This window comes from Camelina sativa, chromosome 18 (assembly GCF_030686135.1).
Source record: "Camelina sativa cultivar CO46 ecotype springtype chromosome 18, ASM3068613v1".
Lineage (NCBI taxonomy): Eukaryota > Viridiplantae > Streptophyta > Magnoliopsida > Brassicales > Brassicaceae > Camelina > Camelina sativa.
In genome coordinates, this window is record NC_141897.1 from 20023862 (window position 1) to 20270529 (window position 246668).

Here is a 246668-nt window from a genome sequence, read left to right on the forward strand (position 1 = left end):
AGCTCCAGCCAAGTTATCAGATTATTCACAGTTTGCATTTGCATTAATAACTGCAGAAGAGGTAGTTTGTGAAGATCCTAAATGTTATCATGAGGCTATCACAGACAAGCACAGTAAAGAGTGGGATGCAGGAATGTCAGATGAGATGAGTTCCTTAAAGAAAAATGGAACTTGGGAAGTCGTGAATAGACCTGAGAACGAAAAGGTTATTGATTGTAGATGGCTTTACAAGAAGAAGCCTGGCATTCCTGGTGTAGAACCTGAAAGATATAAAGCTAGATTAGTAGCAAGGGGCTTTACACAAAGAGAAGGAATCGACTATCAGGAAGTGTTTGCACCAGTGGTGAAACACATATCCATCAGAACCCTAATGTCATTGGTTGTCAAAGACAATCTTGAGCTTGAACAGATGGATGTTAAAACCGCTTTCCTTCATGGAGAGCTTGATCAACCGTTGTATATGGAACAACCTGAGGGTTATGAAGAGAATCCAGGTAAAGATCAAGTTTGTTTGCTGAAGAAATCATTATACGGACTTAAGCAGGCACCTAGACAATGGAACAAGAGGTTTAATGCCTTCATGATCAAACAAGAGTTCAACAGGAATGACTATGATCAGTGTGTATATGTTAAAGAGGTATGTTCTGGAGAACTTGTCTACTTACTGTTATATGTAGACGACATGTTGCTTGCGGCTAAGAGTATAACTAAGATAAATAAGCTCAAGGAAGGATTAAGTAGGGAATTTGAGATGAAGGATATGGGTGCAGCAAGTAGAATCCTAGGGATTGATATAACTAGAAACAGAAAAGGAGGAACTCTGACCTTATCTCAATCTGGTTATTTGGAGAAGGTGTTAAAACGGTTTAATATGAGTAAAGCTCATGCTGTGGATACTCCAATTGGGGCACATTTTAAACTGAAAGCTGTTAAGAATGAAAGTGAGTGTGTAAATCTTGATAAAACTCCTTATGCAAGTGCAGTCGGAAATGTGATGTATGCCATGGTGGGTACTCGACCTGATATTGCTCATGTTGTTGGTTTGGTGAGTAGGTTTATGAGTAAACCTGGCCATGTTCACTGGGAAGCTGTTAAATGGTTGCTGAGATATTTGAGAGGAGCTAGTGATTTGAATCTGACATTTACTAAGGGTAATGATCTGAAGATAGAAGGTTTCGGTGATTCAGATTATGCAGGTGATCTCGTTCGAAGAAGGTCAACTGGTGGTTATGTGTTTACAGTTGGAGGAAACACTGTAAGTTGGAAATCGAGTTTGCAGGCTGTTGTTGCATTATCAACAACTGAAGCTGAGTATATGGCACTTACCGAGGCTGTGAAAGAAGCTCTGTGGCTGAAAGGGTTGCTTGAAGATATGGGTTATAGTCAAGAGAAAATCACAGTTTGGAGTGATTCACAGTCTACAATATGCTTATCGAAAAACAACACTTTCCACGAGAGGACAAAGCATATTGGTGTGAAGTACAATTTCATCAGAGACATTATAGAATCTGGGGAGGTTGATGTTCAGAAGATTCACACTTCAGTGAATCCTGCAGACATGCTTACAAAAGGCATTCCTGTGCAAAAGCTTAAGGCAGCTTTAGAGTTTCTAAAGTTGCTCAAGCACAAATAAGATGTGATATCATCTTTGCTGAAGGTTAAATCCAAGTTAGTGCAAGTTCATTGAGCAAGAGAGGAATCGAATCAAGGTGGAGTGTTGAAGGTTTCTGATTCAATTCCTGATTTGATCTTGGTTAGACGTAACCGGAGTCAAGAAGAGTTGGATTGGGTGGTTATCTCCGGTTTAGAGGAATGTGACTAAACCAGAAAGAAGAAGCCAAATGCGAAACTTCTAACTGCAGTGGAGGGTTCGTTGGTATATATAAAGATGCTGAGTTTTCTTATTTTTTAAGCTTCTTCTTCTTTTGTATCGGTTCTGAGTTTGTTCAAGTGTGAGGAAAACTTAGAGAGAGAGTTCACCATTGTTGTAAGCTCAAGCTTGAGCTGAGATTCACCTTGCTTGATAGTGAATTTGCCGGATTGATTCGGCTCCGGATGTAGACTTGATCACACCGATCTCGCTGAACCGGGTTAACAATTGTGTGTCTTGTGTTCTTGTTTTCTTTATCTTCATTCTTTGATTTCACATTGATTTCGATTGAGAGAGTGATTCGTGAGATTTGTGAGACCAATTCATATTGTTCTTGATTCGAATCGTAACAGTACTTAAGGGAACTGGGACATTGGTAAGGTGAGCATGGATCGCTGAAGTAGCGTCTGATCTTGGAGAAGGTAGTATCCAACCCTCATGATTGAAGGCCTCTTTAACCTTTGCAGTCAATGGGAGACTTAGCTGACTCGGTCCAGCAGGACCTAACGATTTTATAAGTGGTCCCAAGGGCGTCCAAGAACCAAACCAAAAGCTTGCTAAATAACCGTTACCCACAATGACTTTGACAAACAATTCAGCCACTGATTTTAATCGAAGAATAGTTTTCCAAATCCAAGAGTCTGAAGGTGATGCATTTCCTCTCTCTCTCTTTCTCTCATTTTTATAAAATCTAAAACGTTTAAACCTTTATATTAATTATATTTTTGAAAATATTTTTTTGTCAAAAATAAGAACCCAAATTAGAATTCTACATAATATATTGTTTAAAAAATATAAGAGTCTCAAAATTATATACCCCTATTGGACTTGCTATTAGTATCTGAAATATATATATTTTAGTAAGTTTTGTATAATTTTTTTTATTTAAAATTTAAACTATAAATAAACACAGAATACATTATGCTCAGACATGTGTCAAACAAATTTTTCACAAAGTTCTCAAAGTGTTTCATTTGAGAGAATCACTTTTTCAGTATTTTATATTTTTTGTGGCTCTCACGGTTAAATGAACGTTTGGCCTATTATTATTATAAAAAAAAAATGTTTGGTTTTTCATTATAAAAATGCGTCATTTTGAAAAAATTGGGCCTTTTCATATTTCTTTTTTGCTAAAAACTAGGCATTTTCGAAGTATTATTTTTAAGACTATCGATAATTTTAAAACATTTTGGACTTTGTTTAGATAAAAAATTGTCAAAAAAATAATAGCCAGAGCTTATATGAGTCGGGCATTGCACCTCTGCCCACCTTATATGAGTCGGGCATGCATGTCTTAAGCCAGAGCTTGGGGGAAATGAATGACAGTACGTACTGAAGTGATCCATCTTCCAGAACATCATAGGATTTCAGGATAGCGAGGGAATAACAAAGGAGCTCGTAAATGGGTTTGCGGGAAGAAAGCCTAAAAAGAGACCGAGTCAATACAAAGTCGAGACGTTACGAAGTAAATGCAACATCGAAACAGACAAATTGTGTTGTTATATAGTTTGTTCTACAATACTCATCATCATGGAGGAGAGCAAAACGATGGCTAAACCTAAATGTACATGGTGAGTGGATTGGTGATTGTTTTTATTTATTTTTCTTTATGGTTCCTATATTCCTATTAGATTTCCAACTAATGATGTCTTGATTGCATACGGTATCTTTTTGTGGTTCGGCAGGTCCAAGAAGCAAATACTTTACGTCATCATCATCATGCACATAATCATCGTGTTGGCCGTTCTTGCAGCGGTCGTGTACATAAGGCTAAACAAGATCCCCTTAAACGACGACCAGATTTTTTGGGGAAGTTTTATGTTTCTCTTCTTCATCATTGGCGCTAGTGCCGAGCCCGAGGCACCCTCAGATGCCAGTTTCTTCGTTACTGAATGCCTGAGTGATGTCGTTGGGATTGCTCTCGTCGTCTTTCTCCTCTATTGTATCTCTCCCATACTCGCTCTCTATGTCGGATTACCCTCTTCCATTGGGTTCATCGTTGCCCTTTGCTGTGGCTGTCTATGTGCCGTAGACTTGCAAGAAAACCAAAGTTGCCTACCAGTCTAAGCAGGCTGCAGGCTCTTACTATGGTTTCCCGTTTTAGTTTTTTTTTTTTTTTTTTTTTTTTTTTTTGTACAGATCTGATTAAAGTTTTATTTTACAACATTTTTTTTGTTGGGGTTGAACTTCTACTGAATAATAAAACTAACAATATAGCATCAGATATACATATACTACTTCTTCTTCGTTTTAAAAAAAACATTAGAAATTGGGCAATTATCATAAACATTATTAATATATAATATTATTAGTGATTATGTGGGTTGTTAATTGCTTGCATTCGTAGCAAACAAGAATCTATTGTTGAAGGTTTGGATTGTAAAATGAATAAGAAAACAGTTAAGGGTTTATCGACTGGATTAGGCAATAATCATTGGGCTATTTTGCAATATTCTTTTTTCCCCGTATAAAAATCATCAATGATTGATACTTTTCGTTAATGGACTTATGACATCACAGACACGTCAACATTCCAAGTATACAGGACAAATACAATCCACTGAAAACACACCACGTGTCCCGATAACGTTTCCGTCTGTATCGCTCTCTTCCGTCTTCTACTCTTCTTTCTTCTTCTCTCACTCACAATCTCTGAAGCTAAAACACTGAAGAATCAGACATAAGCTTTGAGAAAAAGAACAAATAAAAAAGTAAGAACAAGGAGCTATGACTGTCAGAACAATCGTATCATCAGTAGTTCTGGTGATTCTCATCGCCGCATCGACGGCGGCGGATATCGGATTCGATGAGTCAAACCCGATCCGGATGGTCTCCGACGGTCTTCGGGAGGTAGAAGAATCTGTTTCCCAGATCTTAGGTCAATCTCGTCACGTTCTCTCCTTCGCTCGCTTCACTCACCGGTAAGTGAAAGTCTTTCTTATCCCTTACACACACCAACCGGCGCCTTCGCCGTTGACTTTGAGTACCCTTGTTTTGATAATCGTGTGTTCTGGTGATGTATGAAGGTATGGGAAAAAGTATCAGAACGTGGAGGAGATGAAGCTTCGATTCTCGATTTTTAAGGAGAATCTTGATTTGGTTAGATCCACTAACAAGAAACGCTTATCTTACAAACTCGCTGTTAATCGTAAGTCTTTATCTTTCTTCTCTTGAGTTTGTAGTTACGTTCTAGTAGTGAGCCTTTGATTACTAGAAAGCAACATTTCTGGAATCTTGAACGAACTGACATATGTATTAAAGCTTTGTAAGGAAACGTGGAACTAACTTTTTCTGTCTTGGAATCTTCTAAGTTAATTATTTTAGCTTTTTTTTTTCTTTTTTTTTTTAGTTCACGTGATTCAAGATTGTTATTGGTCTTAGTATTTGCAGAGTTTATGAGAGACAAGTAGTTTGCGTGAATATTTAGCATCGTAGTTATTGTTCTGTTTCCTTATGATTTTAGCTATCCTCATTCAAGATTGTTCCTTGTTGTCGGGTCCTTGTTTGTGTTTAGATAGACATTGCTAGTGGTTTGATGATTAAAAAAAAAGATCCATCTAAAATATTTATATTCGTCTCTTGAATCTTGAATCTACACAGAATTTGCTGATTTGACCTGGCAAGAATTTGAAAGGAACAAGCTTGGTGCTGCTCAGAACTGCTCTGCCACTTTAAAAGGCAGTCACAAACTCACTGAAGCAGCTCTTCCGGAAACGGTAAGTGCAAGACATCAATCTTGTGCTGTACTGAATCATCTCTTTCCTGTTTTTTAGCTTTAAGAATACTGTATGTGTTTAGCTGCAGAACCTTTGTTATTATTGGTTCTGATTCCTCAAATTGTGTTAATTGCAGAAAGACTGGAGAGAAGATGGTATTGTTAGCCCTGTCAAAAACCAGGGAGGTTGTGGATCTTGCTGGACATTCAGGTCAAAACCAATGATTACATAAACTTATATCTCCTCTTTAAAATTTTGGTTTCATTTCATGATGTCAAGATTGTTTGTGATATGATTGCTTTTTCTACTGCAGTACAACTGGAGCTCTTGAGGCAGCGTACCATCAGGCATTTGGAAAAGGGATATCTCTCTCTGAGCAACAGCTTGTGGATTGTGCTGGAGCTTTCAATAACTATGGCTGCAATGGTGGCCTTCCTTCTCAAGCCTTTGAATACATCAAATCCAACGGTGGCCTCGACACAGAGGAAGCTTATCCTTACACCGGGAAAGATGGAACCTGCGAATTTTCAGCAGAAAACATCGGTGTGCAAGTCCTCGATTCAGTCAACATTACTCTGGTAAGCATCTTTTATGGATTTTTAAGTTCACTTGCCTGAAAAGACACATTCTGTAATCTGTAATGATGATTGAAAACAACATCAACAACAGGGTGCTGAGGATGAACTGAAGCATGCGGTTGGATTGGTACGGCCAGTAAGCATAGCATTCGAGGTTGTGAACTCATTCCGACTTTACAAGAGTGGAGTTTACACTAGTGATCACTGTGGAAGTAATCCAATGGTAAGACTTTTTTCTTTAAACTGCTAGAAAGACTTCCATTTTTTCAAATAAAATCATCTTAGGCACTTAGCTTAGTGTTCAATTCGTTTTTTCGAATGTTGCAATAGGATGTGAACCACGCGGTTTTGGCGGTTGGTTATGGAGTTGAAGACGGTGTACCATATTGGCTTATAAAGAACTCATGGGGAGCTGATTGGGGTGACAAAGGTTACTTCAAGATGGAGATGGGAAAGAACATGTGTGGTAAGTTCTTTAACCATCATGAAACTATACTATAACACCATTACTATATGTGATACTCAAATCTTCACATTTGGATCTTTTGTTAATGCCTTCTTGAACTGCAGGTATTGCTACATGTGCATCGTACCCCGTTGTGGCTTGAGATGTTCAGCGAATGTGGTTGGTATATTTGTTGGATTAAACTACAAAATGTTCGTATATTTGTTGGATTAAGAAGACATTACTTTAAAGTTGGGACTTGGGACTTGTTGTAACATAAAGGTCTGTTCATATGTACAAAATAACGCAAAAACCATAGACGATAAATTTATAATACCTGCATGCTGGATTTTAGAACATAAATTGGTTTAGAGCAAAGTAGCTTCATTTTTTTCCTCTAAACAAAACGACACAGTTTGATTCATCGACAAAATTTTCTTTTTTCTTTCTCGGTTCTTTCTCTTCTTCTCTCTAGCCGCCAGAGACGATTCGCTGGTTCTCAATCTCGCTGGTTTCACAATCTCTTCAACCTCTAATTGGCTTTAAGTAAGGTTCAATCTATTTTTCCCTTTATCAATTTAGATTTTAGACTGTTTGCTGAAACTGAGAAAGGTATCATATTGTCATGGTTTCATTATTCTTGGTAGCTCCATAGTTTATAAAACTCAGTTGCTTCCTTATGTATCAATTAGTGGCTTTATAATTGAGATTTGAGATGATATTGCAATTTGGAGTTATATTCTCTGAAAGGTTTCGGTCATATCAAATTTGCAATATGTATTTGATTATTCTTTAGCTCATAATGAATTAGTGATTGTGATGTTTCTGTCGACTTCTTTTTTTTTTTTCTCTGTTTGGTGTTCGTTCGATGTATATGAATCATATTTATAACATCAGTGTCTTGCTTATAATTGCATTAGCTAGTTTAAGTAGATTTGAGTTTTGAATTTCTAGAACTCAGAAGAATCTGAAGCATATCGATAATAAACAGATTACGATTTCTTTTGATTTGAAGTAGATTTGAGTTTTGAATTTCTAGAACTGTTTTACATAACATGAGTTTTGGATATCGATGAGTTTTTGTATTTTTAGAACTGTTGGTTTTGGTCATATTGTCGTGTATTATTTGATGATCTTAAGAGTTTTGGATTTGCTATTGATGGCTTAATGGCTAAGCGCAGAAATGGCGAATAAGATTGCGATGTTTCTATCGGAAGCAATAAACAACAATGCTGTCATAAACACTTGTCTTGGGGTATCGTTTGTGGTTTTGGGATTGAGATCTGATCAACAGCAGAAGTATGTTGAGGCTTTAGCAGAGCAGAAGGATTCGCTTTCCAAGTCTAACAAGGCGATGAAAGTCACTATGTGGGAGTGGAAACAGCAGCTCTTTGCTGAAGCTGCTTCCGCTGGTGCTTCCGCGGTTGTTCCTCTTTCCACGCTCAAGGCCATCTATGGTGAAGTCACAGCAACCACTCTGTCAGGTTGATTACTAGTCTCCAACCCTCTCTTATTTATTACCTGTTGAATAGAAACAGACTATGAACTACTACTGGTGTTGTTGATAATGTGGAATCAGGGATCACAATTTCGATAAATCTCTACTTTTTTGACTGGATATGCAAATATAAAGTAGGCTACCTTTGTGGGGTTTGATAAAGAGTCATGTATGCTCGCATCAATTACAAATATAAAGACAAAGCAGGGTTAGAATCGATATGATCATGATTAGAAGTCGCCTTTGGAGATTAGCTGTGTGTTCACTAACTGGTTTGAATTATGTTCCTTCTTCCAGGTGACACAGCCAAGGAAGAGTCTAAAGTGTCTACCCCCAAGATCATGATATGAGAGGGTTGCTAAAGTAAAGATTAGTATTTAACCTCATCAACTTTCACAAATTGCATTTGTATAACTAGAGTTTGGCATGAGAGTGTTTTTTGTTGTGATCCTTGTTTAATCTCGTACGTAAACAGTGCCAGTCAAATATGGTAAGATCCATCCTCTTTTGGGTTTATTTCATTCATTATGGATCCCTTGGAGCCTATTAAGTTGATTAGGCCTTTGTTTAGTTGGATTAAATCGAAACAAAATGTCCAATCTTCACCATTACTATATGTGATACTCAAATCTTCACATTTGGATCTTTTGTTAATGCCTTCTTGAACTGCAGGTATTGCTACATGTGCATCCTACCCCGTTGTGGCTTGAGATGATCAGCGAATGTGATTGGTCAGTTATTAAACTACAAAATGTTCAGCATATTTGTTGGATTAAGAAGACGTTACTTTTAAAGTTGGCACTTGGGAGTGCATATTGTTATTATGCTTGTTGTAACATTAAGGTCTGTTCATATGTACAAAATAATGCAAAAATCCATAGACGTTAAATTTATAATACATGCATGCTGGATTCAGAACATATGTTGGTTTAGAGCATAGTTCTTGATCCTCGAGTCAATTTTCTCGTATATAACCTATATTTTTACTTATATAGCATGCAAGAGTTTTAATGTTCTCCGAGAAACACCAACATCAAGACTTTTAATGTTCTCCGTTAATAGTTGAGTCAGATTAAATCCATCATTTAGAAATAACAAACCAACTTAATTTATAGATTTGTTAGAATTTAGAATGGATATTTAATTAGTATTGATTCAAAGAAATTTTGCTCGTAATTGATACTCCATTATTAACAACTCCATTTTGCTAGTAATTAGTATAGATTTGTTTATGTAAAGCTAATAATAACTAGCGGAATTTGATCAACAACTCCATAATGTGAATGCATTTAATCAAATGTTTTATGTCCGATGATTTAATTTGATCAAAGCAAACCCATGACGACAAGGGGTTACATTTGATCTAAAAACCCTTTTGATTTAAACTTTGCACAAAAGTAATTACATTTGTAAACCAAGTCACATAAAAATAAGTTTTATACAAGTTCAAATTGAACAAAAAAAAAGTCGAAATTCTGAGAAAACGTACAACTTATAAGTAGAAAAGAGAATTTTAAATTTTACTTGTTTATCGAAAGGTTAAAACAAAAACAATAGAAAGGCCCAAAACGCACAAGGGTAAATTCGTAAAAGCAAGAACCACAAAGAGAAAGCGAAAGCGAAAACCCTAGAGAGCTTATAGCTTATAAATACCTTGAGTTCGTCCAGTTTTAGAGAGCGTTCTCATAATTCTCACTTTCGTAGCCGCAAGACTGATCTTACAGATACTTTCTTGAAGGTGATAATCATCTCTCTCTTTTAGGTTTTCGATCTTCGTCTTCTTTATGCTGTTTAGGTTTAGATTCTTCTCATAGGCTGTGTTTAGGTTCATCTCTTTAGCTGTAATTTCACTGTGATTATCGTTTGTTCTTTGCTGTTATACTGCTTTCGATTCTCGATTTTAGATTTATTTGTTCATTGATCTGTATTGCTTTCTTTGATTCTGAAAATCCTCTCGTTTACTGATAGCGTTTACTTTTCATATCGTCTTCGCGTGTTGTTGTTTAGCTTATAGTCATAGCGATCTGGAATTTCACTGTTCGTTTAATCGTTTTGACTCTGATTTGGCTAATGTTATCGCTAATTTCTGATGTGTTTGTTTAATGATCTTCCTTAGATTTGGTATATTTGATGTCTCGTGGTTTTGGTATTTGTTACTTTTGTTGATTCTGATCTTTCGTTTTTTTGTTGCGTTTGATCAGCTATGGGTAAAGAAAAGTTTCACATCAACATTGTGGTCATTGGCCATGTCGACTCTGGGAAATCGACCACAACTGGTCACTTGATCTACAAGCTTGGTGGTATTGACAAGCGTGTGATCGAGAGGTTCGAGAAGGAGGCCGCTGAGATGAACAAGAGGTCTTTCAAGTACGCATGGGTGTTGGACAAACTTAAGGCCGAGCGTGAGCGTGGTATCACCATCGATATTGCTCTTTGGAAGTTCGAGACCACCAAGTACTACTGCACAGTCATTGACGCCCCTGGACATCGTGATTTCATCAAGAACATGATTACTGGTACCTCCCAGGCTGATTGTGCTGTTCTCATCATTGACTCCACCACTGGTGGTTTTGAAGCTGGTATCTCCAAGGATGGTCAGACCCGTGAGCACGCTCTTCTTGCTTTTACCCTTGGTGTCAAGCAGATGATTTGCTGCTGTAACAAGGTATAATAGTTGGCTTCTTGTTGATTGTTTTTAGTTATTGATCTTGCCTCTTTTGAATTTATGCTAACAGTGTGCCTTATTGTTGTTTCCTTCCTACAGATGGATGCTACTACCCCCAAATACTCCAAGGCTAGGTACGATGAAATCATCAAGGAGGTGTCTTCATACCTGAAGAAGGTCGGATACAACCCTGACAAAATCCCGTTCGTGCCCATCTCTGGATTCGAGGGAGACAACATGATTGAGAGGTCCACCAACCTTGACTGGTACAAGGGACCAACCCTTCTTGAGGCTCTTGACCAGATCAACGAGCCCAAGAGGCCATCAGACAAGCCCCTCCGTCTTCCACTTCAGGATGTCTACAAGATTGGTGGTATTGGAACGGTGCCAGTGGGACGTGTTGAGACTGGTTTGATCAAGCCTGGTATGGTTGTGACCTTTGCTCCCACAGGGTTGACCACTGAGGTTAAGTCCGTTGAGATGCATCACGAGTCTCTTCTAGAGGCACTTCCCGGTGACAATGTTGGATTCAATGTGAAGAATGTTGCTGTGAAGGATCTCAAGAGAGGGTACGTGGCCTCAAACTCCAAGGATGACCCAGCTAAGGGTGCTGCTAACTTCACCTCCCAGGTCATCATCATGAACCACCCTGGTCAGATCGGTAACGGATACGCCCCAGTTCTCGATTGCCACACGTCTCACATTGCAGTCAAGTTCTCTGAGATCTTGACCAAGATTGACAGGCGTTCTGGTAAGGAGATTGAGAAGGAGCCCAAGTTTTTGAAGAATGGTGACGCTGGTATGGTTAAGATGACTCCAACCAAGCCCATGGTTGTTGAGACTTTCTCTGAGTACCCACCATTGGGACGTTTCGCTGTTAGGGACATGAGGCAGACCGTTGCTGTTGGTGTTATCAAGAGCGTGGACAAGAAGGACCCAACTGGAGCCAAGGTCACCAAGGCTGCAGTCAAGAAAGGAGCTAAATGATGAGACCTTCGTTTATGATTGACTCTTATGGTTTTGTGGTTTTTAAAACTTTGATGGCTTTTGCGCCTCTCTTTTTTCTCTTTATCTCTGTGACTCACTTGTTTCTCTTATAATACATGCATGTTGAATTCAGAACATAAATTGAGTTGGACCAACGTAGCTTCATTCTTCTTATTCCTCTAGTCAGTTTTTGTATTTGACCTATTGCTTGACATGACTTCACTGTTCTTCGAGAAACACCAATTTTGTTCTTTGGTATTAGGCTTTCATAATAGTTGTAGACACATTGATCTCCTCATAATTATTTGGCATGTAGTAATTTGCAATTCAAAATGTTTTTCAGTAGAAATAGATATAGCTTCAATGTAACTTTCCAGCATATGATTCATATGATATGTAACATAATTTAGAAACAACTTGATGTACTTTTTAGAGATCAAGGGAGTGGGTAGATTGTAACTCAAACCAGACATGAGGCGTTAATTATTATTAGCAAACGTCAATCAGTTGACATGAAGGGTAACTAATAATAATCCATTACCCATGTAACGTTTTGATATCTCTTCACATCAGGCTTCAGTGCCATCAAATTTCACATTTTCAAAATATTAACGTTTCTTTTAAATACATGCCTGTTGAATTCGGAACAGAAAATTGACTTAAACCAAAGTTGCTTCGTTCTTGATCCTTGAGTCAATTTTCTATAATAATCTATTATCTATAGAGCTTTCAAGACTTCTAATGTTCTTCGGGAAACACCAATTCCCAAATCTAATAAAGTGCTTAATAGAGGTCATATTGAATAAATCTCTGGCCAAACACAAAACTGCTAATTAAGTATGACGATAGTAAAGAAAGAATCGTTTCCAATAACTTTGTCTATTTTTGCTGTTTTGGGACATGAATTCACAAAAACCATAAACAAAAAAAAAAACTCCATTCCCAAACCCAATGGTTCTCGACTTCACCACTCCCAAACCCAATGGTTAGTTTTATTTTTTACCTTTTTACTCCCAACTATTATTACTTTTTTACCCTGTTAGTTTGAATATTTTTTACATGGCCACGGGAAGAAGAAGAAGACCACACGTTGCTTCCGCTTAAAAAAAAAAACATGGCCGAGTCAGCCACCGAGTCAACCTCCGACTCATCCACTAAGCCCGCTCAATCCGCTACAGATGCTATTTCAAGCCCTCCTCAATCTCACCATGTCTACCCCGAGATCCCAATCGAGATCATCAGTGAAGAAGAAATGGCTATCCTCGATGCAGCTCTTGCAGCCACCCGATCCATCCTTCCTTGTGCGATCCGTTCGGCTTCTCCGTCACGGTTGATCGCCGGCGGAAGCCCAAAAACAACCATCCGTTCGATTAGTCTCTTTACCAAGAGGAAACTCTCCGCATCCTGTTCGGATATCGAAGACTCTTATCTGCGTCGATTTAGGAGAAATCAAGCTTTAGGTGTCACAGATCTCACCGGCACAGTACGTTTCTCTTATTCTTTTTTTTCTTTCTCTTACGATTCAGTTGAGATCTAGATCATAGGATTAAGCACCGATGTTGGAACTGTATTTGTTTTTAGGAATGGTGTGAGAAACAAATGGAGAATGTTCTCTGTTTTGGCAGGAGAAAAGTTAGTAAAGCCATGAAAGCTGGCCAGGCTCGTCATTTGCAGCTTGAAGAAGAGGTACAGTTACTCTCTATTTGATTGATTGGATCTTAGTGTTGGTCTCATTGTTTCTAACTCAATCTTCTACTAGCTTACAACATCTTCTTGTTGTTCTGTTATGAAAATGGGGTAGGTAGTTAGAAAGGTGAGAGTAAGAGTTGAATCAAATGAAGATAAGTGGGCGTTGAAGCTGTTAAATTCCATCGCTGGTGTTAATCAATTCTTGTTTGAAGGACGAACTCGTGAATTGCTACTGTGAGTTCCTTCTACACCTCTTGTTGTGACATTCTCAAAGCTTTTACCTTTTTCAAGCTAGATTGTGTTTTCTGGTAATCATCATCAAATGAAACTTTCATATGGAGTTCGGTTGCCATTAGTTGTCTTGTTCTTTTGATCCAAGTTTGCAACTTTGCGTGATCTAGTTTGCTCAGGGCATTTGTTTTAGTTTCATGATCGTTCTATAGTTACTTACGCCTACTTTCTTGTGTAACCCAGTTGTTCTTGGTAATGTATCTATGCCAATTGATTCATTCATGATTTTTATCATTATCAGCCTAGGATTTGTTGGAGGTCAATGGATTGTGGGAATTATTGACGAGCTTAGAAACGCGTACGCACAAGAGTCTTCTGATACGGGACCAATATTGATAGATACAAAGACTCGACTCCGTGATACACTCCCAGCTGAGCCACAGAGGAGGAATGGAAGGTAAGTGCTTCTAGAGTTAAAGTACACGTTTTTCGGTTTTGGTTGAATACTAGGGAGTTCTATGCTTAACTGTCCTTAAATAATTATATCTGATAGGCTTCAGCTAATGCTTTATAAGCTTCTATGGGACACTGTTGTGAAAGAAGGGTTCCCGACAGGACTCTTTTTCGACTACTTCTCTTTGAATCGCCATTATGTCTTATCCCAAGATGTGAGAGATCACATTGCTAACGCAGGTATCCAAGCTCAGGTATACTAATCTTTGACTTTACACAATATATCTTTCACTAAGCTAAAGTTGATGTGTTTCTTATTGATATTCTTACTGTTTTCTTACTTGGGTGTAGACACTTGAAGAGGTAGTTAGGTACTATGAAAACACTTTTAAGATGCTTCCGGTAGCAAACGATCAATTACTACTAAAGTAAGTAGAATATGACTTGTTCTCAATCTTATTGAAGATTATTATTATATCTCTGATCATCTGAGTGGGAAACTTTATACCAGGTACGAGTTTCAGAAGGACCAATCTATAATAGCTGAGATTAGATTCCAGCATGATCATGAGTGGGTGCTGAGAAAATATAAAGAGATCATTGAGTTCTGGAGAAATGAACGAGACTCTGAGTACACTCCTGAAGAAGAACGTTGGAAATGTCGTTATTGCCAATTTGCTAAGTCTTGCCCTGGAAACCCGAATTTCGAATCTTCTCCCCCGAGCTCGCCACCTAGAGAAGCTTCTCCTCCTTTAGCAAGCTAAAGAGAAGACGAAAGGTTGATTCTTTCACCCGAAAGCTGCCAGCTAGGTTGCTAACGATTGTTTGTTAATTGTAATCATTTGCATAGTTGTTGCTTCGTCCCTTTTCTTTTTTAGTTCTTGCATAGCGGTTAAGTGATTAAACCGTGATTCGGTTAGGCGTACCATGATTGATTTGTACTGGTATGCCGCAATTTGATTATGGCGTATTGCATACATTCTGTATATATCGAATTAATTTAATACGTCTAGTGGAATGTTTTGTGTTTTCTAAATATATATTTCGATACCATTGATACTAGGAAAATTGTTCATCACCCACTCATGATCATGTTCAAAATTGTCGTTGGAAGCTCTTCATAGATTTTGAAAATTGATAAGTCTACAAAACATGTCGTTGTAAATTTGTAATGGTAGCAGATTTTTTTTTACAAATTTATTTAAATGAGAGAATATCATATATTCTGTTACGATTGAGTCTTAATGGTCTCCGTAATTTTTCAATTTTCATTAATATAATAAAATTCAGTCAAATATTGTAATATTTCCTTTATGAGAATAGATTTATTTCCTTAAAAAAAAAGAACAAATTATCAAGTGCAGTGCTAATTGTACCTTGGTGATACATGCTGTGTATAAATAAATACAGAGTTCACATCATTTGTAAGGAAATAAAACTAATCCAAATGTCTACAAGAATTAGGATGGCTCTTGTTATTACGAGTCTCTTATATCTTTTGTTCTCAGTAGCTCTGGTTCGTTCGGATCAAGCTGCACTGTCTCTCACATCTTTCAAGGTTAGCTTCCAAACTAATAAAAAAATTGAGTCCCAAGTTTAATTGATTCAACATCATCTTTTACTATCTTGGTTCTAATTCAACATTGTCTCGTTTATTTTTGTTTACAAAACTAATTTCATGTCTTTTTTTTTTCTTCTTCTTGTCATTGGTAGATAAGTGGAAATGTAACATACGATTGCATAGATATTTATAAGCAACCAGGACTTGATCACCCACTTCTCAAAAACCATACAATCCAGGTGCATAGTTTCAGAAATTCGTCTCCTGCGTACATTTCACCTCTTTTTATAAATATGAGTTTAAATTTGACTAAACGACCTTTTATATTTTTGTAGATGGAACCATCAATTTCAATACAATATGGAATAAATAATCAAACTGACAACACCAAAGCATATAAGGAGAAAATAAAATGTCCATATGGAACTGTTCCAGTAATGAGAAATACAAAAGAATTTATCAGCAACTCTGAACTCTTATCCGAGAAATATTTCCATCCGCTATCAGGTGATAGCCCTGGAACACATGTAAGCCATTCATTTTTTTCTCACTTTTCATGTCTTTGATCTAATAACTATCTATATGTATATTAATCACAAGCAGTAATATTATTGTATATATTGGTAGATTGCTGGAGTTAAGCAACACGGTGGTCCATATCATGGTATAACAGCTTGGCATGATGGTTATAGCCTAGATATCGAACAAGATCAAGCCTCATATAGTCAAATGTATCTAGGCAGTGGATACTATGGTGAAGTCAATTTCATCTCAGTGGGGATGATGGTAGGTTTTACATTTTATTGGTTTGTATTCTCTTAATTTGTTTCACACTCTGGATAGTCTTTCCATATTGCAAATCTTCTGTTACAGATAAATCCAAGCATTTTTAGTGACAGACGTCTTTGGTCATATGGATATTGGAAGGTATGCATGTGAACATTATATATATGGTGACATCTTTTAATCAAAGAACATGTATATATGAACTATGATTTTGTTAGGGTAAAAATGGAAACGGATGTTACAATATGGCATGTCCAGGATTTGTTCAAGTATCAAGTGTGGTTCCCATGGTCCAACCCTTTAACTTTAAACCTGGGGCTAAGGAAGTGTTGCAGTGGTCTATCGCTAAGGTGGTTTTCCTAATATTATACATTACTATTTGTTTTTATAATATGTTTAAAATTTTATTGCGAATTTATTTTAACAAATGAATTTTGTTTTGTCTCTTAATGTACATTGTACACCAAAAAGATCAACAAACAGGAAACTGGTGGATTATACAAAATAAACCTAATGCATTTATCGGATATTGGCCAAAAGAGTTGTTTCACCTTATGGATGATGGTGCAAATATGGTCGGAGTTGGAGGTGTAGCTCAGGCTTCACCTTCTGGTTTAAGTCCTCCAATGGGTAATGGAAAATTCCCGGCACACGGTCCTCTGAGAGCAGCATTGTTTTCAAATGTTGATGTTTTGAATTCTAAGTATGAGAAACGTAGAATCAATACTCTTCCTGTAGAGGAGTTGCTAGATAGTAAATGTTATGGGCTAAGAGTTGGTAAGAGAGTCAAATTTTGGACTACTCCACTCGGATTCTTTTTCAATTATGGTGGTCCGGGAGGAATATCTTGTGGAGTTTGATATTTGCCGGTATAATTATTTTACTTGGCATTTGATAAATCTTATCTTAAATAATAATAATATGCAAATGTACTAACCTGCAATTTTAAAAGATTTTCCAATGAAAATAGATATAGTTTAAATGTGATTTTCCAGCACATGATTCATATGATGTGAAACATAATTGACAAACAACTTGAAGTACTTTTTAGAGATCATATAAGGTAGTGTATATGACCATCAGGATATGTATATGAGGCGTTAATTATTAGCAAACATGATATAACGTTCTTATATCTCTTCACATAACCTCCAGGGCCATCGAATTTGGAAGATTCCTGCGGAAACTTGAAAACAGAGGAAACAGACTCAAACTCAAACTAAGAGAGCACAAACCGAGGCCATGATCTCTGCAGATTGATTTTTTGGGATACTTTTTCATGAATCATGATCATGTTTCATCATTAATTTTGTAGGTTAGTCTGTGTGTGAACTAAAGTCTCTTAAAACTTAATCAAGAGTTAAAGTTATTACCGAGTCTCAAGTAAGCACTAAGCATTTACATTAACGTTCACCTCCTCGGACAATACACACATATATATTAGACATATGAAGCTAGCTTATGAAAAATGTTTGATCCATATTTTCATATATTCCATGTTTGAAGCAATGTTGTTACAAAACAACGAAAGCTTTGTCCAATGATTTAGTATGGCTTCCACTCAATGTGGATATCATCAACTAAAGAGTTTGCTTCTCAAAAATCACGCTGAGTCTAAACAGTTAGGAGATGCATGCACTTGTGGTTGCTTCCAAGATTAGCTACGGCATTACATTGTAAAATTAAACTATATGCATTCGGAAAAGGTTATATATTACTTAGTAGAGTAGAATCAAAAAGTAAGTTTTTAAACTTGTTCAGGTCTAAGAAACACAATTGCATAAGAATTTATAAAGAAGGAAAAGAAAAAGAAAAAAAAAAAGTTGATGAAGGGGTCATTCAAAGGCCCATGAATTCTCCCTGCGAATTTGTTCTTTTTCCTCTGGTTTCAAATCATCATTCATCTTGAAGAATGCACGTACCTCATCTTCAGTTTGGTATGGGATCTTGTCAGCGACTGTTTTGCAAGTGAGACGAATCAAGCCTTCGATCTTTAAATCATACGAAGCCATCATGAGATCGTGGAGTTTGTTTTGATCGTTGAACTTCATGAACTCAGTGTCCCACTCCTTGACTGCTTCTTCGTCGGGATCACCTTCCACGTGTTTGTTGCAATACTCTATTACCATCGCGAGGATCCTGACCTTCACGTTTGGAAGCGGGACGACTACGTTGTTGTTGTTGTTGTTGGTGCAATCGTCTTTAACAAGATCTGCTATCTTCTGTGACTTATGTGCGACCGCTTCTCTGACCACAAAAGATACGCCATCGCTGCTTATTAACGTGATCCTCTTCGTCGACATTGTTTGGAAGATTTTTTCTGATTAGATTAGGATTAAGATGTAAATTAGGTTAATTAAGTGATGATAAATCAATCAAGCTATATATAGCACAGATTGAAATTCATTTTATTTATATTATAATTTTTATATAAAATATAATTTAAGTTATTATTTTAAAAAGTTTTTTTGGATAAGACATTATGCAATAAAATCATATGTTAAATATGATGGCTTGAAAAAAGACACCTATTTTATAAGTTTTATATTGTTAATGATTTTAAATAAGTATCCATGCTATAACACTGATTAAATTTTATTTTATACACAAAATTTTGTATATTTTATATTTTAAAATAAAAATTTAATATGTTGTATTAGTTTGTGTATGTGAAGTTATTTCAACAATGTATATTCTACCATGACTTAAATGTTATTATAATACATAATTTTGTAAATTTGGTTTTTAAAAAGCGAGTTATTATATTATGAGTAATTTTCAGAGTCGGTTGATTTGTTTGGTTAAAAATTCAATGGAGTAAACCAAGCGAAACCGGTTCTTAAATGGTTTAGAATTTTCATATGTGGTTGAGTTGACTAATGAAAACATGTGTATTAAATAAAATTCGTTATGAGATTCAGATCTAGTTAATGCTGGTTAGTAAATTGTGGAATCAATATGTTACTTTGTTGACTAAAAATTTATTCACGACTTGTTAAAAGCTGTGTGCATGTCGTGGCCTTACCTACCAGAGAAGGTTTTGATTAAGCAAACTAAACTTTAATGCAAAATTTGGAACATAATTAGTAGATTGTTTTATATGTCCAACACCATAGCTACATAATGACGACATACACGTACGGTTTGTATCAACGTTTAGGAGGAAATTTATATATAGCTATATTCTCTTTTAATAGTAGGGATAGAATTAAACTTCTCCTTTAATCCCTATATATTAGTAAAAGAGAAGTACAACTTCGATCCTGACAAAAATGCCCCTGCGTGTTACACCAAAAAAATTATGGATTAAGGCTAAATGAGACATTTTACAAGGTTGAGTCGGGTTTAATTTTGGAAATAACCCGGAATTGTGCAATCGGATATATAATCGGTTTCCACATCAGCTAGGCCTTTAATAGGTTCCGAGAAAACAGGTTAATGGGTTTGTAAATTATAAAAAGGGATTTTATGGGCTGCAATGGACTGCCCGTAACTTAACTAATTATTTTAGGAGAGTTCCACACTGTAATCGTTTTCATCTCATAGTATCCATTTTTGTCAATATAGATTGACCTGCCATTTAAAAAGTGAAAACAATTTAGATATTACAGTGTTTATTCATATGATTGTTTTAAAAACATAATAAAAAAAAACTTCTTTATATTTCGTCTTTTTGGAGTATTCTTCTGTAAAATTCAAACAATTTCATCAAGTAATCGATTTTTAAAAGAAAACAGTATTCTTCAACTTCACTAACTTTGAAGTTGAATGTTTTATGAGTTTTGTATTACATGTATTGTAAATATTCCTTCGCGCTGTAGCGCGGATCCGGTCCTAGTAATAGTAACAAAAACAAAATTATTATAAATTTGATTGAATTTAAAAGGGATATCAACGATTTTTGTTTATGTAAATCTAACAAGAGGAATTTAATCAACAACTCCATTATGTGAATGCATTTTAAATAAATGTTTTAGGTCCGATGATTTAGCTATGATTTATTATTTATTATTAATTTCATAATTTTATCAACGCCACCCTTTTGGATTATCTACATTTTAAAGTTGAACAAAAAAAATAAAATCTCCAATATTGCATTTTCTTAACCAATCACATAATTCAAATTGGAAAAATTGGAAGTCGAAAAAATGTAGAAAAGAGAATTAGTATAATTTTACTTGCTAATCACAAGGAAAAAAACCAAAAAAAGGCCCAAAACGCATAAGGGCAAATTAGTAAAAACAAGAACCACAAAGAGAAAGCGAAAACCCTAGAGACCTCGTAGCTATAAGTACCCCTGAGTCGTCGTGTTTTAGGGTGCGCTCTCATATCCGTCTCACTTAGCCGCAAGACTCCTCTCTCAGATACTTACTTGCAGGTGATTATCATCTGTCTCTTTTAGGCTTTCGATCTTCATCTTCTGTATGTTGTTTAGGTTTAGGATTCTTCTCATAAGCTGTGTTTAGACTCATCTCTGTAGCTGTAGTCTCGTTTTTGTTATACTGCTTTTGATTGTTGAGTTTAGGATCCGTTTATTCATAGATCTGCATTACCTCCTTTGAGTCTGATAGAGAATCCTCTGGTTTGCTGATGGCTTTTACTTTGTATATCGTCTTCGAATGTTGTTGTAGCGTATCATCTAGGCTGTTCTAGTAATTCCGATGCCTTTAGAGATTTGATGAACTGTAGATGATGAGTTTGCTTCTAAAATCGATAGATCTGTTTGTTTTTTGGTTTACACTGAGTTGATGATTATGTTGTGACTTATTTGTGGTTGACTTGTATATTTGGTTGTGATGTTTCAATCGTTGTTGGGTTTTTTTTTTACAGCTATGGGTAAAGAGAAGTTTCACATCAACATTGTGGTCATTGGCCATGTCGACTCTGGGAAATCGACCACAACTGGTCACTTGATCTACAAGCTTGGTGGTATTGACAAGCGTGTGATCGAGAGGTTCGAGAAGGAGGCCGCTGAGATGAACAAGAGGTCTTTCAAGTACGCATGGGTGTTGGACAAACTTAAGGCCGAGCGTGAGCGTGGTATCACCATCGATATTGCTCTTTGGAAGTTCGAGACCACCAAGTACTACTGCACAGTCATTGACGCCCCTGGACATCGTGATTTCATCAAGAACATGATTACTGGTACCTCCCAGGCTGATTGTGCTGTTCTCATCATTGACTCCACCACTGGTGGTTTTGAAGCTGGTATCTCCAAGGATGGTCAGACCCGTGAGCACGCTCTTCTTGCTTTTACCCTTGGTGTCAAGCAGATGATTTGCTGCTGTAACAAGGTATAATAGTTGGCTTCTTGTTGATTGTTTTTAGTTATTGATCTTGCCTCTTTTGAATTTATGCTAACAGTGTGCCTTATTGTTGTTTCCTTCCTACAGATGGATGCTACTACCCCCAAATACTCCAAGGCTAGGTACGATGAAATCATCAAGGAGGTGTCTTCATACCTGAAGAAGGTCGGATACAACCCTGACAAAATCCCGTTCGTGCCCATCTCTGGATTCGAGGGAGACAACATGATTGAGAGGTCCACCAACCTTGACTGGTACAAGGGACCAACCCTTCTTGAGGCTCTTGACCAGATCAACGAGCCCAAGAGGCCATCAGACAAGCCCCTCCGTCTTCCACTTCAGGATGTCTACAAGATTGGTGGTATTGGAACGGTGCCAGTGGGACGTGTTGAGACTGGTTTGATCAAGCCTGGTATGGTTGTGACCTTTGCTCCCACAGGGTTGACCACTGAGGTTAAGTCCGTTGAGATGCATCACGAGTCTCTTCTAGAGGCACTTCCCGGTGACAATGTTGGATTCAATGTGAAGAATGTTGCTGTGAAGGATCTCAAGAGAGGGTACGTGGCCTCAAACTCCAAGGATGACCCAGCTAAGGGTGCTGCTAACTTCACCTCCCAGGTCATCATCATGAACCACCCTGGTCAGATCGGTAACGGATACGCCCCAGTTCTCGATTGCCACACGTCTCACATTGCAGTCAAGTTCTCTGAGATCTTGACCAAGATTGACAGGCGTTCTGGTAAGGAGATTGAGAAGGAGCCCAAGTTTTTGAAGAATGGTGACGCTGGTATGGTTAAGATGACTCCAACCAAGCCCATGGTTGTTGAGACTTTCTCTGAGTACCCACCATTGGGACGTTTCGCTGTTAGGGACATGAGGCAGACCGTTGCTGTTGGTGTTATCAAGAGCGTGGACAAGAAGGACCCAACTGGAGCCAAGGTCACCAAGGCTGCAGTCAAGAAGGGAGCCAAATGATGAGACCTTCGTTCTGATCGACTCTCTTTATGGTTTTAAAACTCTGGCGTTGGAGCCTTTTTTTTTTCTCTCTTATTTCTGTGACTCTTCTTTCTTCCTCTTTTTTGGATCTGTGAGACATTTTTATTATGGTTTTCAATTATGCAAGTTTCCGGATAATTTTGCCTAAAAGTTATTTAGAAATTGTGTTACAAACTGTCTTTGTCTTCTTGATTGCCATGTTAAATTGCTTTTCAAGATTTTACAAACTGTCTTGGAGTGTTTCACTTGTACTTTTTGATTTAGTTGTTGATATCATGCAGAACTAGCTAAGGTTTTGTATATATGCTTTGCTACGAATTGATTTAAGATCAGATGGTGATCCAAGGTGTTATGAAGACTTGATGAAAATAGAAATTATTATCAAACGAAAAGAAGCTCTGAACTAAAAACCAAAGTTTATGGATAAGGCCAAACGTAGCATCCAAAAACATCACACCAACGACAAATAAACGTGTCAACAACAAGTAACTACACTTAGGTTTTCCAGCTAAAGATTCTGATCTGCAGTTTTACAAGAAAGATAACTCAGAGAGAGATGTAAATAAAAAGCGTTTTTAGGATTTCTTAATCACTGAACAGCCTTAGCTGTGTGGACAAGAAAAGTTCCACGAGCCTAGATTTTTTTAATAATTAAGCAAACACTACTAAGCAGCTTTGGCTGTGTGAGAAGAAAAGCTCCACAAGCCTAGATCTTGTAACAAAGCAACTAGATCTCTAACATCTTTATCCTCTCTCATCCCTTGAAGCCGCTCCGCATCTTCCTCACCACCATGGCTACCTTCTGATCTCCTTCTCCTCCTCTGTATCACCTTCCTTCTCTTGTCATGATCTGCCATTCTTCAACATAGAGAGTAGTAGAGACAGAAACAGAAAGAGACAAGTCAAATAAACAGACAAATATCTCAACAGAGAGTTAAAGAAAATGTAACAGAGACATATTATACTCTCTGGGGAGACTTAGTTGCTGTGTGATCCCAGAGATGCAGAGAGGAAACCCATAGTTCCCACTAAGAGTTGTTGACAGCATTTCTTTCTTTCTTAGAGAGTAAATTTCAGAAAATTTGGATCTTGTTTTCAAGAAATCTAAGAAAGAAGAAAAAAATAGACAAGATCTTGAGTTGGTAATGGGTTAAAGTGGGTACAGATATATACTAGTACTATGTCAATGTAATTAATGTACCCTTTCTATTAAGTATAATACTATATGAGAGTAGATTTTTTGTCCTGTGGTGTGTGTTGTGCTTTTATACTTGGAGATTTAGTATTAGTAATAGGTATATGGTCTCATCCTCTTCTCCCATCTAAATGCATTAATCAACTTTAAAAAAGGAAGAGAGAAAATGATTGTCAAAAAAAAAGGAAGAGAGAAAATAAAAAAGTGAATTGAAAGAATATACAGTAAAACCTCTATAAATTAATACTCTATAAATTAATAAACACTATAAATTAATAAATTTTGCTGGTCCCAAATTGGGCCAGTGTAAAAATTAACAATATTCGATAAGATAATAAGATAATAATTTTTTCGAAATCTCTTTATAAAATATGGTTCCAATAATATCATAAATTAATAATTATGTAAATTTATATATATATATATATATATATATATATATACTGATATAATAGTGTATGTTTCTCCTAAAGCTCAATTCTATAGAACAATTGTAATGTTGTATTTTCAACCTATAATGATATCTCTAAAATATTTTATAACATGTCATACAAATAATTAAATTTAAAGTTTTAATTTTTAGATATGCATCATTTACAATTTGATAATTTGACAGATTATTAAAATAGGAAAATTGATATTATTATTCATAGATTTGAATTTATGTGTCTCATGTGTATAAGTCAATTTGTCTATAATATTTGTAATTTATTGTAAATAGTGCTTTCTAAATATTACAAGTTCAATTCCTAAACCATAAAATTTATAACATCCGAAAGTTTAATCTTATTTTGCTATAGTTGTTCCAATTCATAATTTTTAAAAAAATAAACAATTAAAAATATATCTATAAATTAATAATTATTAATTTACACTATAAAATAATTATTATTAATTTATAGATAAATTAATATCACTATAAATTAATAAAATGTCTTAGTCCCAATATTATTAATTTATAGAGGTTTTACTGTATTATAAGTTTATAATGAAGAAAATATTTATTATCTTTTGTAAAAATAATTTAAAACAAAATATAGGTTTCATTTACCTATTTTACTCCGCATGACAATAAAGACAACTCTTAGTTTGGATTCTTCTTCTCTTTCTCATTTGGATTTGTAAAAGTATTGACGAGGACAATAAGGCTTTTTCTTTTTCAGCGAGAGAATAAATGCAGCCTCACCTGTAAAATCATACATATCTAAGTGTTTCTCAACTTTGTAAACCAACTTGTTCAATAAAGCAATTCCACCTAAAAGCTTCTGTATTAACCAGAGTCTTAGAACAGTATTTGCTAGCTTTAACATCATTTTTCACCATTTATTACACAGAAATAGACACATCAAGCATGGTCCAAAAAAAAAAATAAGACATATCATCAAGCAGAAACCAGACAAGGGCATTTAACAAGAACCACTCCGTGCAATGGTTTTCATAACGCTAACTTATTACCCTTTAATCTAACTAATATATCAGCAATCAATATGTCATATGTGTGTTTTGTTGAGATTTATGCGTATATAATTATAATTTTTAGATCCTAGCTAGTTGGTATGGATAACTATAAGTGTCACAAGACTCCACTTGCTTAAGTGGAGCTATAAAGTGACAATCTAGGATCTGTTCATAGTACATATATAGTACCACTACCAACACTATACAAGAACTAGTTATGGATATGTATTTGCTTTTTAGATTTACCATGGGACCTTGGTGTCGTGTCTTACCCTCCAGATGCATGAAACTGAACAAATTTCCCGCCATTGTCAATGAACATGTACATATGTAACGTCTGAGAATAGATGCAAAATCAAGAGCTCAAACCAACTACAGAACCTACGCAAACAGAACAATTCAAATATAAAATCTTGGAGATGAAGGTAATTAATGCCAAATCGTTGGAGATCATGACGTTAACACGATGACCTCACTTGGGATAATAATCTTTGAAAATCATTTGATTGCAGCCACATAGAAAGTGGCAAACTAAATGACAATAAAGAGCAACGAGTATAAATGTAGTCCACTCTTCTTAGACCCTTGGTAAATATATTCAAGGATGAGATAAATCTAATAAAAAGATTACACATATAGAACCATATCATATGAGTGGTCTTGCTTCTTCTATGGTTTTGACACTGCGAACAAAGATTTGCTTCGCAGGAGAGATAGCGCCATCATCACTTCTTCGAAATTTCAACCCAGTGGTGACTGGTGACGGTATCTCTCCTACGTAACAATCCTTATATATGCATCTTGAGGCAGAGAGATGCAGGTCGAAGTTTAAAGGTATTTCGGTTATTCTATTATATACCATTTCAAGTCATAGTTTTGTTTCTTTCATCTATCTTTGCACTTACATTGCAAGACAATTATTAAAGCATGAAACATTAGACGACCTTAGTTTGAGCCTCTAGATCGTCTTCTCTTAACCTACAATGATAATCTGTTCCAAGACAGGTTTCTTGCTCTTTGCTCAGAGATGTTTGTGTCTTTCGAAAGTTTGCTCAGCGAGGAGCTCAAATGATTAACACATCCTCAGCCATAGGTGGCTAATCAATTTCTCAGTTTGTTTTGCAGAATTTGGTTTGATTCTCACTCACATGACCAATATCTATATATTATTCCTTACAATTTGCTTTGTTTGTTTGTTTGAATTTGACAAGACACAAGGGGGCCATCAAAAACGTTTAGACGAAAAGGTTGACTAATCTGTGAAACTATCAACATCATGAACTGAAGATCTCACTGTTAATTAGTTTCCATTAGAAGCAAGAAAGATCAAGCCAGTGAGACCAGCACAAAACTCCACCACTAGTACTTGGTAAATGATGGTTTGTATTTGGTTCGAGTGTAGAGAAACATATTATTTTTGAAGATAAGAACTTTCATGCCCTTTGTTGTCTAAACTCTCATATTATATATGGCTTTCACTTCTTTGCAACAAATGGACTTCGATGACGTTTTTCTACGTATTGACAAAAACATAGTAATATAAATTTGTGCAATAATTTTGAAAGTCATAAATATCTAATTTGGTCCAAGAATCAATATGCTTGCGAGACCACCACACACATATATGGAGGATAAGACATGATTTTCCCACATGTTATTCTGCATGTTTTACGGACCATCCCACAATTGAATTGAGTACTGTATATATACATATTTTGTCTGGTCTACCACCAACCCATTTCGATACATTCACACGTCTAGTTGAATTCATAGTTAAATTACCTGTGATCCAATTACATGATATAAGTGAATTCAATGGAAAACAAAATAAAAATAAAGAAGAAGAGACACAAATATGTTTCTAAATTCTTCTCACCTAAAAAAAGTTGGAATCAAATAATACAATACACAATGCCATGAGAAAAATATGGAAAAGTTGTATATTTTACCATTTAATTATGTTTGACTCCAATTTCTTTCCTTCTAATCCTGTCATTGGATATATAATATAAAGTTATTTATTTATTATTTTTTTTTCAACTATAAAGTTACAAACTATAAGAATCTACATTCAAATCACAACAAATTACGAATATATATATTCTATACTATTTATGTGGTTGGCTAATTTTCTTTTTTGGGGTGGTAATTCAGTTTTATTACCTGATAGATTAGATCGAGACAAAGAAGTAACCCATCCGATGCACAAACCCTACCCGAATTCCAAATTCAAAATTGATTTGATGTTGAATCTAGAATTCACACAATGAATTTGTTTGAGTGGGGACAAATTCACTTAAGATCTCCTTCTAAAACAATGGATTAAAACTAGAAAATAAAGAGGGGTTCTGATCTCTTGAGAAAGAAGTTAGGGTTTTGCCCAAGAACAATGAAGAACTAGGGTTTTTGTATTAATTGCTGGATCCTTTACAATGAGAGGATCTCTCCCTATTTATATGAATACATTGATTATAAAATAAGTCTATTTTCCTTAAATCTCTGATCTTCAAATATGGTAAATTTCCTCTTCTGATGATCAAGTCGGGCTTAGGGGGCGGTCTCGGAGGTCGGTCAAGTGACTTCGCCGAGCTTCTGCTTATAGGCCAGTTTAGCTAGCCCAAAAGAGGGTCCCTCGGTTTAGTTAATGTGCAAAGTCTATTTGGTTTACCTTTGGTTTAGATCGGTATGTCGTGGGTGCTAAATCCCGCACCAACAATTAGTCCCCCCCCCAGTTCGGTAGATTCGATTATCCATTCGAGTTTCCGAACTATAGGAAAAAATATTCGATCAAAACTTTAGGAAAACTGAATTCCGAGCACGCGAACTGATTTTGTGCGTCAGGACTCGTCGCCTCGTTAAAACCTTCTCCGGTAAACCACATGGGAGAAAACCCGAAGTAAGGAAAAAGAGTACGAGTCATGATCCTAACGTCTTTAGCGCCCTCATACAGACGGTCTCGTCGATGGTTGTCTTGGCTGCGTCGATCTCTCAGTCTTCTTGGACGAATGCTTGGACGAAGTGGTTGATCTTGTTTCTTGAAGTCCTGGATGAACTCTTGGTATGAGTTTTTCCCGCGAGTGATACGAGTGTCCGAAAGGTGTCCCGGTCTGGCTCGAGCGTCGCTGGACGCGTGTCCGATCTCGTGCTCACATCACGCACCATAGCAGTTGCTAATCCAAGTTGAGACGTGTCGCATATCATAACGATTTTTTGTAAGTTGGTCGCTCTCTTCATTGCTGACCAGCTAGCTCGCAATTCCGGAAGAGAAAGCTCAATCTTTGCAGACTATTTAGGTTTGTGGTCTCCGAAATGAATGATGAACTCGAAGTGAGGTGTCTGAGGAAGACCTGGCACTGAAACGTCAGAGGACGACTGAGAAGTTGTCTGAAGGAAGAACTGAGAAGTTTTCCGAAGACGAACTGAAATGTTGTTTGAAGACGAACTGAGAAGTTTTCCGAAGTTGAACTGGAAAGTTGTCTGAAGGAAGAACTGAGAACTTTTCCGAAGACGAACTGAGAAGTTGTCTGAAAGAAGAACTGGAAAGTTGTCTGAAGGAAGAACTGAGAAGTTTTCCGAAGACGAACTGGAAACTTGTCTGAAGACATACTGAGAAGTTGTATTATTTGGACGAATTGTTTTTGCAAGAAATAAAGTTTTCACTCTATTCGGAATTTTACACGAATAATCCTTATTGGGTAATTTAACCCAAGCGTACATGCGCTTTGGCGGAGGGCAAAGTACGGAATTTCGGCTTACCTCCTTTGTTCCAGTTTGGAAGTCGGACGACGAAATTTAAAACTCTGGGTTCGGCTTACATATCCGTCCAAACCGGAACTTGCGAAACAATTCAAAAAAGAATTCTTTGGGTTCGGCTTATCTCTCGTCAGAGAGTTTGAGGTGCGAAATAAAAACTCTGGGTTCGGCTTATTCCTCGATTAAAAGTTTGAAGGGAGCGAGATACTGGGCTCGGCTTATTACCCTTTTAAAAGTTTGAGGGGAGCGAGATACTGGGCTCGGCTTATTCCCCTTTTAAAAGTTTGAGGGGAGCGAGATTTGGGCTCGGCTTATTCCCCTTTTAAAAGTTTGAGGGGAGCGAGATACTGGGCTCGGCTTATTCCCCTTTTAAAAGTTTGAGGGGAGCGAGATACTGGGCTTGGCTTATTCCCCTATTAAAAGTTTGAGGGGAGCGAGATACTGGGCTCGGCTTATTCCCCTTTTACGGTTTGACGCGAGTCGAGCATCTGGCCAGGATGTCGAAAGATTCTGTATGACTCACAAAGATTCAAACAGAACTGAAGCTATTTGATGATGAACTGAAATCGAAGTTGTATGCAGACGAGCTGAAACTGAACTTATCTGAAGACAAACTGAAACTGAAACTGTCTAAAAACGGATTGAAAATGGAGATGTCCGAAGAAAAACTAAAACTGGAGCTATCTGAAGTTGAACTGAAGTCGAAGCTGTCTGCAGACGAAATGAAACTGGAGCTGTCTGAACAAAAACTGAATATGAGGTTGTCTGAGGATGAACTGAAACTGAAGCTGTCTGAACACAAACTGAATCTGAAGTTGTCTGAGGATGAACTGAAACTGAAGTTGTCAGAAGATGACCTGAAAAGTTGTCCGAAGGACGAAGGATGAACTGAAAAGTTTTCTGAAGGACGAACTGAGAAGTTGTCCGAAGGACGAACTGAGACTCAAGTTGCCCGAAGGACGAACTAAGAAGTTGTCCGAAGGACGAACTGAAAAGTTGTCCAAAGGACGAACTGAAAATGTCCGTTTAAAAGGATGTTCATTCTTGATTGGCAAGCGTGGAGCCCGGCTTTTAGCACTAATGAGTTCGAAGTCCCGAACTGAGGTTATACGAGGCATGGCTCAACTTTTTTTTTTTTTTTTTTTTTTTTTGCGAGGCATGGCTCGACTTTTTTTTTTTATTAAGAACTAACGAGTTCGTAACTGGTCCCTTTTTTTTATAAGCAAGGCATGGCTCCGCTTTTTGGGACGAGTTACAAAAATCCCATTGATAAGTTGTAGTGAGCTGTTGAGAGCTGAAGATAATTTCCAAAGAAGAGTAGAAAAGTATCGATTAATTTACCGTTGGTTGTGACTGTTTTCTCCATTGTTCGTCCAAGCGTCTTGAGATAATGAAGTTTATGATTTTGCTAGTAATATGAAAATGTAGCAATAGCTTTCTCATAAATTACGAGGCTGAAACAAGGTCGATCTTGTTGCGAAGGTAAGCCTCGTTGCTTTGGATTGATATGTAGATGGACTACAGGTTTCATCTAGGTTGCTCGAAATTAGCCATGAAGTAGGGCGAACTGATAAGGTGGATCTGCTTCCTCTTTTTTTTTTTGGGTTTCGGGCTGAATGTTCCTGTTCCAGAAATACGGTGATATCTTTCGCGTGGAATAGCCAATCAACTCGAAGTTTGTCTTGTTAGAAATATAAGCTTCAGGGCTTCAATTTGATATGTAGATCGGCGTCTGGTTCGTTCTATAACGATAGAAAAATGCTTCCGAAGTCGATTCTCTTGAAAGGTCGGATCTGCGATTTTAGGGTTTCGATAGATCACACTAGTTGAGGGAATTCTGTGATATATTTCTTGAAACAGCTCGAATTGAGGCGAGGTCGATCTCTTTAAAGACATAAGACATGGGGCTTAAGATGTATATGCATTACGACACTTGGTTCTTTCTAGATCGATGGGAAACGTTGCTAAAAGTCGGTTTGCTTTCGCAAGTCGATAGAGTTCTGACAGATTACACCTGTTGAGGGAAATTTGTGATAAATTTCTTGAAACAGCTCGGCTGCAGGCAAGGTCGGTCTCATAAGAGAGATGAGACTCGGAGCTTCAAACTGATATGCAGATCGACTACATATTCTATATTGATTGCTGGGAATATCGTCATGATGTAAGACGATCTGACAATTGCGGACAGGCCGCATCTGCTCAAGCAAATTTGTCGCAAGTTGAGATACAGAGCACCGATTGAGGCGTAGTCGATCTTGTTAGAAAGCTAAGTCTTGGAGCTTCAAGTTTATATGTATCTCGATTCTTGTTTCATTCTAGATTGGCAGCGAACTACTTTTCAAGTCATGACGGAGAACTGATAGCTAGACTTTCGACCAAGATGCATCAGTTCAGAAGTAGGGTGATTAATTTCGGTAGACACTTCGGACTGAGTTGAGATTGGCTTTTTTGGGAAGATAAACCTCTTAGCTTCAGAATGATATGAATGCCGGCTCTAGGTTCCATCTAGATCGGTGGCAAACTGCTCTCCAAGTCGGGATGACGAACTGACAGTTATAGTTTGAACAGGATGCGTCAGTTCGGAAATAGGGCGATAACTTTCGATAGACACTTTGGATTGGGTTGAGGTCGCCTTCTCCAGAAAGTTGACTCTAAGGCCTATCCATGGATGGATTGTGCGTAATCTGGGTCATAGTAATTCGTCAGAAAATCGATCCCGAAGGTTTTCCTTGTGCGATGAAGACGGATCTGTGTTTTAACAGATTGTGTATGCTGCAGACAAACGGTGATATTTTTCGGCAGACATGTCCAATCAATATGAAACTGGTTTCTATGGAAAGATGATTCTCGGGGCGATATATGAGTAGGCTATTCATAACCCAGTTCGGTGGAGTCGGCTGGTAAATCGTCTCGGAGATCGACTGGTCGGAACCCGTCAGATCTATACTAATTTCGACATATAGAATATGCGGCAGTGAGAGGGCGATATCTCTCTGAAGAAAACTCCGATTAAAACGAAATTGAGTTCTATGGAAAGCTTATTTTCAGGGCAATCCATAGATAGGTTATTCACGACCTGATTTGTTGTACGCATCCGGAAAATCGATCCCGAGGCTGGCTGGTTGAAAACAAACGAATCTATATTTGAAGGATAAAGTATGCTGCAGAGAAACTGCAATATCATTCAGACGAGAGCTCGGATTGGAACGAAATCTAGTTCCACGAAAAGCTACTGTTCGGGGCAATCCGTAGATAGGTTACTCGTCTTCTAGTTCGTCGGGAACTGCCGGGAACTCGCTTTGCAAGGAGGCAGTTCGGATGGTTGAACTTGATCTTCTGGTTTGCCTTAGGTTTGGTAGTAGAGAGAGGAAACGTAGAACTTGTGTAAGGGTCCCCACAGGCGGCGCCAATTGTTGAATCTAGAATTCACACAATGAATTTGTTTGAGTGGGGGACAAATTCACTTAAGATCTCCTTCTAAAACAATGGATTAAAACTAGAAAATAAAGAGGGGTTTTGATCTCTTGAGAAAGAAGTTAGGGTTTTACCCAAGAACAATGAAGAACTAGGGTTTTTGTATTAATTGCTGGATCCTTTACAATGAGAGGATCTCTCCCTATTTATATGAATACATTGATTATAAAATAAGTCTATTTTCCTTAAATCTCTGATCTTCATAAATTTCCTCTTCTGATGATCAAGTCGGGCTTAAGGGGCGGTCTCGGAGGTCGGTCAAGTGACTTCGCCGAACTTCTGCTTATAGGCCAGTTTAGCTAGCCCAAAAGGGGGTCCCTCGGTTTAGTTAATGTGCAAAGTCTATTTGGTTTATATTCGGTTTAAATCGGTATGTCGTGGGTGCTAAATCCTGCACCAACATTTGATAAATAAAAAACCGGTCCCGTCAGATCCGGTTAGTGAAACAGCTGACGTGGGAATATTCGCTTAATAAAACAAGACTGGGCGTTACGGTAGTAAAAACGGATAAGTGGGGTGGTGAGGGTGAGAACCGAAAAGTCAAAAACACGTCTTTAAAAAAAAACAAAAAATTAAAATATTGGTGTGGGGGGGAGGAGACGGTGCACGTGACCACACAGGAACTAAACCCGGACGTATTGCCCGTCATTAAACCGGATTTGATAATCGGCGACTGGTCCGGCTACCCTTCTTTTTGTTTTCGTCTCGGCGGATCAATTTTTTTTTTGCCTACTCTCCGTCTTGCGTTTTTTGTTTTTGAGGGTCTTTTTAATCTTTATCGAAGCTGTGAAAACCCTAATTTCAAAATCCTCTCTTTTTCATCCTATCAATTTCGCTTATGTTGTGATGATGCAGTTTCCGATTCCTTGGTTTGTGTTTTTTTTTTTTTTTTTTTTTTTCCGTTTCTGTATAGAAATTGTAATTTTATTTTTGGGGGAATTTTAAAGGTTTTCGTTTTGAGTTAATTCTCTCTTTTTGTTTTGTTAGATCGGCTGCTGTATGGAGACTGCTTGCTGTGAATTGGTACTAATTACTGGAGTTTACGTTCCTGTGTTCTGAAACTGGGCTTCTTTTTTTTGCTTCTTCTTTGTTTGTCTCGAGGTTGAAAGACATGGATTTGGAAGCTAGTTGTAAGGTATTTTTTTACTCAAAGATCTGTTTTTTTTTTTTTTTTTTTTTTTTCTCTTTCGTATGCTTGTGTTCTGTGTTGATTTCAACTTGTTTCTGAATGAGTGGATTTTTTTTTTATTAAAAAAAATATATATATTTTTCATGATCTTGATTGTAATTTCATAAGGGTTTTTGGATTTAGTAGTTTGGCTCAAAGTTGAGTTTCTTGTGTGTTTGCAGGATAAACTTTCATATTTTCGGATAAAAGAGCTCAAGGATGTGCTTACTAAGCTGGGACTTTCAAAACAGGGAAAGAAACAGGTTTATATCTTTCTGATGTTCTTCCATTTGTTTGTAATTATGGTTTGGTGATGTTCAGATAGTCATAATTGCAGGAATTGGTATCTGTTTCATATGAATTAGACGATTCCTTTTACCATCTTGTGTTTGGTAGATATGCGTTGTTTAGTCTTCTGTGGGAATTTGTAATCTTTAATAGTCAAATAAGCTTCATGATGCTCGCAGGGTACACTGAATTAATACTCGGGTTACCAACTTAGGTTATTGCCATTGTCAAAGATTTGATTGTTTTACCATATTTTGTTTTTTTCTTGTACAGGAACTTGTTGACCGGATTTTGACCCTTCTTTCTGATGAACAAGGTTAATTGAGCCACTTGTTTTTGTTTATTCACGTCTTGGCGTATTTAAAGCCACCCACCCTTGCTCTACCATTCTTTCTGATAAGCTTCCGTCTTCATTCCCTACTAACAGCTGCAAGGTTGTGGTCTAAAAAGAATACAGTGGCAAGGGAAGAAGTTGCAAAACTAGTTGACGATACGTATAGGTGAGTACTCGTTTCATGATAGATTTCTTAACCAATGCCATTCTTTTTCTGTGCGATTTTTTGTTACCATAATGTTTTCTTTTTGTGCTCCATAGGAAAATGCAAGTATCTGGGGCAAGCGATTTAGCATCAAAAGGGCAAGTGAGTTCAGATACCAATATTATGAAAGTTAAGGGGGAGCCTGAAGATCCTTTTCAACCAGAAATGAAAGTTCGATGTGTTTGTGGAAATTCACTCGAGACAGACTCAATGATACAGGTAACCTGGGAGAAATTTGTTGTGTCTATTCCTGTTGTAACTGGCTGTAGAGCAATTCTTTGTATATTATGGCCGATGATGATGTGATGTATTTATTATTGATTCATTTGTGAAGGTGGGTGGTAGTTTCTGGTTGTAATTACGGTTTTTTATTCTTTCCGATTTCAGTGTGAGGATCCGAGATGCCATGTTTGGCAGCACGTTGGCTGTGTTCTTGTCCCAGATAAGCCTATGGATGGAAATCCACCACTTCCTGAATCATTTTATTGTGAAATCTGCCGACTTACTCGAGCTGACCCGTAAGTTTTTTTTTACTTTTCTTGCCTGAGTTAAAGTTTGAGTTGTAATTAATTATCCATCTGAACTCCTCCCCTACTGCAGGATAATTCTTTCTTGCCAGAACCAAAAAGAAAGACATATTTATACATTTGACATGCTTTCCCTTCTATTTTCTTTATCTCCTTGTATTTGATTGCTGTTTATCTTCTAGTTCTGTCTTCATAGTAGTTATAATTTTTTTTTGTAAATATTAGTTGCTGTTTTTTACATTAGCACCTTTGGTTATCCATGAAAATTGTTATTTATGGGTGTCCTACATGGTCATCATTGTGCAGGTTTTGGGTTACAGTGGCACATCCACTCTCTCCAGTGAGGCTAACTCCAACGAACATCCCATCTGATGGGTAAGACTCCATATCTTTTTTTTTTTTTTTTTTTCTATGGTTTTGAACTTTTCTAGTTTTAATGCCATTCCTTAAAGTTACAATTTGTTAGCATTTCTTACATTAGAAAGCTGAATCACTCAGTGGGCTATTTTGTATGATACATCACCATCTGTTTCATCTTGCAATAAATACGTTAATTTTGATTTTTCCTGCAATGGTCTGCATTTATTTACTCACTAATGAATCATCTGCACTGTGTGTATAAATCATCTGCATTCTATCACGGTCTTGCTAGTCACTTGACTTTTCTACTTGGAACTGGGATAAGACATTCATTTCAGTGTCTGGAGAACAAAAATCACAATTTTTTCCTAGCTAAATGCACAGTACTTGCTGAAGAAATACCTTTTTCATGGCTTTTGTTTGTTCTAATGCACCGATCCAAAACTTTCCAGTACAAACACAATGCAGAGTGTGGAGAGAACATTTCAAATCACAAGGGCAGACAAGGACTTGTTAGCAAAACAAGAGTACGATGTTCAGGTTGGGTTTTGTAAAGTACGTTTAAATGTAAACTGTATCGACCTATGCGTTTCTAATTGAAATTCGATTTTTTTTTTAGGCTTGGTGTATGCTCTTGAATGACAAAGTTATCTTTAGGATGCAGTGGCCTCAGTATGCTGATATGCAGGTCAATGGTATGACAGTGACATCTCCAGATTTTTAGTCTGATATGAGCCTTTCCTTGCATATAGTCAAATTTCTGTGGGCACATCATATTCACATTCATATTGTCTTAAATTTTATGTTATTCTGATTATACTCAATAAGAATGCTTTATATCTTCTGATATGGTATTGATATATATCCTATCATTTCATAGGCCTGCCTGTACGTGCAATTAACCGACCTGGGTCACAGCTTCTGGGAGTCAACGGCCGCGACGATGGACCTATTGTGTGTTTTTTTATCCCTTTTCAGTAGTAACCCTTTTCACTTAAAATAGGATTTGATCTCTCATACATTGAAAATCTTGCAATCAGTGGTGAAATTTGACCATCTCATTTTACTATGTTGGCAGATCACACAGTGTATTAGGGATGGTGTTAACAGAATTTCCTTGAGTGGAACTGATGTTCGGATTTTTTGTTTTGGAGTTCGACTTGTGAAGCGCAGGACTCTGCAACAGGTATGGATACCAGAGTGCACAAGAAACATTCAAAGATTTGGTCGGTCTATGGGGAGAATAGTTATAAATGTTCAAATAAGAAATAAAATTATAATTGGGATCCTTTAGAATGTGTAATTTGTGGAAGGAAATTACTTGTGGTTACACAGTTACATTAACTATTCCCCTGTTTGTCAGATTTCAAATGTTAAGAGTTCTATTCATTCGTCCTCTATTTCACTCAGATGAGTCAATGAGCGTGGTCTTGTGTTATATATATTTTGCTAGTGTTCTTGTATGTTCCGAAATCCAGCTATTGTGCGTTAATGATCCCCAATGTTCCTATATATTTACTCGTTTTTGTATCTAGGTTTTAAATTTGATTCCAGAAGAGGGTAAAGGGGAGACTTTTGAAAATGCTCTTGCACGTATCCGCCGATGCATTGGAGGTGGAGGTGGAGATGATAATGCTGATAGTGATAGTGACATTGAAGTTGTTGCTGATTTCTTCGGTGTCAATCTTCGGTGTCCTGTAAGTTACTAATATCTTATAGCTCAGTTTTTATACTTATATTTCTAGGGTTATCTGGCAGACTAAACTTTTATTGTCTCTTCTGCTTGTGTCATTAGATGAGCGGTTCTAGGATAAAAGTTGCTGGGAGATTTTTACCATGTGTTCACATGGGCTGTTTTGACCTCGAGGTGTTTGTGGAGTTGAATCAACGTTCCAGAAAGGTAGGTCTCCTATCCTTGTCTGGATGTTAAGTTATTTCTCTTGTTTTCTGACTTTAGTTGTTCTGTGGTTGGACATGCAGTGGCAGTGCCCTATTTGTCTGAAGAATTACTCAGTGGAGCATGTAATCGTGGATCCTTATTTTAACCGTATCACGTCTAAGGTATACCTATGGGAACACCAGAATTCTTGAACTTTTGTATTTATGCTTTTATTCAATTGTTTTCTTCCTGCACGACAGATGAAGCATTGTGATGAAGAGGTGACTGAAATTGAAGTGAAACCTGATGGTTCTTGGCGGGTAAACTCCAAAAGAGAGAGTGAGCGTAGGGAACTGGGGGAACTTTCACAGTGGCACGCACCCGATGGTAGTCTATGTCCCTCTGCTGATGAGATTAAACGGAAGATGGAAATGTTACCGGTTAAACAAGAAGGTTTCTCAGATGGCCCGGCCCCTCTAAAACTTGGAATAAGGAAGAATCGCAATGGCATTTGGGAAGTTAGCAAACCTAATGCAAATGGATTATCTTCCAGTAATAGGCAAGAAAAGGTTGGATATCAGGAGAAGAATATTATACCAATGAGTAGTAGTGCTACTGGAAGTGGTAGGGATGGTGATGATGCAAGCGTAAATCAGGATGCTATTGGAACCTTTGATTTTGTAGCCAACGGCATGGAACTTGATTCCATTTCCATGAATGTTGATTCAGGTTATAACTATCCTGACAGAAACCAATCTGGAGAGGGTTTAAATAATGAAGTCATCATTCTAAGTGATTCGGATGAAGAAAATGATGTAGTAATCACTCCGGGACCTGCATACAGTGGTTGTCGAACAGATGGTGGGCTGACTTTTCCGCTGAACCCTTCTGGAATAATTAACTCCTATAATGACGACCCACACAGCATAGCTGGGGCAAGCTCACGGTTAGGTCTTTTCAATGATGATGACGAATTTGATACGCCCCTATGGTCATTTCCTTCTGAAACTCCAGAAGCTCCTGGGTTTCAACTATTTAGATCTGATGCTGACGTTTCAGAAGGTTTAGTTGGGTTGCATCATCATGGTGCACTTGGTTGTGCTCCTGAAATAAATGGGGATTACACCATGGCTCCTGAGACATCAATGGCGTCTGTTCCTGTGGTTCCTGGCTCTGCTGGACGATCTGAAGCAAACGATGGCCTAGTTGACAATCCTCTTGCATTTGGTAGAGACGATCCCTCACTTCAAATATTTTTGCCAACCAAACCAGATGCTTCAGCTCAATCGGGTTTTAAAAACCAAGCTGAAATGTCAAATGGTATCCGCAGTGAAGACTGGATCTCGCTTAGGCTAGGAGATAGCGTTTCTGGGAATCATGGAGAGCCTGCAACTGTAAACGGGATCAACTCAAGCCAGCAGATGTCTACAAGGGAAGGTTCTTTGGATACTACAACAGAGACCGGTTTGTTCCCTGTCTGAGACTAAGTATTTACTTTCTTAAAAACATCAAAGGGACCTATGAATGTGGATCCGGTTCATGATGTCGCATTTACCTTTTTCTCCAATTTACTAAGCTGCTAGGTCTTGTAAAAAACTGAAGAAGAAAGATCTGTTCAGTTCTTAAATATAGCTTATTTTTGTCTTTTGACTATGCTCCTCTATATCCAAAGTTCGTGTGGTACAATTACTGACTATTACTGCGTATTTGCAGCTTCGTTGCTTCTGGGTATGACTGACAGTAGACAAGACAAGGCAAAGAAGCAAAGATCAGATAATCCATTTTCATTTCCTCGGCAGAAGCGTTCTGTAAGACCTCGGATGTACCTCTCCATTGACTCGGATTCTGAGTGATAAAAATCATCCTGTTTTGTTCTGTTCTGTCTGTCTGGGGATGATTCGGTGTACCTTTTGATTTTTAACGCTATGCACAGAACAATGAACAGGATCATCAGACAGCACACCGGAGTTTGCCAAGATTTGCATGATTCTCTGTGCAGGCAAGAATTGAACCGGTATTGATAATTTCTCTTGTATGATTTTGTTGACTCTCTTCAATATCGGTTCAGGATCTTGGCCTTGTCTGCTACGCTGCAAGATGTATTTTGCAAAGCAAAGCACTGGCTGATTTAGTTACACTAATAGGCAAGAAAAGTTGGCACAGGTGGTTCCGGTTTAATTGGTAATTTGTATACTCGAATAGGTTTTTTATTGTTTCTTTGTGTGGATGATGATAATATTACTCGGGAGCCAGGAGCCATAGAGAGATATAGCATTGTAAATTATGTGCTCCAATTTTTATTTATTTATTATAAAAATGCAGCTCTTCTCTTCATTGTAGTTTGTATGCATTGTTCTGATCAAAGTCTGAAGCATCATAGGATACGACATAGTTAAGCTTATATCTGTACCACATTCTCGTCGTTCATTTTGGAGACATGTGCAAAATGACGTGGTTCGTCATGTGTTTTGGTTTACAAAATGATCTTTAAGGTTTAAAGAAAAATGCTACTGATGAAAGTATAAATAAGTAATATATCTTAATAAATTCCTAAAAGTATGCATATAGTGCGATAGCAAGAATAATTAATAATTATCGCAAAAAGTTGAATATGTCTAAATTTTATGGATCACATTTGTACAGATTTCCTATTTCGGTACTATTTTGAAAGGTATATTACCTATTCAAATGTTTCATTTCATAAATAAGGATTTTAAGATATATAATCCAATTGCTGTTAAGAAAAAAAAAGATATATAGATCAATCACATATTTCTTAAAAAAAAAAAAATCGATATGAATATATATATACCATAATATTTATACATCTAAAATCATTTTAAAAAATAACACTTTTAAAATGGGTTAATAAAGACCATTTTACCTTAGATAAAATAAAACTTTAAAGCCATTTGTATAATTTTATATGATTATTTAACTTGGCCGGTATTCTATCTAGTTTTTTTTATTATGATAAGGTTTTTCGAAAATACTATTTTTATGCATAGTTTATAACCATGTGACCTATAAAAATATCATAAATACTTTAAATTGGATATTAAATCTTATACAACTACAATTTTACTTTTTCGGATGACATTTACTATCTACATAAATAAGTTGGATAAGTTTCTATTGCTTACTATATAATTAATTTTCTATAATATAAAAAATCTGGCTGCAAACAAAAACGAAAATTATTTAGTTATGTTTTATTCATTCAATTATTTTTCAAGAATCCATCAACTAAGATAAGAGAGTTAAAAATAACATGTATCCACTTTCATAATTAAAATATCTTATTATCATGAGCGGATTTATCGCCAATAGCGATAAAGTACATGTTCTATTTTTTTTGTGTAAAAAACAACTAATGTAACGGCATATTTATGTTGTCAATTTGTTAGAAATAATAACGGATTTGGGATGGTCTTCATGTCCTATATAATGCTCCACATAACATAATTTATATTAAACCCCTATTTTGACAATTTTAGTATTTGTATTTTAACTCATATAACTAAATTTTCTATTTTCACAAAGGAACGTTATTTAGTGAAAAAATTATAAACTCATTGTATCCTATATATATATATATATATATATTTTTTTTGGGGGGGGGGGAGGAAACTCATAAAGTAATTTATCGGAGTTTTTACATGAATCTAATTTTCTTAAAATCTACTCCCATGAAAAGAAAAAAAAACTATTTAGGATGATAATTATATATATATATATATATATATTTGTGCTATATATCTTAATAAAGAGAAATTGATTTATACGAAACATGATGAAATTTCATAGTCATGTATGGCTCAATCATATATATTCATCTCAAATCTATTGCGAAGGGTGGTCTAGTTATAAAAACTGCTAATAGAATGACATAACCATTTCATCATAAATATTTGTAAGTATCAATAACAAATCAATCACAAATAACGTAAAAAACGTCTATTATAAATGATAGCAATGAATATGATTGCATTAATAATGTAACGGAATATATTTGTTATAACAACTGTCAAGAATATTATATAATCATCTCATCATATATATTTTTATAAATCGAAAACAAATGAACCGCTAGTTGAGAGAGAAAACATGTTATCTTTTAGAAAATAACGATAAATATAATCATATAAAAATGTGACGGAATATACTTTGTTAGTATATTAATTTTCTAGTTTAATGTTTTTAATAAGTGTCAAAAGTTTGTGTATCATTGAATACCAATATTTGTTTTCATTTTCTGTCACCAATATGTTCAAAATATTTTTTTAAGTAATTTTTTCTCATGCTGCCATTTGTGTTGCTATATCTCTATGTTTTTCTAATAGTATCTTTATTAGATATGTAAAGATCACTACCAATTAAAGGTGCATCTTTCTGGCAGATTTTGATACATTGTACAAATGGAATGACAATGTAATAGTCAAATATATATGAATTGCATACCTTATATTGATTGAATAAGAAGATTATGTTACAAAAATGGTATAATTGAATTTCAAATATAAAATAAAATAATTTTCATTTTAATATTAATTTTTGGTATGTAATATTCCATTATAAATACCTGACCATTTTCATTCTGAAAACACCAATCTATATTTTATCTTCTCAAATATCATTAAAAATGGTGAAAAAAAGCAAAGGTCGTCAAAAGATAGAGATGATCAAAATGAAAAACGAAAGTAACCTTCAAGTAACTTTTTCAAAAAGAAGATCTGGACTTTTCAAAAAGGCTAGTGAGCTTTGTACACTTTGTGGTGCAGAAATCGCCATAATTGTGTTTTCACCCGGTCGAAAAGTCTTTTCTTTTGGTCATCCGAGTGTTGAAACTGTGATTGATCGATTCTTAAACAATAACCCACCACCTCCTCACCAATATAACAACATGCAACTCAGTGAAGTCCACAGAAATTCTGTTGTTCAGGATCTCAATATCCATTTGACTCAGGTATTTTTTGTCTTTTAAAGTCTGATTGATTTGTTTTTTCTGTTTTATATAAATCATAAAATTTTAGTTTACATGATAATTTTTTTGTTGTCAACCACACATTAATTAAAATATTACTCTATGATTGGTAGCCTAAGCAGGAGAAAGAGAACACAATAGTTTTTTTTTTAGTTTAAATATTATAAATATAAATAAAAAAATTTGCATGTAAATAATTAAATATTGAACACTAAAAATTTGAATTTTTTCACAATTATAATAGATTTATATGCTCATAACATGTCACTAAAATGCTAATGAGATATTATAGAATCATATGGTTGTAAAAAAAAAAAGAATCATATGGCATGAAAACTAATGACATAATTAGAGTTCTTATTATATATATATATATATATGCACTTTTTAATATTATTTTCTATATAGTAATTTTCTGCTAAATTAATTTTTGTGATGTTACTAACTAGGTTTTTACAGGTAAAATAAAGTTTTAAAATTATTATCTTTTAAAAATAATTATAATTAGATTTATTGTTTTTATCAACTACGAAATTCAAGAATGCACATTCTTTGTTTAAGAACGTAGCATATTGAATTATCTCAGGCACTTGTTCGTGTCGGTACTCAAGTTTAAAAATTTTAAAGCACAACTTTTTGGGTGGCTAACACTAGTTAATATTTGCAGCTGTTGAGTCAACTAGAAGCTGAGAAGAAAAAGACTGAAGAGCTAAGGAAAATGAGAGAGAAAACAAAAGCCCTTGGAGACTGGTGGGAAGATCCCGTTGAAGGACTTGCGTTAAATCAACTCAGTGGATTCAAAGGTAATCTTGAGAATTTGAAGAAGATAGTTACACAAGAAGCTTCCAAATTTTTTCAAGCAACAGTTCCAAACTTTTATGTGGGAAGCTCTAGTAATGCTGCTTTTGGGCTTGATGATGGGAGTCATATCCACCATGATATGGACATGTTTAGTCAAAGAAGAATGATGGACATAAATGCCTTCAACTACAACCAGAACCCGATTCACCCTAATCCTGCTTTACAGTATGGATACAGTAATCATGGTAACATCAATGAAGGGTTTGTTCAGGAGTACAATATGAACTACGGACAAGAGTATAATCCAAACCACAACCAAAACCTAAACCAGAGTTTTAAGAGAGAAAGCATCTCTGAATATGAATATCATCATGGTCAAGGTCAAGGTCATCCTCCACACTCTAGGTCTGGTTACTGATAATCCTTTGTTATGTGATCCAATTAAAAGCGTGTTTTAGGTTATCTTTATTTCTTGTTGTTATGTTGTGGTTGTTGTTGTTGTTTCTTTGTTGAAGTATTATGTTGTGTTGTTGTGTTGTTTCTTTTCAGAATTATGTTGTTTTTTTGAATTCTTAATAAAAGAGTAATGGAATAAACATTAGAATATCTGATTTTGTTTCTGAAACGAATCCATTACGCCTCTGATCGAAATACCACATTCGGCCATGGATATTTTTCTCACTTGTGCATTTTGTGTAATTGCTGAATTCTTATAACAAGAATGATTGTAACTATATTAATCAATCATGTAATATCTGTTTAGAAATAAACTTGCAATTTCGTCTTTTAAAAAAATTGCAAATAAAAGCATCACAAAAATTTCTATGTGCACTATTTTATCAACTAAAAGGTACATACATCCCACGTATTTTGGTACATTGTATCAAATAAAAAGACAACATTACAATATTTTTATCTTTTATTTTATTCCTTAGATTGATAAATATAGAGATTATGAAATATTCCTCAAATGATAAAATTTAATTTTAATATAGAAAACAATATTTAAAAAATGAATTAAAATTTTTATTGAAAATATAATACATTGAGAGTTTAAATAGATTTTTTTTAAAAAATAGAAAAAATCAAATAAGATAAAGTCCCATAATTTTATTTAATCAAATATCATTTGCTATAATATTTCTGTTTCTACTAAATATATACTAAGTTATCATCAAATATCTAGTATGCATTATATATATCAGTCAATTCAAATAAATCACGACAAGAATAATACATGAAAAATTAGCAAAACAAAAGAATAATTCATGAATTTCACCCAAAAAACAAAAAGAATAATTCATGAATTTCACCAAGAAAAAAAAAAGAATAATTCATGAATTTCTCCCGAAAAAAAAAAAGAATAATTTATGAAAATCCACATAAATTGTTAAGAAATTTTCAAAATTCAGCAAAGTACCACCTTAATCGAAAATTCAAGACCACAATCCAAACTCATACAACGGCATGCTCTACAAATACCATAAACTCACAAATCTCTTGAGTAAACGGTCCAAGTCCATGGAGACCAGAGAACACAAAACAAACACACAGACAGATTCAAAGTTCTTTTATGTCTATTGTCAGCAAAACACACTTAAGAAAGCAAAAGGAAATAAGCTTGTTTCAGGGTTGTTTACAATCAAAATCTAGTGATTGTAGGGGAAGAATCAGGCTGGCTCACAGAAGATGACTTTGATGCTTCCATCATGAGAGCAGCTTGTTCTAAACAACTCTTGTTATCGTCATTCGCATTCTCCACCTCGTCTTTCGTGTATAAGTGTATCTTCCACACCACATTGCAGAAATCACTGTCCATATAGCCAAAAGCCAATTTCAAGTTAAGCAGCAACCAAGTTGTGATTGAGCTTTAGAAGGTAGGTCTAAAGAACTTACTGCCATGGATCATCGCCAACGACCATCATATCGTTCTCACTATCCGTATATAAGATCCTCCATCCTTTTTCAGGATCCCTGAGAAGCCCTTCCATGTTGAACAGCCGTTCAAGCTCGGTAAGGAGATCATCATACCCGTTTAGTCGGGATAAATCAATAGCTCTCCCCACTTGGCTTCCTTGCTTGTGAACCTTTTGATAAATATTCAACACAAGAATTCATTAGAAGAGACATCTAGAAATGCAACTCCAACAAGCAAAAGTTGTACCTTTGTGCAGATCCTTTTGCTTGAGCCTTGTGGGTTAGATGCAGGTGTCTCCACAGGTAAGGAGAATCCGAAAAGTTTACATCCTGATGAAACATTCATACTAAAGTCTCCACCTTTTTGTTTCCCCATCATATCAATCTTGAATGGCAAACCAGCTGTAACATTACTCGGTAGACCACTTTCATTTACTGCATCAGACTTTCTAGTCTCTTCACCAAAGTTTATTGCACGAGAAGGGAGACCCGAGGATTGGTTCCCCGCAGTGTATGGATTCTGATATGGAACATGAGTGCTCCTAATCCCATGTAAAGCTAGCGGATAGAAACTTGACTTGTTGGCTTGATAAGCAAAGGGATCAGTGTATCCAAGATTCGGTTTTCCCGACGTAGCAGCTGGACTGAAACCAGCAAATTGCGGGAATGATTTAAGCGAGCAAATTTCTTGACCTTGCAAGACCCTTGGAAACCTATCCAGGTCCATAACGCCTGAACAGGCAGGGTCTAGAGACGTAGCATCTACAAACTCACCAAATCGATCCTTCACTCTACTAGACAAAAGAACTGGATTTGCATGAGACTGCATCGCAAAATCCAGGATCCGGCGGTTCATAACATCAAACCCTTGTGAGGGTGATGCAGAACCTATATTTTCTTGACCTTGCAAGACCTTAGAGGGTCTAACCGACTCCTCAAAGTCCAAAAAACCACCCCTTTCTGCTGCAACCAAGAACACAATCAATCATCTACTGAAGAAAGTATCTGCAAAAGCATATCCTCCAAAGAGAATGTATTTAATTTACCGGTTAAGGGGTTTGCGGGTGGAGTAGTATCCAGTAGACCTGCCCAAGGCCTCTTAGGCCTTGGAGATGACTGAATGCTCAAGTGTGGTAGAGAAACCGAGGGGTCAATCTCCCAAGGTGAAACTCTTTCTTGATGATCGCTCACAAAAGACTCATCCCACCTCACCTACCAAACATATGTGAAATATTTCATTATCTATCTTCGAAAACGAAAAGATTCTACACGTTAAAAGACAGACAGATACTCCAAATAGATGAGAGAGGACGCACCAAAAAGCACCTCCATTTTGAGTTTGGCCACCTATACGGGTCCAAGTCACAGACTCCAGTCACTACACCAGCGCATCTGCAAGAAAATATCAAATTCAAATTCTCTTCCAAGAAAGAGAAGCAAGAAAGCAGCAATACCTTCTCTCAGGAGAATCGTCCATTTCAAATCGCATTCTGAATCTTGTGCCTATGCAAATGGGATTCCTGATGCTAGTGATATACTTCTCATAAGGAATCACAAACTCTGCATGTGTCGCACTGTATATGAATGAACACATGAATCAGCGTTATAGTTCTTCTTGTATCCTACTGAACCTAGTTAAGAATCATTTTATTTTTACCGTGGACTATAAAACACATGGAACATGCTTTTTGTAGATACAGCATTAGCCACAAGAGACAGAATGTTTGAACATGAATTCTTCTCACTGATTGAATCAGGAAGTCCATTTCTTGGCCGTGCTGCTCTTCTGATTCCTAATCTCAGCTCTCCATCTTCGTCTCTATAAACACATACATTAGTAATGAATATATGTGTTTTTACACAATTCTGCATCGCATCTGGTAAACTGATACCTTATGCTTACCTCAGAAATAGAACCGCATCACCAGAGACAAGATTCTTTTGACTGACGAATATACTCCAACCAGTGGTGAGTAGATGCCTCCTTGGCTGACCTATAAAGAAACAGAACTGAACATTTAGATATCATTGAACAAACAAAAAAGAAAGAAATGAATAATAGCAAACTCAACCCGAGCTACCTCTATAGATATGGCGAAACTTCCACTCTACTCCATGGAGATCCTTTGCAATGAGTTCTTGAGATGGCCTTTGCTGTTTGTAGTCCTAACCACCGTGAAAAAAATCGCAAATAAGGCTTATAACAAGAAGGTCAAATATGTAAGGAAATGAGATATAGAGAACCATACAAGAGGAGAAAAACAATCTTCAGCAGCTCTTCTAGGTACAGAGAAGCCTCCATGGGTGCTTGTGTCAGAAGCTGTTAAGGTTTTACAGAACATATGAGGCGTTCTTTTGACGGATGAGCTTCCGTTTCGCTCTTCTTCCCCTCCTAACTCCCTGACCTCTTTCCCCTCCGCGTTTAGCATGGAAAACTATTAAAACCAAGAACTTTCTTCAACACATTAACATCACTAAGATTCTAAATGCAAAGTTAAGAAGACTATGCTTCAATTCTCTATGATCATCTTAAACAAATAATGAGCACAAACACAATCTCTTAAACCGGTAGCATCTCACATTTCACCCAATAATACAAATCTACACTAGTGCTACGAATAACATAAAATGTTTTGTACACAATCTATGAATCTGCTCCTTCAAAACAAGAATTGAACTGTAAAAGAACCAACAGTTGAGTAAAAAGAGTACCTCTTGCAGTGGAAGCAGAGTGACTTGAGTGTAGACCTCATCGGATTCCTTATTAGCCTTTTCCCCCCAAAATAGGAACCAAATTTGCAAACAATTACCACAATTAGCAAAAAAACACAGAACTTGTTCAAGAATAGCAAAAGAGAACACAAAAAGGAATGTTTTTGTTTTTGTTTTAGTATGGTTAATGATACAGACAGACTTACAAGCAACTGGACATTAACAACCCTGCAGAAGATTTGGGGATTGAGGTCAAATTTGGGGATTTCAAGAGGAGAAGAATAAGAAACCAGAGCATCTTGCTCCAAATGACCTTGTGGGAAATACACAACTACATTGCCTTTCTTGGGAAGACAAGTGAGAGGACCAGCACAAGCATGCCACAGCTCAGAGTATATAGAAGATGCAGAGCCTGTAGAAGATGATGATGATCCGGAAGAGCATGAAGAAGAAGATGATGGTGAGATTCCAAGCGTACCCTTGTCAATAATCCTTGCTCCTACTACATCATCATTCTCCTCTTCCTCCACCTCCGCAATCTCAGTATTCAAGTCAAATTCCATTGAAAAGAAGAGCAAAGGAAACAAAGAAAAAAAAAAAAAAGTTTCTATTTTTGAATCAGATTACAACAAAACAAGTAAAACCCATCAAAGGTAAAGTTTGTAAAAACTCTTGCTTGAAGTGACACAATTCCTCTCCTTTTCAAGTCCAATTTCACACACACACACACACACACAAAAAGAAAAGAAGCAAAATTGATGTTTGCTAGTGACGGGAGAGATGAGGAGTAATAAGTGTGGAATCAGAGAGAAAGAGAGAGAAGAGAGAGAAGAGGGAGAGAGGGAGAGGAAGGAGGAATCAAATGAGAACAAGGGTTTCAAAGTATGATTCTTCTTCCTCCATTTGCAGGTACTGAGAAGAGGGAGCAGAAGGAACAGACATTAGATAAATTTTGTGCAGATTGGAAAAAAAAATATATACTTGTTAAAGAATATAAATTTTATCAAAAAAAAAAGCAAACAAAACAATTTAGTGGAGAGAGAGAGAGATAAGCGGGGGAGACAAAGCCAAGACAGAACAGAACCCACACCTCCACTCCTCTCTTTCGCCTTCTTCTTCTTCTTCTTCTTTCTTTTTTTCTTTTTTGTTTTTTTGTTTCCAAATAAAGACTTGTAATATTATTCACATAAAATTAATAAATAAAAAACTAGAGTATTACTTGTGTCAATATACACGAATTTTTTTTTGCTTATTATTTTCTATTTTCATTTTTTCTATCTTTTGTTTTGTTTAAAGAAGAAATGTAAAAGTTGAATGTTAAATCATTTGTCTAAGTTTTCTTTTCATACTTTGATATTTTTAGGTTAGTTTTTTTAGTGCATGTGTTATGAAGGGATGGTTATCATTTTTCCCAACAAATTCAGTTACAATGAACCATCGAACTTCAAAGAATATGCATCGATGGACATGGACATGGACTGGACTATGATATTTACGAGATAACGTTTTAACTTTTCTTTCGTTCACAAACCGTGATGATTGATCTTTAACTTGTGAGGAATAAAAACCGCAAATTGATTACAACTTTTTTCTTTTGCATACTCTTTACAAAGGAAACAGTATCTCTTTGGAATCAAATTGATTACAAGTCTTATTTTTTTCACTCCTTTTATTCGAAAAAAAAATAGAAAAATAATCAGCTTTTTTCATTGCGTTGTTAAGAGCCAACCAACCGGCTAAAGACAGAAGAGTAGGCTCCTTTCGATTTTGTAACGAAGCACTTTTCTCTCTCTCTCTCTCTCTCTCTTTTCTGAGACAGATTATATGAAAATCAGCATTTTTTTTGTTACTCATACGCCCTATGGTACCTACTTAAATAAACAAAACACAAAAAACTTTCAGCATGCTAGAATTTGATATAAAATTTCTATTCAGCATGCTAGACAGAACAGAACCCATATCTTTAAATGGGTTAGGTTGTGGCAAATGATTGCGTCATAATATGAAAGCTTAATATGTTTATTTTGCTCGTATAGTGTTGCTATTAATTCATATAACATGATCAAGTTATCATACTTTCTTCGTAGGAGTTATCGTGTTCGATTTCATGTTTCGTTACTTAATAATATTATAGCATGATTTTACTATATGGCAGAACTATTTTAGTCACAACATAAGAAAATTTTGACTATTCTTTTCACAATGTTGCAACTTACTTCTTTCCATAATAAATTCAACAACACGCCTAAAAGAAAAGAAAAACATTTTTTTAACATTTATTATGAATCATAAATATACCATTGATCAGTGTTTCATTGGAGATGAAAAAAAAAGTAGAAGAAAAGGGGGAAAAAAAACAAAAAGGATGATGGGATGGGAGAGGAAGAAAGAATGAGTCTCTTCTGAGTTAGTGACTGAGTCCCAACAACTAACAAAGACCCCCCTTGATATTTGCTGCCTCTTTTGGACCCCCCACACTTTTTCTTTTCTTATTCCTTTTTTTTCTTCAGTTTTTTTCATGCAACTCCTTCTAAAACTAGCTTCGATATTCTCTTTTGTTAATTTAGTACTTAATTGTTATTCAATTCTGATTAGAAATATATCTTGTTTATTCTGATATTGCACTACAACTCGAAACGTGTAATCTCCTAATCTTTATGATAAGGTTACCATATTCTTTTGTCTGCTGATCATAACTTTTAGTCAAAGATTATCTTTTAATTAGTACAAAAATAAAGAATGGATCCTATCTTTTCCATGTTTCCTTTCTAACTTAAATAATACTCTCTCCGTCACATAAAAATTGATGTTTTGGGATATTTTTGGTCCCACAAAAATTGATGTTTAGTAAACTTCAAGAAGTAATCATTGAAAATATTTAAAATTTTAAATTATTATTAGTCTAAAATTAAATAATATCTCTTTAGTCAAAGAAAAAAATATATTTAAACTCAGTAATCATTGTTTTTTTAAAATGTGTAAAAGTTTCTAAACATCAATCTTTACGACAGAGGGAGTATTTACTAAGAAAATTGATTTTTTTTTTCTTTTTGCAGCTTTTAGCACCATAATTTGAATATTTTTTTGTGAGGATTTTTCAATAACTGAATTTATCATGTGCGTTTATCTATACACACAAATTTATCACAATACAACAAACATAATTTTGTTTGTGACTTCGATCCTCTGCTCAATGTAAGCATCCATTTGAAGAAATGAGCCACTTGGATGCTATGACTCTCCACTCAAAGTAAGCTTGGGGTTATCGAAAACCTAACCATATTCACCCTTACATCGCTCCATTTTACGTTATAAGCCATCACGCTCACTGCTCAGTTCTGATTTCATTCTTTTTCTCAATAGCATCAAAGCAATTATTATTATAATTATGACAATTCTATAAACTTTCAAAATAAATATGTCTATCGAGATTTTAGTTTCATGAGGCATATATGTAAATTGTATATTTCGAAACCAATCTATCAATTTTTCATTTTTGAATATTATATATAATGAAAGTATCAAAAAGTTTAAACAGATAAAATTAGTTGCATGTTGATTATAGTTCTTTTGACCAAGTTGATTGTATTTAAGATTTAGAAGGAAGAAAAATATATTTTTCCATCTAAAATTTCAGAATGCTTAGTACTACAAGTTTGTTGCCAGCCATATATATATATATATATATATATATATATATGTACTTATCTGTTTTATACAAATATTTTTAAATTTATTTCTTTTAGTTTACGTCATTGCGCCATGTATCACAAAAATTTGGAGTATTCGTGTACATACGAATCAACTACAATATAATATAATAAAATATCATAACAAATAATGCGTATTTTTAAAGAAAGATTATTAATTAGAGATTATTTTGGTGCCACAAATAGATATTGTTTTATTGAAATTAGTAGGAAAAAAACTTTATGTTTAGGCAGAGAAAAAAATATAAAAAAAGGAAAAAGACAGAGGTGGAAAATTAGGAGACGTCGCGTCAAAAAAATTGTCGCGAGAATACGACAAAGCAACGCCAATGACTTTATTAAAGTCACAAGTGTCTGTATCATTCGATTAAAGACACTCCTCTCTCTCTCAGTATATAACTATATATATAAATTTTTGTAATAAATCCTAAATAGTAAATACTAGTATTTTACTTTACCTTTTTACATGTTTCTACTTCGAGTTAATTGCAATAAATCACACAGTCACACAGATGTATCTTTTAAGTTTACCGTTATGTAAAATGTAGATTTTACTAGAGTTGATTGATTTTAAAATTGAGATATTATTTAGTTTACAAAGAGTTTTGTGAATTCAAAATTTTGATTTATAACAACAACAATATTCTTTTTAAAATTTGTTTTATAAATTAAGATGTAAGAAATTCATATCTAAGCAACACTAGATTTGTTTTCTTCTTTAAACTGCATAATCAATCTGTAAACAATTATAACAAACCTAAATTAAAATCGATCTACCAATAATTTTTCTACTACATTAAAATCGGTTGGTCTAGAGAATTAACCAATTGGTTACTTTAGGTGGAAAACATCAAAACCGTAAATTCTATTTAACAGAAAATATTCTTTCTATCCTTTTTAAAATTGGTTTGTTTGCTTCTTATCTTTGTGTATCAATATTGAATATATAGAAACAGAACACATTAGTTCGTATTTAAGTTTTGGACAAATAGTTCGCATATAGTAGTGGACATATAATCCGTGTTGGAATTGGATATTTTGACTGATCTCTGACCCATAATGCATAAGATTAGAGTTAAATCGATAAAACTAAAACAGCTTGCGTATAATTCTCATATATCAACTTGTGACTGATAACTGATAAGAAAAGCGGACCCATCAAAAAAGAGAATTGTAGAGACAAATGGTATCCCATAAGGAGAAAGCTATTTGTCAAATTGGAGCCTACATTAAAGTTGGGTCCTATTTTAAGTTTTCTCTACATATTTTTCTTCTTTTCGTTAAAGATGATAAACGACGACATACCAAAAAGCTTTCAAATCTTTAAGTCATACATGGCAAACCAAACTATATCCTTAATTTCCTCATTGCAACCCTTTTCATAAGAACAAGTAATTATACTGCATCATGGTCGTTAGATATCTTTCCTCGTATCGATGAACTTGTTTTGCCAAGTTAGGCTGTATATATATATATATCAGAAACCATATTCCTATTTTGAATTGGAGTTGAAGAGAGTCGATGTCATCGTCGTAGTAATATTACAAGTGTAAATGACTATTGTTTCCTATGGTACAAATTATCTTGTTGATATCGAATTATGGTATTGGGGTTTTTGATCCTCTTGTCTCTTTAATTCCAACATGTCATTGCCTTTTAACACTTTTGATATACGCTTGTTTTTAGATTGCCCTCTTCTAGTTTGACCCCATCATCTACATGTAGTATTGGCAAGAAGATATATATACACAAAGATATGTAATTCTTCTTTCAATTAATCGTTAACAAAAGTGTGCTTAATCAAACATAATTACATACATGGAGTTGTGTGAATTAACTATCATAATGTTGGGGCTTAGGAGTGATTCCGATATCGCCTGCTGTGTTTCCTTTCTTTGGTTTTTTTTCACATTTACATTTAAACAATTACCGCCTATCTTAACCATATGTGATGGCTTGGACCAATTCAGTTCGATCTCATAAATGCTTCTTTGGTCCATTCAACACGGTTCATATATAGAGAATAGTATACCCAGACGATAGTTTGGTCCATTCAACAACAAGTTAATAATCCTATATATAAAAGATGATATTTGTATTGTTGGGATGTTGTGGTTGGTTAGGAACAATTGATATTTGTATTGTTATTTTTCCATGTAAGTTTTTTGACCACTCTAAAGCTCATTTTAGAGGAGACTGTCGTGTCACCAACTTAATGCAATGAAGTTTGCAGAACAAAAAAAAAAAAAAAAAAGACGAAGGTGTTATCTCCATACATGACATGTTATCATTTCCTTATCAATTATTTATTTATTTTTTAAACATCGAAAACATTTTTTAGTTACTCACTCTTTCAATGAAAATTATTTAGAATATAAATAATTTTTTGAATTCTTCAAATTGATTCAATGGTTTAATTTTCCTACTAAATGGACTTTTTTTTATAAGGAGACTCACCAATAAAAAAAAGCATGTAGTGATTTATAAAATTTTCAAAAAGGATTTTGTAAAAATCTAAGATAAAAAAAATCGGCGAAATGGATGGTAAATAGGATTTTGTTTTTGTACGAAAGCGTTATCAGTCACGCCCATCGTAGAATATGAAAGTGTGTATAAATAAACTGGACATTCTGTGAAAGTGTGTAGCCATGATGTAGAAATAAATAGATAATACTAGGGGAAAATTCCCCAAAAAAACATGAATTAATTAATATTTGCCAGAAATAAATAGATAATACTAGATAGTTGTAGTTTAACAATGAAGGCTAGTAGGCTAATTGCTTTTTATTTCAACAAAAAAAAAAAGAAAAGAAAGAACTACTCGCTTTCTATGTATTAATTATGTTAGAATGTTTGTGGAATGATTATTTTCAATAGAAGCTTCCCGCATCTTGAAATAATCATAGTGACATTAAAAAAATGTCAACGAGGTGAGCACGTAATGTCTATAAAATCACTAGGAATTGAATACACAATTGTACATATAATTTTTTTTGTTCCCGAGTTATCAGAAACGTGAAGTGACATGAGGACCTAAAGAAAGTTTCAGCTTGAGCAACATTTATCCCTTAAAATATTTTTCTCTCATTATGCTATCCATGTTGAGATCAATGACCCTCAATCAATGTAAATGTGGATGAAAAGGAAACATAGTTGTGTGTGACAGTGTGAGCAAATTTAACAAGAGATAATTACTGACTTATCTATATCATCAAAAAGTATTTGGTTAAATAACTTTTGTCAAACGTAATTAATTAAGAAAAGGTGGCTCTGCAATCTTCAGGAAATTGGATGCTGCAACAATCAATGAACAGAGGCTGTCAACTTATTACTTATAAATACTTTCGTTTCGTATGACTCTTTAACCTTCCGGGAGACTCGGTCACTCGTCTTACCCTTGGCAATTGTGGCCTTGTTCGTTAGTTTTTTGCTAGCTGACGGCACTACTAATTATTGGAAAATCGTTTTCTAAATATATTGTAAAAAGATTAATAAACATTTTTGTCAAAATTGTGCTAAGAAAAAAGTCAAAACTGCAACCTCTTGTTTTTCTAGTCGCAAAGTTGTATCATTTTGTTTAATCTAAAAAAAAGGTTGCACCGTTTTATTTACAGAATAATATTCTCTTCCTGTCTATAAAATTTATTAGAGTTATTAAAAACTTAGAATTTAGAAGAAGGCTCTCTCAGAGACTTCATTCTTCTTTCGGTACCTCATTCATTACAGTAAGCTCCCCTTCTTCCCTTCTCTCTCATTTGATACTTGTTTATCTGTAGAAGTACATATGAAGAGAACAAAGATGATAGTTATAACTAATTTGCGTATAGACTTTCAAAGTTTTATGTTTTATATAATCGATCAGGGGATTCTTTATTTTTCTAAATATCCAAAACGTTTGATGCAGAAAATACAAAGGTCTCCATCGAAGATGGGATCTCAAGAATATTGCATTTACAGAGTACCAAGCCCACTGCGTGAAGTGAAACCTGAAGCTTATACACCCCGGATGGTTATCATCGGCCCACTTCATCACTCTGTCAAACCCAGGGCTTACAATCACGACATTGAAGCAAATATGCTTATGGAAGACCTTAAAAATAGCAATTCAAGGTGCATAATTAAACCATACAGAAAGATTTATCTTATCATTGCACTTTGTTTGTGTTTACAATTTGAATAATATATAAAAATTATATGTTCTGTTCTTTAATCTATAATTTTAAACCATACTGAAAGGACTAATATGATTAATGAGTTATACATATAAATATAATACAGAAATTAATGTGTACGTCGATGGTTTATTAGCTATCTAGAGTATCTGATGATGGAGGGCCAAAAGAAAAGGTACAAAGAAGCTTTCATCAAAAGAATTGGGCAAATTAGTGTTGACGAGATGAAGAGAACCATACAAGCTAATATAGAGAAGATACGGGGAAGCTATGCAGTACCGACGTCGTGGATCTCATCTCCTGACTTCGTGGACCTTATCCTTGGCGATTCAATTTTCATCTTGGAGCTCAGTCTCAGACATTGGGATAAAAAACACAAAACTTCCCAACCTTCTACGTCAATAGGTACTGCATGTCGTGATTTGACTGTGGACAAAACATTTTTCACTTCGACGGTGATCGAAGATCTCATCTTGCTGGAGAATCAACTTCCTTATTTCATTTTAGAGGAGTTGTTCGATCCTATAAAAAGAGACTTGTGTGGAAATGATGATCTGACGCTCTACCAACTTATCTTAAATTTATTTTCCAAGGTTGGTAAAATCAAAGAAAATACAAAGTTCATGCATTTTACAGACATGCACCGGTGTGTTTACGAGGAATCGCTTGACCAGAATCCGGATATGAAGGGGACGAAAGGGAAAACTCATACGCAGAACGCTGAGAACCTATCTCACGTAGGAGTTGAATTCAAGGTGTGGAAGGATGAATATTCATTGGACGTGGCATTTAAGGAAGGTTGCTTAACGATGCCGAGTTTCCCTGCGGATGAAAACTCTGATATCATTTTAAGAAATGTGATTGCATATGAGCAGTGTCATATGCTTGGAAATGCCTTGACTTCTGAATATATATATCTCATGAATTTCCTTGTTACCTCCGATAAAGACGTCGAGGTACTAGATGCCAGAGGTACAATACAAACATAACAAATACGATATATATATTTTTGTTTTAATTTGATGAATGCTCACGAACATATATTTGTGTTGCTTGAACAAAAGGGCTGATAGCAAATGGTATTGGGAGGTCAAGCTTGGTCGTGAAGATGATAAACGAGTTAGGTGTAGGAGTGAGGCTGCCAGAATCCACAGTTTATCACGGCATAGCCATGAAACTCAGAGCTCACTGTAAATCTCGTAGAAAAAGGTTTTTGGCCAAACTCGGGAACGTCTACTACAGTGACTGTTTGACGGGGACAGCTACCACAGCCGCCGTAATTCTCTTGTTTCTGACTATGGTTGCGACGGGAGCTTCTCTCTATCAAGCTATCATGACCCAACCATAGTTACATGATCGACTGTTTAAAAGTCTCCACAAGAAAAATGGTTTTTGGTTTGTTTGTGAGACTGATTTTAATTTCTATTTTTTTTTTTTTTAAATATGTTAATTAAGCTAGTTATAATAACAAATCTAAGAACATGGTATTTTCTTACAGTAATATATGGTAAACTATATATTATTAGTATGCAAGTTTAGTTTGTAGTAGAGACATGTTTTGTGTGTTTTTTTTACAAATTGTGACTTCATCATATGATTTTAAATAGAAATAACCAAAAAAATCTTGATTGTTTTGACTAACCAACTTTAACTAATATCAATCGGTGCATATGTTCCAAAAGTTTTTTTTTTTTTTAAAAACATGTTTTTTATTCAACGTTTAGAGCGATTTACATAGATCTCATCGAAAAACACAGCAGCGCGATCACTGATTCAACATGCAAAGGAGAAGATCAAGATCCGGCCGGGGGATCTAAGAAGAAGCTTGGGATGATCCGGATTTGTGGAGGTAGAGTTTTCCAAAGACGTGAAGAGCTGTGACGAAGCCGATGAAACAGAGACTCATGATCAGAACAACGGTCGGTGAGATCTTCAAACCCGGAGGCTTCGTCTGTGTAGAACCTCAGCATGTTGCTCGGTCCTGATCCACCCGCGGATCCGCCGCCTGACGATGCCGATCCGCCGCCACCTAGCCTGCGACGACGCATGCCTGCAGTAGCGGCGGCGGATCCACGTGGAGCGGCCAGACCGGGTCGAGCGGTTGAGCCTCCGGTGGAGGTTGATTGTTGGGACTGGGAAGATCCTCTCGCCATCGCTTGTATTGTACGGTCAGATTAGGTGAAAGAGACGAAGAGAGAGGGCAAGAGAGAGAGGTTAAAGGAGTGGTGAACAAAGGGTAATATGGTAAATAATGTTAATAGAGAGACACGTGTAGTTTTTTTTAGTCCCTAGTAGAAAACTCCCAACGACTTTTTTGTTGGGGCGTTTTAAGACTCTATATAATTATGAACTTGATTAGTAAAGTTTTAATTTTGATCCTCAGTTTGGCACCATTAATGAATTTAATTATATATCTAATGACAATGCAAATGCAATGACTTATATGGCGAATAGATTGTGATTTAAAGATCTCTTAAACTAAATCCTAAGTTGCTTAGATAGATATAGTACTAAATAAATATCTTGGATCGTGATTGTTTCCAAAGTTGATTAGTGTTTATTCATTCATTCCTCCTACACAACACTACCGTTTTACAATTGAGAAAAGAAAAAGGAAAAAAAGAAAGAATGAAGAAACTCCATTGAAGCTTAGATTGGGCTTCTCCAACTAATTTCTAGTTTGGTTCAAGCTAGTTTCTTTCTACTATGGATTTCACAATCATGGATTTAAAATCTATTTCACTTTGATTTAAATCCATTGACCATTTCACTTTGATAAGATCAAAGTGAACTCTTCCAAAAAGCTTACTCCAAGTAAGCCCCTAAATTTATTATTTCAAAGTTAAAGAAAACACAGTGTCAGTGTGAATACGTTGGTTAATTATAAGTCTATTATGTAACGCAGAATAGGAGGATCTTTCACACGCATGTGTGATGTGTCTAACTCTATGTAAGTGTATGTATGTATATTTGATCATTACAGGTCAAATAATGTACTTATGGCGTAATTATGTAATGATGATTTGCTTGCCCCCATCAAATTTGAGTGTTGGCTGTAAAGACAATCTCCTTTTCTTCCTTCATGTTCTATTTTCGTTTCTAGATCTTTCTTTCTTTTATATCCTTTACATGTTGATGTCATCTCATAATTATCCTGCTTGTTTATTTGTCTTTCTTTCCTCACTTTTCATCTCAAGATTATCATGTTTCATAATACTCTAATATTCTTTGTCATACCAATCAAACCCACGAACTTCACAATTTTGTTACAAACTATACTACTTGACCCATAGATAGATAGGGTAAGAAATCCTCTTCTGTTTAAATTAGGAAATCAACATTCTTAGAATGAAGACTGAGATTAGAAATATGGAGAGATAGAGAGAGAGGTAATGATTGTAAAACACGAAAAATAAGTAACATTGATTTGGAAAAAAAAAGTTATATAACTACTTTAGTTAGACATAAGTGGTGTGCTCTGTTAGTATATGATGATGTGATGTCACTTGTCTCACTCGTAAATGAGTTGCTAAAACTTTGATTTCAATTATCAAATTTAAAGTTACTTATTCATCATGATCAGATAGATATTACTAGAGGGGAATATGATCCGTGACATCCATCTTGCAAAGTCATATATATCTTATAATTCTTGTCGGTATATATTTTCACTTTCAGCTCCTAACGTACGTTTGCTCGTTGTGATTTAATTTAATTTCAATATATATGGAAATAATTATTTGATCTTCATCTTATATGGGTTAAGACTTTGAGATATCCCATATACTAGATAGTTACAAATTCAAATGGTCCTAGGTTTGATCCTACCCAAAGAAACAAGACTTAGTTTGGTTTTTTTTCTTTTTTTCTTTTCTGGTTCTAGTATGAATTATTTGTAGAGACAAACATTCTGGCGAAAAGGAACAAAAGCAACGGTTGAGGTAGACCTTCTTATAAACCAAGTGTTTACACATCATTTAAACCATGTGTAATCCTCTGATGCTCAATGAAATCCAGTTTGCTGAAAATGAAATGGTGTGGTCTTTTTGTTTTAGTCAACTTTCAAACGGTAAGAAAAGTCCAAAAGTTTAAAGTTGTTCACATCTCTCATGCATACACAATCATCATATATATATATATTCAAAATTTTCAATATCGATGCATTACAAAAGAACGGCGTTCTAATTATGCCGTTATGCGACTTCATAAGTTTTCATATATGTAAGGATAATCATATATTATTTTTGAAAGTATTTTATTTCTTACAAAGTATATACAAAGACACGGTAATCCTATTTTAATTTTATTATAACGATATGAAAATAATATACTAAAAATGAATAAAGTTAATTAACATTAAATCTTAAATTTAAAACTAAAAATATCAAATATATTGGCTTATATAAAAATTTGTGTAAAAAATAAACAAATTGTGTTAAACTAGAAATAAGAATGGTCCAGTTTGAGTCCATGTATACTGACCGACCTGTAATAGAACAGTTGTGTGTAAATAAAGAGAGAGATTCCGTCTTAGCAAGCCTTCTTTTTTTGGAGTTATCCTACAAGACTCTTCACAAGTGATCATAACTTGCCCATCACAATCTCTCTTAAAACATAAAAATCCAAAAACAAAAATTAGTATTTTCTTACCCACGACCAAAAACAAAAAATAATCATCCCACTTTTCAACCCATAAGAAAATTTCTTGATTTACTTCATATGAGCCACAAATTAAGCTTTACTCTCATAATTATATAGATATCACTTTCATTTTTACATGTTTTCTTCTCTCCTTTCTCTCTTTGTCTGCCTTCTTTCTCTTAAAGATTCTTGCTTGTTTAAGTAGAGAAGTGTAACACAACTTAAGAGTTTTTTTTTCTTTTCTTTTTGTCTTCTTACATATGAATCATCAAGACATGATGATTCCACATAATCATGTCCGTCTCTCATTCCCTAGCTTTGTCCATGCCCAAGAACACATCACTCCAAATCCTAACCCTAACTCTAAGCCTGCCTCCACTAGCACAGCCAAGAAAAAGAGAAACCTCCCAGGCAATCCAGGCATGTTTATAAAATATTTAAACGTTCTGCGTGGTTTTTTCATTTTCTTTTAAAATCTTTTATTGTGTTTTCATCAAATTCAATATAGTATATGATCTTGTTCCAAGAGTAGATCTTTTGTGTCTTCTTGTGTCCTTCTTGGTTACTATTTTATTTTTATTGTTTTTTATTTTGTTTCTAACAACATGAACAAACAACAAAAAAACAGATCCAGATGCAGAAGTCATCGCTCTATCTCCAAATTCCCTCATGGCAACAAATCGGTTCTTCTGCGAAATCTGCAGCAAGGGGTTTCAGAGAGAACAGAACCTTCAGCTTCACAAAAGAGGCCACAACCTGCCATGGAAGCTGAAGCAGAGAACAAACAAGAATCAGGTGAAGAAGAAAGTATATATTTGTCCCGAGAAGAGCTGCGTCCATCATGATCCAGCTCGAGCCCTAGGAGACCTCACTGGAATCAAGAAGCACTTTAGCAGGAAACATGGAGAGAAGAAGTGGAAATGCGACAAGTGTTCCAAGAAGTATGCTGTGGTATCCGATTGGAAAGCTCATAGCAAAATTTGTGGTAGCAGAGAGTTTAGGTGTGATTGTGGTACCGTCTTCTCCAGGTCATTGCTACTCTTTCTACTTCTTGTTTTTGAAGTATTATCATTTTCCCTTAACGCGTTAAATTATTGTATAATTATTTTCGGAAAGTATATGCATAAAGTTCCAAATTTTCATCAAACACTTTTAAAAATTATAACAACGAAAGAGGCTTCATCTTTTCAGTTATTTGAAGTCTTTGATAAAAAATTACAAGTATAAACGTAAACAGTAAACACAAACGCAAATAAAAAAAATTGAAAAAAAAAATCGGCGGGTCCTATAATTGGACATTTAAATAGATGCATGTATGCATAAAGCATGATATTGCATTTGTTGTCAAAAATTAAATATAAAAAAAAATTCCTTTTGTTTGTACTATCTTTATATACAGAGTCGTCAAAATGTGCTTTTTTTTCCTTTTCACAACTTCATATATACACGTTAAGTAATTCGGAACTGTAAATCTATAAATTTAATACGTTATGTCTAGTACGTGGTTTTTTTGGCTTGTAGCTTGTCGTTTGGATACCACTGCCGTTAATTATTTCATGGCTTGTTTTCTTGTCTTGGTCCAGCTTGTAGTTTTATTCAGACATAAATATCGAGGAGAAAAAGGCTGCATGATTAGAACATGATGTGGTCATGTCTCAATAACCTAAAGTCTTCTGTTTCCACCTTACTACATGCATATACTACACCAATTCCAAGCTTGAATTTTATAAAGATTTTTTTAAGACTTGCATATTATAGTTTATATTATATTAACATAATTCACATGATGTATGATTTGGTTGATTGTATCAGGAAGGACAGTTTCATCTCACATAGAACCTTTTGTGATGTCTTAGCTGAAGAAAGTGCTAAATTCTTCTCAGTTCCATCACCCTTAGCCACCAATACGACCATCTCCACAATTGCTGATACCAACAGTCCAGTTCTTGTTCAGTCACAATTGGATCAATCACTCACAGGTACGGGCACCGATCTTAACGTCAACAACAATAACACTACCTTATTGGGGAAAAACTTCACCAAATCCGACCCAATCCCGCAACAAGCCAATGCTTTCCCGTTGTCCCCACCACCAACACGTGGTACATCTGATTCGGTTCATAACCTATGGAAGTTACGAGAAGAGGAATATTCAAACCAGTGGTTACTCAATGAATGTATGAACAACAACAAAAGCATTATTCGTAAAGGAATATCCACAAATCAAGAAGATGAGATCAAAAAGGGAAATATCTCTAGTGGCTCAAACTCAACCGATGCAAACATAGCATCCTTGTTCTCTTATAATCAAGAAGCAGGTAATCAGGCTTCATTCTCGGCAACAACATTGCTTCAAAAGGTGGCTCAAATGGGATCATCATCGAGTTCCGACACTAGCACCATGTTGGGGCTAATGACTTCATCCATCTTCAACAATAGGATGCCAAACTCCGATGGTTTAAATACGAAAAATAAGGATGAAGAGTGGACCAGAGACTTTCTTGGTGTTAAGAAGCCGTGATGACCAACAATGTCTACATCATCATCATCATCACTTCCTATCAAGCCTGCCATGACGTACGGTGAACCATGATATTCCCAAGTTGGCTGTAAGCCTCCAGCCATGGTAGGTGGGAAAATAACCGTACGCATGGCGTCAGATTCTGAAAATACTCGTTTTTTGTTCATGTACAAGGTAGTTATAATCATGTTTAAGGGTATTTGAATTCTCCAGGCTTTCTTTAGGAACAATACACAAAAAAATCTGAAGCGATCGACAACTCACATGAAAGTCTTTGGAATATTTTTACATAATAATATGAATTGACTAATCAAAAATCCGTTATTTGTATATTTGTTCTGATCATTGGAGACAACAAACATTCGATGATCCAACCTATATGGAGATTCGAGATCACAAGAATAAGAGAAATGCGTACATTTATAAACAAACTTATAATGACTAATCGTGATTGAAAACGCATATGTAATGTTTTATTTTTTTTAAGTCAAAAGTTGCATTAATTTCAGCTAATCCAAATTTTATTAATTGACATATGTTTTTAGTTGATTGTGGTTATATTAACATGCTGACCCGCGGTATACCGCGAGACAAGTTTTTTTTTTTTGTTAATGTACTATTTTAATACTAATTTTGCTAATGTAATATTTTGTTAATTTTAGTGATTTAGTATATAATTCGTGGTATACCGTACACCAATTTTTGTTTAACCCGTAGTGAAGTATCATATTAATGATATTTTATTTTTAGTATTATCAATTCAATCATGTAATGTCATATAACCCGTCATGTAATATAACTTGTTTGTGTTATTTTGAAAATTTAATATGTTTAAATATTCATAATTTTAAACTTTTTATTAAGTTTAGATATATCAGTTATAAATTATAAACTTCTTAAAATTCTATAATTTACTATATACGGTAAATTTATTATATATGTATGTTGAACACACACTTTTTATATTAATTGAGTAATATAAGTTCGCTTTAAAAATTCACATATGCAGGAAAAAATATATATTTTTATTAACTTTATGCATTATATGACGATTCACTATATTTAAATTTAAAAAAAAAGATGATAGGAGAATAATTTTTTTAATATGGAATAAATCTTCTAAATATCTATATTAATTATAGAATATACATATTTAAAATATTTTTATTATGTTTGGTTATAAGGATAATAGATAATTAACTAACATTGTTTGGATATGAATATAAGCATTAAATGATATTAAATGTAAAAACTTTATAAAAATTATTTTTGTTTGGATATGAATATAAGCATTAAATGATATTAAATGTAAAAACTTTATAAAAATTATTTTTGAGCAAAAACTACTGCAAAAGTACTAGTATAAATTAACTGTTGGAATAATGAATTGTGGTTATATGAAAGAAACGAGTAACAATAATGTATGCAATTAAAAATATCACGATGTTTGGAATCCTAGTTGCCTTCAAAAGAAAAGAAAACCAAAAACAAAAAAAAGTATCTCCTTAGAAAAACACACTACTGAGGAACAAAATCAACCATGCATTATTATTCAACAATAACAACAAACAACATAGACACCGGCGCCGGAGACATGGTTGTCTTGTACAATGAATGCCTTAAAAACCACGCGGTCAGTCTCGGCGGTCACGCTCTTGACGGCTGCGGTGAGTTCATACCTAAATCAACCACCATCCTCACAGACACTCCGTCCCTTACGTGCGGTGCATGTGGCTGCCACCGCAACTTCCACCGTCGTAGTCCTTCTGACGTCTTCAGTCACTGCTGGTCACCACCGCTGCAGCCACTCGCCTCCACTCCGCACTTGCTTCTCTCTCTCAGCTCCGGTTTCTCTGGACCCTCGAATCAAGAAGACAAGAACAAATTCACGGTGGCAAAGGAAGATAGGTCGGCGATGATGAAGAAGCGTAAGAGGACGAAATTAACGGCGGAACAAAAGGAGAAGATGAGAGGTTTCGCAGAGAGAGCGGGGTGGAAGATCAACGGCTCGGATGAGAAGTGGGTGAAAGAGTTTTGTAGCGAAGTTGGAATAGAGAAACAAGTTCTTAAGGTTTGGATCCACAACAATAAGTACTTTTCCAACGGGAAGAACAGAGACACTACGTCCTCTAGTTCTTTGAAGTTGTAGAAATATATCTCTTTTACGGTGATGGGTCTTCGTCTTCGTGAGTAAAAATTTCAAAATGTCAATGATTTTAGATATAAAGAGTTATGCAAGTTTATCCTAGAAGACTTTTTCTTTTGAGTTTTAACTTGTATCGATCGTCGCTCATCGACCATGACTCATGACCTAGATATTCGAATGCGTAGCATTTACTTAATTTTTTGGTTTAAAAGTATTTACTTTGCTAATTATAGTGTAAATAATTCATGATTGAGTAACAAAATAGTTATATAATATATATAGGTAAATGGTCAAATAATATGGTCTATCGTTCCCAACATATATCGTTTTGATTTTTCTTCAATTACCAAGAGACATTATTGGTCAAACAAATTCCAAGTTCTTGATTTAAAATATTTTCGGACTATAGGATACATGTACTCATTTAGTCCCTTCCTTAACTAGTGACATGAGCCACACTCCTTTTGTAATAGTAAAATTCAAGATGTGATCCATTATATTCTCACTTTTACTATATAAACGAATCTCCTGATGAGTTTTATTAAGGCCAAGTAGTCTTTAAATAATAAGATATACGTTGTTAGGAATATTATTTGTTCATGTGTCCGACACTTTTCATTTCATCAGCATCTCTTATTTTGCTTTTTTCCGTTTAAGGATAAAGCTTCGGTAACAGCAGCCCTCACATAGTTGTCCTAGTTAAGGATTTATGCAGATGTTTCGATATGTATTTTTTAAAAATCTGTGGCTCTTCACGTACAGCTTGAAGTATTTGATGGTCTTTATTCCTTCTCATCAGAACCTCCTACTTGGGGGTGATATTTAATGAATGATTCTTTGGTGGAGTACTAGTCCGTCGTCACCTATATGACGTTTTAAGTTTTGATTCCAAATTACAAGTTTTGATTTCTGAAAACTTTTGTTGTTGTTCACCAATTTCTGAAATCAGGCTTTCAATTTTTTTTTTTTTTTTTTTTTTCAGTTTTACATTTTACAATGTATCATTTATATATATTTACAAAAGGATCGGAATATATTTCATATTATCATATTTATTTTGGTAAAGAGTTTGATTTAGTTTTTATTGTATACTACTTACTTGAGTTGGATATCATCATTTATAAGCTACTGTGCTTGCATTGAAAGAAATGTAAGACCATAACCACCACAACAACCAACACAGTAAAGGTTGCTTTAAAAAAAAAATTATTATTTTAATCAAATATATATATGTATTATTTTTCATTAATACCACTCACTAAAAAGACTATACTTATCTATTTTATCTGAGCAACGTTTTTTATCGAAGTAATCCGAAAACAATTTTTTACTTTTTCTCTTTTTTCTCATTATTATATTATTTTATCTGAGCAACTCTTTTCATTAGTATCTGCCCAGTAAAGATATTTTAAAAGAATTGGATCAAAGGAAAAAGAAAAGATATAAAGGAGATATTAACAAATACAAGAGATGAAAATGGAAATATAAATTTTATCAAGAGAAGAAAATGGAAATATAAAAAACAGATGTGTTGATTAACACAAAATCGTATGGAAACGAAGAGACAAATATACCCCAAAATGGCAAAATCACCCACATGACACAAAATCATGAGTAATAATAATCGAAACGTATCATACACAACAACTTTTATCAAAAGGGAAAAAAAAAAAACTTAATATCATCACAAATAAAACCATGCGAGCATTACGCTCATGACGCAAAACGACACCGCATCACACACAGAACCAACGTTACGCGAGGCAAACGAAGCATCCGCCGGAGAATCATCACCGGAACTATCACTGTCTTCCTTCTTCTTCTTTGATTTCGTGACCGACGGAGCCGGAGCCGGAGCTGGAGGACGAGGATCGAAAACTTGCTGTGGAAGCAAAACCTTATCAACCTGGTAAACAGCGAGCTGTCCATCGCTGTAGACGTTTCCGGAGACTGTGGTGTTGGTTACACCAGTCGTGATATTTACGGTATTGCCACTGGTGGTAATGTTGAGAGGGAAATGTCCTTCGGCGGAGTCACCGGCCTGTGTTCGGAGAGGGTTGCTTATTGTTTGGAAGTTTGAGGAAGAGACGTAACTTGGTATGACATGAAACTGGATTAGCTCTACTTGTTGCTCGTCGTTTAAGGAGTTTAGTGTTCCGGCTTTGAGACTGGAGAATGAGGAATCACTCGGTGCGAAGATAGTGATTCCGTTATCGGAGTTGTTTAGTTGGCCGAGGAGTTGGTTAGCAACGCCGGTTGATTTGAGTAGTCGGATGAAGACAGTGAATTGTCCTGCTTTTTCTAGGATTTTAGTGACATTTGTTGGTCCTGCTGGGGCAGGTGCGGCGGCTGGAGAAGACTGAGATAGGGTTCCGGGAGCGGTAGTGAGGAGGAGGAGGAGGACGGTGAAGAGGACGATGATGAGAGATTGTTCCATGGCGCGGATCTTTGTTTTCAAAAGAGTGTTGCTTTTTTTTTTGGTTGTGTGAGATAGGAGTTTATATGAAGAGTAAGGGTTATATTGTAATGGGGGAAATTGATTGGTTAAGAGGTCAACATTGTTACAACTAATATATAAGTTGATACTATAGTTAATAATCAATTTTTTTTTTTTTTCCATCAAATCATATCAAATGAATCGTTTTACCAGTAGACAAAATAATTGGATATATAGTCTTTAAGCCGTTGATAAAAAAGTAATAATGGGTTTTCGTATTAAAGAAACTAATCAGATAATTAATCAAGTTCTAATTGATAAACACCTTTCAACAAATAGAGCTAATAATTTAAAGTGTACATATAAAATCGACTATCGGTAACAAACGTGGTCTTGTAGTAGTTGGTATGACGGTGTGTGTGTGCAAATACATAAAAGAAAATCATTACTTTGTTAGTAATTATCAAATCCCTGTGTAAGGAACGGTGGGAGGAATAATGGAAAGTGTGGTGTATGATAATGGAAGGAGCCAACTTGCAACTTTGCTTGAAAATTAAGAAAAAGCAAACAAAAAAAAATTGATTTGTGGTGGGCTCTCTCTCTAATTCTTTTAGCATATTTCACGTATGTGAACTTCAAATTTTTTGACTGATCAACTATAACCGCCAAGACATTTTACGCCCAAATCAGTACGTAAATTGTTCGAATACTAGCTATATTATTAGATTTTTCTGCAGGTGAAAAGACTTGTATATTGGAGTTGATCGAAAAAGAATCTCTCATTACAGGAAAACAGTTTCTCAAGCGGTGAATTGATTTACCTTTTTTTAGTGGAACAATGTTCTTTTAGTACTTTTGCCAATTCTCCAAGGAAACACAGATTGTGTTCCACCTTTTTAAATTCCACTTTCCGCATGATACATATATATGTGAGCTAATTCAAAATTTTATAAAATTACTTTGAACGAAAGAAAACTATAGATATTTGATGACAAAATTTATTAATTATGTTTCATTTGTAAATCGTAATTCAATGTCAGCATAAATGAACTTGAATAAAATAAAAACGTTAGTAATATATAACTTCGTAATTGACAAATTAAACTAATTTGGAGGGAGCGGGGGAGATTTGTGAAGGACCTGAAGGTGGGTGTGAACTGGATTTGTAAGTGTAAGTGTAATATATAATTGTGGGGCATAATGAAAACAACAATGTCATCCTACTTTGATGTTTATGCTTTTATCAGATTTGATTATGATTGGCATCCTTAGATCTGCTTACTATGGTTCTAGACAACTGTAATTGTCACTCTCTTCTTTTTTTTCCCAAAGAAACATAATTTAATTAGTTGCAATTTCTCTTCAGAATTGTGTATATGGCTCACTGGATTAGTAATTAAAAATTTAAAAGAAGAATATAATCGAAACTAAAAGATAAAAAGAGAGTAAGTAGACGTCCTTAATTACAACTTTTCTTGTGTATCATTGCATTCGAACATAGAAGAGTCTTAATTTACGTGTTTGTTTTAAGTTCTCTTTTGGACAAGTTAATCTGCTTTCGAGCCTCTAATCTTCCTCTTTCTTAATAATCTGATCCCAAACCAATACAATCTTTTGCGTACGTAGGTCGACTTTTCTCAGGTAATATGCATATTATTTTCTTTTTAAAATGTCTTAACCGGAGACATTACAAATTTGATTAAACCAAGAATAAACTAATCAGCCAATTTCTCTCTTCCCCTAAAAATCAGCCGTATCATATGCTCATTCCATTTGCATTCCCTCCAAAAAGAACAAACTTTATATCTTTTGTTTATATTTCACTAACAACATAACCAAAAATTTCCCAATTTTCTTGAATTCTCCTCTCCGATAAGGCGATAACCATATATAAAACCCCGGTTTTTGATATGAATACCCAAGAAGAAGTAGGAGAATTTACTCAAATCTTCAACGCTTTGATGAGTCTAATGAGGAAATTCATATTCAAAGTTCTATGTGCGGGTCCAATCCCTAATCACGTCTCATTCATCATGGATGGAAACCGCAGGTTCGCCAAGAAACACAATCTTACAGGCCTAGACGCAGGACACAGAGCCGGTTTCATATCCGTGACATATGTTCTTCAATACTGCAAAGAGATTGGTATACCGTACGTGACACTCTACGCGTTTGGCGTCGATAATTTCAAGAGACAACCTGAAGAAGTTGAGTGTGTGATGGATCTGATGCTGGAGAAAGTCGAGTACACGATCAATCAAGCTGTCTCCGGGAATCTTAAGGGCGTGAGAGTGTTCTTTGTCGGTGATTTGAATTCGTTAAACGAGCGTCTTAGAGTGGCGGCGCAGAGACTGATGGAAGTTACGGAAGAGAATAAGGATCTGATGGTTGTGGTTTGTGTTGCTTACAGCACAAGTCACGAGATTGTTCACGCTGTTCGAGAATCTTGCGTTAGAAAGTGTGATGGTACTGGAGATGATCCGGTAGTTTTGCAGGTTAGTGATGTTGAAGAGTGTATGTATACATCGGTTGTGCCGGATCCAGATCTTGTGATAAGAACCGGTGGAGGAGATCGACTGAGTAACTTTATGACGTGGCAGACTTCGAGATCGCTTCTTCACTCCACTGCGACTCTTTGGCCGGAGTTAGGACTCTGGCATTTGGTTTGGGCCATTCTTAAATTCCAGAGAATGCAAGATTACTTGGAAAAGAAGAAAAAGCTCGACTAAATAGTTTATGAGTTGAACCCTAGAATGAACTTTTAACCCTTTCGTTTGATTTACGTTTTTCTCGCAGACAATAAACTATGAATTGAAACAAGAAAGCAACAAAAATATTCTTTTCATTATATATGTACTGGATCCGAATAACAAACACAAAGACACCACACCACAAATAGAGGTTTAATTTAAACACACTTTTGTAAAGAAAAGAAGCACACAAATCTTGAAAAGTTTTGTTTACTATCCATTTTGTCATCTAAGAACATAAGACAATCAGTCATCTTGCCAAAATACCTTGTAAAAATTTGTATTTTCGAGAGACTCTTCTATATAAGGTTACTAGCTAGATTCAGCTAGAAGTTTACTTCTGTTTTATTGAGGATAACAACTAGTTCTCTAGTAGTGGGTTTTCAGCTTGAAGTTGCAGAGTTGATATTACAGTTTCTAGGTTCTTAGTCCAAACAGCTACATAGGTCTCTGCGAAAGGTCTTCTGCTACGAGCCTTTAATACAATTCCTCTTTTAATAATATGGTCCAAAACCTATACAATCTTGTAAAGAGGTTAATATAAATGTATTTTTCTTGACAAAGCAATCAAGGAGTTATACCATCATTTAAAAAAAAAAAAAAACTCCAATTTAATACTTTTTAAAGACTTACAAGCTATTTGAATAAATTTCCTTTTAAAATATGATATGATTTGAATTAACCGGGAGACATTACATATTTGATTAAATCACTAAATCACCCATTCTCTCCCTCCACCTTAATATCCGCCGTATCATATGCTCATTCCATTTGCATTCCCTCCAACAAAAAAACTTCATATCTTTTTGTTTATATTCATTGACTCACAACAAAACCAAAAACCCTCCATGTTCTTGAATTCTCCCCTCCTATAACCATATACAAAATCCCGGTTTTCGATAATGAATAATACCGAAGAAGAAGTAGGCGAATTCACTCGAATCTTCAACGCTCTGATGAGTCTAATGAGGAAATTTATATTCAGAGTTCTACGCGTCGGTCCAATCCCTACTAACATTTCATTCATCATGGATGGAAACCGCAGGTTCGCCAAGAAACGCAATCTTGAAGGCCTAGACGCAGGACACAGAGCCGGTTTCGTATCAGTGAAATATATTCTTCAATACTGCAAAGAGATTGGTGTACCTTACGTTACACTCTACGCCTTTGGTATGGATAACTTCAAGAGAGGACCTGAAGAAGTCAAGTGCCTGATGGATCTAATGCTAGAGAAAGTCGAGCTCACGATCGAACAAGCTCTAACCGGGAATATGAACGGCGTGAGAATAATCTTCGCCGGTGATTTGGATTCCTTAAACGAGCGTTTTAGAGCTGCAACACAGAGACTTATGCAGCTCACGGAGGAGAATATAGATCTTATTGTTGTGGTTTGCGTTGCTTACAGCACAAGTCAAGAGATTGTTCATTCTGTTCGAGAATCTTGCATTAGAAAGACTAAAACTGGAGATGATCCTGTAGTTTTAAAGGTGAGTGATCTTGAAGAGTCTATGTATACATCAGCTGTGCCGGATCCGGATCTTGTGATAAGAACCGGTGGAGGAGATCGGCTGAGTAACTTCATGACGTGGCAAACTTCGAGGTCACTTCTTCACAGAACAGAGGCTCTTTGGCCGGAGTTAGGGCTCTGGCATTTGGTTTGGGCCATTCTTAAATTCCAGAGAATGCAAGATTACTTGCAGAAGAAGAAGAAGCTCGAGTAAATAGTTTCTAAGTTAAACCCTAGAATGAACTTTAACCCTTATGCTTGATCTACATGTTTCTTTCGGTCAAGAAACGTTGAAACAAGAAAACAGAAGAAAATCCTTTTTTTTATTGTATCGGATACAAATACAACACACAAAGACACACAGAACATCGATAATTTTTTGATTTAACGATGCTAAAACACAACAGTTAGGGGCTTAATTTAAACACAATTTGGTAAACAAAAACAAACATGTCTTTAAAAATTTAGTACTTAGCCACTCCAGGACCAGGTTTTGCTTGGAACCTACAGACATTACAGAGAGGTGAGAACAGAGATGGAGTTTGGTACTTGTCTTCTCCACCCATCATCGGCATAGGGACTCCGGTCTTAACCGGACTAATGTATCCAGGCCGATATGTTTTACCCAAAACGCCCTCGACGAGATCACTCAGGTTGAAAAACTTAAACTGAGTCTCTAGATGAGCAAAAACATCATCTTTAGGAAGCTGATAGTTATGAACTCTATCTTCCTCTTTCCCAACTGGTCTAACCTTAATATCCATCTGAACAATCCCAGATACCGTGACTCTCACGTTATTCCTCTCATCTGTTCTCTCAACAACAACTTCCCTTTCTTCAAGATCGATTCTCCACTCTGCTTCACCTCCTGTAGGAACTTCGACTTCTTCTCCGTTCCATCTCACCACGAGAGAGTCTACAGAATCGTCCCAAGACGAAACCTTCTTGGCCGCAATGACGAGGTTGTGACTATCGAACATCACTGAGAAGGCTTGAACCCATGTGAAGTCTCTGGTTCTACTAGCAGGTCTTGTACCAATGAAGTGTGCATTGATTTGAAGATTCTCGTCAGAGACGATGGCGAAGTTCCCGTCTTTGTTTCCGTGGAAGTAGAACATCACACCGTCTCCTCCCACAAATCTCGGGTCGTAACACAAAGATCCATATCCGTTGCAGTTTGCTATCCTCCCTATTCAAGCACACAAATCAACCAAGATTAATATTATGTGTGTTAGGCATCTCACACATCGACAAACGTTACAAACTTAATCAAAATACATGCAAATGTCCCAAAATGTTGAGATTTGGAGCTTACATTTGCAGGTGACTTCACATTTGCTGCTACAATCGATGAAACAAGCTTTTTCCTTCTTGTTCATCTTTGGTTTCCTCTCGGGGCATTCCTTAGGACAAGTGAGGATCTTTTGGTTACAAGATCCTCTCGCTAAGCATTGAACTCGCTCTTGGCCCGAACCAAGTGGATACAAAACCTTGTAGTTCGTTGAAGCTGCATCATAAGCACCTTTCTTCCCTTTCTCCGCTGCTGAAACCGCGAAAACAGAGACAAGAACGATAATAGTCACAACAAGACCCCGCGACATTTTTCTTTTGTTTTGTGGTGTTAAAAGAGATAGCACTGTTTTGTTGTATGTCTCTTCGGATTTTGATATGAGAGAAGTGGAGGGGAGTGTACTTATAGATCAAAGAGGCTGGAAGTAAGCAGCAGAGAGCGGCTTAAATAACGGTACAGATATGATCAAAATCACATGAAGAATCGAAGACCGTGTAAGAAACAGCTTCGACTTTTGTTTATTATAAATTCTTTGGGCGAACAGCTTCTAGATTCGAATTCAAGTACTACTTAACTAAAAATAAAAATATGTATTTCTTAGTATGAAAAAGGTCAGCCTATAGAAAACTAAAGTACAAACTGTCATATAAATCATGTTCGATTCTTTTTCGTTTCATCTAATTTGCTATGCCATTATGAAAAACAAAGTTTGACCTATCCGCATAAGAATTTCAAAACTAATCTAAAGAAGATGTATTCGAATTAAGCATTTGAAGTAATTTGTGTATACCAATTCTATGTTAGACGAATTAGCTAAATATTTTAATTTTACCGAGGTACCTATAGATTTTAATTAACATTTTCAGCTAGTTGATCTAGGACATTATTTAAAATATTAACATTACCATTGTGCAGTTCAACTTTGTCACATTATTCTCTGCTCACCGTGGAGTAGATATGTTTACCCGCAATATATATTCGTCAATTTAAGGCTGAAAAGCTGATGGGAACCATCGATCACGGATCTTAATTCATAATTTTAAAAGAAAAATCAAATAACGACGAGTGGTTGCACTAAGTAATCATCATCATTGTGGAGTTGACAATTTATCTATTAATTCCATATACTTATAAAAATATGATATCTATGGTATTGAAGCCATGTACTCATGTGATGGCTAACATAATTTAATTTCCTTGGATCACATGAACTATGCCTAGAAAATTGCAAATTTGATTATTTAAATCTGGTTTTTTATTGCTATTGGCTTCTAAGTTTTAGAGAAAAGAGTGTTTTAGAAGCATCTCCAGTTGTTCTTGAGAACCCGCCCCCCCCCCCCCCCCCCCCCCCCCCCCCCCAAAAAAAAATACTCGCTTTCAAAGTGAATAACCTACAAATAAAACGGGAACCAAGAAACTTAAATGTCAGATTCATTTACATGAATATACACACACATAAACACTTTTATTTTAATTGTTAGATAAACGTATACAAAATACAACGGAACAAGGATAAACATAAACACTTTCAAGGGTTTTGCTTCTGGCGCAAGAAACGTCTTACATTTCTTAAACCCTCAAAAACATCACAAACGGGCCAAATGTTATCTTTTTTGGCTCTTATTACATTACATTTTATGAATATCAAATAATATATTTCCAGAAACAAAACAGTTACAAATACGAATTTATTTAAAAATCAGAGAAGTTTCCATCTTTCTCCTTCTCATTAGATATCAGCAGAAAGTGATTCTTCTTGAGGCTTGAACCTGCAGAGTCTGCAAGTTGGCGAGAACAGAGAAGGCGTTTGGTATTTGTCTTCTCCTCCCATCACAGGCATTGGGACTCCAGTCTTGGCGGAGCTGACGTAATCAGGACGGTAGGTTTTCCCCAAAACACCCTCAACTAGCTCACTTAGGTCTAAGAATTTGAACTGAGTCTCGAGATGGGCAAAAGCGTCATCCTGTGGCAACTGGTAGTTGTGAACTCTGTTCTCTTCTTTCCCTATAGGTCTCACTTTGATGTCCATCTGAACAAGTCCAGAGACTAGTACTCTTACGCTGTTCCTCTCGTCGGTTCTTTCAATAACGATCTCTCTTTTTTGTCCTGAAATTTCCCTCCATTCGGATTGTTCGTCTTCAGGGAGTGTGATGAGTTCTCCATCGTATCTGATGGTAAAGGCGTCAGATGTTTCATCCCATTGAGACACTCTGTTGGCTGTGATCACGAGCTTGTGGTTTCCGAACATGACATTTAGGGCTTGAACCCATGTGTAGTCTCTGGTCCTTCCAACGGGTCTTGTACCTATGAAGTGAGCGTTGATCTGGAGTTTGTCGTCTGAAACGATCGCAAAGTTTCCTCCTTTGGATCCGTGGAAATAGAACATCACACCATCTCCTCCAACAAATCTAGGGTCGTAACAGAGAGATCCGTAGCCATTGCAGTTTGTTTTTCTCCCTGTAAGAAATAAATTAAGCCAAGTTACTTGTGTTAGAAGCATACCAATTCCTTGTACCACAAATAATTAATCAATCCACAACTTAAATCTATATACTTGTTAATTAGAATCCCGATAACATGTTACTTTGCGAGAAGCAAACTGAATCTAAAACAAACGAGACCAATTGAATATAGAATGTACTTACATTTGCATGTAGCTTCACATTTGCTAGTGCAGTCAATGAAGCAACCTTTGGTGTTCTTGTTCTTCTTGGGCTTCCTCGTGGGACATTCACCGGGGCAAACAAGAGTCTTATAATAACATGCACCCCGAGCCTCGCACATAGCTTGCTCTTGTCCTGTAGGCATCGGTGTTAGCATCCTGTATCTTGCAGCTGCTTCACTCTGCTCCTTGTCCTTCTTCTCCTTCTCTTTCCTCTCTTTTTCTTTCTTCTCCTTGTCCTTCCTTTCCTTATCTTTCTTTGCCTTTTCCTCCTTATCCTTTTTGTCCTTCTCTTTCTTGTCATTCTTCTCCTTTTCCTTATCTTTCTTCTCCTTGTCCTTTGGACCGTTACCGTTACCTTTGTCTTTGCCATCATTTCCTCCTTTACCCTTGTCTACTTGTCCCTCGTTCCCCTTGCCGTTATTACCGTTGCCTTTGCCACCATCGCTCTCTGCAACTGCAATGACAATATCGGTCAAGAGAAGCAATGCGACGAGCGCGACAAGCACATATGACTGTCTGCGCTCCATCTCTCAAGTTCAAGTCTTCTTTTTTTGGCTTTTGCTTGTTCTTCTTCTTCTTTGGTTTCTCAAAATGTTTCTGTGTTTTTGGTGTGGTGAAATGTTGTAGCAGGAAGAGGGATTATATAGAGTGGAGAAAGAAGTCAGTTGACTTAATAAAACCTCATATGATAATATCCCTTGCTTCATCTTAAGAAAGAAGCCGACTCTTTGAGTTCATCTCAAGTCGTCTCCATTGATTTCTTTACAAAAACATAGCTTGATGAAGCTTCAACATCAAGACTTTTTTAAAATTGTTTAAGCTAAACAAAAACGTACATATATCATCAGTTCACATTCTATTTTACTCATTTCTTAATGCCTATCAAAACATATTTAAAATTACTTCATTTGTTCCCAATAGAAACATATAAATCAAATTTTAAAAATTATCTATAACCAAAATTCTTCACCGTTTCATAGTGATTAGCTAATAATATTTTGTAAATTTTTTACTATGTACAAAAATCTGAATTATTTTCTAGAGGCTTTTTAGTCCAATTGTAAATTGTTTCTTCTTGATCCCTTTTTGTGGAAGGTAGCGAGTAGTGAAAACGTGAGGATACCTTAAAAAGAAGAAGATGCCCTCATGTCTAAAACATCTCTGTAAATGTGTGCATTTTAAGAAACTTTTCTTGACTTCCATTGGCCCAAAGCCGCCCACTGTTGCAAGATTTGCACCTTACCGAGAAAGGAAAGAAAAGTCAAACGTGCCAAAGTCAGCTGACCGGTTTATTATTAACCGGATTAATTATCTTCTCAACCAGGAACAAAACCACACTTACAAAGTGTGTTCTGTTCTGTCTAGTGTCTATAAAGATCTCAGTTTTCTAAATCTCAATTCTTAGCCAAACGTCCTTTTCCACAAATTCACAAGGCACAGACCAAACTGAACCAGGAAATCTGTTTGAGATTCAACGGTATGCAAAGTTGTATGAAGAAAGAAACAAGTACATGAATCCATTAAAGAGTCATGTGAAACTTTCTTGTGTACAAATTGCAAACTAGCTTGCAATTGTTCTCAAAAACATCTTTAAAAGAAGAAGAATCCGACACTTCTCTATAGTTTTTATTTCAAGAGAAGTGTCTTCTCTCTGTTCAGTTACTGAAATATAGGAAGATCAGGCTTAGCTTGCTCGGGACCAGTGCTTGTTTCTCCAACTGATACAATAGTGCTACTACTGGTTGAAGAAGCTTCTTGTTCAATCTCGTTCGTCATCTTAATGAAATAACTGTGCCTGGAAAATGAAACCAGAAAGAGTAAACTCTAAGGCATATAGATCAGAACCGTTGGAGAAATCAAAAGACCAGGAAAAGAACAAACTGATCACCATCGTGTGTCTGCAGTTAACTCGGGATGAAAAGCAGTTGCTAACAAGTTTCCTTGCTTCACAGCAACAATGACTTTTGTTTCAGGAAGAGCATCTTCCTGATAAAAAATGAAACCAACAAGAAGGGATTCATTCATGTGCCCACAAAAAGGTAATCTTATTTCAGGAGCATTGGTGCAAAGTTAAGCAAACCTCTTGGATTTGTACGGTAGAGCTTGAATACAAGACCTTGTTTGATGGGACAGGATAATCCGCCAGGACTTCGACATCAGGACCAACATCGAGAACAGCAGGAGCACGTATGAACACTCCTCGGTATGTTTCTGGTCCACCTTCTTTAGATGTCAGTTGAGGTACTGATATATCAGCTTCAAAACTTTGAATCTACACAAATGAAACAAAGTTAAGAACAATCTAAGATTTTCCAATGGTTAAGATCTTATTGGATGCTAGAAGTGAATTCTTTTAACTCCAATGGAACTCTTATGAAAGGACCAAGTTTTCTATATAACTTACATCAAAGCTCATACCCATTTAAGCAGTCTCTTTTCTCACCTTTAGCAAGTAAAAATTGATTTACATATCTATACAGACATCTCTGAACATGAACTTGGAAACTTGGTAAAAAGACATAGTTATACCTGGCTGCCAAAGAAATTACGATGCACGGTGCAATCAAGGCCACCGACTAATTCCTGACCTCCCTCTTTCTGACCTGAAATTTTTTAAACATTTTCTTGTTTAAGTTTCTAATTGTTCAGCAACACAAATGACAGGAAGATGAAAAAAAAAAAAAAGTACTCACCAACAGCTCTATCTGCCAAGAATATAAGACCCGCGCATGTCCCCCAAACAGGTTTCCCCGTCTTAACAAAGTCACGTAGAGCCGGGAACTTCAAAAGAGCAAATGAAAGAAAATCAGAACAAAGAAGTGACTTCTATACTATTCTTCATCTTCACCACTAAAACTGTATAAACAATCAAAGCTAAGCAAGGGGTTTAATTAAAATGAACGTAAACAGAAGCTCTTCCTATCATGGTTCTACTACACACTCATCTTCGATACAGCTTTGCAAATGTTCACCATATGATCAAAGTAAAGAGTGGTTTGGTCGACAATGCTTAATGTTTTCAGGTACAAAACAATAAACAGGGACAGAGAAACCACAAACAATACTTATGTACTTATAGATGAACTCAGCCTAATCCCAAAGTTGCTACCTTTTCAATCTTAAAAGGCCAAATTCTTTGGACAATACAAACTGAAATATTCAGGAATAAGAGACGATTGGCTAAACTAATCTCTTTAAATATGAAAATTCTGGAGAAACTAATAACTTCACACACAAATTCTGGAGAAAAGCACAGTTAGTGAATAAACAACCTCAGATTCGTTTCAAACACACATAAAAAAGGAACCTTTCCTAGAATTCTACAAGTGGGTCATCGCAAAGGAAAAAAAAAAAAACAATAAAAAAATTATGATTCTACAAAGAGAAAGAGAGAGAGGAGGACCAACTGACCAAGTTATGGTACTCGGCAAGTTTGGCCATGGTGGTGCTCTCGCCGCCAGGAATGATGAGAGAAGAAACGGAGAGAAGCTGGTCAGCCTTCCTAATCTCGACGCTTTGGACACCGAGACGCCGCAGAGCCGCGATGTGCTCATTGAAAGAACCTTGCAAAGCTAAAACTCCGACGGTCATTGCGGCGGCGTGAAGAGAGAGAGAGAGAGAAAGTCTCAGATAAATAAAACACTACTAGAACTAACTGCGTTGGGACGGACACTCACAAGACAAAACCTTTGTAAGGCTGTGAGACATGCGAGTGGCGACAAATTCTTTTACACCTTTTGTTTCGATTCATCATCATCATCATCAGATATTTTCTCTATTATAAGTTTATAACAAAAAAAAAAAAAAGGAAAGAAAAAGATATTACGAAATTTAATAACTGTTGTCAACGCAAGTAGAGTAGAACTGTCCGTAGTAGATCATTTGTCCAATGTCGAATAATTTTTTTTTTTTTTTTTCAAGTAATGAATTTTCTAATTTTTCGGTTAAGGAAATTTGTAATATTTTAATCTCAATGTACGTTGTAAAGGTTAAATTTTTATTGTGCAGTTTTGTAATATTATTGTTAGAGAAACCAATGAAAATTAGCTTTTTAGCTGTTTTGTCACATTTATTAGCTGGTAATAATGATTTAATATATATATATATATAAAAAAAGAGATTAGACCAAAAAAAATATATATAAACCCTCAAAAAAAAAAAAAAAACGAAAGGGAGAAAATCTCGATCGAAGGCTTCGAAGCTCTCTTTTTTTTCTTTTTGGGTGTGTGTGTGTAGTAATCTCACGCACGACGTTGATAGAGAAAGAGAGAGAGAGACCTCTCCTTGCGATCTTATTGCTCTTTCCTCTGCTCCGATCGAATTCAGAATCAGCTTTTTGATGTATGATTCTCTCGCTTTCACCTTCGATTACTGTTTTTTTTTTTTTTTTTTTGCCCGATTGCCAAATATCTTCTGATTAAAGTTTCATTGCATCCAATTTCAAAATTAGGGTTTTTATTATTTTTTTTCAAAATTTAGGGAGATTATTATGGTTTCTTGAGTTTGTGTTACAATTTGGTTGTTTGCATTGTTTGATTTACTCTGTTTTTGTTTGTGTGTGTAGTCTCGTTGATTCAGTTTGACTAATTGGATTGAAAGAAGTGTACACCTTTACGATAGAATCATAATATGAACCCTCGGATGTTTCTTGACTTGTCACACCACAAGTTTTTTTTAATTTTAGTGGTTGCTATCAGCGGATTTGACCCCTTTTTTTTTTTTTTTTTTTTTTCAGAAACCTCTATAGCTCATCTTGACTTTACTGAAGCTATGCTTTCAACGAGTTGTGCTGCTCGTGAAGAAAGAAGGAGTTTTTGATAAAATATACATACTTATTTATAAGGTTTCAGCCTTTAGACATGTCTCGTTTCAATTGCAGTGGTTATGATATCTCAACTTGTTTTGTTCATCTCGCTGAATGGCATCCTTTGGAATAGTCAGGTTCTTCGGGCTTGAAGCCCCTTTTATCCCGGGGTAAGATTAAAGATTTCGATTTCTACAGAGGTTTTTATGTTTGATTATAGCGGATGCTCTGTTCAGGATATTAATTTTGATATCACCATCTTTTGTGCAGGTTCTTCAGTTTACCTTAGACACTTTTTATCTTTCATCATATACACACATTCATACTTTGAGGAGCAATTTTTTTTTTTTTTTTTTTTTTTTTTCTGTTTGGAGAAAGTAGATCATGTTTCGTGATAGTTTTTTGTTTGCCCGTACTATGGGTTGCTTTGGATGTTTTGGCACTTCTGGTGGTAATAGAACCCGACAACAATCGCCTAAGCCTTACGACGATGATACATACTCATGTGATAGTGATGATGTAACTACCACTGCGAGAGGAGAAGAAGAAGAAGATGAAGAAGAAGTTGAGCAGAAGAGCCGCTCTAAAAGATCTGAGGAAATTTTGAAATATAGATTAGATAATGGATTAATCTGCAGGCACATTCCAGTGAGAGAAACTAATGAACTTATCCGTGGAGAGGTTAGTGACTTCTTCTGGTGCCTATCATCTCTCGTGTTATTATTGCTTCTTAGAATATTCCCATGGTGTGTGTCTTTACCAATTTAGTTGCTGTTTGATAATTTAGGATGAAAATGGTGACAAGACAATCAATGAGTATGTTCGTGTATGTAAAATTGGATCTGGTAGCTATGGTAAAGTGGTAAGTGTTGTCTACACAATACTATCCTATCCTTTTAGTGTATCCTCCAAAAGCATACCGGGCTTTGGATTCCATAACATTATTTTTTTTTTTTATTCTCAACAGGTTTTATATAGAAGCACTTTAGACGGCCAGTATTATGCTATCAAAGTAAGCCCTTGTTTCTTTCCCTCATTACCCTCGTGAAACCTTTTCCATTTTGTTTAACTGATGTTTATGATGTTATTCGTTTGAACTATGTCCTTCAATATAATGCAAATTATACAAGTTAGTTTGTTTAATTGATCACTTATATGGCTTATAGCTCTCTGACATATTATGATTTAATACTTGGATTTCCAGGCATTTCATAAATCACATTTATTAAGGCTAAGGGTTGCACCTTCAGAGACTGCTATGAGTGATGTTCTTCGTGAGGTATACTGAGTTTTTTGCATTTCCAAACAGCATTTCTATTGGTTCATTTTAAAGAAGTTATGTTTATCTCATCACTTCAGGTTATGATAATGAAAATTCTGGAGCATCCTAACATCGTTAACCTCATTGAGGTGATAGATGACCCTGAAACTGATCATTTTTACATGGGTACTTAATCTCCTTTCTCGTTTCTACTGTTTAGATTTATACTCGCCATGGAAAGAGCCTTTTATCTTATAAATGTTTATCTTTCTGGTTTCTCCTAGTTCTCGAATACGTTGATGGAAAATGGGTGTATGACGGTTCTGGACCGCCGGGTGCCCTCGGAGAGAAAACTGCTAAAAAGTATTTGCGGGATATAGTTACTGGCCTGATGTATCTTCATGCTCATGTATGGATCTTCATTGTTTAGCGTGCTTCTCCTCGCTTCATGTTTCCATCACCTAATACTGTCTTGATACTGTTTCTATGGGGACTAAACAGGATGTAATTCACGGGGACATTAAACCCGACAATTTGCTGGTTACTAGTAGTGGTACCGTGAAGATAGGAGATTTCAGTGTCAGCCAAGTATTCAAGGTAACAGAAAGATCACTGAATCGTTGATCTTCATTAATTCCTATATCTATCTTCTTCATTATTTCAGTGTTACCAACAATTATTTGTTGTTGCAGGATGATGATGATCAACTGCGTCGATCTCCAGGGACTCCAGTCTTCACTGCTCCAGAATGTTGTTTAGGTCAGCTTGCATTCTAATCTCTTTAAGCTTGGTCCTAACTCATTAGTCTATATAGAGAATCAGCAAAAGTCTCTTTTTTTTTTTTTCTTGGATGGAAATCAGTGTCAGGTATAACATATAGTGGCAGAGCTGCGGATACATGGGCAGTGGGAGTTACTTTGTATTGTATGATATTGGGACAATACCCATTTCTTGCTGATACTCTTCAGGACACCTACGACAAGGTAGGTTCTGCATCTGATCAATGCTTTTCTTGGATAAAATATGTTTGAAGATCTTATAACCTCCCATGGTTTATAATCCTGTTATCTCTTACAGATTGTTAACAATCCTTTGATAATCCCGGATGGATTGAATCCTCTTCTCAGAGATTTGATTGAAGGTCTCCTTTGCAAAGGTGAGTTATTTCCATTCGTTCAGTATGATAAACTGTGCAAACTAAAGAATTAAGGTCTCAATGTCTTTTATCAAATTGCAGATCCAAGCCAGAGAATGACACTAAAGAATGTGTCCGAGCATCCATGGGTAATTGGAGAAGATGGGCATGTCCCTGAGTATTTTTGTTGGTGCAAACGCAATGCTGCCTTAATGGTTAAAGAAGAAGAAGCTAATGGGATCTCTGAAACTTCGGATCCTAACTAAAAAAAAAACTCGGAAGCTTTTGATCGTTTAGGAAATGTACAAGCTTCACGAATAGATGCATGCATGCATCTACTACTTAACCAGACAAGTTTGACCTCGCTTGGGCTTATTGTTTTTCTTTAATACTAGATAACTGTATGCTATTGTGCATTGTTTATAAGTTTTAAACTAAATCGATTTTGGTTTTGATTTTGACTTTTGTTTTTTCTTTTTGTTGACGTGGGAAAATGTCTCTAAGTTCATTATCAAATGAGCTCCCCCCCAACCCAGTTGACTAGTAGTAAATTACTAATACTAAGATATTGTTTTACTAATTAACTTTTAATATATTTTGCCATACTTAATGAAATCATTTAAAATTTATGTATGATGGCTAATCGTATCTATTCATAATTTCATTTCTTATGATCTTCTATACTTTACTAATCGTATTTATGTGATTAAAAATGCACTTCTAAATTACACGTAATCTAGAAATACATATATATATATTATTATTATTATTTAGATATGTATACATGAACATGCATATACGAACATGTATACATTTTTGCACACTACATGTATAGTTTTGTTGTTGTTGTGGTTCAGTTAAAATTTAAGATATTTATATATTGTGTTTAGCTTTTAAAATTACATAGATAATTTATAATTTTTAGATATAAGCAGAGCCGGCCAAGAGGCCAAGCAAGCCGAGCATTGGCTTGCGGCCGATAATAATAAAACAAATATTTCGGCCATTTTTTACAAAAGTTTTCTTTAGGCCAGTGGTTTAGGAATATTGTTTTTAGCACCACTGTTCAGGTTCGACCTCTTCAAGCTGCAATTTTTTTTTTTGTTTTTTTTGCTTGGGCTTGTAGCCCTAAAAAGTTCAGCGCCGGCTCTGGATATAAGCACATATGCATTATACTTGCACTTGTAGATTACATAACTGAGAAGGACGACATGTATATTAATATCATATAGATATGTATACATGAACCTGCATATACTACATGTTTACCTTTACCAACATAAAAACATGGTGATTGCATGTATAATGCATTTGTGCTTATATCATTTAATGATGAAAATAAATTGTAACAAGATTATACATACATTTTTTTGAATATGTTCATAGTATTATTTTTGTAAATAATTATTTTTATTTAATTTGTAATGTTGATTTAATTTCTTGATAAGAAAATTAAGAGCATCTACAACAGGAGAAGTCTTCACCATTTCTCAAAAAAAATATATATATTTTATTGTATAACTAATAAGCAGCTGATAGGTGTAGAAAGAAATTGAGAAACGATTTTACTCCGAAGACTTTTGAGAGCCGTTTTCTCCCCTTCTCTCTTTTTTTTTATATTATTTTATTAATTTTTAATATTAGAATTATGGGTGAGCAACGACCGCAGTAGATGGTCTAATAGATCTTAGATGAATTTAAATTAACTGACGTTAATTAAGAAATTTATTTAACATAATGTTTTCATTTTCTTATAATTAAAATGAAAAGAATAAAAAAAAATTTAAAATGTTTTGTTCCCATATGAAAAATGTATCTTATTATCTAAGTTAAAAAGAAAAAATAAAGAATTGACTGATTGTTTGTTTGGTGACATATATTGTAGGATAGTGTTTTGTTAGATTATGTTTGAGTTTGATTAAAGTATAACTAGGTTCGGACCCGCACGTGCGAGGTTATGTTTATAAACAAAATTAATTTTGTATATATAATCAGACTTACACTAATTGAGATTTTAGTTTGATATTTGGTTTAGTTTATTAATGTTTGAAAATTTAAAATAATATTGACTTCACCAGTATCTTAAAATTTGGAACAACATAACGGTTGGACTGGTAACAAACTAAATCAAATAAATGATTGGTTAGATTCTATTAAATTTGTGAACTATCAAATTGGATATATAACCGTTAACTGCGATGAAAACCCGTTTGAAACATATACAATTATTTAGGGATGGCTGTAACTCTCTTTTCATTTTGTCATGTTCCATTACGTCCTACACATGTTCTCAAATTTTTGCTGCATAACAGAAAGCATTCCCAATATGTGACATTCCGGATATGGGACAAATTTCTAATTGAAAACTGGAGGGGACCAGAAAAATACATAAATTCTCGAACTCCCGTATGAAATAAACATAAATATAATTCATAGTATATCTATATATCATATGTTTTAATAAAAATATTACAAAATTAATTGACTTTTTTATTATTACTATTTTATATATGTTTCACCTATATTAGATAATATTTTTTTAATATTTTTAACTGTTACTGAACATATTTTATGTATTTTTATTTTTATTTTATTTTGAACTAATGCTAGTTCAATTAAAAATCGTAAGAATTGTTTATTTAGTCTGTGTAAACATATTTATATAGTATAACGTCATTAAGCCAAAATTTTGTCATTTTGATTTATGAATATTTGGGTGTTTGAGTGTTAATTAGTACTTTAAGATTTGGATTAGAATTTTTTATACCATGAGTCATCGTTACCTTGAAAATTTCGTTAGAAATTCAAGGTAACCATGACTTAAAAGACTATAAAAAAATTTCAAGGTGCTCATGTTATAAAATTTTACTGCCATGTGTGTTTTTTGTTTTCTTTTCCATATACATCCCAAGTTATAGTGTCATTTTAATAAAGACTGTTAACATCATATATTTGGAAAAATAAGAAAATAAATAATTTAATACATACACTGATATAGTTTATGTATATGTACCCCTTGCTGGTTTCAAAAGTTAATTAATGTTAATGCAAAACTCAACTACATACTCTAATCTAATAAGAATTTTCTACAGAGGTTTCTTAAATAAATTTATAGAAAAACTGAAGAAAACAAACACTAATATAGTATTTTGTGACTTACTAGGTTCGTATAAAAAAATGTGGACTTTTTTTAAGAAATCAAATGTAATTTTTCGTGTTTTGCAGATGCTATGTCAATTAGATGAACACCCGTTCATATCACAATCCTCCCTTGTATACAATCTCTAGATAGAAAAATATATGCTTTCGAAAAAGATCTTGATTTGTATATGCTTATATACACAACAAAAAATTATAAATTTAACAAATCATAAGAATCATAAATCATAAACTTAATACAGAGACATTTTTTTTTTTTTTTTTTTTGCAGAAACAAAGAGATACAAACAAAAATAGTGCAAGAGTGGTGTATATGATATGTGAATGTTAAGTCGATTACTCTATTTATAAGCTCTATATAGTAAACATTTTTACCTTTACATTTAAAAATAAAAAATCTATATAACATCTTTTAAAAACTTATTTAGTTTTCAGTTAATGCATATACAATATGTTTAAATCTATATGGATAATTAGATTTGGATTTTGAATTAATTGTCTAGATTTTCCTATTAAACCGATGAGAGTAAATATATAAGGTTAGTTTTAGAAATAATCCCTAAATTTTAGAAATTTGGTAAATAATTACTGATTTTATTTCAAAATTTCTTAATATAAATCATCTATTTAAATTTAAGTTAAGTTATTTTCATAAATACTATTCGAAATTAATTAGATTCATTTGTTATGGAAATCTTGTTAAATAATAAGTTACATTTTTGGTATGTTATTAATTGCGGAAATCTCATATTATTAGATAAAATTTTAATAACTATATAAATTCAAGGAATTATTAATAGAAATAATTTTTTTATTATAATATTATAAATTTCATTTTTTAATTTTGTTGGCTTTATTTTTTTTATAGTGACGGTATGTTCTAATTAAATTTAAGGAGAAAATCATTAGTTTAATATTTAATTTAGAAAAATATTTGGAAAACTTAATATATTCAAAATTAATTATTTATGATTTATATCCATATGAAAATATATATACGAAATCTATAACTAATTATAAAAAGGTGAATCATTTATTTCTTTAATATTTGTTACCATTGTTTTAGGAAAGTTTAACTTTTTTTTTATTATGTAGGCAACGTGGATATATGTTATGTTTTTTTTTTTTAATAATTTAGTGTGCTTTCCATTTAATAGTATAGATGCATTGAAATTTTAAGACTTAAGACATTTTCAAAAGTATACTTTTCAATTTCAATCTTTGTGTTATACTGTTAAGATCGATTACAATATTTGGAGAGATAAAGCATTGTTTTTGACTATTACGTACAGGGGTGACTTTTGTGTTTAACAAGTTTAGTGTATTTGTGTGAGAATCTCTTCAAATCATCCAAAAGTATTTTTAAAATCTCACCAAATTTCATCAAATCACAAACAAATCCACCAAAATACTTTAAAAACTTACTTAAATCTCATAAAATCTAATATATTATAAATCCCACTAAATTTTCCAATATTATAGTTTGAATACACCCTCTAATACCAGTAACAAATAATGTATATTCTACATAGGAGAAGTCATCTTCATTATTTTCCCCCAAAATCCCAAATAACATTATAATAATCATGTACTTCATTATTATTTATGTAATTTAAATGATAGTATGCATGCACAGAAATCTAACAATTATAATTGATCAATCTATAAAAGCAACCATCTGTTTTTAGTTTATTCATGCTTTGGGTCGAAAGATAATTTTTAAGCAAAAACAAAAAGTCATCGGAAAATGGTGTCGTCGAAGATTAGATTTGTAGCTCTTCTCGTTATAGTTTCTCTCTTTATTAACAATGTGCAATCCGCTCGTGAGATCTCTTTCCTCTCTTGATTTTTAACATATATATATATATATATACATCTGATATATTGCAATATTCAATTTGTTATTAACTAGACCAATATATTATCATTATGAGTAAACAACTTGTATTGTATATGATTGATGAATCAGGAATTATGGATTCGTCAGAAGACTGTGATTTCAAAGGACCATGTCAAACAAAAAAAGATTGCTTCTTGAGCTGTGGAGGCACACCACCCTATAACAATATTTTGTGTGTGCCTTATGGAAATCAGCGTGTATGCTGTTGTATTCCAATGTAATGTAATCTGATTGAGATACCATTATATTTTAAAAAATAATTAAAAAACAGTTAATAATGTATTATTTCTTATATTTGGTTGATTGGATGTTTTGAGAAAAAATCTATTAACTGTCAATTTTAAAAAATTATGATACATTATTAAAATACTACAGAATAGAAAGAATCATAATATATTAAACGAATTTATAGTTTGCATAAAAATTTGAAAATATTTCATAATATTATAATATGAAACAGAAAAAATCTTATAATATGAAATGGAGGAAGTATAAAATAAAAATAAAATATTTTTTACATGTCTTGTGATCTCATATCGATAAATTGACATGTATTATGATCATGTTACCGACTTATTTTGATATCTCTTAATATCTCAAATCAATAACTTAATACATGTCATAGTTATGTTCATGATTAAATATTTAAAACTAAATTTTTAGATAAAAAAAATTATTAATTTTTATTTTTATAATTTTTAACATGTGTCAAAAAATTATATGCATATTTAAATGTTGACATGTGTTAAAATAATAACAATAAAAATTAATAATTTTCTTATCTAAAATTGTAGATTACATTTTTTTTTGGACAAAAAATTGTAGATTACATTGATTGAGAAAAACATGTATATTATTATCATTTAGATATGTATACATGGACATGCATATATTACATGTATATATTAAGTTTATACATATCTAAAATTAAATATGTATAAACTTTTAGAGATATCGTTATATTTTAAAAATTAAGAATAAAAAAGTCAAATAACTAATATATCGTTTCTTATATTGTTTTTGTCTTCTAAGATTTTATAGTATCAAGAGTAAAATCATGATTCATGAACTTAAAATAATCGTAAACTAAGTCTTATGCATGTATGAATATTCTTCTAAGTTTTTTTTATCTTACTTAAGAAATTCCCAAAGGAATCGATCATCTTTTGTTATGAATTTTTCAAACTAAAAGTCCATATGCTAGATCTTATTTTTTTGCTTTTTTTGGAGATATATATATATATATATATATAGTTTAAGTTGCATACGTTGATGAGTGATTGAGTGGATCAATTAATTAAACTAAACATGGTAACCAAAACAAACAAAAAACATGGTAAACAAAAGAAATTTCAAAACGGATAAATTTATGAAGTTAAGGATTAGAATGAAAAAAAATTAAAAGAAAAGCCTTTTTGTTTAAAATTAAAATTTTATTTTCGGAATAGACAGACATTAATAGCTTATTATTGTCTCTCTTGTTTAGTTTCACTTGTTGGTATAACCCTACCCCTCCCCCCCCCCCCCTTCTTCTACTTCTACTTGTTCGCTGTTCTGTCCACTCTCTCTCTATCTCTATCTCTATCTCTTTCTCTCTCTACCTTTTGACTCCATGCTGGTCGCCGGAGAAATATTCAACGGGTGATAACTTTTTTTTTCTGGGGATTGACCCGAGAGACAACCGCGAGAGATCTAAATCCACCATTGGAGGTTTTTTTTTGTGTGTGTGGGGGTAAGCTTATAGATGAATTAGTCTTCTCTCTTTTTTTATTTTTATTTATTTGTATGATTTGTTAATCCTCTTCTGCTCTGTGTGATCTTGGTATTTGGATCTGAGTCCCATTTACAAAGTTCAGATTTTTATTTTTAATTATCGGATTCGGATCTGCTTTTGACTTTGGCTTTGGATTTGAGGAAACGATCTCTTGTTATTCAGAAACTTTTCAATTTGGATCGGATTTTATATTAAAGATACGATTTTTTTATGATATTTTTCTTCGTTTGGTTTGATTAAAGGTCTTCTTGCAGATTCTGACATTGTGTTATATCTAATCTACAGATTGATCCAAATTTGGGTTTTTTTTTTTTGCATCGGAGCTACAAGATTTAAATCCAAATTGGGCAACTCAATGGTTTGGGTTTTGAGGTATACAATGTTTTTAATTGTTTGAAGATTTTGATGGACGAAGTGGTAGTAGTAGTAATAAAGAGATGGAGATTGTTTTGGAGCAGCAATCGAAATCTTTATCTGGATACTGGGACAAGTGTTGCCCAATTAAGAAAGACTCTTTTTTTATGATTGGAGAAGAAGAAGAAGAAGAGTCTTAGAACAGAATCTGTTGTTTGTATTTCAAATAGGTTTCTTTTTTTTTTTTTTTGGGTTTTTGGGTTTGGATTCTTTGTATTGAAAAATAGAGTATTTAACATTTAATAATGGCTGCTGAAGAACATTCGAATAAGAGAAGAGAAGTCTCTGCTTCTGCTTCTGCTTCTGTAGTTGTGAATTCCAGGGTAGGAGATGATCATAGCCTCAGGTTGGGATCAAGTGACTTGCTTCTCCCTGGTCTTATCGATGATGTTGCTCTAAATTGTCTTGCTCGGGTTCCTAGATCAGACTATCCTTCCTTGTCTCGTGTAAGCAAGAAGTACAATAAGTTGGTCAACGGTGGACATTTGTTTGGCCTTAGGAAGGAGCTGGGGATTGTGGAGTATCTTGTTTTCATGGTTTGTGACCCGAGGAGAGGTTGGTTGATGTTTTCTCCTATGAAAAAGAAATGGATGGTGTTACCTAAAATGCCCTGTGACGAGTGCTTCAACCATGCTGATAAAGAGTCTTTGGCTGTAGACGACGAGCTTTTGGTTTTCGGGAAAGAGTTGTTTCAGTTTGCTATTTGGAAATACAGTTTGAGGTCTCGGTGTTGGATCAAATGCGAAGGTATGCATCGTCCTCGCTGCTTGTTTGCATCTGGAAGCCTCGGCGGGATCGCTATAGTTGCTGGTGGAACAGATTTGAATGGGAATATATTAGCATCAGCTGAGCTTTATGATTCTTCTTCAGGGAGATGGGAGATGCTTCCCAATATGCATTTCCCTCGAAGACTTTGCTCTGGATTTTTCATGGATGGTAAGTTCTATGTGCTTGGAGGCATGTCAAGCCCTAATGTATCAGTTACTTGTGGGGAGGAGTTTGATCTGGAGACAAGGAAATGGAGGAAGATAGAAGGAATGTATCCGAATGTAAACCGAGCTGCACAGGCTCCACCTCTTGTTGTGGTGGTTGAGAACGAGCTATTTACGCTGGAGTACTTAACGAGTATGGTGAAGAAGTATGATAAGAAGAAGAACAAGTGGGAAGTCATGGGAAGGTTACCACAGATGGTGGACTCGTCAAACGGTTGGGGGTTGGCGTTTAAACCGTGCGGGGACCAACTGTTGGTGTTTTGTGGGCAACGAGGTCCTCATGGGGAAGGCATTGTGGTGAATTCTTGGTGTCCAAAATCAGGAGCTAAAGATGGAAACTTGGATTGGAAAGTGCTTGGAGTTAAAGAGAATGTTGGTGTGTTTGTGTATAACTGCGCAGTGATGGGTTGTTAAAAAAGGAAACCATCTTTGTTACTTCAACTTGGAAAGTTGAGGTTTTATTTTATTACATCAGATCTATCTCTGGTTCGTTCTTCTTCTTCTTCTTCTCTATTTGACTGGTCTTTTTTAGTTTATTTTGCTCTTGGGGATCATAATGCTTTTGTTGTCTGTTCTGTGTTTAATTTTTGTGGGTAAATTGGCAATAAAAAAGTGAAAATTCGTTACTCTGCAAAATGTTTTTCCCTGTTTGTACTTTGTTCATCATTTACTGAATGAGAAGAGAAAAAAAAAATTCACAATGTGTACTTGCTTTACCGAGAGTAGGATTGTTGTGTTAGTTGCGGTTTTTGTAGTTGTGGGATTGTGAAAACTTACGAGTCTTTTCATATGGAAGAAGTGATAGCAATAGACTTTAATGGGAGGTTCATGATCCTATGACCAGTCTTAGGAGACCCCCACACGACCCTAAGCCGGAGGAAAAGGAGAGACTTCGAATCAGGAGTTATGATTCTTCAATGTTTTTAACAAAATAAAAAAAAAATAGTGATATGATTTGTTTCGAGAATTTAATGCAGTCAATATTTTTTTAAATAGTATTAGAAACAGTTTCGATCTATTTCGAAGAGTACGTACGTTGTACAAATTTGAGTCTGAAATTTCTTCAGTGAGCTGATAAAGTATTCATGTGATGCAGCCATCAGTACACATGTGTAATCTTGGTAGTAAGTTCAGTCAGTGTGGTACAACTTAGTTCAAAAATTGTAGCGGCAAAGGGAAACAGATGTACTTTGTGAACTTATCAGGCAGGAATTGCCATCTCAATCACACTCTACACACAGAAAATAATGCAGCTTCATGATTTCAATATTTTTAGCCCATTATTTATAAACGGGCCTTGTGGCTTGTACTGCCTGTGGACTACTTACTTGCAATCTAAAGTTTTTTCTCGACAGGTCTGCAATACTACAAGACACAAGTATAGGTAGCTTGTGTGAGCTGAGCTACCGAGAAAGAAGAGGATAATGACGATTGTCGGATCTGATGTATTGGATTTTCGCATTTTCCAATTTGGTCATTTATTCCCAAGGGGACCAACCTAGTATTTGCAACTTTTTGCATGCGTGAAAGTTAACCTCAAATATTATGTAGCTAGGTGCCTAGGTTTGTCATGGTCATGGAAGTTACAAATAATCCACCATATTTATGGAAATTTCAAGTTTGCAGTCGATTCCATAGGCTAAGTATAATAATATTATAGCTTGAGATATTGATTGAAAATATCACTTTAATAAAAAACTACCTGTTATGAATCTATTAAGTCATATCCTTTACTTAGAATTCTAAAAATAAAAATCCTACTAGTAAATAAGGATGGTCCAGTAAAGTTAAATAAACTTCAATAAATGTACTATAATTTAAGATTTTTTTTTTAATAATTTAAGATTTTAGAAAAGAAAAGACAAAACTGTACGAAAAAGACAAAACTCTATGGCCGTGTCAAAAACCCCAGTTATATAACTCCAGTTATAGTCGTATACACACACACAAATTATAGTCGTATACACACACACACACAAATTTATATGATTTATTACATGTATGGGGTAGTTCAGAATTCATGCACAAGGGCAGAACTGTAAAGCACCCTACATTATATTAATAAGAGATGCTGGAGATTTAGTCAATGTATATGTATATATCATTATAGTGTGATTTTATACAATAGCATTCAAAACAAAAAATCTAAATATTGAAAGTTTAGTACACCTCATCCAATCCCGCTCAGACAAAAAAAAACTGATATAAAAGATTTTGCATGGTTTAAGGCCCTGTAACTTCCAATCTAGTAGGTTTAATATTTGTTATTTTTGAAGTTTAAGTGACTGCCAAATAAAATTTCTAAAACAAAACGTTATATCAAATAAACTTTATCACACTGTGGAATACAGAAACATGTATTAGTTTTCATTATAGTGAGTCGTCATTAATGGTACGTAGGTTTTAACTTCTGATACATGCTAAAAGAAACTTGTTGTATATGATACATGTAAACATTTTTTTTTTTTGTTAAAGGATTTAACATGTAAGCATAATCCTTGAATATATCATTACAACCAAACAAACAAAAAACCTATAATGATGTACATATTTGTAGATAGAGAGAGCGAGATTGCCTACCAATATGCTTTAGCTTTGCCTTTTTTGTCGGCCAATTCTGGTTGATTTGGATCACTTTGGTATCTACTTTCACGTAATCGGTAGGTTTGGCCATTCATCAGATATAAAAACATCCAAATCAGAATACTCGATTTAGTTCATTTTTCATTTCGTACGTACATAGCTGGAAATATATCAGTGGATAGAAAATTGTTTTAGTGATAAACATAAAACTTCTCTAAACTTTCTCAAGTTTTTCTATATTCACAAGTTATTTCCTCAACCAAAAAGAAAATCAATACTAGTAACTGACTATATATTTTTGTGTTAAATTTCACCGTTATTTTGTGTTGTCCTTCAAACTTACGCAGATTTATTAGAAGATTCCAATCACATAACAAAATCTAGTGAATTCGTGTCATATTGGAAACAGAGATCGAGTTAGCTTTATTGGATATAAAGCAAATTAAAATCTTCAGTCTAACACCTCCGATAAAGATTGGTTGTTTTGAATTCAAGTCAAAATTAGCTTTATTCATGACTGTGATTACTCGTACAATGTTTTGAAAAGCAGAGATTCTTCGTAAGAAGCAAAATATGTAAAAATAAAGTCGCTTTTATTTTGAGTATATCATTCCAAAGCCGAATTCAAATTAAATAATATCGACTTTTCTCCTTCTTTGAAACGAGCAATTACAAAAATGTTTACATGACTGAACTTTTTTTTTAGGTTCTGTGTGTTTGTGTCTACTCATTATCATCAAGCAAATATTAGCTGTCACCAGAAAAGCAATACTGTATTATACTTCATACAATATAAGTGATTTGAAGTGATAACTAAATTATTAATTAGCCGATATCTTAGGTTAGTCTACGAAAATAGTAAATTTGTAGTTCCTTTGGCTTAACTCAGTAACATGCAATCTAGGCTTTAGATATGAATGATAGAGGGTTATTTCAGCTTGGAGGATTATATTGCTACATGAATTTAATGAAAACAAAAACTTAAACAATGTCAAATCACAAGCATATTTGATCATTTCTATAGTTTTCGTATAGAATAATTGTTTAATGAGATAACGTATTATCTGCGCCACCTAACTAAGCACAAACTTCACGCATGATCGTGATGTATGAAAAAATTCCGATCCTAACACCAAACAACCTTTGCTAAACCTAATGCATCACTAGCAACCTTTAATAATCAAGGTTTCTTACATAAAATACTACTAATATGAATCTTGCCAATTAATATTTATCTAATTATATCTAGCTAGCCATATCACGTTTTTTTATTTTCTATATAAATAAAAATAAAATTACAAAATAGAGACAAAAATAATAGTTTTCAGAAAACATGAACTATCATCATCACTAAAAGTTGCTTTAATCAAAGATTAAAGGGATTCAGTTAATCCTCCCAATTGGGTGTCTCGTCCGTTGATGAATCCAAAACTATGTGTTAATTAAACGTAATTTAGTATTAGATACATCAAACACCTGTTTTTGGAAACGAAAATTTCAGTCACAATTAATTTCTTCATGGAAACCGTTACACGGTTCTGGAGGTGACTAAATAAATAGACATGATGAGAACAAGAATACAAATGCAGGTGTTACATCAAACTTGAGTGATATGACCAAAAGCAAAAATTCAATTAAGATATTTTAATTGAAAAGGAAAAGAGAAGAAAAGCCACTAAATCACTATGATATAGACAGTACACATGTCATACATTCTCACATGAGTTAGTACTTACACAAAATGTAACAAAAAAACACAATTTTGCTCTGTCGTATCATATTGTGCCGCGCCCGCATCAAAGTAACACGCAGCACACATTATAAGTGTCGTTCTCCAATTGTATTTTTATAAGTGTCTACCACTTTTTTTTTTCCCGAATAATTTGTGAGAGAATATAGCATCGCATATATTTGAAGCCTAATTGCTTCAACTACTACTATATATAAGTAAAAAGAAAAAAACAGATGTTAGGATCAGATTTGATATTAATGAATAAGCCCAACACTAGTGTGACTTATATCATCCAGAAAATAAATTGAAATTTTACATTGGGGTAAGAAAGAAAAAAACTCGTAATGTTTTTAGCCTTTTCAAGTAGCTAAGGCAAGAAGAGGATGAATATGAGAAGAAGGAAGTGTATGTAGGCAAGGCAAGGCAAGGCCCATCTCTCACTCTATCTTTTCATAAATGAGAATCATGCTTTTCTCTGTCTCTCTCTCTCTCTTTTTTCTCATTCATTCTTCTTCCTCATTTACAGCCCGATTCCACTATCTTCCTCATCATCATAAGTAATGCACTAATCTCGAGAAGATAAAACAAACAAACACCTCTCTCTCTCTCTCTCTCTCTCTCTCTCTCTTTTGTTTCTTCCGTTTCAAAGTTTCTTCCTTTTGGGCGGGTTTTAAGGAAAAATTTGGAATTTTTCTCTTTTTGGGTACGTTTCTTTAGTTTCTGAGCTTCTTCTACTTGTGGGGGGGTTTTTTTTTTTGGGTTGCTTTTTGTTGTATCTAGTTCTCTAGTTACTGTGTCACGCTTTTCTCTAGCAAGACTTTGATGACTATATAACAAGATTTATTCTGAGCTTTTCGGTGTCCTTCCTTCTAATTAAAGTCTTTAAATTTTTTCTTGAGTTCGTTTTCTATTCCTTTTACTTCTGCGTTTGGTACAGAGTACTTGTATTTTTGGGAATATTAAAAGGTTGCCTTAAAACTGAAATCAATCTCTTGCTGTTTGTATTAGTGATGGGTACTGAGGAAAAGCCTCTTAATACTCTTGATTCAGGTCATGGTGATTCTGCCTCTGCTTCAAATCAGGTACATATACACATCAATTTAATGTATGTATGCAAAAAGTATGGATCTTTGTTTTCAAAGATTCGAACTTTTGAATGAATTTAGATGTGTTCTGTTTTAATGGTATTGAAAAGATTTGAGCTTTCTGTGTTAATTACTTGCCAAAAATTGCTTATTGTGTTTACAAAATTCAGATCAAATTGTTTAGTGTTGTTAGTTTCATCCATTTGTTGAGGAATTGCTCATAGAAACTCATTTGTTAGTTTCATCTCTGGTTTTTAATGTGAAGCCTGAAGGATCATCTGCTATAACAGAAGAGACTTCTGCAAACGTTCAACAATGGAGGCGAAAGAACCTCTCTTTGCAGATACCCTCTAGAGCAACTGGTCTTTCATCTGAAGATTCAGTTGTTATCAAAATGCCTCCAACACCTAGTCCAACTCCGAGGAGAGTCAACTTTTCTCTGACTTCGACTTCGACTTCTCCAGGTCCTGTTCCTCCTACTCCTTCTTCTGCTCTTCCGCGTGGCAAATCTTCCCTGAAGAATCTATTGCCAAAAGCTGGGTGTAAACCAAAAATCTCAAACACTGATATCGAGAAGGGACAAGGGAATGCCTCTTCTCCTTCTGCATTGCAGGAGAAGGCTTCCATAGCGAGGTCATTATCACTTTCAAAGTTATTTACGCCTAGGATCAAGAGAACTTCATCTCTACCTGTGACTCCTATTATTCTTTCACACTCTGAGTCAGCTCACGGAGGAAGCAGTGTTGCTCCTCCAACTCCAAGCGTAAGCTTTTCTCTTATGTCATTTTCAGAGAACCTTACTATTTTGTTTAGGTACTTATATACTTGGTATTGCAGAGCAAAGGGAGTGTGCACATAGCTCGCTCGCGCTCTGTGCCTGTTAATGACAAGGAACTAAGTCTAAAGGGAATGGAGTCATTCTTTAGAGTAATTCCTTCGACTCCTCGTGTTAAAGAAGGAGACATTTTCCCAAATGCATCAGAGGCTGGTGATACTGGTAAGTTTGTGTTTTAATCAGTTATATGAATTCTTTTCTTGTTTCTTAGATATTTGTTTACTGGACACAACAAGTCTATCTTAATGTATTGAACAGAAACAGGTGATGCTGATGGAGAAGATATACCTGAGGATGAAGCCGTTTGTAGGATTTGTTTAGTAGAGCTCTGTGAAGGAGGAGAAACCTTAAAAATGGAGTGTAGTTGCAAAGGTGAACTTGCTCTTGCTCACAAAGATTGTGCTCTTAAATGGTTCACCATAAAGGGTAACAAGACCTGTGAGGTTTGTAAACAAGAAGTTAAGAACTTACCTGTAACACTCTTACGGATCCAAAGCCTTCGAAATTCTGGTGCTGTTCAGCTAGATGTCACTGGGTACAGGTAAAAACGAATACCTTGTAGTATTCAAAACATTCAAACTCTCTTATGGTTAAGCAGGAAACTTTGCCTGAATCTATTCATTATTTCTCAACAGGGTGTGGCAAGAGGTACCGGTTCTAGTAATCATCAGCATGCTCGCTTACTTCTGCTTCCTCGAGCAGCTCTTGGTAAACTCATCTCTACTATTTATAATCACCCTTAAGGCCTTAACAACGACAAGCTTCCGGATATAGACATACATATACAGAAAATATTACAGACAGATATCGATAACATTAAGTCTTATTTCCACCAGGTTGAGAAACTGGGTACAGGTGCAATAGCGATATCTCTGCCGTTTTCTTGTATTCTTGGTCTTCTTGCATCCATGACCGCATCAACCATGGGTAGGTCTTCTTTTGGAAAAAAAAACTCCTCTCAATGTGTTCCTCCACTCTAATACGTTTTTAGCTCTGGAATATTCATATGCAGTTATGAGAAGATTTGTCTGGATTTACGCATCTGTCCAGTTTGCTTTGGTGGTTCTCTTCGCCCATATATTTTATTCCGTGGTTAGTACTCTTCAACGCATCTTCCTTGAAGCTAAAGAACTTGCCAGCTTCAGGGTTTAGCTGAGAAAGATAGAGACTTTTGAGATCTCTTGGAGCAAAAAATCGACATAAACACAAATTTTTGTTGTTTCTTAAATCGGATCCCTTTGTGGTTACAGGTGAAGTTGCAGCCAGTTCTGTCAGTTCTTCTATCAACATTTGCTGGATTCGGTGTCTGCATATGCGGGAGCTCAGTGATGGTTGAATTCGTAAGATGGAAACGAAGATGGCGAGCCAGAAGGCTAGAACAACAGCTAAACCAGGCTCAGACGCTGACACAACCACCCCAACAGCTGGATGCAACAACCTCTCGGCATCATCCAAATACCTCGTAGAGCCAGGAAGTGGGAAGATCAATTTATACTGTTAGTTCAGTTAATGTTATGTAATGATTTGTATAAAAAGAAAAGAGAAAAGTGATCCAGGAACGCTTAAAAGATTGTTCTTTTTTGTTTGTTTTCCTTCCTTTGCATATACACAGTTTGTATTGTTGTAAGTTTGTAACTTCGATTTGCTCAATCTCTGCAAATCAAAGGTTTGTAGTAGTATTGGTTTTTTTTAACTTCTTTAATTTTTTTTTATTTATTTAAAAGATTTAATCGAAAATTATCAAATTAAAAAAATTATCACGGGGCAATCACGTGCCAGTTTCTTCAAAACCTTTCTTCTTCTCTGTTCTGTTTCTGACAGGCTTAAGTCTTGCCGTCTTCTCTTCTCGACGACGACGACGATGAATCTCTCGACGAGGCTCGCTGAGAAACTTCCCGGAATCTTACCGGCGCCGTCTTCTCCTCTTCTTCGTAAAGGTTGGTTTTTTCAATCTGTTCTGCTTTTGGTTTTCTGAGAAAATTTGGATTATAAATTTTTAGGTCGTCGTAAGGTCCAATTTCGAATTCGTAAATCCATTATTCTCATGTGTGTGTATGTGTATTAGGAGTCTCCGAGTTAAGATTCTTTTCGATTGCTAACCACAGTAGAAGATTGAGATGGGGATTACAAAAGAAGATGGTTTGGAGTTTGGAGAGAGCTGAAACATGTGTAGTGAACAATTCATGTTTAGTTCATCCTGCAACTGAAGCCTATGCACAAAAAGCTATTGAAGCAATCAAATCTGAGAAAGTTATAGCTGTACCCACTGATACGCTTTATGGCTTCGCTTGTGATGCTTGGTAATATGAATAAAAATCTTCACTTTATTTACCTGCAATAAGCTTTTATTACATTGAGTTGTGATTGTGTATGTAACATAAACAGTTCGTTAGAAGCGGTGAACCGGATTTATGAGATCAAAGGACGTAAGCTAACAAGCCCTTTAGCCATATGTGTTGGCGATGTATTAGATATCAAGAGAGTAGCTACAACGAATCACTTACCTCATGGTTTACTCGATTCGCTCTTGCCTGGTCCAGTCACTCTCGTACTTCAACGAGGTTTGCATATTCTTCTTAATGTGGTTGCATCGATATGATCTCCTTTTATGTGAGAGTGTTCTTGTAGTGTTTTTAAAACAGGTGAATCAAGCATTCTTGAAAAGTCCTTGAATCCTGGGAGTGATACTATTGGAGTAAGGGTTCCAGATTGTGAGTTCATTAGAGAAGTATCGAGAGGTTCGGGGAGTGTGTTGGCTCTTACAAGTGCTAACCTAAGCGGTGATAGAAGCAGCGTTTGTGTTAGAGATTTTGAGAATCTGTGGCAGCATTGTGCTTATGTCTATGACGGTGGTTTGCTTCCATCAGGTCGAGCAGGGTCTACAATTGTCGATCTGACTAATGTGGGAAAGTATAAGATCATTAGACCCGGAAGGTACAATAGTGCAATATGTTGGGGTTAATGGATTAATTAAGGTTTAAATCTTTGTGGGGTTTCTTGTCTTCCTGATATGTTGTTTATGTTGTTAATTCAGTGCGAAGCATGCAACTGTGGCGATTCTTGAAAAGTATTTGCTGGAGGAAGAACAAGAAGAAGACCGTTAAGAGAAGAAAACTAAAATATGAATGTGAAATATGACTTGCAAACAGAAGTCTTTGCTTTGGTTCTTACTAGATTTTTTTGGTATGGGTTCAAGATTTGTATGTGTTTTTTAGTTGTAATACGAGAAGATTGTTGTTGATTTAGATTATCGTGTGCTACCTACCTCCCAAGTTTCGTGGTACAAGCATGTGTGTACCGTTTCATAATCTTTACTTAAGTTTCTTATTCTTTTTGGTCATTAATGGAAAAACTAATCCCTATTATTTTGAATATACAAACTCCAATCCATATTGGTTTTATTATAAACGTGTCAATTGGTTTAAAGCCAAAGGTGTCGTAGTTAAGAAACAAACACACAAAAATTAATATTGGAGAAAATCTGATAAACTTATAAATCTGATAAATGTAAAAGTAAAACCTGAAATTTCCATTTTGCACGGATCCGTGCTCTAATTTGATTCCACTTGTGCTTAAAACAGCATTTTGGACTATACAACAACAAATGTCATTGGTCGTCTTGGCTGTTTCTAACACACTCTTTTATCCTTTAGTTTCTTTCACCACCCTCTCAGCTTCTTCTTATATGTGAAAGAAAAAAAAAAAATCAATCCCTCTCAAACTCTTCTCACCACTAATTTCCATTCTCTTTTCTATTTTTTTTTTTTATTCCTTGGCTTCAAGACTTGTTTCTCTCAATTGCGTGATCTTGGCTCGTCTTCAGGTACCGTTCTCAACCATGCCTTCTTAACAACCGTTAACATAAGGGTGTTCTCAGATTGGTTCTTTGGTCTGGTTTGATTAGTTTCTGTGTAAATTCATCGGGGAACGAACATAACTTAGTTGGGTAATTCTGGGTTTGGGGAAATTTTGTTGATTTTGGCTTCAGAATCATAATTGAAGCTATATAAAAATAAAAAAGTGTTCTGCTTTTGTTGTTTAATTGCGTTTGATCTTCACAGTAACCAAAATGGATTTAAAAGTTATATCAAAGTCAGCTCATTTTGTTCTGTGACTGACTATGCAGTTACTTTTGATTCACTGAGAAAAAAAAAAATGGCGACTGGAGTGTTGCCAGCTCCTGTTTCCGGGGTTAAGATCCCGGATTCGAAACTCGGGTTTAGTAAAAGCATGAATCTTGTTAGAATTTGTGATTTGAGGAGTCTAAGATCTGCTGGTAGAAGAGTTTCAGTCATCCGTAATTCATCAAACCAAGGCTCTGATTTAGCCGAGCTTCAACCTGCTTCAGAAGGAAGCCCTCTCTTAGGTATTTTGCATTACAGATTCATTCAAAGTTAAGATTTTTTGGAGGTTTTGTTAAGTGTGGATGATTGTGTTGTTATATCGGTTTTGTAGTGCCAAGACAGAAGTATTGTGAGTCGTTGCATAAGACAGTGAGAAGGACGACTCGTACTGTTATGGTTGGAAATGTCGCCCTTGGAAGCGAACATCCCATAAGGATTCAAACCATGACTACTTCGGATACAAAAGATGTTGCTGGAACTGTTGATGAGGTTTTACACATCTGTCCCTTAAATTTATGTGCAGTTTGAATATATTGCTTTGATTTATGACCCTTGCATATCTGTATACATCAATATATGAAAATTTGGTGTCAAGATGATTTGATTGTGTTCACAATAAGCTTTATGACTGTTGGTTCTGTGATTATAGGTTATGAGAATAGCGGATAAAGGCGCGGATATTGTGAGGATAACTGTTCAAGGGAAGAAAGAGGCGGATGCGTGCTTTGAAATAAAAGATAAACTTGTTCAGCTTAAGTAAGTCGATGACCATACTGAGTTTCTCTCTATGTTTGTATGTGAAGTTTGAGTAGTATGAAACTGAAGTGGTGTTTTGCATCTTGGTTAACAGTTACAATATACCTCTGGTAGCAGATATTCATTTTGCCCCTGCTGTAGCTTTACGAGTCGCTGAATGCTTTGACAAGATCCGTGTCAACCCCGGAAATTTTGGTACTGTTTTTTTTTTTCTTTACTTTCACTTGTTTCTATAACTCGAGAATGATTGAATTTTTGCTTTTGCAGCGGACAGACGGGCACAGTTTGAGACGATAGAATATACAGAGGATGAATATCAGAAAGAACTCCAGCATATCGAGCAGGTGGAAGGAAGCCTATGCCTCACTTATCTTGTAAACCACTAAAACCCATCAGTCTTTATTAACGGTGTTACTCTCTTTTTTTAGGTCTTCACTCCTTTGGTTGAGAAATGCAAAAAATACGGGAGAGCAATGCGTATAGGGACAAATCATGGAAGTCTTTCTGACCGTATCATGAGCTATTATGGGGATTCTCCAAGAGGAATGGTGAAAATTCTTAATTACTTTACAGTGGTTTCTCTTAATACACATGTACTGTTGTCTGACATGAGTTCTTTCACACAGGTTGAATCGGCGTTTGAGTTTGCGCGGATATGTCGGAAATTAGACTATCACAACTTTGTTTTCTCAATGAAAGCAAGCAACCCGGTGATCATGGTCCAGGCGTACCGTTTGCTTGTGGCTGAGATGTATGTTCAGGGATGGGATTATCCTTTGCATTTGGGAGTTACTGAGGCAGGAGAAGGAGAAGATGGGCGTATGAAATCTGCAATTGGAATTGGGACGCTTCTTCAGGTACCCCATTACATAACAAAAGGTAAAGATCTTAACTTTAACAGTTCATATATGGCAATGATTATTTGATTGCAGGACGGGCTTGGTGACACAATAAGAGTTTCACTGACGGAGCCACCAGAAGAGGAGATAGATCCCTGCAAGCGATTGGCCAACCTTGGGACAAAAGCTGCTGAACTTCAACAAGGCGTTGTATGAATGATTCTTTATCAGATGCTTCTCTAATATAGTTTCCACTTTATGGGACTAATGCAACCCCTTTGTGTATTAGGCTCCGTTTGAAGAAAAGCATAGGCGTTACTTTGATTTCCAGCGTCGGACGGGTGATCTACCTGTACAAAAAGAGGTAAGACTGTACATTTCAAAAGTTTCAGGTACTTCATGTTGTCCTTTTTCAAGTATTGAAGACCATCAAAATGATTTTTCCTGAGAACTATAGGGAGAAGCGGTCGATTACAGAGGTGTCCTTCACCGTGATGGTTCTGTTCTAATGTCGATCTCTTTGGACCAACTAAAGGTATAAGTACTCTTCAGTCTTCTCATCCTCTTTACTTTCCTTAATGCAATCTATAGAACGGGTCACTTGCTTTCCTCTCACTATTTTACTTTGTCTCTAGGCACCTGAACTCCTCTACAGATCGCTCGCTACAAAGCTTGTCGTAGGCATGCCATTTAAGGTGAGATATGGTTCAATATATTTCCATGACAGACGCAGTCTGACTGTAATAAATTTGATATTGGTTCCCAATTCTTACTTTCCCGAGTAATGTTGTGTAGGATCTGGCAACTGTTGATTCAATCTTATTAAGAGAGCTACCACCTGTAGATGATCACGTGGCTGTAAGAATCACCCTTGCTTCTCCATATCATTTTACTTCAAGATTTTGATATGGCTGAGCATAAATATTGAGTTCTGTTTACAGCGTTTGGCTCTAAAACGGTTGATTGATGTCAGTATGGGAGTTATAGCACCTTTATCAGAGCAACTCACAAAGCCATTGCCCAATGCAATGGTTCTTGTCAACCTCAAGGAACTATCTGGTGGCGCTTATAAGCTTCTCCCTGAAGGTGACCTGATTCTTACCTGCAAGAAATCATAACAATTTTGTTTCAGTATTTCTTAGCTTTGATTGTTTCAGGTACACGCTTGGTTGTCTCTCTACGAGGTGATGAGCCATATGAGGAGCTTGAAATACTCAAAAACATCGATGCTACTATGATTCTCCATGATGTACCCTTCACTGAAGACAAAATTAGCAGAGTACATGCAGCTCGGAGGTAATAATTGAAAGCTTCTCAATATCTAATATTTTTTTGCTGAGTTACAAGATTTATTAAGCGCTAAGTAATATTCTTTTCCTGGAACTTGCAGGTTATTCGAGTTCCTATCCGAGAATTCAGTTAACTTTCCTGTTATTCACCACATAAATTTCCCAACCGGAATTCACAGGTAGATGATAACGAACTTTCGAGCTTTGTGCAGTGAATGACAAAATCCGTTTTTGATCTTAATGCGTTTTCTTTCTTCTTGCTGCACAATGCAGGGACGAATTGGTGATTCATGCAGGGACATACGCTGGAGCACTTCTTGTGGATGGACTCGGTGATGGTGTAATGCTCGAAGCACCTGACCAAGATTTTGATTTTCTTCGGAATACTTCCTTCAACTTATTACAAGGCTGCAGAATGCGTAACACTAAGACGGTAAAAAGCACAAAGAATCAATATTTTTTTGTATATTCTTTCTTAAAAAAAAAAAAGAGGAAAAGTAATAACTTTGCAAAATCATTTGCAGGAATATGTATCATGCCCGTCTTGTGGAAGAACGCTTTTCGACTTGCAAGAAATCAGCGCGGAGATTCGAGAAAAGACTTCACATTTACCTGGCGTTTCGGTTAAAACTCTTAAAAGACTTTTTTTTTTAATACATGTTTTCAAGGGAAGTTTGTGTTTTTGAATGTAAAACAAATTGAACAATGGTGGTGCAGATCGCAATCATGGGTTGCATTGTGAATGGACCTGGAGAAATGGCAGATGCTGATTTCGGATATGTAGGTGGTTCCCCCGGCAAAATCGACCTTTATGTCGGAAAGGTAACGTAACACCTTTTAATTCTTGGGTTTCTTAAAGAAAGTGTTGTTATAAGAATCGGATCTTGATATATTTTTTTTGTGGACAGACGGTGGTGAAGCGTGGGATTGCCATGACGGGGGCAACAGATGCTCTGATCGGTCTGATCAAAGAACATGGTCGTTGGGTAGACCCTCCCGTGGCTGATGAGTAGATTTCAAACCGTGTAGAGAGATGGTTGGCCGTTCTCTGGAAACACTGAGATGGAAAATATATTTGTGTGTATATCTCATGTATCTGTTGTGTATTGCATACTGTATTCAACAATGTCCAGATCTCTAATATTTTAACAGTTCTCAAGCTAAATAAAACGAAAGAGAAACGAGTTAGGAGTTTTATCACCATCAACGCAAAAGGTCAACCTTTTCAAAATACACACAAATATATTTTCCAAACACAAAACTTATTAAAGTCGAGTATCTTGCATTACATAATACAAATAGAAACGAAAAAGCACAAGGTTTCAACGCAAAAGGTCAACCTTTTCAAAGAGAAACGAAATAATTACATAATACGTTTTGTTCACAAATAGCCACCTCTTACAAAATATTAGAGGAAAGTGTCAGTCAATATGGCAAACAAGAAAACAAATAATAAGAAACACAAAATAACTTCTTTTTAAAAACCTTCAAATAATTGGGACGTAATACTTTTTATTTATTTTATCTTCACATCATTACTAATTAAGAAAATATACGATCATATGATAGAGATTTGTAGAAAGAAAAAAAGAAAGATGTATATGATGATTTAATCAAATAAGCAGCAACAAACAGGACCGGTGGGTTTGTCGAAGAGGCACCGGCCGTCCATGGGTGTAGGGTCGGTGCTCTTGTGGCAATGGGTGTCGCAGTCCTTATCGTTGTTGCACGTTCCTCTTAAGCGGCATGGTCCGTCTATTATATCCTTTTCTGTGTGCGTTTTTTTTTTTTTTTGTAAATTTAACAGATATGTCTATTATTATTAGGTCAAAAGATCCTTAAATATAATTTCGATTACGGTTTTCTTAAGTTTAGTAAAAATTACTAATCCTAAACTTGTAGAATTATCTTAATTCTTCGTAAACATATCAAATGTGTGGAGTTTTGGAATGTTATGATTGTAAAACAAATTAAAAGAAGCACTTATTAATAATACTGTGAAAGGAAAAACGTATAAGTACCTTCGCATTGAGCAGTATTAACGAGAGAGAAGATGACCAAGAGAACAACAAGTTGAAACCTTGATGAAGCTATATTTTTTCAGTTTAATTTTGTATTTTTGTAATGCAAGATACTCAACTTTAAATTTTGTGTTTGGAAAATTACGATCTATTTACTTGATTTTATATGTAACTTTGAGGGGGGTATTGATTATTTAGTAAAGATTTGGGATATTTTAGTAAATAGGAATAAACAAATCTCACCTCTAAAGGTAAAAAAGATTTGGTGGATTTTAGTAGATAAAATCCTTGTTCAATCCTTTAGAGGTGATTACTTGAAAAATCTTTTTAAATCCTTGTTCAATACCCCAAATCTTTTTTACCTTTAGAGGTGAGATTTTGGATTTTTTTTGTAATGCAAAATAATTCACAATATCTTGTTATTTAATTAAGGATTTATAAAAAAACATATCAAATCTACTGTTATTCAAACTTGACAAGTGTTTTAAAAAACTACTAAAAACTGATTTTGAAAGATTTTGGATACATTTTTACTTGAAAAATCGGAATAAACAAATCTCACCTCTAAAGGTAAAAAAGATTTGGTGTTTTTTTATCTTTTAAAATCCTTGTTCATTACAAAAAAAAAAAAAAAAAAAAAAAAAAAAAAAAAAGTCGATTGATCAAATTGGGCCTATTAGACTAATAATGGGCCTGTTAGAAAGTATCAATCAGACAGAGTCAAGCCTGTTGAGTGGCTAAAGCTCTTCTCTCTCATCGGAGATTCGAAGATTGGGAAAAACACCAAAAAAAAACAAAAAGAAAAAGGAATCACCGGCGACGTAAACCATGAGCAGTACGGCAGGGAGGCTCGTGACTTCAAGATCCGAGCTTGATCTCGATCACCCTAACCTCGAAGATTACCTTCCTTCCGGTTCCTCCATCAACGAACCACGCGGCAAGCTCAGCCTGTATAAATTTCTCTCTTTTGTATTTTGAATTTGATTTGATCGGCTGATTAAGTACTCACCGTGAGGTGATTGCAGGCGTGATTTGCTCGACATCTCTCCCACTCTCACTGAAGCTGCTGGTGCCATTGTTGATGTAAAGCCCAAATCTGTGTCATATACTTCAAATTTATGAGCTAAAGGTTGAATTTTTATCTCTAGTTGTTGTCCACTCTGTTATCATTTTGTTTTCTGTTGGGTATGATTTTGCAGGACTCTTTCACAAGATGTTTCAAATCGAATCCTCCGGAACCTTGGAACTGGAACATTTACTTATTCCCTCTATGGTGCTTTGGTGTTGTTGTTAGATACTGTCTCCTCTTTCCCTTGAGGTTGGTTCCTCTTAATTTATTCCACTAGTTCTTGTTCTTAGCTCAAAGTTAAGATTTTTAACTAAGCAGTTCAGTTTTTAAAATAAAATCTTCAGGGTCGTCACTTTAGCTTTTGGGTGGATTATTTTCCTATCATTGTTTATCCCCGTAAATGCTCTGCTGAAAGGTCAAGATAGGTTGAGGAAAAAGATAGAGGTGTGTTGGATTCTTTGTCTCTCGTTTGTCTTGTATGATTACGTTTTCACTATGTTTTCTTAAATTCAGGAAGATTTTGCTTTCTTTTGCTGTGTTACCAGAGGGTTTTGGTGGAAATGATATGCAGCTTCTTTGTCGCCTCATGGACCGGAGTTGTCAAGTATCACGGCCCACGGCCTAGCATCCGTCCTAAGCAGGTCATATTTCCTTTTAAAAAACTTTACTTTGTATCTCCGTGATACTTGTATACCTATGCTTACTTTATGATCGGGGTTAAAACAGGTTTATGTTGCCAACCATACTTCAATGATTGATTTCATCGTCTTGGAGCAGATGACTGCATTTGCTGTTATTATGCAGAAGCATCCTGGTTGGGTTGGTAAGTCTCTGGCTATTAGAGCTCCCAGAAGTGTGCTAATGACCTTTATGATTGCTTAGTTTTAGTGAAGAATGATTGGTTTACCTTTCACGCATTATTGTGAACAAGCCATGATTGACTTTTGTTGCTTTATATGTGAAGGACTTCTGCAAAGCACAATATTAGAGAGTGTAGGATGTATCTGGTTCAATCGTTCAGAGGCAAAGGATCGTGAAATTGTTGCGAGAAAGTATGCATAATTCTTATACCTTGCAAGTGTCATTACATAATCTACTCATGCTAATTATGGGAATATGAATCAGGTTAAGGGACCATGTCCAAGGAACTGACAATAATCCTCTTCTCATATTTCCTGAGGGAACATGTGTAAATAATAACTATACAGTGATGTTTAAGAAGGTATTTTGGACCTAACTTTGATGTGATTTACCCTCCTCCTACTATGTTATAGTGTCTGATCCTCTGCATGATAATGGTCAGGGTGCTTTTGAATTAGACTGCACTGTTTGCCCAATTGCAATTAAATACAACAAGATTTTTGTTGACGCCTTTTGGAACAGCAGAAAGTAAGGGTATTTTTCATAAGAATTCTCATATCAGTCTGGACAGATGATTTTGAAATTTCTGAAGTAGTGTTGAAAGGGGTGAATAAGCTTTTCTAACTAGTTATACACTATTGTTTTAGTATATTGCTTAGTTGCGATTGAAAGATGATTTCTTCCAGAGAAATATTTAGGGCCATTTTTTTGTCTTGGTAACAAAAGGTCTTGCATGGTCTTTGCAGACAATCGTTTACAATGCACTTGCTGCAACTCATGACATCATGGGCTGTTGTGTGTGAAGTGTGGTACTTGGAACCCCAAACTTTAAGGCCCGGTGAAACAGGGATTGAGTTTGCAGAGAGGTAAAACACTCTTCTCTTGGTCATTCATCAGAGAAGTCATATGCTAAGAAATTTGCATCCACTGTAATAACCTGGCATGACATTCTTTTGCATCCACTTTATTTACTTGTGACAGGGTGAGAGACATGATATCTCTTAGGGCGGGTCTGAAAAAGGTGCCGTGGGATGGATACTTGAAGTATTCGAGACCAAGCTCCAAGCACAGTGAACGCAAGTATGTTAAACGTGTCATTATCTTGTGTAGATTTAGTTATATTTCTTAAGAATTTTCAGTGGCCAGAGCGACACTTTCCATTTAACCAAACTTGGAACCTGCACAAATTTAAAGGCTCTCTCAACTTTTATGATTCTTGAATTAAGTCTTGATGTGACTTTGTACTTGTTTGAATTGACAGGCAACAGAGTTTCGCGGAGTCGATCCTGGCAAGATTGGAAGAGAAGTAAATGTAAAGATGAAGTTATAACTTTCTTGGGGTGTTTTCACTTTTCCATTAGATAAAAAACAGTCTCATGCCTCGTGTTCTCTATGTTTTTTCAATACGATCTACATTGTTGTGAATCTCTCAATAAACAAAGCTCACTTTTGCATGTTGTTCGTATACTACATCATAAATTTGCATTTTCCAAAAGAAACTAGACTTTCGAAACTTTGAAACGACAAAAGTTATCAAAAAAAAGTTTGTAAGCTTCTTTTCTTTGTGTTCCATAATGGTGTTCGAGTCCTTAGTGATGATACATTTATCTGACCAAAGAGAAAGAGTTGACTAACAAGTGAGACCTCCAAAATCAAAACAGTAGAAATTTCAAAAAGATATATGTAAGAAACGAACAAACAAATATTTACCAAGAACATTTTGAAAAGAAACTAGACTTCTGAAGATCGCCTTCAAAGTTATCTTCAGAAGAATTCAGTGGCGACGTATCCATACCGCGATCGACGAATGTTGTCACGCCGTTGCTTGAACAAATATACACCACCGAAGCAGACCATACTCACCGCTGCAATGGCTCCAACAACGACAACTCCAGTCTTGTTTCCTCCGCCTCCGGTTCTGGTATTTTCAGTGTAACTGAGATCACTTGATTCCGTAAACTGAGACGAAGACGGATAATCGTAATCAGTAGACATCATCGTCGGAGATATTGGAGACATTTCGTTTTCTTGCTGAGGCGGTGACGAGGAAGAATGCTCTATCGGAGACAGTCTCGGTGATATTTCCTCTTTAGCTGAAATGTCAACAACGGATACCATTAAGAGAGATACAATGACGAAGCCAACCTTCTTCATCATCTCAATGGTTTCTTCTGTTTTTGAAGACTTGAAGTAAGTTAGGAAGAAGAGATGGAATAATAATATATAGGATGCTTATGACGAATGGGACTTCACCACGTCACAAGTGTATTAAAAACTAGATATGGAGCGAAGCATCATCAGATCACGTAGTCAATTTATTGATTTCCACTTAAAGTTCATATGAGTAACACTGAGAATTGCTTTGGTGGTGCCTAAGAAGAACTCAATGCTTTGGGGATTTCAAAATTTAATTTAATGTTTTCTATTAGTGGAGCAATTGGTGTATCTTAGTAGGAAGAAATGAATCACATTAAAAGGAAGGAATATAAAAGAGTCAATTGTCATAATCGTAAGGCAAAGTGTAACCACTTTACAATGTTGACGCTTGAGAAAGAAAAAGTTTCCTTCTAATGGTGGACTTTAAAACAATCATGTTCCGCATACCTTGGCGTAGTATCAACGAAGTTATGACGAAAGATCTGGACTATTGAGGGAAATAGTAATAAAGGTTCCAGGCTCTTCGGCAAAATAGAGATTTCCGGGTCAATGATATTGACTTATTTCATTGTGTGACACTCGACAGTACAGTTTGGCCTTTCTACATTTAGCAAAGGTGAAACCAAATCAAGAGTGGAAAATGTCTTTCCCAAAACTAAAGTTACTTTATCTCTAGTCCAAACAATTCCGATCATACATATAACTTAAGAGACATATATATATTATATAACTTATACTCTTTCCTTGGCTTTGGATCACAATTCGTCCTTGGAGTCACTTTGGCTACTCTTTGTCGTGCTATCAGATTTTTCTTTGGTCTCTGTAGTTTCTACTTTTGGTGAGGAGTCAACACTTTTAGGAGATTCGGCTGATGCAGGTTTCTCCAGTTTGAATGGGATTGTTGCGTGTTTTCTTAAGAACTTGTAAAATGCAACCACAGTGCGGTCTGTATCTACCGTTATCTGCTCCACACAACAAAATAAGACAAAAAAATTTCAGTTTAGATGAATCCAAGAAGACAAATCCATTGCAGCCAGAAGAAGCAGAACTTACCGGCTCTGAAGTCTTGTTGCCTGCAGGGAAGAAGAGAATTGTAGGGAACCCCTCAGCCTGCAACACCAGAAAAATTAATTCTTCAGGCTTTGAACATAGAAAGGTTCTCAGTGTGCAGAGATAATACGCATTCACTTTATTACCTTTGCCTTGGGATGTTCGTTGCTTGTTCCATCCATCTTGGCTATGACGACAGAATCAATACTATTTAAATGTTTCGCAAGCTTGTTATACATTGGCTCAAGGGCTTGGCAATGGCCACACCATGGTGCATAGACCTGAGTTTTGTTTATACAACTAAACTAAGTATTGATGTAATGAAAAGACGTAAATCCATATCAGTTTATTAGTGGATTTTAATACAATTTGTACCTCGAGAAGAACATCTTTAGAATCGTCCAGAACAATTTCATCAAAGTTATCTCCAACCACTATTTTCACATCCCCATCGTTCTGTAGCAACAAAATTAAGTCCTGGTGTTACATGAGCCAACAAGACTGATGGAAATTAATGATTAAAAAAAAACAGCTTTACCTTTTCAGGAATGGGGTCTGACTTATAGAAAGGCTTTAACTTGTCGTTCAGGAAATCCTCTCCAAACGTCTGCAGTATATTAGAGGTTTAAGAAAATTCAAAGAGATACCTTAATTTTATCACCGTGAAGTAGAAATTTACGAGTGAAAGAAACTTCAAAGAGATACCTTAATATCATCTGCCTTGATCTCGCCATCGAAAAAATGTTTTTTAGGATCATCATTCCCTGTGTAGGCAATAAGCTATACACACACCAACATTTTAGATGTGATCAGCATGGCATATTAAAAATATCTAGGACTCAGATTCTTATAAATGTGCAATTCTTAAACCCATAACAAGATAAAACAATCGACTTACTTTAGGACCATTTTCAGACACACCAAAGTATTCAGCGACTGGTTTCCCATAATCCTCATTATCCAGATCCACAGACACAAAGATGAGCTGTATCAAGAAACAAAAGGCTTCTTAGAAGTAACCTTACCAAGATTAACATAAAGCCATCGTTGCCTCCAAAGATCCTCCTTCGTGGATTCGTTTTGATGCAAAACATATATATAAAATAAATTGGTCTAAACCAGACTAGATATATGTTCTCACCTTTCCTTTGAATGATTTCGCTGCTTCTTGAAATTCCGGAAGAACCTTTTCAGAGTCATTTTTGGTTACAAACAACAGCAACTGCAAAGAGACTTATAGTTCATGTTAGTAGATGGACAATAAACCATCTTCGAATTTGGATCGAAAAATCCTACTAAAAACAGTGACACACCTGTTTCTTGATTGCACTCTCAAAAATTTCCGGTCCAGTCTCTCTGGTGAAAACAGACACCAAAGGAAGCTTATTGGCAGACACAAAACTAACTAGAGCAGACTTAACAAATTCCCCATCTGCAGATTAATAACACAAACATAATTAGGAAAAAATCCTAAGAACAAGATCATTGAACCAATGCATAGCAAAGATTTACAGGAAACCAACCAAAATGGCTAATCTTCTCCTCTTCCCTCTTAACGAGGACAAGAGCAGGCCTTTTAGACTCGGAATCGATGTGAAACATCTTGGCAACATCAGGATTCACAGTTTGATAGAAGTTAACATCGTCTTCAGCTTTAGAAGCAGCAGCAAGTTGGTCATGCTCAACACCCTGTAAAAAAAAAATCACATTTTGAATATCCAATAAGACTATACGACTCAAAAGACTATAAACCAAGTGAATAAAAGAAGAAACCATACCACCAAGGAGGTCAAGTATCCCAAGACGACTTTGTTCCCAGAAGTCAACACTTTCTCAGCATCATCTAATGTAGTTAGATTATACACACCAGGACCTATCTTTTTCTTCACCCATGTCACAATTGTTTCTCTAATTCACAAAACCAATGAAAATTATTCAGCAATCCTAACTCCAAATCAGATCCGACGATGCTTAAGCAAAATTAGAACTAGTATTAAAACTTCAATATCACTTACTTAGTCCTGCCTCCAGTGTAAGGCTTGTGCTCACCATCAACGAAGAAAAGAAGAGTAGGGAAGCCCTGAACGCTATGCTCCTGAGTCAGCTCATTCTCCTCAGTCGCATCGATCTTAGCCAAAACGACACCAGAGTCCTTAAGCTCGGTCGCAGCTGCAGCATACTCAGGAGCAAGAGACTGACAATGACCACACCACGGCGCGTAAAACTCAACCAAAACGTATCGGTTATTCTCAATCACGTCAGTGAAGTTACGCTCCTTGATTACGACCACGTCTTTCTCATCGATCTCCGGCGTCGGTAACGGATCGGAATCTGGATTTCCTAGATCGGAGAAATCTCCTTCTTCGTCGTCATCGTCGTTGTACATCTCTGGATCTTCTTCGTCTTCTCCACCACCTTCGAATTCGTCGGTGAATGAGTCATCGCCAGCGCCGTGACCGGGAGCGTCGTCTTCTTCTTTGAGATCTTCGAGGAAGCTGAGATCCTCATCGTCGACGTCGTCGGAGGAGGAAGAAACGGCGAAAGAAGGAGAAACGGCGGAGAAGATGAGAAGTGCGGTGAGAGAGATAAGGAGAAAAACGCGGAACGCCATTTTAGTGTGTGCGCGACTCTGAGAAGTGGTTTGAGACTTCTGAGATCTATCTAACAACTACAGAGTGAGAGAGTACATATGTTGGGTTGTTACCAAAACAAACGTCGTCGTCTTGGATAAATTGAATTATCGTTGACTAAATAATAATGACCAGATATTCTAAACCCGAACCAAACTTAAATGATTCCGAGTTATTCGTTAACCGATTGGTTTTTCCGATTTTAAAATCCAACACACTAAAACCGGACACTAACCATGATTTAGCAAATTTATATTATAAACGTACATTCAAACCGAAATAAACCAAAACTTTGATTTTGCTTATAAAGGTTTTTTAGTATTTTGCGAACATTATGCGTTGATGAAACTCGATCACAAGCTTACTTGTCAACGACATCTCTTTTTTAACTCTATTACTGCTCTGAAACTATATGTATCTTCGAAATGAGAATCAATCCAAATCCGATCGAACCAAACTAACAAACTCAATTCTAGCTTCTTTGACACATTGTAACGTTATATAGTAGCAATCGGCAAAGAACTTGAAAAGAAATTAAGAACTATAGTTGTCGTTAATTCAAGCATCAGAGTGAGTCACAATAGTACGGATCATACGAGCACGTCGTTTCTTGATCACAAAGTAGATACCCAATGAGAGAAACGCTGCGAAAGAAAGGCCTAACACTACTCCAATGGTTTCTCCTCGTCCTTCTTCATCTTCTCTGCGACGACTCTCACGTGTTGTGTGTTCATCTGATGAAACTTTACTTCCTTGTGAGTCTGCTTCTACGATTGATGTCTTTGAAGGTGAAGGTGTAGGTGAAGTCGATGGCGAAGAAGGTGAGTTTTCGGGTGGATTGTTGTGATCAGGGATTGATGATTTTGGGTGAAAGAAATCGTAAGCTTCTGGAGAGAAAGCAGATGGGTTTGTATAAGCTGGACCATGGACAGGTCTGCTTCCTGCATTAGAGACACATAGAAGCAAAGACAAGCAAGAGAAGAAGAAGAGCAAAGAGTGAGTTAGGTACGTCATGTTGTATATTTTTTTTTTGTTTAGTTTATGTGTGTGTTTTGGGGTTTATATAGTATAATTTTGGTTATAGAGGAGAGATATATGTTGCTTGAAGTTCAAATTTGTATGATTGCATAATAACAAGAAAAGAACAAAAGTGTGTTTTGTTTATGGTCATGCAATTTTTGTTTGTTTTCAGTCTTCTATATATATACTTGTCCTTTATAGAACAAGTGTTCTTTTTTTTCGTTTCTAATGAATGTGAACAAGTGGTCAATGTTGATGAATGAACAATTAATTAATCTTTAACTGTATAAAAAAGTTAAATATTTACACATCGTTTCTAGTTTCATCTATGGAACACATGATTTTCAAATAGGGTCATTAGATTTGGTCCTCTTTTTCATATTTGTAGTGTAATACTGGTGGCAATAAAGAATGCATCAAGAGTTTGTTAGCTTTAAGGAACCGCAAAGGAAAATGAAAACAAGGATATGCAAATTTTATTAATCGGGTCCACTACACACAATTTGGGTTTTGCAATTGTGTCTGTTTTCGATTTTCTCTTTTCTCATCTTTAAATCTTTAGATGACTCATCGGCCGGTCCCATGTAGTTTAACTATACTAGCACTTGTTTGTTTGTTTTAAGGATTTCGTTTTGGTCTATTCAAGTTTGGTTCGTTTTAAATTTGTTTTAGGTTTACTAAATACCCATATCAAACCAAATTCGTCTTAAATAGACAACATTCATTATATTGGAATCATCAGATGGAGCTAATTAATTATAAAGGTGGTGGAAAGGAAATAGTACAAAGTTTGAGTATTCTAAAACATACGTGACATTTGTTCATTCCCGAGAGAAATAGAATCAAAAGCAAAATTAACGTTAACTCTACGAAAAGATAAAAGCGAACTTGAGATTTATCTTAAAGCAACATTGAATAATAGACCACATTTACACGAATGAAAAGATTCGATAAGATTTTTTTTTTTTTTAAAAAGACAGAACATACGAAGAAAAAAAATACAGGTAACTTTCGCATAATACAGTGGTAGTGGAATTCATGGTAATCATAATTTGATTAAAGATTTAACTTGTGGCTTAATTAACATAAATAAAAAGATTTAAGCAGAGCTCCTGAAGGAGCCAAGAGCTTTAATCGCAGCCGCTCTTAGAATAAACTGATGGTATAACGCTGCCGCTGCTGCTCCAATCATCGGTCCAACCCAAAATATCCACTGTTTCAATTATTAAAAACCAAAAAATTAAACATCATATCTTATAAACTATAGAAAAATGTATGTAAACACGTTATATAGAAGTTATTGACGTACTTGATCATCCCAGGCCTTTTCCTGGTTGTAAATAACGGCAGCTCCGAAGCTACGGGCCGGGTTGATTCCGGTTCCGGTGATGGGAATGGTGGCTAAATGAACCATGAAGACGGCAAATCCTATGGGAAGTGGCGCCAAAACTGGCACGTGAGAGTCACGTGCATTTCGCTTGGGGTCGGTGGCCGAGAAGACGGTGTAAACGAGGACAAAAGTTCCGATGATCTCGGCACCTAGTCCGGTACCTTTGTTGTAGCCGTCGGCGAGCTCGTTTGCTCCACCTCCATATCTAAAAGTATTATTACCAATATTTATAATTAGTACAACCATATGATAGGATTCATATTAATTAGACCATGCATATATAAAACCAAACGAGTTTTGAGATGTAATGAAACCTGGTGTAGTAAGAGCTTTGGAATGCTTTGACAAGACCGCAACCGCAGATGGCACCAAGGCACTGAGCCACAATGTATAACACTGTCCGCACCAATGACACTTTTCTAGCAAGGAACAGTCCCATCGTCACAGCCGGATTTATGTGACCACCTTCAAAAACAAAAAATAAATTAATTAGTCAAATGAATTGTATAATTAAGGATGTATTTTAGTTTATATAAACCGAAACAAACTAATTCAAACCGTACCAACCCAGACCGAACAGAATATATATATGAAACCCGAATTGAATCTACTTTTTTTTTGTTAACAAAGACTGAATTGAATCTACCTAAAAATTCATATAGATAGACAAAAAAAAACCTAAAACAAACCAAGAGTTGATATTTTTTAAGTTGAAAATAAGAATATATTACCAAACTAAAACTTACCAAAAGTTAAGCAAACCCGAAGTCAAACTTACCATCTCTAATTAAACTACGTTAATTATTTTGCTCTAAACTATACAATATTTCTAACTTTATTATTACGTGAAAAATCTATATGCCGTGACTCGAACGTTTGTATGCAATTATACTTACCGGAGATACCGGCGGTACAGTAAACGAGAACAAAGATCATTCCACCGAAAGCCCATGCAATTCCTAATATCCCTACGCCGCCACAGTCTACTCCTCCGGCGTTTGCATCGGTTTGAGCTTTGTAGCCGATAACGGTGAGGACTGAGACGTAAAGGAACAAAAGTGTCGCCACAAACTCAGCTATGACCGCTCTATAGAGCGACCACTTCCTAAGCTCCTCCATGTCCAACAATGGTGCTGGAGGTGGATCCGCGTAGTCTCTGGCCGCCGCCGGGGCTCCACCCTCTTGCACATCCAAGTCTTTTGCCATGGCCAAAGATGAGAGAGATGAGTTTTAATGTTTCTTCAGATTTGTAGCTTTTGGGTTTGTCTGTGTGTGGATATATATATAGATTAGAGAGTGTGCAAAGGTTTGGTATAAGTACATTATAGGACAACTAAATATGTGGTTAATAATGATGTGGACAGTTAATTGAAAACATATTTTTAAGGGAAATAATTATGAAGGAATCTTATCTAATGAGCTGGTGGTGGTATTATGAGAAACATCTCTGTTTTGTATGTTTGTCAATATTGTGAAGAAGTGATTTGCTAACTCACCTGATTACAATCTTTTTAAAAAATATGACGATTATTTATCTTACTTATCATAGTAACGTGCGAGTATTATTTTAGCAAAGCAAAATTCCTTGAAGCAAATCCTTTTGTCTACACCAATCTTAAGTCAAGCATTAAGATGCTTCTTCAATTCACCATTACATTTTTTTTTCCGAATAACATAACCACGGAAAGAGCTGTCTTAATTGTATGATTAGAGGAGGATAAACTTGTTTTAAGCCGTCCAACCAACCCCTCGATTTAGACATTCTTGTGTTTGTATTTCTTTAATTGGTCGACCCATGATTTTTATTTTTTGCAATTGTTGTTACAACGTCAAATTTTATCTCATTATTTTTTATTTCAACGTCAATTATTCAATTTTTTTTTTTATTTTTTTATTTTTTTTTTATTTTATGTTTCTTGTTATAAGTTATACTTTATACTAAATGAGGATTATCAAGAAAATATTTGAACTAAGGCGTAGTTAGCAAGGATACTTTATATTTTAGCTGAACCAGTCCATAATTTAAAAAAAAAAAAAATCTAATATGAAATTGCCTATATATGGTTATAAAATAAAGTGGTTTTTATATAAACAACAAATAAAGTTCTATTTATCAGTTATGTAGCCCAACTAAGATGATATAGATATATGGATAACAAACTCAAACATAAATAAGGAAATATTTATCTACTAACACGTTTTCTGAACATGCATATAAAGTATTCCGAAACAAGTCTAATATCAATACCGTCACAATTTCAAGTAATATTATATATATATATATATATATATATGCGACATTAACGGATTTAGAACTAGTTTAGAATATAATTACCACACTATATATATATACTATAACAAAAAGTTCCAGACAGAAGAAGTATGAGGAACTAGGAATCTTATAAAGGTTTCGTAACTAATTAGCATATGAAGAAAGATGCCCTTTTTTGGGAATTACAATTTAGCGTGCAAGAATTTTCTGCAATTAATGAATTAATGGTTTGTTCAGTGAGCAAGCAACGTCTCATCCCACCCACATTATAAAAAAAAAGTTCTATAAAAGTATAGATTTTCAGGTTGACACAAAAAAAAAGGTATAAAGTTTCATGTAAATTATTTATAGAATAGTGTAAAGTTGCTTTTCGATTCGGATTTTAGTTAGAAAGTAAACTAAATGTAAAGAGGTTAGTTTTAAGTTTGTTTTATGTTTGGTTAAATTTTTGGTTTTCAGTTTTAAGGATTGAAAAAAAAGTAAACTTGGGTTAAACTTCATTTCAAGGCTTTATAGAAATGATTATTTTCTTTAGTTTTGCAAATGGAGTTTGCTGTCCGGAAAAGAACAAATAATGAGGATACGATGATAAGAATGAGATCCATGACATGCAAAAATTCGAACAACGTTGAAGCTCTTATTATATGTTATCTTTGCCAGGGGAACTCTTCTGTACACGTAATTTGCTCCTAACCCTTCCAATTATTCAATTAATGTTAGACTTACACATGCTTGATGCATGCATATATAATATATTATCAATCTAATTACATGTATCTGTGAGACCATATATAAATCCATCATGTGACCATGTTTATGCATTTTTGGTTTAGATTTTAATAGCACGATGGATGCAAGTTTCAGAGTTTGTATATAATTAATGTGTGTTTTGTGATTTTGTTTTAGTAGCAAAATGAAATATGTAGATCAGTACGTTATCGTCTGCTTGATATCAACATCAACAAATTATTTAGTGACAATGAAGAATCACCACATATCTTTTATACACTTGATGTTTAAAAAATAGAAAAATGAACTCAACTGAGAACATCGTTGAAATATATCAGAGAGGCATAGCTAATTTAATCTTGTTGCACTTATTTCTATTTTGGTTGGGTGGAAACCATACATTGGATACACTCAACATTGATGATACATGCTTCGATGCTATGATCACAAGATTATTTGGGTACGCAGACCGCAGTTACGCACATTATTTCAGCGTCTCATTTATCTTTTACAGCTTTTCTTGCGCGACCTGAATTATCTACTTCACTCGTTTGCACTCAGGTCAAACACACTCGATTGGTTTTTGTTGATACTAGGTGTTCCTACTCTTCTCATAGCATAACAAGCCTTCATTAACGAGGTCTGACGTGAGAAAAAAACAAATTGCACCAATCGACCACCCTGTCGCTGACACTAATACTGGAGCTTGTTGACAGAATGGTCAAAAACAGAGCATTTGTCCACCGTGATCTTTAATCCCACTGGAGTCTTCTGTACTAAGAGGATTTCAACAATACTTGTCAAGCAAGTAGGCAAGAGCTTACGATTTGGTTCACTTATGATTCCCATCTAATGTCTTTACTGATCTTATCCCCAAAACTCAGTTCAATTGCTAATAGTTTTCAGTTTAACAGTAGGTTAGAAGAAGATAATGAGCACGTATTCCTTCTTTAAATTCATTAGTTTAATACTAGGTGACTTATGTAATCGTTGGGAGACCATTGGGCAGAAGGTTCGAGGTCGATATCAGTGTAAAGTAGTAAAAACGACACAAAACAACAAGCCTTAACCAAAACTACTTTAACAGTGATTTACCAATCATCAACATGTATTTGCGCTCAATCTATAGACTTATCATACCAATTAAACTTCAAGACCAATCAGTCTTAAGACATAACACAAGGAAGTCAGACAAAGAATTGTATATCCCAACAAGAAAGGTAAGCAAAACACAAAGGACACTGCTAAAACAATAAACAGAGCCTAGTTACAACATTCTACAGTGTCATAAACCTTTTGATGTATTCAACAATGTCATAAGTCATTTTAATGAAGTACATCATTGATCGTTATCGAAAGGGAAAATGAAGACATCACTCTCCACCAAGACATCAAAAACCACTTATATCAGAATGGTCCATCTAGTTCAAGAACTCCAAAGAACAATGCTCAAATAAACTCACCATTCCCGTTATGATTTACTTCAATTCACCAACAGATTCATAGCAAAATCAAAAGAGTGCATAGTGAGTTAAAAGCTTCATAGATAGAAAGATCAACGAACAATGTAACAATACCAATTAAATCACCTCACAACCACTCGATCATGTTACTGAGTATTGTGATGCATGCAACAATGACAATTACATACTTATCATCTTTGAAAACTAAAAAACAAAACGGATAGATTAAAGAAATGAAAGCATTCTAATATAATATATCCCAAGAAAGGATTCTCAAATGTGCAAAAGCCACAAATCAGTCTTTAAGAATTCTCAATACTGCAATATGGAGTAGTATTATACTAAAACGCAAAATCCTCAAAAAAAAAAAAACCCTTAAAAAATCACTCGTTAGGAACATCAATGTCACCACTGTTGATCTCTTCCTGAAGATCCTTAGGGTCTTTACCATCAACAGTACAACCAACAGATACACAAGTTCCCAAAATCTCCTTCACAGTTCCACTTAATTCCTTAGCAATAGATCTAGGCCTCATGATTTTAGCAATCTCAATCACATCATCAAACGAAATGTTCCCGTTATGTTTGATGTTCTTCACTTTCTTCCTATCTCTCTCTGGCTCCTTTAACGCCTTGATGACCAAAGCCGCTGCTGAAGGAACCACTGTGACCTTAGCTTGACGGTTCTGCACTGTCAGCTTCACCGTGACTCTTAAGCCTTTCCATTCTTTAGCTGTCTCTTTGGCGATGTCTTCTCCTATCTTCTTTGGCGCGAGACCGAGTGGACCGATCTTTGGAGCGAGTGATGACGCTGCTCCGACCTCACCTCCGGTCACTCGGACGTAGACGTCAACGATCTGAGACGGGTCCAACTTCGGCGGCATTTTCTCCTAATCTTCTTTTCACTCACTCTCAGTTTCTAGGGTTTCGTCTTCTTATATCTATCTAGCTAGGGTTTACTTGAAATTACGAGTTTATCCCCCAATACGGGTTTAATTCCCCTTAAACCGAAATTAAAAATAGAGTTGCAATTGGTTAATTCAAAACATAGTGTTCACGTTTTATGTTTCGGTTCGGTCCGTTCAGTGGTTCGAGTGATGTCTATGACTGTGAGATTTTTAGAAAGGGTGATTTCGGAAAATGAGTTTATTTGTCATTGGGCTAGTTTTATCCAAAAACAAAAGTTAATGGACTCTCATGTTATTAAGTACGGCCTTGTAAGATCTGAAAGCCCAATGTTTCAGCCTTTCTCGAGGCTTTCCATTAACTAATAATAATGCCAGAGGAAGAGTAGTAGACGACTTGCAATGGTTAGGTCGTTGACGCCAAAGATCAAGTTTCATCTATCGTATTTTGTGTTGGCTACACTAAATGGTAACAAATTTGAGAAATAAGAAGTAGCTAATGTTTACTAGTTTCGTCGTGTTCGTTAAGGTTGAAGTTGAATATTTTGATTAATTAGGCGATGATCATTAGCTTTGATGAAACACGTGTGACTAGCCCGTCTCTACCCCATGGCAGAGTAGGCAAATGCCATAGGTCCATCACAAATATCAAAAAAAAATCTTTAAAAAAATGTCTAATTTTTTCAAAAAAAAAATTATTAAGGATTTTTCGATATATTTAAAATTTGACAGATGTACCATTTTAGTTTAAGACGGGCTGCGTGTGAGGTCTACTCAATTATGTTAGAGATGTAAGTGTGGCAGTGTGCTTGTGAACCTTAATGTAAAACTTCATTTAACAAGCGCATACAAACTTGTGCTTCTCTCTAGTTTCTTCTCCACCTACCTAAAAAAGCTAATCCAGTCTTATGTTATTTGGTCAATTATGGCATGTACCGAATTTTGCGTAAATGGTTGGACCGGATATTCTTATCAACTTTGAGATAAGGAATATAACAATACTGTATATGCTTGCGGATCAGTACATTGTGTTTGAAGTTTTCAAAAGAGGAATGGGTATATACATACATTACAATTTACACACATAAATATGTATGGAGAGCTAAGAAAATTGATCGAAGTTCAAGGTATGAGAAAGATAATGTCAAAGACAGATACTGGATAGTATTATATGTACCCATACAAGAGACAAAACCATTTAAGCTTTTCGTATACGTATTTGTATATTCAATTCAAAGATATTGCATAATGGTCACACTAATCTTCAAACCGTTTGTTTAAAAATATACCCCATATATACCCTTACATATTAATATACTAGTGTACAAGAATAATACTAATAAATTGTTTCGTAACCACCAGTCAAAAAATGAGGTATGTAACTATAATAATCAAATTTTGATTATATGTGTGTTGACGACGTAGAGATCTTATGCCGTTGATAGCAGGTGTTAGACAACGAGCAATTCTATGATTTCGGTGTTCCAAAATCTAGAAATTTGTTACAGTCACAAAAACTGTCGCAAATTAGTAAATAATTTTAATTTTATTCATTACCTAATCGAAATAGAATAATAAAAATTACTTCTAAGAAAATAATATGGAGTTTACATTTTAAAATTACAAAAACTCTTAAATCAATGGTAATCAAATTATTGGAATAATGGTTACAAATTTCTTTGCATCATTCTAATTTATGCATGTCATTGCTGATCTTACATGCATGGAACAGCTGAATTATAGTAGTAAAAAATGGCGGAACATTAGCATCTAATCGATTAATCACTTAAAAAAGCTCACCGTAATCAAATGTATATTAAAGTAGCCCAATGATTCACCACTAACTTAAAAAATTGTATAAATCATATTCCCAACTTTTCCCATGAGCCTTGTGACTGGTAGCTGTATCAATTTAAAACAACTTTTAATTTTTTGTTCATTTATTATTTTTGTGTTATGGTTTCACCTCGTAACTTTCTGGAAAGGATAACATGATTGGACAAAGCATTTATTTTATTATAGTGGTTTCTTCGCAATAAAGTCACTTTATTATCACCATCATCACTGTTACAGCGCAGTATTTTAACTTTTCCTTTTTTCTAATTTTTTTTAATACTCGGCTACTTAAATTTAAAATAATATCTATGTGCCCACTATGTCGACATCTCTGAATGAAAAAAAACGATAAATAATGCTTTTATCTACTGTTTCCAACTAAGGTTTAAAAGAGAAATAAAATGACCATGTATATTCCAAAGCACAAACTACTAGTCTACTACTATTATAAAGAGCAAACAAAAAAACAAAAACTGTATACGTAAATACAAAAAGACAAACTATAGTAATTATTTTTATACAATGTGGAAAATGACGCGTAGCGTAATATTGACCGTATAATTCTTTATACTTTCCCATTACATTCCGACTCCATAACAATAATTTATAAATTATTATTTAAAGCATATATAGATGTGGATAGACACAAAAAACCGCAAAAAAGGAAACTATAAAAAAATAAAAAAGTTACTACTAGTATTAATTAGAGCAAAACACATAACAAAGCGAAGTAGGACCAAACAACAAAGAGAGAGTTTCAAAGTTCAACGAATCTCGTGGAACAACAACACATACAAAACTCCCCCACTCGCATTTGTATGTCACGCGACCAGATATTATTATTATCGAGATGGTACGAGTCTGTCGCGCGTGAGAGAACATCTCGAGAGGGAAAAGAAAACGAAAGGACTAGTCCTGAAAATTGCCAGCTGGCAAGATATTAAAACGCGTATAGATCAGATGAAGTGGGTCCTACTATCACGTGGCATTCATCTAAAGATGAATTGATACCACGTGTGTCTTACGACATGTGTCTTGATCGTGTGAGGACTCTCTAAGCTCTTTTGTCTTTCTCTTGGAACTGGGGAAGGGAGAAAGTGATGAAACCAACCCCACCCGACGAGAGTCACGACAAAAAACAAAATAAATAACTTGAACCAAATTTTTCTGTTTTGATATTTTTTTTTTTAAATAGGTACGAGAAGAGAATCTATATTATCCATTAAAAAATTTCAGATCATTACAAAAAATTCAGGAAAAAAACATTTATCTTCGTTTTATTCAGATCATTACAAAAAATTCCTGTGACGAACTTCTTCTTAAGATTTTTATAGTCCTATTATTTTGTCGATTTATTTTTGATATAACAAACAGGTCGGTTTTCTTTTGTTTTTTTTTTGGTGAAAGCTACCTAAGATTCCCCTATTTTCGATATTTTTTGTGTGCCAGAAGAAACAAGAAGCTTGCATCAGCATGATAACCACTAGAGTAGCGTGTTTAACTCATAATTTCTTAATAGTAGTTTTAGTCACGACTTTAAAATTACACAAGATTAGTCATTAGTTTAATAATCTTGTTAGTGTGAACTGTGGAAGAATCTGTGCGGCTATATAATTTGAAGCTGTATAATAAAGTAAGAAAGCCAGAGAGACTGAACTCTGAAAGACTTAACCATAATCAAAAACAAAATAGTCCAACATAAAACAATTAGTAGTTTAATACTAATACGGAATATGTTATAGGGAAGAGAAAATAAGTAAAAAGACCACGAGGGGAAAGCAAAGCACGAGTGGGAAGCTTTGTGCAGAGTTTTTTCATTGGATGTTGTAAGATAAAAAATTATTAATAAAAGTTGTCCAAGTGTGGAACGGCTAAGTTATGATGTAATCCTTTTCGACGGTTCTGGTTCCCCGCGCCGATCACACCGACCAACCTCGTAAGTTTCCAAACGGTCGAGAGCCTTATACTAGTAGTCTAGTATTATAATATTCCATCATATTATTCTCCGTCCATGCAAAAATAATTTTAATCATTCTTGTATAGTACTACTATTTCAAGTCTGCATTATCCTCAAATTTATAGAATATCTAATATTTTTACAATTTTCATTATTTACAATTACCAATATCATTAAAACTTTACTAAAAAATTAAGCTATAAAACATAGTCCATCAATTTAAAATTATATTAAATTTTAATACTTATAGAAAATCATATAGTCATAATTAATAGAAATTGAATATAGATCTAGCAAGCTATAAATTAAATCACAGTCAAAATAACTTGAACAATAAGTCTTTAATTCCGTTGGTAAATTCATTCAACCTTTCGATGCCATCCATATAAATGGTAGTATGATTGTTTCATTGACCCAAACATAGATATAGTTTTCCTTATGTTAGGAATAGATTATATATATTTTGGATTCGGATATACTTATTGAAAATTCCGTTGTGGATTTAGTGATAAATAGTGTAAAAATATGTAAATGAAATACCAAATACTAATAGATATTGTTGAAATTTACTAATTTAAAGTCTTGAATAATTCTCTTTTTTTCTTCGAGAGACAAAAGTTTTGAAGAATATGCCAAACACGCCACATGTAATATTCTTAAACTCCTTTTGCATTTTCTCGACACTTCATTAAAAATCCAAGGGTGATAACGTAATTTCATAAACTGACGGAAACTGGAAGTTAAGGGTCCCTTATCCAATTTATCCAAAAAAAAAAAAAAAAGAGGTTTCTAAATACTCTTTTTTTGTGTGTGTATAAAACCAAAGACTCCCTCATGACTCTTTCTTCTTCTTCACCATAGCAACCAAATACACAAAACTATTTTCTAAATCCTTAAATTTTTTTAAAATCTCTTCTCCTTCTTCTTCTTTTTTTAATGGCGACGGGGAAGAGTTACTACGCTAGACCTAGCTATCGATTTCTCGGCACAGATCAGCCGTCTTCCTACTTCGCCACCACCACAACCACCAACGATTCCGGTCTCGAATTCGACGAATCAGATCTCTACAACCAAATCCACACCGATTCACCGGATTTTCGCCGCAAAATCTCTGCTACACCATCCAGATCCGCTAAAAAACCAACGAATCGTCCCTCCGCCGTGACAGCCGCGTCGTCGCTTCCGGTTAACGTGCCGGATTGGTCTAAGATTCTCCGTGGAGAGTACCGCGATAACCGCCGGAGAAGCATCGAGGATAACGATGACGATTGCGAAGACGGTGGAGGTTGGTTGCCGCCGCATGAGTTTCTGGCGAAGACGAGGATGGCTTCGTTCTCGGTTCATGAAGGAGTTGGGAGGACGTTGAAAGGAAGAGATCTGAGTAGGGTCAGAAATGCTATTTTTGAAAAAATTGGTTTCCAAGATTAATAATATCTCGAAACTTTTGGACTTTTTCCTGTAATTTTTGTTTTTCTTTTTGGCTTACTTCAATCATTTTCTCTTTATGTAACTGTCAGAGAAGAGAGAGAGAGAGAGAGAGAGAGAGAGCATGTAATATTTCTAGAAATGCCCTCCATTTATCGTTAATTTCCAATTATCTTACCCCTTGTAATTTTTGTGAGATTTTAATCACATTTTGCGTATGAGTAATGGATAATGTTTTTATTACATTTTCACAGTTGATTCGAATTTTATATCTGTCAATTCAGATTTGGGTAATTTTTTATATAAGTAAATTCAGGGGTGGGAAATGGATAAAATAGAAAAAGGTGGGGCAAAAAAGTTACAATATTAGTTGGGGATTTTTCTTTGTTTTTATGGGTGTTTGATGAGGTGGGTGAGAAAAGCAGAGGCTACAAACACATGAAAGTGACATTGTTGCTTCATGAATTATTCTATTAATTTCTTTTTCTTAAAAACATTAGAATTATAATTTTAAAAGTTACGGTTTAATTCTACTAATTTGTCTGCTCTCTAATGAGATTTTTTTTCTAAAACTAATTAAAATGGATTTACGTGAAAGGGATTATAAAGAGACATGTATTTCATGTGTGTGATCTCTCGTGGATTATGCTTTTTCCCCCGATATGTATTTTATTTATTTATTCAAACAAGTTTTCCTAAACAAATTAAAAGAAGATTAAAATTTGGAATTTATCTGCCTACATGTTCGTTTTCCCAATTAGTTTCTAGAATTTACGGGGAAAAAAGGTTTGTAGTTATCTTCAAACTTAATTTGTAACAGATATTTTCTTTTTCTTACCAACAAAAAAAAAGAGAAATGGAAATAAGTAGTACCATTGAATATAATTAAAAACATAGATAAGAATAAATTTATAGGACCCGCAAGAAAGGTATATTGTAATGAGTAAATGAGTAATGAGGCTCTCCTTCTTAAGTTGAGTCCTCTCGAAGACTCTCTCTCTCATTCAAATCAGAACATTGAAGAGTAGCCCTGGGACTTCGGTTTTTTCGGTTTTTTCGGTTTGGTTTTTTCTATTTTTCGGTTTTTTTTATTTTGAATTTGTCACCGCAATAACCGAAACTCAAAATCGGTTCGGTTCAGTTCGGTTCGGTTGTAGACAAATTCGGTTTTTTATTTTTTCACCGAAATTATCAAAAAGATCGGTTTAATTCGGTTAATTCGGTTAATTCATATTTAATTTGGATAAGTTTGGTTATTTCGGTTTTGCCTTTCTAATTGCTTTTTATCCATTTCTAAATTGATTTTTATCGATATTATGATAAAAATCAATTTAAGAGATATATAAATGATGATAATCTATAATCTATAATGTGTAGTGTTGTAAAGTATAAGTTGTAATGATATTGCAATGCTCACCTAATTAATTGATCGGACATAACGTAATCATAAGTCATATTTTCAAACATTACAAAAACTGAAAACATATAGTACTGAGCGTAGACATAACATGAGTCTTAAGTCATACATAGATAACACAAACTGAAAACAAACATCAAAGAGAGACATAACATAATAAATCACACATAACACAAACTGAAAACATCCTTTGTACCACTTGTGGTTCTTTGAGACAGATCAACACGCTCCTTTGAAAGGGGTCTTGACTCTTGATCTTGAATATACAACAAGTAAAAGAGAAAAAAACAATATGTAAGTCAGAACAAAAACAAGACACTAATTAGACAAGAACAACACTACTCAGACTAGCTACCAAAACATAACAATATATAAGTCAAAACAAAGATTATAGACGAAGCATAAACAAGTAGAGAAGCTGAAACAAAGCATATGGCAAACCTCATGATGGTACTGGTCTAATGACCTACTCTTCAATGGTTTCAGTCGTGGTACCAAGTGATTCATGGAAATTAAGCTCTTCAAACATTTCAGCCAAGTTAGCAAGTTTTTCTTCTGCAATAGAATTCCTCAACCATTGTTGTGTGCATACCAAAGCTTCTGTCATATAAGGTGTCAAACAACTTCGAAAATGATCCAAAATACGACCGCTGGTACTAAAAGCTGATTCCGAAGAAACAGAAGACACTTGTACAGCTAGAATATCTCTTGCTAACTCTGCCAAGACAGGATACTTCTGATTGTTACTCCTCCACCATGCTAAAACATCATAATCCATACCCAAACTATTATGATCTCTTTTCACAACTTTCTCCAGCAAGTAGATGTCAAGCTCACAACATAGTTCTTCATTTCCAACTTCATTGTCCATCTCCATGTAAACTTCATTAGACCTATCATACTCATCATCATCAGATAGATCAAAGACAACACTTGGCTGGTCAAACTCTGTATGTCCACTTCTTGATCCAGGGGTCTCACTTGGCCTAAGAATCATCACATACTCTTCATACAGGTCCTTCAAAACACGCTTAATTGATGTTCTGAGATGGTTACTTTCCATGGTATTTTTTCCATAGAGTTTGTCAATACAAATAGTAGCAAACTGCATCTTGTTTATTGGATCCATCACACTTGCAATAATCACTAGTGGATTCATATTCAAAATGCCATCCCAATATTTGTCAAACTTAGCCCTCATACTTCCTGTTTGGTTCCTTACTCTTTCATCATTGTGGGTGCTTAGTGCGATCAAATTCTTCTCCACAATGAAAATCTCATTGTAACACATGCTGGAAGTCACGGATTTAGAAGCTGAAAACGCTAATGTGCAGTTGAAAAAGATTTTCAGAAACTTTACCATCTTTCCCACTTCTTCCCAATCTGCATTAGATGGTGGTCCAATCCGTTTTTGTGGCGGTAACTCCCTCACGACTCCATCCTCATCTGTTTCATGCTCAAGGAAGTATTCATTGTATGGCATGTCTTCTTCTAGCATCTTCTGGAAAGCAACCCGTAGCTTAAGTGCAACACTCAACATAAGATAGGTTGAATTCCATCGAGTGACAACATCCAGACACAAGCTGCCTCTAGACACATTTCCAGTCTCGACACGCAATTCAAATGATTTATACCTTGTACTAGATGACCGCACATACTTCACCGCATTTCGAATGGCAACAATACTCTGTCTCACATGCGCTAAACCATCCCTCACAATCAGATTTAAAATGTGAGCACAACAACGCATATGTAAAAATTTTCCATCTCGAATCAAGACATTACCTTCCTTCAGCCTCAAAGCATCCATGAATAACCGTAGAGCTTTGTCATTTCCTTTCGCATTGTCAACCGTTACAGTGAATACTTTCTCAATCCCCCATTCTTCTAAGCATTGGACAAGGTGTGATGCAATTGTTTCCCCTTTATGGTCTATGACGGGCTTGAAATTGATGATCCTCTTTTGCATAACCCAATTTGCATCGATCCAATGTGCTGTTACAACCATGTAACTACATGAGGTCGTAGGAGCTACCCAAATGTCTGTAGTGAGAGATATCCTCTTCTTCTCACTTGTGAACAGCTTCTTCAAAGCAACTTTTTCTTGTAAAAACATTGCAAAGATATCCTTCGTCGCTGTCCTTCGGCAGTGAACATGATAACATGGCAGCAAATTAAAGCAAAATCGTCTAAAGCCCTCTGATTCAACAAAGGAGAATGGCAGCTCATTTAACACTATCATCTCATTGACTGATCTTCGAAACAGTTCTTTGTCATACTTCATGGTAGTTGTCATGACACCACTAGGATCACTACTTAGAACCTTTTGACTTCCTGCCTCTTCATGAGCTTTGAACAACTTACATCTTGTTATGTGACCTCTCATAGTACTTGTTCCATTCGTCTTTGTGTCACACCCTATCTCTGCTCCACAATATCGACAATTGGCCAGCTTGGGATCAACAATCTGTTTAATGAAATGAGCCCACACATCCGATCTTGGAGCCATTTGTTTCCTTACTTTCACCAAAGGAGAATCAGAGGTTGATTTAGCAGTTGTGCCGCTTTTTTGCCTTTTAGAGCCACTAGTTGCAGTAGTTTGTCGAGGTTCTTCTTCTTCTCCTTCAACCTCTTCTTCAAACATGTTGTCGTTGTTGTCTTGAGAAGACATCTACAAAGCACAAAGTCACAACCATTAGCTATATTTCACAAAAAAAACTCCAAGAACAGAGAAAATAATAGCAACAAACACGTATCAGTTGATAAAGACGAAAGACAAAAAATATCAACACACATGTATAGAACAAGAAAAAAAAGTGTATGTAGTTTTTTGTTCAAACTTCATACATAATTATATATCTTTATTTTACGCAAATGGCTCCAATTGCTGTTGTTTAATTCACAACAAAATCCAATTGCTGTTGTTTAATACTCTATGACGTTTGATTAAGAGAATTAGAGAACTAAAGAAGATCAAAGTCAAAACTGTATCTGTAATGAAGTAGAGAAAAAAAAAGATGAAAAATCAAATAAATGAATCTCACCAAACAGAAGTTAAGCTGAGACTGAGATGATGCAGAGACTAAGCTAAGAGCCTGAGAATGCAGAGATGAAATTAAATTGAAGCAGACAGGAAGTACCGAAGTAGAATCACGCCGTTTGTGTCGCGTAAACGAGGCGGACAGAAGCTTGAAGAAGGTGAAGAACAGAGACTCTATTTCTATTAGGTTTAATTAAGTTTGGTTAACCGATCGGTTATGTGGAACCAAACCGAAATAACCGAGAACCGATTTTAGTTTAAGAAGCTTGCCGATCGGTTTAGCCCTAATAACTGAAACCGAACCGAATACCCAAAATTTCGGTTCGGTTCGGTTTTTTGTCCCAGGGCTAGTCAAAAATTAAAAAAAAAGACTCGGGGAAGAGGAATAAGTATGAGAGTAGGTCGATTTGGAGGTGAGCTCATAAGGAGCAGAAACGGTCATGCTCGATTGCTGACCAAATATTGTTTACGACAAAAGTTTGAAATAATTTGTTTTCAGTTGATCATTTACGAGATTTAAATACATTTTTTTTTGATAAGAATGTAAATATTCATTTCACAAGGAAAGTTTTAGTTACACAATTAAGCATAAGCTATTACATGGTCCCATGCCAAAAAAGAATAAAAAACATGGAAGCATACCACATTCTTGCACCAAATCATCAAATTCAAACCATTAGCATAATGATAATGGTAGAAGACTGTTTGATGCAAGATAAAAACGAATCCCTAAAGAGAGCCTAGAAATCAAAACAACAATGAAAAATATGACAAAGATGCAAAGCGTTTGATCGAGTAGCAAGGAAGCAGTCCGTTCAATGGTAGCCCAAGACAAGCAAGTGACTGCGAAACCACCAAGCTTAATGAGGCAGGCAATGCTTACTCACTCTACTAAGTCCAACCTAAGCCCCCTTTGGAATCAGTAGCACAGAGCCTAGCAACTTCACATCCGCAAAAAGCCATACTAGCACCAGCATCTCACATGATCAAACACTGAAAACACTTTGAGATTTTTCGAAGCTTGAACTAGAGGCACACTAATCCGAAGAGGCTGAAACAAAGGCCGAAGACATTTGCGGAGAAGGAAGCAATAAACTTGAGCGCTAAGGCGAAAACAGGTGTGACATGTTAAGGAGATGCATGGAGATACAACTAGCTACCGCGACGCCGGGAAGCCTCAAACCCTTAATCAAGCAGAGCCAACAACTCCCTCCAAAACGAAACTCACAAGTTACCTGCAGAAGCAAAACAAGTCTCGGAAAGCACCAGTCATCATCATCAATCAACACCTTTGGCTTGGGAGGTGAGCTGAGGAATGAAGTCGAATGTGACTTGAAGAAGTTAGAGAAGCCGGCCCTATAAGACAAGCCACAACAAATGACAGACATAGCTAGCACAAAACCCCCAGTGAAGACAGAAGCAGAAGATCGAAACATCCGGAGGTTGATTCCAAAGCACTAACAACCTGGCCTAATGCAGCAAACACTCGACAGAGGCAAAGCTTACCGGAGTAAGCTAAAGAGCCAGGGAAACCAACGACTACTAACACGGGGCGGGAGAAAAGACACAGAGGGTGAAGACAAGTGGTAGCCGCGGAGGGGAAGAGAGCCGAAGCATCCCTGCGCCTGACGGAGAAACAGAGCACCGTCGGACCACCACTGTAGAAGAGCCACCGCACGCCAACAGAAAGTAGAGGTGAGCTAATAGAAAACCCCACCCCCACCAAACCACTCGCCAGAGAAGAAACCAAACCGCCGCTTGAGCAGCTACGCGACAGCCACGAAGCGCAAGACCATCGCCGAAATAGCACCGTGAGGAGCCTCACAACATCAGATTTGCCGTCTTCAAAACAAACCGGAGGATGCGCCGAGGAGGTGAAGTCGCCTAAGTCAAAAGTTAAATTTCAGGCAAGTCGACGCCTTTTCTTCTACAGATGGAGCCTCCGATGAACCAAACCACAAAGCTCCGGTGTCAGACTCGTCAAATCGCCTACCGGAAGGAGCCTAATCGCATAGCGGGGAAACCGGGGACCCTCTCGCGATCACGGCGAGGAGCGCCGATGACCGGAGAGGCGAGATGCACAGCAGATCTAGGGTTCAAGCAGCGGAGGTTTTGGGAGAAAAAATCGCACACGCGTATACCACCGGTTAAGAACTTACAATACTTCCGATTTAAATACATATGAATGGCATTTCATTATGTTTGGATTTGATCTGTTTTGTGTTTGGATACAAGAATCATTAGTACATGACAACATATCATACATATTACATACAACAAATTTTATAAGCAAATTACAAGAGAAACATAATTAATTGTGTCTTGTTTTCTTACAACATGACAACATCTTGCACACAAAATCGCTTGGGTAGAAGTGATGATGATAGATAAATAAAAGTATTAAGGATTATTAATTCTTTAAACTAAAAGTAAACTGTCTTGATGACATCTCCTAAATTACTTTTAAGTTTTAAAATCCACCAAGTTAGATGAACAGTCCACATATGTTATAGTCATCATCAATCATCATGTTGTCTTTTTCGAATTCAACTGTTCAAGATGTAATATGACACACTCCTTGTTAGTGATAATGAAATGTCAAATTTATATATTAGCAGTCTTTAGAGAGTGCAAGTTACAAGTTACAACCATATTAATTTAAGTAGTCTTTTTCTAATTTGTTAGGGTTAATAATATTGTAGTGCATATGTACATGTGATTCCACCATAATGTCAAAGACCCACAAATATGAAGCCCAATTCTACTATAGATGGTTATATAATATAGATTTTATCTTTGTGGGCTTATCCACTAGTACGATACTACATTTTCGTTTTCTTTGTCAAAAACTCTTACAATTGGAAGATAGAAAAACAATTACAATCTCATCAGCAAAAAGAGATGAACATTTCCCTTTTATATAATTTAACATACTTGAGCTTATCGTGATAATCTAGAGTACACTAGCATGGAATCTAGAAAGAAACGGAAACACTATCTTCGACAAATGTTTTGCAAAATGAAGTATACCAATCATTTGTAACTTTTATATATATATATATATATCTAAATTTATCTCATTATGTACATCACAAATGCATTTAGATTCACCTCATGTTCAAGGCTCAACCTCAACACAGCATGAAGAAGCCCTAAATCCCATTTTCTACAGTGGAGTAGTGCTTACGTCAGCAATTTGTCATACATATAAGTTTTGTAAAAGAATACTGATTAGTGCTCTAATTACGCGAAAAGACTAAAGTAGGTGGTAAATCAAATCTACGCACAACCCCCTCCATTAAACGAGTGGAAGGTTTCTTTTATAAATAAAAGTATGGAATGTTTTAGTTCTTTTATAACATCATACTATAGTATACGCATATATGAATGAAAGAGAGAAAGTTTCCACCTTGTTTAATCCTTAAGGCTCAAGTATATATAGTATATACTTTGGGATACTTTTGTATCTGTTTTAATCGGGATATATATGAATATGTTATTCTCGTACTAAACAATTATGAAATATGCCTTTATTTTTTCACTCCTACCAGCCTATGTTTTCCTCTCTCTTTTTCTTTTTGTCCAAAATTCAAAAGCCTAGAAGGCGTTCAAGTCCCTGGATTTGTGTGTGCTAAAAAAATTGGAGAAAAAGAGAAAATAAATGTTGCAAATGCAAGCAAGCACCCGAATTTATCAGTTGACTATATATACTTTTGTACGTATTTGTTCTTTTGGCGTACAACAACAACCGCCTCTATTTCGTGTCGCCACTAATTTTCACATCATTCCCAAATTTCTGAACTCGTCTATCACGTTTAATACTAGTATTTCTAGGAGAGCAATTGACTCACTTTGTCTTTTTTTGACCTACGATCATGTTTTTTTCTTTATTATTATAATGCTCAAGTTGAATGAAAAACAAAATTCAACTTAGAATTAGGGTACATTATTTTTCACTGCGATATATCAACTCTGTTACGAACTTAAGTGCGCCTCAAAGTTTTATGTAACGAAATATCTTGATGTTGTAATTGTAAACATGAGTAGTATATTGGTTTCATGTCCAAAGGGACTACTAACACATGTAAGGCCCGAAATCGCTTGGCAAACAAAAATATATTATAGTTGCATCATTGTGATTAAAAATGTCAAAAATATTCCAAAATTTTCACATGTACAAACCGTGTAGGAACGTTTTATATAAAAAAGGGTAAAATGGTACCACATCAATCTCTGGTCAACTACATTAATTAGGTTAGCCTTAAGCAATACTCTTCGAGTTGTCGTTATCAATACCAATCGAGGACGACCAATCCTCTGTTTCTCCTACATGGGTTTTGATTTTTTTGAACTGTTAAAAAGGCATTTTGTAATTACAGAGGTAAAAGTAAACTATTTCCATTTTATTTAAAACGGTTAAAAAAATTCAACCCTAGGAGCTTTCTCTCTTGTATCCAAAGTATATGTATTACGTTTACACTAATAAGCTAAAACCATCATTTAAAACGATCTAGACTATAGTACCATGAGAAAAAAACAAAAGAAGAAAGAGGACATAGAGACATCATCAAGATTTCAAAAGATGTGATGTGAATAGAAGAATTTTGATAATCATTCAGTTTTGTTAGAAAAGGAATTTAGTCGAATGACAAAAGGAATAATGAAAGGATCCGACGATAATATGGGGTCCTCTGTTAGGTCAGGTCTCCACATTCGACAGCTACCCCTAAAAGTACTCATGCGACCCCATCGCAGAGACATAGTGGACCCATACGATTGGACCTTTTATGGGCCCTAAATATTTTGGGTTATTGGAACATATCCCATTTTCCACACTATTCTCTTTCTTCTATAAGCTATATTTATATGAATGGGCTCAAGAACTCTGTAAAGATAGCAACAATCTCATCATCACACATAATACACACCCTCTACACTTTTTACCCCAAAGAGTAGTTTGTCTCGTAATCTCGTACAACTCTTCAATTTGTATGCTCCAAAGTTTAAGATTTTCCATATATATTACTTTATATAAACATATGGATTTCCTAGGCACCTAATAAGAAACCAAAACAAAACAATGGAGGATTTTTTAGTCGACTGATATGGTCAAAGTAGGAGCGTCGGAGATGTTTGACCGCCGATTTTAGAACCTTAGATTGTTAAAATATTTTATTTTCTATGCTCTTCACCATGAGTTTTAGGGTATGATGAGTATGGCATTTGTATTCTATATTTTTGAATTGTGTGACAGTGTTTGTTGTTGTTTTGTATTTTTTTTGTCAACATGTTTGGTGTGGTTTAAACCGCACAGCTGCAATAAATGTATGTTGGTTCTCTCCCCCATTCAATAATTTTGTATCCACTTCTGACTGCTGCGGTACACAACTGTTGTCACATTGTTCTCCAATACACGTATTTGGTTCAAATATATATTCCAAAACATTTTTACAAACATACGGCTAGCTTAATCGATGATGTTATATAACTATATTAGAAAGTTAATATAATCACTAGCCACTAGGAGTCGTCGAGTCGAGTATTACAAAAGCTTGGTTCGAGTTTGATAGTTCTCATCTTCACTTAGTTATATTTCAACATTTATTTTGCTCGTTTTACCCATTGTGCACTATTTATTTTGACACCACTGTTTGAAGCATTTTTCTACCATGGTTTTACCTTTTATTAAATGTTTTCTTACCTATTTTCAAAACTACAGTCTTTTAATTTTGTATGAAAATATATATTTATTAATTTTTCTTTGATTAGAAGATAAAGAGCCACCTTTTTTTTTGTTTTGCAACAAAAGCCACCTAAATATATAGAGATATTAAGTAATGAAAAAAAATATTAAAGATGTTGGTGAATTTAAGATGAAAAATCTGGAACATATAATTGAGAAAGTAAATAAAATATTATACACCTATTCATATTAAATACAATTTTTAAGTTAACAATATTTTATCATGCTATGGTTAATTGACCATATTTTTGTCGACCGATTTTTGCTTAATAAATGATAAACCATGTAACAAAAAATACCAGAAAAATGAATTTAAGATTATATTTGGTTAAATCATTTTATTTGATTTTTATTTTTATTAATGTAAAAAATCAGTCACTCAAATGAGAATTACTAGCTGAACATTATAAAAACTTGGAAAAGCAACCATAATTACCCAAAAAGAAAGAAAAGTAACCACAATCTTTAATTTTGCGTGAAAACATTATTCGTTATTTAACTAATTACTAATTAGTTTTAGGTGTAGAGACACTTAAGTACATAGTATGTATATTATATATAGAGAGAGACTTTGTGAAACAAATGATTACGAAGTAGGCTTTCTTTTTTTTCCCTTAATATAAGGAGAGACTTTCAACAAACTAGGAAAGAAAACATTAGATTTGAGGGAAATTGAGGTAGATGCCTGATGAGTCATGTTATATGTGATTTGTATGTGATCTTGATCTCTACATAGTACATAACTACATATCATTATCCATTCATGGTAGTATGGTACATGAAAGCTATACGTTATAATGGGATTGGGAGGTAAGTAAAGTGGACAATAAATAGGAGAGGAAAAATGTTAAATTTTTGGTGGGGAAGTTAGGAGGGGGACAAAGTGGAGGAATATTAATATCCCATCAAGACCAACAACATCAACAAAAGTATATATATTTGACAAATAAAAAAAAAGAAAAAAAAAAGCAAAAGATAATATATTGAACCCAAAAAAAAAAGCAAGAACGAATGTGACATTTTGACCTTTTCCAATATTTAAATTTGGATTTATGTTTGGTTCCGAGTGGTTTTATCTCAAAATGAAAAATGTGAATAATTGAGTTTGTACTATAACGTGAAATTAATGGAGACGCTTCTTTTGTTCTATCTCCGTGCATAGTCAAATTAAGACTTGTCGCAACTTGCAACCACTTTGATATGGAGACATCCCTCTTCGTCTATATCTCTCCCTGTTTTTTACCCTCTTTTTGTTTACGCACACTATATATATCCTATCCAAAGTGATAAAACTTTTAGTTCAATCAGGTGTTTTAGTTCAATGATATCTAAAACATTTGGGTGTATTTTACGTTAACAAAAAGAATAGTGTTAAAATGCTTGATAGCTAGTAATGTTTCTCATGGGCCTTTAATTTATGCTATAGTTTAGCTTGGGTATTTGTAAAAATGTTGTTGTATATGTGAATATGATGATGTAATCAAGTCATATGTGTGTTAGGATCTGCTAGCTTGTCCTCTATCTTAAAAGGAACATTTTAACTATGTTTTCATAAAGACAATTTAATATTTATGTGCATGTGGTCGAATGTGGAATGGTGAGATAAGCAGTCGAATAATTTATCTCTGGGAAATTATTTGGATATGTTAACCAAATTGTTCGGATTTAACAGTTGCTTAAGGTTTCAGATTATTCTTTTTGTTTAGTGTTTTGTTTTTGTCGTCTTGTTGTTACACATACATATAGAATATAGCGCATGATCTGTTTTGTAAAACTTGAAAGAATAGAACATACATAGAATAATTGGTTTCATCACTACACACTAAGAAAAATAAAATAAGGTAATCATTGTGAGCAAAAAGACTAAATTCAACCGCAAGTTAAAAAGAAGAAGTTGATAATTATATAACAATCTTTAATTAAACTAATTTTCTAACTGTTTAATTTGTCGCTTGTGAAACAATCAAGCACATGGGTCACTATATATATACTAGTAGTACTATGTGAATTTGCGAATTATCATTATCAGTCATAACTAACGACAAGGTGTCTCAAAGTTTGAATCAATATAGAAAAAAATTATGACAGAAGGAAACCCCATAAAAGCAACAGATTTAGGAATGATAGTAACAATCAGATGGATGTAGTTCGACTAATTAGAAACATCCCACTTCACTACTCCAAACTTCGACTGTGGTTTTCTAATTTCTATACTTACAATCGGTAACTTGTAAATTGGGATACCGTCAAACATAAAATGCATAGCACATAATTTAGTCACTAATCGTTTAGTGATTTTGTTTGTTATCTCCAAATTACTGAACAGCTATGCTTCTATTTTTCTAATAATAGTTATAGAATCATATAAGAGTTGACCAAAGATTATTAGTATTCATTTCTGAAAGATTATGCAGTTGGTAAAGAATTTGGAGATTCGTTAAATTATTAGATTATAATGTTGTTATTTTGCCGATTACTAACAACTAGATCGATCGATAATTATAGTATAACTTATAGTCACAGATTATAAAATAGTATAAAAAATGGTTGAATAATAACACTAAAAAAATAAAAGAGATAAATTGGGTGTAAATGTGTGGTCAGCACGTGAGAGTTGCTTTTGGCGCATGCGAAAAGCTGATGGAAATAACACATCATCAACACTTTTCGTTTTTATAGTATAGAATACTAAAATGGTCTTACATGAAGAAAAAAAAGTAAACAAAAACAACTACAATATTTTTTTTTAATTGTCAAGCTAATTCTTATTATCAGATGAATCAACGTGTTTAACTGAAAAGTGAAAACTGTGTTTGCCAAGGTGTTGGATATGGGCTTTGCCCCATATGCCAACTCGGCTCAACAAAGACTCACCAGAGATAGAAGGAAATGGGCCAACCTCGGAGGACAATCTCGGGATTTCACACAGAAAACCCTAGAGTGTTCTAACTCTACATTCGCTTATAAATAGCTCGAGACATCTATTGGAGAAAGGATCTTGACCCGCAGACAATACCCCCAGAGCAATACTTTGCATCGAAAACTGCTATTATCTTTCGTATAACTCATCTTGTTTTCAGTTCGTCATTTTAAGCTTACTAGTTCGTCTGTGGACTAACAAGCTCTAATACGATTTGTTTAAGTGACGATCTCACGTTTTCCCCGATTAATAAAGAACTTGCTCGCTCTTTCCCACAAACTTTTTATTTGTTTAAGCTGTGTAATCCCCGGTACAAACAATTGGCGCCCACCGTGGGGCCAGAGTAAAGCGCTTCTTTTGACGAATCAAGACCGACGATCCTCACTTCCTCGAAGTTTCAAGACTCATGACGAACCCCAGCGAAAACCTCAACGAAGTAACGGAGCAGCCAACGGAACAGCGATGGGGGCGAACGAGAACACGAACAGTTCCCCCGCTGAGCTCCCTGCCGAACTCCTCGGAGAGCCCAACCGAAGGCTCCCTGCCGAGCCCAACCGAAGGCTCACTGCCGAGCACAATCTTTCCACCAGCGCCCGACGCGCCCTCTGAGTCTCTCGTAGCTGCACACGCTGAAGCCGGACCTGCTGCAGACCAGCTGGTCACCAACACAACCTCTACACCAGCGCCCGATACGCCATCAGAACCTCTTGTTGCCACACGTGCCCAACATCTCCAAACCATGGCTCTAGTTTTCACTGACGGTGCCGCCCTCTCAGCTCCCTTGCTTGATGGACGCAGAAACAACTTCGAATATCTGATGTAGACTATCATCGACAGTCTCGTTAGCCAGGACATGCGAACAGCCGAGCGACTTGACACACTCGCTACAACATAAAAAAGCTTACCTTAATTAAATCAACTGACTCCAACAATAGAAGAACAAGCACCGAGACACCATCGACTTTGGGAGCGCTCAGAGTGCCCATTCTACCTCCAGTAACAGCCATGGGTGATGTAGTAGGCCTCTCGTTAGCCACAGAAAGATCCATGAAACCACCACTTTTCACCAAACTCAAGAATGTCGTCAAAATCACGATCGTCGGTCAAACCCTTGTTGCTGAAACCAAAACTCCACTCTTCCCTAATATCAATATCGATACCGTCGAAAGCATCACCATGAGAAGTGCCGACCTCATGAGAGGTGTCGCCAAGCTCGCGACAACCAAAGCCGACATCACCGCTCAGCTCCACATCCTCTCAATCGATCTCAAAGCTAGCCGGATCCAGATCGGCAGATTCTCGGTCGCTCCGCCCTCCGATTAACAAAGCATCACCACGGGCAGCCTCGCAAGAGATACCGATCTCACGAAATGTACCAATCTCACGAGAGGTGCCAATCTCACCAGCGTTCATGCCTTCACTCTCGAGCTCACCATCCCTTTGCCTATCTCACCTCCTGGTCGCAAAGCCAACCTTTACCTCCCTCCCAACCAAGCGAGAATCACACTCATTATACCGACCTCCCCTCTTGCTCCTATCAGCCATCTCCACCCAACGAACCTCGAGACCAACCTCAAGAGCGGTCGCCGCCCAAGTCGAGATTGGGGACGACCTCACGATGGCCATCCTCGCCAACCTCAACCTCTCGATCTTGTTCCAAGGAAGATCCGCATGCAGCCTGCGCCGACCCCCGTTGTAGAGTTCTCTCCCCCTCGTGGCCCTATGCCGACCTCAGATTTGTTTCTTATGATGCCGACCTCAAAGTCTGTGCGCGCGGGCTGAACCAGGGCGACCGCCAACCACCATCAGGTCATCTCGATCGACGGTCAACGGAATATCCTGCCGACCTACTATCGGCAAAGAAGCGACGAGCAGCGGCTAGGTTTTGTTCTTTGGAGAATATCCTGCTGACCTCTCTCGCTCATATCTCCCAATACGCCTCCAATATACTTGTATAGTCAACCTTGCCACCTCCAATTATGAGCCGACCTCAGAGTTCACCCTAACGGTTAGACAAGTACCGACATGGATTGGAGATATGCCACCCACACAGGGACGACCTCTAGGGCACCGTACAACGCCACACTGACCTCCATTGGCCGACCCCCTCACCCATAGTGTCGATTTCGCCAACTCTGGACGCACAACCGCTCACCCTCAAAGCAAACTGCCGGTTTCAGGAAGCAGGTGGCCGTCCCGGCCGAAGGACCGTGATCGGCCGGACCGGCTGAAAGATTAGCACCAATCGACGCAGCATTAAGACCCAAAACAGCTGAACGAGGACCAGGATCCTCGGCCGGGACGACATCCATAGGACTCCCACCAAAACCAATGTCGCTATCTTCACTGAACTCGAGAATATCAGCAAAATTGTAGTCGTTGGCCAAACTATCGAAGTCTCCACACTCCGCTCCAATACCGACACTAACATCATCAAAAACGTCTTTATAAGCCGCGAACTCTTCGGTAAAAGCACGCTGGATTCCCGCAAGAGTTTTACCACGCGTATACGTTAGAACTCGGGAGCTCGTCGAAGGACGACCTTCCTTTCTGTTCGAAATACCGACCTCGTCCGTACCCCCTCGCCGATCTCTCTCGCTTGGGGCCTTATCGCCTGATGACCGAAAACCGAGACCTCCACACATAAGATCAGCGTCGTCTTCATCAAAATCAGAACCAACCGCAATTCGGAGATCAGTCGCGCCAAGCTCGTCGCCGCCGAGCATCGATGTGCCGAACACACTATTGTGCCAATATCCCGTCTCCCTCTCATCGCTTGGCCGAACCCTGCGAGTGTCGCGAGTAATGTCGATCTCGTCAAGGTCGGCGTCGAGCGCACAAATACTGACCTCGTCGATCTCCCACATCGATCCCAACCGGGTCACAAGTGATCCCATTCGCAACATGGTCGTCGTGCCGCGTTCTTCGACCAACCTCACTGCTTTCCTCTTTGGTTATTTTACATTGGTCAATGGTTACTCACTTAATTTACTCCATTAGTTGGTGGTCTTGACGCGGGCCGATCTTCGATCCCCGATATTTGGCCGACCACAGCTCTCGGCCACTCTCTCTCCCGAAAGTCGAATTCAATGTGATCTCCTCCAATCGACCCAATATCGCGAGTGTTGGACTTGCTCAAATCACGCCGACCTCCCAATATCTCCGTGTTTCCGCGCTCTCCCATCCTAAGATCTGGGTCGCCATCGTCGGAATCAAACTCGTGGGAGATATCAACGAAACAGGAATCAAGTCGACCAACGCCCTCAACTATGCCAGCCTCGGACATGCCTTCCATACCGATCTCACCGACGCCAGGCTGAGCTCCGAAATTCCTCATCCTGATCTCACCGACGCCAGGCCAAGATCCGAGATCTCCCACGCCGAACTCGCCGGATCCAACCATTCTCGGCGGAAAAGCGCCGGTCACCCCGCTCAATCCGGAATCCTCTCGATCCGATCCGCCGATCTCCGCCGATCTACCAGGTACGGACGCTTCGCCTCTCTCAACAGGACTCACGAAATCGACACGGCGCCGATCTCCGACCATCCGGGCGCCGACCTCGTCCTCTCGGCCAACCATCCGGGCGCCGATCTCGTTCTCTCGGCCGACCATCCGGGCGCCGACCTCGTGGCCGACCATCCGGGCGCCGACCTCGTCCTCTCGGCCGACCATCCGGGCGCCGACCTCGTCCTCTCGGCCGACCATCCGGGCGCCGATCTCGACCTCTCGGCCGACCATCCGGGCGCCGACCTCGTCCTCTCGGCCGACCATCCGGGCGCCGATCTCGTCCTCTCGGCCGACCATTCGGGCGCCGATCTCGCTCTCTCGGCCGACCATCCGGGCGCCGACCTCGTCCTCTTGGCCGACCATCCGGGCGCCGATCTCGCTTACTCTGCCGCACTCGATTCCCGCCGATCAACCAGGTTAAAGCTCGCCGCTTTTCTCGGCCGGGCGGGCGAAACTCGTATGGCGCCGACCTCCGAACATCCTCTTGCCGACCTCGTCCTCTCCGCTGACCTCCGAATCTCCCCGTTGGGACCCGTCGATCTCCGTCGATCGGCCGGATTCACGCACATCGCCTTTCTCGGCCGAGCTCGCAAAACTCGTATGTCGCCGTCCACCGACCATCGACGATCTCCGCATGAGAAGCTCGGCGGCGGCGGCTGCTAGGTCTTCAAGGATGTGTGACCAAACAAAGGGGAGAGAAAAGTAGAGAGAGAAAGAAGTAAAAGCATAAAAATAAAAGCATAGAGAGAGAAAGTTACCTTTTTATGAGAGAAGGAAGTGAAGAAAAGGGAGGAGATATAAATAAGTAAAACGGAAATTTTACTGCCATAATCCGTCACCTCGATTCGGGACACGCCCGTTTCTGGAAATTCATCGTATACCGCGTTCAAAGGAAGGACCGTCGGATATTCACGGTGTCTCTCGATTGACGAAACCTGAGAGTGGCGCCGAGCTCAGTTCGGCGAGATCGACCTCACCCAAACCAATTCGCTACCCTCTGATATCTTCAATATCGCGAGAAACGACCTCACTAGCTCTGATCTTCCCAACATTCATACTTGGCGATCTGGCAAACAATTGACCTTTCAAACTTATCTATGTTGTCGACTTACCAAGCTCGTCTCTACTACCTGCAAGCCGATCATCAATCCAACGACAAACCACCCACGTAGGAGTCGGGTTATTGCAAGAGCTCCCCAAACCTTCACAATTTTGGTTTTACGCAATGGTCTGTCCATAAACCCAACCCAAACAATGGCCTCGCAGCTCGACATCGACGACCAACTCGCAGCTCAACACCGAAGATCAACGGTGAGTTAAACATCATAATATCATTAGCAAAAAAAAAAAAAAAAAAAAAAAAAAAAAAAAGAACGCTCACTTGCCGAGCTCAGCAACTCTTCAAAAGAAGTCATTTACAAAAAAAAAAATTACACTCGCAAGAGTACTCTAAGTCAAATAAGCTCTCTCGAACGAGTCCGTCTTAACGAGTGTCCAGCTTCTACATCGTCACCCTGGCCAGGTGTTCGATTAAAAACGCGTTCCACATGGATGCAGCGGTGAAATAATCCGCACAAAAAAAGCCGAGCCCAGTCTCACATTCAGCTAGCAGGCGGTCAAGTTTGAATAAGCCAAGTTCTTACTTGCACACTCTTGTCGACCTCGGGGCACCCACAGGGTAAGCCGGACACCAGGGCCGCACCTAAAAGGTACGACGAGCTCATCTCAACTACCAACCTAAAACTTGGTATTCGAAACACGTAACAGGATAAGCCGAGAGACGTCTCGCCCCGTAAAATACATCTCGAAACCAAGCAAAAAGCCGAGCAAGTCTCGCACTAATTTGAGGGCGCCTGGACTAATAAGCCAAGCTCCGGCTTGCAAGTTCTTGCCAACCCCAAACACCAACAGGATAAGCCGGACACAAAAGCCACACCTAAAGGTATGGCGAGTCCGTCTCGCCTACCACTTTACTCCAGTAAAGCACAAAGCCTTGTTGCATATCAAACATACGCTCAAATGCATGTCGCCCTCATGCTCGACGCCCTCATAGTCGACTCACTCGCGCTTGCCACTCTCACGCACGACTCACTCACGCTTGCCACTATCATGCTCGACGCCCTCACAGGCAAACGCTCTCACGCTAACTCTTTCACGCTTGCCACTATCATGCTCGTAGCCCTCACAGTCGACACTCTCACGCTCGACTCTCTCGCGCTTGTCGCCCTCATGCTCGACGCTCTCACACTCGAGTCTCTTGGTACCTACCTACAGCTTGGTGCCGACCTCCAGCTTGGCGCCAACCTACAGCTTGGTGCCTACCTCAAGCTTGATGCCAACCTCTACCTAGGTGCCTACCTCAATTTCGGTGCCGACCTCCAGCTTGGCGCCTACCTCAAGTTTGGTGCCGACCTCCAGTTTTGTGTCTACCTCCAGCTTGGACGTGGAATGCGAGCGCACATCATGAACACCCATCTTAGGAGTTGACCTTGGAGCTCGCCCAATGGTAGGACAAGCGCCGACCTAGAATGAGGATTTTCCGAACTCCGGGCATCGTGCAGCGTCCCGCCGACCTCAATCCGCCGATCTCGCAAGAACCAACCTCAGCACTCATCAATCCTTGTCCGCCGACCTCTCTTCACCTCTCGACCCCGTTCGACGACGATGATCTCACTCTCGCCAACCTCAGTCTCGGTGGAAACCTCAATCTCACTCTCGGTGGCGACCTCAATCTCACTCTCGGCGCCGATCTCAATCTCACTCTCGGCGTCGAGCTCAGTCTCACTCTCGGTGTCTACCTCAATCTCAAGCTCGCCGACCTCAATCTCCGCATGCTGGTCTGGCTCAATTTCTTTGATCCTTGGTTACGAACTATGTGCGGCAACTCCGTCCTCAACCATTGCAGATCCATTATCAAGCACTACACTCTGTAAAAACATGCTCAAGGCGCATAACATCTAGATGAGATCCACGCTCAACGCTCCACGCGCCAGGCGCCACGCTCCGCAAAGACGTGCTCAAGACACATAACATTCATACAAGCTTCGCGCTCCAGAACAACACACTCAACGCATACAACATCAGAACGAGCTCCGAGCTCAACAAAAACTATCGCTTTAACCATCACCACACAAAGTTAGATCTTCTTGAAGCAGTCTGGAACGCCTAACGCCGAGCAGGCATATGTTAAGACTCAAAGTACGCCCGCCGATCGCAGAAATATCTCGCTCGCCGGACTAAGGGGGGACTATTGTTGGATATGGGCTTTGCCCCATATGCCAACTCGGCCCAACAAAGACTCACCAGAGATAGAAGGAAATGGGCCAACCTCGGAGGACAATCTCGGGATTTCACACAGAAAACCTTAGAGTGTTCTAACTCTACATTCGCTTATAAATAGCTCGAGACATCTATTGGAGAAAGGATCCTGACCCGCGGACAATACCCCCAGAGCAATACTTTGCATCGAAAACTGCTATTATCTTTCGTATAACTCATCTTGTTTTCAGTTCGTCATTTTAAGCTTACTAGTTCGTCTGTGGACTAACAAGCTCTAATACGATTTGTTTAAGTGACGATCTCACGTTTTCCCCGATTAATAAAGAACTTGCTCGCTCTTTCCCACAAACTTTTTATTTGTTTAAGCTGTGTAATCCCCGGTACAAACACAAGGTTGAACAATAAAAATGCGTAAAAAAACGTATTTAACAATTTGATCGTCACTTGCATTTTTCTTTTAGTTTTTTTTTGTTTGTGTGGCGTAAACTAAGTAGGTGAAATGCATTTGTTTGTTCTACTGTTGTTGTTGTTATTAAGAGGTTTAAGTATGTTGTTTAAATTTAAAACGAAGCATATGTATAGAGAAAAGGATTCAAGTATGTGGCTGTGGTAAATAAAAGAAAGAAAAAAACAAAAGAGAAAAATAGTGCGGCGATGTGTGACGGATAATTGAAGACCGAAGGGAAAGGCGCCATAAAAAGATTGTCTGGATTTAAGGAACCATTTTAAAAATTTTAATTAGTGTAATTTCTCATTATTTTATAAATTGCTTTGGTGATCTTCTACATTAGTAAACAAAACCGAACTCATAAGAATCCAAATGGCATGACACTAAAAACAGAATCCTTTGCAGTGTGAGGAGTACAAACAAAACAAAGATGGTAGTGCAGATCAAACTAAGCATAGTGATTAAACAATAATATATCATTTTGAGTAATCGTAACAGTTTGTCGTTTGATTATATTTGTAACTGTATTGTTCTAATAATGATTTTTAAGAAACCAAACACATAATATCATGTGTATCAAAAGTTATGTGCGATCAGTGAAATTACTATCTTCTTCAAAAGGGGAAAAAACAGAAAAATTAATTAAATTTGGAACCAAAAGAAAATAAAAAAGTTTCTTACAGAAAGTAATTACACTTACAGATAAATGAAAAAGGCTATAGTTTAAAAAATTGTCGAAGAGGTTTAGTCGTATCACTGTGTTTGACTGATCACTGTCTTCTGATTCTTTTTTCAGTTTTAAAACTTAAGTTATTCGCTGCTAATTATCAAAAATACAAAAGAAATCGCAGCTTTAATTAGATAGTTTAAAACTACTACTAACTAGCTGCTAATTAAGGCTTCAAAAGTAAGTCTTCTGATTACTACTATTTTCCGCACCAACGCCTCTGTTAACTCTGAACATATCACACAATTCACACCTAACCTAACTACTGTATCCTTGAAGTCAATATCGATTTTCACTCACTTTATAAATCTACCATTCATATGTTGCAAATATACGTAGCTATCTTTTTTTTTTTCACTCAAGGTCCTATTCTCTGAAGATCATAAATGTAATTTGGAAATAACTGTTTTAGTGAATGCCACAGTCAGTGTACACCTAAACAGTTTATTAATATAACCAATTTGGATCTATATACAATACATATATGTATATAGATAATATCTTATTTACGATAATACAAATTTGGTTCGTATAATAAATGAAGATAAGAAAAGACATGCTAACAAATAAAACACACTACCCACAAAGGGGATAGTGAGAGAATGTGTTTTGTAACAAGATATAACTTTGATTGCTTGATGTGTTAAAATGATTATGTCAGAGACAGAGAGAGCGATCATAGGCTCTCTTTATTCCTAATAACGTCGATTTTTTTTTTGTTCTTCTTTTATGGCTTCCAATAATGTCGAATTTAATTTCTGGTACAGTTTTGCAACTCGAAAGTCTCGAACTATCCTTAACTACATTCGACTATTCGAGAGCATAACTTTGAGAGTGGAGACCAGATCTTAAAACTAAGTCTTGTTTTACCTTTTTAATGAGCAAACTTTCATGGGAGAAGATAGATAAATCCTTCCAAAGATTACAAGCCGTGAATAATAATAATAAGCTCATTTGTGTTTTTTTTTTTACTGGGGTCAGGTTTTTCTTCATCAGTTAATATACATTTACAATCCTAAAATCAATCAGCCTAATACAAAACTAATAGACATATGATTAAACATATAGATATTTTTTTATAAAAAAATTCAAGTAAATTACTACTGACTTTGTTTTTTTTTTGTGTGTGTTTCATTTCATTTCATTTTAAGTATGTTAGTTTTATTCACTCAGAATTGTAAGATATATCTTATTGTTCTGATCCAGTTTCTACTTTTTTCTTTAAGTAGTATTAATAGCTTTAACCAAAACTAAATCGAAATATATTGTACACTAATCAGTTTCACATCAGTTATGTTGCAGATAAATCGTGACTAAAGTTTGTATTATACGTCATTCAAACAAACATGTCCGTTAAAGTTTCTCAAAATAGATTTTATATTATTTTGAAAAATGCATAATACGTTACATCATTGATTAACTTTTTTGAAAAGATAATGCAAACGTTAGATTTCTTTTTTTCCGGTTTTTTTGCTAATTTTGTCTTAGCTTTAGTTTTTTTGTAAGTTCTTCGAGATATAATAATTAGTTACGCATATGAAATTTGTATGTTGTGTAATTAAAAGATATATTCTTTGATAGAACTGTGTAATTAAGAGAGATAAATAAAATTTACATGAAAAAAAAAGAAAAGAAAATAAATTTAACTCCATAATAAATGAAGAAAAGCGAAAAAGATGTAAAACTGTAAATGGATTCCTATATTGTCATATCAGAAAAACAGTAGGGACAACTTCGTAAATGATCGCCGTATTTCTATTTATTATTAATAATATATATAAAAAAAAAAACGCACCACTTTTCTTTTTCGCTGATGCACAGCTTGTCGGTTTGCGTGCAAATCCTCTGTTTCTCAATTTCTCTCTCTTTTATTCCTCTCTTCTCTCTCTCTCTCTCTCTCCCTCCCTCTGTTCTAAAGTTCACCAGAGCAAAGACACACATCACTTACTCTCTCTCTCTCTCCTTCACTTTCTCACAAAACCCACTCTCTCTTTCTTTCTTCTATTTTTTTTTTTTAAAACTTCCACTTTAAAAAGTATTTGATCTTCAGAGTCTTGAAAACCTTTTTTTTTCAGCTACAATTGTACTAAATAATGTTCATGTGTTTCTTCTTCATTGTTCCCAAGTCTTTTGTTTCTGTGTCCTGAATTCTGATATAATGCTTCTTTAAGTGAGAGAGTTGAGTTGACATCACTTCCCTTGAGAGTCTTTCTCTGTTCCCTCATAATCCAACTCTGTTTTCTTTTCTTTTTTTTTTGTTTTTGGGTTCTTTGTTCTGTTTCCTCTTTGAAGAATCTTTAAAATTCTCAGATCTTTTGAATCTCTCTCTCTCTCTCTTTTTTTTCTTCTCAAACTTTAAACTTTTTTTTTTTTTTTTTTTTGACAAACTCTCTAGTTTCCACATGTCGTTGGTCTTTCGCTACAAGCCACGACCATAGAATCTTCTTTGTCTGAAAGAGAAAAAAAAAAAAGAATTGCAATTTACGTTTCTCTTAAGCATACTACGACGGACTTTCCTAAGACATCAAAAGATTAATTGAAGAAGACGAAAGAAGAAAGAAGAAGAAGCTTGCAACAGTATAAAGTTTGAGACTTTGGAGTTTTTTTTTTTTTTTTTTTTTGAGGGTCGTGAAAAAAAAACTATGGAGATGGCGGTGGCTAACCACCATGAGAGAAGCAGTGACAGTATGAATAGACATTTAGATAGTAGCGGTAAGTACGTTAGGTACACAGCTGAGCAAGTTGAGGCTCTTGAGCGTGTCTACGCCGAGTGTCCTAAGCCTAGCTCTCTCCGGCGTCAGCAATTGATCCGTGAATGTTCCATTCTTGCTAATATCGAGCCTAAGCAGATAAAAGTCTGGTTTCAGAACCGCAGGTTTTGCTTCTCTCTCTCTCTCTCTCTCTCTCGTTGCTACTATTAATAATTTTTTAATTAGGGATTTGGAATTTGATTGTATTGGATTTTTATAATCTTTGTTATAATATTCAAATGGATATGAAAGACTACTTTTGTTGCTGTTTGATTCAATTCTCCGACACAATTTCCTGTTTTTTTACAAAAGGGTTCCGTTGAATCTGTCTGGTAGATTTGGTTATTGGTTTTTTCTGCTCATTAGCTTGTACTAACTGTTCTTTTGACTATATATATGGTTATTGTGCGATGTCTAATCTTGGCATTTTTTGTTGTTGTGTGGCTTTTTAAGGTGCCGAGATAAGCAGAGGAAAGAGGCGTCCAGGCTTCAGAGCGTAAACCGGAAGCTTTCTGCCATGAATAAACTTTTGATGGAGGAGAATGATAGGCTTCAGAAGCAGGTTTCTCAGCTTGTTTGCGAGAATGGATATATGAAGCAGCAGCTTACAACTGTTGTATGTAACTCTCTTTTAATCATATATGTTCATTGTTAGTCTTACCTATTCAATAGGTAGATTGAGTTATAAAGTTATTGACTTGTTGTTGTTTTGAATTCAGGTGACCGATGCAAGCTGTGATTCAGTGGTCACAACTCCTCAGCATTCCCTTAGAGATGCGAATAGTCCTGCTGGGTAAAGTTTTGTTTTGGTTTTGTATTGCCTTTTTTTGTTTTCTTAACTTTTTTTTCTTGGCCTTATTAACTTGATTTTTTTTGTTTTTAGATTGCTCTCGATCGCAGAGGAGACTTTGGCAGAGTTCCTATCCAAGGCTACAGGAACTGCTGTTGATTGGGTTCAGATGCCTGGGATGAAGGTTATACACGTTTCCTATTGTTACTTATGTGCTTTTTTGTTTTGTTCGTGTAATATTGAAATGTGAAATCTGATGTTGTGTGTGTTTAGCCTGGTCCGGATTCGGTTGGCATCTTTGCTATTTCGCAAAGATGTAGTGGAGTGGCAGCTCGAGCCTGTGGTCTTGTTAGTTTAGAACCTATGAAGGTAAGAAAAGGCTACTCTTTTTTTAATGCTACACAGATTCAAGTCAAAATGTTTCATATTGTTTTCTTGCAGATTGCAGAGATCCTCAAAGATCGGCCATCTTGGTTCCGTGACTGTAGGAGCCTTGAAGTTTTCACTATGTTCCCGGCCGGTAATGGCGGCACAATCGAGCTTGTGTATATGCAGGTGAGTGTTTCTTTTGGATTAGTTTTCTATCTCTCTAGCACTTGAAGATGAATGAAACATGCCTTTTGGTCAGACATATGCACCAACGACTCTGGCTCCTGCCCGCGATTTCTGGACCCTGAGATACACAACAAGCCTCGACAATGGCAGTTTTGTGGTATGCAACTCTCATAGTGTCTGTATACTGTATAAAAAAAACTGCTGGCTATTGATGTTTTTCATGTATCTTTTGAAGGTTTGTGAGAGGTCACTTTCTGGCTCTGGAGCTGGGCCTAACGCTGCTTCAGCTTCTCAGTTTGTGAGAGCAGAAATGCTTTCTAGTGGGTATTTAATAAGACCTTGTGATGGTGGAGGTTCAATTATTCACATTGTCGATCACCTTAATCTCGAGGTAATTAGATCTTTGCAAAAGGACATTTTGTGTTTACTTCCTTAAGTTTCTTAAAAAACTAATTTAGAAATATCTGTTCTTGCATTATAGGCTTGGAGTGTTCCGGATGTGCTTCGACCCCTTTATGAGTCATCTAAAGTTGTCGCTCAAAAAATGACTATTTCCGTGAGTATATATGTAAAAGAATAACCTTGAAATATGACTGATTCATATGCATTATCTAATGGTTGAGGTTTGGTTCATGTTTTAGGCATTGCGATATATCAGGCAATTAGCGCAAGAGTCTAATGGTGAAGTAGTGTATGGATTAGGAAGGCAGCCTGCGGTTCTTAGAACCTTTAGCCAAAGATTAAGCAGGTACTTCGATCATGAGCTATAAAATCTAGTTACTCTTTGCTCTCTTTGCTTTTCTGACATTTTACCTGTTTATGGTTTTCTTGCAGGGGTTTTAATGATGCAGTGAATGGGTTTGGTGACGACGGGTGGTCTACATTGCCTTGTGATGGGGCGGAAGATATCATCGTTGCTATTAACTCCACGAAGCATTTGAATAATATTTCTAATTCTCTTTCGTTCCTTGGAGGCGTGCTCTGTGCCAAGGCTTCGATGCTTCTACAAGTATGTTAATGTTCCTAGTTTGTTACTTTTCCTTTTGTTCATTTTTAATGGCTGAAATTTGTGTTGTTTGTTGTCTCCTGTAGAATGTTCCTCCTGCAGTTTTGATTCGGTTTCTTAGAGAGCATCGATCCGAGTGGGCTGATTTCAATGTTGATGCATATTCCGCTGCTACACTTAAAGCGGGTACCTTTGCTTATCCGGGAATGAGACCGACGAGGTTCACTGGGAGTCAAATCATAATGCCACTAGGGCATACAATTGAACATGAAGAAGTAAGGCTTTCAAAGTGTTTACCTGCTGCGAAAATATAATTTTGTGTTCTCTCTCTAATGTATTTGGTATTGTTATGGTTCAGATGCTTGAAGTTGTTAGACTAGAAGGTCATTCTCTTGCACAAGAAGATGCATTTATGTCCCGGGATGTCCATCTCCTTCAGGTATATCACTTCTAAGTTCTAACCCAATGTATCTTGAAGTTTCTCTCATTCCAAAGTTAAACTGACCTTAATGATGTATGGTATAGATTTGTACTGGGATTGACGAGAATGCTGTTGGAGCTTGTTCTGAACTGATATTTGCTCCGATTAATGAGATGTTCCCGGATGATGCTCCACTTGTTCCTTCTGGCTTCCGAGTCATACCAGTTGATGCTAAAACTGTACTTGTCTTTCCCTCATCACTCTTTTTTTCTCTTACTTAGAGATGGTTTGTCTCAAGCCTCATATATTTTTACTCATACTGTCACAGGGAGATGCGCAAGATCTGTTAACCGCCAACCACCGTACACTAGACTTAACTTCTAGCCTCGAAGTTGGTCCTTCACCAGAGAATGCTTCTGGAAACCCTTCTTCTTCTAGCTCAAGCTCGAGATGCATCCTCACTATCGCTTTCCAGTTCCCTTTCGAAAATAACTTGCAAGATAATGTTGCCGGTATGGCTTGTCAGTACGTGCGGAGCGTTATTTCATCAGTTCAACGTGTTGCAATGGCGATTTCACCATCTGGGATAAGCCCGAGTTTGGGCTCCAAATTGTCCCCGGGATCTCCTGAAGCTGTTACTCTTGCCCAGTGGATCTCTCAAAGTTACACGTAGGTTTCAATGTTTACTTATGACCCGTTCTTATAAACCTCGAGCTTATCGTGGATGTCTTACGTTAATATGTTTGTTTTTTCAGTCACCACTTAGGCTCGGAGTTGCTAACGATTGACTCGCTCGGAAGCAACGACTCGGTACTAAAACTTCTATGGGATCACCAAGATGCCATCTTGTGTTGTTCTTTAAAGGTATGTGTCCTAAAACAAACTAAAATTGGTTAAATCCTTTTCAAAATTTGGTTTCTGTTTTTGGATCAGTTATTTCAGTTTGGTGTCAGAACTGTTATGAATAGAACACCTGTAGTTTTAGATGTATAATGTCGTCTGGTCATGTTGCAGCCACAGCCAGTGTTCATGTTCGCGAACCAAGCCGGTCTAGACATGCTAGAGACAACACTTGTAGCCTTACAAGACATTACACTCGAAAAGATTTTTGATGAGTCTGGTCGGAAGGCTCTCTGCTCCGACTTCGCCAAGCTAATGCAACAGGTAAAGAAAGGAAAAATTCACCCATCTAATGTTTTCGGTTCATTATCTGAGAATGGTCTTGTCTCTACAGGGATTTGCATGCTTGCCTTCAGGAATCTGTGTGTCAACAATGGGAAGACATGTGAGTTATGAACAAGCTGTTGCTTGGAAAGTGTTTGCTCCGTCTGAAGACAACAACAATTTGCATTGTCTTGCCTTCTCCTTTGTAAACTGGTCTTTTGTGTGATTCTCATTTGCTAGAAGGAAAGACTAATTAAAATCTACATTAGAGACCTCAAATTTTTGGTTGTTGTTTAGGTATCTGTTTTGGTTTTTAATTATTATGATCAATTCAAATGTTACTCACTGTTTTTTCATAATGTATTTGGTTTTAATGAGTGAGTAAAAAAAAGAGAGCAGATCAATCTCTCTATATATGTGTAGGGGATGATGCTGTGACATTTTTGTTTTAGTTATAAAGGGGAATTAAAACTAAGGTTACAACATTGCTCTTATGCATTTGACAGTTTCACTTTAACATCCCTTGCTATATATTTAACCCCTTTAGTAATAATATAAACTATTTAGAAAAAAACAAAGAATCAACAAGAATCCACAGATGTAAGAAAGAAAAATCACAGCCTAATAACTTTTTTTTTTTTAAGTCGGCCGTTTAATAGAAAGATGTTCAGAATCTCATGCATCTAGCTGGTAAACCTGTCTGATGATTGACGGCGACAATCTCAGAGACATTGTTGCAACGAAGAACATCTTGACCAAGCTTAGCTCCTGCAGCTTTAAGACCTTTAAGAGAAACGGGCATGTTAAAGAGGTTGAGCGAGGGAAGCTTAGATAGCGGAGGGAGTTTCTGGTTCGGTAAGAAGTCTCTGAAATCATCCATAAGCAAAGGAACTTCGAAATCGGTTTTGTTGTGTTTCACCACATTGTCTTTAGCAGCGATGTGAGCTCCTGGTTCCATGTGGTTGGTTGAGAAGCTTGACTGGTTAGGGAAGTTTGGGTAGAGACTAACGTATCCTCTAAGGTACATCATGTCGATTAAGAACTTCTTCCAAGAAGCTTGCCAACCGTTGGTTCTTGATTTCGGAATCTGGACAGGATTAGCTTTGGCGTTCTCAGTGAATCTCATGTTCATGTAGACGTAGAACTCTCTCCATTGCTTTGGGAAGAAAACGGCTCCCCAACTGCAAGGTAACTGGTGAAGGTAAGGTGTGTGAGGATGGATTTGTTTGAAGAAATCTGTTGGGTTCCATTTAGGTCTCTCTTTGACGACTTCGACGATTTTAGGTGTGTAAAGAGAGATTGAAGAGAGTTCCGGGAAAGAGACTTGAGGGTCGTAGTGGTAAGCCAGTAGAGCGTATTTGATCCAGAGGAAGTAATAAGGAGAGACTTCAATGTCGTCTTCAAGCAAGAGACCAAAGTCATCATCAGAAGCTGGATACCAACTCTCGCTCACAGCTCGGATTAAGCCTCCTTGGATGATTCTTCTTCTTAGTGTTTTTGGTCCGTGAGGCCAATCAAATGTGCTCACCACTTTGATCGTCTCTTCATCCACTTTGCTATCCATGTTGAAGCTGAGAGATATTTCGTCGCCAAGGTAGTATGCATTGCTCAAAGACCTAAGCAATCTTAATAAAGATTGAGCTCGGTTTTGCGTGATGATATTCACTGAGACTCTCATCTTATTCCAGTCTGCAGTCATATAACAATATTTTGTCAGTTCAAGTACGCAAAATGGAGAAAGCCAAATGCAGAGGCAAATGATAGTGATATACTTACTGGGCAATGCTGTTGATCTTAGATCAGCCATCCATAGAACCTTGGAGATAGAAGCTCTCGGAAGCAAAACCAATGCGGTGCCATTAAGATTTGTCTCAGTAGCCATTTTCAAAGCTTTCTTAACATTAGGATCAGCATCAGCAACAGTAATCACCACGCTTGGGTTATGAATCTTAATAAGCCCTTTCATACTCGAATACACAGCTTGAAACACAGGCACCTCTGAGTTAGACACACCCAAGATAGCTCCAACTTCCAAATCAAAAATCTTGAATCTCCTCTCTTTGCAAACAACCTTAGGCCACTTCAAAGCCGAGGCCGCATCCTCACAAGGACAGAACTTCCCACCAGATACCGCGATATACGCCTTTTTACCAACAGTACCTCTGAATTTTTCAAGCAAAGGACCAAGCGCTTTAACTTCATCTATCGAATGCGCGTAAAACAACGCGTCAATCTTCTGAGGATGCATCGCAGCCCATTGAGTAATGTAACCAGTGGAAAGCGCTTTCCACCATTGGTTGTCTCTCACTTCAACAATGTTTTTGAAAATCACAGTAGTCTCTGATACATAAGCTAGCCTGTGTTCACTATCTCCCCATGTCTCCTTATCATTTGGATCCACTGGTAACACAAACGAACCTGCATTTCTGTATTTCTGTAGCTGATAACTGCAAAACACACACACAAAACAAAACAGAAAACAAAAATCAAAACTTTTTCTTACTCCCATCTTTAGAATTATTAATCCTAATTATTTTTTTAATTAATCATATAACAAAACACGTGATTCTAAAGACGTTACTACAATTATTTAATTAATTATGATTAACCAATTTAAACATTGCCTTATCCTACACTCAAGAAAATTCAAATTCCCGAGAAATCGAGGAGCACGAGAGACTAACCTCAGGTGAAGATCTTCACCGGTAGAGAATGTGAATGGCTTCTCGATGAACAAAGCTTTAACGAGCTCAGCCGATAAGAACCACGAGCTTGATAAGAAATCAACCTGAAGGATCCGATCTAAGGTGATGTCGTAAGCCGGATCAGGCAAGTAAAGCCCCGCTTCCTTAGATTTAAACTTCCTATAGCTCGGAAACGTGAAGTCCTTTTGCCGGAATGGCAAAATCCTTCCGATGCTTCCCAGAACGGAGTTCTCGTATTTCTCAGTTCCGGCGACGTGTGAGAGCATCTGAAGCATTTTTTTACCAGGGATCATATCGTCGTCGAGTATGTAAACCAGATCTGCTTCTGTTTGAAGCGCGATTTGGAATCTTCCATAGTATTTGAAGTCGTAGTTTGAGCTGATGAAGCTGATTCGTGAGTCGTTGTAGCTTCCGGCGATTCGCCGGAGAGATGCTTCGTTAGGGCTACCGAAGGCCAAAACCCAGACATGGTGAAACGGCAGCGTTTGGTGGAGGAGCGAATCGAGCTGAGCGCAAAGTGTTTTTCTCTTGAAGTGGTTTAGTATCACTGTTATTTTGGGCTTATTAGGCCCATTTAAAGCCCATTTTGATTTCATCTTCATCAACTCTTGTAAAGTCTCGGACCCAAGGTTCTTCCTCTGGAACCCCAAAACGTCGTCGTATAGCTCTCTTTTCATCTTGATCATTTGCTGATCGTTCGATTTCTTCTGCGAGAAGTCGATTTTCTCGTACTCGCAAACCTCCGCCGGAGAAACCACCGCCGGGAAGTTATCCTCCGATCTGAGAAAAGAGGCGGAGTCGTGGTAGTGGCTGACGACGTGAGGTGTGACGATGTAACTACGCACATTATGGGCCCATTTAGTGGCCCAAGTGAAGTCTGGCTTGGCCCTTAAGTCAATGGAAGGACTCATGTAGTAGAGAAGTCCGGTGGCATAGACGGCAAATGCGAACTGAAGACACGTCAGGGCCGTCACGAACTTGGCTGAGTTGAGTTTCCGGCTAGGTTTTGGTTTGCCGGAAGAGTATTCCCCGAAGATGCTCTCTATATAATCGCCTCCGCTGCTTCTCACAGCCGGTGGTCGTATAAAACCCATTTTCTCAGGATCCAAAACCTTATTGTAGAGTAGAATAGGAGAAGAAAGCAGCGAGAAATAAAAATGTGTTAAGTTGGTGTTTTTTTTGTTTCTCACTGTTTAGAGCAAATGTATATATATAGATGGAGATGATATAAACATATATATATATATATATATATATGTATATAAAGTGAGATTTGTGGGTGAAGAAGCATTACATAAGGAGGATATCACATGGGGTAAACGTTCATTAAGAATAAAGTAAAGTGTTAAAAACAAATTTCATTGGTTGAATATGTTATTAAGCAAGGTTACGCGACACCGTTAGATTTTATATATAACTCAATAAATTGTTTTCTATTATTCAAGAAAATATGATAATATAGTTAAAAAAAAAAGAAGGATAATTAGGACAACACACAACGGAAAAAGCCGGGTTCATTGGCGTATAAAAGGGTTACCCATGCATAAGTTGCATTTAACACTTCCATATGCTATGTTTTTTCCTTTTTCTTTTGCAAATATTGTATTTGCATGGCTAAGAGAGTTAATTTAGATTTCACTCTATTTTTTTTTCTAAAGAAGTTAATTTAGATTTCACTTTCTTGTTATGAATTAGAGAGTAAATGAGTTTTAGCTCAACCAAACTCAAAATTGTTCCAAAGCTTAACCAAAATTAATGTGTTCTCATGCGCTGTGGAGAAAAAAAAAACAGTTTGTTCATATATAGTTATATTCTATAGTATTATAGAAGCATTAAAAGATAGATGTAGACTAATCGAGAAGGAGAACATAAAGTATATTACCTTTGTGTACATGATCGAGCGTATTGTGAGAGAATCAAGCCTTTTCTTCTTCAACAATCGATCCACAAGATATATTATTATACTATATTATATAGTACAGATTCTCTCCTTGAACAATTTTGAAGTATAAAGAGTCAAAGAATCCAAAAGAACGATAGATTTGAGTAGAGAATGAGTTATTGAAAGTTTTTAGAGTACAAAAAATACATTTTATAACAAATGTCTTGGACAAGCGACGGTTTGACTTTGCAAATTGGCATGTAGATACGTAGTTGAACTTTGCAGCAATTTGCCACCTTTTGTTTATATTATAGCTTCTTTGTTATCTTAATATTCTAATTTTTTTAATGGAATTGAGCCGAACATTTTACCAGAAATCTTCCATTTTGGACCGGTACACGTATATTTAACAGTTATGACCAAAAAAATATATATATAGAAAAAGGTAAGTAATAATTTTCTTAAACCCGTGGAGTTTTAATTTTATGTCCGTATATTTTGGATTGAGAGCCTAGTTATTTTTTTATTAGATGAATATTTTGTTCTTCCATGTGCAATTGAATTGAATTTAGATCTGGTAACTAAAACCGAAATAGTTTTCTCCAACATATTGTTTGTTGAACTAACTGTACTTCAAAAAATAAAATAAAAATTAACTAAAAACACAGTCTCTTCTCTTTAATGTATAGCTTTGTATTCTCAGTTCTCTAAACCAGCTAAACTAATCAAAAAAAAAAAAACTTTTAATTTTGGATAATGATCATATGTATAGAGATATTTTAGACATACACTTTCTCTGTATAAAGACTTTTCAGGCACATATTTGGTGTTGGTGCTCTGACCCATTACACCATCCATCAATTGATCGCTCAGTTTTTCTTTGATGCTACATTTCTCATGAGTGCTTGTTTCACTTAAGATTATTCGTTTGTCTCATAGCGCAAGGTGATCAGATTTTGAATATAAAGTAACAAACAACATTTTCATCTTTACGATATGCAGCATAGCATATACTAAACCAAAATTTTGGCTTTGTTGTTTATGTAAAGTGAAAATATTCACATTATGTTTTCTTTGGATTAATTGTGCACAAATATTAGTATCTTTCTTCTTCATCCTGTCTTTTTTTTTTTTTTTTTTTTTGGCAAACTCTTCTTCATCCTGTCTAAGTAAATAATATAGCTATTTTATATGCTCATACTAATAATTCTTTGTTACTTAGATTATGAGTTTTGAGGTCGGTCACACATGCGTGACTTTAATTAAGAATATAATTATCCTTCATAACCCAATCGAATTACGGTGAACATGTTTGCTACCTTTTTCTTTGACGTCGATTGCTTATTTAGACTCATTTCAGGTACATTTATATACACAAATCAATATACGTGTAAATTTACATTTTTACACAAATAAATACGTTTTCAATATTAATGCATGTGATTTAATTATTCATATGTTTTACTGATCGACAAGAGAAATCCATTTTTAACCTAGAAAGAATTAGAAAAAAAAAGAGAACCCAGTAGGCCAGTCCGTACCATATTACAACTAGTAATAAATTACTTAGTTTTATGTTTGGTGTAGAAAGGATGATTTTGAGCAGCGGGTAACTAAGTTTGGAGACAAGGTAGACATAAAAGTAAATCCTAACGAAATTGATTTATGATGCCCGGTCTCTCCAAATATAGAAAATTGTTTTAGGAATATATATTTCCGAAGGAGTTGTAATTTGACTTCTCATAAACAAACTGTATTTTCACGACCAAGCAGCTTCGTTGTTTCATTGTACCTAATATATGTGGACCGACATAGAGTTATGAACACGAATGTATAGTGTAAATTACTTATTAGAACTTCACCAAACTTAGCTTTTACTATTTGTCAACTTCATAGTGTCAAGTACACCACTTTCTAATGTGTGTTATATATACCCCATGTATTTATTTCAAAGTCAATGTACAAGTGGTTATCGAATTTGCTATTATTCAATTATAATTTGTGTTTTTGCTGAAAGGTTTCACGTATTTTGATATCAACTTTATAATCGTTCACCGGTTCTTGAAACAAGAACAACTTTATACATATGCATGTGAAATTATATTGTGAATTCATATTTGTCTGACAAGAGTGTAAACTATATGTGGATGAATATTATAAATTGATGTCAATTATAACAACCTTATATGTTCTTAAGATAATCGTGAACTGTTTTGTCATTATCTATAACTACAAATTATATCTAAAAAAAGAAAATAAAATACGTACTGTTGGCAGACAAAAAAAGCCACCGAAGCAAGTTGATGCATCATCCATGTAAAGAAAAAGAGGGTTCTCAAAAATCATTTCTAAAATCTAGAATCTATAGAGAGTACGGAACAGAGTTCGTTGATGACTAAATTTAAACATGAATGATATAGAGGTAGAAACAGAATGAGAATAATAGGATTATTGTTCCACTCTTTCTTCTTAATAGTAAAACATCTTTTCATTTCACCCTATTTAATTTCTCCATTCGTACAACTATTATAACCTTCTTTTTTGTCCTTATACTATAAGACTTCCGTTTGTGTTAACAAAGAATTTTGATATAGAGATATATAAAAAACACAAGTGTCAGTGTCAGTGAAAAAGAAAATATAAAAACTAAACGTTGAATCTTGAACTTGAATTAAGTGATTGATGGATATTGATCAAAGAACTTAGTTCTACTCGCAGAGAGAACGACAAACGTTTTGGATTTCCTGAAGGAATAGGAAAAAGGTAGACCGTATGCACTAAGCGTCACATGCATGAACGTCCGCATTGGCAGCTTATGAGCTCGCCATATATGCAACGAGCAAGAATGTCCTCTTTCAGAAAACAAGCCAAACACCAATCTTACAAGACAAAGGAATATGTATACGAATTAAAGAAGTGATATAGAGATCAGTATACGTATGTTTTGGCGTAACGACGTATATTTAGAAGATAAGTACTAGACACGATAGCTTGGTACAGCTATAAATTGTAAATTTAAACCGTACGTAGAATAATCTCTTGTGTGCTATACTAAGGATGTCTATCAAGCCTCGGTATACTCCATCTTGAAAGAATGTAATTCACGACTTCATACTGCTTCCTCTCGTCCTGCCTCGGCTTTCATTTTGGAAATCAAAAATATTCTCAGATCCCACCTTGGTCCACTGACGCTCAAACAGAGAATTGTTCTTCCTGCAAGCACTCTCTTGGTTACTTGGTTTGGAGTCTTTCAATAGTTTGTAAAGTTTGTTAAGTGTGTAGGTGTTACTTGAAGGCATCTTGTTCTCTTTCCTAAGTTTTAATGAAAAAGATATTATTAAAAAAAAAAAAAAAATGTCGCCGTCATAATTAAGGGTCAAATCTTATAACGACTTGATATCCTATTGGTCTAAAGGATGACTATAAATATCAAACTCAGTTGATCAATCAATGGCCATACCAAAGCAAAACTTTTTTTTTCTTATGTAAGATTCCATCAAATTAGGCTAGTTTCAATATAGTCGTTGAATTTTTATAGCCTAATAGAAGTCTGCCCTTGGTCGTTGTACTGGACGATTTGGAAAAAAATCAGCGTTTTATAGCTATTTGCCTATTTTTATCTCCAATATAGTTTTGATTTCAGTTTTATTGGAAGACAAGAAAACAAGACGCAGCAGTTAAACTAATATAAGATTCAATATATAACAAACGACGAATTGATTAGTCCTATGCGGCCATTCACTAGTCGAGCGGGATTTGGTGAAGGAAATAGTTTTTTAAAATTCGACTGACATAAAATTCTTATTTATTTATTTTTATTTTTTACAACAAATTCTTATTTTATCATTACATAAAATTCTTCAATTGTTTTGTTTAATATATATAGACAATGCTACTAATAGAGTAATAGATAACTATTTGACTTTAGAAATAAATATAAATACTTTTGACTTTTTTTTTTGAGAGAATTTGGAGGTAGATCTTGAGATCCAAGAATACAGGCTTAGCTTCAGCACGTGAGCAAGTCGCATATCGATTTTATTAATCTTCAGTTGTAAAATACCAAACAAAAATTTATAATACGCACTGAAAGGAATATCGAGAATAATTGATTACTCGTATATAATTTTGTGTTGTGGGGGCTATAGAAAAAAAATACACTTAAGCATTGCACATCTTTTGGAGTGTCTTTAGATTAAAACATAATTAAAAAAAAAAAGTTTATTGTGTAAACAGGAAAGAACTCGTTTCTCAAATATCTATGCCGAGATATTGTCATACCCTTACAGACACCTTAACTGTCACAATTTTGCTTTGTGTTTATAATTATGGTTTTTGATTTTTTGATTGTTTCCTTCTTCCTCTTTGCAAACGTTCATAGAAGACACTCGTAAAAATGATGACTAGTGGAGAAGGAAAACTAATAAAAAGTCAATGAAGATGTTTACATTAAACGAATATTAATTAAAGTTTATGACACATATTACAGTATTACTGATGAAAATGCTCTTATCGGACGCATTTGTGGAAGTCAACAAGAAAATTTCAGGACGTTTGTTAATTGTGATCTTTGGTCCATAGATGTTGTTAACAATAATACTAAACCAGAGTTCTTTTTATTTTGCTATTATGATTCAAACCATACAAATGTAGTTGCGTTACAGATCCACTAATTGGGAGAGTTCAGGCCCACAATTTCATTTATATACTACTCATGTGAGAATATGAAATTTTAGGGAGCATAAATATGTAAACTTTAAAATATTTATGGGAGAACATTTTTTCCACACAATCACAACTCACACATCTATACCCACCTCCAAACACATTTAGACAAAAAAAAAATAATAATAACAAAATTATAAACATAATAAAGGAAAGAAAAAACAAAAGCCACTCTTGCTAAAACTGCCAATATTATATATTACCACCTATATAATATAGCACATTTGTCCCTTTTCCTCTTTTCCTTTTTCTTCAACCCCAACAAAAACTAATAATACTACTTATACCCCCAAAATTTAGAAATTAAACGTAAACTACCCTTTCCCAACTGAAAAAAACAAATCGTACTATTAAGTGAACACCAAAAAGTTAAAAACGAGGGAAAATTTTAAAAAGTCCATAATGTCATCATATCCCCCCGTTTAATCCTTCCTCCACCGAATCACCTAGGCCTTGGCCTCGCCGGGAAACTGAGAGCTTGCCGTAGTTTCCTCTGAGTCGTCGACGGACTCGGATTTGAACTAGCGATAGGCATTCCGAAAGTCATTGTCTGAGAGAGGTTCACCATATCCACCATTGATTGCGTCTGGTAAGAAGTCGTCGTCGTATCTGTCATGTCGCCTCTCGCTGTAGCTCGCTGCCACGAGTGCGAGCTTAGACCAGCCAGAACGTAAGCCCTACCCGAAGACTCGTAAACTTGACGGCTCGCCATTCTATCTTGCGTCTCCTTCAGCTCTGCACACAGTGTTACACATAATGGATCTCCAGCTTGACCTGATACAGACTCCGTCAATACCCCACGGCAAGTCTCAAGAACCGACACAGCTTCGGTCAAATCACCGCGGTCGGCTAAAACTCTAGCTTCAGAGATTGCTTCCGCTGCACGTAATCTGATTCTCTGTCTGTCAACTTCAACTGACACCACAGGTCTTCTGTCTGCCATCACAACCGGCCTGAGAATCTTTACTTCGCCGGAACTATTCAAGTCAACAGTCTCTTTTGTAACCGGGTCTCTGTAAACGCATCGAACCTTGAGTAAAGACATCAGATCTGAAACTCCATCAACAATGGGGATATCAAGATTCACCAAGAAGTTCCTCTCTTCCTCTGCATAGAGATCACCGACTGCGATAGATCCGGTTCTTGAATTCGGACCGTTATCAAACTGGTAGCTTCCAGCTTTAACCGATGCAATTCTCAACAGATGATGAACGCACTCGATCTTAACGCATAGCTCTTGAACCACAACGCTAAGAAGACCTCCAATGCACTGAGCGAATGCATCTTGTATTACCGTTTCAGACTCTATGAAGGAAAATGTACCTCCGGAGTTTTCTGCAATGGAATGCATCGAGGACGCATCATGGTCCGTACCAAACCCGAACGCATGAACTGGGATCCGGTTTCCATTGATCTCTTTAGGAAGAAGGGCTTTGTAGTCCGTTCCTCTGGAACCGGTTGGACTAGTCATGGTATACGTATCTTGACCATCAGATAAGAGCACGATGCTTGATACCGGGTTCTTGAATCTACGGTCGATCAAAACTTTTGCACCTTTCTTCAATCCCTCTGCAATGTTAGTCCCTCCGTTTGAGACCAACGAGTTAACCGCTTGCAATGCTTCTTGTTTACCAGTCTCGGTCATGAGACGAAGAGGGAAGTTACGGCGTGCTGTGGAGGAGAAGGATATGACAGAGAGACGGTCGAACGGGCCAAGATTCTGAATCACAAAACCCATTGCTCGTTTCAGCAAAGCCAGTTTTGTTCCCGCCATGCTTCCACTCACATCAAGAACCGTGACTAGATCAACAGGAGCACGAGAAGAAGAGGAAGAATTTGAAGACGACTTTGAAGGAGCTTTTAGATTGATCAGTACAGCAAAATCTTTAAACGAAACCGATCTAGCTACTTCTGAAATCTCAGGGTATGTTTTAACTTCCAATGTCCCACTAACACCAGGTTTAGACTTCTCCAAACCAGATTCAGCAGAAGGGTCTTGATGTTCCAGAGCCTCATCATCATTAAAAACCGCAGGCTCGGTGTTAAAGATGGAGGAGACCCTTAGACTGTCAGGCCGTGAAGAAGCTTGAATCGGGGACGACCTCCTTGGAGGTATTGACATCCAAGCATAGTCTCTTGTTTGACTTATCGGTTTGACACCAGATTTAGATTTAGCATTAGGGCTCTGGACAGGGATCTCATTCCATTTCGCGCGACAAACAGGACAAATCTGGTTCCCGTGTTTGACATTCGTAGTGATGCAGTGGAAATGAAACGAATGAGAACATTCCGCTGTAAAGATTGCGTGGCCTTGCCCTGCTTTCATCGTCGTCAAACATATCGCACACGTTTTCTGCAATTTCACAAAGCAGATGGATTCAGATTCGGGACAAAGATTAGTTGGAAAGGAGAATTGAAAAACTTTATAAGAGTATGGTATCCACGTAATACAGAGTTCGACAGGTCATTGTCGTAGTTACAAGAATCCAAAGAAACCTGACATAGGTGAGTTTGTGTCACAGTTTCTGACACATTTGTTTCTGTTACTATTACCCTCTATTATTGAATGATGGCATAAAAAGAAGAGCAAAACAATAAAAAAAAAAAAGACGGAATCTTTATATTTCCATAACCTGGAAACAAAAAAAAGTCTCAGAGACTTGATAGAGTTTAAATATTAAGGTTTAGTAGTTTTGATCATTCAAAAACATGGTTTATTCGCTAGAATATAGATCCTGGAATCTTGATCATCAAAGTAGTTTGGAATCTATCAGGTCAAACAATTAAAAGAACAATGGAAACAAAAGATTGGGAAAGACAAAGGACACCGCTTTATAAAGTTAAAAGACTGATTTAACCAGATCAGTAATAAAAAAATTGTTTGGGCAAATTCAACGCCAGAAAGATTAAAATTGATAAAAAAAATATATAACAATGCAAAGCAAAGTTAAAAGAAAGTGTGTAACTTTAAAAGAATTTAACTTAACCTAACAAATATCATGGTTACAAGTCACAATTATCTTGGTAACGATTTAAAAACAGCAATTTTAGTTGAACTAGATGTAAACTAAAATAAAGTAAAATGATTATACCAAGAATAGAATAGTTTACTAGATTAAAGGAGAATATCTAATCAACAGTAGATTCAGAACACTAACAAGGGTATCTATCAACAATAATTAAAAAGTTGAATGCAAAAAAAAGCAACAAGAAAAAGATTAAAAAAAAAAAAAGAGGAGATTGGTCCTTGAAGTGCACTTGACTATTGTCAAAAAAACCTTTATCCCCACAGTGGCTCCATTTGCGGGAGTTGATAATTACATGACAACAAATTTGTTCATCTTTCTTCTCAACAACAATACCAAGAAAAATTTACACTCAAAAACAAAACAAAAAAAGAAAGATAAAAAAGAAACAAAAGGCACTATAAACCAGGGAAAGAGACAGAACACAAATAGAACCCCAAAACCCAATCTTAAGCCAGAGCTGTAATGTCAAAATCTTGATGAATATATAATGAATGATTCGAATAATAATGCGATAAAGTTGGCTTTGGAGGAGAGACGTTTACACAATCCCTAATCTTACTAATCACTCTACATGTCCATCCCTATTTAGACATTATTACTTGACCAAGAAATAAAGTTTTGCTTTTCTTTCACCCCAATAATTTCAAAAAGGTCAAAACTTAGCAAGTCTCAAAAACAACAAAAACCTATTGACAAAACATATGAGGGTCATAGTAGTTGAAAAACATACACACATCTATCTAATTACAAATTAAAAAAATAAACAACTAGTAGTAAGATCATTTGATGTGCGTGAAGATCCAAACACTTTTTAGAAAAAAGAGAACTTAATTGAAAGATTAAACAAGTAGTACTAATAAAGTAAGAATTAGATTGTACAATTAACAGCTAGTTAAAAAAGTAAATTAAAACTAAATGTTTAGAGTTCCAAGAAAGATTAGCCCTTGGATTTGCTGCTTAACCAAATCACACAAATTTGAACCACACAAAGATCCAGCGATCCAACGGTGACCCATAATCCAGAAAAAAAACCAAACTTTACCATTTTTTTAATGTAAAAAAAACACAAATTTTGGCAGAAAAATTCAACCATAGAGATAAAAATGTAAAACTTTATGTAAATTTCAATGATAAGTGAGGAACCCACAAACCTTTGAAGAGGATTTGCTAATGGAGCGAGGCAATCGGAGACCAGAGGAGGAAGGAGTCGGCGTAGTGGGTCTTGGAACCATTACAGGGGAAAGTGAAACGGCGTCGTCTGATCTTCTTAAAGGAGAAGAAGAAGAAGAAGAAGAAGAATCTTCTAACGTTTTGGGAACGTATAGACATAAATTGAGACCTAAAGCCAACTTTGCTTTCCTCCATCTGCTTCCCATTTCTTTTTATTGCACCAAATCACCCCAACAAATAATGAAATTGAAAAGGCTTTGTTTTTGTGAAATCTGAGAATCTTCTTCACTTCTGATCTCTTTGCGTAGATGTTTTTGAGCTAAAGAAAGAAAGAAGAAGAGGATTGGTTAAAATGAATGAATTGAGTTTGCAAATTGCAAAGCTTTTCTCTGCGCAGAAGAGAGAAGAGAGAGAGAGAGAGAGAGAGACGGTGGAGAAGTTTTTTACCTTTTTTTTTTTATTTTTTTCTTAGAATGATGGATGGATGAGTGAAGGGGTACTTTGGTCAATGTTTTTAATCATGAAAACTTGGGATTATACCAAAGTTAAATTTGACCTTTGATTTTTTGAGTTTCTTTTTTTTTTTTTTTTTAATTAGTCAGATACGACTTTTTTACTTTCTTCATTAATGGAGTATTATTTGTTTTCCTAATGTTTAAAGATGTTCTTAATTACAGACACCAAATTGGTTTTTGATTTGATTACGCCGCTTTTACTTTACAGTAATTTATTTATTTATTATTGGTAGATTCAAATAGATATATACGACATCGTTTTTGGTAATAACTGATTTTATGGAATTGACATTAAATATCTTCCGTGTGTGTAAATGAATATGACATCATATATTGACAATTTATTACACTATCTTTATTGTCAAAATCTAGTAATAAAAAACTTGTCTTCCAAGGTATGAATTTCGGGTTAGAGAAAAAAATAATAAACTACAAATTCTACATGGAAGCAAATTATACTGCTAATTTTTTATTTCCCTTATATTAGAAAGTGACCTGATCTATTTATAAATTCGTAGCGTTTGATTAGTTCTCTCATATACCCGAAAACAAGGCTTACCGTGAAACTTGTAAGATTTTAAAGGCATGGCCGTTGAAGTAATTGGAAAATTAATCAATGCATGTCTTGTGTATACAACAAAATCTACTAAATTAATGAAGTTGTTGACTTTACAAAAAATTAGATACCTTGCTTTATTTACTTTTTTTTTTTTTTTAGCAACTTCACTAATTTACCTATTCATTTTCCAATGTGTCAAGTAATTTTGGTTATTGTTGTTTTATTAAATATAATTCGTATATTGCATTCTACAATCTATATGAACTTGACTTGCAAAACTTTTCCAAACTTATTTAAGCTGATATGGGAGAATAGTTAAAAGTATTTTTTGATCATATCATAAACAATATGACAACATGCATGAAATTGGATATTTTATGGTTAAATTTAAATATACATATTGTATTGGATTCTCTTCGTCCATCAAGCAGAAGTGCAGAACTCTTTTCGATGGAAGTTTAATATAGTCATAGATTGATGATGATGGTTCACCAACTTTTACCTAAATATATTGTATAACAACTACTCTAGAGAAAACAAAACTCCAAATCCTAAGTTTAGACTTGGATAAATTATTCAACGAAAGTTTGGAAGTTGTAGTAGATTCTAATCTAGCATAGCTTTTTATTTTCTTTATTATTGAACATTCTTTAAACAAGTTTTTTTCTGCCAATGCACCAAAATATATTTGAGCTCAAGAAGGCTTCTCTCGACTTTAGTGACATTAGTTTGGTACTCTATGAAAGTTAACAAATAATGAGTTTTTACATTCATAGACGTCATTTAAAAAAATTAAAGGTTAAACACTTAAACTATTTCAACGATGGGCGGTTGATTCATAAATTATTTAAGCTATGTGCGTGTGTATGTGTGAAGGTATGGGTATAAATTTATGGAAGTGTAGTAACTCTTTAGACAATATATAGAGGAAATTGATAAAGAAATGCATTAAGTTTGGTTGAAAAAGAGAAGAAAAAGTGAGGAGAAGTGAGGTTGAGGTCTTGAGGATATAGGAAAAATAAAGGAGGGGGACAAAGATAAAGCAAAGGAAAAACCCTTCGTAGCCATTAATTAGAACCCATTCATTAGGTGGAGAATATTGAAATTGGAGTCTATTACAGGGTGTCAACCATCATAGGAAAATAAAACAAAAAATATTCATGGAGAAAACCATTGTCCGAAAAACAAAAAAAATATATCTAATATTGTGATTTTGAGAACTACTATCATTTTCTAAATTAAATAGCCAAATTCTATCTTTTTTTTTTTTTTGTCAAATGATGGTTTGCAAAATATAAGTAAGTTGGTTTAGTTATTGAGTTATTTTTCATAAATAACTTAATTTTTTGGTATTTTTTAAAAATATCATATTATTGTACATGATATAACATATTTTTTATCTAATATCATTTTTTTCATTTATATCATACGTAATGGTAGATTGATGGTATATTGAAAAATTATTTAACACACAAAACCCATATACAAGCTAAAAGCCGTTCATGTTTCGGATTCCCTTCCAACCATTAGAGTGCAAATTTATATCAGATATGTTTTTGATTGTGACCATCAACATTATTATATTATATATATATAAATATATATATAAATATATATATAAATATATATATAATTTGGTGAAATAATGTGAAAACTTAGGAATACGATGTGTTTTTGTTTTCTGATTTTTTTTGGTTTACTCAAATAAAAAAAAAGTACAAGAGTAACCTAATAAAAAAATTCGAACATACAGTATACATTGGAGTATTATATAGGAATATGATGCTTTGTCTTGAAGAAAATATCATGCTTTGCTGTATAGTGTATACAACCAAACGAAGATAGCGAAATGTTAAGAAAAGAAAAAAAAAAAAACACACACACACTTGCACCTACAAAAAGTCAATATCCCCGACCCATTGTAAAAGCCCCCCTAAAAAACGGTCGGGGATAACCTCTTTTTTAACCTCTTTTTTTGCATCCACGGTATCTTGTGACCCTGCTCAAGTTTATTAACCTCTTTTTTTTTTTTCCGTTCTATAAAATTTATGTGCCCACATAGATATACTCATATAGTATACAATAATAATACATATCGGAATATTATTGTATACTACTTAATAAGTTTATATTGCAATAAGACTTATTTACATATGTGTTGATGCATGAATTTCAACAAAGTATTTATAAGTTTTTTGATAAGGGAAAAACACTCTCATAACTTCAAAGCTCCAGAGTAGGTCGTTCTAATGAGGGAGAGAGCTGAGTTGTTTTATAGTTGTGCCTTTGGAAAGGCTGTCTACGTACCCTTAGTAAGGGATCAAGTCATTCGTAGTTTATATTTTAGTCGGTGGACGCTAGGTCACTATCAGAAACTAAGTGATATTGGTGAGATGCTAGGTAGTCAAGCGACAATCTGGACGACCTGTGGAGGTAGGTGACAATCTGGACGACCTGTAAAGGTAGGCGACAATTTGGACGACCTGTGGAGGTAGGCGACAATCTGGACGACCTGTGAAGGTAGGCGACAATCTGGACAACCTGTGGAGGTAGGCGACAAGATGGACGACTTGTGGAAGTAGGCGACAATCTGGACGACCTGTGGAGGTATGCGACAAGATGGACGACCTGTGGAGGTAGGCGACAATCTGGATGACCTGTGGAGGTATGCGACAATCTGGACGACCCGTATTGCGAATACTATGTGACGAACCGAGAGAGTTGGGTCCCTCTTTCCCCCTCTTTTTTCTCCCTTGATGCATGTTGTACCCCGCATTTATAGGGGAATGTCAAGTTACCAAAAGACCACAATACCCTTCCTTTGTACTGGGCCTAGAAGATGATTGTGTACATGCCTTTTAAAGGGTGTAAGCCCACCCCTAACAGTATTCCCCCCTTCTTTAGTCCGGAGACTCGGCGACGGGCTGTGACTAGTTGTCAGGCTCAAAGGTTTGGGCTACAATTTGCTTCTTGGGACATCCTTGTCATTCGTCTTGTTTTGAATTTAACTCGCGCGCATTGGATATCTGGGATCCGAAAAACTGATGTTTACCGAAGACAAGCTGACATTGAAGCTGTCTGAAGACGAGCTAAAACTGATGCTGTTTGAAGACGAACTGAAACGGAAGCTGTCTAAAGACGAGCTGAAAATAAAGCCGTTGAAGACGAGCTGAAAATTAAGTTGTCTGAAGACGAGCTGAAACCAAACTTGTCTGAAGACGAGCTGAAACCGAAGCTGTCTGAAGACGAGCTAAAACTAGGTTATCCGAAGACACTCTGAAGCTGAAGCTGTCTGAGGACGAGCTAAAACTGAAGCTGTCTGAGGATGAGCTAAAACTGAAACTGTCTGAAGACAAGCTGAGACTAAAGCTATATGAAGACGAGCTAAAACTGAAGCTGTCTAAAGATGAGCTGAGACTGAAGCTGGTTAAAGAAGAGCTAAAAACTGAAGCTGTCTGAAGACGAGCTGAAACTGAAGCTGTCTGAAGACGAGCTGAAACTGAAGCTGTCTGAAGACGAGCAGAAACTGAAGCTGTCTGAAGGCGATCTGAAACTAGGTTGTCCGAAGACACTCTGAAACCGAAGCTGTCTGAGTACGAGCTAAAACTGAAGCTGTCTGAAGAATTTAGCTCGTCCTCAGACGAGCTAAAACTAGGTTGTCCGAAGACACTCTTAAACCAAAGATGCACGAGGACGGGCTAAAACTGAAGTTGTCTGAAGACGAGCTGAAACTGAACCTGTCTTTAGACACTCTTAAACCGAAGCTGTCTGAGGATGAACTAAAACTGAAGTTGTCTGAAGACAAGCTGAAACTGACGTTGTTTGAAGACGAGCTGAAAAGAAAGCTGTCTGAAGACAAGCTGAAACCAAAGCTGTCTGAAGTAGAGCTAAAACTAGGTTGTCCGAAGACACTCTGAAACCGAAGCTGTCTGAGGACGAGCTAAAACTGAAGCTGTCTGAGGATGAGCTAAAACTGAAACTGTCTGAAGATGAGCTGAGACTAAAACTATATGAAGACGACCTAAAACTGAAGCTGTCTGAAAATGAGCTGAGACTGAAGCTGTTTAAAGAAGAGCTAAAAACTAAAGCTGTGTGAAGACGAGCTGAAACTGAAGCTGTCTGAAGACGAACTGAAACTAGTTTGTCTGAAGACACTCTAAAACCAAAGTTGTCTGAGGACAGGCTAAAACTGAAGCTGTCTGAAGACGAACTGAATCTGCAGCTGTCTAAAGACGAGCTGAGACTGCAGCTGTCTTCAGACACTCTTAAACCGAAGCTGTCTGAGGACGAGCTAAAACTGAAGCTGTCTGAAGACGAGCTGAATTTGAAGCTGTCTGAAGACGAGCTAAAACTAAGGCTGTCTGAAGACGAGCTGAAACTGAGCCTGTCTGAAGACGAACTGAAAATTAAGCTATCTGAAGATGAGCTAAAACTGAAATTGTTTGAAGTTGAGTTGAAACCGAAGCTGTCCGGAGACGAGCTGCAACCGAAGCTATCCGGAGACGAGCTTAAATAGAAGCTGTTTGAAGACGAGCTAAAACTAGATTGTTTGAAGACGAACTAAACTGAAGCTGTCTTAAGACGAAATCAGCTAAAGCTGTCCAGAAACAAGCTGAACTAAAGCTGTCCGGAGACGAGCTAAAACCGAAGCTGTCTGGAGACGAGCTGAAACTGAAGTTGTCCGGAGACGAGCTAAAACCAAAGTTGTATGAAGACGAGCTCAGCTAAAGCTGTTCGGAGATGAGCTTAGCTAAAGCTGTCCGGAGACGAGCTGAGCTAAAACTATCCGGAGACGAGCTAAAGCTAGGTTGTCTAACATGCTCTCTAGCATGCCGATTTATCTGAAACGGATTCCAGATACAAACATAGGTGCGACGCACGATGATCGGCTTACCCTGTATCGACTTTGGATGTTTTGCATATGCGAGTATGGACTTGGTTTTCTACCCACTCTCCAAGAGCCTTGCGAGCATGGGCTCGACTTTATTGCCTCTAAGTGTATAAAGGAATATCTCTATAATGTTGATAGAGCGAAAGACCGGCGCCTGGCCAGGGCGTCGATGTGATTAGCTCGGATGTTGTACTTACGTCGATTAATCTTTGTTGTGTGCATGTGTATGTACACACACAACTTTTTTTTTTGGCGTAGCCTGTCTAACTGACGAACTGATAAAGAGCAAGCATGACCATGAGAATGAGAAAATGATTAAAGAACATACATTGTTATTGGTTAACAGGATGGAAGTTAACGAGCTGACACCATCAAACGAACGAGCTGGCAGTTGGCTAGATAGTACAAAACTGAATTACTTGTTGAGACGAGCTGAAAATGAACTCTCTGAAATTGATTGTCCAAAGACGTGCTGAAACCGAGCTCTCGAAAAATGGGTCAAAACTGAAGTTGTATGAAGACGAGCTGTATTTGAGCTCGCCAAAAACAGGCTTAAGTTGAAGTTGTATGAAGACGAGCTGAATTTGAAGCTGTCTGAAAACGGGCCTAAGTTGAAGTTGTGAGAAGACGAGCTGAAGTTAAGGCTGTCTGAAAACGGGCTTAAGTTGAACTTGTGAGACGACGAGCTGAAGTTGAGGTTGTCCGTAGACGAGCTGAAACCGCAACTATATAAGGACGAGCTATAACTGAAGCTCTCTAAAGACGAGCCCGAACCAAATCTCCAGACGAGCTTAGAGCTTCCTAATCTGAAGCTTCTTTGCTTGAAAAATGTTTATTCCCCCTTCCTGGCGCGCCTATTGTTGATGCATGAATTTCAACAAAATATTTGTAAGTTCTTTGACAAGGGAAAAACACTCTCATAACTTCAAAGCTCTAGAGTAGGTTATTCTAACGAGGGAGAGAGCTGAGTTGTTTTATAGATATGCCTTTGGAAAGGTTGCCTACGTACCCTTAGAAAGGGATCAAGCCATTCATAGTTCATATTTTAGTCGGTGGACGCTAGGTCATTATCAGAAACTAAGTGATATGGGTGAGATGCTAGGTAGTCAGGCGACAATCTGGACGACCTGTGGAGGTAGGTGACAATCTGGACGACCTGTGAAGGTAGGCGACGATTTGGACGACCTGTGGAGGTAGGCGACAAGATGGACGACCTGTGGAGGTAGGCGACAATCTGGACGACCTGTAGAGGTAGACGACAATCTGGACGATCCGTATTGCGAATGACTATGTGACGAACCGAGAGAGTTGGATCCTTTTTCGCTCTCATTTTTCTCTCTTGATGCATGTTGTATCCCGCATTTATAGGGGAATGTCAAGTTACTAAAAGACCACAATACCCTTCCTTTGTACTGGGTCTAGAAAATGATTGTATACCGGCCTTTTAAGGGGTGTAAGCTCACCCCTAACAATATGTATTAGTGTACTTATAACCATATAATAGTGTGTACTTAACTAGTTTTATATCCAATCAAAATTTGCGTTACATTTTTAGTTTTGAAATTTAAACCAAAGTCAAAACTGAAAAGCGGAATCAGATTCAGTTTGAAGAATCATTTACGAAGGTTCATTCAGTCCCATAACAAATAACTTTTTTTTTTTGTTTAAAATTAAATCGTTTTCAGTTTGGTTTGATCAAAAGTTATGTTATTATGGAGGGTGAGCTATATATATATACTCTAGTAATTTTAAATCATTTTTATATCACCCCAGTTACTTAAATTTTTATTAATAGATGTTGTTCATATAAATAGTTGTTGGTCCAAAGGAAAAAGGTTCAAATCAAATAACAGTTTTATACATTCATTATTTAATAAATTATTGATTTTGAGATAATAGAGACAGCGATGGAGAAAGTGAAATGTCAAATGAAAAACGTTAATTAATTTTGGTTTGAAGTTTTTTTTTTTTTTTTTTAAATGGATTTGGATAACATGTCAAAGCTGAAAGTTTCTTATTGGTTTGCGCTGAATCTTCCATTGATATCTCTGACCTTAAATCGCCGCCGTTTTGTTTGAACTTAACCATACCCTTTTTGTTTTTGCTTCCTAACTACAGATAGAGTTTTCTTTATCAACACAAGATACGTGCTGCCATTAATCACTCGTTGTTCGGTTGATCAAACAAAGATTATTAGTATTTCACATTCCTTGATTAATAAAAATATTTCAGTGTAAATGTTATTAAAAAAGAGTCATTGTGTATAAACATGGTTTTTATTAAATTGGTTATAGAGACATAATTTGAAGTCAAAGTTAAACATTTGGTCAACAAAGCAACCTAATATATTACTTTGGATAACGCCACATGAAGTTCATTGTCAAGACTCAAGGATAGAGTGGTTCATTTTTTTTTAATTTAAAGTATTATTATAAAAAAAATCACGAGAACGAATAACAAGAGAACAAATCTGTTTAATCCAATTGACATCTTAATAGTTCCTAAATCCTAATCTAGATAATTATGAAAAGAACAAAATGTAAAGAAATTGAGAAATAAGAAGATGGTTTTTATTTATGAACTATGTGTTTTGTAAGTAAAAAAGAAAACACACACACTAAACAAGTTTCTATTAATAGAAGGCAAAAAAAAGTGTAGAATGTAAAATTAATGAAGGTATTCGAAAATATTATTCAATGCCTTAGAAGGTTTGATTAAGATATATACCAATCACACTACTCGTGATGATCATTAGATATATGTAAGATGCTTAATTATGATCAAACATTTACATGTCAGTTTAACATTCACATATAAAACAAAATACAAATTTCGATATTTTATTTTGAAAACACAAATAAACGAATGAAAAGTTAGTAGCTATAGTATATATATAGTATACCCCTAAATGGCTAAAAGATACTGAAACTCGAAGTCATAAGGGATCTTCTCAACGACAGGAGAGGACGTAGAAGCTTTAGTATTATTATTTTTAAAACATTCCACCATTGACTTTCTCAATGATCCAGACGTTGGTAATTGGTTGCAAACCCATTTCACCAGAGATCCTAACTGCCCCATCTCTCCACTACTTCCACCGCCATCGACTCTCGGCACCACGAAATCGGTGGCGTGTTTCACAAGAAGCTCCGGCAAGCCTATCCGTTTAGCCGCTGTAACGACCACCGAGGCTTGCAGATACTCCAGCTTCGATTTCTCTAGCTCCGTTGTCACCCCTTCGCCAGTGTATATCCTCACCTTCAAAATGTACTTTTAGATGAGATACTACGTAACCATATAATATTTAGACAAATCATCTATAATAAAAATGATGTAATCTTACTAATCTTAGCATTGTAAATTAATACTAAACCAATCTCTATAAAATGCTTGGAATATTGGATATGAACAATACTACGTAATATATAAGAAAAGAAACTGTTCAATGGATTGTAATAGATTGATTGCCCAATTAAAAGTGAATTAATATGTAACTTACTGCAGGAGAAGATCGAGTTCCGCAAGAGAGTGCAAATGTGATGTTAGGATCCGTTGCTTCTACGCCATATAGTTTACGGATAATCATTTCTTCGTGTCGATCCTACGGTTATATTTGCATGTATATTGACTTTACGAAGTTGATCTCAGGATAACAACATGAAGAGCATTATATATTGAAATGATAGGTATGTATATACCTGAGTCATGGTAGAAGTTGTAGTCTTCCTAAGGATACAATGCTCAATGGTATGAGCACTTATGTTTTTGCCTCCAACATTCATCGTAGCCTATCTCATAAATTTATACTTTAACTATATTAAATTTGAGTTAATTAATTTATTACTGTTTATTATAAAAGGGAGATAAAAACATACCTTATTGTAAACAAGAGATTGCAATTTCTCAGCTGTTTTTGGAACACCATGTTGTAGATACCCCTGGTCATACACGGAAGCCATGAACATGATCGTTGAGTATAAAATTGTTTGTAATCAATGAAAATATATTGAAGAAGTAGAGTATATATATACATGCATAACACAAGCATTGAACATGTTGATCCAAAACGCTAGCTTTTGTTGTTGGCTCAACACTCTTAGATCCACTGTCTCAAGATTGTTCATCAATACCCTGCATTGTGGCCACAACACAAAATATAGCTCACTAATTCAAATGTAATTTATCTGATGGTTAATTTGTTTTTGTCAGATTTTATGTATCGAAAAACTTACCTGAGTTTTTGGATTAAAGAAACGGAGCTAGAGCTTGAAATGCACTTGGAATCCATAGAACTTGAAGTGAAGATAACAAGATTCTTGTAAGGACCAATGTCTCTAGCCAAGGATGTTTCGATATCAAATATTCCATAAGGATCTTGTTGTCTTGATTCCTTGCAAGACACAAGATTCATGGATTTAGACAAGCTTGAGGTTGCATTGTCGATCCTAAAGCTTCTTGAGCTCAATGAGAAATTAGTTGATCTCGAGATAGGTCCCGTTTTCTCTAGCTCCATGACTCTTGTGGTTCTAAGGAGGCGGACGTAGATGAAATTGAGACACTTCATAATGTTCTCTGCGAGCTTGTTTGGGTGCCACTTCTGTATGTTTTGTCCGTCTTCCATCAAGATTGTGCTCGATAGAGATTTTGGTGGCATGTCTAATGATGTATCAAGTGCTACACGATCCTTATTAGGCTGCAACAAATCACAAGTATATATAAATCAAAATTGAATTGAATAAAGCAAACATATGTGTGATTAAACATATATATGAAAATCAGACCTTATTAGGAGAGGAATATCTAGGTTCACGTAGAGGCGAAGGCGATTTCATCATCCTAATCTTCTTCATATTTCTACTCTCTTGCAGTTTACTTTCATGTTGGACTGACCGATGATTCTCCTTCTCAACGATTCCAACTTTCTCGTTAGACTTGTGGAAGCTTTCGGTCGCGTAATCACCTTTTATAGCTTTGTTGATGAAATGCAGTGTCTTTGTACCAAATGTAGCATTCTCTTGATGATGACTTGTAGTAGCTTTGGTGCTGTTGTTGTTTTCATTCTTCATCATGGCTTTGTGCACCATAGGGCTTGGAGGTGGGAGCTTAGGGTATAGTTTTGGTAACATTGGAGCTTGATAAGAGGTTATGTTGTCATCATCATTGTAACTCTCACTAGTTTGCCATGCTCGTCTTGATGAACTTGTTGTGGCTTGTTTCAAAGTTTCGTCTTGTTCTTGCTTGAGATTTATCTGAAGATGGCTTATTTGAACTTCTAGTCTTGAAATTTCACCTTCTACTATCGATAGTTCCGTTATTAATTCTTTCATCTGCATTAAAATAAGGTAACTTATTTAAATATTTTACAACTCAATAAAATGACTTCTTTAATTAATTTCACAACAACTGTATCTTTGTTAAATTGTTTATGATTATTTATGCCTTTTATTGTCCGGTAAGGGGGATCTAACAATTTTGTTTGATTTATACAAATATAATTATATATTAATAATTGTAAAATTTTTGGTTGACCTGAGACTTGGTTTAAAAGCAACGTTACCAGAAATATGTGTATGATGTTATTATCATCTCATATTAAAAAGTCTTTTGCTGCTTTTACACTCTATCCAAACTTGGAAACACAATACACGTAATGTGTTACTAATTATAATACGTACCTTAGGAGGGAGAGAAGCAGGAAGAGTAATGGAAGAGGACGAAGAAGGAAGTTGATGTTTTTGGACTTGTTCCAATATCTCACGTGTCTTTTCTTCTTGATCCAGCATCTCTCGTAACATCCACACCTAACAATTATTATTAGTACCATAGGCATGAGAGCTAATTTATGTAGTGCAATTCTAAAACGAAATCAATTCCAAAGATAAATTTGAACCGCAAACTTGATTGTACACCTATAATACTTTCATTCACGTATATATTTATAACAACATCCCTTGGTGTTTGCCTAGAAACAAACAGAGATAGGTAAGCTAATTTTAGTGGATTCCCATACCTCTTTCTCTATTTCTTCCTTTTTTTGCTGGCTATTATTCAGCTTTTTCGTCCTCTATTCACATCAAAAAGTTTCCAAAAAAAAAAATCAGTAAGCAACAAAACCATAGATTCTTCTTCAAATATGAGAGAATGGACAATTTATACAACAACGCAATTAAGCGGAACTCAGATTAATGTGTAAGAATGCTAGTGTGCTAATTCATTTTCATAAGACAAACACACCTACTGATTTTATATATGAGAAAGGTCGACGGTTTATATCTCTTTTAATCCGAGGTGTCACCTTAATTAACTCGAATACATTGGCCTAACCACTAGGTATACAAGGAGCTATATGTGCTAACAATTAGTTAATTTTTACATTTGTATGATAAGAACAAAGCGAGTGGCACATAGATATACGAAAAAGAGATTTTAAATTAAGGTGCATATTATCCGAAATTAACACAATATCTTTGAGCTAACCACTAGCTTTAAGTTTCATAAATTCAAGCTGTATGCTAACAATTCAATATTGACATATGAATGATGAGAACGAAGCTAGCATATGGAATTCAAAAGAATGTTAATCTCACAACACTATGAGGAACATTGAAGCTGGGAGAGTTAGAGCCAGCTGGGAGAGTTGTGGTGGGCATGGCTAAGCTGGAGCTGAAATAATCGTCGGGATTGGACCAGCGAGATGAAGATGGAGCAGTGAGACAGAACCGGAGAGAGTGGTTGAAATCAGGAGGAAGGTAATGGTAATGTAGGAGGTTAATAGAAGAAGAAGAAGAAGAAGAATGAGACATTTGAGATATATTGGCTTAGGCTTCAAGATGAAGATGAGAGCGATCGTGAGAGAGGGTTTGGTGAAGGAAGACGAGAAGCAGTTTTCAAAGCTGATGCTCTTAACCGTCATTCAGATAGAGAGTAATATCTGGAACTTTTTTTTTTATATAAACAATTTTTTTTTTTGCCATATTAATTATTGTTATGGACCTTTGTTGGAACGTAAAGATAATTAGGTTGTTGGTGGTAGATTATGGTTTTTAACCATTAAAGTACAATTTGGATTATGAGTTTAGTTCACTAATCATCATGAACATAACAAGTTGGATTATGAGGTTATGGTACTTTATTTTACGTTTTTTTTTTTTTTTTTTGAAGGAAAAATACTATTCATATTTATTATTTTGAAGGAAAATTTATTCATATTTAAATAATTTTCTTAAAAAAAATATGAAAACATTATTCACAAACATATTTTCATATTTGAACTGAAAATTTTATAAATTTAATTTACAAAATTGATTACTCAAATTTTGAAATATTTTTATTACTAAAAAAAAAAAAAAAACACAACCTATGAGATGATGAGTCAGTTTTATTTCCTTAAAGGCTAAAACCCTTTCACAAACCCCTCCACCGTCGCCGTCGCCGTCTGAAACATTGTGATTTCAATTTCGTTCCACTCTCCGACAAATTTCTTGGCTTTTGCTCTCTTCTGAATTCGTCAATGACAGCTTCGCTTCTTCTTAGCCGTGTTTCTCGAGCTACTAGCTCAATCACTATCCGTCGGGTCGCAGGTTTCAATTCCCTTAATGCTCAAATTCTCGGTGGAAGTATCTCCGGAACATTCTTTCGAGGTTGCCCTTTTGATCCTTTCCCTCTCTCTTGTTGCTTTCTCGTGAAAAAACTCAAACTTTGTGATATTTTCTATCACCGTCTCTTCCTCCACCCTTTTGTTTATCTAAATTGTTTTGCGCAGAGTTGACTAAAGTTTCAGATCCAATTTTGGTTTGAGTTTCGAACTTTGATTCTTACTTGTTAGATGAGATGAGAGCTTTCTTTTATTGGTGAAAAGATTAGTTGTTGGTGGATAATGAGAATCATGTTGTTGAATCTGTAAATATATTGCTGTTTGGATGACATAGTGAAAGAGTAAGCTATGTTCATGCTCTGTAGCTTGCCGAACTGTAATTTATATCCATGGAAGCAATGGATTCTGTTATTAAGACAGCATCTAAAAATTTCTGTCATTTGATAACTTGGTTTCTCGCTTGTTTGTGTAGAGAGATCATTAGCTACTCTTGCTCAAGGAGCTTCCCATTTTGATGAGATGGTATCTGTGGATCAGAGAAAGTATTATCTTCTAGGCGGTAAAGGAGGTGTTGGGAAAACGAGCTGTGCTGCTTCTCTTGCGGTTAAGTTTGCTAGCCACGGTCATCCTACCATTGTGGTTTCAACTGACCCTGCTCACTCCTTGAGTGATTCTTTTTCCCAGGTATCAGCTTCTCTCATTTGTCTCTCAATATTTACGCTTGAAAGTGTGTTTTCAGCCATCAACCATCAGCTAATCTCGTGTTGGCCTCCAGGACTTGTCAGGAGGAGTTCTAAAACCGGTTCAAGGTGTTGATTCAACACTTCTAGCTCTTGAGGTGATTAAGAAACTACGCGTCTCTTGCACATTCCTGGATACCTGACATAGGTTGCTGAGTTTTATTCTCATGTTTTGATGTGTGACAGATTACACCTGAGACAATGAAGGAAGAGATTAAAAGTCAATCGGGCGGTAAAAGCGTTAAAAATATGATGGATAGCATGGGGCTTGGAATGTTTGCCGGCGAGGTTCATTTCCCTTCTCTCTATACTTGATTTTCTAAGCCTCCATTATGACTGAAAAAACTTCATCAATGTCTCAGATGTGTTGTTCATTTTTGGTAGTTAGGGGACTTAAATCTTGAAGATATGCTCAATGCTGCCTCACCTGGTATTGACGAAATAGCAGCTATTTCCAAGGCACGTTTGTTCAGCCCCAGAGTTCCCCTGAAATGAGACGACAATTTTAATGTTAATTACTAAGAATATTAAGATTTTCATTGCAGGTCCTTCAATTTATGGAGTCACCAGAATACAGTAGGTTCACACGTATAGTTTTTGATACTGCTCCTACGGTTAGTAATTTTTTTCCTAACTTTGTACTGAATCCTAGAGTATGCTGCATTTGTTAACTCTGATTAATTCCAAATAATTTCTTGCAGGGACATACTCTGCGGCTTCTTTCCCTCCCAGACTTCTATGATTCATCCATTAGCAAAATAACAAAGGTTTGAGGATGATGAAATTTAGCGTCAGTTGTGGTTTGCTTACGCAATTGGTATGTTTAGCGTATTTTTATCTAAATGGATTATTTGATTATATAGCTCAAGAAGAAGGTCACTGCAGCAGCTTCAGCTTTTAAGTCTATGTTTGGCAAAAAAGAGATACAACAACAAGAACCCGTAAGTATAAGTTATTTCATGTGAACAGTTAGTCCGTTACTTCCCCTTCACCTTTTCTCAAGTTCTGAACAATCATTGTTTTAACAGTCTAACGAGTTAGACCAATTGAAAGAGAGAATGGAGAAAGTTCGAAATGTTTTCCGTGATGTGAACACTACCGAGTTTGTCATTGTAACCATCCCAACGGTAACACCATTCTTTTACTAGATCTTTAGTTTAAGACTTAGCTTGTAAAATGATCTTAATTTCTTTTTCGACGGCCTAAGTATTATTTTGAGTAGAAGTTGGGTCACCTTTTTGAGTTCTTGAATTATATTTGTTTACATATTCATGACTGTTTTATTATCTTTCCCTTTAGGTTATGGCAATAAACGAGTCTTCAAGGTTACATGCATCTTTAAGAAAAGAAAACGTGCCAGTCCACAGGCTTATTGTTAATCAGCTTCTACCACAATCTGAATCCGACTGCAAATTTTGCTCGATGAGACGAAAGGTAACTCGACCTAAGACCATGCAAGCAAAACCTACTGAAACTTTTGACTTGAATACAATATTAGTTTAGTATTTCTGATAGGCATATTCATTGCTCGTATCTACAATGTGATATGGTTGTTGATATTTCAGGAACAAACGCGTGTGCTTGGACTTATTCAGAATGATACAGAACTTTCTGGGTTAAAATTGATCCAATCCCCATTGCTAGACGCAGAGATAAGAGGGGTTCCGGCACTTAAGTTCATGGGTGATCACGTTTGGAGATAAGAAAAATCAATGTTCACCTTTCATTTTCAGTGAGTAACAATAAGTTAAATTCTTCTGTTACCTTAAGATATGAAGTTCTAGCTGATGAGAGGAAAGCAAATTAACATTATTATCAACCTTAAGCCAGGAAATTAATGGAAGTTCTTGGAGCTTTTCTCATTGTTTCTTCTATATACTTCTACATTTGTACTTGGTGCATAAAATGGAATCGATAGGAGACAGGTGATAATCTATGTTATATCTAAAGCAAATGAAAGATATACAACATGAAGAATTACAGGTAGGAATCTTAAACTCTGATGATGGACCTATGAACAGTGTGGCGGGCTATTATCTTCTGCAAATGATGTGTTCTTCCTTGTAAAACCTTTGTGAGTGTATTTGACGCGTATAGGGAAGAAATTGGTATTTTCGAGTTTCCCGAGATTTGCAGGTACAGAAGGAAGAGGTTTTGGAAGCTTAAAAGCTACTTCTTTTGGAAAGTTACCATACAAAAGAAAGCTGCACAGCGGCTCAAGATACCTGTTAATGTCAGGAAGATGAGGCAACGAGGGAAGTGCTTGATGTTGTATCCATTCTCCATCAGTGACCCACACCGAGTGATAAGCCAGACTCCTTTATATCTGAAATATATATGGAAGAGTGCAGACATTAACAAGATGGTCTAAAGAGTGCAGAGATGCATGGTTGCAATGGAGTTTCCTAATAGGGAGAAATCAGGTTTGTAACCTTTGAGCGTTTGATACCACAAAAGCTTCAAGAGCCCATCTCGTGTAGCACAACTCTGAGATTGAATCTACGATTTTGTTGTCGTTTGTACTGGTGGCAATTAAAGTCAGAACCACTGGAAGTAACACTGACCACTGCACAACGAAAAAAAAGATCTAGTTTAAGTCTTTGGTTTTTGTCATCAGAATTTTGCTCAATGATCGATTAAACGCTTACTAGTTGAGCTGGACCAGGTTCGAAAAGTATGGCCAGGGCATAAGCTATGCCAGTCACACAGTATACAAGACAGATTAGGACAACATAATTGTCTGTAACTGTTGATCTTGGATTGTTGAAGAAGTAGAACATGGATAGATAAACAAGCGGTTTAACTATGGTGTTGAAGTGATCAACTGTGTCTTTCGCTAGGAAGTAAGCGAGGCTGCTCATTCCGGCTCGGCTTTCTCTCCAATAATGTAGTTTATCCAGAGAGAAAGATCTTAATGCAGTAATCTTACACAATAGAGCTGAAAAAGTAGAAAAGGTTATTGAAGAAGAAAGAGGCAAATTTGTCGTCAGAGAAGCTTGAAAGGTTTCTACTTACAAACAGCAATGACTGTATATGTATATCCCATGGCACCAAACGTTTCATCGCTCACTTTAGCAAGTGTTCCTAGGCAGATACCAGCAAGTAAAAGTATTAGGTAATCTACAGCTAGTGTCCTTGCTTCTCGCAGTCTTTGTTTACCTAACCTGCAAAGAAAACACATTGAGTTTAAGAAAGGATTCTCTGTGAAGTGATTGATACCGCTAGTATTTGAGGGGATCTACCTTCCTAAGAAGTATCTGTATTGCTGATACACACCAGGAACTTCTCTTGCAGATAAATCACCTGAACTACTGAAGTTATTCTGCAAGGTATCTTTCTTGATTTCAACATTTGCCTTGACATCTTGCCAGAACTCTCCAGCGAAAGATGTTCCATCATCTCCTACGACACTCCCATGAGCGCTTCCTCCGTGAGCAGAGTTTTCAGCGGAAGCTGATGAAGCCATCCCTTCAATGCTTTTAAGCATGTCCATAGGAACTTGATACCCATTATGAAGCATCCATCTAACCGGAAGCTGTTTATAGGTAACCCCTGAGCTTGTGCTTGGCTTTAATATGCCTTCTAATATATCAATGTAGTAATCAGGTGGATTCACACGCTCAGGGACAACAATCCCGAGGCTCGAGAAGTATTCTTCAACGTTTTTCACTGATCCTTGGTAACATATCAGTCCACCTTTTGCCAGAAGTATTAGATCATCAAACATCCGAAAAAGAGTATAGCTGCAGAGAGACAAGATCAAATGAGAATAAAGATCTAATCATCTGTTTAGTATTAGCTAGTGGGAGAGTATATATGTTGAACCTGGGTTGGTGGACAACCATACAGATGTTTACTCCTTCAAGAGCTTCACGACGTAAAGCTCTGAGAAGTAACTGAGAAGATGAACTGTCAAGGCCTGAAGTTGGTTCGTCTAATATTAAGAGTGATGGTTCCATCACCATTTCAAGACCCACATTGACTCTTTTTCTCTGACCTCCAGAGATTCCTCTCTTTTCCACAGTCCCAACAAGAGAGTCTCGAACATGTTGCAGACCAAGTGACTCAATGACTCTTTCTACAACTAAAACCTTTTCCGGCTTTGGGAGATCTGCAGGCAGCCTGTTTATGTAGTAACCAATGGTTTATGCATACAGTTGAATAAGATTTTGAAAACTTAAATTTCATTAAGCAAAATGTGACATACCTGCATCTTGCACTGAACCAGAGATTCTCCTCCACTGTCAAGTTTCCATGGACAATGTCATCCTGAGGCACAAAACCTATGATTTTCTTGTAGGATTGAATTGATTCAACCTTGCCGTTTACGAGAATCATTCCACTCATGGTGCAACCTGGTGCTTTTCCTGTCAAAGCTGTTAGGAAAGTGGTTTTACCGGCACCAGAAGGACCCATCACAGCAGAAACACGTCCAGGTGATAGTTTACCAGTAACACATCTCATGAGATGTTTGTTTTTCCCTTTTAGAGTAATCGTAAGGTCTTTAAAAGCAACTTCAATCGTAGGTCTCTTTCGTATGTCGATATCATTAGCCATGGAGATGACTCCAGAGAAAGTCAAGTTCTTGTTCTGCTCCTGCATTGCTTTTTCCTTCTCAATCTGGCCGTAAGCGTATCTGAACATCTGGCTCTGAGTATGCAAGGCCTTGCCTTTTGGAGCATGTTTTTTAATGTTTTTATCACCAATCTCAAGATTAAACCCTCCAGGATCTTCAGGGTTTTGTTCAATGTCATGTAACATCTCAGTTAGTTTGTTCTTATCCTTTTTCTTTCCCTTTTTTGTGTCTGAGCTACTTCCTGACATTGGTGGTAAGGCAGCATCTGATCCAGGTTTTGCTTGGCTTAAACCTCTCATCAAATCTGGCTGTTTCATAGATTTTCTCCTGGAAAATGTTCGGGAAAACGATTGCTGCAGCTCGGTCGCATGCTTCTTTGCTATATCTTTGGCAGATTTCCATTTCTCCCGTGACTGTGAATCTCGCACACTTTGTACTGCTTTTTCCCTGGATTTCGCTTGTCTTCTTTCTCTCGTTGCAAGCACTTGATCAGAACAGTTGTATAAGATTATGAGCAAGAAACCTAACCCAGCCTACATAGAAACAAGCCAAAGACTCAAATAATTGGAAACTAAACCAAGAGATACGTGAAGCAAATAGTTTAAGGAGAGAGATCAATGACTCACAAAAAGCATGATTCCATATGCTGTGATATTTTGATTTGTTGATCTTGGATTGCATGTTGCCAGCTTAAAACAATCTGCACATTCATCAGAGAAAAGAGACTGTAAGTTCTCTTTCTTTATCTCTGATAGTTTGATTCTTGATAGTTGTTTGGAAAAAAGAGATCACTCACTTAGTTCTGCAGTAGAACCTGTCCTGCAGTAATGTCTGTAGCAAATAATAGATGAGCTTAGCTGATCATGAGATTAGAGAAAGATGAACCTTTGACGAAAGTTATGAAAATCATTCTTAGTTAGTTACCCTTTGCTACAAGGAAGCTTGTCGATAGTGGAAGGACAAAACGATCCAGCTGAACAGAAAACTTCACTGCTACTACCAATATCAGCCCAAATGTCAGCTCCACCACAAGTATGATTTGGCTGTCCAGAAGGAAGCTGGTAATGATATCTGCAAAAACAACAAGCCTGCAGCTAATCTTACCATATGTTCAAGACGAACTTTGAAAATTGATCAAAAAGCAAGACTTACGGGTCGCATAATCCTGTTGTTTTGTTCAGCTCAGCCTCTGGACAATAAGCTCCCAATGGACAAGCTTCATATCATTGTGAGAAAAAACATTAGAAATGGATCAAAAAGTGAATTCTGATCAATCGTTTTGAATTGTTGATGACTTACGGATCATGCAGGTAATGCCACGAGGGCAAAAGAAACCTGCGCAGCAAGGCGCACATTGCTGAGTTCTTACAGGAACATTCTTATCGTCTTTAAGGTCAACTTTCACATCTTTAGCAGTACGACAAGCCCATCCAGGTTCACATCCAGACATCCATGAAGATAGATTGCAGTTCTTGTTCGGTTTCAAGTAATTCGTAGCTCTCTTTGGACCTCCTAATAATCCATTAAAGTATATCCTCACTTCTGCAGCCGTACATATCCTTTGCATCATGTCACCTATTCTCAAACCAAAAACATCAACAAAATGTACAAACCTTACTTTAATTCTTCTTATATATATCAATGAAACAGGGGATGTATAAATATATATACCTTTTGTGGATTTACCACAGGCATTTAAGAAATCTGGCTTTTTAGAGAAATTAAAGGCTTCGTTATAATCTTCTTTTCTACAACACACACAAAAAAAAAGTTTCATCAGAAACTAACACATTGGTCATGAAAACGAGACATGTTTAGAAACTAACACATTGGTAATGCAGAAACCGAGTTCTCGTTTAATATCATCCTCAAAAACTTCGGTGAGGTTCGATATTTTGTCGAAGACGAATTGGTTATAGAGACGATTAGCCGCGGGATTATCCAAGCTTCTATCGTCTTGACATATTACATTTTGATGAAAGATTAAGGAAAGAAGAACGAAGAAGGAAACATATGTTGTTTCTTGAAAACATGAATCTCTCCTTCCCATCCCTGAAATATTCCGAGAACAATGTTGTAGAGACTTATTCTGGAGACCGTGATGGATCAAGGAGACATTAGACAAATTGCGAGAGAGAGAGAATTAGGGTTTGTTTTTTTTTGTTCTTTCTTTTTGGGGGAGAGAGATTGTAGTGTTTCTTGGGAGTCAAGAAATGGATGAGAGGAAGACATGGCGATATATGAGGAGGAAAGAGACAGGAGACAGAGATTTTAATTTGACCGTTTGACTAATTTCTCTTCTAACTCATGTCATGGTAATAGATTTTTCACCACGGAATCATATATACGAGGCAGTTTAAAGTCCAGGCTATGTCTTTTGATGAAGTTTCTACTATGACCTCTGTAGGTTTTTATTTTTATTTTTATTTTTATTTTTATTTTTATTTTATATATATATAATAAAAATAAATATAACGTAACATATATGATATATAAAATCCTATTTCGAGTTGGAATAGGATGTTGAACGTGATGTACTCTATATATATTACAAGGATTGAGACTAAACGAAGTGTGTGATTATAATACTTATTACAGAGGTTCTATAATATTCATCATAATAAAGAAGACCAAAACGATGGCTAAACCTAAATGTACATGGTGAGTGGATCGGTGATTGTTCTTTATCTTTCGTTGTGGTTCCTAATTCCTATATGGCTATTTGATTTCCAACTAATTATTAGTGGCGTGATTGCATATGTTATCTTCTTTTATTTTTTTATTTTATTTTTTGTGGTATGGCAGGTCCATGACGCGAATACTTCACGTCATCATCATGCACATACTCATCGTGTCGGCGGCTCTTGCAGCGTTCATATACATAAGGCTAAACAAGATCCCCTTGAACGACGACCAAAATATCTATGGCAGTTTTTTGGCATCCTTATACGTCAATTGCGCTATTGCCGGACCCGCGGCACCCCCAGAAGATGGAGAATTAGGTTTCTTCTTTGTTGAATGCGTGAGTCATGGCTTTGGGATTGTTGTCATCGTCTTTCTCCTCTATTGTATCTCTCCCAAACTCGCTCTCTGTGTCGGATTACCCTCTACCATTGGGTTCATGGCCCTTTGCTGTGGCTGTCTATGTTCCCTAGACTATGATGACGACGACTTGCATGCAAACCAAAGTCGCATACCAGTCTGATAGTGTTTTATGATCTCCCCGTTTTAGTCTTCTTTTTTTAGTGTTTTGGTCAACATTGCGTTTTTGTAGACAAAGAAGTTGCATAATTTGGCTCCGAGGTTCCATCCCCAAATACTCAAGCAGGTTTGGTTCCCTGGTTCCATCCCCAAATACTCCTTCATAATGTGGCTTGCTTGCTTTGATAGAATGCCAATTTTGTCTCGCTTGAGGAACTGGGGTCTCTTGGAAGATGACACATGTATTCTTTGTGAAATTTATACTGAAACAAGAGATCACCTATTCGTACGCTGTTCTTATGGCTACGACTTGTGGAGATGGTGCACCTCAAGAATGAAACTACACTTCTTTGGTTTTAGCTCTTGGGACGGTTTCTTACTATGGTTGCAAGCCTCCTCCGAAGGAAACTTGGCAACACTGAAGTTACTGGTAGCTCAGGGAGTGATCTACACACTTTGGCATGAGCAAAACGCGCGAATCTTCCCCGGACAACGCACCCCAGTCGAAGGCCTTTTCCAGCATCTTGATAGACGTATCCGAAACACCTGCTTAGCACGAGAGACAAATCTGAAGCTACGGGGCATGCTAGCGTACTGGTTCTGAGGGCTCTCGGCCTAACTTATCCTCTTCTTTACTCTTTCTCGCTTTGTAAAATCTTCTACTTTTTTTATTGTATCAGGCATGTTTAACTCTGAATCTAGTTGTTGCTGAGACACTTTTTCTCTCTATTGTAATCATCCATAAGTTATAAAAATACCATAAATTTTATTTAAAAAAAGAAGTTGCATAATTGATCTATTCCGGTTTAATCATCGGTTTAATTCGGTTTAGAAGGATTGTTAATTACATTGTCGTTGAAAATTCAACAACTTTTTTGGTCACTCTCTCTCTCTCTCTCTCTCTCTGGTCACGAAACCCCCAAATCCAATTTTCAGATAATTAGGGTTTTTTTTTTTGTTTGTTCAATTTCTCTGATGAAACTGAGAAGAAGAATCTCACATTAGGGTTCCTTAGTGTTGGCATATTCTGTGGGTTTTTCTCATCTCTCATTCCACGGAACACTGAGGAGATTCCCATGTTGACCTCTCCTTGCTCTTCTTCGTCTCTCCTCTTTTGCCATCGCCCAGCGCTATCTATTTCGCGTTCAAAGTTTAGGGTTCCTAGTCGAACTGTCTTCTCTCCTGCTATTACCCAGATTTCCCCTTTAACTGCTGCTTCTTCACCTTCTAATAAGCCCGCGAAGCACGTACGTCTTCTTGTTTCTTTTCTCTGTTTCTCCAAATCAAGTTTGAAACTTTGAATTTGACAACTAGTACAGAAAGGGTTGTTCATGAAATTGTGGAATTGGGTTTTTTTTCATGGATTAGGTGTTTTAAGTTAGATATGTCCAATTGGTAAATGAGAAGAGCTGCTTTATATTTTGTGTTGATGCAGATGAAGAGTTTTATCTTCAATGTATTGAAACTTTTTGGTGCTATTTTTGGTGCAGAAATGGAAGTTTTTTTGCTTTAGAAATGAGGATTCTGCTCCTGAGAATCCGGAGCAATTCGTGCCTGAGGAAATAGTTAAGCCAGATCAAGATTCTCCATGTACAGATAAAACAGATTTGAAGGCAACTCTTCAAAAGGTAAAAGGATCTCTTGAAGTCACTGGATAATTGTATTTTTTGAAGAAGAACCACCTTTTCTTTAGTCTCTGTTTTAGTATGACAAATCAATTATGATATTAGGGTCTAGACTGCAGAAATCTCATCTTTTGGAATTAACTGTTATGTACTGTATTATCCATCATCTACTGGTTTTTTAATGAAAGAGAATTTGACGATTCTTTTGATCTGGAAATGTGCCAATTTGTGGAATACAAATTGATAGTATTATTATGAAACATCTCTTTTTACTAAAATGTGACGGGAAGGCTTATCGATCTTGTGTTCATAACATTATATTGGGTCTATCTGATGCACTTTGTTTCGTTGGGTTTCAGGCTGCAGATGCAGTTTTGAAAGCCATTGGGACTCGTTGGAAGGTACCATGGACTGTCGAGACCATTGTGCAGGTACCTACTTCTTAATGTCACACAGGGACATTAATGAAACCTATCTAGAACGTCTACTGGTTTATCTGTATATCAGTATATGAATAGTGGAGTGTTACGAATATTGAGTCTGCGTAAGATGTAGTTTTGGAAAATAGAGGCATTTAATTGTGGGCAAAGATCCTTGACGTAGATACTATGGACTACATGTCTTACCTCTTTAGCCTTTATTAGTTAGATATAGGTTATTAGGCTGTTGAAACGAGAGAACTTCAAGCTAATAGATGCCTTGGTTCATAAAGAAGAAGCAAAACAAACGATAATGAGAATTGAGTTACATTCCGAAGCCTTCAATTTTAACATGTGATCATTTGTTGTGACCCCAACATAACTTTTGCAGGTAATGCTTCTGTGGGTAGCTGCTTTCTGGTTCATTGGTTCATGGATGATCCCATTCATGGCTCATATATCAGGTTTCCACAAAGAATCCCTAACATTTAGAGGCCAAGCTTTGTTCAGTCTGGTAACTGATGTAACAGAAGGTCTTGCCGGGATTGCTATCCTCCACCGTTGTCTCTCCATGTTCCGTCCTCTTGCAAGCGATTGGTTCCGCTTTAGCCTCAAAGGAAACTGGCAACTAGATGTTATCATAGGCTGTTTCATGTTCCCTTTCGTAAACCGTCTATCCCAATTAAACCTCAACCTTTTGCCACTCCCACCGACCTCAAGTCCGGTCTCACTGTCAAGTGTCGAGCAGTCGATAATGGCTAGAGACCCTGTGGCAATGGCACTGTATGCGGTTGTGGTATCGATTTGTGCACCGGTTTGGGAAGAGATAGTGTTCAGAGGGTTTTTGTTACCGTCTCTGACTAGGTACATGCCAGTTTGGTGTGCGATTCTTGTGAGTTCAGTTGCGTTTGCTCTGGCGCATTTCAATGTGCAGAGGATGTTGCCATTGGTGTTCCTTGGAGTGGTTTTGGGTTTGATATTCGCACGATCAAGGAACTTGTTACCGTCAATGCTGTTGCATAGCTTGTGGAATGGCTTTGTATTCATAGAATTGATGCGATGAGGATGAACAATGTCTCTGTTTTAGGTGTTTCTTATTCTTCTTGTAATTGATTCATGTTATGATTTTAGCAATTCTTTTTTTTTCGTTTCTTAATAAATGGACAGTTCAATTGTACAAAGATAAGGGAAAATAGTCAAAAGGAAACTACTAATTTTACGACTTTGTTCAAAATAATAATTAAGCAGGCTATACTTAGGTTTCCTCTTTTCAAATCTCCCTTTCAAGCTTCTCCTACGGATTGGACTAATTCATCTTGATGGATACGGATCAAATACACACACATGATATAAACAGACGTGCATGTCTGTAAAGTGTTAATATTCTCAATTAAGCTCAGTAAAGTCTTATATGACTCATATTTTTACCTGCAGAGGATCTAGAAGATCAGGGATATGAAGCTTTCTCTTGTCATAAGGCTCAATGAAAATGGAATATCCCCGGGCATATGTCCCAACAAGAGTTGCAAATCACACACTATTTGAATCGGCAAAAATTCATCTACATGTGTAATTTCAAAGGTTAGTATCAGAGCCTAGAGCTTTTAGTCTTTTCTTCTCAGTCCGAGCCTGAAAATCAAGCACGATACAAAGCTAACATGGATTTCTTTCTTTATGTTCTCTGATGACTGCCATTGACATTGACTTGAGTGCAAATGGATTCCTCAGCGGATTAACTATCTTTCTAGCATTTTGCTGCTTCTTACGGTCAGTCGACTTATCTCCTTGAGAAAACTGCTGTGGTGTTTGGGTAGGGAACGTTTCTCCTTGGATTCTGTCTGCTCAGACCTACGCATCCCTGAGAGTACGGTTGATTGAACAAGAAGAAAAAGAATTAGAATACCCTTATATATATCACTTAACTACAATACCAACTCATAACGAATGATATAGAGCCTGGCATCTGAGGTTTTGTTGTTTGAGCTCTGCATCCGATACTGATTAACTTGTTATTTTCCCGAGGCTTGATTAAAAGCAGTTGACCTCAAACGAAATTTGCACATGGTCTCTACCTTGTAAGATCTCATTGATCAGGTTCTAGGAACCGAAGCTGCACATATAAAAGATGAAATTACTTGAATTGAGAGATTGTTACAGTCCAACACAATTCCTAATTTTGGAAAACAGATGATTTTGAGATCACTTACAGAGCAACAAGAGGATTTGCCTTGTGAATTAAAACAAGAAGCCTAAGTGAAAGTAAAATCTCAGTCATCTTCCGATCTAAAATTGAAAAAAAAAAAAAGGAGAAGCAAGGTTTGGATCTGGCCAAGGAGTACACTTAATTAACACATTTAAACAACATGAAAACTTATAAACAACCAAAGAGACAAAGGATGAATGTTTAGTATCACCTGCTAATGTTTGGAGAATTAGCACCATCTTCAGGCTTTCAAAGAGGTCAACAATATGAGAAGGCAGGCTTAACTACTCAGTCTCCTTCTCTATTTTCACAACAGCAATGTAACAAGAATACTTAAAGACTTATAGTCCCAAAAGTAGCAACGTCCTGCACCCATAAACAATTGTAAGACCACAGTTAAACAACAAAGGTGAGGAAACAATTAATAAAATATATATACATGGAAGGAGTGGAGAATTGTAGAAAACATTGACATGGGGTAGCAATATGTTCATCAGCTGTAAGTCCCTTGAGAAGGTTCCGTTTCATCAGCTACTTTTTATCCAAACCAGTGGCTTAAAGAAACACTGTTCTGTCTCTCCTCTGCTGTCTTGTCAAATTCGCTGGACCATGGATCCAAATCGTAGCTGCCATGAGAAAAGAAAAGATCATCAATAGCAAAATATGAACATTACACATAGACAGATAGATAGATCATACATAAGAAAGCCGAAAAAAGAACTTACATTATCGAAGGCTCTACTAATATGTCTTAAACAAATCAACAAGACTGTGACCATATAATGCTTTGTGTCCCGATACTATAAAATCCTTTTCCAGCATCCTTCAATACGTAACGACCTTACCATTGCAAAGCTTTGCCTGAGAAAATAATATGGCCGAGAAACATATTAGAAAGAATCCAGATTTTGATAGAAATTTTCAAAGATTCTTTATCTTGTGTATTACCTTGTGCACTGGGACCAGAAAGACCACATCTGTTTTCCGTAACGGTGCTGGAGAATCCATGTCAAGGAGTCCCTTGGAATCAACTCAATTTCAATCAAAATAGTATATAGCCACAAGTTTATAACTCAATCTAATTTTTTGGTTAGAACATTCATAAATTACCTTGTGGCATAATCCACAGAGAATGGCAAACTTTCGTAGATCGTTGTAACTGAAGGCATTAAGATCATAATCATATCGTTTGTTCAAGAATTTCTCCAACCACCGGAAGATCAGAGGATGTACATTCCAAGTGTTATGTGGTGGTGAGTATTTCAGGAATCCCAAGCATCATGTTCAATGCAGCAGCTACATTTAGAGCTATATTGTCAGTGTCAGTAGCAAAGGCAGAAATCACCGACTGGAAGATATGTTTAATGGCTCTTACTATCATCTCATGAACACACAGTGATTGTACATGTGACAACTTATCTGAAAGCTCCACCTGTTGTAACCATAAAAAGAAATTGATTATTAAGAAAAAAAAATATCATCTTGAATAGATTCTAAGAACCATGAGGTTAAGAAAGCCAACTTACAACGTATCCTAAGGAACGCATCCGAAGACCTCTTGTGTGCATAAAAGCAGTTAGAGTCTGGCCATCGACTGGGAAGAGCTCCAACAAACCAGAATCTGCAACCTATATTCAGTGATTGAAATTTTTTTATGAGTTGTTAATATCTTATTATAACCAATACAAAACACAACAAAAAAATTTATACTCAGTTACCAGTTTCGGAATAGCAACTTCAGTATTATAATTTTGTCCCAAGTGTACAAGTTCTTGCAAAGACTGTGAAATAAGTATTCTTTGTTAGCACACAGTCAGTAAACAAACTTAGAGAAAAAGCTGGAGATGTAATGTACATACCTTGTGATGGAGTGCAGTATCTGACTACTAGTGAAGGCTGCAACAGACAACAAATTCTTCAAGTTGAGTACGTTTTCTTGAGCGTTCTTCTCGGCATCAGATTGCAAGGATGGAGTTGTTGTAGAATTATACTCACTATACTTTCTTCCACCATTTAACGTACATATTCCCATGAAGATTTAAGCTCATTATCCTGTTTGCTGAGGACTTTTCTTGTTCTTCTTAGAAGAGGATTTATGGAGAAGTAATTTCAAACTGTAAAGAAAAGATATATAGTATTACACCGTAAGCGAGACAATAAACTAAAGAAACAAAAGATGAATGTTTACTATCACCTGGTGGGATTAATGCCTCAGTCTCCTTCTCTATTTTCACAGCAGCAATGTAATCAGAATACTTTTTGACTTATAGTCCCTAAAGTAGCAACGTCCTGCACCCATGAACAATTGTAAGACCACAGTTAAACAACAAAGATGAGGAAACAAAAAAAATATAAACATGGAAAGAGTGGAGAGTTGTAGAAAACACTGACATGGGGGAGCAGTATTTTCATCAGTTGTAAGTCCCTTGAGAAGGCACTGTTCCATCAGAAACACTGTTGTGTCTCTCCACTGCTGTCTTGCAAGGCATAGATGCAATTAAGGCAAATTGGTTGGACCATGGAACCAAATCGTAGCTGCCATGATAAAAGAATAAGATCATCAATATCAAAATGAACATTACACATAGATCAAGCATATAAGACAGGGAAAAAGAAAACTTACATATTATCGAAGGATCTACTAATTTGTCTAAGCAAATCAGCAAGACTGTGACATTATAATCCTTTTTTCCTGCAGCCTTCAATGTAAACGACCTTCCCATTACAAAGCTTCGCCTGAGAATAAACAAACAAAAAACGTACGCGAACTGTAAAGCAACATATAAAGTATCACACCGTAAGCGAGACAATAGACTAAAGAGACAAGAATAAGATCCATTAGCAGTATGTCCCTAAGCAGTCTGAAATTTAACATAGCACCAACGTATTAGCAATGTGAAAAGAACCTGGATGTGATCATGACCAAGCACCTTTGATTACAATTGAAAGCATTGTGAAAAAACCTCGAGGCAACATGTACATTTCCGAGACCTTCCTCCATCATGGCTACATTGATGTATGTTGCAGCAGTGTTTGGATGACCGCATGTGAGATGTAAGAGATACAACGCACGCTTAGCGTACCTAACAAAAAAAAAAAACACCCATGTTTATAGATGGTAGAAAGAGGCATCAAACATTTAAACCATCAACCACAAACCTTGCAGTTCTGTTAAAATCAATACTTACGTAAGAGTCAGCTCCGTATGCTGAAGCCTATAGTAGAAGACAGCAAGGTCACCATAACTCTTCATCGTATCTGAATGATCAAGTCCAACTTTCTTCTCATTGGTATCTAAAGCCTTTTGCTGATATATTGTAGCCTGTTACAACTTCCTTCTCATTGACAATATTAAGATGTGCAAAGAAACAAAAAGTAGTATGATCAACAATATTACCTTTGTTCCATAGGACCTTAAAGCATTCCTTTGTGTAAAGCTGTTTTAGATGACTCCAGAAGTTGCCTTCCAGCAGATGAACATGTTGCTTGCTGCAGAGATTTAGAATAAAAAGTCTGATCAATAGCAATGGCTGAGTAAGATATTAGAAAGAATCGCGATTTCGATAGAACACTTTCAATTACCTCTTGCACTGGGACCAGACTGACGACAACTGATTTACGGAACGGTGCTGGAGAATCCATGTCAAAGTCCCTTGGAATCAACTCAATACCCACCTGAAAAATAAAATATTAAGCCACAATTCCAATCAATATAGTAAATAGCAACAAGTTTATAACTCAATCAAATTTTTCTGGTTAGAACGTTCATAAATTACCTTATGGCATAATCCTCAGAGAATGGCAAACTTCTGTAGATCCTTGTACGTGAAGGCACTAAAGATCATAATCATATCATTTCTTCCAAGAATTCCTCCGACTACCTGGTAATGTTTAAGAGAATTAGCACCACCTTCAGGTTGGTCAAGGAGGTCAACAATTTAAGAAGGCGGGCTTAACTCCTCATTCTCCTTCTCTATTTTCACAACTGAAATGTAAGCACAATGCATGAAGACTTCTAGACCCTAAACAATTGTAAGAACAGAGTTAAACAGAAACAACAACAAAAAAATATGTAGAAAACACTTAGAGGTCAAAACTCCGTTCCATCACGCTTCTTTTTACCTAAACGAGAGGCCTGAAGAAACACAGTTCTGTCTCTGCTCTGCTGTCTTGCAAGGCACAGATGCAATAGAGGGAAAATCGTAGCTGCCATGAGAAAAGAATAAGATCAATCAATAGCAAAAATATGAACAAATTACGCATAGATCATAAATATAAGAGAGGGAAAAACAGAACTTACATTGTATTACCGAAGGATGTTCCCAACTTCCCATTACAAAGCTTCGCCTGAGAAAAGAAAACAAAACGCAAACGATTAGGGTAATACATTAATTGGGTAAGTGTTGGTTTATGATAACCAGTTTGTAATCCTGGTTTAGTTCATGTAAAGTCAATCAGAGTCAAAACCTCTACAAATCTATACCTCCAGAAGTATGTTTCTCTTTTTTTTTTTTTTCATCATTCAAGTTTTGGAGAGACAGTTTGTAGTGACGGACAGCTGCAGAGGAGAAGAAAGTATCAGAACAACACTAAGAGTCATTATAAAAAAGAAAATCTCATATATTAAGTGAAAAATTACCTGTGACAAACCTCTGTTTTGTTTTTATCCCAAGTGCTACTGCAGCAACCATCAAATCAGCTGAAACGACAAAGAGAAAACAGCATCAGAAGCAGGGTTAGTAGTATAACTTGGTAAATCTCAAAAATCCAAGTAAAAAGAATAAAGAGAGAAGAACAGAGTTAACTTACCTTAATCAGTCTTCATTCTTGAATCCATGTCTCTGACCTGCACAACATATAAAGTATAAAAACGCAAACTGTGCAGTAACATACAAAGTATCACACCGTTAGCGAGACTATAGACTAAAGAGAGAAAGGATGAATTAATGTTTAGTATCACCTGGTAGTGTTCAGAGATTTAGCAACACCAGCCTTCGTGCTGTTCAAGGAGGTCAAAACTTTGAGAAGGTGCTTAACTCCTCATTATCCTTCTCTATTTTCACAACAGAAATGTAACCACCATAGTTAAGGACTTACAGTCCCAAAAGCAGCAACGTCCTGCACCCAAAAACATTTATAAGAACACAGTTAAACAACACAGATGGGGCAAACAACAAAAACACTTACATGGGGTAGCAGTATTTTAATCAGCTGAGAGAAGACCTTTGAGAAGGTTCCGTCCTGCACCCATAAACAATTGTAAGACCACAGATAAACAAACAAAGATGAGGAAACAAAAAAAAATATATAAACATGGAAAGAGTGGAGAGTTGTAGAAAACACTGACATGGGGGAGCAGTATTTTAATCAGTTGTAAGTCCCTTTAGAAGGCTCCGTTCCATCAGAAACACTGTTCTGTGTCTCCACTGCTGTCATGCAAGGCATAGATGCAACGGAACCAAATCGTAGCTGCCATGAGAAAAGAATAAGATCATCAATAGCAAAATATGAACATTACGCATAGACAGATAGATGGAAAAACAGAACTTACATATTATCGAAGGATCTACTAATTTGTCTAAGCAAATCAGGAAGACTACTGTGACATATAATCCATGTTTCCTGCAGCCTTTTAATATGAACGACCTTCCCATTACAAAGCTTCGCCTGAGAATAAACAAACAAAAAAACGTAAACTGTAAAGCAACATATAAAGTATCATAGACCAAAGAGACAAAGGATGAATGTTTAGTATCACGCCTGGTAATATTTAGAGAATTAGCACCACCTTCAGGCTGGTCAAGGAGGTCAACAATTTGAGAAAGCAGGCTTAACTCCTTAGTCTCCTTCTATAATTTCACAACAGCAATGAAAGCACAATACATGAGGACTTACAGTCCCTAAAGTAGCAACGTCCTGCACCCAAAAACAATTGTAAGACCACAACAGTTAAACAACGCAGATGGGGAAACAACAACAAAAAAAGAGTGGAGAGTAGTAGAAAACACTTACAAGGGGGAGCAGTAGAGTCAACGTCCTGCAATGGAGCCAAAATCGTAGCTGCCATGAGAAAAGAATAAGATCAATCAATAGCAAAAATATGAACAAACTACGCATAGATAGATAGATCATAAATATAAGAGAGGGAAAAACAGAAATTACATTGTGTTACCGAAGGATGTTCCCATTACAAAGCTTCGCCTGAGAAAAGAAAACAGAACGCAAACGATTAGAGTAATAACATTAATTGGGTAAGTGTTGGTTTATGATAACCAGTTTGTAATCCTGGTTTAGTCCATGTAAAGTCAAATCAGTCAGAGTCAAACCCTCTACATAAATAAGAGGGTTCTATGTAATGATGATTTGGAGCAATAAAATAGAAAATTCAGGAGGCTTAACATTACAACATCAGTATCAATGGAGGAGGAGAGAAGATGATCTTCCCCGTGGCTTCGCCTGAGAAACACACAAAAACAAAAACAGAAACGCAAACCCTAATTAATGTAAGTTGGGGACAAAAAAAAAATCAATCAAATCGCAGGGCAACGAATCTAGGGTTTCAAGGGGGAGAGAGAGAGAGAGAGAGAGAGAGAGAGAGAGAGAGAGAAATACGAATACGATCATACCTTCTAAGAGGAAGGAGGAGGGAGAGACAGAGAAAAACTCGCACAGAAACTTCCAAGGAACGAACTACGAGTGGCTGGTCTCTCCGGCGTCATCAACCACCGCTGCCTTGCCCTTCCTATTATGTGGCTTCGGAATCTCCGGCGATGGGCCGCCAAAGCAGAGGCGACGATGTGAAGATTCTGAATCGTCCGTCGTCTATGTGAGAGAGCTACTGTTTATGTTGTGGTGTGCGCTTCACTATGTTGTATATATAGGAATTTTAATTGGAAACTTTATCCTCAGTCAAAATAAAATTAGGATTCCGTAAAAAAAAAAAAAAAAAAAAAAAAGGAAAAAGGAAAATTTTACCACAACAACGGTCACAAAGAAAGCCCACGAAACAATAAAGCCCACCACGATACATTGAGTGACGTAGTGTAGTTTCCACTTCTAGCAAAATAACCCAAACGACACCGTTTTGAGCATTGTTTTTTATTTTTTAACAATACGGAAACTATTTTAGTGAACAAAGAAAATAAAAATGAAATTATTACTTGAGTTTGTCACTTATAGTAAGAAAAAGGAAATTATTTAATTCAGATTTTGTATTTTTATATATTTATAAGTTAATTTTTAAAAAATATAAAAAAAAATAAGAGTCCGTAAATAAATAAAAAGAAAAACTTTACCACAATAACGGTCACATAAAAGTTAAAAAGCCCACTAAACATTGAGTGACCCAAACGACACCTGTTTTAGTATTGTAGATGCCATGGTTCAAAACATACGGTAATGAGAAAATGATTTATATTCTAAAGCTTTCAATTTCACCTGTGATTATTTGTTTGTAGGTGATGTTCAGAGCCGGCCCAATGCACAGGCTGATGAAGGATGTAATTTTGCCCTTCAAATAATATTATATCTTTTCGGTCCTAAAATTTCTAAAAAAAAAAAAATTAGTGGTAAAGTACTTCCTAAGCAGCTTACAGGTGGCGAATTCAACCCTTTTCAGGGTCAGTTATTGTTAATGTTTGTTGGGCTTGTAGCCTTTATATTTTTTGTGCGACGGCTCTGGTGATGTTTCTTACTCTTCTTGTAATTGATTCATGTTATGATTTTAGCATCTTCTTTATTTATTTATTTTTTTGATAAATGGACAGTTCAATTGTACAAGGATAAGAAGAAAAATGATCAAAAGGAAACTATACTAATTTTACAACTTTAGAATGTTAAATGCTTTTTGTTCAAAAGAATAATTAAGCCGGTTATACTTGGATTTCGTCTTTTCAAATCTCGTTTTTCAAGCTTTTCCTATAGATTAGAATAAGCTTTAATCTTGATGGATATGGATCAAACGACACGAATACACACACACGATATACACAAGAAGTGCATGTCTGTAAAGTCTTATGACTTTCTCAATTAAGGTGGTAATATGAATTATCCGTCCCTTGACTTCAATTAAGGCCATTTAATTCTTCTTCGACCTTTAAATTCAGTTGCTAATACTGACAAACAAAATCCATTACTATTGGCTTTTTACTATTTTATAAAAAAATATACTTTCCAGTTTCCACTTACTTATCGTTAATTAAATAGCATTGCCAAATTTTCTTCCTCTTTACTCTATAAATATAAATCCGATTAGTGCATATCTCAGATTAGCAGAAAGTTTATATTGATAAGTTTGACAACAGACTTGCACATTGCTCAAGAACTTATATTATTATTTCTTTAAAGAGCCTTTTAGGCCCTGGTTAATCACTTTTTGTTTCGTAATGGAAAATTTCAATAACTTGGTATTCCCTGTTGTTCCGAGTCAAATATTTAGTATTGATTAATAATATTCACACCAAACACCACACTTTGGATATACAATAGAAGTTACATTTGGCTGCAGCTTATCTATTTGTTTATTTTCATATTCCCCCTATTCAAGAAGTGAATGCTACCATATCTATCGTTTGTTATTAACTTCGAAAGAGATGCATTTGAACATATATATAACTCCTCACGATCACTGGGAATGACTAATTCTGACACCAAAGCCATCGCCGTCATATCAGACAGATTTGGTCAACATAATTTCAGGGTCAAGCCTCCGATCAATGTGTAATACAATATGGTTTATATAATATAGGCTGGTTGGTTAACTACAAAATACCCACTCACATATAAATATTACAAAGTCGAATATATAATCTTTCAAGATTATGGTACTTTCTTCCTCTATCCTCATAAAGTTGCCTAGATCGATATTTCGACATAGTGACCAAAAGTTTTTTTTTTTGTTTTTGTCGTCAGTGACCAAAAGTTATAAATAGTTAATTGATTGTACTCTCATTTGGCTGCTTACGAATGTATATTATTTTCTTTTTTGTGAAAATATAAATTTATTCATCTTTTCTCAAAATATTTAAGTCAATTAAATTTATTTTAGATAAAATTAGGTTATAGATCTCATAGTTTATTAGAGAATCTTAACTCATAAAAAGAAAAAAAATACTAGTTTTAGGGTACGTAAACTTCTAAAAAGTTCGCGTTCGTGTGAGAGTAAAGTTTTTCTCTCCCAGGCTCGATCTCCGAGAGAGTTAGTAGAAGTATGATACTATCTATTATTCAGATTTCAACCACCAAAAAGTACTAACTACAAGCTATTACCCACCAGTTAAAAGCATGAAGAATTTGAATTCTTATGTAACGGCTGCAACTTCCGGTAGAGATCCCCGACAAACCTCCTAATACTGGCCGCTCCTTGGATTCTTTCGACTCACAGCATCAAAACTCGTAATCTCTAGCTCCTTTGCTTTCTTTATCTAACCCTTGTAACTTTTGGAAACCTTGAAACCTTGCTTTTGAAACCGATTGCTTCTATTCTAAACATTGGTGAGACCTGCTAATCTTGAGAAGTAAACCCTTAATCACTCCTTTACGGCTAAACAAACCAGAAACCCCTGAAAATGAGCAGAAACATACCTTACCGCCTAAAAGGGAAAGGAATAGACCAGGACTTTGCCCCACCACCACGAAAGCGTATCCGAGCCCCAGATCTTGACACTTCAGATCTCATAGTTGCCAATGCCCTCACGCTAATGGGGATACTCACTAACCCGGCTGCTCAACGTCTATGGTCACTTTTCCCCTTCCTTTCTAACCGTTGGAATCTACGAGGAACAACAACAGGAGATGACCTTGGCAAAGGCTGCTTCCAATTTACCTTCAAATATGAGGAAGATATGCAAAAATTTCTTGATAACAAACCATATTTCTTTGATCAATGGATGGTAATTCTACAGAAATGGGTTATATCTGAATCTTTCTCAGCTATGATACCTTTCTGGATAGAACTGCAAGGACTCCCAAAGCATTACTGGCAACCAGCTATGTTACAAACGATGGCAGAGGAACTTGGAGAATTCTTAGATCTGGAGATTACCTCAACATCTGTCAAAGTTAAAGTCCTCATCAACAGCTTGCAACCACTAACAAAAGAAACTGTGGTGGAATTTGCTAATGGAAATGAGGCAGTGGTGTACCTGGAGTACAAGAACCTCAGGAACCACTGTTTACACTGCAACCGACTTACTCATGATAAAAAAGATTGTTCGGGACTGGCCATAGCACCTGAAACGAAGCACAAATCCACATCTCAATCTGAACCAACAGCCTCAAAACCTGCGTCAAGGAGCTATTACACGCTTGAGGACAACTTTACAGCACCAAGAGAAGCTGTGGGAGTAAATGAACCAAGAAGTTTACCTGATCAGGAGTATAACCACAGGAAGAGAAAAGCGATAAACCTGGAGGATAGATCTTACTCCCAAGTGGAGACTAGGTCCAACAACCACCCACACATCTCCCATCGCAGATCCCCTGTAAGAACTCACGACCGGCACACCAGATCATACCAACGAGATAAAAGACAAGGATGGTCTCAGCGAGGATACGATAACTATCCTAGGCGCCAAAATCTGGAGTGGCATGAAAAATCTACCTCCTCTGTGCGAACTAGTCAGGAGGCATCCTTCTCCTCTAGACCTCGACGTCCGCCTCTGGAAAGATCAGTTACTAGCCCCGAACCGAACACACCCCCACCAAGACAAGCAATATCAAGAGAGCAAATACTGAACGACCTCAGGGAAGTTACAGTCCAGTACACGTCCTCAGGGAAGTTAGAAAGAGTTTATTCAGATATGATAGGAGATTAAAGGATAATGAGGAAGTGCGAAACTTGATTCTTGACACATGGGCATCATTACCTGCGGGTACAGTCAACGAACGTATTAGTGTGTGCCGCCATGCAATAATCACCTGGAGCAAAGAACAACATGAAAACAGTCAAAAAGAGATCAATGAATTGCGAGAGAAACTGGAAGAAATCATGAATGCTAGTTCAGATAACCAAGAGGAAATCTCTCTCATCAACAAAAAACTCTTAGCTGCTTATAAACTGGAGGAAGCTTTCTAGCAACAACGGAGCAGACAACTCTGGCTGACTCTGGGAGATAAAAATACAGGGTACTTCCACGCTGCTACAAAAGGAAGAAGAGCAATTATTAATATCTCTGTAACGGAATCAGCAATGGGAGCACCAGTATTCGAGGAGAAGGAAATACTAAAAGCTATCACTGACTATTTCCAGCAAATTTTTACCTCTCAGACAGGAGATAGGAAGAATGTTGTGTTAGAAGCTCTCAAACCTTGCATATCCACGCAAGACAATGAAACACTAACCAGAATGCCAACCACAGAGGAAATTCAAAACGCATGCTTTGCCATTCACCCGTACAAAGCACCAGGTCCTGATGGATTCTCAGCCAGTTTCTTCCAATCAAACTGGAGATCAGTGGGAACAGAAATAGTTTCAGAAATCCAAGCTTTCTTTGTCTCCGGTATACTACCTAAACTCATAAACCACACACATGTTAGACTCATACACAAAATACCAAGTCCACAAAAGGTTTCGGATTACAGGCCAATAGCTTTATGCTCTGTGTATTACAAGATTATCTCAGAAATCTTGACAAAGAGATTACAACCGATCCTACATACTTGTATCTCAGAAAACCAGTCGGCTTTTGTTCCTAACAGAGCAATATCGGACAATGTGCTGATCACCCATGAAACTCTGCAATACCTGACAACATCAAATGCAAAAGTGAGAGTATCCATGGCAGTAAATACTGATATGAGCAAAGCATATGACAGGTTAGAATGGGACTTCATTGAAGCAATACTTAACAGAATGGGTTTTCATAAACATTGGACCCAATGGATCATGCAATGCATTACCACAATATCTTACTCCTATCTGATCAATGGCCAAGCTTTAGGCTCTGTGGTACCAACAAGAGGTATTAGACAGGGAGACCCTCTCTCTCCCTATATCTTCATTCTCTGCAGTGAAGTTCTCTCAGGGTTATGCAATAAAGCACAAGATCAAGGCAGCCTCCCTGGCATCAGAGTGGCAAAAGAGAGCCCACGAGTCAATCACTTACTCTTTGCTGACGATATGATGTTCTTCTGCAGAGCGGATCACAAGAGTTGCTCCAAGCTATAATCGATCCTACAAAAATATGAGGCAACATCAGGTCAAAAGATTAATATTGATAAATCATCTATCACCTTTGCAAAGAACACAACTGTAGAAACTAAAGCAAGAATCAAGATAGAACTAGGTATTACAAAAGAAGGTGGTCAGGGAAAATACATGGGTCTCCCTGAGCTATTTGGACGCAAGAAGAAAGACCTTTTTACTCAAATTGTGGACCGTATCCAGCAAAGAGCAATTAGCTGGTCCTCAAGATTCCTTTCGTCAGTAGGTAAACTGACCCTCCTCAAATCAGTTCTTGCATCAATGCCTACCATGACGTGCTTCAAGTTACCAAACACCCTATGTAAAAGGATTCAATCAGCCCTTACTAGATTTTGGTGGGACTCTAACACGGGCAAGAAGAAGATGTGTTGGATTTCATGGAGAAGAATGACTAGATCCTTCAAACAAGGTGGACTAGGGTTCAGAGACATCAAGACTTTTAATGACTCCCTACTCGCTAAACTCATTTGGCGGATACTTACAAACCAGGAGTGTCTACTGTCCAGGGTGCTGTTGGGAAAGTATTGTAAAGGTACCTCATTATTAGACTGCTCTGTATCAGCCTCTGCATCCCACGGTTGGAGAGAGATCTGCCTGGGGAAAGACCTGTTAAAACGGAAACTGGGTCGTCTAATAGGCAATGGTGAAACTACATCGATCTGGTACAACCCTTGGATCTCATTATCTTCTCCGCTATGTCCTGTAGGACCACCTACTGAAGCCTCAAGTAAACTAAATGCTGCGGATCTACTATTACCAACATCTGGTGAATGGAATGTGCCCTTAATCAGAGAATTGCTACCAGCATATGAGGAGGACATCCTGAAAATCAGACCAAACAAAACAGGAGCAACCGATAAATGGGCCTGGTTACCAACAGCATCAGGCGTCTACACAGCTAAATCTGGCTACTATGAGACCCTGCAATTTAGAGAAAGAGGTGACCTGCCCTTGATTCCACCCCCTGCTACTGACTTCAATTGGACCTCAACAATCTGGGGACTTAAAACTTCTCCCAAACTTAAGATGTTTCTGTGGAAACTCGCACAAGAGGCTTTACCTGTGGGTACTAAACTTGTGCAGAAAGACATCAACCTGAACCCGGAGTGTCCTCACTATGGAGCAGAGGAATCAACGCTGCACCTGTTCTTCCAATGCCCATTTGCGGTTCGCCTGCGGAATCTAGCCCCTCTATCCAACCCCTTTGTGCCAGAGGAAATATTCTCGACAAAAACTGGTTTAACCTTAGTTAACAATATGCTATGCCTTCCTCCCACATGAGTTGTTTTTGGACCGTTGGCACCATGGATCTTATGGTCCCTATGGACAACGCGAAACCGCTTGCTCTTCAATAGAGAACACACCTCAGTAACCGATGTGTTAACCATAGCCATTTTACGAGGGCGAGAATGACAAGAGGCACAATACAGAGTGGTGAAAGAACCTATCAAACCCCGAATTGCCCACCAGAATCCAAACCGTCGAATGGCCACCCATGCTTACTCAGATGGAGCTTGGAGTTTAAACGGAAATGCAGGGTTCGGCTGGGCTTTCAGGGACCAAAACGATAACCCAATTTTGGAAGGAGCATCATCTTCTTCGCAGGTGTCCTCACCGTTGATGGCCGAAGTTCTAGCAACTCTGACAACAGTGAGAGTTGCGATTGAATCGGGTTTCACCAACACTATCTTTGCTTTAGACTCGTTAAATCTTGTTAAAGCTCTCAACTGGGAGATATAATCCAAAGAACTCCATGGGATTCTATATGATATTCTATTACTATTCTCTCAATTTCTCTCTGTTTCTTTCAATTTTGTGCTTAGAAACCTTAATCAACGAGTTGATGCTTTTTGCAAAAAAGGCTTTATGTGTAATAAACCCTAATTAGAAATGAAAGATGGCATGTTTGACCAAAAAAAGGTACGTAAACTTCTAAAAAAATTAGTTTCACTTCTTCTAGGTACACGCGTCCACTTTTTATAAAAAAAAGAACACACTAAAATATATCAAATTAAAATATTAGTCTAACTAAAATGTCTTTTTTTCGTTTAACTCACGAATAATATATGGTTTTGACTTGAGAATGATTACATGATTTATGTGTGTGTTTTATAGTATAAGTAACAAAATTTGTATCAATGACACCTAACATAGAATTTATATTAATTGACTAGACAAAATTTGTATCTTCGTTTGCATATTTAAATACGTTAAAAAATAAAGAAATTGGTAGCTAATGCTTTGGCTGTTTAACAAGATGTGATAGCCTCTTTGGCACTTGGCTGTTCAAACATATAACTTTATTATAAAAATCGGGAAACAAAAACATTTAAATTTCTTTGAAAAGGGGAAGAATTCAACAGAGAAAATGAAACGATGAAGATCAAGTCAATTGGAAATGATGATAAAGTCTGCTTAATTAGCACTAGTCTTTGTGATTTCATCAATACATCTAATAGATATTTAGTAACTCTTATTTATTTTTTTATTTTATTTTTGTCAATAGTAACTCTTATTTGTGTTTGTGTATCTAGCTATATAATATAATAATATATACATATTATATGAAACAAATGTTGACGATTGGTTTGCAAGTTTAGAAAATATCAATACTATTAACTTTTTTGCAAAGATGTTCAAAAAACTTTGCGCCGGATCTTAATGGAAAAAACTCTTCTCATGGAACGATCTAAAAACTAAAAAGTAGTGGAAAAGATATGTGGAATTGTGGATTTCCTTCTTTCCGTTTAAAAAAAAAAGAAAAAGAAATTGTGGATATATAAGCATCATATTATACAAAAAGACCCTACTAAGTCTATTCTCAATCCATGTGTATTACATACATTTCAGGAAAAATAAATTAGTTGGAAACTTTTCCGATATAGATGTGGTACCAAACTCAACTCTAATAAGCAGCTAATGGAACCAGAGGTTAACAGGTTGTGAAATGGTCATCTCTATATTTACTTAAACAATTTGGCATTAGAAATATCTTATATTGTACAGGCAAAAATGGTCAATTTCAATATTAAAATTTATGATGGGCGTAACAATATAGAAGAATATGGTTGGCCATTTGCAACCAAACCAGCAAAAGATCGTAGAAAAGAATTTCAGTTGTGTTATAATATGAACTGCGTTTTTTTTGTCGACATAATATGAACATGCATGCTAACAATTTTTTTCTTTTTTGACATTGTGTATGTATATATTCAAAGTAATTGAAACAACCTAATGCTTTTTAAAGTGCTTTCCAACAAAATACAGCAAAGAGAAAAAAACTATGTGCGAATTAATAATGAATATATATAACATTTTTATGCTCCAACGTGCAAAAAAAAAAATAGACTCCCTTTTGTGAATGTTTAGCGACCTTGTAACTTAGTGGTGGGGTCTCCATAAGCGTGACCAATTGATGTAAGTTAAATGTTCAAAAGAAATTTAAATTTTGTTTCACAATTAATATAGAAGGCCTCTCTCTTTCTGAAACTTTAAAATTTGAACCTACCTACCAGTGCGATACAGATGCTTTTTAACCTAAATCGATCATAATGTTGAACCGACGAATCTTGAAGTGCTTAAGGAAACTTGAGTGAAGAAGAATGGACGTATTAGCTAGCATGAGGATGACGACGAAACACAAATCATTATCACCCCTCCATTTTGAACAAGAAACTTTGATTTGGACATGATTGTCATCACTAGTGAGTGAGTGGCCGACCTTGTCAATGAAACTATTTTAAATGGGATCAGCGGCCAAACGTTATGTCTAAGTTTGTTTCCTACAACGTGTAATTCTTGTATTTACTCGATCAAGCACACATCCATGATTTGTATAGGTTTCTTTTTTAGACTATATGTTCAATAAGTTGGGAAAAAAAGAAATGAAACTCAGGTTACCAAGCAAAAGAATATACAAATAATTGACAGGGTCCATTACTAGTAAACACGTTCATGGATGTAACGTTTGTACTCTGACCCATTCTTGTCCTTTTCTGTCTTTTTATTTCCTTTTTGACACAGTCAGCTCTGTCCTTGTTCTGCCACGATAATTACGATTTTACCACCGTCTTGATTCTCGTCTAATGGGTCCACCTTTAGAATGCGATCAAGAAGGCCCATGAAACTTTTTGGTTGACTTCCCTAAAACACCCTTAGATCTAGGACCTGATACTGATACAACTCGCTGTACACGTAATTTACGTTATTAATGAGGGTGGATTTCGTCTTTTGAGTATGAAAATCATAATTGTCCCAGGAAGACTTAAAAAAGTCAAGACAGTTAAAGATTAAACGAAGGATATATCATGTGCTGGAATAATTCAGTTTTTTTTTTTTTTGTCATCACATGTTATTAATAAACCAAAGTAAAACTTCATGAAATACAAACATAAGCTGGCGGAAGAAGAAAATATTCCCAAAGTATAAAGCTGGCAGAAGAAGTAAATATCTCTAGAGTCTAATGTTCCCAAATAAAGGAAAACAAACACAAAAGGCTAAAAGATACAATGATAGAAGAGGAATTCCCTAACAACTATAAGCCAAAGATCGAATGAAACTGAAAAAATGGATACATATCGAACCAACCAAAGAAACCAGGACTCCAAAGATCCTTTGAAATAATGTATCGAAGATGCCCTCGACCAACCATCAACACACAAATCCTCTTCTTGAGAAGCCAAACTGCCTAATTGGAACCGTAACAGAACTCCTAAAAATGTGCTTTATAACCCTGCAAGAAGAACTACTTCAAGTTCCACACACTTTCTTCCAGGTACGAGGATGTCGAACTCAAGGCGACAGATAACCACCTAGATAGAAGCCACACCAAAGGACTAGATCTCGATCAGATCTAAATTGCAGAGTTGAAGAGCGGGAAATCCAAACTGGGTAACACCAATCTTGAAAGATCAAGAATGGTAGAAGATCGAACTATAATAAACCAAAGTGAATCAGAGAATCTTCAAAGAAGTAGCAGGTCTAAACATCTCCACTATCAAACAAACAATCAAAATAACATTGTAAAGGGGAAATCCGACAAACTATCCAAAACAGCCAGGAGATTACGAAAGCTAATCTTCTAAAACCGGAGAGACCTTGCCTGCTCAAACTCTCCAACCGTGGTATACTTATTGACAAACATCACTGAAATTGTCACAACCTATACTTAAAATTGAACCGATCTTACCTAGACAAACAATGAGACGAAACGAAACTAAAGCGGAAGAGAAACAAGAGGTCGGAGCGAGTGCTAGAGAAGCCAGCGCAGTCCGACCTCAGATCTAAATTTTTTTTTCTTGATTGAATAATTCAATTAAATTCGTTTTCTTTTTCAATGTTATTTTTATATTAATATACAGTATATAAATGATATTCTTATTTTTTTTGTAAATATGAATTTTGTAGAGTACCAAATTTTTCATTTTAACGATGATAAAAAAAAAACAATAGAAAATAAAATTTGGTTAGGGAAATCATAAAGACAAACACAACTTCACATTACTAAATTTTAAACTGAAAAGTGTATTTGTGGGTCGTCTTTATTATCAGTCCTGAATTTAATCACATAATTTGTGGGTCATAATATGTCAAATGTGAGTGTCAATGTGTTTTCATCTTTTTAAGGAAAATCTTGGATTTGTAGACTCGAGTCAAAATATCTCACGAAACCTACCATTTTTAATGCATGCAATTTAATGTTTAGCCAAAAAAAAATGTTGTTCAGCAAGTTCGTATTCGTCGTTCGACTCCGTTCATTTCTAAAAAATTATAAAGAGTAAATTTCTCAAACAGATTATTATTCAATTTTTATTTGAACACACATAAGTTTTGAGTTGAGTTATTCTTCTACAGTTTACACGAACTGAGATCACAGATTTTAAAATTCAATAGTAACAACTAAAAAAAGAAAAACAATTTAAGACATATAGTAGTAGTACTTTTTCTTCTAAGAATAAGATCCTAATAAAATGTTGACAAAAGACCGGATCAAATGGGGTCGGCGAAATACTTGGTTATATTTTAACAAGCAAAGAAAAAACACTTGGTTATAGAAAATTAATAGTTCCTTCTAACCGAAATCGTAACGATATAAACAGAAGCAAAAAAAAAAAAAATCTTAGTATCTTTTATCTAAAAAACCACTAAAATTATAAATCCTAGGATTTTACCCTTACAGTTTGATTCAATATTGTAATTAATTTTAAAGTTAGCCACACTTTAATTTTTATTATATTAACCAGATGTAATCTAATAAAATAAAATCTTATTAAAGAAAATATATATCGATTATACATCAAAAGGTTTTGGGGTATAAATTGAATAAAAAAAACAAAGTTAGGTGTAACTTTTTTAAGGAAAAGAAAAATACAGGTTGAATAATACAAAATACACAAATAAACAAGACATTTTTCTTTTAAAGTTTTCGTCTATAATGGAAACGAGAGAGAGAGAGAGAGAGAGGGGAAGGTGGCTTTAAAGAGAGAGACTCGTGTAGGCTTAACTGAAGCGATGCGTGGAACAAAGCTGACACAAAATGGCCACAACAACAACCAAAAACACATCTTCGTCTTCTTCGTCTTCTTCTTCTTCTTCTTCTTCTTCTTATAACAACAACAATACATATATATACATTCTTAATCTCTTCTGATTCTAAAATAAAAACCCTAATTTTTTGACACGCTTTCTCTAATTACTCCTTCCCATAAACAGGTACACGCTTCTTCTTTTTTCTGCATTCCCAAATTTGTCTCCTGCCTGCATGTTATATTACCATAAATATCTAATTCGAGATTCGTTTTAATGTTTTTTTTGTATATAAAGTATAGTATAGAGATCAAAATATGGCGGAGATGACGAAGGTGATGTATATAGTGGTGGTCGACGGTACGGATACGGAGACGGCGGTGGAAGAAGAAGGAAGCGGGACTTGGAAAGATTCGTTTAGGTATACGCGTCCTGTTTTACAGAGTACTCTTCAGCTCATGGGTTGCAAAGCCCGTCACGCCTTCAAGGTCCTTCATCTCTGACCATCCCCAAATTTCACACCTTTTTTTTTTTTTTTGAGATAATTTGTTTCACACATCGCTTTCACTAGATTACGATTCTTCATCATTAAGAATTTTTTTTTTGTCGTTTAGTAGTTTGGGATTATTATTTTTGGATTAACGAACTGGCTTATTTCTGGAACAGTGGTGATGTGTCTGAATTTGATGAATAGGACTAAGCACGTTTGTCTTTGATTTCGTGTTTTTTTTTTTTGGCATTACTGTCTCGACCGACATGGTCTATTCTCAAGTCTTGTTAATTTGAGTGTGAATGATTCTCAATTAATTATTGTCAGGGATACACTAAGCATGATTTTTAATCCGTGTGTTACTTTTGATAATTTGGATTTATTTTCCCCCCTGGCTTTTTCTGATCATGAGCTTGCTTGAAACCTTGTAAAGGTAATGATTTAGTTTGAAACAAAAGACAAAAGTTTCATTATTTGTGGTGGTCCTAATTTATGGCTGTTCTTTTGTTGCAAAACCTTTGGCAAGTTTTTTTTTTTTTTTTTTTTTAAGATTCTGATGTTCTGTTTTTTTTTTTTATGTGTGTGTTGTGTGTGTGCAGATCAGTCGAAGGGTGTTTGAGTTAATAAGAAGTGAGGGATCTTTGATCCTTTCACCCTCTCATGGGAAAGGCTCTGTTTTTGACAAGACAAGTGATGATGCTGCTACTTCACCAGTTAACAGTTTGGCTACTGATGATGTTGATAAGAGTAAAAGTAAGCCTTTTGAGATGTATAAAAGGCGAACTACCGTTGTTGTTTCGCGGGAGATATTCGTTAACGTTGTCTGTGATGCTCTGGCTGAATATAAGTATGTGGGTCATGACCAAAGGGCTGACTTGATTCTGGCTTGCAGGTAAATTTTCTTATCTTTAGGAACATATCTGTTGTTATGTACCGTATGTTGCTTCTCTAAGAAACATTTGATAGGAACTGTAGTCAGTCAGATCTTTTTCTACTGAATTGTCATTAGAAGTTATGTGAGCTTAATCTTAAACCTTTGCCTATATATATATGTGTTCAGTTTCATCCTTCTTAGCTACCTCATATTTTCTATCTTGTAACCGCACCTCATTTGATCTTTTTCATTTTCTACAGAATCAGAGAGAGGAAAGAATCTGTGACTGTTCTGCTGTGCGGCACCAGTGGCTGTGGCAAATCCACACTCTCTGCACTTCTGGTATTATATTCATCACTTTCATTTAATAAGCGTTACAATGCCTAGATCTGAGGTTATTAGCTTAGGTACTGTTTCACTTGTTTTTTCACAGGCATTACAATGTTTGATTTTTTTCTTTCTTAGGGAAGTAGGCTGGGGATTACAACGGTAGTCTCAACCGACTCAATCCGTCACATGATGAGGAGTTTTGTTGATGAAAAGCAAAATCCTTTGCTGTGGGCTTCAACTTACCATGCTGGAGAGTACCTTGACCCTGTGGCAGTTGCTGAGTCAAAAGCCAAAAAAAGAAGGGCCAAAAAATTGGACAACATTGAGGACGAAAAAGTGAATGCCTCTGAAGGTGTAAAGGCTAATAATAATACTCAACATACTGATTTTGTATCAAAATCAACCACCCCGGTTTTGTTAAGTCCCAAGCAAATGGCTGTAGAAGGATTTAAGGCTCAAAGTGAAATTGTTATTGACAATCTTGATAGGCTCATTACCGCATGGGAAGAAAGGAAAGAGTCTGTTGTTGTTGAAGGTGTCCATTTAAGCCTTAACTTTGTGGTAATCCCCACTCTGTTCTCTTTTAAAACATTTCGTTTTGTAAGTTGGAAGTTGTAATAATTCTAACTTCTTCCTTACTTGCAGATGGGACTGATGAAAAAGCATCCTTCGATAGTTCCATTCATGGTTTACATCGCAAACGAGGAGAAACACTTGGAAAGATTTGCAGTTAGAGCCAAGTACATGATGCTTGACCCAGAGAAGAACAAGTATGTGAAATATATACGTAACATTAGAACAATACAGGACTACCTCTGTAAACGAGCTGACAAGCATCTCGTTCCCAAGATAAACAATACCAATGTCGACAAGAGTGTGGCTGCGATCCACGCAACAGTGTTTAGTTGCCTGCGTAGACGAGAAGCAGGAGAGCAGCTCTATGATGCTACAACAAATACTGTCTCAGTGATTGACGATGAGTATAGGAACCAGTGTACAGCCAATTCATTGAGTTCCAAAGGCATGTTTCAGCTGATCCAAAGAAAAGGATCTTCTAGGCATCTAATGGCTCTTCTCAACACTGATGGCACTTTCGCAAGAACTTGGCCGGTTAGTGATAAGGTTGATGAGAGCGGAAAGCCAATCTTTTGTAATGAGATGATGGAGGAAAATGGAATGGAGCACCCGGTCTATGGATACCTACAGAAAGCTGAACCGGTGAATCTTCAGTTTGGTCTGTTTGGGATCAGTGCTTGGCCTAGTGGTGGAGCGACGAGTCGAGCGGGGAGTGTAGATGACTCTAGAGCTGACGTAGCTGAAACCAGTAGTCGGTATTACTCTTCTTGCTGCAGCTCGCCTAGGATGTCTGAAGGAACTTCTAAGGAGGTACTACTCTAAAACCATGTTCTCAGTTCTCTTATGTCTTCATTCCTATGTGGAAGGTTGTTTGATGATTCTGTATCTTCTTCTCTGTTAATGTCGTTCAGCTTAAGGAGGATCAGTCTGTGAATGGGAGCGATGAAGAAATCGAGGATGATCCTCCCGAACCAGATACAGATTTTAGCGATGACGATAACGATAACAAGCGAGACCATGAAGAGGTAATTAAACTCTCCATAATGATCTTCTTACTCCTTTTATGTATTCAGTATGCAAGAAAGTGGTGACCATGCCCCTCGGTTGATTTAATGAGTCTTGCTGTGTAATCTATGCAGATGGGATCAGTTGATGAGCAGTCGACAAAATCAGATGAGGAGTACGATGATCTTGCAATGGAAGACAAAAGCTACTGGACAGATGAAGAGGAAGAGTCACGAGATACGGTTGCGATAATGTCTGAAAATAACCACAAGCAGGCAACAAAAGACGACAAGTACATACAAAACTTAGACCTTTTCCTGCGGACTGCGAACCAGCAGCTGGTCGAAAGACTCTGGTCGGGTAAAGAAAAGATGAGGAAACGTTCTCTAAGCATCTCGGCCCTTGGAAAACATGGGTCGGGTTTGGGTGATCCGATTCTCATGGGTGCCCCATGAGATCCTTTGCTTTGCTTTGCTTTGCTTGTAAATTCCTTAGTTTCTTATTTCTCTGGTTTAGTCTTTAGTTTTAAGTCTTATTATGTGTGACCAGACAAGTACTGTGTGCGACTGTGTGTGTATAAGGCTTTAGATTCTTGACTTGCACAAATAACTAAAGCTCCTTCGAAATTATTTGACAGTTATAAAATTCAGTAGATAGAATGGTAGTTACTAGTTAGTGCGAGTTATCTATTAAATGTTGAGCAATAGACTAAATCAAAGAATGATCGAAGAGCAGTGACCACAATGTTCTATGGCTTTGATACTTTATTTGTGGAAGATGCTTTCACAACTTACATTAAGTTACATATATATTGACAATTATTTGGAAAAAAAAAAAAAACGTAATTGATTTTTATAGAAAAAAGGTGTAACTTGAGATGAACTATAAAATATACTCTATAATGGAATCCAGAGAATCTGGCTTGGAATCGTTGGACTTGGACCACTTTAATCTCGGACACGTACGTATGCGCTTCACATTTTCTCATAGTATATAAAACTATTTCAATTTGTGTGCGCCTGTAAATCTGCTGGCATTCTAACTTAGCATGCTGTATCTGCAGTGAAAATAAGATTCCTAATTTAGTGTTTTGCTTATTCTTCTTTTCTTCAGAAATTACTTTTCCTAATCCGGTTTAATTATATGTTTGTATTTTATCTATAAGTGATCTTCATTTGAAAAAAAAAACTCAGCATACGAAATACGAAATAATTTATGGAAATATCATTTATTTTTAGTAAAAATTACTTTTCACGAAAACCCAAAGCACAAAACTGCGAACTGTAGGGGAAAAAAAAGTTATCGGTCAAAAAACATGGAATCCATTATGAATTGACCTAATGGTATCTCTTTCTATGGGGAGATCAATCTTTTGAATAGTTAAGAATAATTTATATTGGTTGGTGTTAAATTTGGACATGTAAAGTTTTATTTTGTTACAAATTAAAGATCAAACTATGGCACTGTTGCACGTTTCCTAAGGAAAAAAGTTAATATTTGTAAAGACTGAAAGTACAACTGTTATTCTGCTGTTACAATCTTCCTAAGCATGTAGTTCGGGATATTTGATTACATCATCACGACTATAGTTTTTTATAAGTTAGAATCTCTATATTTTAAGTTTTTTCCTATGACACTAGTATATTAACAATTTTAAATTTTAACCCCAAAAACAAAAATATTATCAAATGGATCTTTGAATCCATGCAAGACGTAGTAGTCACATATATAGAGAGTTAGAGACGAAGGACCCACCGGAGTCGTTCACATGTATGATATATGATGTAATGTATCACACCGATACCTCCTTGGATGGATTATTGCATCCCATCATGTGGAAAAAAATCTCACTACAAATTTTTTTAGTAGACCAAATTTTAGACTAATCTCCGAAATGTTTTGTAATTGCTAAACTGTTTATAATTGCAACAAAAGAAAAAACTAATGTCGAGAATCATAGATGGTGAGATTCGAGTTCTAGCCTTTATCGAAAAGAAAAGCTTAATCCATTACAATTTTGCTTATCTCCCTTTTTTAAACCACAAATTTCAAGGAAAATCACTTATAAAATTTCGTGGGATAAATTAAAACTCCATAAAGCTATCGTTACAAACTTATCATCATTCATATATTAAATAATTTATGCTACTATGAAACTAAAAATGAATTGTTTTTCTGTAATACTATGAATTTATTGCTTCTGCTTCTCTAAAGAAAATCTTTAGAAAGAAAAGGAATCCTATAGAAAACAACACTATACCATTTTGTGACATATTGTATACCACTGATATTAATTTGCTGTGTTATACATGAAGAGATATCGTTGTATATTATACGAGAAAAGAAATCGTTGTAATTCTTTTTCGAACTCATATTTCATGGTATAGAATTTAATTAAAAATAAAGTGCTTTACACATATAACACTATCATCGTCATTTGATAAATTTATATATTGTGTTTATATTATTAAAAAAAAAGTAGTAATAATAACAGAACCGAAACTCGAAAATAGTTTGTCTTCTTTAAAGAAAATTTCCTAAAGATATGGTCAGTTTAGTAATATCATTTTGATAAATACTTAATTGGAATCTAAGTGAACGTTTGGGACGTTTGATGAGGCTAAATTCTCGTGTATGCATGCTCGCGGCGAAAGTGAATATTCCATACTATTAATATATAGACGCAACTTGTATAATTGTAATCAGCCTTGCATAAACAACTTCGAATCATTAATTACGTTAAGAACTATACTATTATAGTATCATTTACGTAAAACGAATCCCACTTATAGCCTTTTCGAATCTCCATCGGCTCTTACCAAGTCAACTTCTTTATCTCTATATAAACCATTCTTCTCCTTCTTGTTCCCTAAACACAAGACCACTAGCCAAAAAAATCAAATACAAAATGGCCGATGGTTTCGGTGAACCGGGAAGCTCAATGCACGGAGTTACCGGTCGAGAGCAAAGCTATGCGTTCTTCGTCGAGTCTCCGGCGGTTCCTTCCGACACATCAGCAAAATTCTCTCTTCCCGTGGACACCGAACACAAAGCCAAAGTCTTCAAACTCTTATCCTTTGAGGCTCCACATATGAGAACGTTCCATCTTGCTTGGATCTCATTCTTTACTTGCTTCATTTCCACTTTTGCTGCTGCCCCTCTTGTCCCCATCATTCGAGATAACCTTAATCTTACCAGACAAGATGTTGGGAATGCCGGTGTTGCTTCGGTCTCTGGCAGTATCTTCTCTAGGCTTGTTATGGGAGCCGTTTGCGATCTCCTTGGGCCACGTTATGGCTGTGCTTTCCTCGTCATGCTCTCTGCTCCGACCGTCTTCTCCATGTCTTTCGTTGCTGATGCCGGCGGGTAAGCTTACTTAGCTTGTGAATTGCAAAATTGCGCAAAAAGCTTAACATTAACTTCACTTAGTTTGAGACGGTCCTATATATATGCATGTGTACTCCATGTAATATGCGGTTAGTAAACCGATTAATCTAAGATAATTTTCCTAAAACATCAATGGATCCAATCTCAAAATTAATTGATAATAAGTAAAGTGATTATATATATATTGGATTATTTTCGATGTTAAATTCTAACAATATTTTGGCCATATATAGGTACATAACGGTGAGGTTCATGATCGGATTCTGCCTCGCCACCTTTGTGTCATGTCAGTACTGGATGAGCACAATGTTCAACGGTCAGATCATAGGTCTGGTGAACGGGACAGCGGCCGGATGGGGGAACATGGGGGGTGGAGTCACGCAGCTACTCATGCCGATGGTCTATGAGATCATTCGACGCATGGGGTCTACGTCTTTCACCGCGTGGAGGATGGCTTTTTTTGTCCCCGGGTGGATGCACATCATCATGGGGGTCTTGGTCTTGACTTTAGGACAAGACCTCCCTGATGGTAACAGAAGCACACTCGAGAAGAAAGGTGCTGTTACTAAAGACAAGTTCTTGGATCCTTTGATTTTTAATATTTTATATACATAGGGTCTGCAGATCGTTGTCTGAATTATATACTTTTCATGTTTTATATGAATGGTTGTTTTCATATAGAAAAAGCGAGTTAGTTATACCTTAAGTGAGTGTAATATTTTTACCCTTTCATAGAGTATTTTCTCTTCTTTACTTTTTCTTGGTTAAAGATCTTTTTTTTGTGTGTGTAATTAAGGCTCATAGTTTTCTGGTCGACAATTTTAATTACCAGGTTTTATGGTATGCGATCACGAACTATAGGACATGGGTTTTCGTGCTGTTATATGGATACTCCATGGGAGTAGAGCTCACAACCGATAATGTCATCGCTGAGTACTTTTTCGACAGGTAAAATTGTTATAACTCGCATTATATTTATTAAATACTTAGTCTATGAAGTATCAACAATAATTATAAAAACAAAAAAAACAATAATTATAAGGGTTTGACTGCTATTAGCTGAGTAGTGTGTATATCATGCCAGGTTTAACTGCTTTTAGTATTAGCAGAGTAGTGTGTGTATCATGCAAGGTTTGACTGATTTTAGTATTAGCAGAGTAGTGTATCATGCCATAGTTTACGAGTTTTTTTTTCCTTACAATTAGAATCAAATTGACTTGAATGTCGATGCACCATACTAATTATAATAGACAGTAACACTCAAACTATAATACTAGTTGGTTGTTGATACCTTGCATGATCAAATGGGTTGTTAAAGCATTATCATATGATCTTTTTAAACAAAACATAATATTTTCTAAGAAATTACAATTATTCTATACTAAACATGATTTCTTAAAGTCTTTTTTCGCAAATCCAATACTGCCATTTTTATTTGTTACCACTTAGACCCTAACAATATAACCAACGTGGATAACAAAGACTCAATACATGCTGACTATTTTTGCAGGTTCCATCTCAAGCTTCACACTGCCGGTATAATCGCGGCAAGCTTTGGTATGGCTAACTTCTTTGCCCGTCCTATTGGCGGTTGGGCCTCAGACGTTTCTGCTAGACACTTCGGCATGAGAGGCCGTCTTTGGACCCTATGGATCATCCAAACCTTAGGTGGTTGTTTCTGCGTATGGCTAGGCCGAGCCACGACGCTCCCAACCGCGGTTTTCTCCATGATCCTCTTCTCTCTCGGGGCTCAAGCCGCTTGTGGAGCCACCTTCGCCATCATACCTTTCATCTCACGCCGCTCCTTAGGCATCATCTCTGGTCTTACTGGAGCCGGTGGAAACTTCGGTTCCGGTTTGACCCAGCTTGTGTTCTTCTCGACCTCAACGTTCACTACGGAACAAGGGCTGACGTGGATGGGGGTGATGATTATGGCGTGTACATTACCCGTCACATTAGTGCATTTCCCGCAATGGGGAAGCATGTTTATGGCTTCCACGGAAGATGCAGTGAAGTCTACGGAGGAGTATTATTATTTAAAAGAGTGGACGGAGACGGAGAAGCAAAAGGGTATGCATGAAGGGAGCTTGAAGTTCGCCGTCAACAGTAGATCGGAGCGTGGCAGGCGCGTGGGGTTTGAACCATCTCCTCCTAGTTGTACGCCGGAACACGTTTGAGAGTTAATTTATGTGTTTAAATGTGTTGTATCAGATTATGATATTGCTCCAAATGTGTAATAGTACTTTACGGAATTTACATGTTTAGTTTCTATAATAGGGATATTCTTCTCTTCATATTGTGTATTGTGACGTTTTTTCAAATTTAGTATTTATTTTCAGTGTCCATAAATTTGGTTGAGCTACAGCAATCAACTCAACATAATCAGTATTCGAAATATCACATCGTGCCAAATTAGATCGCTTCTCTAGCTCATGTGGCATTTTGTTAATAAAAGCTACAATATGCATATGATCCGACAAAAAAAAAGAAAAAAAAAAAAAACCCCCCACAATATGCATGCATTCGTTTGTAGGGTCTGATAATATGGACTTTTCGGGAAGTCCATTCAGCATTTCGGCCCAATTATAACCCATATTGATGTAAGTTGTGTACTTGATTTTTAAAATAGGATGATTTCATAACTCATTAAGTCATAGGTAAACTCATACTAGTATGAAAATTTATGGTAGTCATGTAAAATTTTGTCGTGCCAATTAAATGAATGTTCAGCAAAATCAACTTTTGGCTTTAACCGACAAAGTTATATGTCTATTATAGATTGTTAACAACTTTAGTTTTTGCTAGCAAACGACAACCAACTTATTTCATTATACATTTTTTTATAGACGGAAAGCATGACTGTTATCGAATTTTACAGTACTCGACCACATATAAATTTTCATGCCATAAATCGACAAGCGATAGATTTGAATTTGATGAACAATGTAAAATAGCCATTTGTGACGAATGTCTAAACACTTACTATTTCATAAAGTTATATTTTTGCTATTTTCAAAGTTATATTTACTACTGATATTCTTAGCGACAATTTATTATCTACCGAAAATTTTCATTATGGCAACCAAAAGCAACCATTCATATCAATAATAAAAAAAAAAGGCAACCATCACTAATTGTTGTTTTGTTGTGAAATATGAAGATCTTATTAACATGAAGCTGGGTAATAGAGTTATTATTTTCATATTTTGTATGTCTTTTCTGATGGTTCTTTCTGATGGTTCTTATTAGGACCCTAGTGTTAATGAGGGAATGGTGATGATTTTGTTGAGGGAGTTTTGTAAAAACACAAAACATTATGGAATTAATGGTGTTTACATGTTGCGCATACAAGGATATCACCTTTTTACGTATCATATCTTTGCTTACCTCTCATATATATAATGATATGTGGTCTATATAGTCCTTATCAGATATACACTTTACAAATATTCTTATATTCTAATTATATATCTCTGGCGTTTTTTTACTACTATACTTACAATCGATCATCGATAACAAGATATGTAACTGACGTGTATCATATTCAATGGTTTGAATGATGAGGAAGATTACAGTCAGAGAGGACACCGTACATCCTCCGCATCATAAGGACATAATTAACCTAATGCGGTGATCTGTGTACGGCTTTTAAAATAGTAATTTAACAGATAAGTCAATTAAGTTATCATTAATGTATTTAAGCAAGTGAATAATTATCACCTATCAGAAAAATTTATATGAGCACGATAAGCATCAACCACTTTTTTGGTGTACAATCCCATGTTCATCGTTACGTGAAAAATGCCGTCATTGGAGCGACTATTTATTTATAGTATTAATTAAGTACTTATTAACTAAAACTTTCAGAAACTTTTACAAAAATGAGCCCCGGTTTATTCACGCCGAATGAAAGTAAATTTCTTTTTAACCCACAACTTTTGACTCTAATCTATTCACACCGTTTACTTTTGAATTAAGCCACTTGGAGTCTATACTAGTGATGTTCACTCCAAAAGCCCGTATCTACGCATATCCAAATCAATTGAAAAATCCGAATCTTAAAACTTATCTGAATCTTTCAATTTGTCTAATTCGTTTTCTTTTCTTCTTCTATATGTAACCTGGACCGAACGATAAAAGGAAATATTTTTAACAGTTTTTCTTAATTAGATCAATAGAGGCATAAAGCTTCAATATCTTTGTAACGAAAGGCTTACCAAGTTAACTTAGTTAAGAATTCTTTAAATTGTATGTTTTGTCTTTTTGAGTTCTTTTTTACATATGCATGAAACTGAAGTCTACCAAGTTGAGCCACAATAACTTAAATAAACGTAAGAAGTCAATGAGCCACATTACTCTCATGTAATGAAAGATTGTTTTTGAGACCTTTTTTTTTTGTTTGACCTTCCCACAATATTTGAATATTCTTAACCTATAACCATTGGACTTTTTTGCCTTCCCTACATGTGAGAACAATGTATATAACTAAAAAAACTCTATATATATTAAAGATTTCGATCACCTTGTTAATAAAATGTGGTTAATTCTACAAAACTATAAGACTTTAACTACTGTTTAGTGTTTACAACTATACTTGCCAAAACAAAATGTGACAAGTGTAAAACGATAAAAACAAACTGTAGGACAATTCTACCGAAACTTTGTTAATGAACCGTGGAAAACACAGGATATCTCTACTTTACTATCGATACAATAGTGCTTCGAAGCATTAAATAGATTTAACGAAATGATAGAAAGCATATATATCAAAGAAGATTTAAGAAAGTCAACTTATCATTTCGTTTCATAGTGAGGATATGCGAATATCATAGGCGGAAAGTATATAATATAACCTATACACTATACAATATGATATACGCATACACATAAATTCCAAAAACGTTAGAGCATTTTTTGTAGGAAGTTATTTCAAGATAATTATTTAATAAATTTGGTGAGTCGACCACATGGAATGTTCAAGAGACATAGTATTAAAAATTAGTTAAAGACGTTTTGACACTTTTTGCCTTCATTGATACGTACGGCCTCCTAGTCCTAAGCTCTTTAAGCCATCGCCAATGCCAACTGTCAACGTTCGCCATTTTAGAGAAATTGCACAATAAACCTGCCAGGCTGCCAATAGCCCAAATAGATTTACACATATTTTTCTAGATTTCTTGTTAATTATCTATCTAGAAAAAAATTTACGCAAAATGAAACGTTTTCTTCTGCATTTTACTCAAATTTGTAATGACGATAGGTTATAAGAATTGGTACTAAATAGAAAAATTTGTGAAACAGAAGTTGATAAATACCTTAATATCTTACACTTTTTGCCTTGATACCTTGCGAATGTTGCTTGGACTTTTTCTAAGATAATACTAAGTTACTAACACTTGATAAAACCTCACGACTCCTAAAAAATAGTATATTTTAAAAATCAAAACCTTTCAATCAAGAACCCAAAAAATTGATTCATAGATCAACGTTTCAGGTTTACTTATTGCATCGCTTATCTGTCAGACAAAACTCATAATACAAATGTGGTATACGTATGAAACGTATACTATAATATGTTTAGTTCTCAAACATTAATAATTCTTTTCAGCCATTAGTAATCAAAATAGTCATATCTAATACTAAATACTGTCATCATTTGATAAAATAGAATTTGCACAAATTGCTAGAGTCCTTATTTATTTTGTTCTTATATTATTTAAATTTCATTATTGGATATACCTAACCCTACATACAGGCCACCATTCGTTATTGGTATCCCCTCTGGCTCTATATATACTTTGCATATCTCAATTCTCCAACTTACACCAAAACACAACAAAGAGCACTAAGCCTTCTCTCTTACACAAGGGTTTTTCATCTCACTCTCACCTTAAAATGGCGCCCAACCATTCTAATGAAGAAGACTCCATTGGAACCTCCTTGCATGGAGTTACAGGAAGAGAACAAGTCTTCTCTTTCTCTGTCGATCCTTCATCTCAAACCGTCCAATCAGACGATCCAACGGCTAAATTCGCCCTTCCGGTTGATTCCGAACATCGAGCAAAAGTGTTCAACCCACTCTCATTTGCAAAACCTCACATGAGAGCTTTTCACTTAGGATGGCTCTCATTCTTCACTTGCTTCATCTCAACCTTCGCCGCTGCACCATTAGTCCCCATCATCCGTGATAACCTTGACCTCACCAAAACTGACATTGGGAATGCCGGAGTTGCATCCGTCTCTGGCGCCATTTTCTCAAGGCTAGCCATGGGAGCGGTTTGTGATCTCCTCGGTGCGCGATACGGGACTGCCTTCTCCCTAATGCTAACGGCCCCAAGCGTCTTCTCAATGTCGTTTGTTGGTGGCCCCAGCGGATACTTAGGCGTTCGGTTCATGATCGGATTCTGCCTCGCCACGTTCGTATCGTGCCAGTACTGGACCAGCGTCATGTTCAACGGTAAGATCATAGGACTAGTAAACGGTTGCGCAGGCGGGTGGGGAGATATGGGCGGTGGAGTGACTCAACTCCTTATGCCAATGGTCTTCCAAGTCATCAAACTTGCCGGAGCTACTCCGTTCATGGCGTGGCGCATAGCTTTCTTCGTTCCCGGATTACTTCAAATTGTTATGGGCATTCTCGTCCTCAATCTCGGCCAAGATTTACCTGACGGTAACTTAAGTACCCTTCAAAAGAGAGGTCAAGTCTCTAAAGACAAATTCTCCAAGGTAAATTATCTATATATACTTCGCCTCATGTATAATTGTTTAGTAGATCCAAATCAAGATTCAAGAAACAACTGTATATGGTCTCATTAAAAGAATCATGCAAACATTAAACATAGTTATGAATTAATTATAGTCGTAGCAAACTTTGCGAGTATCATTTTCAAAATTAGCATTTGATACAAATTAATCAGGAAAAATCATTGATATTGCGATTAAGTTGCCTAAAGCAAATGACAATAGCTAATACCAACATTATGTAATTATGCAGAATTTTATTCTGTTTCTTTAATTTACTTAATAAATATTTATCTTTTTATAGGTTTTCTGGTTTGCTGTGAGGAACTACAGAACATGGATTTTATTCGTTCTATATGGATTTTCAATGGGAATTGAAGTAACGATCAACAACGTTATCTCCGGATATTTCTACGACAGGTTAGATCTCTTCTTCGTTAAACCCAAACTGAAATGATGATCTAACTTACTTCTAGCACAAGGTACTAACCATTGTTTACTTGTTTTCTACGTATGTCAGGTTTAACCTTAAGCTTCAAACAGCTGGTATTGTAGCAGCCAGCTTTGGAATGGCTAACTTTATAGCCCGCCCCTTCGGTGGTTACGCCTCCGATGTGGCAGCTAGGATTTTTGGCATGAGAGGCCGGTTGTGGATCTTATGGATCTTTCAAACCGTAGGAGCTCTTTTCTGTATCTGGCTAGGTCGAGCTTGTTCACTTCCCATAGCAATCTTAGCAATGATGCTCTTCTCAGTCGGTACACAAGCAGCTTGTGGGGCTCTCTTTGGGGTTGCACCTTTTGTATCACGCCGCTCTCTAGGGCTCATATCGGGACTAACCGGTGCGGGAGGAAACTTCGGATCTGGTTTGACTCAACTTCTTTTCTTCTCATCTTCGAGGTTTAGTACAGCGGAAGGACTCTCGTTGATGGGCGCTATGGCAGTTTTGTGCACGCTCCCGGTTGCGTTTATACATTTTCCGCAATGGGGAAGCATGTTTTTAAGACCGTCAAGCGATGGAGAAAGATCAAAGGAAGAACATTATTACAGTTCAGAATGGACAGAGAACGAGAAACAACAAGGATTGCACGAAGGAAGCATCAAATTTGCTGAAAATAGTCGGTCAGAGAGAGGCCGGAAAGTAGCCTTGTCTGACATTTCAACCCCGGAAACCGGAACTCCAACTCATGTTTGAAACGTTACGCTCATCTAATCCGTTTTAGTAGTTTCATGTCATATATGAGAGATGTATGTACCGAGTAAGATCTTTTCTTTGATAGGTTAGGTTCGATGAGCTTGGTACTCTTTGAGTATAAATTATTGTAATGTCGTGTCATTGAAATGCAAAATGTTCAGCAATTTTTTCTTCCCGCAACTATAACCTTTTCTTTAATCAAAGTATATGTCATGCGACCAGAAAGAAAGAAAAAAAAAGTATCTCTGCTGAAGATGCTAGAAACGCTAAGAGTCCACATGAAGAAAACTTTATGAACAAAGACCACGGAAGAAGCAATTGAACGAGTAATTTTCACATCACAGAAACAGATCTCATGGAAAGAATCAGAGCAGAGTATGAGAAACTAAATAAATTAACTACAAAAACATCTTGGACTTTGGAATTCAGAAGATTGAGTGTAACCCTGTAAAAGAGGTTACCTCCACAAAGATTACATGTAACAATGATCGTCCAAGTCAATTTTTTTACTTTTAAGACCATAACTGATACAAAGATTCCTTCACCAGATTCAACATAGAGATAGAATATTCCAACGAATAAGCGAATATAATTTAGAGAAGATTCTCAATTTAACATATATATAATACGATAATCGTCAACATCTCAGTCTTTAAAGAAAATAAAAAATCCTACAATACCACCAAAAATATTACTCTGTCTCTCTGTTTGGCCTTTTCAAAAAAACGTTCAACAACAATAACAAAAAAGAAAAAAAAGGTGCATATCAATAATGATAATACTAATAATATAGAAAGAATCTCTGACCTCTTAATGCGTAAGAAATGCAGAGATTACTGAGTATGGTTTCTCTCAAGTGTGTGTGGCTTCAGAACTCTCGTTAAAAAAACCATTCCCAAAACCATCAAAAACCAAATCATTCCTCTCTCTCTCGGCATGAATGACCCAATCGAGTCTTCTTCCCAAGAGGAGGAGAGGAGTTGAGTCTCTATCTTCAATCTTCAAGTCCGGCTTTAGCCTTGAGGTGCCTCTTGAAGTCCATAATGTCACCGTTCCATTTAGTTATGCATTGTTTCTCACAAACCCATATCTCATGAGCCACTTGGTTGATCAGCCTGAAGTCGTGACTCACCAGAACCAAACCACCATCCCACTCGTTAAGCGCCTCAGCGAGCGAGTCGATTGTCTCAATATCCAAATGGTTAGTTGGCTCGTCCAACAGAAGCATATTAGGCTGTTTGTAAGCCAACCACGCAAAGATCACTCTGCTCCTTTGTCCATCAGACAGATTCTTCATTGGCATTACTTGTGCCTTACCAGTTAGACCAAATCTACCAATCGCAGCTCTCATCTTCTCCTCCTCGGTACCAGGGAACTCCCTCATCATGTAGAGAAGTGCAGGCAGTTCAAGGTCTAGCTTCTCAGCCAGATGCTGATGGTACTGAGCGATCTTCAAGTGGTTGTGACGTCGCACCATTCCTTCAGTTGGGTGCAATTCACCAGTCATTAGCTTCAAAAGCGTACTCTTTCCAGCTCCATTAGGTCCCACGAGGGCAACTCTCGAGTCCAAGTCGACACCAAAGTCGATGTTTTTGTATATGAGGTAGTCCGGTGTGTACCCAAAAGAGACCTCCACAAACTGTAGCACTGGCGGTGGAAGCTTCCCAACATCAGCAAAACGGAAAACGAGAACGCTGTCTCTGGCAACCTTTTCAGTGAGCCCACCTCTCTCCATCTTCGCCAAAGTTTTCTCCTTACTCTGTGCTTGACGAGCAAGCTTGGCTGAACCGTGACCAAACCGAGCAATGTACTCCTTCATGTGAGAAATCTGCTCCTGCTCCCATCTGTATTGCTTCATCTGGTTCTCTTCTAGTTCAGAACGAGTCTGGCAATACTGATCAAAGTTACCAGTGTAGTACTTGAGCTGCTTGCTTTGCATGTGGATGATGTTAGTACAGACTCCATTCAAGAAATCCTGTGAGTGGGATACCACAACAAGGATGCGGTCAAAATTCTTCAGGCTCTCTTCTAACCAGACACAAGCTTCCAAATCTGTTTCACGAGACAAAATTAGAGGCAGCATTAGAACACGCAATAATAATAAGGAAAACAATCTGAAACAAGTAGAAAAGAAGAAAGACCACCAACCTAAATGATTTGTGGGCTCATCAAGCAAAAGGATAGTTGGCATAATGAAGAGAGCTCTTGCTAATGCAATTCTCATTCTCCAACCACCAGAAAAATCTTTAGTCTTCTTAGCTTGCATCTCCTTGTCGAAACCAAGACCAAACAAAATCTCAGCTGCACGCTTCTCAGCAGTTGCAGCATCCATGGCTTCTAACCTCTCATAGATAGAATCAAGACGCTCGCCGCCTCCATCATCCTGAAGAGAAAAACACATATTAAGAATCCAACACAGAAACAAAGTTCAATAAACCATCTCTAGTCTACTGTTGATTAATATTATACAAACCTGCTCAGCAAGAAGTTCAACTTCCTTCTCCAACCTCAACCTCTCCTCATCACAGCTAACAACAGCCTCAAGGGAAGACATGTCAGTAGCTTCAATCTCATGAGAAAGATGATAGATATCCATGTGGTCAGGGATAGGAATCTCTCTGCGTCCAATTGCAGTTAGAAGAGTGGACTTTCCACAACCATTCAACCCTAGAAGACCATAACGCCTCCCATAGTTAAGCTCCAACATCGAATCGATAATAAGGTCATGACCATGAAACGTCACAGACAATGACTCAATCTGCAAACATATTATAAACAGATTCCATCAAAATCAGGGGATACAAACCAAGTTCGGATTAACTATATCTCAATTTTTACAATCACAGAAGCAAATAATTAAACAGATCTGTTGTTTCTAGTGAATTCACAACAATAGGATAAAAAAAAACACAAGGCATCGATGAGGGCTTACTCGAATATCCCTAGATTGAGGATGGGAACAGAGAACACCGGTACAGGTCCGATCAGAGATTTGAAGAGCTTCGACACCACTGGATAAGCTATCAGCTCCATTGGAGGAAGTAGCGGCGGATTTAGATGAGGCAGCAGCTTTACCACCTCTTTTAGCGGCGGCAGCAGCTTTCTTCTGAGCTGCCTTCTTCTTGCTAGCATCAGACACCATCTTCAAATAAATCTCCCTGAATTATTTAAAAGCAAATCGAGAAAACAAAATCAGAAGACGGAGAACACCATAGAGATCGTCGAATCGAAGAAAAGTGAAGAATTATTACCTGTGAGATTGGGGAGATCTGTAGATCTAGGGTTTTCAGGAGTGTTTCGGCCAAAAAAAAAAATTAGGGTTAATGGTTTGGTTTCTGTTGACGCGAGGCGGAAGAATAGGTTTTTATAGGAGATGATAGTTCTGAGCGTGCCACGTGTACGGCGACACTGAGTTTGCTTTTTTTCTTATATTTCAGTTTGCGTATCAGAATCCAACACACACACACACACACCAACTTTGTACTTCTTCAACTTTGGTCGGTCCCGAATAATATGCTTCTTTTATATGGGCTTTGGAAATTAAATCGAAGCCCAAGGCTTTTTCTTATGTCGTGTTGTTCTCCCAATGCTTCGGCCGACTTGCAACTATAGATAGAGGCCTGTGTTTCGCAAATGTCTTTTCCAGCCTCTCAAGTTTACTTACAAATTACAATTACCAATCTAGTCTTATTCAAAGATGTTTGGTTCATGTAAGCAAGTGTTTATATAGGATTAGATTTTGGGGATATAACTTGGCATATCTTGTTAATTAGGTTGATTTCGGGAAGCGTTTTGGGAGCTATATCATCGACATTTCGTGAGTGGAAACATTGATTATGTTCTTATCATGTTCATATATTTTAATCCTATCTTTTCTTTGATGTATTACGCTTTGGTGCATGCATGTTAGATTCTTAATAATCCTATTTTTGTGGTTGTAGTAACCTTTCTTCACATCATATTTTTGTGGTCTTGCTTTTTTATGCGATGCACAGTCTTGAGAATCCATCCACACGTAGCGGATGTAAATATAGAAATCTCATTCTAATATTGAAGATGGTCATAAAATATGAAAGGTCATGTCCATAAATTCTATCAGCTTTTTTGTGTTCTATTTCATCTTGTAGATATACTGTAGAATGTAGGCATTCACGAGTGTTATAAGTGAGAATAGTTATACTTGTAAACAGAGATGAAAAGCTGATTCTACTATTCGGAAGTTGAAGATCTCCTAGTAGATGGAATGTTCACTCGATGAGATGTATCAGAAGATCTTCATCATTTTCTTTAACTTTGTCATTTTTGTGTGTGTGTGTGTGTGTGTATTGAAACTCCAAATGCCTATAAGAAATTTTTTAAGTTATTTAAAAAAAAAAAAATTGACCGCACATTGCCACATTCACAAAAGCCATAAAGTATTTTCACAGGGTTCGTTTACAAATATAAAAATAAAATAGAATCTGCATGACCATACTTATATCTGAATTCCGTGCCAAAAATTGAATCATTTAGCTAATTTAACTTAAGACGAGTGAAAATAGAGAAAACATACTAAAAAGCTCGAATCAAAGACTTGAGTTATTGACTTGTCACTACAAGAAAATAGTTATATTACAACATTGAAAATTATTGCAATAATTTAATATATCGTTGCAAATCATGATATTGCAACAAAACTGAGACATATTTTGTTTGTTGCTGTTTGGGCGTTGCAAATTTGCATTTATTGCACATATGTTGCAAAGGTTACAATGAACTAACTTCTTGCTATATATGTCGTACTAATGCAACTTAGTATCGTAGTAAATTTATCGCATAATTGTAACACATGTTTGTAACTCTAAATGGTTGCAACTTATTGCCACATAAAACGTGTAACAAATAACATTACAATTTTCCAACAAATTAATTTATTGCTATATGTGTTGTAATATTGTAATGTTATTTATGTAGCAAATTAGTGGTGTAATTACAACGTTTCAGTGCAACTATAAATCATCGTAAATAAAAACTACAAAAAATATGAAACAATTATTGTTCCATTGCATATTCTTAAGACGCAATTCATTTTACAACATTAATTTTAATTGCAGTATTTTGCTATTTCATTTGTTCAGCAAATTAGCTATTAATTTCAAATTTTTTATTTAATTTTTTCCAAAGTAAAATATATATCTTCATGATTAAAGTAAAAGGCATAACTCATTTTATTAGATAATCAAATATTAAAATATTACAGCAATGCATAAATAAAAAATAAGTACACAAATGATGTGAAATAGTTTTTCTAAAATTTTTTATTTCTTCTTATCACAGATGAGGTGTTCTTGATGGGTAAAAACACCTTAATCGGCCGCAATCCCTCGTTGAGCTTAGCCTTCATTTTCCATAAGACTCATCTAAATATATTTGTTAAAAGTAACAAAGTCAGTATATAATAATACAACAAAACTTATACCAATTACGACAAAACTCAATACTAATCAGAACCAATAATAAAATTGCGGGTTAATGGAGAACTGTGTTTACCTTTGGAGAAGAAATGTTGCTTGCTAACGTGTTGTATTGATAGTCAAGCACCTTCTTAAGCTATATATAAGCAAGATAAAATAAAATCGTATCTTTGATACTGAACTAGTAGATTAGACCAAATCTGTTAAAGTATTATTCAAAAATAAAATAAACAAAATAATAACAAGACGAGCCGAAGAGGCCGCAACATTACTTTTATATTCCACGCACAACGTAAATTTGAATTTGTATAGTTATCAAATTATTAAGATAGGTGTGTAACGGTTGTGGGTGAGTAATGAGGACAAATATTAGCTATCATACTGATTATACTTTTTTTTTGGTAATGAAATATTGATTATACTTTATATGTATATAATATATATATATATATATATATATTAGTTTAAAGAAAAGGGAATGTGATTATATATACATATACGTATATGATTATAATGTTTGAGATGTTAAAGAAAATGGCATATTCGGGTGACTAACGTGGACCACTAAAGATGATTAATTGATTATACATATACAATATATGGTTATAGTGTTTGAGATGTCATAAATTTATATTGCTTTTAGATACTAGTATGTTGTAATTCAAATATACAGTGATAAAATCATGACAACTATATTAGTCATAACATTAGTTTAGTGAGGGAAATGTAAACTCTAGTTAAAAACTTATTTTAAAATAAAATAAATTGATTACAGGTTTAGCTTTTATTAATTATCCTTCAAAACTTAAAATGATTTCATTGTTTAAAAAGCAGATAAACACTTATAATTAAAATCCATCATAAGCTTGTTTCAAGTTTATCCATTTCATTTCTACCACTTAATACCTGAAACAACATGAATATAAATAAAACGTTTTTTTAGTAACACTTCATGATTTTCCAAGTATAAGCAAAACGAACAATTGATATATTTAGATGTTAGTTTACCTTCTACAGTTGTTATTGAAACTAACAAAAGAGTTAATTGATTTACGAAGAAGTAACATAGAAGTCCATTCAAAAAAAAAATGTAATATGTATTTATATACATAATTTTTATAAAATATATATGTTGCGAAAGAGTTATAAATTGTTGTAAATACTGTGGTAAAGATGTCTCATATTTTGTCACATGTATATACTAAAATATTCTTGCAAAATAATTACAACTCATAATCGTGAAATATTTATTGTAAATTTTGCAAGACATTTTCGGATGTCACATTAATATTGCTAATTTGTAACGGAAAAACGATACAAAAATTTTGTTGTTATTTTGTAATAAAATTGTAATGAAATTGTGATGTGCATTCATCATTGTAAAAATATAGTAAAATTTATTGTAAAATCTTACCGAATACAATCCTTGCAAAAATATTGTTAGAATAACACAATTTTCTTGTAGTGTGTATATGTCAAGTCAACTTAATTAGTCGTTTGGTCTGGGAGGAAGATTCAACGAAACCGTGTCGATTGGGTTGTGTCTCCGTAGAAAGAAATTGATGTTTTCATATTTGGAAATTCTTTTCCAAGGAAGAAGAAAGTTCGTCGTCCTTATCATCATTCACTCATTGCAAAACAGGTTTGGAAATTAGTGTATGGGAGAAATCAAATCAAATTGAAATTTTCACAAAAGTACCAAAGTAGAGAGAAAAAAATATACGTGAAGGTGAGGAAAGTAAAAAAGCGCAAAGCATTGACTCCTAGAAAGGCTAAATGTCTTTCTCCTTTCCTCTTTTATTTGATTTTATCATTTTATTCATTTCATTGTGGTGGACCTCATTATCATCACCTCCTTGTGCAAGAAGGTGTTGTTGTGAATAGAGCCTACGTTTTCAATACTTATGTCTATACACATTGGTCTATGTTACTACGAAATCATGATAGTTGGACCGATCATTTGAATGAATCCAATAGACTGATATTAATTTCTGTTTGGCCACAGCATTGACACATGATGGATGATAAATCCTAAAATATTACTCAATTTTCTGAAATGTGAGTTTGAGGGCAAATTGCAAATACTGTTATGCGTTTTTTTATTCCATAACTAAAATGGCCATTAGATGGAACTTAGTAAACTTTTATGTTTTCATAGTCCACCAAATCCTAAGATCTATATGGTCCAACAAATAGTACTAAACTCAAGGTCTATGAGCCATTTGAAAGACATATCATATAAGAGAAAACTCATACTGAAGTTTTAAAAATAGACATACCAAATAACTTTTCTACAAAGCCATAAGTAATTTCTTTATTGTCAGTTAAACCATTATTAGTATATATACATATCAAAGGACAACAACACTCAAACGAAAATTCATCAAGACGTAAGTTGCATTCTGTCCAAATGTATATGGAGACAAATCTTATACACTAAATAATATGAGATTTAATCAAAATTTATATTTATAGTATATATTAGCATCACTGCAGCATGCAATGTGTACTTTCTTTTAATCCTTGTTAGTTGCTTATGAGATGATAATCTTTAAACATGTAGCTTAATACAGATATGCTTCAAGCAAAGACCTCATGTGCTGAAAACTTCTGGTTCTTGATCAATCCACTTGTTGGTACCTCAAATAAATTAGAGCAATTTTGGTAGATGACTATGAAATAAAAATAAATTAAGTAACTAACCTTATGTCAGATTTCTTTGCAAACTAACTCTTTTGAAAGTGGGGTTAAGGTGAAATAAATACCAAAATATCCTTTAGAGTTATGGTAATTACCAAACTATATATTTGTGGAGAAAGAAACAAAGAGAAAAAAAAAAACAATCCAGATGAGAAACATAAAAATAGCAGCGGTGGAGAAGATCAGACTGGTGATACTGTCTGTGGTAGTGTTTGCGGTGGTGGATATGAAACATGTGAAAGAGGTTAGAACTCATGTGATTCTACGAAATAACATGATATATTGAAAAAATATTTCTGTTGGTCGTACAAAATTGTTAAAATTCATGTGATTATATGAAATAACATGATATATTGACAAAATATATATGTTGGTTGTGTAGAATTGCTAAAACTCATGTGATTATGTGAAATAACATAATATATGGAGAAATATGTGTGTTGACTATGTAAAATTGTTAAAACTCACTTGATTATGTAAAATAACATGATACACGGACAAAAATATCATGTGATTTTCTTTCATAACATGAAATAATTATAGGTGTTTTGAAAGTCAGATCTTATTTCACATGTTACATCAGTGAGTGGTGGAGAAATCCAACGAGAAGAGGAAACAGAGAATGGACTATGGATAAGAGAAGGAGAGATTCTATAGAAAAAAAAAATTAGAGGTAAGAGATCTAATGAGAGGGAAAAAAGGATATAGAAGAAAAAAAATGTTAAATTTGATGGTGGTGATAACAAGGAATTGAAAGAGAAAATTGAAAAGAATTGTACAGTTTATAGATCTGGTGGTAAGTGACCGTGGGAGAAAAAAAAAAGGTGAACAGAGAGGAGAGAAGGAAAAGAAAATTAATAAAAAAATAAAGAGGGAGAGCTACGTAATTTCAAGTGTATGACCAACATACATGCTCGATGGTTAGTTTATTAATTATTTTTCAATTATATGAGTATCTATTATATATACTCTAATAAATTAAACGGAAAATCGGGTTAAAAGTATATGAATATATATACCTAAAAAAGGAAAAATCCCTTAAAAAGTTAGTTTGGGTTCGAACTCTCCCAATAAAATACCTAAAAAGAAAACTGTAAATGAATATATATGTGTATAGGTTATATGTAGCTTGGTTTTGGTAAAATTAAGTATAGTAATATAATTGTTTGCATAGTACTGCATGTAAAAATAATGTATATGAATAAAGTGCATTATGAAAACAACAAATTATATATGCATGTAATAAAGAATCCTCGAATATTCTGGTCACATTTTCGTTTTATTTTTTTTTTGTTTTATACGAATTATGATGTGAATTGAAAAATCTGTAACACTTTCCAATGTATTTTTTTCTTCTTTATATTTTTTACCTTTTTCTTTATCTTTTTTGTTTCTTCTCCTTTTATCTTTTATCTTTTTTTTTCTTTCTTTCTTTTATGGTCTTTTGGTCCACTTTTCTTGGCATACCCTAATAAAAGCCCACGTGGTAAGAACCAACGACAATCATCAAGCCTATGTAAAGAAAAAAAACAAAGGGAATCATTTTGATCCCTAATCTATTTTAAGATTATCTTAACTAACCATTTGAATATTTTAATATATTTTAGGCATTGCATTAACCAAAATGTATAACGAAGAAAGACCTCTTGTCTTGCAACTAACTTAAATTATTGATAAGAAAGATGTAAATGAGGAAAAATCATGTGTCTTCCTCGTAAACTAGTTTCTTATTTGTCGAGCAAACTCTCCCTATATCGACAAACAATAATTGATTTAGTGAGTTCTATAACATTATTTTCTTGCTTACCATTTATATTTAATCTATAGATTTTTAAAAGTTCTTTCTTACACCTCTCCGATTACACAAATTAACCATAGTATAAATAGTGTGAACGAATCTTAAAAATGTGGTTATCTTTCTTATTAAAATATTTACGACGGCAAAATAAAAATTAGCAATGGGGATTCGTAAATCGAATGAGTAGTTCTATTCTACGAAACCACCACTATTCTTGTTTCCCGTTCAATATCAAATTAAAAATTACAATGCACTGTAAAATACAAATAAAGTTTCTTATCAAGTTTTTTTCTACAACTATAGCTAAATTAACGGATAAACTTTATATTTTTGTAAAGTGAAAAAGGTTTCCTACAAGCAAAAAAAAATATTCCAGTAAATATTTTATTTGTAAGAAAAAGGATAAAGAGAATGAAATTTATAAGCGTGTTAAAAGCTTTATTAGTTTACCTTTATGTGATTTATTTTTAAATCCTTTAGTTTCCTCGAACTCGAATGTAACTTTCCTAGAAAGACATATATGAAGTATGATGATGAAGCATCATGATGATGCATGAAGCACCCCGCATCATGATCCCAAATTCTCAACACATGTTCATGCATGTATTATTAACTAAATTAATATTGAATGAGATGTCGCATCAAACGCACATGCACAATAAAAACATGAATACGACGACTATCTTGATGTTAATTTTAAAAAATTAATGACTATTTTTTCTACAAGAAATAAATAAATAAATTTTTGGCATTACGTTACCATAAAAGAGTAAAAGGAAATAAAGAGTAATGCGAGCATTGATGTCATGGGTTGGCATTCACTATATGTTGACTTGCTAGTCCACTTCGCTAACATATAACTAAAACTTCTCTTTTTGACCAAAACAATGCTTGCTAATTTAATTTTGACTTTCACCTGTAGTTCAACACTACCAACCCTGTATTAACTTCAAATGTAGGTGTATGCTAAATGCCTAAATCTATAAATGTACTTGTAGATGAATCGGCTTAAAACATGTTTAATAAGAAGAGGCTAAGAGCTGAAAACGAATGAGATTTTTTGTCCTTTTCTTTTGCAACAACACTCTTTTAAAAAGAGAGTTTCATATCCATAATTAGGTAGTTGCTTTTTTATATATATATATAGTTTGTTTCTTCCATTAGGCAAAAGATTCGATTCATATATCCTACCTCCACCGTTGATTTCATATAGTAATAAAAATCAGTGTTTTTACATGTAATATAATAATACTATGAAGTACTATGATGTATTAAGTATATTAAAATGATGGATTCAAATGTGTCAAAGAAACAAAGGAATAATAATAATAATATATTGAAACAGTTACAACTTACAAGACGGGAGAGGCCGAGAGGGCATGAAGCAGAGGAGGACAAGAGAGGACTCCCATCCAACTGGCTCAAAGTTTCGTAGAGACACCTAACCTAATAACGACACTTCTTTCTTCACTACACTTTACTTTATCACCAACTTTTTTTTCTCTTATCACCAACTTGAAAATCAAATTTGAAAAAAAATGATTATAGTTTTTGATCTTTAACATTAATCAGGAAATAAAGAGTAGAGTGGGCAAAGATTTTGTTTGTAAATTTTGGTAAAGTTTTAGTATTTATAAATGTATACATAAATGATTAAATGTGTAGTAATTGTTAAAAAAACCAAAAAAAAGAAACAAAAAGGAAAAATAAGTATGTGATTGAGACGAGAGAGATTTCCAATCAAGTGAGTGAGTGAGTGGTGGGAAGAGAAGAAACTACGTAAGCTAAAATTTATTACAACAAAGGAAAAATAAAAAAGAGACGAGAGTAGTTTATGTAATTATGCATTTATTATGTACTTTTTTTTGACTAAGCATTTATGAGACATTCACCACTTCGCTTTATAATTTTTAAATTGGAAGCAAAGGAGCCGGAGGTATCCGTATTGTTGTCTCCATTACTCTGTAAACTCTTCTTGGTAAAGAAAACAAAAAAAACTGTGCACTGTACGATAGTACATAAACACGCAAGACACTACTTGTTTGTTGTATATAAAAACGCTTGGGATGTTTTATAGCTAAATGTGGTGATTAGTACAGCGAAACAATAAGAGTTAAGTATGCATTTCATCAGTTTACTTGAACATCATAGTTTTTTAGTCTTTTATTAGTATATCAAATTTAGACAAATGTAATACATCTTTGGCATTTTAGATTTAATTTGACAACCACAACAACTCATAAATTAAAGCAGAATAATGAATAAAAAGCAAGTACGTACGATCAAATTAACTAATCTTTTAATTTTTTTTTATTATCAATTAAAATAACAGTAGACAAAAGGAAAAATATTGAAAATCTCTTTATAGGATATATTTGCATGTTTTAACTTCAGTAATTAAATATGCCCAGCTAGATAAAAAAAAAAAAAAAAAAACCAAAACTGAAACCGTAAGAGAATCTCAAAAGACGAAAATACCCCAAAGATTATAACCATATTTACAAACTCTACCACCAACTTCTTCTTCTCTCATAAGCCGCCGCCGCTTCACATAACGACACACGCGTTTGGATTCTCATCGCTAAAAATCTGTGGCGCGTGGGCTTGAATCGGGTATCCATAAGGCCCACCTGGATAATACCCGTACCCGTAAGCAGGCTGAGCCGCCATATACTCCATCATATTCACTCCCTCTCCGCCTCCTTTATTACCGGACTTCTCTTTTCCATCACCGTCTCCGCCACCTCCACCTCCTCCTTTCTTCTTTTCAGCAGCTTCGTTACCATTCTCTTTATCTTTCTTCGGTGGCACAATCTCCACCGGACGTTTCAGCTTCTCACTCAAACTCTCAACAAGCTTCTTCACATCCATTGTTCCTTTAACCGTCGCCAAGTTCTTCTCTTTGTCCATTGTCAAACCATTAACACCTGCGTTTCACAGAGCATTAGCAAAGCGAGAGAGAGACCAAAACAGAGAAAACAAAAAAGGAAGAAAGAAAACGAACCTTTGGTTTTAGTGACAGTCTTTTGGATTTTACCAATACAACCTTGACAATGGAAGTTCAGCTTCAGTACCGCCGTTGTTACCGGAGGCTATAATCAAAAACAAAAACACTTACTCAACATTACTGAAACATTTGAGAATCAGATGAGATTTAGATTTTGGTTACCTCTTTGGGTTTTTTCTCATTGTTGTTGTTGTTGTTGTCTGCTTTCTTCTTCTCCTCTGGTTTGTTATTGTTGTCATCGTCGTTTTTGTTTTTGTTGTCTTTGTCTTTCTCCTTTTTGGGTTGAGGAGAAACCAAATCGACTTTTTTCTTTGTCTTCTCTTCAAGTTTCTCCCTCAGTTTAGCCGGATCTAAAGCTCCGGTCACCGTTAGTTTCCCTGTCGCCGACTCCGATTTCACAGTCTCAACGCCTAAAAAGACACTTTTTTATATATGTTAAAACAAAATCAAACCAAAAAGATAGGAACTTTTTCGAAAAATCAAGTAACAAGTTCCGTGGAATAAAGATTGTTACAGCGTTCTGAATATGAAAAAATTGGAACTTTTAACAGAAATCGAAGTGGGGATATGAGAGAAGATGTTGAAGAAGAAAAAAAAAAAAATCGAACCTTGGAAAGAGCGAACACATTTGACGATTCGGGAAGCGCAACCTTCACAATGCATGTCAACCTTCAAAACGACAGTGACGGACGCCGTTTCGTTCTTCTTCTTGTTTCCGCCGTCATTGTTATCTCCACCTTTCTTCTTGTTGTTGTTGTTGTCTCCGTCGTTCTTCTTCTGCTTAGAAACAAAACAGAGTGAGCAAATGAAACCCATTTATTTTTTTTAAAAACCTGATTTTTATTTTTTTCAAGGGAGAAAACAAAAATAAAAAAAACGAGAGAAGAAGGAAGATTCAAGAAGGTTGAGAAAAGATTTGACTCAGTTACCTCGCCCATGGTGATGATTTGATGACTCAGTTGTTGTTGTTAGTCAGAGAGAGAGAGAGAGAGAGAGAGAGAGAGAGAGAGAGAGAGAGAGAGAGTAGTGGGATGAGGATTGAGGAGGAAGTGGGTAGAGACTGAGTCGGAGGAAATGGGAGAGAAAGATGAAACCTTTCGTTTGTATTTATACTCACCAACTTTTTTTTTTGGAGTCGGTTATGGTTTTATGATGATGATGAATGTTGAATGAGTAATGATGGACCATTTCATTATGTATGTTGTATGTGTCTATGATGATGTTATTACATACGCTTTTTTTGTTTGTTTGTTTGATTTGGTCATTTCGGCGAATATGCGACGGTCGACTATATTCATTAGTATGCATTTTTTGAAAATAAAATCATACAACTTTTTCCATCAAATAACGATGATGTAAAAAATTTAAAAGGAAAATATCGTAAATATGCAAATTTTCATTTTAGTCTTGTTTTACCAAAATCACATTATTGAAAAAGTGTCATAATCCTTTTAATTTTTTTTTTATATCACAATGTTGGAAAAAGTGTCTTGTGATATATAGTTTTCTCCATGTAAAACTATATGATGTGATATGCCTAAATCAATGGACTGTAATTTTGTAACTTAAGAATGGATGAAAAAAGTAGACGAAACGGATTTTATTGGACATCATAAAAAAAGATTCCTAAAACCAAAATCATGGGCCTTGTAGAGTCTAGCTAGAGAGGTACCCAATTTTTATCTTCCTTCTACGTAGGTTCTTTAGGGCCTCAATAGCCCAATTCAAAAACTGAAATTACATATAGTTGTATGTGTGTTGGGGTGTTCCTTCTTGTTATTTATATAGAGACTCAATACAAAACCAGAGTGGATTTATATAAACCGTTGAAGTTTATCAAATTAATTTTGTAAGAACACGTTTTCAGATTTTCACTGAGAAGAAGATATATGATGTTGTTAATTTTATTTTATAGATGGTTTAGGAGAATTGGTTGCAATGTAACGATTGGGTATTTGAAAGGAAGTACAACGACAAATCTCACCAATACGACAATATGCCACAAACCTATTTTTTCTTAAACAATGCTCTCTACATATTTGACTACATTCCTCTGGAATATAATATTTGGCAAGGCTTCCAAAATGCACATATGGTGGATTTTGGGGGCTCTGATAGAATATTGTCAAATATTTTCCGTTATTCACTTTACATGTCTGTTAATATCCTAATTATAGGATCCCTGATTTTGTGTAATTTGTTACTTTATCTCTGTAACGATTCTGGCTATATATCGCCATGTATATTCTTCAATAGAGGGAGGTGAATTGACCAACTTTCATGGTATCAGAGCACAGCTCTTGATCCTCTCCTTCTCCATTTCCGATTTCTTCTTTCTCTTTTCTTTTTTCTCTTCTAATTCTTTCTTCTGTGATTCTTTCTCATGGCTGCTGCCAATAACAACAACGTTGAAAGATGTTTTGGTGTTACCAACATCAAACATCACATTCCGGTGGTTCTCGATCTTGATCAACACAACTACGATGCGTGGAGAGAGCTTCTCCTCACCCACTGTATGGCGTTTGACGTTGCAGGCCACCTCGATGGCACTCTCCTCCCGACGAATGATGCTGATGCCGCATGGAGAAAGAGAGACGGACTGGTGAAACTCTGGCTTTACGGGACAATGACTCAGCCTCTCTTCAAATCGACCTTCAAGACTGGTGGCTCTGCACGTGACCTATGGCTGCGCGTTGAAAACGAATTTCGCAACAACAAGGAGGCTCGTGCCATTGAACTCGATAATCAACTCCGCACTCTGCAGATCGGTGACCTTTCTGTGCGTGAGTACAGTCAAAAGATGAAGGAGACGTCGGATCTTCTCTCCAACGTTGATGCTCCAGTCAGCGAACGTACTCTTGTCATGTATCTTATCAACGGATTGAATGAAAAGTTTGATAACATCATCAATGTTATCAAACACAAAGAACCATTCCCAAGTTTTGCCTCCGCTAAGTCTATGCTCGAATGGGAAGAAACACGCATCCACAAATCCACCCACGCCGCTGCTGCTCACAAAGATACTGCGTCTTCTTCCTCTGCCCTCACTGCAACCACTCAATCTCACGCCTCTGCTGATCAGTCTCGCCAGCCACGCTATCACAACAACAATCGCGGAAGAGGACGTTTTAACAATCGTGGAAGAGGAGGCCGTGTCAACAACTACAACAACCGCCAGAATTGGAACTCACAGCCTCGCTGGCCATCGGCTTCTCCATTTCTCTACTGGCCTCAGTATCCGATGTGGCCACCACAAATGCATCCTCAGTTTGCAGCTCCCTCTGCTCCGCCTCAGCCTCCCCAGGCCAACCTGATCGAGTTTCCGCCGATGCTGCTTCCTCAAGCCTACACTTCGGAGACCCTACCAGACGCGAGCTCTTCGAACTGGTACATGGACTCAGGTGCTTCGGCTCACCTTGCTGCAAATCCAGGTATCCTCCAATCTAATTTTAAGCCTAGCACCCATTGTTCAGTCATAGTCGGTAACGGTTCCGCAATCCCAGTTTCATCCACCGGTTCCACAACCATTAAAACCATTTCCCGACCTCTCACCCTCAAAAATGTGCTAGTAACTCCCGACATCGTTAAAAACTTAATCTCAGTTCGTCAATTTACTAGAGATAATTGGTGTTCGGTTGAGTTTGATCCTTTTGGTTTTGTTGTGAAGGATCTTCAAAGTCGGAAGCCACTAATCCGATGTGAGAGCTCCGGTGATCTCTACTCCTTTCCTGCTTCTTTCAATAAAACGCCGGCTACATCAACGGCTCTCTTAGCTTCCACCCCTGACTTATGGCACAAGCGTCTTGGCCACATCAACCACTCCTCTCTTCAAACTATTTTTTCTTCCAATCCATCTTTATGTAATAAAGGCCAACTCTCTACGTCTTGTGAACCTTGTCATTTTGGGAAATCTATAAAATTGCCTTTTCATCCTTCTCACTCTCACGTTACTTCAGCTTTCGAGATTGTCCACTCAGATTTATGGACATCTCCAATCCCTAGCATCAATGGCTGTCGTTATTATGTTCTCTTTCTCGACCAATTCACACACTATCTCTGGGTCTATCCTCTTAGAAGGAAAAGTGAAGTTTTCTCTAAATTCCTGCATTTTTCAGCTATTGTCAAAAACCAATTCAACACAACAATCCAAAATCTTCAATGTGACAATGGCACAGAATATAACAATAACGACTTTCACAGCCACTTCGCTGAGCATGGAATCTTGTTTCGCTTCTCATGCCCACACACTTCTCAACAAAATGGGAAGAGTGAACGCATGATCCGTACCATAAACAATGCCATTCGTTCCCTTCTCTTTCAAGCAAAACTTTCTCCCACATTTTGGGTCGAGGCTCTTCACGTGGCGGCTCATTTAATCAACCTCACCCCATCTAAAGCCATCCAAAACCAGATCCCCTTTACTCTACTCTTTCATAAACAACCTCGATATGATCATCTCCGTGTCTTTGGTTGTTTATGCTTCCCAAATCTAAACCATTCCAACCTTACAAAGCTTTCACCTCGCACCACACCATGTCTCTTTCTTGGTTACCCATCTCAACATCAAGGGTATCGCTGTATGGACTTAAAAACTAGAAAAATCATCATATCTCGTCACGTCCTTTTCGACGAGACCAAATTTCCAGCAGCTGAGCTTGCTCAAACCCCCGACTCTTACGGGTTTCTTGAGGCATGCGATGAACCATCTCCTCTCTTCAAATCCATTCTCCAAACTCCATTCCCCAACGAAACCCAACCTCAAGCTCAGTCCAGACCTACCACTCGTTCCACTCGCTCCGACCCTATGTTTCAGGCTCCGCCCCCAATGAGAACACGATCTCAATCGGGCATCACCAAACCGAAAAAGATTCTGTCTCTTGTTGCCCAAACCCAATCCCCTCTTCCAAAAAGCCATATCCAAGCCCTTTCGGACCCAAACTGGAATCCCGCTATGAATGATGAGAATGGTGCTATGCTTAAAACTAAGACTTGGGACTTGGTACCTCGTCCTCCCAATGTGAATATTGTGCGATCCATGTGGCTCTTTAAACATAAATATGATGCTGATGGTAATCTAACTCGTCACAAAGCTCGTTTAGTTGCTAATGGTAAATCACAGGAGGAGGGCGTGGACTTTACAGAGACGTTTAGCCCGGTGGTGAAACCGGCAACGATACGCACGGTTCTCAACGTAGCGGTTGCTTCTGATTGGCCTATCCACCAGCTTGACGTCCAAAATGCTTTTCTACAAGGAGACTTGGAAGAGACGGTCTATATGCATCAGCCCCCCGGCTTTGTGAACAAGGCGTTTCCCAACCACGTGTGCAAACTAAACAAGGCCATTTACGGACTCAAGCAAGCTCCACGTGCATTGAACTCACGTTTTACTTCATTCATCACGAAGATGGGCTTCATCACCAGCAAAGCTGACTCTTCCTTATTCATCTTCCGGCGCAACAACGATTTCGCTTACCTCCTTTTGTACGTCGATGACATCATCTTGACAGCCTCCTCCACAGCACTTCTACATCGGGTAATCTCAGCTCTTAAATCTGAATTCCCAATGACTGATCTTGGAAAGCTCAAGCACTTTCTAGGTGTCAAAGCCGAGTTCAATGACAAAGGGTTGTTTTTAAGCCAGT

At 36.1% G+C, this 246668-nt stretch overlaps 42 protein-coding genes, 1 long non-coding RNA gene, 1 other non-coding gene and 6 pseudogenes across 118 annotated transcripts; 29 read left to right on the forward strand and 21 right to left on the reverse strand.

Annotated features, from left to right (window-relative positions):
* The first annotated feature begins 4346 nt into the window (after positions 1 to 4346).
* LOC104762144 (thiol protease aleurain) lies at positions 4347 to 6972 on the forward strand. The gene is made up of 8 exons (XM_087499285.1): positions 4347 to 4791; positions 4897 to 5018; positions 5471 to 5586; positions 5723 to 5796; positions 5900 to 6164; positions 6256 to 6387; positions 6495 to 6630; positions 6735 to 6972. The coding sequence occupies exons 1-8, from the start codon at positions 4598 to 4600 to the stop codon at positions 6770 to 6772; spliced, it is 1077 nt and encodes a 358-aa protein (XP_087355411.1). The 5' UTR covers positions 4347 to 4597; the 3' UTR covers positions 6773 to 6972.
* Positions 6963 to 9081, forward strand: LOC104762143 (uncharacterized). 5 transcript variants are annotated; one of them, XM_087499286.1, is made up of 4 exons: positions 6963 to 7155; positions 7791 to 8093; positions 8405 to 8597; positions 8780 to 9081. In XM_087499286.1, the coding sequence occupies exons 2-3, from the start codon at positions 7793 to 7795 to the stop codon at positions 8455 to 8457; spliced, it is 354 nt and encodes a 117-aa protein (XP_087355412.1). In that variant the 5' UTR covers positions 6963 to 7155; positions 7791 to 7792; the 3' UTR covers positions 8458 to 8597; positions 8780 to 9081. The 5 variants fall into 5 exon arrangements, with proteins under 5 accessions (XP_087355412.1, XP_087355413.1, XP_010483682.1 ...); XM_087499287.1 differs by having other exon boundaries at positions 7004 to 7160; XM_010485380.2 differs by having other exon boundaries at positions 7004 to 7155; positions 8405 to 8470.
* Positions 9082 to 9786: 705 nt separating this feature from the next.
* On the forward strand, positions 9787 to 11900 carry LOC104762145 (elongation factor 1-alpha 1). The gene is made up of 3 exons (XM_010485382.3): positions 9787 to 9845; positions 10309 to 10772; positions 10872 to 11900. Exons 2-3 carry the CDS (start codon positions 10311 to 10313, stop codon positions 11757 to 11759), a joined length of 1350 nt encoding a protein of 449 aa, XP_010483684.1. The 5' UTR covers positions 9787 to 9845; positions 10309 to 10310; the 3' UTR covers positions 11760 to 11900.
* On the forward strand, positions 9787 to 22955 carry LOC104762149 (elongation factor 1-alpha 1). Of its 2 annotated transcripts, none has more exons than XM_019239957.2 (3): positions 9787 to 9845; positions 21310 to 21773; positions 21873 to 22955. In XM_019239957.2, exons 2-3 carry the CDS (start codon positions 21312 to 21314, stop codon positions 22758 to 22760), a joined length of 1350 nt encoding a protein of 449 aa, XP_019095502.1. In that variant the 5' UTR covers positions 9787 to 9845; positions 21310 to 21311; the 3' UTR covers positions 22761 to 22955. The 2 variants fall into 2 exon arrangements, with proteins under 2 accessions (XP_019095502.1, XP_010483687.1); XM_010485385.3 differs by lacking the exon at positions 9787 to 9845 and adding an exon at positions 20663 to 20857.
* LOC104762146 (exonuclease V, chloroplastic) lies at positions 12510 to 15168 on the forward strand. Of its 2 annotated transcripts, none has more exons than XM_010485383.3 (8): positions 12510 to 12744; positions 12836 to 13242; positions 13341 to 13445; positions 13561 to 13682; positions 13981 to 14136; positions 14233 to 14386; positions 14484 to 14560; positions 14644 to 15168. In XM_010485383.3, the coding sequence occupies exons 1-8, from the start codon at positions 12711 to 12713 to the stop codon at positions 14894 to 14896; spliced, it is 1308 nt and encodes a 435-aa protein (XP_010483685.2). In that variant the 5' UTR covers positions 12510 to 12710; the 3' UTR covers positions 14897 to 15168. The 2 variants fall into 2 exon arrangements, with proteins under 2 accessions (XP_010483685.2, XP_087355417.1); XM_087499291.1 differs by having other exon boundaries at positions 12653 to 12744; positions 12803 to 13242.
* Positions 15565 to 17399, forward strand: LOC104762148 (protein neprosin-like). Of its 2 annotated transcripts, none has more exons than XM_087500140.1 (7): positions 15565 to 15690; positions 15846 to 15932; positions 16029 to 16220; positions 16321 to 16479; positions 16567 to 16620; positions 16698 to 16829; positions 16951 to 17399. In XM_087500140.1, exons 1-7 carry the CDS (start codon positions 15580 to 15582, stop codon positions 17071 to 17073), a joined length of 858 nt encoding a protein of 285 aa, XP_087356266.1. In that variant the 5' UTR covers positions 15565 to 15579; the 3' UTR covers positions 17074 to 17399. The 2 variants fall into 2 exon arrangements, with proteins under 2 accessions (XP_087356266.1, XP_087356267.1); XM_087500141.1 differs by having other exon boundaries at positions 15580 to 15690; positions 16698 to 16821; positions 16939 to 17399.
* Positions 18154 to 18813, reverse strand: LOC104763608 (SKP1-like protein 1A pseudogene; annotated as a pseudogene). Its single transcript, XR_015588934.1, has one exon. The product of XR_015588934.1 is annotated as an SKP1-like protein 1A pseudogene (transcript).
* A 225-nt stretch (positions 22956 to 23180) lies between the features above and the next one.
* On the reverse strand, positions 23181 to 23975 carry LOC104762150 (uncharacterized). The gene is made up of 2 exons (XM_010485386.3): positions 23747 to 23975; positions 23181 to 23639 (listed from the first exon to the last, which is right to left on the reverse strand). The coding sequence occupies exons 1-2, from the start codon at positions 23827 to 23829 to the stop codon at positions 23447 to 23449; spliced, it is 276 nt and encodes a 91-aa protein (XP_010483688.1). The 5' UTR covers positions 23830 to 23975; the 3' UTR covers positions 23181 to 23446.
* Positions 23976 to 26024: 2049 nt separating this feature from the next.
* LOC147923093 (uncharacterized) lies at positions 26025 to 26874 on the forward strand. Of its 2 annotated transcripts, none has more exons than XR_015589386.1 (3): positions 26025 to 26268; positions 26440 to 26527; positions 26646 to 26874. It is a non-coding gene; the product is annotated as an uncharacterized LOC147923093 (long non-coding RNA). The 2 variants fall into 2 exon arrangements; XR_015589387.1 differs by having other exon boundaries at positions 26083 to 26268; positions 26436 to 26527.
* A 4457-nt stretch (positions 26875 to 31331) lies between these two features.
* LOC104762151 (E3 SUMO-protein ligase SIZ1) lies at positions 31332 to 39756 on the forward strand. 2 transcript variants are annotated; one of them, XM_087499292.1, is made up of 17 exons: positions 31332 to 33530; positions 33649 to 33796; positions 34012 to 34092; positions 34391 to 34433; positions 34545 to 34617; positions 34713 to 34875; positions 35044 to 35174; positions 35490 to 35558; positions 35996 to 36083; positions 36163 to 36238; positions 36424 to 36497; positions 36622 to 36729; positions 37079 to 37240; positions 37339 to 37443; positions 37524 to 37604; positions 37683 to 38886; positions 39136 to 39756. In XM_087499292.1, the coding sequence occupies exons 2-17, from the start codon at positions 33773 to 33775 to the stop codon at positions 39273 to 39275; spliced, it is 2622 nt and encodes an 873-aa protein (XP_087355418.1). In that variant the 5' UTR covers positions 31332 to 33530; positions 33649 to 33772; the 3' UTR covers positions 39276 to 39756. The 2 variants fall into 2 exon arrangements, with proteins under 2 accessions (XP_087355418.1, XP_087355419.1); XM_087499293.1 differs by having other exon boundaries at positions 33165 to 33337.
* Positions 39757 to 42033: 2277 nt separating this feature from the next.
* On the forward strand, positions 42034 to 43813 carry LOC104762152 (agamous-like MADS-box protein AGL62). Its single transcript, XM_010485388.2, has 2 exons — positions 42034 to 42388; positions 43074 to 43813. The coding sequence occupies exons 1-2, from the start codon at positions 42065 to 42067 to the stop codon at positions 43623 to 43625; spliced, it is 876 nt and encodes a 291-aa protein (XP_010483690.2). The 5' UTR covers positions 42034 to 42064; the 3' UTR covers positions 43626 to 43813.
* An 801-nt stretch (positions 43814 to 44614) lies between these two features.
* Positions 44615 to 49202, reverse strand: LOC104762153 (auxin response factor 4). Of its 2 annotated transcripts, none has more exons than XM_010485389.2 (12): positions 48043 to 49202; positions 47837 to 47893; positions 47374 to 47559; positions 47206 to 47290; positions 47028 to 47118; positions 46782 to 46943; positions 46579 to 46698; positions 46441 to 46516; positions 46171 to 46336; positions 45372 to 46087; positions 45104 to 45294; positions 44615 to 45018 (listed from the first exon to the last, which is right to left on the reverse strand). In XM_010485389.2, exons 1-12 carry the CDS (start codon positions 48397 to 48399, stop codon positions 44850 to 44852), a joined length of 2376 nt encoding a protein of 791 aa, XP_010483691.2. In that variant the 5' UTR covers positions 48400 to 49202; the 3' UTR covers positions 44615 to 44849. The 2 variants fall into 2 exon arrangements, with proteins under 2 accessions (XP_010483691.2, XP_010483692.2); XM_010485390.2 differs by having other exon boundaries at positions 45372 to 46084; positions 48043 to 49065.
* Positions 49203 to 55153: 5951 nt separating this feature from the next.
* On the forward strand, positions 55154 to 57310 carry LOC104762155 (UPF0481 protein At3g47200-like). Its single transcript, XM_010485391.2, has 4 exons — positions 55154 to 55271; positions 55451 to 55656; positions 55855 to 56690; positions 56783 to 57310. Exons 2-4 carry the CDS (start codon positions 55475 to 55477, stop codon positions 57064 to 57066), a joined length of 1302 nt encoding a protein of 433 aa, XP_010483693.1. The 5' UTR covers positions 55154 to 55271; positions 55451 to 55474; the 3' UTR covers positions 57067 to 57310.
* A 90-nt stretch (positions 57311 to 57400) lies between these two features.
* Positions 57401 to 57944, reverse strand: LOC104762154 (uncharacterized; annotated as a pseudogene).
* Positions 57945 to 60451: 2507 nt separating this feature from the next.
* On the forward strand, positions 60452 to 63197 carry LOC104762156 (protein indeterminate-domain 13-like). The gene is made up of 3 exons (XM_087499296.1): positions 60452 to 60779; positions 60988 to 61387; positions 62172 to 63197. Exons 1-3 carry the CDS (start codon positions 60620 to 60622, stop codon positions 62878 to 62880), a joined length of 1269 nt encoding a protein of 422 aa, XP_087355422.1. The 5' UTR covers positions 60452 to 60619; the 3' UTR covers positions 62881 to 63197.
* A 1033-nt stretch (positions 63198 to 64230) lies between these two features.
* LOC104762157 (zinc-finger homeodomain protein 12 pseudogene) lies at positions 64231 to 65029 on the forward strand (annotated as a pseudogene). Its single transcript, XR_015588937.1, has one exon. The product of XR_015588937.1 is annotated as a zinc-finger homeodomain protein 12 pseudogene (transcript).
* A 1468-nt stretch (positions 65030 to 66497) lies between these two features.
* LOC104762158 (fasciclin-like arabinogalactan protein 12) lies at positions 66498 to 67572 on the reverse strand. Its single transcript, XM_010485395.3, has one exon. The coding sequence runs from the start codon at positions 67461 to 67463 to the stop codon at positions 66711 to 66713; it is 753 nt and encodes a 250-aa protein (XP_010483697.2). The 5' UTR covers positions 67464 to 67572; the 3' UTR covers positions 66498 to 66710.
* Positions 67573 to 69294: 1722 nt separating this feature from the next.
* On the forward strand, positions 69295 to 70297 carry LOC104762159 (dehydrodolichyl diphosphate synthase 8 pseudogene; annotated as a pseudogene). Its single transcript, XR_015588935.1, has one exon. The product of XR_015588935.1 is annotated as a dehydrodolichyl diphosphate synthase 8 pseudogene (transcript).
* A 770-nt stretch (positions 70298 to 71067) lies between these two features.
* Positions 71068 to 72051, forward strand: LOC104762160 (dehydrodolichyl diphosphate synthase 8 pseudogene; annotated as a pseudogene). The gene has a single exon (XR_015588936.1). The product of XR_015588936.1 is annotated as a dehydrodolichyl diphosphate synthase 8 pseudogene (transcript).
* On the reverse strand, positions 72025 to 73420 carry LOC104762161 (uncharacterized). The gene is made up of 2 exons (XM_010485398.2): positions 73036 to 73420; positions 72025 to 72909 (listed from the first exon to the last, which is right to left on the reverse strand). The coding sequence occupies exons 1-2, from the start codon at positions 73319 to 73321 to the stop codon at positions 72185 to 72187; spliced, it is 1011 nt and encodes a 336-aa protein (XP_010483700.1). The 5' UTR covers positions 73322 to 73420; the 3' UTR covers positions 72025 to 72184.
* A 1035-nt stretch (positions 73421 to 74455) lies between these two features.
* Positions 74456 to 76356, reverse strand: LOC104763612 (uncharacterized). Its single transcript, XM_087499295.1, has 2 exons — positions 75657 to 76356; positions 74456 to 75468 (listed from the first exon to the last, which is right to left on the reverse strand). The coding sequence occupies exons 1-2, from the start codon at positions 76201 to 76203 to the stop codon at positions 74741 to 74743; spliced, it is 1275 nt and encodes a 424-aa protein (XP_087355421.1). The 5' UTR covers positions 76204 to 76356; the 3' UTR covers positions 74456 to 74740.
* Positions 76357 to 77168: 812 nt separating this feature from the next.
* On the reverse strand, positions 77169 to 79522 carry LOC104762162 (putative pyridoxal 5'-phosphate synthase subunit PDX2). Its single transcript, XM_010485400.3, has 6 exons — positions 79088 to 79522; positions 78370 to 78457; positions 78206 to 78279; positions 77757 to 77948; positions 77565 to 77662; positions 77169 to 77471 (listed from the first exon to the last, which is right to left on the reverse strand). The coding sequence occupies exons 1-6, from the start codon at positions 79265 to 79267 to the stop codon at positions 77336 to 77338; spliced, it is 768 nt and encodes a 255-aa protein (XP_010483702.1). The 5' UTR covers positions 79268 to 79522; the 3' UTR covers positions 77169 to 77335.
* A 247-nt stretch (positions 79523 to 79769) lies between these two features.
* On the forward strand, positions 79770 to 83333 carry LOC104762163 (serine/threonine-protein kinase GRIK2). Its single transcript, XM_010485401.3, has 13 exons — positions 79770 to 80017; positions 80412 to 80650; positions 80751 to 81161; positions 81268 to 81342; positions 81448 to 81492; positions 81685 to 81759; positions 81840 to 81927; positions 82026 to 82150; positions 82243 to 82338; positions 82434 to 82500; positions 82603 to 82724; positions 82819 to 82897; positions 82979 to 83333. Exons 3-13 carry the CDS (start codon positions 80865 to 80867, stop codon positions 83140 to 83142), a joined length of 1233 nt encoding a protein of 410 aa, XP_010483703.2. The 5' UTR covers positions 79770 to 80017; positions 80412 to 80650; positions 80751 to 80864; the 3' UTR covers positions 83143 to 83333.
* Positions 83334 to 89370: 6037 nt separating this feature from the next.
* On the forward strand, positions 89371 to 91751 carry LOC104762164 (F-box/kelch-repeat protein At5g60570). Its single transcript, XM_010485402.2, has 2 exons — positions 89371 to 89667; positions 89995 to 91751. The coding sequence occupies exon 2, from the start codon at positions 90369 to 90371 to the stop codon at positions 91527 to 91529; it is 1161 nt and encodes a 386-aa protein (XP_010483704.1). The 5' UTR covers positions 89371 to 89667; positions 89995 to 90368; the 3' UTR covers positions 91530 to 91751.
* Positions 91752 to 95552: 3801 nt separating this feature from the next.
* On the forward strand, positions 95553 to 99043 carry LOC104762165 (uncharacterized). 8 transcript variants are annotated; one of them, XM_087499654.1, is made up of 10 exons: positions 95669 to 95853; positions 95957 to 96133; positions 96439 to 96512; positions 96781 to 97278; positions 97353 to 97512; positions 97609 to 97891; positions 97986 to 98058; positions 98187 to 98277; positions 98363 to 98442; positions 98601 to 99043. In XM_087499654.1, the coding sequence occupies exons 3-10, from the start codon at positions 96441 to 96443 to the stop codon at positions 98814 to 98816; spliced, it is 1473 nt and encodes a 490-aa protein (XP_087355780.1). In that variant the 5' UTR covers positions 95669 to 95853; positions 95957 to 96133; positions 96439 to 96440; the 3' UTR covers positions 98817 to 99043. The 8 variants fall into 8 exon arrangements, with proteins under 8 accessions (XP_087355779.1, XP_087355781.1, XP_087355780.1 ...); XM_087499657.1 differs by having other exon boundaries at positions 95747 to 95853; positions 95957 to 95987; XM_087499658.1 differs by having other exon boundaries at positions 95810 to 95858; positions 95957 to 95987.
* Positions 99044 to 99125: 82 nt separating this feature from the next.
* Positions 99126 to 100595, forward strand: LOC104762166 (uncharacterized). 2 transcript variants are annotated; one of them, XR_015589095.1, is made up of 5 exons: positions 99126 to 99287; positions 99416 to 99650; positions 99736 to 99911; positions 99979 to 100284; positions 100385 to 100595. XR_015589095.1 is itself a non-coding variant. In XM_010485406.3 (5 exons), exons 1-5 carry the CDS (start codon positions 99212 to 99214, stop codon positions 100452 to 100454), a joined length of 849 nt encoding a protein of 282 aa, XP_010483708.1. In that variant the 5' UTR covers positions 99126 to 99211; the 3' UTR covers positions 100455 to 100595. The 2 variants fall into 2 exon arrangements, 1 of the variants encoding a protein (XP_010483708.1); XM_010485406.3 differs by having other exon boundaries at positions 99993 to 100284.
* Positions 100596 to 100785: 190 nt separating this feature from the next.
* On the forward strand, positions 100786 to 105555 carry LOC104762167 (4-hydroxy-3-methylbut-2-en-1-yl diphosphate synthase (ferredoxin), chloroplastic). The gene is made up of 20 exons (XM_010485408.3): positions 100786 to 101173; positions 101477 to 101716; positions 101806 to 101963; positions 102124 to 102230; positions 102325 to 102425; positions 102498 to 102574; positions 102659 to 102778; positions 102857 to 103087; positions 103163 to 103279; positions 103359 to 103433; positions 103527 to 103604; positions 103705 to 103764; positions 103865 to 103927; positions 104011 to 104155; positions 104227 to 104365; positions 104460 to 104537; positions 104632 to 104791; positions 104883 to 104981; positions 105076 to 105180; positions 105267 to 105555. The coding sequence occupies exons 2-20, from the start codon at positions 101506 to 101508 to the stop codon at positions 105369 to 105371; spliced, it is 2229 nt and encodes a 742-aa protein (XP_010483710.1). The 5' UTR covers positions 100786 to 101173; positions 101477 to 101505; the 3' UTR covers positions 105372 to 105555.
* A 48-nt stretch (positions 105556 to 105603) lies between these two features.
* On the reverse strand, positions 105604 to 106907 carry LOC147923094 (putative defensin-like protein 274 pseudogene; annotated as a pseudogene). Its single transcript, XR_015588285.1, has 3 exons — positions 106883 to 106907; positions 106380 to 106448; positions 105604 to 106128 (listed from the first exon to the last, which is right to left on the reverse strand). The product of XR_015588285.1 is annotated as a putative defensin-like protein 274 pseudogene (transcript).
* Positions 106908 to 107074: 167 nt separating this feature from the next.
* LOC104762169 (glycerol-3-phosphate acyltransferase 9) lies at positions 107075 to 109763 on the forward strand. Its single transcript, XM_010485410.2, has 12 exons — positions 107075 to 107329; positions 107405 to 107462; positions 107579 to 107697; positions 107793 to 107892; positions 107994 to 108089; positions 108175 to 108271; positions 108413 to 108500; positions 108574 to 108670; positions 108752 to 108837; positions 109056 to 109175; positions 109291 to 109389; positions 109571 to 109763. Exons 1-12 carry the CDS (start codon positions 107208 to 107210, stop codon positions 109617 to 109619), a joined length of 1131 nt encoding a protein of 376 aa, XP_010483712.1. The 5' UTR covers positions 107075 to 107207; the 3' UTR covers positions 109620 to 109763.
* Positions 109631 to 110505, reverse strand: LOC104762168 (uncharacterized). The gene is made up of 2 exons (XM_010485409.3): positions 110020 to 110505; positions 109631 to 109917 (listed from the first exon to the last, which is right to left on the reverse strand). The coding sequence occupies exon 1, from the start codon at positions 110464 to 110466 to the stop codon at positions 110074 to 110076; it is 393 nt and encodes a 130-aa protein (XP_010483711.1). The 5' UTR covers positions 110467 to 110505; the 3' UTR covers positions 109631 to 109917; positions 110020 to 110073.
* A 499-nt stretch (positions 110506 to 111004) lies between these two features.
* Positions 111005 to 115182, reverse strand: LOC104762170 (protein disulfide isomerase-like 1-4). Its single transcript, XM_010485411.3, has 12 exons — positions 113532 to 115182; positions 113295 to 113424; positions 113040 to 113205; positions 112830 to 112948; positions 112658 to 112738; positions 112415 to 112501; positions 112222 to 112296; positions 112055 to 112123; positions 111892 to 111972; positions 111663 to 111797; positions 111520 to 111576; positions 111005 to 111428 (listed from the first exon to the last, which is right to left on the reverse strand). Exons 1-12 carry the CDS (start codon positions 114125 to 114127, stop codon positions 111222 to 111224), a joined length of 1803 nt encoding a protein of 600 aa, XP_010483713.1. The 5' UTR covers positions 114128 to 115182; the 3' UTR covers positions 111005 to 111221.
* LOC104762171 (uncharacterized) lies at positions 114486 to 115160 on the reverse strand. Its single transcript, XM_010485412.3, has one exon. The coding sequence runs from the start codon at positions 115158 to 115160 to the stop codon at positions 114705 to 114707; it is 456 nt and encodes a 151-aa protein (XP_010483714.2). The 3' UTR covers positions 114486 to 114704.
* An 859-nt stretch (positions 115183 to 116041) lies between the features above and the next one.
* LOC104762172 (putative aquaporin PIP2-4) lies at positions 116042 to 118014 on the reverse strand. Its single transcript, XM_010485413.3, has 4 exons — positions 117453 to 118014; positions 116871 to 117021; positions 116476 to 116761; positions 116042 to 116379 (listed from the first exon to the last, which is right to left on the reverse strand). The coding sequence occupies exons 1-4, from the start codon at positions 117760 to 117762 to the stop codon at positions 116266 to 116268; spliced, it is 861 nt and encodes a 286-aa protein (XP_010483715.1). The 5' UTR covers positions 117763 to 118014; the 3' UTR covers positions 116042 to 116265.
* Positions 118015 to 121245: 3231 nt separating this feature from the next.
* LOC104762174 (large ribosomal subunit protein uL11x) lies at positions 121246 to 121962 on the reverse strand. The gene has a single exon (XM_010485415.3). The coding sequence runs from the start codon at positions 121902 to 121904 to the stop codon at positions 121404 to 121406; it is 501 nt and encodes a 166-aa protein (XP_010483717.1). The 5' UTR covers positions 121905 to 121962; the 3' UTR covers positions 121246 to 121403.
* A 4448-nt stretch (positions 121963 to 126410) lies between these two features.
* On the forward strand, positions 126411 to 127388 carry LOC104762175 (protein S40-4). Its single transcript, XR_015588938.1, has one exon. It is a non-coding gene; the product is annotated as a protein S40-4 (transcript).
* Positions 127389 to 150021: 22633 nt separating this feature from the next.
* On the forward strand, positions 150022 to 155525 carry LOC104726659 (homeobox-leucine zipper protein REVOLUTA). Its single transcript, XM_087499299.1, has 18 exons — positions 150022 to 151100; positions 151429 to 151591; positions 151695 to 151768; positions 151859 to 151949; positions 152039 to 152134; positions 152207 to 152320; positions 152394 to 152477; positions 152556 to 152711; positions 152802 to 152876; positions 152962 to 153068; positions 153155 to 153329; positions 153413 to 153601; positions 153685 to 153765; positions 153852 to 153986; positions 154076 to 154416; positions 154503 to 154611; positions 154762 to 154911; positions 154982 to 155525. The coding sequence occupies exons 1-18, from the start codon at positions 150868 to 150870 to the stop codon at positions 155135 to 155137; spliced, it is 2529 nt and encodes an 842-aa protein (XP_087355425.1). The 5' UTR covers positions 150022 to 150867; the 3' UTR covers positions 155138 to 155525.
* Positions 155352 to 158840, reverse strand: LOC104762177 (uncharacterized). Its single transcript, XM_087499298.1, has 3 exons — positions 157596 to 158840; positions 156688 to 157358; positions 155352 to 156600 (listed from the first exon to the last, which is right to left on the reverse strand). The coding sequence occupies exons 1-3, from the start codon at positions 158708 to 158710 to the stop codon at positions 155579 to 155581; spliced, it is 2808 nt and encodes a 935-aa protein (XP_087355424.1). The 5' UTR covers positions 158711 to 158840; the 3' UTR covers positions 155352 to 155578.
* Positions 158841 to 164397: 5557 nt separating this feature from the next.
* LOC104762178 (E3 ubiquitin-protein ligase WAV3) lies at positions 164398 to 168942 on the reverse strand. Its single transcript, XM_010485421.3, has 2 exons — positions 168404 to 168942; positions 164398 to 166576 (listed from the first exon to the last, which is right to left on the reverse strand). The coding sequence occupies exons 1-2, from the start codon at positions 168626 to 168628 to the stop codon at positions 164666 to 164668; spliced, it is 2136 nt and encodes a 711-aa protein (XP_010483723.1). The 5' UTR covers positions 168629 to 168942; the 3' UTR covers positions 164398 to 164665.
* Positions 168943 to 177145: 8203 nt separating this feature from the next.
* Positions 177146 to 181190, reverse strand: LOC104762179 (uncharacterized). The gene is made up of 10 exons (XM_087499301.1): positions 180975 to 181190; positions 180398 to 180451; positions 180063 to 180188; positions 179169 to 179714; positions 178620 to 179080; positions 178419 to 178518; positions 178263 to 178325; positions 178086 to 178175; positions 177887 to 177988; positions 177146 to 177645 (listed from the first exon to the last, which is right to left on the reverse strand). The coding sequence occupies exons 1-10, from the start codon at positions 181188 to 181190 to the stop codon at positions 177292 to 177294; spliced, it is 2112 nt and encodes a 703-aa protein (XP_087355427.1). The 3' UTR covers positions 177146 to 177291.
* LOC104762180 (ATPase GET3C) lies at positions 180353 to 184583 on the forward strand. Its single transcript, XM_010485424.2, has 12 exons — positions 180353 to 181311; positions 181780 to 182027; positions 182454 to 182665; positions 182757 to 182819; positions 182908 to 183009; positions 183106 to 183180; positions 183267 to 183335; positions 183423 to 183488; positions 183585 to 183662; positions 183750 to 183848; positions 184021 to 184155; positions 184287 to 184583. The coding sequence occupies exons 2-12, from the start codon at positions 181898 to 181900 to the stop codon at positions 184422 to 184424; spliced, it is 1167 nt and encodes a 388-aa protein (XP_010483726.1). The 5' UTR covers positions 180353 to 181311; positions 181780 to 181897; the 3' UTR covers positions 184425 to 184583.
* Positions 184510 to 189587, reverse strand: LOC104762181 (ABC transporter G family member 28). The gene is made up of 14 exons (XM_087499300.1): positions 189124 to 189587; positions 188969 to 189045; positions 188597 to 188872; positions 188450 to 188513; positions 188222 to 188368; positions 188094 to 188128; positions 187924 to 187997; positions 186929 to 187830; positions 186547 to 186843; positions 185964 to 186464; positions 185737 to 185885; positions 185370 to 185659; positions 185154 to 185287; positions 184510 to 185047 (listed from the first exon to the last, which is right to left on the reverse strand). The coding sequence occupies exons 1-14, from the start codon at positions 189345 to 189347 to the stop codon at positions 184891 to 184893; spliced, it is 3327 nt and encodes a 1108-aa protein (XP_087355426.1). The 5' UTR covers positions 189348 to 189587; the 3' UTR covers positions 184510 to 184890.
* A 1077-nt stretch (positions 189588 to 190664) lies between these two features.
* Positions 190665 to 191102, forward strand: LOC147923095 (uncharacterized). Its single transcript, XM_087497908.1, has one exon. It carries the CDS (start codon positions 190665 to 190667, stop codon positions 191100 to 191102), a length of 438 nt encoding a protein of 145 aa, XP_087354034.1.
* Positions 191103 to 191349: 247 nt separating this feature from the next.
* LOC104762182 (uncharacterized) lies at positions 191350 to 193723 on the forward strand. Its single transcript, XM_010485426.3, has 4 exons — positions 191350 to 191745; positions 191989 to 192126; positions 192483 to 192554; positions 192934 to 193723. Exons 1-4 carry the CDS (start codon positions 191575 to 191577, stop codon positions 193603 to 193605), a joined length of 1053 nt encoding a protein of 350 aa, XP_010483728.2. The 5' UTR covers positions 191350 to 191574; the 3' UTR covers positions 193606 to 193723.
* A 271-nt stretch (positions 193724 to 193994) lies between these two features.
* Positions 193995 to 201622, reverse strand: LOC104762183 (uncharacterized). Of its 50 annotated transcripts, XM_087499335.1 has the most exons (36): positions 201372 to 201622; positions 201150 to 201201; positions 200908 to 200946; positions 200758 to 200805; positions 200534 to 200661; positions 200297 to 200412; positions 200093 to 200214; positions 199933 to 199986; positions 199706 to 199863; positions 199555 to 199622; positions 199385 to 199444; positions 199229 to 199303; positions 199046 to 199092; positions 198868 to 198951; positions 198703 to 198767; positions 198522 to 198626; positions 198328 to 198420; positions 198143 to 198234; positions 197934 to 198067; positions 197676 to 197828; positions 197369 to 197481; positions 197137 to 197280; positions 196940 to 197034; positions 196741 to 196859; positions 196605 to 196641; positions 196464 to 196526; positions 196272 to 196373; positions 196121 to 196177; positions 195856 to 196041; positions 195694 to 195765; positions 195471 to 195606; positions 195185 to 195371; positions 194957 to 195111; positions 194750 to 194791; positions 194615 to 194652; positions 193995 to 194400 (listed from the first exon to the last, which is right to left on the reverse strand). In XM_087499335.1, exons 19-22 carry the CDS (start codon positions 197996 to 197998, stop codon positions 197243 to 197245), a joined length of 369 nt encoding a protein of 122 aa, XP_087355461.1. In that variant the 5' UTR covers positions 197999 to 198067; positions 198143 to 198234; positions 198328 to 198420; positions 198522 to 198626; positions 198703 to 198767; positions 198868 to 198951; positions 199046 to 199092; positions 199229 to 199303; positions 199385 to 199444; positions 199555 to 199622; positions 199706 to 199863; positions 199933 to 199986; positions 200093 to 200214; positions 200297 to 200412; positions 200534 to 200661; positions 200758 to 200805; positions 200908 to 200946; positions 201150 to 201201; positions 201372 to 201622; the 3' UTR covers positions 193995 to 194400; positions 194615 to 194652; positions 194750 to 194791; positions 194957 to 195111; positions 195185 to 195371; positions 195471 to 195606; positions 195694 to 195765; positions 195856 to 196041; positions 196121 to 196177; positions 196272 to 196373; positions 196464 to 196526; positions 196605 to 196641; positions 196741 to 196859; positions 196940 to 197034; positions 197137 to 197242. The 50 variants fall into 50 exon arrangements, with proteins under 50 accessions (XP_087355461.1, XP_087355443.1, XP_087355475.1 ...); XM_087499317.1 differs by having other exon boundaries at positions 193995 to 194652; positions 194750 to 194825; positions 195219 to 195371; ... (1 more) ...; positions 199555 to 199591; positions 201372 to 201618; XM_087499349.1 differs by having other exon boundaries at positions 195213 to 195371; positions 197709 to 197828; positions 198522 to 198767; positions 199555 to 199591; positions 201372 to 201618.
* Positions 201623 to 213274: 11652 nt separating this feature from the next.
* On the forward strand, positions 213275 to 217376 carry LOC104762184 (P-loop NTPase domain-containing protein LPA1 homolog 1-like). 2 transcript variants are annotated; one of them, XM_087499716.1, is made up of 8 exons: positions 213275 to 213658; positions 213770 to 213960; positions 214562 to 214854; positions 215097 to 215178; positions 215302 to 215727; positions 215812 to 216552; positions 216654 to 216767; positions 216882 to 217376. In XM_087499716.1, exons 2-8 carry the CDS (start codon positions 213790 to 213792, stop codon positions 217200 to 217202), a joined length of 2148 nt encoding a protein of 715 aa, XP_087355842.1. In that variant the 5' UTR covers positions 213275 to 213658; positions 213770 to 213789; the 3' UTR covers positions 217203 to 217376. The 2 variants fall into 2 exon arrangements, with proteins under 2 accessions (XP_087355842.1, XP_087355843.1); XM_087499717.1 differs by having other exon boundaries at positions 213365 to 213658; positions 213775 to 213960.
* Positions 217377 to 219618: 2242 nt separating this feature from the next.
* On the forward strand, positions 219619 to 222480 carry LOC104762185 (high affinity nitrate transporter 2.4-like). 2 transcript variants are annotated; one of them, XM_087497939.1, is made up of 4 exons: positions 219619 to 220113; positions 220368 to 220690; positions 220967 to 221082; positions 221645 to 222480. In XM_087497939.1, the coding sequence occupies exons 2-4, from the start codon at positions 220661 to 220663 to the stop codon at positions 222309 to 222311; spliced, it is 813 nt and encodes a 270-aa protein (XP_087354065.1). In that variant the 5' UTR covers positions 219619 to 220113; positions 220368 to 220660; the 3' UTR covers positions 222312 to 222480. The 2 variants fall into 2 exon arrangements, with proteins under 2 accessions (XP_087354065.1, XP_010483730.1); XM_010485428.2 differs by having other exon boundaries at positions 219656 to 220113; positions 220368 to 220709; positions 220939 to 221082; positions 221645 to 222311.
* A 3482-nt stretch (positions 222481 to 225962) lies between these two features.
* LOC104762187 (high affinity nitrate transporter 2.3-like) lies at positions 225963 to 228232 on the forward strand. Its single transcript, XM_010485430.3, has 3 exons — positions 225963 to 226860; positions 227180 to 227295; positions 227396 to 228232. The coding sequence occupies exons 1-3, from the start codon at positions 226030 to 226032 to the stop codon at positions 228066 to 228068; spliced, it is 1620 nt and encodes a 539-aa protein (XP_010483732.1). The 5' UTR covers positions 225963 to 226029; the 3' UTR covers positions 228069 to 228232.
* Positions 228233 to 228660: 428 nt separating this feature from the next.
* Positions 228661 to 231552, reverse strand: LOC104762188 (ABC transporter F family member 1). Its single transcript, XM_010485431.3, has 5 exons — positions 231320 to 231552; positions 231001 to 231226; positions 230542 to 230826; positions 230217 to 230451; positions 228661 to 230120 (listed from the first exon to the last, which is right to left on the reverse strand). Exons 2-5 carry the CDS (start codon positions 231208 to 231210, stop codon positions 229063 to 229065), a joined length of 1788 nt encoding a protein of 595 aa, XP_010483733.1. The 5' UTR covers positions 231211 to 231226; positions 231320 to 231552; the 3' UTR covers positions 228661 to 229062.
* Positions 231553 to 240306: 8754 nt separating this feature from the next.
* Positions 240307 to 242222, reverse strand: LOC104762189 (heavy metal-associated isoprenylated plant protein 3). The gene is made up of 5 exons (XM_010485433.3): positions 241956 to 242222; positions 241635 to 241803; positions 241189 to 241436; positions 241024 to 241111; positions 240307 to 240946 (listed from the first exon to the last, which is right to left on the reverse strand). The coding sequence occupies exons 1-5, from the start codon at positions 241962 to 241964 to the stop codon at positions 240567 to 240569; spliced, it is 894 nt and encodes a 297-aa protein (XP_010483735.1). The 5' UTR covers positions 241965 to 242222; the 3' UTR covers positions 240307 to 240566.
* A 1187-nt stretch (positions 242223 to 243409) lies between these two features.
* LOC147923096 (uncharacterized) lies at positions 243410 to 245306 on the forward strand. Its single transcript, XM_087497909.1, has 2 exons — positions 243410 to 245050; positions 245142 to 245306. The coding sequence occupies exons 1-2, from the start codon at positions 243410 to 243412 to the stop codon at positions 245304 to 245306; spliced, it is 1806 nt and encodes a 601-aa protein (XP_087354035.1).
* Positions 245307 to 246668: the final 1362 nt, after the last annotated feature.

Bases quoted from the DNA above. Each gene is read 5' to 3' on its own strand.
- LOC104762158 (XM_010485395.3), bottom strand. From the start codon at position 67,463: ATGGAACAATCTCTCATCATCGTCCTCTTCACCGTCCTCCTCCTCCTC.
- LOC104762161 (XM_010485398.2), bottom strand. From the start codon at position 73,321: ATGTCGCGGGGTCTTGTTGTGACTATTATCGTTCTTGTCTCTGTTTTC. The intron at 72,910-73,035 runs GTAAGCTCCAAA...GTGCTTGAATAG, and splicing joins ATGTGAAGTCACCTGCAAAT to GGAGGATAGCAAACTGCAAC.
- LOC104762182 (XM_010485426.3), top strand. From the start codon at position 191,575: ATGTTGACCTCTCCTTGCTCTTCTTCGTCTCTCCTCTTTTGCCATCGC. The intron at 191,746-191,988 runs GTACGTCTTCTT...TTTTTGGTGCAG, and splicing joins CTAATAAGCCCGCGAAGCAC to AAATGGAAGTTTTTTTGCTT. The intron at 192,127-192,482 runs GTAAAAGGATCT...GTTGGGTTTCAG, and splicing joins TGAAGGCAACTCTTCAAAAG to GCTGCAGATGCAGTTTTGAA.
- LOC104762172 (XM_010485413.3), bottom strand. From the start codon at position 117,762: ATGGCAAAAGACTTGGATGTGCAAGAGGGTGGAGCCCCGGCGGCGGCC. The intron at 116,762-116,870 runs GTTTCATTACAT...TAATACTTTTAG, and splicing joins CAAAGCTCTTACTACACCAG to ATATGGAGGTGGAGCAAACG. The intron at 116,380-116,475 runs GTACGTCAATAA...TAATTGAAACAG, and splicing joins AAAAGGCCTGGGATGATCAA to TGGATATTTTGGGTTGGACC.
- LOC104762151 (XM_087499292.1), top strand. From the start codon at position 33,773: ATGGATTTGGAAGCTAGTTGTAAG. The intron at 35,175-35,489 runs GTAAGTTTTTTT...ATCATTGTGCAG, and splicing joins CGACTTACTCGAGCTGACCC to GTTTTGGGTTACAGTGGCAC. The intron at 37,444-37,523 runs GTAGGTCTCCTA...TTGGACATGCAG, and splicing joins TGAATCAACGTTCCAGAAAG to TGGCAGTGCCCTATTTGTCT.
- LOC104762187 (XM_010485430.3), top strand. From the start codon at position 226,030: ATGGCGCCCAACCATTCTAATGAAGAAGACTCCATTGGAACCTCCTTG. The intron at 226,861-227,179 runs GTAAATTATCTA...ATCTTTTTATAG, and splicing joins CTAAAGACAAATTCTCCAAG to GTTTTCTGGTTTGCTGTGAG. The intron at 227,296-227,395 runs GTTAGATCTCTT...TACGTATGTCAG, and splicing joins TCCGGATATTTCTACGACAG to GTTTAACCTTAAGCTTCAAA.
- LOC104762162 (XM_010485400.3), bottom strand. From the start codon at position 79,267: ATGACCGTCGGAGTTTTAGCTTTGCAAGGTTCTTTCAATGAGCACATC. The intron at 78,280-78,369 runs GTGAGTACTTTT...AAAAAATTTCAG, and splicing joins CTTGGCAGATAGAGCTGTTG to GTCAGAAAGAGGGAGGTCAG. The intron at 77,663-77,756 runs GTTTGCTTAACT...ATTTTTTATCAG, and splicing joins CTACCGTACAAATCCAAGAG to GAAGATGCTCTTCCTGAAAC.
- LOC104762164 (XM_010485402.2), top strand. From the start codon at position 90,369: ATGGCTGCTGAAGAACATTCGAATAAGAGAAGAGAAGTCTCTGCTTCT.
- LOC104762189 (XM_010485433.3), bottom strand. The intron at 241,437-241,634 runs GTTCGATTTTTT...GTGTCTTTTTAG, and splicing joins ATGTGTTCGCTCTTTCCAAG to GCGTTGAGACTGTGAAATCG. The intron at 241,112-241,188 runs GTAACCAAAATC...TTTTGATTATAG, and splicing joins ATGAGAAAAAACCCAAAGAG to CCTCCGGTAACAACGGCGGT.
- LOC104762170 (XM_010485411.3), bottom strand. From the start codon at position 114,127: ATGGCGTTCCGCGTTTTTCTCCTTATCTCTCTCACCGCACTTCTCATC. The intron at 111,973-112,054 runs GTAAAGCTGTTT...TTGTTGCTACAG, and splicing joins CAGACCCCATTCCTGAAAAG to AACGATGGGGATGTGAAAAT. The intron at 111,798-111,891 runs GTACAAATTGTA...AACAAAACTCAG, and splicing joins CTAAAGATGTTCTTCTCGAG to GTCTATGCACCATGGTGTGG.
- LOC104762181 (XM_087499300.1), bottom strand. From the start codon at position 189,347: ATGGGAAGGAGAGATTCATGTTTTCAAGAAACAACATATGTTTCCTTC. The intron at 187,831-187,923 runs GTGAGTCATTGA...GTTTCTATGTAG, and splicing joins CATATGGAATCATGCTTTTT to GCTGGGTTAGGTTTCTTGCT. The intron at 186,844-186,928 runs GTATGTCACATT...CTACATAAACAG, and splicing joins TGGTTCAGTGCAAGATGCAG to GCTGCCTGCAGATCTCCCAA.
- LOC147923096 (XM_087497909.1), top strand. From the start codon at position 243,410: ATGGCTGCTGCCAATAACAACAACGTTGAAAGATGTTTTGGTGTTACC. The intron at 245,051-245,141 runs GTTCTCTTTCTC...TGCATTTTTCAG, and splicing joins TCAATGGCTGTCGTTATTAT to CTATTGTCAAAAACCAATTC.
- LOC104762148 (XM_087500141.1), top strand. From the start codon at position 15,580: ATGTCTACAAGAATTAGGATGGCTCTTGTTATTACGAGTCTCTTATAT. The intron at 16,221-16,320 runs GTAAGCCATTCA...ATATATTGGTAG, and splicing joins GTGATAGCCCTGGAACACAT to ATTGCTGGAGTTAAGCAACA. The intron at 16,480-16,566 runs GTAGGTTTTACA...CTTCTGTTACAG, and splicing joins TCATCTCAGTGGGGATGATG to ATAAATCCAAGCATTTTTAG.
- LOC104762185 (XM_010485428.2), top strand. From the start codon at position 219,656: ATGGCCGATGGTTTCGGTGAACCGGGAAGCTCAATGCACGGAGTTACC. The intron at 220,114-220,367 runs GTAAGCTTACTT...GGCCATATATAG, and splicing joins TTCGTTGCTGATGCCGGCGG to GTACATAACGGTGAGGTTCA. The intron at 220,710-220,938 runs GTTCTTGGATCC...TAAGGCTCATAG, and splicing joins GGTGCTGTTACTAAAGACAA to TTTTCTGGTCGACAATTTTA.
- LOC104762169 (XM_010485410.2), top strand. From the start codon at position 107,208: ATGAGCAGTACGGCAGGGAGGCTCGTGACTTCAAGATCCGAGCTTGAT. The intron at 108,272-108,412 runs GTAAGTCTCTGG...TTATATGTGAAG, and splicing joins GAAGCATCCTGGTTGGGTTG to GACTTCTGCAAAGCACAATA. The intron at 108,838-109,055 runs GTAAGGGTATTT...TGGTCTTTGCAG, and splicing joins GCCTTTTGGAACAGCAGAAA to ACAATCGTTTACAATGCACT.
- LOC104762165 (XM_087499653.1), top strand. From the start codon at position 96,441: ATGGGTACTGAGGAAAAGCCTCTTAATACTCTTGATTCAGGTCATGGT. The intron at 97,279-97,352 runs GTAAGCTTTTCT...TTGGTATTGCAG, and splicing joins TTGCTCCTCCAACTCCAAGC to AGCAAAGGGAGTGTGCACAT. The intron at 98,278-98,341 runs GTAGGTCTTCTT...ATACGTTTTTAG, and splicing joins CATGACCGCATCAACCATGG to CTCTGGAATATTCATATGCA.
- LOC104762177 (XM_087499298.1), bottom strand. From the start codon at position 158,710: ATGGGTTTTATACGACCACCGGCTGTGAGAAGCAGCGGAGGCGATTAT. The intron at 157,359-157,595 runs GTTAGTCTCTCG...TGTGTTTTGCAG, and splicing joins GGTGAAGATCTTCACCTGAG to TTATCAGCTACAGAAATACA. The intron at 156,601-156,687 runs GTAAGTATATCA...ATATGACTGCAG, and splicing joins AAGATCAACAGCATTGCCCA to ACTGGAATAAGATGAGAGTC.
- LOC104762174 (XM_010485415.3), bottom strand. From the start codon at position 121,904: ATGCCGCCGAAGTTGGACCCGTCTCAGATCGTTGACGTCTACGTCCGA.
- LOC104762143 (XM_087499286.1), top strand. From the start codon at position 7,793: ATGGCGAATAAGATTGCGATGTTTCTATCGGAAGCAATAAACAACAAT. The intron at 8,094-8,404 runs GTTGATTACTAG...TCCTTCTTCCAG, and splicing joins CACAGCAACCACTCTGTCAG to GTGACACAGCCAAGGAAGAG.
- LOC147923095 (XM_087497908.1), top strand. From the start codon at position 190,665: ATGTGGCTTGCTTGCTTTGATAGAATGCCAATTTTGTCTCGCTTGAGG.
- LOC104762179 (XM_087499301.1), bottom strand. From the start codon at position 181,190: ATGTCTCATTCTTCTTCTTCTTCTTCTTCTATTAACCTCCTACATTAC. The intron at 179,081-179,168 runs GTCTGATTTTCA...GATTTGTTGCAG, and splicing joins GATATTCCTCTCCTAATAAG to CCTAATAAGGATCGTGTAGC. The intron at 177,646-177,886 runs GTAAGTTACATA...TACATTTTGAAG, and splicing joins GAACTCGATCTTCTCCTGCA to GTGAGGATATACACTGGCGA.
- LOC104762180 (XM_010485424.2), top strand. From the start codon at position 181,898: ATGACAGCTTCGCTTCTTCTTAGCCGTGTTTCTCGAGCTACTAGCTCA. The intron at 182,028-182,453 runs GTTGCCCTTTTG...TTGTTTGTGTAG, and splicing joins CTCCGGAACATTCTTTCGAG to AGAGATCATTAGCTACTCTT. The intron at 184,156-184,286 runs GTAACTCGACCT...TTGATATTTCAG, and splicing joins TTTGCTCGATGAGACGAAAG to GAACAAACGCGTGTGCTTGG.
- LOC104762178 (XM_010485421.3), bottom strand. From the start codon at position 168,628: ATGGGAAGCAGATGGAGGAAAGCAAAGTTGGCTTTAGGTCTCAATTTA. The intron at 166,577-168,403 runs GTTTGTGGGTTC...GTGAAATTGCAG, and splicing joins TTAGCAAATCCTCTTCAAAG to AAAACGTGTGCGATATGTTT.
- LOC104762149 (XM_019239957.2), top strand. From the start codon at position 21,312: ATGGGTAAAGAGAAGTTTCACATCAACATTGTGGTCATTGGCCATGTC. The intron at 21,774-21,872 runs GTATAATAGTTG...TCCTTCCTACAG, and splicing joins TGATTTGCTGCTGTAACAAG to ATGGATGCTACTACCCCCAA.
- LOC104762184 (XM_087499716.1), top strand. From the start codon at position 213,790: ATGGCGGAGATGACGAAGGTGATGTATATAGTGGTGGTCGACGGTACG. The intron at 213,961-214,561 runs GTCCTTCATCTC...GTGTGTGTGCAG, and splicing joins AAGCCCGTCACGCCTTCAAG to ATCAGTCGAAGGGTGTTTGA. The intron at 214,855-215,096 runs GTAAATTTTCTT...CATTTTCTACAG, and splicing joins GACTTGATTCTGGCTTGCAG to AATCAGAGAGAGGAAAGAAT.
- LOC104762168 (XM_010485409.3), bottom strand. From the start codon at position 110,466: ATGATGAAGAAGGTTGGCTTCGTCATTGTATCTCTCTTAATGGTATCC.
- LOC104762167 (XM_010485408.3), top strand. From the start codon at position 101,506: ATGGCGACTGGAGTGTTGCCAGCTCCTGTTTCCGGGGTTAAGATCCCG. The intron at 102,575-102,658 runs GTGGAAGGAAGC...CTCTTTTTTTAG, and splicing joins AACTCCAGCATATCGAGCAG to GTCTTCACTCCTTTGGTTGA. The intron at 103,434-103,526 runs GTAAGACTGTAC...TGAGAACTATAG, and splicing joins ATCTACCTGTACAAAAAGAG to GGAGAAGCGGTCGATTACAG.
- LOC104762153 (XM_010485389.2), bottom strand. From the start codon at position 48,399: ATGGAATTTGACTTGAATACTGAGATTGCGGAGGTGGAGGAAGAGGAG. The intron at 47,291-47,373 runs GTATGGTTCTCT...CACGGTGGTTAG, and splicing joins AAGATTGTTTTTCTCCTCTT to GACTACAAACAGCAAAGGCC. The intron at 45,295-45,371 runs GTACAACTTTTG...ATTTATCAAAAG, and splicing joins GCAAAAGGATCTGCACAAAG to GTTCACAAGCAAGGAAGCCA.
- LOC104762156 (XM_087499296.1), top strand. From the start codon at position 60,620: ATGAATCATCAAGACATGATGATTCCACATAATCATGTCCGTCTCTCA. The intron at 60,780-60,987 runs GCATGTTTATAA...ACAAAAAAACAG, and splicing joins AAACCTCCCAGGCAATCCAG to ATCCAGATGCAGAAGTCATC. The intron at 61,388-62,171 runs GTCATTGCTACT...TGATTGTATCAG, and splicing joins TGTGGTACCGTCTTCTCCAG to GAAGGACAGTTTCATCTCAC.
- LOC104762150 (XM_010485386.3), bottom strand. From the start codon at position 23,829: ATGCTGTCAACAACTCTTAGTGGGAACTATGGGTTTCCTCTCTGCATC. The intron at 23,640-23,746 runs GTATAATATGTC...TCTATGTTGAAG, and splicing joins CAACTAAGTCTCCCCAGAGA to AATGGCAGATCATGACAAGA.
- LOC104762163 (XM_010485401.3), top strand. From the start codon at position 80,865: ATGTTTCGTGATAGTTTTTTGTTTGCCCGTACTATGGGTTGCTTTGGA. The intron at 81,760-81,839 runs GTATACTGAGTT...TCATCACTTCAG, and splicing joins TGAGTGATGTTCTTCGTGAG to GTTATGATAATGAAAATTCT. The intron at 82,501-82,602 runs GTCAGCTTGCAT...GATGGAAATCAG, and splicing joins TGCTCCAGAATGTTGTTTAG to TGTCAGGTATAACATATAGT.
- LOC104762183 (XM_087499309.1), bottom strand. From the start codon at position 197,998: ATGAAGAGTTATGGTGACCTTGCTGTCTTCTACTATAGGCTTCAGCAT. The intron at 197,482-197,651 runs GTTCTTTTCACA...GTTTATTCTCAG, and splicing joins TTGGTCATGATCACATCCAG to GCGAAGCTTTGTAATGGGAA. The intron at 197,281-197,368 runs GTAAGTTTTCTT...TTATCATGGCAG, and splicing joins AGTAGATCCTTCGATAATAT to CTACGATTTGGTTCCATGGT.
- LOC104762145 (XM_010485382.3), top strand. From the start codon at position 10,311: ATGGGTAAAGAAAAGTTTCACATCAACATTGTGGTCATTGGCCATGTC. The intron at 10,773-10,871 runs GTATAATAGTTG...TCCTTCCTACAG, and splicing joins TGATTTGCTGCTGTAACAAG to ATGGATGCTACTACCCCCAA.
- LOC104762152 (XM_010485388.2), top strand. From the start codon at position 42,065: ATGGTGAAAAAAAGCAAAGGTCGTCAAAAGATAGAGATGATCAAAATG. The intron at 42,389-43,073 runs GTATTTTTTGTC...TAATATTTGCAG, and splicing joins TCAATATCCATTTGACTCAG to CTGTTGAGTCAACTAGAAGC.
- LOC104762146 (XM_010485383.3), top strand. From the start codon at position 12,711: ATGGTTCTCGACTTCACCACTCCCAAACCCAATG. The intron at 12,745-12,835 runs GTTAGTTTTATT...CACGGGAAGAAG, and splicing joins CACCACTCCCAAACCCAATG to AAGAAGACCACACGTTGCTT. The intron at 13,446-13,560 runs GTACAGTTACTC...AAAATGGGGTAG, and splicing joins ATTTGCAGCTTGAAGAAGAG to GTAGTTAGAAAGGTGAGAGT.
- LOC104762144 (XM_087499285.1), top strand. From the start codon at position 4,598: ATGACTGTCAGAACAATCGTATCATCAGTAGTTCTGGTGATTCTCATC. The intron at 6,388-6,494 runs GTAAGACTTTTT...ATGTTGCAATAG, and splicing joins ACTGTGGAAGTAATCCAATG to GATGTGAACCACGCGGTTTT. The intron at 6,631-6,734 runs GTAAGTTCTTTA...CTTGAACTGCAG, and splicing joins GATGGGAAAGAACATGTGTG to GTATTGCTACATGTGCATCG.
- LOC104762188 (XM_010485431.3), bottom strand. From the start codon at position 231,210: ATGGTGTCTGATGCTAGCAAGAAGAAGGCAGCTCAGAAGAAAGCTGCT. The intron at 230,827-231,000 runs GTAAGCCCTCAT...ATATGTTTGCAG, and splicing joins CTCAATCTAGGGATATTCGA to ATTGAGTCATTGTCTGTGAC. The intron at 230,121-230,216 runs GTTGGTGGTCTT...CTCGTGAAACAG, and splicing joins TGAGCCCACAAATCATTTAG to ATTTGGAAGCTTGTGTCTGG.
- LOC104726659 (XM_087499299.1), top strand. From the start codon at position 150,868: ATGGAGATGGCGGTGGCTAACCACCATGAGAGAAGCAGTGACAGTATG. The intron at 154,417-154,502 runs GTAGGTTTCAAT...TTGTTTTTTCAG, and splicing joins TGGATCTCTCAAAGTTACAC to TCACCACTTAGGCTCGGAGT. The intron at 154,612-154,761 runs GTATGTGTCCTA...GTCATGTTGCAG, and splicing joins TCTTGTGTTGTTCTTTAAAG to CCACAGCCAGTGTTCATGTT.
- LOC104763612 (XM_087499295.1), bottom strand. From the start codon at position 76,203: ATGGAGCGCAGACAGTCATATGTGCTTGTCGCGCTCGTCGCATTGCTT. The intron at 75,469-75,656 runs GTAAGTACATTC...TATTTCTTACAG, and splicing joins ATGTGAAGCTACATGCAAAT to GGAGAAAAACAAACTGCAAT.
- LOC104762166 (XM_010485406.3), top strand. From the start codon at position 99,212: ATGAATCTCTCGACGAGGCTCGCTGAGAAACTTCCCGGAATCTTACCG. The intron at 99,288-99,415 runs GTTGGTTTTTTC...TATGTGTATTAG, and splicing joins TTCTCCTCTTCTTCGTAAAG to GAGTCTCCGAGTTAAGATTC. The intron at 100,285-100,384 runs GTACAATAGTGC...TTGTTAATTCAG, and splicing joins AAGATCATTAGACCCGGAAG to TGCGAAGCATGCAACTGTGG.
- LOC104762155 (XM_010485391.2), top strand. From the start codon at position 55,475: ATGGGATCTCAAGAATATTGCATTTACAGAGTACCAAGCCCACTGCGT. The intron at 55,657-55,854 runs GTGCATAATTAA...ATGGTTTATTAG, and splicing joins CTTAAAAATAGCAATTCAAG to CTATCTAGAGTATCTGATGA. The intron at 56,691-56,782 runs GTACAATACAAA...CTTGAACAAAAG, and splicing joins CGAGGTACTAGATGCCAGAG to GGCTGATAGCAAATGGTATT.
- LOC104762171 (XM_010485412.3), bottom strand. From the start codon at position 115,160: ATGACGTACCTAACTCACTCTTTGCTCTTCTTCTTCTCTTGCTTGTCT.